General features: G+C 41.0%; 3 protein-coding genes across 3 annotated transcripts in view; 1 reads left to right on the top strand and 2 right to left on the bottom strand.

Annotated features, from left to right (window-relative positions):
• Positions 1-67,973: 67,973 nt before the first annotated feature.
• Positions 67,974-268,819, top strand: ITGA11 (integrin subunit alpha 11). Its single transcript, XM_072615088.1, has 30 exons — positions 67,974-68,213; positions 120,630-120,741; positions 166,893-166,993; positions 181,004-181,095; positions 185,438-185,552; positions 189,309-189,436; positions 191,568-191,716; positions 200,104-200,248; positions 202,053-202,218; positions 205,615-205,685; positions 218,661-218,805; positions 222,399-222,547; positions 225,258-225,398; positions 227,607-227,810; positions 232,863-232,993; positions 234,004-234,170; positions 235,828-235,970; positions 238,984-239,094; positions 242,370-242,455; positions 243,546-243,753; positions 249,569-249,667; positions 251,622-251,698; positions 255,298-255,387; positions 256,444-256,534; positions 259,339-259,452; positions 259,696-259,782; positions 260,931-261,041; positions 263,027-263,122; positions 265,179-265,292; positions 267,046-268,819. The coding sequence occupies exons 1-30, from the start codon at positions 68,162-68,164 to the stop codon at positions 267,115-267,117; spliced, it is 3,567 nt and encodes a 1,188-aa protein (XP_072471189.1). The 5' UTR covers positions 67,974-68,161; the 3' UTR covers positions 267,118-268,819.
• Positions 268,820-272,623: 3,804 nt separating this feature from the next.
• Positions 272,624-273,719, bottom strand: LOC140507133 (L-lactate dehydrogenase A chain). The gene has a single exon (XM_072615108.1). The coding sequence runs from the start codon at positions 273,626-273,628 to the stop codon at positions 272,627-272,629; it is 1,002 nt and encodes a 333-aa protein (XP_072471209.1). The 5' UTR covers positions 273,629-273,719; the 3' UTR covers positions 272,624-272,626.
• Positions 273,720-276,672: 2,953 nt separating this feature from the next.
• FEM1B (fem-1 homolog B) overlaps positions 276,673-288,358 on the bottom strand; it is a 12,014-nt gene continuing 328 nt past the window's right edge. The window contains exon 2 of the mRNA XM_072615098.1: positions 276,673-283,091. Within this exon, the coding sequence (XP_072471199.1) occupies positions 281,456-283,091 (1,636 nt within the window). The 3' untranslated portion in view covers positions 276,673-281,455. The remainder of the gene's footprint in view (positions 283,092-288,358) is intronic.

The raw sequence follows: 288,358 nt of genomic DNA, 5'->3' as shown, positions 1-288,358 counted from the left end.
TTAGCACGATGCCTACACATTATAAATGCTTAATAAATGTTTATTGCCTGACCGATTCCTTTAACTTCAGGGACATTTGGTCCAAAAGTATCCTGCTCTGGTGCGGGCGGGGGGTGATATCCATGTTGTGATTTAATCCAAGAGAGGACTGAGGGGAAAGCACTGTGCATGAAAAACAGGAGGATGGGGAGCTGGGGCTGTGACCTCAGAACCATATTGGAGATTGTACAGAAGGGAGCAGAGATGAGCCAGAAGAGAGGATGTGGTCATGGGATCAGACTGGAGATCTCGTCCAAATTCTTCAATTTACAGAAAACGAGCCCAGAGATGTGTTGTCTTGCATAGGGTCACACAGGTAGGAAGTAAGAGAGCCAAAATTCTAGTCTGGATCATCTGCCTCCAAATCTAGAGCTTTTCTGGATCCATCATTCTGGACTTGTTTTTAGGATCTGAAAGGTACCACAAGCTAACTAACACTTCCCTACTGCTATCCTCCATTGTGACAGATTCTGGCTAGTCCATGAGCCAGCCTCTACTGCTCCCTGTTGCTATCATCTGCAAACAACACACAACAAATACTCAGGGCTGCTCACATCTGCCCAGTCCCTAAGCAGATTACCAATGACCTGGACCAGAACCAGAGGCTGGAGATGGGTGTGGTACATATAGGGGGGAGAAGAATAAAGAGAGATTACTAGTTCATCTCATCCATCCCCCAGCCTCCACAAAGGCTTTGCAGACTGTGCAGGATTTGGGCTTCCTAATTCCCCAGAACTTCTCCAAAAGGTGGTTAACAGAAGAAAGAGCCAAAGTCATGCCAAGGTCCCATCTAGGTGCATCCAAGGCAGGACTCTGGAGCTGCCAAATTTAGAAATGAGAAGCATAGCCATGTCCTGAGACATTCTCACACTGAATCACTTTTAGAGAGTGTCACAATGGTTCTCTCTCCCAGCAACAGTGGACAGGTCTCTTGCCAGGGAGCAATCAAAACAGGCTGTCAAAGTTCATTGACTTTTTCAGCCAGCTGGAGGTGTCTCTGCAGAAGCTAGGCCCAGGAGTTCTGGAACCGGTATATCAGCATTAGGAGGGAGAGAAAGAGTTGGGCTCCTTTTGCTCAAGAGCCACTGTCTGCTTGGGCAACAAGACCCTTCACTTTTCACTCTCCCTTTCCATTGTGCCCTGTGTGCCCTCTGCCCCACCCCCAACACACACACACATACACACACACACACACACACACACACACAATTGCTAACAATCTCCTCTTTATCCCTGATCTCTTCCTTTCACAATTCGTATATATTCAGTTGTTGTTAAGTTATTTTAAAGTCATTTTCCAATTGTATCTAACTCTGCAACCCCATTTGAAGTTTTCTTGGCAGAGATACTGGAATGGCTTGCCATTTCCTTCTCCAGATCATTTTACACTTACTACAACTGAGGCAAACATGATTAAGAGACATATCCAAGGTCACAGTTAGGAAGTGTCCGTGACCAGATTTGAACTCATGAAGATGAGTCTCTCTGGCTCCACATCCAGTGCTCTATCCACTGTGCCACCTAGCTGCCCATATTCTAGAGGTCATCAAAACCTGGTTTTCTCCTAAAATCCCATCCCTGGCCACCTTTTCCAGTATAGGTTTCTTCCTTGAAGAAGGAAGAAGGGACAGAGAAAGAATCCCAAGAGAAGGTAATGGGTGTGCTATTTGCTTCCTCTGCCACTTCCAGACCCTTCTGTTGCCATCACTCGGCAATCTCTCTCCTCTTAAGATTAATTTCCAAAATTACATTACCTATTCAAATTTCAGTTGCTGTTATTTAGGAGTCCTCAGGTCACTTTAGTCCTAGAGTCATAAATTTAGAGCTAAAAAGGAATTTAGACATCATCTAGACCATTCCTCTTATTTTGCAGAGAAGGAAACTGAGTCCTCACAAAGCAAAGTTATTTGTCCAATTTTTCATAGGCTAAATAGGTGGCAGTGCCCAACCCTCTCTCCATTGATTATAACCTCAGGGGTTCATGGGTAGATACCCCTTCAGGCAGAGCCTCTTGGAACCTTAGATACTACCTACTCAGTTTTAATTACACTCTACTTTTGTCTACCTCTTTAGTGCAATTCTTTTGGAATGGCCACTTTCTTTGTGTAACATCTTTTACCTTAGCTCCAGAAGAGCAGAGTGAGCTATTAGTAGAGATTCTTGCCATATTTTAGTAGTATAGATGGAAGATGAGGTTTGTCTTCAGCCTACAGTTTTCTACATTCTAAAACTTAGTCCATTTTTGAAGAGGACCATGACATCAGGGAAATGATGACATGATTTGCAGTTGACTTTGATTTGAGTGAAGGAGAGCTGTGCAAGGTCACCAGCCTCACTTTTTCCTCCAGGCCAGCTGGGTCCAGTGGTCAGATATTCATCAGGATGACTGGAGATGGCCCAGGATGCAATGGGAGACCCTGGCCCTTTTAGGCTAAGGCCTTTTCAGGTTCTCATTTTGAGTGAGGTAACACCCATTCAGTGAATAGGTCTCTTTAAGAAATGAGTCAAAGGATGGCCCTTTTAATTAGAAAGAAAAAAAAGAAAAAATCAAGCTAGAAGACCCTCAGGATTGCTGTTCCAAAGAAAAACAGTAACCATTGACATTCATTCTAAGCCAGGAGGGCCTAAAATACAGACATTAAATGGAGCTTGGGGAAGGACCTATTGTGGTCAAATCTAGGAGCTTCAGAACTTCACTACCCTTCTAAAAGAATTCAGGACCTCACTCAGAATCACAAAATCAGATAATTTGAGCCTGGAAGGAACTTCAGTGGCAATCTAGTACAATTCATACAAGAAAGAATTCCCTACTATAATGTACTTGATAAATGGGTGTCTAGCCTCTGCTTAAAGACCCCCTAGGAAGGGGAATTCACCACCTCTTGAGACAGCCCATTTGTTAAAAAGTTTTTCCTGAAATCAAGTCTAAAGTGTTCTCTGTAGTTTCCCCAGTTTCTCCTAGTTCTGTACTCTGGGTACAGACAGAACAAGTCTCATACTTCCTTCGTGTGGTAACCTTTCAAATACTTGACTATCATCATCATATCCCTCCCAAGTCATCTTCCCTCCAGGTTAAACATGCCCAACTCCTTCTATCAATACTCATATTACATGAGATCAATTACATCATAGAATACCACAGAACAATAGCACAGATTAAAAACTGGAAGGGAAGTCAGTGACCATCTGACTCAACCTCCCCAGCTGATGAGAAAACTGACACAGAGGGAAACTGACTTGTCACAGAAGTTATATGGAGATAAGACTTGATCCAGGTCCTGAGATGCCACAGTTGGTGAATTTTGATTCACCCTTCTTCATCCTGGGTATGGATGCCAGAACTGAATACAACATGCCAGATGAGGCCTCATGAGGGCTGAGTACAATGGGATTGTCACCTCACTACTCCTAGAATCTTTGCCCCTCCTAATGCATCTCCAGACCAAATGAGCTGCTTTGAGCTCCCACATCATACTGCTGACTCATATCAAACTTGCTAATCTACTAAACCTTCAGATCATTTCTAGACACATGATGTCTAAAGCATAAAGTTGCAATGTACCATCTTGTTCTTATGAAGTTGATTTTTTTGAACCTGAGTAAAAGACTTTATGTGCATCCCTATTCAAGCTCATCTTTTCACATTCAGCCCAAAGGCTTTAGCTTATTAAAGTCCCTTTGGAGTCCTGATTCTAATACCCACTGTGTTAACTGTCCCTTCCAGATGTGTGTCCTCTGCAGATTTGATGATCATGCCATCTTTGCCTTCATCAAAATAACTGTTAAAGTGTTAAACAGCACATGGCCAGGCAAGGCTCCTTAGGGAAGGAAGCAAAGGGAAGGGAAGGAAAGAGAAGGAAGAGGAGAAAAGGAGAAAAAGGAAGGAGGGAGGAAAAGAGAGGAGGAAGGAAGGAGGGAAAGAAAGGAAAGGAAAGGAAAGGAAAGGAAAGGAAAGGAAAGGAAAGGAAAGGAAAGGAAAGGAAAAGGAAAGGAAAGGAAAGGAAAGGAAAGGAAAGCAAAGCAAAGGAAAGGAAAGGAAGCAAGGAAGGAAGCAAAGGAAGGAAAGGCAAAGGAGAAAGGGAAGGGAAGGGGAAGGGAAGGGAAAGGGGAAGGAAAGGGAAGGGAAAGGAAGGAAAGGAAAGGAAAGGAAAGGAAAGGAAAGGAAAGGAAAGGAAAGGAAAGGAAAGGAAAGGAAAGGAAGGAAAGGAAAGGAAGGAAAGGAAAGGAAAGGAAAGGAAAGGAAAGGAAAGGAAAGGAAAGGAAAGGAAAGGAAAGGAAAGGAAAGGAAAGGAAAGGAAAGGAAAGGAAAGGAAAGGAAAGGAAAAGAAAGGGGAAGAGGGAGGATGAAATAAAGGGAAGGAAAGAAAGGAATGAAGGAATGAGAGAAGAGGAGGAAAACAAAGAGGAAGAAAGGAAGGAAGAAGAGAAGGAAGGAAGGAAGGAGAGGAGGGCAAAAAAGAAGAGGGATGGGGAGTGAAGGAGAGAAAGAAGGAGGGAGAAAAGGAAGAAAGGTATAAAAGAAGAAAGGAAAGAAACAAGCATTTAAGTGCCTTCTATGTGCCAGGCTCTGTTTCAATTGTTTTTCAAATATGACCTCAGTTTACCTTAAAGTAGCCCTGGGAGGTAGGTACTATTATCATCCCCATTTTACAATTAGGCAAACAGAGGTTTAAGCCCAGGATCACAAAGCTAATATGTAACAGAGGCTGTATTTGCACTCAAGTCTTCCTGACTCCAGGACCAGTGCAGTTTTCCTTGATAATTTCATGAAAGATGATGTCTAGGCTCTTTTTTTGATTATGGCTTTCAGGTAGTCCCATAATTTTTAAATTGTCTCTCCTGGATCTATTTTCCAGGTCAGTTGTTTTTCCAATGAGATATTTCACATTATCTTCCATTTTTTCATTCTTTTGGTTTTGTTTTGTGATTTCTTGGTTTCTCATAAAGTCATTAGCTTCCATCTGTTCCATTCTAATTTTGAAAGAACTATTTTCTTCAGTGAGCTTTTGAACCTCCTTTTTCATTTGGCTAATTCTGCTTTTTAAAGCATTCTTCTCTCATTGGCTTTTTGAACCTCTTTTGCCAATTGAGTTAGCCTATTTTTCAAGGTGTTATTTTCTTCAGCATTTTTTGGGGTCTCCTTTAGCAAGTTGTTGACTCACTTTTCATGATTTTCTTGCATCTCTCTTATTTCTCTTCCCAATTTTTCCTTCACCTCTCTTACTTGATTTTCAAAATCTTTTTTGAGCTCTTCCATGGCCTGAGAGCATTGAATATTTATTTTGGATGTTTGGGATACAAAAGCCTTGACTTTTCTGTCTTTCCCTGATGGTAAGCATTGTTCTTCCTCATCCAAAAGAATGGGAGAAGATATCTGTTCACCAAGAAAGTAACCTTCTATAGTCTTATTGTTTTCCCTTTTTTGATCATTTTCCCAGCCAGTTATTTGACTTTTGGGTCCTTTGTCAAGAGTAAGATCTCAGTTCCTCCAAGGTGACACAATCAAGTCTGTACACTGGTCTGGGAGCAAAAAGAAATTTTTGTGCCCAGAATCTGTGAGTAGCAGAGTTTCCTCTCCACAACCACCTCACCTCCAGTTCTACCAAGCCAGTATAGGGGCCGAGATTCAGATCAGCTGCTCAATTCCCCCAGGAGCTTTATGATGAGGACTTCAACAATGGATGCAGGCTGCTGCCTGCCTTGGGAGCCCTCACCCACTGCTGCCTCTGCTGCCGTCGCTTGAGGCCAGAACTATGGGGACACCCTGCTCCCTTCTCGGCCAGCTGAAAAAACCCTCTCACTGACCTTTGACTCCTGTGGGTTGAGGGATCTGTGCTGCCACTGGGGTTTCTGTCCCTAAATTCTGCTTGGTCCTGCTCTTCCCGGTGCTATGTGGCCAAGACTGAGCTACACTCTACTCTGTGTCTGGTGTGACAGACCTTTCCCGTTGGCCTTTCAGGTCACCCTGGGGTAGAAATCTCCTCCACTCTGTTGTTCCGTGGCTTCTGCTGCTCTAGAATTTGTTGAGAGTCTTTCTTTATAGGTATTTTATGGGCAATAAGGGAACAGCTAGTGTATGTGTGTCTTTCTACTCTGCCATCTTGATTCTGCCTCTTGCTTTGCTAAAATTTCAGTGTACTTTTTCCCCCTCATCTACTAGTTTAACAATTTCACCTAAAAAATAAAAGGAAATGAGGCTCATGGGGCAGGATCTGTTCTTGACGAAGCCAAGCCAACTATTTGAAGTCACTGATCATCTTCAAAGATGTTTACTAACCATCTCTTTAAGGAGTCATTCTAGAATTTTCCCAGGAGCTGTATTCAAATTCACTGATCTAGAGTCTGCAGATTCTGTTCTCTTTCCTATTTTTGAAAAACATTGACTACATTTGTCCTTTACCAATGCCATAGCTCATATCATTCCCTCCGTCCCAACCCCTGCACTCATACTTGGGATCTTAAATATTCTTATTGATATCTATTTGAACCTCTTGGCTTCCAAATTCGTTGACCTCAGCCATCCACAGGTTTGGTGACTCTGAATCCCTCATCACCACCCCAAACGCTTCTACTCTCAAGCCTTTGGCCTCTGAAATTCCCTTCTTTAATCACAAACTCCCATCTTTCCACCATTTCCACTGCTTTATTCTTTCTAATACATCCATTGTCTTTGCCATGGCCTCTAGTCTCCCAATGCCTTTCAGCTGTCCCAGTTTCTCTATTCTGTCCTCATATTCTTCCCTCCACTGTTATCCAGTCCTTCTCATGAACTACAAGCAAATTGGTGACAGATAATCCCAGAGCAATATCTGCCTTTTCTATTCTTAAATCCCAGATCCAATCCCAGCACCTCCAGAAAGTCTTCTATTGATCACCCTAGGTAGTTTGATTTCTTTTTCCTCTGATCCTCTTAGGTACCTAATGCCTATGCTACTCATTTGGTGCATCCCTCCTCCTTACCCCCATCACACAACTGCCTTTTATTTATTCTACATTTTAATTTATACTTGTTAATACAGCAACTAGATTGTAAACGTTATGAGGACAAGGCCTGTGTCTTCTTCCATGATCACCATAGCTGTTGTTGTTTGCCATTTTAGAAAAGGACCAATGACATCATGAATGAAGTCTTGACTTGCATGTGAATTGGATTTAAGTGAGGCAGAGTAGCACAAAGTCACCAACTTCACTCTCTCTCTTCCAGAGTCATCAAAGTCCTGGCAAGACAAAAGTCAAGACGACTGGCAATGGCCCAGGCTGCCATAAAAGACCTTGGCATCTTTGATGTCTGACAAAGTTTTAAGCACTCCATAGTGCCAGCTTCAGCCACCTCCATGGTCATTGCCACAAAATGTTCTCATCTACCCATTCCTGCAGGGAAAGTCTTCACATGCTCACCAGCTCACCAGCAGGCCAACAGGTTTGATGCCTGTCAGTTACCCTAAACCTGGTTTAACCCATGTGCCAAGATGGTTTTATACCCATATGTATGCTCCACATGTTACATCTTCCTGGAGCATCAGGTGAGAGTTGAGTGTCAGGTAGACTACAAAAGTGGATGAGTAGACCTGTAAAAAGTCTCCAAAAGCCCTCACAACAGAGGTGCTAGCCCTTCCTGAACACCCTATATACCCTACCACATGTAAACAGTTAGCACATGTAAACCCATAGTAAAGACATGTTGATAAATAAATTATTTTCTTCCAGGCTAAGATCCTATCTTCCCCTCTTACTGGAAACCAACTTGAAGGCTTAAATTCCCCTCTAAAACCAATCTGGAAGAAGCGAATTAATGAAAAAATGAACTCTCTGCTCTGTTCTACTCCAAAATAAAGAGGAGGCCCCAACAAGCACTCATCTCTTTTTCCAGACCATACTCCTCCTTCAAGACCTTCTACGTGCAATCCCTGGTGATGGGTCCTAGGGCAGACAAAGCTTAAACAGAGTCTCTTCCTTCAAAGTGTTACCAATTGAGTTGGTAGGACAAGGTAAGCACATTACTAAATGAAATACAAATTAAAATAAGGGGCAAGAGAGTAGTACAAAGGAGAAAACACTTTGAGATGGCGGTTCAGATCAGACTTCCCAGAGGAGGTGGCATTTGAGCTGGACTTTGAAGGATAGGTAGGATGTAGACAAAGATGGGCAAAGGGATGGGATATAGGGCAAAGACAGATAGAGGGCCACTGGAGAGATTTTTTTTTAAGTGTCAGTAAAGGTCACCCCATTCTTCCAGTCACCCAGGTTGGCAACTTCAGTATCATTTTCATCTCCTTACTGTCCCTCACCCTACAAATCCAAGCAGTTGCTGAATCTTGCCATTTCTCCTTCTACAACCTCTTGCACCTACCATCCTGCCTCTCTACTCACACAGCTCTTATTGCCTCTTGTCTGGATTATTCTAGCAGCTTTTTAACTGGTCTCCCAGCCCTGAACCCCCTTTTGCTCCAATTCATCTTCTAAAGAGCTTCCAGAAAATCTAAACAGATTTTCCTGAAGAACAAGTCTGATTACTTCACCATCACCACACCTCTCCAAACCAATGAATTCTAGAGTTTCCTTATTACCTCTAGGATCTGTTTGACATTTAACACCTTTCACAACCTTGCCCCTTTTGGCCTTTCCAGGCTTTTTATACATTACTCACCTCCATATAATCAGCCATATTGTCCAACTTGCTTTTCTGAACCTCTGTGCTCTCCATGCTTTTCCATTGGTCATCCCCATGCCTAGAATTTTCCCTTTTATTATTGAACCCTTTTAGAATCCCTCATTTTTTTAAAGACTCAGCAAGAACCACCTTCTATATGATGCCTTTTCGGATTCCCCCAGCTGTTGGTATACTCCTTCCCAAAATGTGCATGCATCTTTTATAAATACAAATATTAAATTAAATGCCAAAAATAAAATAGAAATGTTAACTATTTTAGAAATATCAACTACAAATACATATGTGCTCATAGTTATTTATGTAAGTGTACATATACACATTTAGGTATGTGCATATACATATGTATATTTGTATACATACATGTTGTGTCCTTGTTAGAACTTAAGCCCTTTGAGGGTAGGGACTGTTTTACTTTTGTTTTTGCATTTTCATTGCTTAGCACAGTGTCTTAGTAAATATTAAGCACTTCATAACTGTTGATTGATTACCTGGAGATGGCAGAATATGGTGGCAGGTTCAGGAAGTGGGCAGAAATTCAGTGGCAAGTGAGGGAGAACAGTAATTGCTAACATCTATTTACAGTGCTTTAAGATTTATAAAACACTTTAAATATAGAACCTGGTTTGATCCTTACAACGACCCTGTGAGGTAAGTATAGAATTCATTTTATATTTAAGTAAACTGATTGTCCAAAAGTTTGAGCGACTTGTCCAATACACCATTAGTTATCAGAGATAGGCTATGAACACAGTTTCCTCCTAACTCAGTGTCCTGTACCCTATCCATGCTATCACACCACCCCTTGAGACAGAGAAAACTAAGACAGAGAAGGTAGGTTGGAAACACATATACACACACACACACACACACACGCACATACACACACACACACACACACACACACACACACATCCTTCTCCCTGGGCTCCTGAGCACAGGAGGGCTATTTTTGCTACTCAGATGTGAGCTTCAGTCAGGAGAGGGGGCTGAGTTGTCAGGCATCCTCAACGCCTAACATTCCAGGCTCCTTGGTTGGTAGCTTTATTTGGAGTCTAATAGCTGCATAATTGGGAGAAGTCATCATGACTCATGCACCAAACACTGTTTTTGTTTTTTCCCTTTTCTTAAAAATTTCAGCTATTGGCTATTTTTACCACAAGGAGAGATAGACTTTTATGGGGGGTTTTTTCTCCTTTCTTGGGTTTCTCAAATTGGTTGCCACAGGAACCACAGCTTTTTCCCCTAAGTTGTCATTAAGGTAGGCCTATTGATTTCCCCAAGGGAAAAAAACAAAATATGTTAGTAATAGTCAGAATCACATCAGATTACTCTTCACTGCTCATGGGGCACCATTCAGCTCTCATGTAAGAACACTGATCACACTTTAGCATCCTCTCCTAGAGCTGAGTGCCAGGACCCTGCCACTGTCAAGAAGGCAGGACAACTGCTCTGAAGTCAGTCGAGGATGCCAATAACCCAGATGAGGGCACCAGTCTCTCTCTGCTTCAGAGGCTATACTCATAGTCAACTTCTAAAATTTGGGGTTGGTGTTTCTTAAACTGCCCCTTGTACTACAAAGCAGATTGCAATGATAGGAGAGCCAAGTGAGACCTTTGAGTGACAGAGCAGGGAAGCTGCTGGGAGTCTGGAGCCCTGTGGAGTATTTACTGAGCTGGTGCTCCCTGTTGCATGTATCTTTAGGGAACGAATTGTGATGGACTAGACTGTATAGCAACCTGCTGGGGTTAGGCTTAGATCCCTTGCTGGAGGTCTTAGGGACAGGATTGTCCAGTACCCTATGTCACAAGGTTAGCAGCTGTGTCCTTCCCTTTTCCTCAAGTGTATCTATTTCAGAGGTCAAAGGACCCTGTCAGTCAGAAGTTAAAGTTCCCTGCTACCCAAAGGTCCCTGACATCCAGATTCTGAACTGAAACATCTACCACCACCACCACACACACACACATACACACACACACACACACAATGGGCCACGTTCACACAACAAAATGGAGATGGACCCTATCGTGATGTCATCAATAAAACTAAACAAATAGAACTGAAAGTTCTCCTCATTTTATAAGTAAAGGAAATTGACCCCAAAGGGAGAAGTAACTTTCCTAAAGTCATACAACTAATAAATATCATTATAAATCTCCTGATTCTCAGATCAGAAAACATCATGGGCAAAAGTGTGGATATCGGACAGTTCAGGGCATCTCCAGCTCATGTTCAGTCAAGGACAGCTATCTGACTAGAGAAGAGGGTTCAGCGATCCATTAAGAAATGATCGCAGATCAAAGACATTTCTCAATGACCCGAACTGAAAAACGTTGCCCGTCTCCAGAGAGACAACCGATGAATGAATTCTGATGGAGACATACTTTTTTTTTCTTTATTTTTATTGCATTATTTTGTTCTTGTTTTCTTTTGCAACATGGCTAATAATAAAATTGCTTGCCTTCTCAAGAAGTAGAGAAGGGTAGGAGGGAAGGAGAGAATTTGGAACTTAAAATTTAAACTAAAAAAGATTTTTTAAAATTTACATATAATTTGGAAATATTTAATGAAAGAAATAAAAATAATTAATTGATTAATGATTTTTAAGGACTATTGCCATAGTCCGGGTAAGAGGTGATGAAGGGCTAAATCAGGGTGGTGGCTGTGTGAGTAAAGAAGGGACAGTTAGAAGAAACGTTTCAGAGACAGAAACAGCAAGATTTGGCGTGCAGAGGGAATTGGAATGAGGTGTTAAAGACGACACTGAGGTTACAAACCTGAACTAGTGGAAGAATCATGGTAACTCACCATAAAAAGGGAAGGGAAGAAGAAGAAGAAAGAAGCAGGAGGAGGAGGAGGAGACATGGTAACACCTGCCATACGTATTTCAACCCATCATGGCTGATAATCATGGGCATCTCACTCCGTCCCACTCAAAATGAAAAGGAGATGCTGATCTCTGTCTTAGGGCTAGAGTCCATTCTCTGAGTTACCTGGGACAGTCAAAGGCAATCTGGAAAGAATGATATGAGTATCCTAGGGAAAAGAGAGACATTCAGAGGAGCACTTACATAGCTTCTGCTGTAGGTGCTGAGAGGCTGATGCCTGGTACAGGAAGAGAGAGGTTGAGAACTCTTATGGCAAAGGGATGGATGATGGAGTGGGGTGGAATACAGAGGGATATGGGTAGATGTCATTAGCTGTATTGGAGATGAGCCCCATGATTGGCTATTGGCTATCATGGGTTGAGCTGGATGGAACTCATCTTTCCACCCTCTGACTGGTTGGTTGTATACCCTTAGGGTCAGTCTACCACTCCCTAGGAAGCCCCAGACCCCACTACTCTAACAAGAAGAGCAACAATGATGATAATGATGACGATGATGATGATAGCTAACATTTACATGGCACTTACTGTGTACAAAACACTACGGGACAGCACTTTACAATTGTTATTTCATTCTTATGACAACCTTGGAAGGTAGGTGATAGTTTTACTTTCGTTTTACAGGTTAGGAAACTAAGGCAGAGAGAGATTATGTGATTGTCCAGGGTCACATAGTTCACACCAGCACCTGGAGGGAGATGCTATTATTACTTCCATTTTATAGATGAAGAAACTGAGGCAGACAGAGGTTTAGTGGCTTGCTCAGGTCTATCTGACTCCATTGGGTCAGCACTCTATCCATTGCACCACCTAGCTGCACCAAACAATTGGCAGTCACTGAAGATATCTGAGCTTGAGAGAATCATGATGAGTTTCAGTAAGAGATTCATCTTGGCAGCAGGTACAGATAGAAGTGGATGTTGAAATTATTGGAGCTGGGAAATGACACAGAACTGGGTAGGAAGTATTAATTATGGGGGAGTATCGTGTCCATATTTGGAAGGAATTAAATAGTTGTTTGAAAATAGAATGAATCTGGGTGTGTGATGTGACAGATAAGTAACACATGAGCTTACTGTGGCTTTCTGAATGAGTTAGAGAAAGAAAATGCCTATCTGAATAGGAAATCAAGAAACGTGGATTCTCGTCCGGCTTCTGTCATTAACTGACTAGGTGATCTTGGGTGAGTGGCTTTCCCTATCTGGACCTCAGTCCCCTCATTTGTAAAATGTCTAGGCTAAATGAGTCTTTCTCCTTTCTTATTCTATGTGGATGTCCAAGACCCCAGATTTTCCAGCCTAGGCTGGCCCTAATGCAAACCGTGCTGTTCATCTTCAGAATCCTCCCAACTGGCTTTTTCAGTCTTTCTTTCCCTCCTATGGTACCACCCCTTCTCTACAGAAGCAGCCAGTGACTCCTCAGCCATGCCACCATCTCCCTCTTCCATCTCCAAATATTTCTTCTATTATAAAAGCCTCCATTATCAGATAAACAAATTTACAGCAATGTATTAATAGCTGCATTGGAGACGAGGGGGAAATTTGGCCAAACCCTATGGTTTTATCCTTCTAAGAAGTTCGTGCTAATGTATCCACTCACTTTACTAATGAAGATTTGTACCTGCTCTGCATCTTATCATTTCAGAGAATTGCCTGGGTCACTGAAATGGTAAATGACTTGCCCAGGGTCACTTATAGCCAATATGTCTTGGAGCCATAATTGGAACCTAGACTTTCCTGATCGTAGGTCATCTCTATGTCCATTACACGACTCCGCCAGTAACACAATCAATTATTTTAATTTTAATTGGATATCATAACAGGAATCAATTGAAGTCCTAGGGGGCAGGGGGAGGGTTGCAGATCCAGGATCACGAGTGAAAAAAAAGTTTATTTATCTCAGAGAAAGAAATATAAAATGTTCCACTCAAGAACAAGGAACACATTACTTCCTAACATAATAAATAATAACAAATCTACTTCACCTCCATGATGTGGCTTTTTAGTGAATTTATTTGCTTTTAGTTTTCTATATTCACTTGCATAAGATTTTGAGTTTTAAATTTTCTCCCCCTCTCTCCCCTCCCAAGACAGCATGCAATCTGATATGGGTTATAGATACACATTCATATTAAACATATTTTCACATTAGTCATATTGTAAAGAGGAATTAGAAGAACCATGAGAAAGAAGAAGCAAAATAAAAGAGAACAAATAATATGATGTGATTTTTAAAGGGAGGGGGAAAAGAGATGGAGAGGAGGAGAAGAGAGATGAAATGAAGTGAGGATGGAACAGCCAGAGAAAACATACGAATACTAGATGAACACATACAGGTTGAGACAGAGAAGGAAAGACAGAGTAAGAGATGGACAAAGAACATAAAGAGAAACTTTCATTGATCATAGAACCAGAAATTTAGGGCTTGAAGGAATCTTAGAGATATCCAGTTCAGCCTTCTCATTTTCCATATGATGAATCAAGGATATAGATGTTAAGGGCATTACCCAAGGTCACACAGGCAGTGCAGAGGCCGGATCTGAACCCCAGTCCTCTGAGTCCAGAGCCAGAGCGCTCTCCACTTTTTCTAGTTGGCCTAGGACAACTCACTACCTGTATGACTCTGGGCAAATCACTTAACCTTGCATGCCTCAGTTTCCTCAACCATCAAATGGGGATAATGATGGCACCTAGCTCCCAGGGTTGTTGTAAGGCTCAAATGAGATATTTACAAAGGACTCAGCATGGTACCTGCACATAGTAGGGGCTTAATAAAAGTTTCCTTCCTTCCTTCTCACTACCGTTGTTGGAACCTTTATAGATAACCACGTTTAAGGTCATGTTGGATTTTTGCAATTATACATGGAAGCTATTACTTCTTAGCATCTAAAGGCCAAGGTAAATTAAATCAGGAATGGGGTCTCACTCATGAGCTAGGGATTCTGTATCCCAACCTTAACCCCAAGGACTTAATCTCAACAGGCAGGATTTCAAAATTAGCACCTAGAAGACTTGGCAACTAGGTGGCACAGTGGATAGAGTGCTGGGTCTGAGTCAGAAAGACTCATCTTCTGAGTTCAAATTTAGCCTCAGAAACTTACTAGCTGTATGGCCTTGGGCAAGCCACTTGACTCTGTTTGCCTCTGTTTCTTCATCTGCAAAATAAGCTGGAGAAGGAAATGGCAAACCACTGCAGTGTCTTCGCCAAAAAAATTCCAAATGGGGTCACAAAGAGTAGGACATGATTGAAATGCCTGAACAACCACAACATGGGGATATAGTTGGGGTAAGAATGTTCTTACCAAATGCTCTTTAAATCATAGCCCATCAACAGCTATCCTTTCCACCTCCTCATGGAGCCAATTCCACATACTCCTATTCACAAGACTGGCTCATATTTAACTCAATGTTATGTTGAAAGAGTTTCCCAACAGGGAGGCATCATGGTACAATATAAAGTGATGGATTAGGAAGTAGGAGACCTAACTTCTAATCCTGACACTGTGGTTTATTAGCTGTGTGACATTGGACAAGTGACTTAACCTCTCTGAGTTACAGTCATGGTGATTTGAGTTGTATTCATTTCCCTGTGGCTGATGGGAGAGTTAGATGTTATAAAGTATGTAAAAATGCTTTGAAATATAAAATGTTATATCATCATCAGCTATCAATGTTATTAGCTTTATGCACCAAGGGAAAAATAAGTAGCTAGAAGACAATGATGGAAGATTCCAATGGGAGAATTTTCTGATGACCTAGTTTGCTTCTGTTTTCTCTGCCAAGGAAAATAATGTTTGGACTGAAAAGAATAGAACAGAAATAACTAATAAGATAAATATGAAGGTATTAAGAGAGTAGCTAGCTGCTCTTGATGACCTCAAGTCACGAGGACCATATGAACTATATCCTAGGGTGCTGAAAGAACTGCTATAATAGGTGACCTTTGGCAGATTTCATATAATTTTTTAATGAAACTGAACCCTGCGTTAACTATAATGGCCAGAGTAGTAGTACATGGGGACAGCTCTCAAGTCACAGGACAGGTGGCCTTGATGAAAGTATTTAAGAACATCCCCAAGGATCTTGCTTCCATGGTTAAGTGTGTATGTGGGTGGAGTTTGGGGAAGAGATTGGGAGACACAAGGGATACTTTAAAAATAAGAGATTTATACCACGAAGCCTGTTATGGGCTCTTTAGTTCTGGCTGATTTATCTCCCAAGTCTTGATGCCTACCCAGAACGATATCAGTAAGACCAGAGATTTGAAAAGCAAATTCATTTCCCCAGGAGGAATGGTAATAGAAGAGAAAAAGCAATTGTTAAATATTTACTATGTGCTAGAACTATGCTAAATACTTAGCAAATATTATCTCATTTGTTCTTCACAACATCCTTGGGAAGGAAGGTGGTTGTTATCATAGATAGTTAAGGAAACTTTGGCATACAGAGGTTAAGTAACTTGCTCAGGGTCACACAACTAGTAAATGAGGCTGGATTTGCACTCAGATCTTCCTGACTCCAGGCTGTATTTTTCTTTTTTTAAAAATTATTTATTCTTTTATAACATTCATGTTTTTAAAAATTTTGAATTCCTTATTCTCTCCCTTCCCTTCCTTTCTCCACCCACTATGAAGGCAAGAAAAATTATATCAATTATACACAGGAAATCATGCAAACCATATTTCCATATTAGCCATGTAGCCAAAAAAAATAGGATAAATGTAGTGAAAAAAATATGCTTCAATCTGCATTCAGATTCCATCAGTTCTTTCTCTGGAGACTGGTATTTTTCAGAATAGTCTTGGATTACTGTATTGCAGAGTTGATAATTGTTACAACATTGCCATCACTGTATTCAATGTTTTCCTGATTTTGCTCACTTCACCTTGCGTTACTTCCTATAAGTCTTACTGGGTTATTCTGAAACTATCCTGTTCATCATTTCTTTCTTCAGCATTTTTTTGGGTCTCTTTTAGCAAGGTGTTGACCTGCTTTTCATGCTTTTCTTGCATCTCTCTCATTTCTCTTCCCAGTTTTTTCTCTACCTCTCTTACTTGATTTTCAAAATTCTTTTTGAGCTCTTCCATGGCCTGAGCCCACTGAATATTTATTTTGGGTGTTTGGGATACAAAAGCCTTGACTTCTATGTCTTTCCCTGATGGTAAGCATTGTTCTTCCTCATCTGAAAGGATGGGAGGAGATATCTGTTCACCAAGAAAGTAACCTTCTATGGTCTTTTTTTTTCCCCCTTTTTTGGGCATTTTCCCACCCAGTTACTTGAACTTTGGGTCCTTTGTCAAGAGTAGGGTATACTCTGGGAATCTGAGATCTCAGTTCCTCCAAGGTGGCACAATCAAGCATGTACTGATCTGGGCACAAAGAGGGATTTTTGTGCTCAGAATCTTAGCAGTTACCTCTCCACAGCCTCCTGGCCTCCAGTTCCACCAAGTCAGCACTGGGGGATGATTTTCAGATAAGCTGGATGGGCAGGGTAGCCATTCAGTGTGAGACAAAGACCAGCTCCCCCCAGGGCCTCCACACAGGGCTGAGATTTTCAGTGCCCCCAGGGGTTTTTACGCTCCAACAATGGAGGGTCCGTATGGGCTGCTGTGCAGCCTCTGTGGCCGCTGCCTGCTACTGGAGCTATGGGAAGGCCTTTCTCCCTTCCTGGCCAGCTAAAAATACCCCATCACTGACCTTTGGCCCCTGTGGGTTGAGGGATCTGGGAACTGTTGCTCCTGGGACTGGGGTTTCTGTGACTGGAGATTCCGTCCCCAAGGGCTGTTCACCAGCCCACACCACGCAGCCAAGTCTGGGCTTGGCTCCCCACTCTGCTCCACGTCTGGTGCAACAGACATTTCCCGTGGGCCTTTCAGGTCACCCTGGGCTGGAAATCTCCTCCACTCTGTTGTTCTCCACTTCTGCTGCTCCAGAATTTGTTGAGAGTCCCTCTCTACAGGTATTTTATGGACTCTGTGGGGAGACCCTGAGTATGTATGTCTTTCTACTCCGCCATCTTGGCTCTGCCTCATTGTTCATCATTTCTTATAACACAATTTCGTCACAATCACATACCACAACTTGTTCAGCTGTTTCCCAATTGATGGGCATCCCTTCAATTTCCAATTCTTTGTCACCACAAAAGGAGCTGATATAAATATTTATGTCCCTTTCTTTTTTCTTTGATCTCTTTGGGATACAGACCTAGAATGATATTGCTGGGTCCTAGGGTATACCCAATTTTATATGCTTTTATTTGCCTTTGGACATTGTTTCAAATTGCTCTTCAAAATGGTTGGATTGGTTCACAACTCCACCAATAATGCATTAGTGTCCCAGTTTTCCAACATCTCCTCCAATATTTGTCATTTCCTTTTTCTGACATATTAACCAACCTGATAGGTGGTACCTCAGAGTTCTTTTAGTTTGCATTTTCTCTAATCCATGGTGATTTAGAGCATTTTTTTCCTGTGACTATAGATAACTTAGATTTTTTTCCTTCTTTTGAAAACTACCTGTTCTTATCTTTCCATCTTTTATCAACTGAGGAATGACTTGTATTCTTATAAATTTGATTCAGTTCTCTATATATTTGAGAATTGAGATATTTATCTGAAAAACTTGCTAGAAAAATTTCCCCCAGTTTCCTACTTTCACTCTAGTCATAGTTACATTGAGTTTGCACGAAATGTTTTTAATTTAATGCAATCAAAATATTCATTTTACATCCCGTTTACCTCTCTGTATCTTGCTTTGTCACAAATTCTTCCCTTCTCTATAGATGACAGGTAGAATTTTCCATGCTCCCCTAATTTACTTATGATATCACCCTTTATGTCTGAATCATCTACACATTTTGACCATATCTTAGTATATGGTATTAATGTTGGTCTATGTTTAGTTTCTGTGAAACTGTTCCCTAGTTTTTCTAGCAGTTTTTGGTCAAATGAGTTCTTGTGCCAGCTAGGTGGTGCAGTGGATTGAGCACCAGTATAAGAGTCAGGAGGACCTGAGTTCAAATCTCACCTCAGACACTTGACACTCACTAGCTGTGTGACTTTGGGCAAGTCACTTAACCCCAATTGCCTCATCTTGGGTCATCTACAGTCATCCTGATGAATATCTGGTCACTGGATTCAGATGGCTCTGGAGGAGAAGTGAGGCTGGTGACCTGCACAGCCCTCCCTCACTCAAAACAAAGTTAAGAGCAAGTCATGTCATTATTTCTCTGATCGCTTGGTCTTCTTCAGCAAGGAAGGGCGAGCACACATTTTGTTCCAAAAACTTGCATCTTTGGGTTTATCAAACACTAGATTATTATGGTCACTTACTACTATGTATCAGGTACTCAATCTATTCCACTGATCTACCACTCTATTTTCTTAGCCAGTACCAGCTTGTTTTGATGATTATCACTTTATCTGGTACTGCTAGACCACCTTCCTTCATGTATTTTTTTCATTGATTCCCTTGATACCTATCTAGACCTTTTGTTCTTCCAAATGAATTTAACTATTTTTTCTAGCTTTATAAAATAATTTCCAGTAGTTTGATTGTATAACACTGAATAAGTAAATTAATTTAGAATTGTCATTTTTATTGTATTGGCTCAGGCTACCCATAAGCAATTAATATTTTCCAGTTGGTTAAATTTGCTTTATTTATAAGAAAAGTGTTTTGTAATTATGTTCATGTAGTTCCTGGGTTGGTCTTGGCAGGTAGACTCCCTTGTGTTTTATGTTGTCTCCAATTTTATTTTATTATTTATTTTATTATTATTATAAATAGAATTTCTCTTTCTATTTTTTGCTGCTAGACTTCATTGATAATGTATAGAAATGCTGATGATTAGTGTGGATTTATTTTATATTCTGCAACTTTGCTAAAGTTGTAAGTTGTTTCAACTAGTTTTTAGTTGATTCTCTAAAATTCTCTAAGTATATCACCATATGATCTACCAAGAGTGATAATTCTGTTTTCTCGTTGCTTCTTAAAATTCTTTCATTTTTGAGCAGAACCAGGAGAACATTATACATAGTAACAGCCACAGTGTGCAAGGACTGTTTCTGATAGACTTAGCCCTTCACAGCAATGCAAGAATCTGAAGCATTCTCAAAGGACCCTTGAGGAAAAATGCCATCCACATCCAGAGAAAGAACTATGGAATCAGAATGCAGGATGAAGCAGACTATTTTCTCTTGTATTATGTTTTGGTTTTTCTCATGGCTTCTCCCATTCATTTTAATTCTTCTATGCAACATGATTAATGTGAAAATGTGTTTAATAAGAATGTAAGAGTAGAGCCCATATAAGATTGTGTTCGGCCTAGAGGCCGAAGGGCTACCCGAGCCTTTCTTACCTGTCGTCCAGGTCTTCGGGGATCAGCCAGATAAACGTGTTGAGAGAAGAGACTTTCCAGAGTCGAACAAGGTTTAGGCTTTATTCAGGGTTAGTTACATGTGCAGGGTGAATTCTTCCTCAGGAGAGAGGAATCCTCCTCCTCCCAAGGGGGCAAGGATCATACAGCAAGAGGATGGGAGTGGGAGAGGGGAGGGACCCTCTGCCCTCTAAGGGCCCCTCAGTGCAAAGAACGCCTTCAGACTTTCTTGGCCCTACTTAAGCTCTCCCGCCGCATAGTTTGCATGTGAATACCGTGTGTGCTCTCAGCCCTTAGCTTGTCAACAACAGGTGTGCTCAGACCACAGGCCAATCTCAAGGGTGGGATGCTCTCCCCAGCAAGTTTCCCACTGAGAAGAGGCGGAAATGCACGAGATAGCCCATGTCTCTCAAGCCTCAATTCCCAGCTGTTCCCTGGGGGCCCTCATGAGAACTCTGAGGTTTAGAAGTCCTCACCTTTACCTGCCCTAGACTGTCCACGTGAAAACTGAGCTTACACCCCTAACAAGATTGTATGCCTTCTCAGAGAAGGAGGTAGGAGGGAGAGGGAGAAAATTTAAAATTTATGGAAGTGATTGTTAAGAACTAAAAACAAATAAATTAAATTTTTAAAAAATCCAATAAAATGTTTTTAAATAATTCTTTCATTTTTTTCTTCTCTTATTACTATAGCTAGAATTTCTAGAACAATATTAAATAATAGTGGTGATAATGTCATCTTTGTTTCACCTCTGATCTTATTGGAAAAGCTTTTAGCTTGCCCCCATTAGAGATAATCCTTGCTGATAGCTTTAGATGGATACTATTTATCTTAAGGAAAGATCTATTTATTATCATGCTTTCTAATATTTTTAATGGGAATGAATGTCATATATTTCTGCATATATTGAGTTAATAATATGGTTTTTGTTCATTTTATCATTGGTATAGTCAATTATGCTGATAGCTTTCCTAGTATTGAACCAGCCTTGCATTCCTGGTATAAATCCCACCTGGTCATAGTGTATGATCTTGTGATGTATTGCTGTAATCTTTTCACTTGTATTTCATTTTAAAATTTTGCATCAATATTCATTAGGAAAATTAGTCTATGGTTTTACTCCTCTGTTTTTGCTCTTCCTGGTTTAGGTATTAGTACCATATTTGTGTTGTAAAAGGACTTAGTAGAACTCCTTCTTTACTAATTTTTCCAAATAGTTTAAAAAGCATTGGAATTAATTTTCTTTAAATGTTTGATAGGATTCACTTGTGAATCCATCTGCTCCTTTGGATTTTTATTTTGGGAGTTCGTTTCAATCTTGTTTTCTAAGATAGAATTCTATTTCTTTTTCTGTTAATCTAAGCAATTTATATTTTTGTAAATATTCATCCATTTCACTTAGATTGCTAGATTTATTGGCATATGGGCAAAATAGCTTCTAAAAAATATTTTAATTTCTTTTTCACTGGTGACTAACGCACTGTTTAATTTTTGATACTGGTTTCTTTTTAAAAAAAAACTAAATTAACCAATGAGTTATCTATTTTATTGGTTGTTGTTTATTTTTTCCAAAAAACTGTCTCCTGGTTTTGTTTCTTAGTTAAATGGTTTTCTTACTTTCTACTTTATTAATTTCTCCTTTGATTTTCAGGATTTCTAATTTGGTGTTAAATTGGGGGTTTTTTCATTTGTCCTTTTCTAGTTTTTTTTTTTTAGTTGTATACCTAATTTATTGATCTGCTCTTTCTCTGTTTTATTGATGTAAGTATATACAGATATAAATTTTCCCCTAAGTACTGCTTTGGCTACATTCCATACATTTTGGTATGTTGTCTCATTATTATCATTGGCTTTAATGAAATTATTGATTGTTTCTATGACTTGTTCTTTGACCCACTCATTCTTTAGGATTAGATTATTTAATTTCCAATTGGCTTTTAATCTATGCTATTTCCTCTTGCAACTCATTTAACTTTTACTTTATGAATTTGGAGGCTATGCCTTTTGGTGCATGTATGTTTATTGTTTATATTACTTCATTTTCTGTGGTGACTTTTAGTAAAATATAATTTCTCTGCTTATTTCTTGTAATTAGGTCTATTTTTGCTTTTGCTTTACCTGAGATAATGATTGCTACCCCTGTCTTTTTTTTCCTTCATTTTTTTAAAATTTTTTATTTATTTATTTATTTCACTTTTAACATTCATTTTCACAGAATTTTTGGGCTCCAAATTTTCTCCCCCCTTGTCCCCTCCCCCCACCCCAAAACACCGAGCATTCTAATTGCCCCCATCTCCACTCCACTCTCTTCTCCATCATTCCTCTCTGCCCTTGTCTCCATCCTCTCCTCTGTCCTGTTGGGCCAAATAACTTTCTATACCCCTTTACCTGTATTTCTTATTTCCTAGCGGCAAGAACAGTACTTAACAGTTATTCCTAAAACTTTGAGTTCCAACTTCTTTTCCTCCTTCCCTCCCCACCCCCTCCCTTTAGAAGGCAAGCAATTCAATATAGGCCAAATCTGTGTAGTTTTGCAAATGACTTCCATAATAGTCGTGTTATATAAGACTAACTATATTTCCCTCCATCCTATCCTGCTTCCAATTACTTCTATTCTCTCTTTTGATCCTGTCCCTCCCTGTGAGTGTCGACCTCAAATTGTACCCTCCTCCCCATGCCCTCCCTTCCATCGTCCCCCCCACCCTGTTTGTCCCCTTGTCCCCCACCTTACTGTATTGTAAGATAGGTTTTCATACCAAAATGACTGTGCATTTTATTCCTTCCTTTAGTGGAATGTGATGAGAGTAAACTTCACGTTTTTCTCTCACCTCCCCTCTTTTTCCCCAAACTAAAAAAATCTTTTGCTTGCTCTTTTATGAGAGAATTTGCCCCATTCCATTTCTCCCTTTCTCCTCCCATATATTTCTCTCTCACTGCTTGATTTCATTTTTTTTTAAGATATGATCCCATCCTATTCAATTCACTCTGTGCACTCTGTCTCTATAAGTGTGTGCGTGTGCATGTGTGTGTGTAATCCCACCAAGAACCCAGATACTGAAATGTTTCAAGAGTTACTAATATTGTCTTTTCATGTAGGGATGTAAACAGTTCAACTTTTATAAGTCCCTTATGACTTCTCTTTGCTGTTTACTTTTTCATGCTTCTCTTCATTCTTGTGTTTGAAAGTCAAATTTTCTTTTCAGCTCTGGTCTTTTCATCAAGAATGCCTGAAAATCCTCTATTTCACTGAAAGACCAATTTTTCCCCTGAAGAATTATACTCAGTTTTGCTGGGTAAGTGATTCTTGGTTTTAGTCCTAGTTTCTTTGACTTCTGGAATATCCTATTCCATGCCCTTCTATCCCTTAATGTAGAAGCTGCTAGATCTTGTGTTATCCTGATTGTATTTCCACAGTACTTGAATTGTTTCTTTCTATCTGCTTGCAATATTTTCTCCTTGACCAGGGAATTCTGGAATTTGGCCACGATATTCCTAGGAGTTTCTCTTTTTGGATCTTTTTCAGGTGGTGATCGGTGGATTCTTTCAATATTCATTTTGCCTTCTGGTTCTAGAATATCAGGGCAGTTTTCCTTGATAATTCTTGAAAGATGATGTCTAGGCTCTTTTTTTGATCATGGCTTTCAGGTAGGCCCATAATTTTTAAATTGTCTCTCCTGGATCTATTTTCCAGGTCAGTTGTTTTTCCAATGAGATATTTCACATTATCTTCCATTTTTTCATTCTTTTGGTTTTGTTTTGTGATTTCTTGGTTTCTCATAAAGTCATTAGCCTCCATCTGTTCCATTCTAATTTTGAAAGAACTATTTTCTTCAGTGAGCTTTTGAATCTCCTTTTCCATTTGGCTAATTCTGCTTTTGAAAGCATTCTTCTCCTCCTTGGCTTCTTGAACCTCCTTTGCCAATTGAGTTAGCCTATTTTTCAGGGTGTTATTTTCTTCCGCATTTTTTGGGTCTCCTTTAGCAGGGTGCTGATTTGTTGTTCATACTTTGCTTGCAAGTCTTTTATTACTCTTCCCAGTTTTTCCTCCACCTCTCTATCATGATTTTGAAAATTGTTTGGGCACTTTAAGACCTTTTCCCAGAACCGATCCCATTGAGTGGGCTGGGATGTAGAAGCATTGACTTCCGTGTCTTCCCCTGATGATGAGCACTGCTCTTCCTCATCAGAAGGGAGGGGAGGAGAAACCTGCTCACCAAGAAAGTAACCCTCAATGGTCTTGGGTTTTTTCCCTTTTCTAGGCATTTTCCCAGCCAGTGACTTGAGCTCTGAATATTCTCCTCACACCCACCTCGCCTCTGGATCCTCCCAGCCAGCACTTGGGGTCTGAGATTCAAATGCTGCTTCCCAGCCTCAGTGCTTTGAGCGGGGGCAGGGCTGCTATTCAGTGTGAGATTAAGTTCAGGTGCTCAGGTCGGAGCAGGGCCGCCTCATGGGCTCAGTTCCCTCAGGGGGGTTATGCAGATACCTTCAACAATGGATCCGGGCTCCTGCCTGCTTGGGGAGCCCTGGTCTGCTCCCACCTCCGCTGTTGCCTCCCGAGGGGGCCTGAGAATGGGGGCACCCCACTCCCCTCTCGACCCACCAAAGAGACCTTCTCACCGACCCCCGTCACCTGTGGGTGGAGAGACCCGTGCAGCCGTTGGAGATCCCGTCCCTGAAGTCCGCTCGGATCTGTTCCTCTCGGTGCTGGGGCCGGTGTAGGGCTGGGCTGGGCTCCGCGTCCATAGCACAATGGACCTTTTGCGAGAGGTTTGCAGGTCCCTCTGGAACAGAAATCTTATCCACTCCACTGTTATGTGGCTTCTCCTACTCCTGAATTTATTGGCGGCTCTTTACTACAGATTTTTCATGGGCTGTGGGTTCGGAGCTAGCGTATTTGTGTGTTTCTACTCCGCCATCTTGGCTCCGCCCCCTGTCTTTTTTTTTACCTCAGTTAAAGCATAATAGATTCTGCTTGAGTCCCTCATTTTTATTCTCTGTGTGTGTCTCTTTGCTTCAAGTGTATTTCTTGTAAATAACATATTCTTGGGATCTAGTTTCTAATCCATTCTGCTATCCACTTCCCTTTTATGAGTTAGTTTATCCCATTCACAATTACAGTAATGACTACTTACTATATATTTCCCTCTATCCTATTTTCCTCTGTTTATCCTTCTCTGTCTCTTTTTATTCTGTCTCTCCTCAAAAATTTGTTTTGCTTCTGACCACCAACTTCCTTAATCTATCTTCCCTTCCATCAGCTCTCCCCTTCTCTTATTCCCTTCCTCTCCTACTTATGTGTAGGATGTGTGTTCATCCTTCCTTGCCAAAGAAGACTATGCCATCAAAGAAATAATGACATGATTTTCACTTGACTTTGTTTTGAGTGAGGGAGGGCTGTGCAGGTCACCAGTCTCACTTCTCCTCCACAGCCATCTGAATCCAGTGACCAGATATTCATCAGGATGACTGGAGATGACCCAGGATGAGGTAATTGGGGTTAAGTGACTTGCCCAAGGTCACACAGCTAGTGAGTGTCAAGTGTCTGATGTGAGATTTGAACTCAGGTCCTCCTGACTCCTGCACTGGTGCTCTATCCACTGTACCACCTAGCTGCCCCCTCTGTGTAGGATAAGATAGATTTCTATATCCAACTGAGTGTGTATGTTATTTCCTCTTTGAGCCAATTCCAATGAGAGTAAGGTTCAAGCATTGCCTTTGCCTTCCACCAGCACTCTCAACTTCTCCTCCACTCTAGAAGTTCTTCCTTTCATGTCCCTTTAATGTGAGATGATTTTTCCCATTCTTCCTCTCCCTTCCCCCTTCTACCAATGCATCCCTTTTTCTCAACTCATTTTTTACATCATTCCATCATAATCTACTCATATCCATGCCCTCTGACTATATAAATATCTCCTAACTGCCCTAATAATAATAAAGCTCTTAGGAGTTACAAGTATCATCTTCCCACATACTAGTTTAAACAATTTAATTGTACTGTTCCTTTTGATTTCTCTTTCACCTTTACCTTTTTTTATGATTCTCTTGAGTCTTGTATTTCAAAGTCAAATTTTCTATTCAGCTCTGGTCTTACCATCAGGAATGCTTGAAAGTCCATTTTTCATTAAATATTCATTTTTTCCCTTGAAGGATTATATTCAGTTTTGCTGGGTAGGTTATTCTTGGTTGTAATCCTAGCTCCTTTGCCTTCTGGAATAACATATTCCAAACTCTCCAGTCCTTCAATGTGGAAGTTGCTAAATTTTGTGTTATTCTGACTGTGGCTCTGCAGTATTTGACTGTTTCTTTCTGACTGCTTGCAATGTTTTTTCCTTGAACCAAGAGCTTTGGAATTTAGCTTTAATATTGCTGGGAGTTTTCTTTCTGGAATCTCTTTTAGGAGGTGACTGGTGGATTCAATTTCTGTTTTACCCTCTGGTTCTAAGATATCAGGGCAGTTTTCTTGATAGTTTCTTGAAATATGCTATCTAGACTCTTTTTTTATCATGACTTTCTGGTAGTTCAATAATTTTTAGTTATCTATTCTCAATCTATTTTCCAAATCATTTTTTTTCAGTTGAGCTATTGCACATTATCTTCTTTTTTTTCTATTCTTCTCATTTTGTTTTATTGTTTCTTGATGTCTCATGGAGTCATCAGTCACTTGCCCAGATCTAATTTTTAAGGAATTATTTTCTTTAGTGAGATTTGTACCTCTTTTTCCATTTAGCCAATTCTTCTTTTTAAGGAGTTCTTTTCTTCTGTGAATTTTTGCATCTGCCTTACCATTTGGCCAATTCTGGTTTTTTAGGAGCAATATTCAGTTGATTTTTCTGCCTCTTTTTACCATTTGATCTATTTTTCTCTTTAAAGTTATTTTCTCTGGTATTTTTTGTGCTTCTCTTACTAAGCTATTGACTCTCTTTTCAAAATCTTCTTGAATCACTCTCAATTATTTTCCCAATTTTTCCTCAACCTCTCCTTTTTTTTATTTTTAAAATTCCTTTTGAGCACTTCTAGGAATTTTTGTTGGGCTTGTATCTAATTCACAGTTTTCTTTGAGGCTTGTTGTTTTGACATCATTACCTTCTTCTGAGTTTGTATCTTGATCTTTCCTTTCACAGTCGCAGCTTTCTATGGTCAGGTTCTTTTTGTGTTGTTTGCTCATTTTCACAGCTTATTTCTTAACTTTTAACTTGATGTCAGATGGAGGGGGCATTGTTCCATGCTTCAGGTTTTTTAACCATCATTTTCAAGAGCTAGCTTCTTGAGATCAGGTCAGGGCATGGATTGTGTCTCCCCTTTTTCTTTCAGAGGGTACGACTCTGAATACAGAAGGCATCTGACCAAAGTTTGGTGAGGTGCATGAAGAAGCTATATGATTTTTTCCATTCATTATAGTCTTTTGTAGCTGACTGGTTGTGAAGTTTCTCTGTTTAACCAAATAAAATATGAGGGGGAAAATGCAAGAAAGCAAAAGGACAGAGGAAAAAACTCATTTCTCTTCTTCCCAGGGAATCTGTCCCTGTATGAAGTCACTGCACCTCCTGGCATGCTTTGTTTTCCCTTCATGTGCAGAGAAGATTGGGAGCTGCCAATTACATTTGGCTAGCCTGGCTGGAGTTCAACAAGCAAATGGCTTTCCCATTTGTGTATGTGATTTAACTGTCCACATGGCTGAGCATCAGCTCAGCTGGAACAAAACCAGCCCCTCTTGTGCAACTTCATCTGGAGAGACAGACAGACAGACAAATGAGTAAGGTAAAAAAAAAAATAATTCATTTGGAGAATGGGAGGATGGAATGTGGGTGGGTGGTGGGGAGTAAGATGATATGCCAAAACGTATTAGGGTTTTTAGGTCATGGTTGCCAAGAACATGATCAATCAATCAATTAACATTTATTAAGTACCTATTATGTGCCAGCAATACTAAGCACATCACATTTACTATAGTAGGTCAGGATAGCTGAAGCAGCAAGGCACTCTGAGAGAGAAACAGGGATGGGCTGTGCCAGGTGAGTCAGGTCATCACCACCATAGACTCTGATGAAGACATTACAAGACCTTGAGCCCCAAAGTTCAAGAAACAGAGCAACACTAACCAGAGTACCTATCCTGCTTTTAACCAGGCTTTAGTTATTGTTGAGTCATTTTTCAGTCATCTCCAACTCTTTGTGACCTTATTTGGGTTTTCTTGGTGAAGATACTGGAGAGGTTTGCTTATACCTTTTCCAGCTCATTTTACAAATGAGAAAACTGAGATAAACAGGTTCAAGTAACTTGCTGAGGATCACACAGTTTAGTAAGTGTCTGAAGCTACATTTGACCTTGGAAGATGATTCTTCCTGACTCCAGGCCCAACACTATCCACTTCACCATCTAACTGCCCAAGCTTCAACCTAGCCATTATTTATGGGAGTAATCCCTGTGAAGAAGGAGGTCCACAATTCTCATCATCACATATACCAACTGCTAACCAGTAACTACCACCAATGAGCAGGTAAACACAAGAGGCTTGGCAAGGCATAACTTCTGTGATCACCAATGCTACTTCTGTCCCAGCCCCAGCAGCTATCACCTGTGAAGCAATCCCTGTGGAGATATGAATGGCACAGCCCCTATCTAGTCAACAACCACAGCAAATGATGACTGGGGAAAGAACATTCTCACAATCAGAGACCTTGGCACTGCCAAAAAGTTTAACACTAGAAATATGTACTATTTTATCAGTGGAAATAAAATTAAACACATAACCATCTGCTTTGTCACATTTGTCTCCCTAGTACTAAGTGCAGTGCTTTACAATATTAAGTGCTTAATAACTGATTTTTCAATCATTCATTCACTCATCATTACAATAGAATCTTAGACCATCAAAGGTAGAAGGGAACTTATCTGGTTTAACTCTAACATCATACAAGTCAGAATCATAGTCACAGAGTTAGAGTTCAAAGGGATTTCAGTGACCAACTAGTTCATTTTTTTATAGATAAGGAAATTGAGGCCCAGAGAAAGAAAGTAATTTATTCAGGGTGACATAGAGAGTTGCTGGCAGACGTAGAGTAGAACCCAAGGCTCTTGACTCCCTGTCAATTGCTCGCTCTATGACATCATGCTGTCTCTTAATATTTGTATGGTCTGTTAGGTGGATTTGTGCCCATACAGGTTATGTGTATACACATAGGACCATCTGAATGTGGTTCACAAGGAGACATGAGTAGATATCTACAGTCTTCCTGGCCCACTCATCTCCAAAGGAGACTGAAATTCTTACCAGAAGGGGGAAGGAGGAGAATGGAGTCAGATTCTGGCCATTCTACTTTCCTCAAAGAGAGAGTACCAGGAAAGAATTATATCTATTTGCTTCCTAAATATTGTTAGTCTAGAGGAGGCAACTGATTACTATCTCTTAATGGTGTAGAAATATCTCAAGCTATCTATCCAAGACTTGACTTCCTTCCCACCAAAAATCAGTTTCATAATGAACATGTATAGCAAATAAGAAATAAATCCATTTACCCAAGATGATATCAAACAGAAATCAGAAAGGTATTCATAGAAGAATATACTAGCTAATACACAGAGTAAATGAGCTCTCCTATTGGAAGTGAGCTATCTTGGCTCTATCAAGAAACTCCCAGATATTACCCAGAGGGAAATTCTCTGGTCTCTATGAAGTAAGCTCAGAATAGGGACATGATCAAAGTGCCAGATTCTCTACATACCAGCTTCTTCCCAGAGTGTTTCTTCTCACTCAGGAGCTTCTCCCTGAACAGAATATGGAACTATATTTCTTCTCTCTTGAACCTGGAAGGCAAAAGACCAAGATCTCTCTTCTCAAGTTCTCACCAATTCTGATCTTCATAACATCAGGGAGTATTAAGTAATCCATCTCTACTAATAAGGAGAATTGTGCAAATGGGCTTTGAATTATGGGTTACATGTTTCAATGATCCATGTTTACATTGATCTCTTCCAGACAGCACAGATCACATTTGCTTCTATGCCTTAGTAGTTAGTTTCATGAGTTAGTAAAATGGAAAAAACGTTGTTTTTGGTCCAAAGTCAGCTAGCTAGTAAATATCAGAAGAGGATTTGAACTCAAGGCACTGACACTGTTGTCTGCCTACCTGGGACCTGTTTTCACTCTTCTCGTCTCCTGCACTCTCTGTACTAGGTGTGGTTTCCTCCCTGAAGAACGAGGGAGGCTACAATACCACTTCTAAGTCTATATCCCAAAGAGATCACACAAATGGGAAAAGGACTACCATGTACAAAAGTATTTATAGCAGCTCTTTTTGTGGTGGCAAAGAATTGAAAATTGAGGGGATGCCCATCAGTTGGGAAATGATTGAACAAGTTGTGGTATATGAATGTAATGGAATATTATTGTGCTTTAAAAAATGATGAGCAGATGGACTTCTGAAAAACCTGGAAAGACTTACATGAACTGATGCTGAGTGAAATAAGGAGAACCAAGAGAACATTGTATATAGTAACAGCCACATTATATGATGACTAACTTCGATAGACTGATGTGTGGTCCCATAAATATGTGTATCATTTCCTTGTCAGCCTAGAGTTTTCCTCTTTTGTTTTAGGCAAACAGATTGGAGACTATACCTTTGTGAGTTTCAAAAGGTCACCAGTTGTCCATTCAGGAATCTGAGCATTTGGGTGTTCCAGATGAGTAAATGCTGAATTTTGCAGCCAGCTCAAAGAGAACTTTGAGACTCAACCCGCTAGTAAATAGACTTATCAAGCAGTGATGCTACATTTAGATATAAACTTGGTGAGATCAATTCTTTGTAGCAATTATGCTGTCTGAGCCCACTGTCTCCAGAGACCTAGGTAGGATAGGGAGAATACTCCAACAATGTGCTTTTGTTTTCATCATATCTTTTGAAATAAATCTCTCCTTATAAAACCTAATTTATATTAAGTGGTATCAGAACCAAGGTGCCAGTCACCCATTGGTTTATAGTAGAGGGGATACAACCAATGGAGGCTTGAACTGATAGCATTTCAAGAAGAGATAGGCCAATCCCTTAGGGTACCCTCTAGAATTCTGAAAAGCACAGTAGCCTGGCTCTGGGATCCCAACGCATATTTGCTACAGAAAGACAGGCAAGAAATAAAGAAATGGAGAGCATTCTGCCTCAAGTGAAATAACTAAAAATTTACCAACTTACCTTAATGAAAACTTCCATCTTTTAAAAGGTAAAGGAATCATTGAGGTGAGTTTCTATTCTGTATCTTATTCTCACAAGTGGAATAACTGGTTGCTCTATTGGAAATAACAGGAATCATGGTGCAAAGTGACTTGTCTATTTGTGATAAAAAAAAAAAAAGGTAAGATTGCAGTAAAGCAAATTGCAATGGGTTCTGAATAAGTGCAGGTAGGATCCCATAAACTAAAATTCAATGAGGAAATCAGCTTATTAAAATGGGAATCTCTCAAGGATAAAATTCTGAAGCTATAAAGAGGCAACCAGGTGGCATAGTTGATAGAATATCATAGTACAGATATAACCTCGTTTTATAGAGCTTCACTTTATTGTACTCTGTGGATATCATGTTTTTTTACAAATTGAAGATTTGTAGCAGCCTTGCACTGAGGAAGTCTATGGGCACCATTTTCCCCACAGCATGTGATCACCATGTGTCTCTGTGCCACGTTTTGGTAATTCTCACAATATTTAAAGCTATTTTCATTATTTTCATTTCTGTTATAATGGCTTGTGATAAGTGATCTTTGATGTTACTATTGTAATTGTTTTGGGACACCATGAACCATGGCCATATGAGATGGCAAACTTAATTGATAAATATTGTGTATGTTCTGACTCCTCCACCAAGAAGCTGTTCCTATATCTCCTTCTCAGGTCTCCCTACTCTCTGAGACACAACAATATTGAAATTAGGTCAATTAATAACCCAATAGTGGCCTCTAAGTGTTCAAGTCAAAGGAAAAGTCAACCAATGCAGCAAACTTCATTGTTGTCTGATTTGACGAAATTGCCACAACCACCTGAGCCTTCAGCAACCACCACCCTGATCAGTCAGCAGCCATCAACATCAAGGTAAGACCATTCACCAGCAAAAAGATTACAACTAACTGATGACTTGGATAATGGTTAGCATGTTTTAGCAATAAAGTATTTTTAATTAGGGCATGTACATTGCTTTCTTAGACATAATACTATTGCACACAATAGGAGACCCAGGATGCAATAGGACATTTCTCTGATGGCATGGTCTTCTTTGACAACAAAGGATAAACACAACTATTGCACACTTAAAAGACTACAGCATATAGTATAAATATAATTTTTATATGTACAGGGAAACCAAAAAATTCATATGACTCCTTTATTGTGATATTTGCTTCAGTACAATGGACTGGAATTAAATCTAAAATATGTCCAAGATATGCCAGTCAACAAATGGCATGCTAAAACTTTAGAATGAGCTAAGATCAGTGTGGGGAAAAAAGCAACAAGAACATTCCAAATCACTAATTATATAAATGAAAATTAAAGAAACTGTGAAGTTCTACCCATCAATTGGCAAAGATAACAAAAAAGGAAAATAATAAATTTTAGAGGAGCTTTAAGAAAGCAAGCACACTAATGCATTATTGGTGGAACTGTGAATTGGTCCAGTCATTCTGGAAGACAATTTGGAATAATACTCAAAAAGTTTTTAGACTTATACCCCAAAGAGATCAAAGAAGAGAAAAAGGAGCCATATGTACAAAAATATTTATAGCACCTGTTTTCATAGTAACCAAAAACTGGAAATTGAAGAGATTCCCACCTACTGGGTAATGGCTAAACAGATTGTCATGTATGAATTTAATGGAATATTATTATGCCATAAGAAATGATGAAATGAATAGTTTCAGAGGAAACTGGGAAGAGCTACTCTATGAACTAATACAGAGTGAAATGAGCCAAACTAGAAGAATAATTTATACAATGACAATAACTCTGTAAAGTAAAAACAACTTTGAAAAACTTTAGAACTCTGATTAATGCAGTGATAAACCATGAGTCCAGAGGACTGAATATAAATCTGCCACTCACCTCCTGTCAGAGAAGTAATGACTTAAAATCCAGAATGAGATGTGTCTATTTGGGCATGGTCAACGAAGGGATTTGTTTTGTTGGACAATGTGAATTGTAATTTAAAAAAAAAAATAGAATGAATTACAGTTGGCAACAAAAGCTATGATTGAAAAAAAGTTTTGTTTTGTTTTGTTTTGTTTTTGTCAGCTATCCTGGTGAATGAGGATGATCAGAAGAGGGCTAGGTCTGCCTCTTGCAGGGGATTGAGTGATGATAATTGATCGTCTAGACCCCGATCTTTCGGACTCAAGGGAAGATGCCTTGACCTGGTGCTTCAGGTAACAAGGAAGCTCAGTGCTTCCTTGGCACATAGATAATGTTCCTGCATTCCAGAATTTCAGCCTTCTTGGGTTGACTTCCCAGAATCACTGCTCATCCATGATATAGCCAACCCAATCATCGAACCCAAGGCCAAGATCAACCAAAAGGGAGACTAAACAAACGTCAAAGACCATTATCTAAGGATTCAGTAGTAGCAGGCTTAGAATCAGGGTGTACAGTGGAAATATGGTACCAGTGAAATCTCACTACCAAGAGTAACTGAACAATGATGAGCTATATATGAGAACTATCCATGTGCATGTCCTAGAAAAATTGTACTGTGATGAACTGGTTACAATTAAATCTCCACAGGAAATGGTATCTGGTTCCCACTCACTGGGTCAGTCACTTTCTGGATGAAAAGTACATGAATGTGTGATGTTTGCACAACAAACGCCATAAAAGTTAAATTGTATAGAAAGAGGGGAATAGTACTAACTCACATGCGCATTGTACTTTGCTTCCGTATGTATTGTCTCCCCTACAAGAATATGAGCTCCCTGAGAGTAAGGACTCTTGCTTTTTTATTTATATCCCTGGCCCTTAGCATAGTGCTTTACATTTAGTAAGTGCTTAATAAATGCTTCATTTATTCATCTATTTATAAAAGTTTCCTCACATTAGTTCTAAGAGATAGTGCAAATACAATTTACATTTTACAGAAGAGGAAAGTAAGGCACAGAGAAGTTAAATGAGTTACTCAGGGTCATACAAACGAGTAAATACAAAAGCCAGGACTCAAACCAAAGTCTCTTGACTCTAAGGTCTCTATTCTTTCCATTACACTATACAAGGGGAAGAGAAAAAAACTTAGTTAAAGTGGAGTTCTTTGCTGATCTTTTGTCCATTAGACTATGTGCTCCTTGAGGATAGGGACTGTCTTTTGCTATTCTATTGTATCCCAATCACTTGGCACAGTTAGCACATATTAGGTGCTTAACAAATAATAATTGATTGACTGTTCTACTCAAACACCGCAAAGTATCTACTGATTGTTAGCTCCAACCTTGCCTTTCTTATCTCAGAGGGTATTCCCCTCCCATACTGATACTTTTCCAGACAAACTGACACCAAGGGAAGAATTTGAAAAGGTCAAGGTCACCCACCGCTCCCCAGACCATCGCCAGTCATCTTGTTCTATGTCTTGCTGCTGGATTCCAGTGATTCTGGAGGAGAGAGTGAGGTTGATAACATTTTATAATTCTGCCTCACGTCCAACTCAAGAGCAAGTCAAGTCATCACCCTTGTGATGTAATTAGTCCTCTTTGAGAACAAAGGATGAACAGCAATCTCGCCTCAGACATTGCAACAACAACATGCGCACACTCTCTCTCTCTCTCTCTCTCTCTCTCTCTCTCTCTCTCTCTCTCTCTCTCTCTCTCTTTATCTCTCTCTTTCTCTCTCTCTCTCTTTCTCTCTCTCTCTCTCTTTCTTTCTCTCTCTCTCTCTCTCTCTCTCTCTCTCTCTCTCTCTCTCTCTCTCTCTCTCTCCAAGAACTTAGAAAATAAAACGAATGGCAATATATTACTGTATTCAGAGGCTGCTTTTTAATCTGCTCTTATGCTGCAGGTCTCAAAGAAATAGAGAAGTTGGGCTACCACCCTGATCACCTTTGTAGGTCCCATCCCGGAGATAGTACAAAATGTGCAAGATAGACGGATTCCATCCAAAGAAAAGCCAAAAGCACTTCTACAACATGCTAGCAGCTCACACACAGACACACACACACACACACACACACACACACACACACACACCCCAAAACAAAAGCAAATAAAAAGAAAAACCTCCTACGAAAACTAGATTTTCCCTGGAACCATCACTGCATCAGTGAATTACCCTGTTTCTTCCATTCTCCCACCAGAGATATCAATAATTCAACTCAGACAGAGAGAACATGGCTATAACAACAGCAAGGAGGTGTTCAAAGGGAAATAGGGATTTTTCAGGATTTCATGAAGCAAGAGATAAGGAAAGAAAGGAAAAAAGAATAAAAAATGGGGGGAAATTCCTGAAGGAAAGAAGTAGAAACAGATTAAATATCATAGAAGAGAAGTGACAAATCTCACCCAAGTTACAGACTCCTTTAAAAATTAGAATAAATAGAAATCAGTGACTCTCTGAGACAGTAAGAAATGGGGGGGGGCAGAGAATCAAATAATTGGAGAAAATAGAAGAAAATTAAGACATCTGATTTAAAACACAAGTGACATGGAAAATAGATTAAGGAGAAATCATTTGAGAATCAATAGAGTCCCTGAAAGTGATGTTTTTTTAAAAGACTAGACACTATATTTCCAGAAATCTTTCATTAAAACTACCCAGATGTATTGAAAACAGAAAGCAGGCTCTTAAGCCAAGATGGCAGAGTAGAGGCAGTAACTCAGCCAAACTCTCCCAACATTCCCTTCCAAATTAACTTTAAAATAACACCTCAAATTGAATTTTGGAGTGGCAGAGCCAACAAAAGGTCAGAGTGAGATATTCTTCCAGCTCGAGGCAACTAGGGACGTCAAAAGGAGAGGTCTATGACACCAGGTGGGGGCTGGTCTGGAATCATCACAGTAACAGCACAAGGGGCAGAGCTTGAAGGTGACTGTAACATGCAGCAGCAGCTTCAGGAACTCTCAGTCCAGACATGGTAAAGGGTTTGGACAACTGGTCAGAAAGAGATTATAGAAGACCTGAGCTGACAGTGGGTGCAGGATCCTGCTGCATTGCCCACACATGGTTTCAGGTCACAATTCTAGGGCAGAGAAGAGTACTTAACAGTTTCTCACAAGGGAACAGAGGCCCTGATTGCAGTTCCAGGGTGGAGAGGAGTACTAATACACAGTTCTGGGTCAACAGGAGCATTAGCACTGGCAGCTACAGGGGAACAGGGGCTCTCCTCAGGTAAAAACCAGAGCACAGACCAAGAGAGTAGTGACCACACCTGTCCCTGAATCACATCACCTTGGAAGAACAAAAAAATTGCAGACCCCTACAACTAGCTCTGGAAACAGCAATACAAAAAAACCTGAAAATTGGGACAGTGCCTCCCCATCCCAACTTTAACATATGGTCCGAAGTCAAGAAATAGGCTGGAAAAAAATGCACATACAGCATCAAAAAAGAACCTGACCATAAAAAGCTAATATAGTGACAGGGAAGTTCAAGATACAAACTCAGAAGAAGCAACAATGTGAAAACAACTATAAACAAAGCCTCTAATTAAAAACACGAGTCCAAAAAGAATTCCTGGGAAAATTAAATAGACAAGAGGAAGAGGAGAAACTGGGAAAAGAAATAAGAATGATGCAAGAAAATTATGAAAGGAGATTGAATATCTTGGTAAGAGAGGAACAAAAAATACTGAAGAAAATAACACTTTAAAACACGTAATTGGCCTAATGGTAAAAGAGCACAAAAATTCACTGAAGTAAAGCACTCTTTACAAATCAGAATAGGCCAACTGGCAAAGGATGCACAAGAAAGATATTCCAGGAAGCAAAGGAGCCAAGATTATCATCAGGAATAAACCATCCAGCAAGTATAATGCTTCAGGGAGGACAAATGGATATTTTAAAAAATAGAAAACTTTTAAGCATTCCTCATGAAAATACCAGAGCAGAATAGAAAATTTGACAAAACTCAAGAGAAACATAAAAAGGTAAACATGAAAGAGAAATCATAAGGGACTTAAAAAAACAAAAATCCCTACATGGGAAGATGATACATAACTCCTAAGAACTTTATCATTATTAAGACAGTTAGAAGGAGTCTACATAGGCAGAGGGCATGGATGTGAGTTGATTATGTTAAAATGATCTCCAATAAAATGAAGGGTTGAGAAAGAAGAATGCACCCAGGAGAAGAGTGAATGGAGAAGAAGAATGGGCAAAATTATCTCACATAAAAGAGGCACACAAGGAAGAGCTTTTACAATAGAGATGAAAATGGTTGAACCTCACTCTCATCCAAATTGGTTCAAAGAAAAAAGAATATATATACATACTCAGTTGAGTCTAAAAATTTAACTTACCTACCAGAGAAGTAAGAGGATAAGGGGTTGGAGAGGGAAATAAATGTGAGGCAGATTAAGTGAGGCAGTGATCGGAAGCACAACAGATGTCTGAGGAGAGACAAAGTAAAAAGAGAGAGAAGGATAAACAGAAAACATTAGAATGGAGGGAAATGATAATCATAACTGAATGTGAATGGGATAAACTAATTCATAAAATGGAAGTGGATAGGAGAATGGGTTAGAAACCAGAATCTAACAATATGTTGTGTACAAGAGACACACTTCAGACAGTGAGACACAGACACACAGAATTAAAATAAGGGGCTGGAGCAGAATCTATCGTGCTTTAGCTGAAGTGAAAAAAGCAGGGGTAGCAATCATGATCTTAGGCAAAGTAAAAGTAAAAACTGACCTGATTTGAAGAGATAATTAGGGAATCTACATTTTGCTAAAAGGTACCATAGACAATGAAGTAATATAAAAAAATTTCCAAAAAGTTTCTCTGATAAAAGGCTCATTTTTCAAATATATAGGGAACTAAATCAAATTTATAAAAAATAAGAACCATTCCCTAACTGATAAATGGTCAAAAGATATGGAAAGGTAGCTTTCAGAAGAAGAAATTAAAGCTATCTACAGTCATATAAAAATGTTCTAAATCATTATTGATTAGAGAAATGCCCATCAAAACAATTTTGAAGTACTACCTGACACCTATCAGAAATGACAAATGCAGAGGTGATGTGGGGAAATGGGTACACTAATGAACGTTGGTGGAGTTGTGAAGTGGTTCAACCATTAGGGAGAACAATTTAGAACTATACTGTAAGGACTATAAAAATGTACATACCCTTCAACCCAGCAATACCACTACCAGGTCTGTATCCCAAGGAAAGCAAAGAAAAAGGGAAAGGACAAATATCTATAGCAACTCTTCTTGTGGTTGTAAAAACCTGGACAGTGAAGGGGTACCCATCAATTTGGAAATGGCTGAACAAGTTGTGGTGGATGATTGTGATGGAATACTATTGAACCACAAGAAATGATGAGAGGGATGATATCAGGAAAACATATTAACTGATGCAAAGTGAAGTTAACAGAACACAGTAATAACAACATTGTAATGATTATCAATTGTGAAAGACTCAGCTACTCTGGTCAATACAATGATCAAAGATAATTCCAAAGGACTCTTGATGAAAACGCTACCTACCTCCAGACCAAGACTGATAAACTCTAAGTGCAAAATGAAGTACAATTTTCTCACTTATACATTTTTCTTGCTTTTTTGCAACATGGCTAATATAGAAATATATTTTGCATGATTTCACATATATAATTGACTTATTGCTCACTTTCTCAGTTAGTGGATGCAGGACTGAAGAGAAGGAAAGAATTAGGAACTCAAAAAATTATTAAAAGAATTTTAATTATAAATAATATTTTTTAAAAACAAGGAGCAAAGTAAAGATAGAATCATCTCTTGAAGAAACCCCAAAAGAAAAAGTCACAGGAACAGCAGAGCCAAAATTCAGAGTTTCTATACTTAGAAAAATTAATAATACAGAAGACATTCAAAAAAGTTTAAGTACCAAGAAATGTCAGTCAAGATGACATAAGACCTGGCAGCTTATATAGTAAATGAAAGGAGATCTTGGAATAAAATATTTCCAAAGTCAAAAGATGAAAGTCAAAAACAAGAAGAACTTACCCTGCAAAACTAAGCAGAATCCTGGGGGGGAGGAGCAGGGAGGGAGGAAATGAACATTGAAAATCATAGAAAACCATCAAGCATTTCTTTTTCTTTTTTTAATTAATTATTTTTATTTATTTTCAGTGTTCTACAATCACTACCATATAACTTAGACTATTATTTTTCCCTCCCTCCCCCCACCTTCCCTGTCGATCCCCAAGACAGCATACAATTTTATATAGGTTCTACTCAACCATTCTTATTAAATACATTTTCACTATAGTCATGCTGTGTAGAAGAATTAAATTGAATGGGAGAAATCCCATAACAAACCAAAACATAATACACACACACAAAAATGATCTGCTACATTCTGAGATTGAATTCCATAGTTCTTTCTCTGGATGTGGACGGCATTTTGCTTTAAAAGACCACTGGGAACTTTTTTTTTAAGTCTTTACATTGCAGTGAAGTTCCAAGTCTAGCAGAAAAAACTCTCACACACTATGGTCGTTGCTGTGCACAAAGTTCTCCTGGTTCTGCTCCTTTGGCTCAGCATCCGATCATATAAGTCTTTCCAGTCCTCTCTGAAGTCTTCCTACCATCAAGCATTTCTGAAAAAACCAGCGTTGAAAAGGAACTTTGAAATGCTAAAACAACAATCAAGAGAGACCTAGGGGACAGCTAGGTGGTGCAGTGAATAGAACACCAGCCCTGGAATCAGGAGGACCTGAGTTCAAATCCAGCCTCAGACTCTTGACATTTATTAGCTATGTGACCTTGGGCAAGTCACTTAACCCCAATTGTCTTTATTTTCCCCTCCAAAAAAAAGAGACCCAGAAAAGGTAAATTTATATGAACTATTGGAAGGTGCTAAATAATGAGAATAGTGCTAATATTCTCACAATCGGGGTGCATGAAAAGAAATGTATCCAAACACTGAGGGAATTAGCATTGGATGAACTTCACTGTGATCTGAACTAAAATAGGGTTGAACACACAGGAACACACCCTCACTTAAATCCAGTTCACTTGCAAGTCAAGGCATCACCTTCCTCATACCATGGTCCTCTTCAAGAATCAAGGACAAGCACCACCACCACCAAAAACAACACACACAGTTTGGCATAAAAATACGTCAAATTCAACAAGGTACTAAAACAAAGTTCCTGATTCTGAAGGGAGAGGCTAAAAAGCAAGAGAGGGGAGAACTGGTCCTTCAAAGTCCTTTGATGTTGCTAAGACTCCTCCCAGTATCCTCCAGAATCTCACCCACTTGTTCTCAAGCTGGAGCAGCTTGGACATAGAATACTCCATATCATCAGATGCTACACTGCCTTTGATAGTGAATCCCAGTCTGGTGCCCCCGATCCCCCACTTCATCACGACTGCCACTCACCTTGGCCATACCAGGTGTTGCCCTCCTTCTACAGAAACAATAAGTAAATCTGATAACAGTTGGGTTGGGGAAGAGAAGCAACCCAAGGGGAAAACTAGTTGATTTAAGGGGAAGAATAGATATATATAAATGAAAAAGTAATCAATTGAAAAGCATTTGTAAGGGCACATTAGGTGCCAAGCACTAAGGATATAAAGACAAAAGTTAAGACAGCGCAAAAGAAATGAAATAAAGAATGAATTGTTCTACTTCTCTGCTCGTCTTCCCACTTTGGGTAGGCAAGGCAGCTAGCAAATTGTCAGGAGTTTGACAAGGGGGCAGGGCTCTCATCCCATTTCTTGTGGTAAAACATCCTGCAGTTATCTGCACAGATTTCCTGGCTTGAGCCCCACTTCTCACTCAGCAGTGGCCCTTTGGGGGAGGGAATGGCGTGACTCAGACAATGGGCTAAGAGCCACATAGGTTCTGAGGGCCTGGATGATCGGAAACTATCAAAACTGTGATGAGGGGAGAATATTGAGATGAGCCAGAAGGGCTTCAGGAAAATTGGCAGGTACAGTTTCCCAGAGGGATGCCACATGTGACTCAGCTGCACCCAGCAGAAGGTGAACTCCATGGCTTGAATGTCCCCAGGAACCAAAGAATAAGATGAATTGATGGGATTTCTCTGCTTTCCCAGTGGAGTTGCTCTTGGTTCAGACCCAACCTGGAAATTATGGGTCTCAGTTACTGTTTCTGGGTCAGCTCCTAGAATTGGGGGACTGTGGGTAATTGTGGTTAAAAGCTCCATAGTCTAGCTGCTCATTCCTGATCCATCCACTTTAATCAGGAAAGTAATGATCTACAATCCAGACAGTTTTCACTCAAGGCTCTGTTAGAATTGGCTAGCGAAAGACTGGATCCACGCTTCTATCCTATAGAATTGCGTAGCAGAGGCAGTTTTTTTTAGCTTAAATAGAAGTTGCCATCTCCCTCTCCTCAGCTCACTAGGTACACTGTTCGAAATGGATCTGGTGGTAACAACCTGGAGCTGGTGAAATAAAAACTCTGCATTTGTGATATTTGGGAAAACTTGGACCCTATGGTCTGACTATGTCATTAGTCTGCTCATGAAACTCCAGAGACTCTCTGTTGTCTCTTAAGATAAAACACACACTCCTCTGGCATTTAAACCATAATACATCACTCCTCCTCTTATGCTTTACATTCTAGCTAAATTAGCCTGTTTCCCACATTCAACATTTCATTTCTTGCTTCTGTGTCTTTTGGATAAAGATGTGCCTGAAACATTCTCAAAATTTGTAACTCCATTTGAGACTCAGCTTAACTGTCAACACTGCCCCATCCCCCCTCCACCCCAAACACACACACACAAGGCCTTATTACTGCTCTCCCCTACCAACAACATCAAACTTACCTTGTCCTTATTGAGACTATAAGTGGAATCTCGAAGTTCATTTGTATGGGACTCTCCTCATTAGTGGAAATCAATCACACAATGCTCTGTACCTGAGTTAGGGATGGAGCTGGTGAGAACTTAAGAAAGATCCTAGTCCTCCGACTCCTGGCTTCAAGAGAGAAAAGACGTGCTTTCAGACTCTCCTCAGGTCCCTGAAGAGAGAGAAAAACTCTGTGTTTCTGCATGTAAAGCAGATAAGACTTCATCATGTCCGTATTCCTACCTTACTCCATTAGAGACTTTGGGAAATTTTTCCTCACATGAAATTCAGAATTCTCATTCTCTCTGTCTCTGTCTCTCTTTCTGTCTCTCTCTATCTCTCCCTTTCTCTCCTCTTCTCTATCTCTCTCCTCTCTGTGTATTTTTCTCTGTTTCTCTTTGTCTCTGTCTTTCTATGTCTCTGTCTCTGTCTCTCTCTTCCCTTCTCTCACTGAGATCTCACTCTTCATAGGAGAGTTCATTTACTTTGTATTATTTTATATAGATATATTTCCTCTGATTTCTCTTTTTCTATTAACTTGCATAAATGGAATTAATGATTCGCTCTGTATTTTCATTGCGGAAATGGTATCTGGTGGAAACAGAGTCAAGCCGTGGACATATAGTTTGGGACACTTTTCCCATTAAGGGATAACAATCAAGGACACAATTTGAACCGAAAAATTATTTCCCCTACACTAACAACATTTAAGAGAGCAAATAGATATAATTACAGTATGGTATACTCTCTCTTTGAGGACAGCAGAGTGGTCAGCCTCTGGCCCCAACCTGCTGCTTCCTCTCCTGGCAGGCATCAAAGTTTCCTTTGGAGAAGGGTAGGGGAAGGAGATTCTGGAGGTTTCTATTTTTGACTCCCTGAGAGCCACATTTAGACAGACCTATGTGAACACCTATAACTTACATATCCAAACTTCTGCATGGATATAACTTATGTCTACTTCTCTGTACATTCTGTATCCCCTCCTTCACCCAGTAGAATGTAAGTTCCTTGAAGGTAGCTCTCACTTCCAGTACAGCAGGGTCCCAACATTCTTTCTTTTCTCCTGGTGGCCTCATGCTACCCCTCACTGGGTACAGCACCTCTGATGGATGGTTTGCTCAACTTAGTTCCCATAGTTCTGAGTTCACCTTGCTCTCCACAACTTGACCCTCAATTGCCAGGACTAGCTGTCATTTTAGTGGGTTTTTTCTCTGTCACTAGAAGGCATATTTCTTGAAACTTTTTTCTGCCAACAACAGTCTATATCCACATCTCTCTCTGTGCCCCCTGTTAGATGCAGTTTCTCCTACTGGGTAAATAACATTGCTGCACGTCACCATGGTTAGGAGTGGGGGTGTTTAAGAAGAGACACCTCCCCCACTCAGTTGGCCTCTGGTTGAGTCTCAGGGGTAACACTCCATGAGGCTATGTGTATTCATTGCCTCCAAGGCGAGCAAGTTGTTTGGTTTTTTTAAGTCACCAGGAAGATAGCCAATCTTTAGTCAAACAGTTGTCCAGCTGCCTTTCCAATTCCCATTCGGAAACTTCACAATTTGTAAAGGGATAACTAACGGATCTTTACACTTCATTTTAACATATTAACACATCTTCTTTTTGTTATATGCCTATTACATTCTGTGATTATATCAATTAGGAAGAGGGAAGAAGAAAAGTGGTACACTCACTGCATTTATAAACCAGTATGCTCCTATATGACCACTGCCCCACTGACCTTATAACATGGCTAAAAGGCACAATGAGATCATGGATCTGAAAGCACTTTGAAATATTAAAAGCATTACACAAATTTAAGGGATCATTCTTGGACTAAGGTCAATTTCTTTTAGAGACGCAAAAAAAGTCTGAGATTGGAATCAGAGATAATTTGCATTGCTGAGTTTTTGTTCAGATCTAAGAGTTTCTGGCTTTTTTATAGTTAGTGAAGGGGAGAAAAGAGCTGAGATACTGGAGTTCTTTTCTGGTAGTTATAGTGAATGATCTTCTTTTTCAATGGACCCATTTATTTTCTTTTCATTCAGTCTATTTTCGTCCTCACTGAAGAACTTTCTAACAAGTAGAACTGTTCAGCAGTGGAACAGAGATGCCTCAGAAGATAGTGAGCTCCTCGTCACTGGAAGTGTTCAAGCAGTAGCTGGATCACCACCTGTTAAGAATATTGTAGAAAAGGTTGCTGTATAGGTTAGGAAATTTAGAGTTCTAAATGTTTTCAAATTTTTAAACCCTAAATGAATTTAGAGTTCTAGATGAGTCTAAGTCTGAGTCTGATGAGTCTAAGTTTAGAGTGAGTATAAGACGTGAGTATAGGAGTATAAGAGTCTAAGATGAGTCATGAGTCTAACTTTCAGAGATTCCATTCCTTTTGTGTTGGTCTGTCTTACATTGTAAGTTTCTCTAGTCAGATATCAAGCTTTTATGAGCTTTTTCCAGTGATGAGGCAACATGGTACCATGGAAAGAGCTCAAATTCTCCTACTGTTGCTTATTACTTATTTGACCTTAGATAAGTCCCAAAGTCTCATTCAGTTCCCTCATATGTAAAATCAGGGTGTCACTTAACTTCTCAGTATTATTTAATTCTAGTAACTATTCCTTGACACTCTCTGTTCCCTTGCATTATGTACCACTTATCCCTACATATTCTTCTTCTACCTTTCTGATCAATCCTTTGCAGCTTTGGTGACTGGTGTATTCTTCCTCCTTGTTCCTCTTTTTTCAACTTTTTTTTCCATTAATAAACATTTCCTTTCTCTTCCCTTGCTGCTTCCCACCCACCCCCCAGTTGAAAAAAGAAGAGAAACCAAACCCTTGTAACAACTATGCATAGTCAAGCAAAATAAATATCAGGATTGTCCATAGCTAAAATATTTCTCATTCTACACCTTGATTCGGAGGTGCTTCATCATTAAGTTCTCAGGAATCATGGTTGATCATTGCATTGATTGGATTATTATATCTTTCAAAGATACTTCTTAAATGTGAGTGTTCCCCCAGGTTCTATCCTCAGTCCTTTTCCTCTCTCTCCATTCTCCCTTGGAAAACTCTTGTACTCTCCTAGTTTCTCTTTCTAGAACCCCAAAGCTATAATAAATCCAGCTTCAGCCTCTCCTGAGCAAATGCATTTCCAATTGCCCACTGGACATTATCTCCACCTGGATCTCCCAGTTTTACCTCAAACTCCATCAAATCTTTCTTCCTCCCAAACCTGCTCCTTCTGTCAACTTCCCTGACTTAGTTGATGGCACCTTCAACCTCCTAGACATGAGAGTTCATAGAATATAAGCTCCTTGAGGGTAAATACCATCTCACTTTTGTATTTGTATCCCCAAGGAACCTAGTAGGTGATTAATAAATATATTAATAAATGCTTCTCCTTTATTCCTCTCTCTTGGTGGAAGACATCATGTTCAATAGAATACTTTGTGAGTAGTAATAAATTCTCTGAAATTCAGCAGGGAGGGGATTATAATCAAAGATCTTGTAGCTGGCATAATTGACATGCACACTTTTATTTTTAAATTCTTTACCCATGCTTTTCAACAATTCCCTTCCCATTCTGAATACCTCTGCATATTTTTAGAGGCTGTTGCCAATCTGTCTTCCTGGTGATCTGTGGCCTTCATGGTACAAAATTCCAGCTATTGAAACTTTGTTTGGCTACCAAAGTGGAGTCTTAACACCTGTGAGTTGAAAGTGACCATCACCACTGTCACAGAGTGGTGTCACCGTGGTGCAGGAGGCTGAACCTCCATGTAATAGAAATACCCCTGAAGTATCATTACCAAGGATAGAACCATAGAATACCAAAGAGTTAAAAGAGACCTTGGAAGTCACCTGGTGCAATGCATTCATTTTATGGATGAAGAAATTGACGCACAAAGGAATCAATGACTTACCCAAGGACAAGAATGCTAACACCCACCATGGTGTTAACAGATTCAATGTAATTCAACAGGTATTTATTTATTTATTTGGCTCTCGCTTGCACTTAATCTCTAAACAATTCTCCTCAAAACTCTACTCAAACATAAATCTCACTCCAGACAAGCCAATAAAGTCACACCAACTTGAATAATAGTTTCAACATCCCTTTGTAAGCATATGATTCATTTCCATGCTTGAGAAAACAATAATAAGCTCCAGTCTTAGACACATAGGTAAGAAACATGTCCTAAATAAAGGATTGTAGATCACTCTTTCAGTAAACGTTTGTTAGGTATTTTGTACATAGGATAGGCAGTATGGTAGAGTGGATAGAGAACCAGTCAGAGAGACTTCAATTCAAGTCTCACCTGGGACACATACTGGCCATGTGACTTTGAGCCAATTGCTAAACTGACCAGTGCCATAAACAAAGCTCTAAGACTGTAACTTGAAAAGGAGGTGCTGACTGGTATTGGAAGAGGGATTTCCCTCACCTGGGAGTTCCCTATTCTAAAAGAAGTACCTTATTTTATCTCTATATGTAATGGCACTGTGAGAATACAAAGACAAAATGAAAACCAACCTTTCTTTGCCCTCTTTCTATTAAGGAGATACAAAATATATACAGTTAAATAAATATAAGATCATTTGTGGAGAGTTGTTATCTAATCATGTCCAACTCTTTGTGACCCCATTTGGGGTTTTCTTAGCAAAGATACTGGAGTGATTTACCATTTCCTTCTCCAGTTCATTTTTCAGATGAGGAAACTGAGGCAAACAAGGTTAAGTGACTTGCCCAGGGTCACACAGCTAGTAAGTATCTGAAGCGAGATTTGAACTCATGAAAATGTGTCTTCCTAACTTCGAGCCTGACACTTTATCCACTGTGCCACCCAGCTACCTTGTTGCTTAGTTGCAACTTTGAGAAGAAAGTCAGTACTAAAAGCTAGGGGTACCTAAGCATAAGAAATGAGCTTCCAGAGTCAGGAAGGGGACTGGGGACTGGAAGGAGAGAAAGAACCCCAGGGGCTGACATACACCAGTATACATTTAGTTGAGAAAAAACCCTACAGCTTTATCACTAACCTACTGTTGGAATGTTATTTCTAAAATAACATTCCTTGGAGTGAAAAATAGGAAATGTAAACAGAATCTAGAAAGCGTCAGAAAAATACTTCCCTAAATAGATGTAAATTCCAAAGGACCCGAGGTTTACATTTGGGCTCACCCTTCTGGCATCCCTTTTACTTCATGGAGAGCTCCCAGGAGGCCTAAGCAGTTTCCGTCTGTGGCTTCTACCTCATAGAACATACTCCAAGTCCCATGTGGTACTCACAGGATTCTTCATGCCTCTCTTAGCCCAAGAAAGCATATACCTGTGAACTAATGAAGACAAGTTTTCCCCAGCATCCATCCATCTGCCCATGGATATATTTACATACAACCCCAATCATCACACACACACACACACACACACACACACACACACAGTCACAGAATCATGTCTCCAGAACCCAGAACAGGCTCTTTTGTGTGCCCTAGTGAAATTAGAAAAGTTGAACCTTCTTTGTGTTATCATCCATGGATGCTTAATGTTAATATGAACCTTATTTCCCCACAAAATCTATCTATCCACACCCCTGCTGAAAGTTCCAGCTTCTTTCAGAGCCAGGCCAGAGAAATTTTGCTTCCCACTCTCCAAAATCCCTTGTCTGTCTTCCTTTCAGGCATAGCAACCTTTCATGGTGACTTTTTCTGAATTCATGGAGGATTATGAACATTACTGGCTTTGTATCTTTCAGCAAACAAGATTTACAAAGCAGCTACTATGTGCCAGGCAATGTGCGAGATGCTCGGGGACTGCAGAGACAAAAATGAAACAATCCTTGCCCTTGCAGAGCTTCAGTTCTACTAGGGGAAGGCATGGACATACATTAGCAAATACCAAGTATATACAAAATAATTTTGAGAAGAAAGTGCTAATAATTAGATTAGGAAAGAGGTGGCAGTTGAGAGAAGGACTCGGAAAACAACTAGGAAATCTCCAGGGTGGAGGTGAGAAAGTAACCCATGTCACTTTTACAGATGAGGAAACAGAGTCTCAAAGAGATCAAATGACTTGCCCAAGGTCACCCAGCTAGTAAAGCTCACTTTCAATCCTGAGACAGGGTTCAAACCTGGGTTTTCCCAACTCTAGTTTTCCCAACTTCTTCCCTCTCTAGTTGCACCAGCCAGCAGGAACTAGTTGGGCTTGAGGCTCAACTCTTCTGTCCTCTCATTGCTTCAGCCCTTGGCTCTGCCCTAGGGTCTACGTATCATTACCGGGTCTGATATCCCTTCCATTTGAGTCTTGGACTATAAGAAGCAGCAACCAGCATGGCTACCATGGCTCTTCAGTTCCTCCTTCCCCAACTCCCATCCCTGTCCCCTTCCAGACTCCATAGCCTCATTTCTTATGGGAAGACTTTCCTGGTTCCCCTAGTCATTAGTGCTGCCTTTCTCCTCAAAGGGGCAGGTAGGTGGCACATGTGGAAGCATGACTGTTCAAGAGCGGTTCACCTATAGTCACTCACATGTTGACACATACAGAAGTGTGACCGTTCAGGAGTGGTTCACCAATAGTCACTCACATGTTGGTCGGTAAGTGTGAATCTTAAGAGTAGTGGCAAAAAGAAGGGACACTGTTCTGCATGCCAAAGTCTAGACTTTGTAAATCCTTCTGGGCTATTACTCAGGTTCATCACTCATTGAGATTCCTTTTATGGGATAGGGGAAGGAGAAGTCCAGAGCATTAGAAATTATTTTAAGTGACTCATCATGATATCCCATGGGCTCAAAGATAAATAATAATCTCTCCAAAAAAAGATTAAAGGGCCCAGGTTACAACAGAATTATGAAATTTAAAAGTTATCTTAAAAAGTGTTCCTCATTGTGGGTCCTCTGACATGTTGTGCTGTGGGTAGTTCCCTACTTTTCCTAAGTCCAGCCATGATCCCTCTCCTCCTTTTCCCACCATTATTCTCACCATCTCCAAGTTCAAAACAATGTCTCCATCCCAAAAAAGTCAGTAAAACAGTAGTCCAAGGCATTCTAATCCCCTCATAGTGGGTTTCCTCTATAAGCACTGAAGGTAATGTGTGACTAGCCCTGCCTCCTGGCCAGAACTTGGGTTTCCATGGGCTGGAAGGAAGAAAATCCAGCTCTTAGCTCCAGCTCCTTTGAAGTTCATACACACTCAGGGTAATATTTTTCCAGCCCTTCCTGAGCTATGTTTACATTATCCATATTTCATCCAAGTTCTTTCATTCCCCTTGCCCTCTCAGGCTTCCTCAAAGGTCCCTTCTCCATTTCATTTCTCTGACCAGCTGGGCAACTGTTCAAAGGTGAAGTATATCACTAAGAAAGGAAATGCTGGCCAGAAGAAATGAAAAACTCACTTTGGTAATGTTTCCTGAACATTCCTGAGTTCTGGCCCTGTGAAAGATAGATGAAAGGGATTACCCAGAGCCCTCTACTTCATTAGAACTTGAAAAGACCTTAGTCCTTTATTAAGCAAGCCCCTTCATTCTACAAATAGGGAAGTGACTTATCCATGATCACACTTCTGGTGCAAAACTAAGACTAACTAGGATCCCATGACCCCAAAATCCAGGAGTTCTGACTCTTAGACCACTGGTCATTCTACTTGTCTACACTGTCTCCTAATATCATGCCACTGGCAGCATACATATAATAAAACAGGGACATATATGTGTATATAACTGGTCCTCCTTCCCTTCTCGCCTCTGCTAGTTCTCACCAAATGCATGTGTCTGTACACTCCAGCTTCATCTGCAACTTATAATAATATAGAGGGACCATTCTTCACCATTCCCACCCTACCTGCTTCCCCAGCCCCAAGATTTCAACGTCTGGATCCAAGAAGGGTGACTGAAAATGCTCCAAGGAAGAATGAGGGAATTCCCCATCACCACATGACACCAGTGTTACTACTACTACTACTACTGCTGCTGCTGCTGCTGCTGCTGCTGCTGCTGCTGCTGCTGCTACTGCTAGTTACTACTATTACCTACTGACCTATCTACTTACCTACCTAGCATCTATATGGTGCTTTAAAGTTTACATCTATTTTTCATTTGATCCTCATAGAAACCCTGGGAAGTAAACGCTATTATTATCACCATTTTACAGATGGGGAAACTGAGGCTCATGGAAGGTAAGTGAGCTAATAAGTTATCAGAGACAGGATCTGAACAAAGGACATCAAGACTCCCAAGTCAAATACTCTTTTCAGTACACAGCCTCCTCCACCTCCCTCTCTCTTGAGCTAGAGCTGTTCCAATTCCTACAAGAGCCATTTTGCCCAAGGGGCAATAGAGAGAATTGTTTCTGAGAACCACAGGCTGAGGGGAAAGTTCTACAGTCTTGTCCCTAAGAAGACTGAACTATAGCTGAACTCCAAGGCAGCTCTACAGCCCAGGAAGGAGATGGTGACAACTCCATCCCCTCAGCTGTTTATTGTAACATCCAGTTAGAAGATGCTCTACAGAATCAGGCCAAAGAGGATGCTCTCCTCTACATCCCTCAATATCAGCACAGCTGCAGGCCAAGGGAGGCCTAGGGAGGGTAAAGGGGGAAAGGTGGAAGGACTTGGTCTAAGTAACAATGGAAAGTACTGAACGCCACTGGATTTCCAGCTCTACTACCAGCCTTGATAGCCAGACTTGACTATTTCAGCAACAGAAAGGTTTAGGAGAACGTGAAGAGAGGGCAGTTCTCTCAGAATCACTGTTGTGTGGGATGCCAGGGCTGTGGGATGCCTGCAGATGTGAGAACCAGAGCTGTCAGGCTAGTTCAAGAAGTAAACTCCTGCAAAGGAAGGAAAACCAAAAATCAGGGGTCTTGCCAACCTCCAAAGGAAACTAAAAAGCTGAAGAATGGTCTTTTCTTTTAAATCTTATTTTCCTACTGGAAGCAATTACCTTTGAAGAAGCTCTTTTCTTGCACAGATGAAAAACGATGTGCACAGAAAACTCAGCTCCCAGCCAGACTGCAGAGAAAACATTTGTGTGCTGTGGTGAAAGGGGTCCACAGACTGATCTTCTGTTTCTGGCTTCTAGGGGGTGGGTCACTGAGTCATGGAATCTCAAGCTGGAAGAAACCTTAGATGTCATGTGATCCAACCTCCTTGTGTTACTGATGAAGAAATGGGAGGAAGTAATTAGACGGCATGTCCCAGATCTCATAGGTAGTAAATAGCAGATGCTGGGAGCTAAGCCTCAACACATTTATTTGTGGTACTAAACCGTTGGAAGTAACCTTGATGTCCAGTGACAGGAGATTAGCTGAATGAATGACAACATTTTAATACAACAGCTTATTGAGTTTTTTGATTTGGGTTTTTCTGTGATTTAAAAAGAGTGGGGAATTCTTGCCCTGGAAACTCCTTTCCCTCCATGCAAATTGGCAACTTGAATGTAACTTCCAGTCTTGAAGAAGTATGTGGGACACTAAGAAACTGAGTGACAACTCCGGGTCACACAGTCAGTATTTATCAGAAACAAGATGATCCTGGAGGTCTTCCTTACTCCGAGGATGACTTTCTCCAGTAAAACAGTGACATCAAACTCAAATAGATATGGGGCCATTAAACCATACATGGGCATCCCTGTCTAGAGGTGGGGAACCTGTGGCCTCAAGGCCACATGTGGCCTTCTGCATCTTTGGGTGTGTCCCTTTGACTGAGTCCAAATTTTACAAAACAAATTCTTTTATTAAGGCTTTTTTTTTAGCGTAGGCTATCTATTGATTTAGAAAACTACACATTAATATTGTCTATGTTCTAGTGCAGTTTTATTTACTTTGTTAAATATTTTCCAATTATATTTTAATCTGATTCCAGTCTCACTTGGGACTGTTATGGACTATGCATCCCGCAGCGTGTTTGACACCTCACTACCTTTGAAATGGAATAATAAAGTGCTATTTTAAAAAAAAAGGAATAGTGACAAGACCTGGTGATTCCATTCATATGGTGAACTGGATGAGGAAACTCTCCTGCAAATGGATGTCTTCCCTGCAACGTAGAGGTTAAATGACTTGCCCAAGGTCATACATCCAATATGTGCTGAGGTGAGACTTGAACCCAGGTCTTCCTGGCATCAAGGTTTGTTCTCGATCTACTATCACACATCCACTCTCTGATAAATATGAAGACTCTGTGGAAAAATCTATAAGAAGGGCACAAGGGACAATCAGCAGAACCAAAATCATATACGTGTTGTCTAGAATTCTGAAAAAACAAAGAACAAAACGGAAACACAAGAGAACAACCCAAAGGAGCACAATTTCAGACACAAAGATAACATGCTTTTTGCTTATTCTTTTTTGTTAATTCATTTGGGCGTACTTGTTTATAAGCCAAAGGTTTTAGATAAGACTTTACTCCTTTTGATTATATGTTTCTGATTCCCATTAACATTATGACAAAAATAATTGGATTTTCTAAAAATTAGAAAAAGACTGCATATTAGGAAGGAAACAAGCATTTATTTAAAGCCTACTATACACCAGGCATTATACTAAGTGCTTTACAAATATTATCTCTTTTGATCCTCTCAACAATCTTGTGAGGCAGATGCAACTGTTATCCACATTTGACAGTTGAAGAAATTCAGACAGAAAGCAACAGTTAAGTGACTTGTCCAGGGTCACACAGCAAGTAAGTATCTAAGGCCAGATTTGCTGAGATCTCACTGATTCCTGATCCAGAACTCTGGCATAGATGTAACTGTAGTCAAGTCAAATGATAAAGAACAAGCCAAGAAACTGCTAGAATTAATGACAAATTAGATAGAAGCAACTTGGCTGCCTCTCTTAGGAGGCAGAGAACTCCCTGCTAATGCCTCCTGGCTGACCACTGGTCAGGGATTTTGAGAGAGATCCTACTCGGGTATTGATTAACCTAGCTCAGAGTTTTCAAACTCAACGACTGAGTTCAGCCAAAGCAGATTAAAATGTGACAGGGAAATGTTTAATAAGACAAATAAAAATATAATAAAACCTAGATAAATGCTAATTTAGGCTTTTCTAAGTCAATCTGTAGCCCACAGGGGAGTTTCTATTTGAGTTGGACACCACTAGACTAGATGATCTCTTAATTACCCTCTTGAGAATCTGTTGATTCTGTGATGGATGGATGGAGAAGACAGGGCTAGAGTCTAGCCCTTTCATTAAGGGGATTTATTCTATGAAGTTTGGATTCAGTCAAAGGGTCACACTTGAGGACCTTGAGGACCACATGTGGCCTCAAGGCTGCAGGTTTGCCACCCCTGCACTAGACAATGACAGTACATGTAAAAGGGACCTGAGGGTTTTAGCAGACTATACTACAATATGGGTTATAACTATTATATAGCCTCCAAGAATTTATGTGATCTTAAACAATATTAATAGAAGCATAGTATTCCAATGAAGTCAGGTGGTACAGTGGATAGCGCACGGTGTGGCCAGGAAGACCTGAGTTCAAATCCACTCTCAGACTAATCTTCCTAAGTTCAAATCTCTACTCAGATATTTACTAACTAATGTGTGACCCTGGGCAAGTCCCTTAACCCTGTTTGCCTCACTTTCCTCATCGGTAAAATGGGCTGGAGAAGGAAGTGGCAAACCATTCCAGTACATTTTCCAAGAAATTCTCAACTGGAGTCATGAAGCATCTGTCATGACTGAACAACAAATAGGTTAAATAGATTCTTGGGTAGCTAGGTGGATAGAGCCCCAGGTCAAGAGGACCTGAGTTCCAGTCCTGACTCAGACACTTACTAGTTGTGTGCCCCCAAGCAAACCATTTCACTTTTGTTTGCCTCAGTTTCCCCAACTGTAAAATGGAGATTATTATAGCATCTGTCTCCTGGGTGGTTGTAAGGATCCAAGGAGATAATATCTATAAAGCATTTAATGTTGCCTGGTGCAGAGTCTTAATGGATGTTGAACTCTTTCTCTCCTTCCTTCAGAGCAAGGGCCCCATTGCACTCTGCCTGGTCATCCCATAACTCATGCATCACATGCAGACCTAGGCTCATTTTTGGAAGGACAATGACAAGTTAAAGCATACCCAGAGGCGGGCCACCAGCATAACGAAGGGTCTCAGAACCATATCATCTAAGGCTTGGTGGATAGCACTAGGGGTATTTGTACTGGAGAGCGGAGCCTTAGGCGGGACATGATAGCCATCTTCAAGTCTCTGACAGGTTGCTACACTGAAGAGGAATTCGGCATGCTTTACTTGGCACCGAAAGAAGAACCAGAAACAACGGGTGTGACTTTCAGAGAAGTAGATTTTGGCTCAACAGATGCAAAAACCTCCCAATAATTAAAGTTGTTCAAAGTGGGGCAGATAGTAAGTTCTCCATCCAATAGGCCCCCTCAAAGGGACACTAGAATACTGCCTGTCAGCAGAACTAGAATTTGTGGAGGATGAGGAATTTGCCCCAGGGCACTGATATTCAGAGAGATCTAATAACACCATCCTATGGTATGCTTGCCCGGTCTGGCAAGTGTATCCATCAGTAAGCATCTATTAAGTACCTCTGGGTCAGGCACTGTACTGGGCCCTGGGGATACAAAAACAAGGAATGAAACCATGTCCACATACAAAAAGCTCCTAATGGGGAAGGCTATAGAAAAAATATACAGCAAACATATGAAAATATGTACAACATAAAGAGAATACAAGAAAAGTAGTTGAACGCAAAGAAGCTTAAGAAGGTAGACTGTAGTAATTGAGGGGATAAGAAAAGACTTCATTTCCAACATGGTCCTTACACTGTGTCTTGAAGGAAGAAGAAGATTCTATGAGATGGAGATAAAGGAGGAGTGATTTCCAGGCATGGGTGACAGGCAGTGCTAAGTCAGGGAGATGAGAGATGGACTAATGTGAGTGAGGAACAGACAGAAAGTCAGTTTGACTGAATGACAAGTGAAAAATGGTTTGGGGCAAGGAAATAAAGGGTTTTAAAATCTAACAGAGGATTTTACATTTGATTAGGCAATAGGAAGTCAGTTCAATTTATTGAATAAGGGTAGTGGCATGGTAAGACCTGGGATGAAGGGAAGCTTCCCTCTATGGTCCTTCCCTTTGCCTCAAAGCACAAAAATCCCTGGTAATAGCTATGCTTACTAAGAATGTTACAGAGGCTATTAATGTTTGGGAATACATTGAACTAGATGTTCTTTAAATATCTGTCCAACTCTCAGATTCTGTGATTGTAAAACACTTGATAGCTTAAATGTTAAACTGATGTTGGCTCAATCTAAGGAAAAACTTCCTTCCCATTGGCCCAGGGACAAAAACACATTTAGAACAACTTAAAAGAACAAGGGAATAGGATCTCCCTTCTCTTCCTTGCAATGATTCTACCCAAGATGTTTGATATGGGGATTCCAAGGAAATTCTGCCTTAGATTCAATACTTTCCAGACATTTTCTAGTCACCAATACTCACCTGACAGGTCATTTGATTTTTCCTGTCTCAAAAGGGAGACAGGAGAATAAACAGATTTCTCACCAGATCAAAGATCTGTTGACGGATCTCCAGAGTTTAAGCCTTGAACAATCCTCTCTACTATCTCCTGGGTAGAGAATTGGATTTCCCTTGTTCGATACCACATACATGGATCCATGATAAAGGATTTGTCTTCCTGTCTTCCCCATCTGGGATTTAAATGGAAGTGTCTTAGTGCCCCCAACCCTTCATGGTTACCCCACAATATATCAGTGCAAGTGGTAACTGGGAGTTACCCCAGAAAAGTTTTACAAAGTACCATCCAAGTATGATGGCCAGGTGTGCCCCCATTGTACTCAGAAATATTCAATTGACTGACATGTTTTTTGTAGCTTTATTGTTTGAATTTGCATAATAATAGTCAAACTTTTCTAGTGTTTTTAAATTTACAAAATACATTCCATTACACACATTACCACAGTGAAGTAGTTCTTATTATTACCGTTGTTTTATACAGAAGGGCACCAAGTTTCAGAAAGTTTAAGTGACTTTCCCCAGGTTAGTAAGGGACTGAAGCCAGATTCAAGGATGGTATTGTTGTTCAGTCATTTCAGTCTTGTCCAACTCTTCATGACCCTGTTTGGGGTTTTTTTTTGGCAAAGATCCTGGAGGGGTTTGCCATTTCCTTCTCCAACTCATTTTACAGATGAGGAAAGTGAAGCAAACAGGGTTAAGTGACTTGCTGAGGGTCATACACCTAAGTAAGTGTCTGAGGCTGGATTGGAACTCAGGTCTTCCTGACGCCAGTCTCAGCACTCTATCCATTGTGCCACCTAGCTGCCCAAGGTTCTCCTGATTCCTTGTCCAGCATTTTATGCACTACAAAGTAATACCACTTTCAAAACCAAATGACCAAACAAACAGAAAAGGCATGCCGCACAAGACACAGAGTGGCAGAATCCCAGGTAGGCTTTATTCAGCCCCTGCCCTGGCAAATGGTGGTTGATGTGCTACAATGAAGACAAGAAAGGTCAGATGATATCTTGACTCACCCCTGCACATTCTGTTCATCATTAATATGGAACTACAAAAAAATGCTCCTGGAAACATTTGTTATCCAAATAACAAGTCAAAAGTACACACATCAAATGGCTTCTGCCCCCAGCTGTGCATTGATTCAATAATGTTTATTTTTAGATGACGTATGAGGAAGAGAAACAGCTGGAAAAGTGGGGGAAGCAGGTTCAGCAACAGCTTTCAGAAGAAAAGTGGCATCTCCAGACACACAGAACCTGACTGTCTGAGTGGGCACCTCCTCAGAGCTGCTCCAGTCTAGCTGGAAGAGGGGAGGGGAGAAGAGAGTTGGCACAAGTTCAAGATCAATGTTTCAAGCTCAAGCTTGATATCTGAGCAGAAGGTGAAGAAATGGGCCAGCTTTGTAGGCGCTGCTGCAGAACTCCACTGAGAAGATCTAGAGTCTGGGATTAAAGAGTAGAGCCTAGGGGCGGAGCCAAGATGGCGGAGTAGAAAGATGCACATACACATAGCTCCGAACCCACAACCCATAGAACAACTACAAAGAAGTAACTTACGGCGAATTCTGCACCCAGAGGCCACAGAACATTGGAGCGAGGGAGATTTCTGTTCCGGAGAGACCTGCAAACCTCTCACAAAAGGTCCTTCGTGCTACGGACTGGGCGCCAGGACTGGGAACTGAGTACAGCCCTGCTGTGGCTGTGGCACCGAGAGGAAAAGATCCGAGCAGGCTTCAGGGACGGGATCTCCAGCGGCCACATGGTTCCCTCCACCCACAGAAGGACCTGCAAACCTCTCGCAAAAGGTCTGTCACGCTGCAGACACGGAGGCCAGCCCAGACCTGCCAGGGCCACAGCACTGAGAGGAATAGATCCGAGCAGGCTTCAGGGACGGGATCTCCAGCGGCCGCACAAGTCCCTCCACCCACAGGTGACGGGGGTCGGTGAGAGAGTCTCTTTAGCAGGTCGAGGGGGGAGTGGGGTGCCCCCATGGCTTGGGCCCCCTCCGGAGACAGAAGCTGAGGGGCAGCGGCAGACCGGGGCTCCCCAAGCAGGCAGGAGCCTAGATCCATTGTTGGAGGTCTGTGCATAAACTCCCTGAGGGAACTGAGCCTGAGAGGCAGCCCTGCCCAGACCTGAGCATCTGAACTTAATCTCACACTGAATAGCAGCCCTGCCTCCGCCCAAAGCCCTGAGGCTGGAAGCAGCATTTGAATCTCAGACCCCAAGCACGGGCTAGGAGGACCAGGAGGCGAGGTGGGTGTGAGGAAAATATTCAGAGGTCGTCACTGGCTGGGAAAATGCCCAGAAAAGGGAAAAGAAATAAGACTATAGAAGGTTACTTTCTTGGTGAACAGGCATTTCCTCCCTTCCTTTCTGATGAGGAAGAACAATGCTTACCATCAGGCAAAGACACAGAAATCAAGGATTCTGTGTCCCAGCCCACCCAATGGGCTCAGGCCACAGAAGAGCTCAAAAAGAATTTTGAAAATCAAGTTAGAGAGGTGGAGGAAAATCTGGGAAGAGAAATGAGAGAAATGAAGTCAAAGCATGAACAGCAGATCAGCTCCCTGCTAAAGGAGACCCAAAAAAATGTTGAAGAAAATAACACCTTGAAAACTAGCCTAACTCAATTGGCAAAAGAGGTTCAAAAAGCCAATGAGGAGAAGAATGCTTTCAAAAGCAGAATTAGCCAAATGGAAAAGGAGATTCAAAAGCTCACTGAAGAAAATAGTTCTTTCAAAATTAGAATGGAACAGATGGAGGCTAAGGACTTTATGAGAAAGCAAGAAATCACAGAACAAAGCCAGAAGAATGGAAAAATGGAAGATAATGTGAAATATCTCATTGGAAAAACAACTGACCTGGAAAATAGATCCAGGAGAGACAATTTAAAAATTATGGGACTACCTGAAAGCCATGATCAAAAGAAGAGCCTAGATGTCATCTTTCATGAAATTATCAAGGAAAACTGCCCTGAGATTCTAGAACCAGAGGGCAAAATAAATATTCAAGGAATCCACAGAACACCACCTGAAAGAGATCCAAAAAGAGAAACTCCTAGGAACATTGTGGCCAAATTCCAGAGTTCCCAGATCAAGGAGAAAATATTGCAAGCAGCTAGAAAGAAACAATTCAAGTATTGTGGAAATACAATCAGGATAACACAAGATCTAGCAGCCTCTACATTAAGGGATCGAAGGGCATGGAATAGGATATTCCAGAAGTCAAAGGAACTAGGACTAAAACCAAGAATCACCTACACAGCAAAACTGAGTATAATACTTCAGGGGAAAAATTGGTCTTTCAATGAAATAGAGGATTTTCAAGCATTCTTGATGAAAAGACCAGAGCTGAAAAGAAAATTTGACTTTCAAACACAAGAATGAAGAGAAGCATGTAAAGGTGAACAGCAAAGAGAAGTCGTAAGAGACTTACTAAAGTTGAACTGTTTACATTCCTACATGGAAAGACAATATTTGTGACTCTTGAAACATTTCAGTATCTGGGTTCTGGGTGGGATTACACACACACACATGCACACACGCACACACACATAGAGACAGAGTGCACAGAGTGAATTGAAGAGGATGGGATTATATCTTTAAAAAAATGAAATCAAGCAGTGAGAGAGAAATATATTGGGAGGAGAAAGGGAGAAATTGAATGGGGCAAATTATCTCTCATAAAAGAGGCAAGCAGAAGACTCATTAGTGGAGGGATAAAGAGGGGAGGTGAGAGAAAAACATGAAGTCTACTCTCATCACATTCCACTAAAGGAAAGAATAAAATGCACACTCATTTTGGTATGAAAACCTATCTTACAATACAGGAAAGTGGGGGATAAGGGGATAAGCAGGGTGGGGGGGATGATGGAAGGGAGGGCATGGGGAGGAGGGAGCAATTTGAGGTCAACACACATGGGGAGGGATAGGATCAAAAGAGAATAGAAGTAATGGGGGACAGGATAGGATGGAGGGAAATATAGTTAGTCCTATACAACACAACTATTATGGAAGTCATTTGCAAAACTACACAGATTTGGCCTATATTGAATGCTTGCCTTCCAAAGGGAAGGGGTGGAGAGGGAGGGAGGTAAAGAAGTTGGAACTCAAAGTGTTAGGATCAACTGTCGAGTAATGTTCTTGTCACTAGGAAATAAGAAATACAGGTAAAGGGGTGTAGAAAGCTATCTGGCCCTACAGTACAAAAGAGAAGATGGAGACAAGGGCGGAGAGGGATGATAGAAGAGAGAGCAGATTGGTCATAGGGGCAATTAGAATGCTTGGTGTTTGGGGGGGGAGGGGAGAAAAGGGGAGAAAATTTGTAACCCAAAATTTTGTGAAAATGAATGTTAAAAGTTAAATAAATAAATTTAAAAAAAAAAAAGAGTAGAGCCTATCCCATTTCAAAATGTTCGTGGGGGTTTTATGAATTTCTCCTGCAGTTTATTCCTCCTTTTCCTTTTCTTCTATTTATAAAGATTTATGATTAAGTAAAGTTAAATGACTTGCCTGGGGTCACACAGCAAAGTATCTGATGCTGAATATGAAGTCTTCTTAACTTCTGTGCTCTTTACTCACTAAGTTACCCAGCTAACAGATAGAAAGATAGACAGACAGGCAGACAGATAGATGGATGGACCGATGGACGGATGGACGGATGGACAGATGGGTGGATGGGTGGATGGGTGAATGGATAGATGAATAGATAGAACTTGTATTCCCTGAGCAGAAAACCAACTTAATTGTGGGTTGGGAGGTGACCCAGAAGGGTATAAAAGAGAAAACTTCTCCAGGAGTCAGTATCTACACACAAATACTTGAGAGTCAACTGTATGTCAAAACCCCTTGGTGTAGGAAGAAAAGGAGAGAAGGAGGAAGAAATAAACAGAGAAAAAGAAAGATGAAAAAAAGAAAAAGAGATGGGGAAAGAAAGAGAAGTAGGGAAAATACTCTTCCTACACACCTGTCACTCAGATATTTATCTCCTGTCACTCATATACCTCCTGAAATCATCCACCCCACCACCCTAAATAAATCAATCAACTATTGATTAACAGGAGTTCAGTGCTGTGCTGTGCTAGGCACTTCTGAATCTTGTAAAGACTCTGAAGATCACTGACCAGATAAAGTGCCAGATGCAGAAGTCTTTTCTTGATCTAAGCCTAAACATTCAAACTCTATTGAAGAAAGCACATCTCCAATGGGCTGGTCATATTGTTCAAATGTCAACCATACATTTGCCTAAAAGACTATTTTACAGTGAACTCATGCAAGCAAGATGTTTACATGGTGGTCAGAAGAAGCTATACAAGGACACTCTCAGTCTCTCTGAAGAACTTTGGAATCGATTGCGTGATGTGGGAAACACTGGTAAAGGACCACTCAGCATGGCATGCCCACATCAAAGAAGTCATTGGGCTCTATGAGTGAAACAGAATTGCAGTACCTCAGAAGAAAACTGAGATGCACAAATTTAGACACATCTCCACTCCAAATGTTCACATGGACCATTTGTGCCTGACTTGTGGTAGAGTGTTCCAAATCGCTCTGATCAGCCACAGTTGAATACGCTGTACCTTGATTCCAATATAGTGATGTGATTTTGGTCCTCATCAACCAACTAAAGCACTAGTGGGGGGAGGTGGAGTGTAAAAGAAGTATATGACATGGTCTCTGACCTCAAGAGAATTTTAATTCTAGGGGAAAAAAACATGGAACAATTAAGAAATGATTAAATGTCAAGTTGATTGGCACTGGTTGAACTTCAGAGAAAGAAGAGAAATCAGTATAGTTGGAACAATCTATGGAAACTTGATAGAGTAGTTAAGTCTCAAATTGGGCCCTGAAGGATAGGTAGGCTTTGGTTTGGTAGAGAAGGACAAAGATCTTCTAGGAGCTATGGAACTAAATAGAGAAGGATAACAAGGAGAGCTGAGTTGAGTTGAGCATGGAATACTTGAAATAGAGTGAAGCAATGGGTCTGGCTGGAGTGGAGAGTGAGTGGTGCAAAATAGGTTTAGAAAAAGAAAGTGTGACCACATTATTGTACAACTAGGCAGAGCAGTTTCAACTTGAGGCAGTAAGTCATAGGAAATGTTTTAAGTTCATTCACAGAGGAAATGTTTTGAGGAAGATTGGAAGAGATCAGATCAAAGAGTAGAGCTGAAGAAACTCAATTTGAGGTTAAAGGACCTGGATCCAAACACCAGCATTGTCACTACCTGTTTAAATTCACATGTCACTTAACTGCTTTCTGGGTCTTAATTTCTTTATCAATAAATTAATGAGACTCAACTAATTGACTGTAGGTTGCTTTCCAGGTATAAACCTGAACTTCTATGATCTTCCCCCATAAAACCTTTCTAACCTGAGTCCAAGAAATGGACTATTTTTCCTCCTCATCCCAGTTTGGACATGTCAGTCCTATGACTAGTTTTCCTCTTCCCTTTCCAATTATGCACTTACTCTTGACTTTCATATATAGGATTTTTCTTCACTGTCAACGTATAGCTTGATCTAATCTTGTGGTCTCCAAGGCCCGTGGCCGCCTTACTTCATCATTGGAGGCCTGCCTGCCTCCAACCCTTCTGACACTTATTAAATAATGTTCTCTTATATGTGTAGAATGTATATAAGATTGTATCCTGTCTCAGGGAGGGAGTGGGGAGGAAGGGGAAAAAATCTAAGATATATGGAAATGATTGTAGAACATTGAAAACAAATAAAATAATTTAAAATTTAAAAAAATCACATTCTCTCCCTTAATTACTTCTATACATCTTGAGTCCTGCCTAGGTCTAAATGAAAGTACCATCCTCTTGGTTGCTATGTTGTTGCCCTCCTGACCTAATATGGAGACTGATCACCCTGGCTTCTGAGACCCAGATGTACATCTCTGCCTGGGATCCTGACTACAATCTTCAAGCTTTCCTTGGAAACTTCCCACATCTTTTGCGCTGCAGCATGATTCCCCTTCAAAGGGATGCTTTATCCACCAGGAGAGGCTGTTTGTGTTTTCATGTAGCTGTTCCCCTTTGATATCTTTACTGTAGATGCTGTACATACTTGTGGCCTGATAAATGTAGATTATGATGTAACTTCCAGGATTTAATATAGGTTATGTACACAGAGCTGTCACCAGATAAATTCTGGTCAGTGTCCCTCATAAATGGAAATGAAATAAGTGATCCAGGGATTATGGATTTGTTCTTGGAAGCAGAATGCTGTGTTTGATGTTGAAGGAGATAGTGGTTTGGGAAATCACGAATCACCCATATGGTTATTACCTAAGATTAAGCTCTATAAATTGTTTATCAGAGTGAGATCTAAGGTGATCAGTAGAAATCAAGGGAGTTCAAGTGTAGTCTCAGAGCCTGTTAATAGGCAGCAGATATATCAGCTTTCAATTATCTTTACTAAAACAAAATCTCTTATTGTTATCATTCAAATCAGCAATGTGACACAAAAATTAATTTGATAAAAGCAAAGGCTTCACTTCCCAGTTATATTTTGCTTGGGTTGATGTTAAAAAAAATAGTTTTCATTCCATGAATACAAACCATCTTGACCAGAGATGGGAAAGTGTGATAGATGCCACTGGGGGGAAATTTTCTTGGGAGTCAGTATTTGCCACAGTGATTTCATAAAATGGATAATCTGCATACAGATTGGGAGCAAACTATGTCAGATTACTTGGGTATAAAACAAAAGGAAAGATGGAGAACAGGGGAAAAAGAGTCAATGAGAAAAATAGAAAGGAGGAAAGAAAAAGGTGACAGAGAAGGGAAGAAAAAAGAGAAAGAAGGAGGGAAAAGAGAGAAGGAAGGAATGTGCCTTATGTGTCAAATGAGAAAGCTGGACTAGATGTTATATCTTTGGCCCTTCTTAGCTCTAAGTTGTGCAATCCAATGAAATGAAGGAAGGGAAAGAGAGAGAGAGAAACACAAAAACAGAGAAATATTTTTAATGATACAATGAGTCACAGTAAATAATAAAATAAAAATAGTTTAAAAAATTGGTAAAAGTTACAAATGCATTATTGGAAAACAAGGTCAATTGGCCCTATGGTGACTTAAAGGGACACCAAAGGAATAGACCAGGAGCTGTCCTGCTAGCCTAAACATGTCAGGAGAAATCAAGGATGGCCTCCAGCATGCTAGTTAGGCCCTGATTTGGCAAAGTCAAGGGAGAGCACGAATAAGTTACACAGTATAGACAGGCATGGGTGGGCTGTGTTCTGCATCACTGGAAGGAACATCCAAATGGGTGAGATCACAAGCCCATTTGGGTATGTCTGGAAAAATAAGCATTTTTGGTTCTTAACTAGGTCTCGGTAGTAAGTGTCTCATTAGGGAGGGAGACTTGCATTTCCCTCGATTTCTTTTCCAAGTTAGGCCTGAGCACTGTTCAGGGCAGCCCAGAAGCTTGAGACAATTCAGAATGTGTGGGTACCACAAAGATCTTTTGTGAAGGCACCCACTCTGGTCCACATAATCTTTAGATCCTCTATCCTACAGCTTTCAATTTGCTCCTTCTCCTTGGAATGGCCATTTCCTATCCGGAGCATTTTTCTCTTCCTCTGCTACACTCTTTCTCGTGATACTTTTATTAGCTTCCATGGGTTCATTTATCAACTCTATGAGGACAATTGCTAGATCAACATGACTCGTCCCAGCCTCTATCCTGAGGTCCAGTCCCACAACACCAATTCTCTATTAGACATCTACAGTTGGATGGATAATAGGCATCTCAAATTCAGCATATTCCCAAACAGAACTCATTGCCTTTCTCCAGAAACTCAACCCTCTTCCTAACTTCCTTGTTTCTGCCAAGGGCATCACCAACCTTCTAAAAATGCAAATTGGAAACCTTGGAATCATCCACAACTAATCATTTTTTCTCACTTTCCATAGCCTCTTAGTTGGCAAGCCTAATCAATTCTACCATCACAATAACTCTCTCATGTCTCCCATGCTCTCTACTCACCTATCACTCAAGCTCAGGTTCTTATCATCTCCCTGCTGGACCTGCTGCAATAACCCCCTAATTGTTCTACCTGCCTCTAGTCTCCCTTATTCCAATTCATCCTCCATACAGTTACCTAAAACATAGGTCTGAAGATGTCACTCCCTTACTTAATAAATTCCAGTGTCTCCCTTTTACTTCCAAGAACCAATGTAAACCCCTTTGTTTGGTAGTTAAAGCCTTTCACAATCTGGCTCCAACTTATTTTTCTATCATGCATTATTCTCCTTCTTGCACTATTTGGTCCAGCCAAAATGGCTTTCTTGATGTTGTGCATATGGTATTCCCCAATCTGTTGTCTTTACACAAATGACTGGACTTCTCTTTCTCCTCATCTTTGCCTTTTAGAATCCCAAGTATCCTTCAAAGAACTGCTCAGATGGTGCCACTCCCTCCATGGTGGTTTTCCCAACCCTCCTAAATGCTAGTGTCTCCCCTTCAAAATTACCTAATATTTATTTTCAATGTATGTTGCACATGACTAATGTGGAAATATGTTTTACATGGTTGCACATGTATAATCTATATCAGATTGCTTTCTGTCTTGTGGAGGGGGGATGGGAAAGAGGGAGGGAGGAGAAAAATTTAGAACTTGAAGTCATAAAAAAAGAATGTTGAAAATTGTCTTTACATATAATTGGAAAAAAATAAAATACTATTCGCATTTTAAAAATAAGCAGCTGTCATATGTAGTTATCTGTGCATGTGTTGTTTTCTCCTAAAAAACAGAAACTGCCTCATTTTTCTCATTGTCTCCCCAACACCAGCATAGCCTGGCACACGTTAGATGCTTAGTAAGTGTCTGTAGTTTATGAATTGATTCTTCCATCCATTAGAATGTAAACCCCTTGCAAGCAGGGACTACCTTTTCTATTTGTATCCCTGGCATTTAGCACAGTACTTTGTACCATAAGTGCTTAATAAGTGTCTCATTCATTCATTGCTTGAGAAAGAGCCTAGTACACCCTGGATCCCCAACTGTTGAGGCTGTCAAAGTGTGTAAATAACCATGGACCTGGGTTGCTGGAAGGAAAAGAAAGAGTGGACTTTGCATTGGTTCTTTATAGTCAGTAATGCAAGGCAAGACAGTCTTGCTGAGAAGATTGGGCCACTGTGCAATGTTTGAGAAGTCTAAGGTTCTTGCCACTTTACCCTCCCCCAGGAAGACACTGATAAGACAGTTTCCTTCACCTAGGACAAAATGCTTCATCATTGTCTTGGAAATAATTCCCCCACTCCCACCCACTTAGAATCAAAAACTGTTAGGTGTTTCTAGTTCTAAAATCACATTCCACCTCCTTCATTTTACTGATGAGGAAACTGAGGCTTACAAGGAAGAAATGGCTTGCCCAAGATAGACTGGTAAGTTAATTATAAAGCCAGGGGTTATAGGCTACTCCTTGGTCCAGTACTCTCTCCATAGTGCCATGTGACCTGGGAGACCATCATTATTTCAATGTTTTAAAAGGACCTTGGACTAATAACCAAAAAACATTGACAAAACTTCTGTGAACATTCAGAGCTCACCCTAGTGGAATCACCCACATATTGGGAACATCTGGCAGTCTCAGCTGAGGATGATGAATTATGGGGAAGCACTGTGTAAGTGAGGATCATTAGGACCAAGGATGCAGAGTAAACAATATGGGTAACAGCAGCAGTGGGGGTATAGGAGATGATCAACAAGGGCATCTGCAATGATCTCAGACTTCTCTCTGACCTGTCCTCAGAGACAGATGGAACAAGTAGGTTCTCTGTGGGTTCTAACTGAGAAGATTCTTCTCTCCAAATTGCACTTGTGCACTGCCTAAAATTCTTCATTCCACTTCCATCATGTTCTCTTGCATTCTACCAATAAGAGTCATTTAGGTTAACCCTCAACTACCATTCATTTACACATTAGTATGAATTAGTCTAATTAGATGATTTTCTTCCTGAGACCTGCAGATAGGGAATATCAGTTTTGATGGAAAGAGGTGGAAAAGAAAGAGGGAGAACCTTAGACACACCTAAGTGTAGGTGTGGTGTGGGATGGAGGGGAGAAAAAACAAAATGATCTTGTACAAGGTTATCTAGTGATAGCCTTTAGGAAGGCAGCAGGCAGCATGAGGTTAAAGAAAAGAGCAAAAAGAAACAGAGGGCAAAGGAGCTACTACTTCCTACCTGTGTGGTCTTGGATGAGTTGGGCCTCAGTTTCCTCACATATAAAATGAGGGAGTCTGATTTGATGATTTCTAAGGTCCCACCTAGCTTTAAATCAATATGATGATCTTGGAGGTGGGGAGATGTCAAATTATTATCTAGTTACTAGGTAGAACCCTGAATCGCTTTGAGTCAAAGGCCTTTCAAGACTCTTCAGTCATTTCATGGTCCAAAGGAAAGGTTGAAGTCATTCCAAAGCCTTTAGATTGAGACTCTCAGAGGTACTCACCACTTCATTCTTGAGACAGCTAGCCAGAATATAAACAATTAAAATACATAAAAACAAAGCAGCTCTCGAAAAGTGGCTTAACTTTTTTCAACATATGCTTTTCCAACCTTTTGTACTATTTAGTTTTGTGTGATGTTATTACTGCTATTAAGATTGGTCCCTGGGTTGAGCTAGGAGAGTTCTCTACATTCTAAACTTGAACTAGACCAAATGGGTGTCCTGTGCTTTGCCCTCTACTGGTCCTATTTTTTAAAGAAAAGGAAAGGAAGGTGTCTCGATTTCACACACCCTCAAGCAAAGGAGAATAGAGCCCCCATCTGTGTTTCCTTTGTGGGCTAGTCACTTCAAACTCTCTGGAGCTAATTTTCTTCTTCTGTAAAGATTCGAAATCAGAAGATATGAATTGAAATCCAGATTCTACCACTTTTCCCTATGTGTCCTTGGGCACATTTTTTTACCTCTCTGAATCTCAGTCTTTTCTGTCATATAAAAACCTAGTCACCAGAACTTCTCGAAATCCCCTCTCAGCCCTTTATATAATATTGTGATTCACTTACTTGGAGTAGGAGCCAGATAGACTAAAGTTCAAATCCTGCCTCAGACGCAAGCTTCTGCCAACCTTAGTATCTTCATCTTTCAAGTGGGATTAGTATTGAGGATCTACTTTACTGCTGTGAGGGTCAAATGAGCTCACAGTGCTCTCGAACCTCAAACCTCTCTAAAATGGGAATTACTATTCTACCTGTTGTAAGGTTAGATGAAACGACGAATGCAGAAGTCCTTTGGAAAGCAAAAAGTCTTCTACAAGTGTGAGGTAACGATTATTATTAATAATAAAAGCACTCTATGGTTTGCAAAGTGTTTTGTCTATTTACATATAGTATCTTATTTGGTTATTATATAATTTTTAAAAGGCTCTCCACTTTAGAAGTCCCTGTTTGGGGACCAGGGGAAGGGGTGCAGGTGGGAAAGCGAGCCCTACAGGGTGGGGATGGAGGGGGGAGCGCTGCGAGCCAGGGGCTGGGCTGTTGCCCGGGCTGGAGCTGAAAGGGCCAGAGCCAGCATTCCCGAATTGGAGGAGTGTCCTCGTTCCCTCCTCCCGGCTCTGCTCGACCCCTCCCACTTCCTCTCAATGAACTGCTCCTGTCAGGGTGCTGGGGCAAAGAGAAAACTTTCTCCTCGGCGCTGCAGGCTGACCCTGGCTCACTGCCTCCAGTCGCTGCTCTGAGCGAGAGGACCCAGCAGCCCCGGTAGCACTTGCCATGGCCTTGCCCAAAGGCTTCTTGGTAGCCTGGGTGTTCAGCCTATGGCCAGGTAAGTGTCGCCCTTGGGGTGTCAGCCCTTGGGTCCCTACCACCACCGCGGTTACCTTCACTGAGCTCAGGGAGTGTGGGATGGATTCGTAGGTTTGTCCACACTCTGGACGCCCGGAGCGGCTTGGGGGAGGTTTGCAGAGCTGCGCGCAAGGACTTTAGCCCTTCCAGGAATTCTGCTGGGCATCCATCAAAATGTCTTTAAAGGAGAGAATGTGGAGGCTGCTTGGATTTGTTTGGATTTGGTATTTCGGTCCTTTAAACTCGACGAGGCAGACGCGATGACTTTAGAGCCTGTCCTGCAGAAGCAGCCCCTGAGCCGTCCTGGGTACATCTCTTGGCCCCCGGAGGCTGGACCAAGACCCAGGCCGGCTAAGGGAGAGAGAGGAGAAGCGTAACCGGAGGGGGTGGATGGCAAAGACTGACCAGAGCCTGCGAAGGCTCTAGAGCTTCGGGGGAGAGGACTCCCAAAAGTGAGGGGAGCTGAGGCAGTAGTCGGGATTGTTCATCTAGGCAGGGGGGAACTGAGGGCTATCTTGTCTCTTTGCTGGAGTCCTGTCTGAGAGCCACCACTCCAGAGTTTAAGGGGAACAACTTTCTGTACTCCTCCGATAGGATCGGGGCGCACCGGAGACTCTGCAGGAGCCTCCCGCCTTAGAAGTGGCTAACCCCCAAATCTGTTTGGGCGGGGGGCGGGGGGCGGGCGGCGAGGAAGGGCAGCGTTGCCCGTCACTCTGGTAACGGAATCCCGGGCCTCAGTGTAGCTGCGCTAGTTGGCTTTGGCTCCTTGGGGACCACTGGAAACGTTACAGGATACCCCGAGAGAGAAGGGAGCATCTCCTCTCTTCCTTCCTTTCTGCTCTCTTTTCCTTGCCCCCTTCCGAATTATACAATTACTTAATAATCCTAGGGAAGCCGCAGCTGAGGCTCCCTCCTCTGTCTAATGCAGACCATGTGTGGAGGCACATAACACGTTGACAAATTTGGGTTTACGTTGTGCGCACAGTCCCTCAAACCAGACTCTAGGCTCTTACCGACCCAGAGGGCGCTCAGCGCTGCGCCTAGCTCCGAGGGTCCAGGCCCTCCGGGATAATTGGGACCAGTTGACTGCTCCTCGATAGCACGTAACTTTTCCCATTACCCAGACCCTGTCAGTGTGCAGTGGGCTTCCGTGAGCTTTGAAGCCAATGGCGGGTTTTCTGCGATTCAGAAACTCTAGCGGAGAGGAGGAAGAGAGTTGTCTGAGCCGTAGAAAACCGGAGCCCAAGGAGCCCCAGCTAGAGAACGGGAGTTCCTAGCTCCCAGAGGACGCAAAGGAAACAAAAATACGGGACCTTCACTCAGAGGGTGGAGGATCAAATTTTGTCTGCCGTTTTTTCGGGGCTAACCTTGGACAAGTCTGCATCTGTAAAATGAGGGAGATGATTTTTAAGGTCCCTCGCTGCTCTGATTCTCAGTTGCTGTGTATGATGTGGGTTCGAAACCTGACCACAGCTTATTTCTTGTGCGACCACTGCGTTAAATGATCTCTAAGATCCCTTTCCGAGTCGATTTCTAAGCACCTAAGGCAGTTTTGAAAGACTGAACTTGAGTGCAGCTAATTTTAAAAGCCCCGAAATAGCCACACAAATGGGGGTTTCACCCTGTACGGTCCTTGGGGAAATTTTTCATGTATAAATGAAATTTTCAAAAAGCTTTTTTTTTTTTATTTCAATGAGGTTGGGAGGGGGGTGATGTTTAGAAATTTACTTGCCTTTAAAAATATCTCTTTTTTTTTGTAAAGCAGATGGTGATGTTTTTGCAAACTAGAGTGTTATGTTACAATTCTAAGCATCACATTTTAAAAGGATACCAACAAACTATATAGTGCATGGGGGTGGGGAGGAGGTGTCTGGAAAACTGTGTTATGTGAAGAAACTGGTGGTGATTAACCTCTAGAAGAGACCTGGGGGAATGAGATCGCTGTTTCCAAGTATTTGAAATGTTGTCATGTGGAAAAGGAATTAACTCTCTTCTCTGGTGTTCCTGAGGAAAGCAACATTCATGGGCGGAAGGTTTAATTTTGTTGTTTGTTTTTTGAATTGGACCTGTGATTTCATTGGTACAGAAAATGCCCAGCGGGGAAACTCTAGGGAATCAGTAACTTGTAGTCAAAGAGTTGCCTGGAGCACTGAGAAGTCGTGACTTACCTAGCGTCTCCAAATCAATGCATTTCAGAGATGGGACCTGAAGTGTGGTCTTAACTCCGGGACTTTCCCTTTATCTCCTCTGGTGCAAACTAGAGATGGAGATTTCAGCTCAATGTAGGGAAGAAACGTCTTAGTTCTACAACTGTCTAACATTGAAAGGGACAGCCTCCAAAAAAAATAGTGCACCTCCTGTTACTGGAAGTGTTTAAGAAAGAGCAGATAAACAGCTACTATTTTTTTAGGGGAACCCTGATTGAGTTTTTGACTTTGTATATTGGACTTTCTTAATTATCAGTCAGCAGAGGATTGACTGGTGAGCTTTTTCTTTGTGGGAGATTGCCCTGAAAATACATAGATATATAAGACTTAGGGTTTTTGGGGGGAGAGTTCCCCCCTCAGGGGGCTTTATTGTCTGATTAGGTAGATAGGATGTACACATTTTAAAAGGTGACTAACACAGTGTAGTAAATACTGGAGAGTGGTGCGCTAGGGATTCTGAGAAACCTATGGGCTGAGCTGATCAGGGAAGGCTTCATGAAGGAGGTAGCACCTTAACTTGACCGAAAAGGATAGGCAGGTTTTTAACTTTCCCTTAAAGCAGCATTCACTTTTATCCTAGAGTATTACTTCATAGGAACAGGATTGCTTTGAGCACTGATCAATGGATCCTCCAAGAGAGGGATACAATCTAGTATCCATTGGCAACAGGATAGAACAAGGATTCATTCAGTGGAAAATATGCTGGATTTGGAGTCAGAGAATCTGGGTTAAAATCCTGGCTCTGTTACTTGATTTCTCTTGGCCTCAGTTTCCACCTCGTAAAATGAGAAGTTAAGGAGATGAATAGATTATTTTGGCAGCTAGATGGCAGTGGAGAAAGAGAGAGAGAGAGCACTACGCTTGGAGTCGGGAAGACTTTTCCTCTTTCTGAGCCCAAATCTGGCCCCAAAACTCATTAACTGTGTGACCTTGGGCAAGTCACTTAACCCTGTTTGCCTCAGTTTCCTCATCTGTAAAATGAGCTGGAGAAGGAAATGGCAAACTGCTACAGTATTTCTGCCAACAAAACCTCAAATGGGGCCATAAAGAGTTGGACACAACTGCAAAATGACTGAATACCAACAAAACGAGGGGGTTGAACTAGATGGTCTCTAAGGTTCTTTCCAACTCTAAATCTATGATTTTATGGTCATTCTAAAAGCGTCTTTCTACATTCTGTTCAACAACTTTTACAAATAGACACCATGAACTCTTTGGGATAATGTACGGTGGTGAGCATAAGGTTCTTATTTTTATCTGACTTCAAGCTCCCCGCTTCTCCTATACACTTGGTGACAAGACTAATCAGCACAATTGCAAAGTCCTCAGAGGTTGTCTTTATTGCCCACTCATCTCCCTTTTGCACTCCCATCTGCTCCCATCCCTCTCCTCCTCAGGTATTCTCATGCTTCTCTATGACTGCCCAAAAATCCCCCAAAACATCTAGTTCTGCTCTCCCCCACTGTATTCCTACCACCAATATTAGCTCTCCCTAAAAAATTCCATCTCTTACAGTCTAACAGCAACTAGGTATTAGGAAAAAAGCAAAGCAAGTCACACTCAAGTGTGAATGACTGATAGTGGCAGGGTGATACAATGTTGGCTTTCGTGTCTGAGAACCTTGATTCAAATACCATCTCTGCTACTTATTCTCTGTGTGACCTGGGGCAAGTCCTTTTCTGGGCCTCAGTTTCCTCATCTGTAAAAGTTTCCTTTCAACTCAATCTATTATCCTACTCGACCACTAGGTGGCGCCATAGTGCACAGACCACTAAGCCTGGAGACAGGAAGACCTAAATTCAAATCCAACCTTGGACACTTAGCAGCTGTGTGACCCCAGGCAAGTCAGTCAATCTGTTTGCCTCAGTTTCCTCAACTCTCAAAAGGAGGCAACCATAGCATTTGCTTCCTAGGGTTGCTCTGGGGACTAAATAAGATAGTATCTGTAAAGCACTTAGGACTACCTGGCGCATAGTAGGAGCTTTATAAATCCTGTTATTATTATCATTATTTATTATATTTCTTGAAAATAGAGGTCATAGAATTATATGTCACCCAGTCAACCCCCTCATTTTACAGATGGCATTTTACAGAGGCAACTGAGACCCCAGGAGGCTGAATGATTTGCCCAAAGTCAGGTAAGTAGCAAGTGGTAGAAGCAAGGATTTAAATGTCAGTACAAAATTATAGGCTGCTCCCTCTGTGACCCCTTTAACTTTCCTTTTGTCCATTCATTCTATTTCTGTGTATAAATGTTTCCTTTTATGTGACTATATGCTGTAACAACTCTTCTTTTGCCTATGCTTTCTTCCTTTACATTATGGATCTCCCCCAGATTTCTTTATATTCTTCATATTTAATGACCTTAATTCCATTATCATATCGCATTTCCTTAATAAACTCTACAATTTAGTAAGTCTGGTTTACGTATAGGACTAACAAGTGTCAGCAGTATTCCAGGCTCTAGCTCAAGCACTGTCCATGCATTTGCCACAATTTATTCAGCCATTTCCCAATTCTTAGATTTTTGGTTGTTTCTAATTTTTATGCATTGACAAAAATGCTGCTAAAAATATCTTGAACATAGAGCTTTTGATGAATGACTTCAGATGGGAGTCTGCTAGCAGAATAAGTTAGTTGACTATCTCTCTGTAGAAGATTCCATTTTTTAAAATTGAGACACCAATGCCTTTAGCATTTTAAATTTGTTTTGGTTCAATCCCATTGGAATCACAGCCTAAAATGTTCAAAATCAGAAAAGTTATCACCCAGACTTTTTTCAGGACTGTGTGTATTTTAAAATAGATGACTTGTTAACCAAGATTAAATACAAAAATTTCAGGTATTGCCCCCCAAGTAAAGGGAAAAATCTCAGCTTGCCTCAAGGGAATTTTGGTCACGAGTGGGGAGATTGAGATAACCCCTGACGTCACATTAAGTAAACAGCCATCCATTCCTCTTATGATAAGACTGATGCTGCTTAAAGGGATCATCTTGGGTCCTAAATTGAAAATCACAGATTATCAGACTTGGAAGACAACTCAAAAGCTGTCTATTTCAGCCCAAGACTGAAAAAAAAGCTAGTAAGGGATCACTCAACTTTCACAGCCCTTTTGTCGAAGGGAAACCCACTGCCCACTGCCCCTTAGAAAACTCATTTCACTTTTGGCCCATTCTGTTCTTGAGGAAGTGTTTCCTTACCTCAGGCCTAAATTCACTTTTTACCATTTCCTGCCCCATGATTCTCTGTACTTCCCTCTGGGGCCAAGCAAAACACACCCAATTCCTCTTCAAATACTCAAGGCAAGCTCTCATGTCCCCACTCTGTCTTTTCTTCTCAGGCTAAAAGTCTTCCATGCCTTTAAGCAATCCTCATGGGGCATGAACTCAAAACACTTGACAATAGACCTCTTTTCTTTGAAATTATTTTCCCGGGGTGCCTTTAGGATAGGAAAAAATGCCAAGGGAGATGGACACCTAGCACCATAGGAGGACTGAGACATGATGGACAGATGCTAGTCCTGAGGAGAAAAGGTATCCTCTAGGAAATGCAAATACAAGGGGACATTTTGGTCCCCACATTTTAACCAGCTCATCTCTGCTCCTCACTGCTCCTAAGGCTGGAGGAGACTAATAACTGGGAAAAGCAGGAGGTAGAGGGGGATGAGGGGGAACAAGCTGCAAGAATCCATTGGTTTCAACAACTACAGAGCCCCCACACACCCCACACCCCCACCTCTGCCCTCACACAAACCCTAGGGTTCTCATTTGCATAAAATCAGAATATTAACCCTTCCACCCACCACCAACCTTGAGTTTTGCTTTATGGCAGCCCAGGCACCTTCCTCCTACAATATACACATATCCTTTAGCTGCATGTGGCCCTTTAACAACATTTCCTTCCTTTCCTTTCTTCCCCTTTAAGGTTGATGCTGAGGTTCATTTTAACCTGATTTTACTTCTAAGGAAGTGTTATAAAGCGATGGCAAAAGCAAGCAGAGACGGAGAAGTGCCCCAGGCCTGAACCTCCCTGGGTTTGGCAGTACTAGGTAGTGACACAATAATTTTTTCTTTAATTTAGTTTTAATTTAACTTTTTTTTTCAATTAGCAAAACCTACTTTCTCTCCCTCTCACATCCCTCAATGGAAAAAAAAATCCCTTTTAACAAAAATTTATAGTCAAATACAACAAATTCCCTCATTGGCCACATCCAAAAAAATATGAAACTTCATTTTGATGAGACAGCAGGTGCCTGACAGTGCTAAGAATGAAAGGAGATTTAGGTCTGAAAAAATCTGAAAATGACTCATCCATGTCCAGCAGCTCTGTGAGTCTCTCCTGAGCAGATGGAGCATAGCTTTCAGGGTTGGAAAGTATCTTAAGTGTTATCTAGTCCGACACACTTTACCTATTTTATAGATGAGTAATGAGAAGGTTGGCTTATAAAATCACAAGATTTAGAGCTGAAATTGCCCAAGGTCACTTCAGAAAGAGAAAAACCAGATCCCACAGGATTTTAAAGCAGGTCTTCTGACTCCCAATTCAGTGCTCTTTCTACTACAATGAGAAATAATCTGGAAAAGAGTGATGGAGGGAGGAAAGAAGGAAGGGAGGGAGGAAGGAAGGAAGGAAGGAAGGAAGGAAGGAAGGAAGGAAGGAAGGAAGGAAGGAAGGAAGGAAGGAAGGAAGGAAGGAAAGACCTGTGGGACCTAGAATCAAGAAGCCTGTGTTTGAATGTTGCCACATTATGAACTCAGTCACAAGGAAATGAGGATCTGAGGAATACTAGAAAAACAATTTGGGGAATGAAACAGCTGGTTAGGAAGATGGCATCTGAGAACAGGATGTGGATTTCTAGACTGCAACTAAAAATAAAGGAATGATTAATTCTTGGTTAGGGATAGAATATATCTAACAAGAGTCAGATAATTTAATTATCTAATCACCAGGGCTGTAAATGGAAAACAGAAGGGTCAGAGGAAAAACTGTTCCCATACATCTACCAAGGCAGATACCACAGAAAAATACATAGGAATAATATTAGTGGAGAGAATCATTAATTTATGCATGGGAGACTATATCAGAAAAAGAGGACAGTAATAAAGCTCACAACCTCAGATGATTCTACAAAAATGCACAGATTTTAGGTAATAAAGTAAACTAGAGCTCTTTACCAAAGATGGTAAATTTGGCTTCACTGGTGTCACTAAGACTGGATGGTATATGACTTATGACTAATATGTGGTAATAGCTATGGGAGGGTATGCCATACTCAAATGGAACCAACTGATAGAAGAAACAAAAGTAGCATTTTATACCAAGAAGATAGATTCTTACAGGGAATTGGTAAGCATGACAGAAAGCATCTATTGAAGATCACTGGAAGGAGGAATAAAAGTAATATTGTGGTGAGACTATATTACAAACTAAATTACAAATAAAATAGACGGTTACTTCAGAACAAGATCACAAACATGGCGTATTGTCATTATTGGAGGCTTCAGCTATCTGGACATCTGCTGGGACTCTTGTATACAGAGATATGAAATTCTTTATTTATCTTAGTGGAAACTTCATTCCATGATAGATGAAGGAAGCAACAGGGAAAACGTTCTATATGTGATTCTGATCAATGAGGGAGATCTGATGGCTAAAGCAGAAATGACAGAAATTTGAGAAGAATATTCCCACTCTATCTTAGAGTCTGTAATAAACAGGAGAAGGAAATTCTTTTAAATATCATAGATTTGGGGGTCTCAGCTTGCAAAGACCTCTAAGAATGGAGACCAACATAATTGAAAATTCTTCAGAAGTAGTACCTGGGATGGGGTAGGGTGGGATGGGATGCTTTCAAGATCTAAATTCTAATGATAAAAACACAATTCCAGTGATAAAGAAAAGGGAAAGTGACCCAAGAGACTTTTGTGAATATAGAGGAAATTAACAGAATAACTGAAGATTTGAAAAGTCATGTACAGTAAATGGGAGAAAGGGCAAGTAAATGAAAACAAATACAAAACTGGTACATGGTCCCGTAGCAATAGTGTCCAGATACAAAAGTTCAGAATGAACAGAAGTTATCGATACATATGAAAGTCTAAAAGAGTTTTTCTTGCCTTCTTTTTTGGGGATAAGAAGATCAAAAGAAGGACAGGACCATTGTTTGAGGTGGATGAGAAGATAACCTTGAACATAGAGAACTCAGAACTACCCAGCTCTCTTTTGTCTGCCAAGTAGAAGTAGATTCCAAATAAAAAGAGTTGAGAGGGCATTGAAATTCAAGATGTGAGGGAATAAGACAGCACCTCACTGATATCAGTGAGCTCAATTCACCAGTCATAGACCAATGAGATCCCAGAACATTAAGAAAAAAAAAACTGCTAAATTCGATTAATGAATTGGTCAGCCTTGAAAATTTGTGGTGCCTGAAAGAAGTATCACAGGCATGGAAATAGGTCAAAATTTTCCTGGTTTTCAGGAAGGGGAAAGGGATAGACTCTTCAAACTACAGCTCAGGGGAGATTGATTTCAATTCCTCACAAAACTCTCAAAAGTCATTAAAGGAATGAAAGGAAGCAATGATCTTTAAGAACAGATACAGTTTCAAGAGTGAGTTATACCAGACTAATTAATTTCCTTTTTGGAGAGTTATTAGGCTGGTAGATCAGAGAATGCCTTGGATAAAAGTATATCAGGATTTCAACAAGGAGTTTTGAAGTCTCCCATGATGTATTTATAGAAAAAAAGGAAGAGATGTGGGCTAGAATATAGTACAACTGGGTGGATTCAAGTCTGAATGAGTCAACTGAGAGTTATCATTAATCAATTGATGTCAACCCAGCAGAAGTCTGCAATGGGGTACCCCCAGAAATCTGTCCCTATCTTTAAACTATTCAACATTTTTACCAGTGCCTTGAATGAAGGTATAGATGTCATCCCTATCAAATAATAATAATAATAATATATAATAATATTATCTCATTTAATCCTCACAGTCTTGGGAGATAGATGCTATTACTACTCTTATTTTATAAATGAGGATACTGAGGCAAACAGATTGCCCAGGGTCACACACCAAGTAAGAGTCTGAGGCCAGATTTGACCTCAGGTCTTCTTGACTCCAGAGCCCAGTATTTTATCCACCAAGCTATTTAGTTGCCCCCTTAAATACCAAACTAACATTGGATATTTTCCTAAAGGCAATTGGGAGCTCCTGACAGTTTCAGAGTCATGGAATGATATGGTCAGACCTGTGCCTTACATTATTTTGACAGCTATGTGAAAGATGGGTTGGAGAAGGAAGATACTGAAAACAGGATGTCTAATTAAGAGGATATTACAAAAGTCCAGGCAAGAGGTAATAAGATCCTGAACCAAAGATGTGCCATGTGAGAGACTAAAGGGAATTAACATGGAAGATCCCATGCAAGTAGGAGGTATAGGACAAAGGATTGATTCAGTGGTTCAGAGCATCGAGATGGCTCTGGGCTTATGAACCTGGATGATTGGGATGGTATAATGCCCTTAACAAAAATACAAAAATTCAGAGGAGTTGGATGGAGGAGAGAAACTGGATTCCATTTTGGACATGATGAGCTGGTGTTTAGGACTAGAGTTTGGGAGAAGGACTTAGAACTGAATATATGGATTTGGAAGCCATGTGCAAAAATAATAATTAAACCCCCGGGAGCACTTGAGATCACCAAAGGAAAGAATGTAAAGGGAGAAGGAAGAGAACCCAAGACAGACAGAGACCCACACTTCTGGGATAGGCAATGAATAGGGATTCGGCAAACAAGATTAAGTAGGAATAGTTGCAGGGCAGAGTCATATCAGAGAAGGCAATAGAGAAGAGAGTGTCAAGAAGGAGAAATAACAGAGTCAAAAATTTCAGAGAGGTCAGGAAGGATAAAGGGAGCAAATTAATTAATGCCCTATGGAGAAGTACATATGATTCCAACTATATTAAAATGCAAGTGACTGATAGCATAGTCTTCTGACAGAAGGTTTGGGCTAAGCACCATAGTCGATAGAATGTTGTATCTGCAGTGAGGAAGACCTAAGTTCAAATCCTGGCTCAGACACTTGGTAGCTTCTGGGAAAGTCACTTGACCCTCTAAGCCTCAGTAAAATACAGATAATAATTTGTTGATTAGTCACGTCCAATGTCCATGGCCCCATTTGGGGTTTTCCTGGTTAAGATACTGGAGAGGTTTGCCATTTCCTTTTCCAACTAGTTTTTACAGATGAGGAAACTGAGGCAAACAGATGTCATTCTCTTGGTAAAGCAGTACAAGTGGATACTTTAGTCCTCGCACTTTTACAAACTCATTTCTGCCCCTCAGATATTTACTAGCTACATGACATTGGGCAGGTCACTCAACCCTGTTTGCCTCAGTTTCCTCATCTGTAAAATGAGCTGGAGAAGGAAATGACAAACCTTGCCAAGAGAACCCCAAATGGGGTCACGAAGAGATGGACACAACTGAAACCAATGAACAACAAAAATACCTTGAAATTTCAGGGGCTACTCATAGACTCAATCCCACCATTGACTGGCACAGGAGTTTTGACTTGCTCTGTTCCTTTCCTGGGTCAGCTTGCCCCTCCCTAGGCAACTAGGTGGCCTCTCGCTATTGGAAACTCACCATACTGATACCAAACAGAATCAGCATCCACTGGCATAGGCCACCGCAGGTCATTGGTCTCTCCAATTCAAGACATCTCCCTGCATCAGTTTCTCTGGCAGCAGAAATCATATTTACGGGTATATGCCACTACACCTGGCAGCCACTCACAAGTTAGTGTGAATTAGTCTATCAAATCCTTTCTTCTTTCACAGATAGGGAAGTTTTGTGGAAGAAGGCAGGGAAAGAGATGGGAGGGGATTGGGATGGGGGCATTAATGAGGGAAAAGCAGAGTCACAGATCTAGAGTTGAAAGGAACCTTAGAAACAATCTAGTCCAACCCCCCTCATTATACCGATGAAGAAACTGAGTCCCCAAGGTCACAGATGTAGTAAGCAACACAGATGAGTCACACCCTGGTACTTCAACTCCAGAGCCAGTTTCTTGTGGGGACTTTTTTAAGGGGTTGGTTGTTGTTTGTTTTTTTGTTTGGGGTGGTTGTTTGATTAGCAGTGGGGGCCTTTGGATATCAAGACAGATTCCTTTCAGCATAGAAAACCTTTTTTTTACCGTTTTGCCCAAGGCCCTCTTTTCACCCTGTTTGTCTTCTCTTTATTATTATTTATTATTACTAATAATAATCATTGCTACTAATAATAGTAGCTGACTTTTATATAGCACTTTTGGCTTTGCAAAGAACTTTATACATATTATCTTATTTTATCCCAACAACCCTGTAAAATTCTCATTTTACAGATCAACAAACTGAGGTAAACAGAGGTTAAGTGATTTATGCAGGGTCACACAGTTACTACGTGCCAAAGGCTGGATTAGAACTCAGGTCTTCCTGCCTCCAGATCCTACACTCTAGTCACTGGGCTCCTATCTTTTCAGCCTATCTCTTTCTAGCCAATGATTCTGGAGCCATTAAAATTCAAGCTCTGCCCAAAGGTAACTCTAATCCTCACCTATCACAGGCAACCTGTCACAATTTCCATAGCCCTGCCCAATGGCACAGTGACTTCTGCAGGAGGTGTTCAGCCTACTGAGAAGCTGTGATCAGGGCAGGGCACGTGGAACTTCCTGACTACCTCACTCTTGAGATTCTGGATTTGTGTCAAGATGTTTACCCACAGTGCACTGGGGGATGGAGTGAGGCAGAGACAAGATGGCATGGAAGATTTGTATTAGTCATCTTGCAAACCAAAAACCAGGACCCAGCTACTCTGCCCAGAGATTATAAAACTATACTAAGACCTATATATCATAAGATGTACTCTAGCAGAGCCAGAAAACAAAACAGTGCATACAATTAAAAACTCTCTGAAGTTATTCCGGCTGCTAAGGTTTTCCCTTACATCTGCTGTGGGTTTAGAGCTAGTCTACAGGCCCATCGTTTGTTACTCTCTGCCCAAGTTGTTGCCTTTGTAAGAAACTGCTAATGGCTAACTCTTTGATAAATGGCTTAAGAGAGAATTTCTCTTCTCTTCCCTTCCCTTGCCCAGGGATGAACTTGGTAGAGACTTCCTGGGCTCAACCTCACCCTTGTAAATGCCCTTCTCCCAAAGCCCAGCCCTCAAGATGATTCTAACTGCCTTTTTAGATGGTAGCGCCTGTCTTGAACTTCTTTTTTCCCTTTCATTCCCCCATCAAAACGCTTCGGGCAAACGGTTACTCTTGGAACCGATCACAGCATCATTGAATGTTAGAAACGGAAGGAACAGAGGAGTTGTCTAATATAGTGGACAGAAGTTTTAGTGACATAGGCATTTTACAACCACCTAACATTCAGCCCAGTGGTTGGCCCATAGAAAGTACTTAATAAATGATCCTTCATTCATTCATTCTTAATGTGTTATCCATCCCAGGGCTTTTTGTCTTGGAATTGGGGAATTTGCCTTACTCTAAAAAACTGTTGAATTCCCTCCATCTCCACCCCCTACAAATATATAAGTCCTATGAGGGGAAGGGAGCCATAGTGCCTGGCACATAAGCTAATACATGAAGAATCTGTGGTTTCAGGGTGGAGAAAACTGGGAACCCATTAGAGACTCAAATAAATCTTAGGGAGTTGCTTAAGATACACACAGATTAAGTGACTTAACTAGAGTCACTGATATCAGAGGTGAAATGTGAAGCCAGGTCTTCTGGAGCAGCTAGATGACACAGTGGATAGAGTCTGGAGTTAGGAAGACGTAAATTCAAATTCAACCTCAGACACCTAAAATCTATGTGACCCCGGGCAAGTCACTTAATACCTCAGTTCCTCCTCTCTAAAATGGGGACACACTGGAGAAGGAAATGGCAAGCCATTCCAGTGTCTTTGCCAAGACAAAGTTTGTGGGGTCAGAGAGAATTGTACCCTATTGAACAACTTCCAGGCCAACAACTTCCACTCCTTCACCATACTAGGCTTTCTCAGATATGCCTTGTTTATTGTAGGCACTTAATAAATGTTGAATCAGTTTGGATTAACTAAAACCCTAATAATAGAAATTCCAGTGATCATGGTAGGCCTGTAAGAAATATAGGTTTGGATAATTTGAGGGGAGAGGGTTACCCCATTGATAGATAATTTGGGATGCTCTAGCTCAGAGATCATAGGTGGAAGTTGTAGGCCTTCTAAGGAAAACCCACAGATCAGGCATGATTTCCTGAATATGGTGTGCATCTCTGTGGGTACTGCTCTAAGTTGGGCAGAGTTTTTCCCTGGTGGCATGTGGGTCATGTTAAACCAGTGTTGCTATGGCAAATGCCAACAAACACAGCCAGGCCCATGAGGACACTGATGACCAGAAAGTATGATTCCTTTCCCTCTGACATATGTCTGGCAGGTTTCTTCCCCTGTGGCTCTCTCCAGCTGAGCCTCAGGCCACCAGAAATCATAAGCCTAAAGATTTTCAGAGCAAGGATTGGGAATTATTACGAAGTGGGTATCCTGGGCCTTCAACTCTACCTCCCCTTCCCACCCCTCTGCCCTTTCACCTTCTTTCAGCTGTCCTCTCACCACCATCTCCTTCATCATCACCCCCTAATCTTCAGTCTGCTCAGACTATTGGATTTGAGAGTAGGGACACCTGGGTAACTCCTAGATCAGCCTTTGTGGATCTTCTGTGTGGCCTTAGACAACTCACTTAGCCTCACTAGAACCTTTCCTCCTCCAAAGAAAGAGGGAGTTATAGTAAACTGGTCCTTCCATCTCTAAAGGTCTATCAAGATAGAAATGAATTAAACACTACGTGCTAGACACTATGCTAAGCAGTGGGGATACAAATCCAAGCAAAACAAGACTGTTTTGCTTGGACAACACTTAGTGGAGTTGGAGATTGACGAGAGGAGGGATCAGTCAAGGGAATGGCATGGAGATGGTGGAGAAATGACATGGTATCCTATTTCTGGACCAGATAAGTCAAAAATTCATCTATAAGAGACTGGTGTCTTAGGGATAGAGTCCAAGATGGGGAGAGGGGGCAGGAGAAGAGGAATGGAGATGAGGATGATGGTCCAAGTCCAAATAACATGGTGTGGAGATGCTTCTAAGCTACATCACTTCTCTGAACCTCAGTTTCCTCATCTGTTAAACAGAGATGATAGTTACTTGACTTACTTTGATGATCAAATTGGATAACATATGTATAGTAGATTATTGGAGATCACATAAGATAATGTATAAATGCTTTAAATGTTTGCTCTTTGATTAATTTTTGGAGAGTGTGAAGTTTAACATTAGGGAAAGAATTCCAAATGGTAAAATTTTAGGTATTTTGACAGGTAAAAGAGGATACTCAGATCATACCACATGAGTTCTCCTACGTGTGTTTGTAACTCTAGCAATAAGGTTGAGGCATCTGACATATCTATCAGTGTCCCCAAAGGTTCCATCTTGGACGTTCTCCCTGTCTTCTCTCCATGTCCTCCTCTCCCATGAAGTCAATTATCATCTATACGCAGATATTTCCTAAACTTATATATCCAGATCTTTTTTTCTATCAGCTACTTAACCAATATCTACTCCAACCACCTTATTTTACCTATGAAGGTGTTAATCGCAGATTTAATGTGTTAGCTTTCTCAAGGATGTTTGCCTTTTCAGTGTCTGAACCTAAAGGAAAGTATTACTATTTTGTCTTTCATTTTCAAAGAGGATCAATGATGTCATAGGTGATGTCTTGACTTGATGTAAGCTCCCTAAAGTCAGGGACTGTTTCCTTTGCAACTCTCATATTAGAGACCATTTTGTTTGTAGTGTTTTGTATCTAATAAATTTTGATTGAATTGGCTTTTTGTAATGCAGTGAAATGCTCCTGGATTTAAAGTAGGAGGACTCAAGCCCCTTTCTGCCACTTACCACCCCTGAGACTTTGGACAAGACATCTAATTTCTCTGGGTCTCAGTTGTACTAATCTATAAAATGATGTGGTTAGATTAGGTGAGCTCTAATGGCCCTTTCAGCTCTGAATATAGAATCCTTTGAATGTCCCCTAATGTCAGAGGTCAGGTAGGATATCTTCCTCAGGCCACTAGACAGAATATCTAAAGGCTCAGGCTATTGCTTCTCCCTCCCTACTAGGAAAGTACAATGGGGCAGGCACTTTTTCCCAAGCGATGGGCCTCCATATAAATATCCCAAACCCAGGAGGTTAGGGGAACAGAGAAGATGGATGGATCCCATTCAGTAAAAGAAGCTAGGAAGAGAGGTAATACTTTTCTATCCACATGGAGCCGTGGAATCCACTGGAGCTGGAAGGAGAGAAGGAGAGTGATTTTAAAGGAATGAAATTCATTTTAAAACTGAGTTACTTAGAAGGTGCTTTTCCAGTAATGTCCTGAGACCGCTTCCTGAGTGATTAGTGGGGAGCCACAAGAGTTTGACGCCATGTTCTCAAAACTGCCACACTATACTACTTGTCTTGCCCCTCCCTCTGTCAGCACATGCTTAGCCACAAAGGCACAAGCAACTGCAGGAAGCCAAATAGCCTGAATCTTGGGCCTTTTTCGGGCCTTCAAGGTATTTTGTGGTGGTTTGGAAACTACAATATTACTCCAAGCCTCCAGGCTTTGGAAATGGTTTAAGGTCAATATCCCAGAAAATTACAGAATATTATATCTGGAAAATACATAAGAGATCATCTAGTCCTAACCTTGTTTTCTAATAGATGAGGATGAACCAAGGCCAAGAGAGTTGAAGTGACTTGTCCAGGGTCACACATAGTCAAAGAGCCAAATCTAGAATCCCATCCAAAGCTCTGTCCATAATACCACAATGTCTACTATCTTTTTTACTCAAACTAAAGGTCAGGAAAAGAGATAAGAACTAGATTGATCCAAGATCCGGACCAGGAGGTGAGAAAATGTGTCATAATCAAATAGTGAGGTGAAATTCAGGGACCAGAATATAGGCAAGTGTTGGAACCAATAAGAAAGTAAGAACAGACAAAATGGCAGTGATGACATAGAAGCAATTTCTTACCATGGGCTGATGAGAGCAAGAGACAAGACTGAAGACAAACAGAGCACAGTTCATCGGGTGCCTCAAAAATCTCCTTGTGGAATGTGTTTCAATGAGCATTGATTTGAGAATCAGGAGACCAACGTTTTGGTCCAAGTTCTCCCACTACACAGCTGTATGACCTAGGTCAAGTGGCTTAGACTCTTTATACCTCAGTTTCCTCATCTTGAAATAAGAAGTTGGAAGAAATGGATGACAAAAGCCCTCCCAAATGTACCATTTTTTAAATACATGGAAAGGAAATATTTGACTAGAAAAGAGGTGATCCAGTTGTGTAGCCAAGGGCAACAAGTAATTAGTGGACAGTCTGAGAGATACAATGATATCTGTAGAATATTATGAACCCTACAGGAAGTCTTCTCATGCAATGGACAGTTGATCTATGGAGAATTTCTAGAAAGACATGGACAAAAATCATTCAGGTTGAGAAAATCTAAAGTACAAAAGAAAGCATGAAAGTATGCCCCTATTAATGAGATCACTTCAGAGTACTGAAGCTATATCTAGTCAAGGACTAGTCTCTTGAGCCAAGGCCAAGCGATAATTATTTTCAAATTTGTGGTATTGATGGTTTTTGTTTTTATATTATAGTACTTACATATGTACTCATCAGCACATCCAATGAGGCTTCCTTTGTAACAAATAACAGTTAGCCAAATTAACCCAACCTCGACCATATCTATAGCATATGTAACATCCTCTATCTCGCCAAGGAAAAGAAGAAGGTGTCTTTTCTTGTCATTTCTTCTGAAGGTCAGGACAGTCTTAACAACTAATTGTAGGAGTTCAGGATTACGATATAGGAACAAACCACAACTTCTATTTTAGGTGCACAGTATATAGTGGGGCTTTGAGAGTTGAAAGGGACCGTCTGGTCCAACACCCCTCATTTTTCAGAAACTCTTCAATCCAATAACCAGAGTTCAAATCCTATCTCAGATGCTTCCTGCTAATAAATCCCAAACTTAAGGCCTCAGGCAAGATCCAAAGTCCTTGGACTTCAGTTTCCTCATTTGTAAAATGAGGGGGTTGAACTAAATGGCCCCTTAGTCCCTTCCCACTCTAGGTCTATGAAGTCAGGGGAAAGACCTCAAAGCCGACCTCGTTTGGAAGACCAAACCTATTTGTTTAAATGAGATGGGATGAAGGACTCGCTGTCTGGACGGTGTTCATTCTTTAAAGCCTTTAAGATTCAAATACCACCTCACATTTACATAGTCTTCTATACCAATGGTAGCTGAAAGTAAGCTCCCTGAGGGTAAAAAATGGTTCAATTTTTTTGGTATCTCTGTCTACTCTACAAGCCTGCACACAGGAGAAACTTCAAAATCCTTCTTGAATTGAACCATTAATTGCTAGTACTGATTAGGAAACATTTACTAAGCATCAACTAACAACTCAATTCAAGAAGCATTGATGAAGTAACTCCTAAATGTCCAGCCTTGGACTGGTTACTATGGAGCATGTAAAGAACTGATAAGTCCATTGTTTTTATAGTAAGAAGGGACCCTAGAGAATATATTGGAGAACACTGCTCATCTTGCAGAGTGGGAAACTGAGGCCCAGAGAGTTTAAATAACTTGTCCATGGTCACAGAGTAAATGTCAGTGACAGAACTGAAACATGTCTCTTGATTCCCAATCTAGCACTTTCCTTTAAACAATGTTTTTAGGGGGTTTTTTTGCTGGGGATTTTTATTTGTTTGTAGTTTTGTTCTGTTTTGGCTTTTTGCACATAAGTAGAACAATGTGGGACATATTTAGGGAACAGAGAACAGTCCAGTATAATTCTGAGGTGGCATCTCTGCACTCAAGGAGAATTTCAAAGCTTAGTTGGGGAGATGACAAGCACATGGCAAGAAATTCAGCAATATAAAACCGCTTCTCCTGAGTGAGTAGCAGAGAAAATGATGAGCAGAATTTAAGACCATTGTTTACTTAGGATTTCAGAAATAAAAATCACACTGGGATTGGGTTAGTTAGTCAAAAAAGGCTCATTGGGAGAGATGAGATTTTAAAGAAGGGAGGGAAGGGAGATGATCAAATGGAAAGGGAAAGGAAAGGCATTCTAGGCATGGTGAGAAAATAGCATGGAGGTAGATGTGTGAAACATGAGTTAATAGAGTAATGTCACAAAAGGGGGAAAGCACTTATAGGGGAAAAGCAAGGATAGCATCATAGGTTTGGCACTTGAAAGGATCCAAGATGTTTTCTAATCCAACACCATCATTTTACAAATAAGAGGTCTGTGGAATAAGGACATTAAGATCACAAAGTAGTCAGTCACTGGCAGACCTGGGATTTTAACCTGTAACCTCTGACTGTAGATGGTGCCAGCCCTTAGCTGTTCAATGAACAGTTTTAGATTTGATTTTATAGTCAACAGAGAGCCATTGAAGGTTTTTGAGCAGGTCAGGCTACAGATAGAATTTTAGGAGGATGATTTTGTCAGTGGCAAGCAAGGTGGATTGAAGACGAAAGAGATTACAAACAGGGAAAGAAGCTAGGAAGCTTTCACAATAGACAAGGCAGCTAAGTGGCACAGTGGATAGAGCACTGGGCTTGGAGTCAGGAAGACTCATCTTCCTGGGTTTGAATCCAAACAAAGAATTACTAGCAGTATGACCCTGGGCAAGTCATTTAACCATTTTGCCTCAGTTTCCTCATCTATCAAATGATCTGGAGAAGGAAATGGCAACTTCTAATGGTTCTTTTGTACCCCCTTTAGAGCCTACAATAGAGTTGGACATGGCATTCTTTGATACTTTTGTGTAATTTAGAGACAAATGCAGAACCCAGCTCATCTTCTCCTCTTCCTGTGAAGTCCTTTTCCATTTTGCCAAAACATCCTACGTAACGGATGTAGCCAGCTTGCTAAAGGACCACTTCTTATTTCCTTTGGTACCCTAGGGGTGCCAATGTAGCATTCCACTTCTCCATCTGTTATGTCTTATTCTCATTACATAGCTGGCTCCCCTCATTTTCCGGTTACATCATTCCTGAAGTGCCAGTTGTCATTGGTAACACTGCAGTATGTTTACATCCACCATGTGTCTTTCCATTTACTTTTCAGTTATTTGTGCTTTTTTGTCTTCTGAGAATGTGGTATTCCATGATTCACAACCATATAGCATCACCAGAAGAATATTGTTGTTGAAGAAGGAGCCTTTCTGCAATAGTAGGTCTTTTGTGATCACTGAACATCCTTGGTTTCTCTGATGGTTCAGTGCTCTTTCAAGTCAATCTTCATAATTACTCAGGGGCAGTTAGGTGGTGCAGTGGATAGAGCACCAGTTCAGGAGTCAGGAGGACCTGAATTCAAATCTCACCTCAGACACTTGACACTCACTAACTGTGTGACCTTTGGCAAGTCACTTAACCCCAGTTGCCTCATCCTGAATTATCTCCAATCATCCTGATGAATATCTGGTCACTGGATTCAGATGGCTCTGGACGAGAAGTGAGACTGGTGACCTGCACAGCCCTCCCTCACTCAAAGTCAAGTGTAAGTCATGTCATTATTTCTCTGATGGCATGCTCTTCTTCAGCAATGAAGGATGAACACACATACTTACTCAACTATAAGTTCATCTATAACTCTTGTGCAAGATACACATATGGGTGTACTAATTTGATAGGTTAGCCGCCCAGCAATTACTTAGACAATATGTATTTTCCATCTGCTTTGTTTGTCCAGTGTAATTGTTTAGTCTGATCAATTTCACATTGCTGTGAATTTCCTTTAGGAGGCTTTGTAGTATTCTGAGTTTCAATGCAATTAGCATAGTGGCATCAGAAAATGTGAGCATTTAGAGAACACTACGCTTAACAGGGAAATCCTTTTGTTTATCTTTGCAAACGACATCTCCAGTGACAGAAGCAAATATTTTATGTAGTAGGTAGGGCAATGAACTTGAAGTCAGGAAGAGCTAAGTTCGCATCCCTACTCAAACATTTACTATGTGACCCTAGACAAGTCACTCTGTTTCCTTATCTGTAAAAAGAAAGGCTAGACTCCCAAAGCCTAGTTCTAAATTCTATGACCCTGTGTTTTTTAAATTGGTATTAGAATCTATGTCCCCTGACCCCAAACAGCAGCAACTTAGTTAATGAGAAAGCTATGATTGGTATCCACATCTCCTTGTTTGTGGAAGATTCATGGAAAGATGCGTATAAATACAGACACACAAAAGAAGGTATGGAGCAGATAGAGTCCTCACTGCTTGAGGAGCTACCAATGTGGGAAATGGCCTGGTATAACAAGAGTCAGGGTCTCATAATACCTGGGTTTCAATCCTGACTCTGCTGTCTACTACCTATAAATCTTGATCATGTTATTAACTTTCTCTGGGCTTTAGTTTTCTCATGTATCAAATGAGACTAAATGGCCTTTAAGACTTATTCCAGCTCTGCTTTGATCAATACTGATCAAAGATTAGCAAACTAATTAGGAGATGAGAACACAAAGGAAGCTTCTCGGTTACCTTATTTTTTTGTAAAGCATCATTCATTATCTCTTAGATTCTTTGGGGGTCTTTCCTTCTTTGAAGGAGGCAATCATGGAGGATCTTAAAAATTATTTCTCCAGGATTGTCTTCTTCTATATTCATAGGATGCTAGATCTCGTGAAACTGATCATTGATCATGGATTGATTAATAGTTAAGGGTTTTATTAATCACAGCAATAACCATTGTAACCAATTTTTAAAGGCTCAGATTTAGAACTATTTTGTATACACCTTGGCAGTGTGGTAAATGAGAGGAGACTACGCATGTTTTACTTTGAGGGAACTTACCTCTTGATTGAGATGAGTGAAGGATGATTCAACCTGGTCATGGGATGTTTTTCCTAGCACTGGGTTTCTGTAGTGCAGAGGAATGTGGAGTTGGGGACTTTCCAAGGATGTTGACTAACTCCATGTCCCTATTAACATGGATTCTGGAAGACCTCTCTTGAAAGTGTGTAATTATGGACCAATCACAGTCTTAGTTTAGTTGGCATCAGTTGACATTATGTAATGAACTTATCTACTCAGACTGGAGTAATCATACTGATTGTATGGATGAGTCTTTGATCACTGAGGGATCATTGACTTCTACTATTATTCACTTCTAGCCTTACCAATAAATAGTTTATGCACAGATTTTTGTGCCTCAGTTTCCCTTATTACAGATTTATTCCAACAGTCTAGAGCTGGAAGGAACCTGAGGTTATCTTGTCCAACTTCCTTATTTTACCAGTGAAGAAACCAAGAAGTTTGGTCACTTGCCAGAGGTCATATAAGTAATGAGTGACAGAGCTGGGATTTGAACTCATCCTTTGACTCAGTATTCAACATTCTGTCCACTGTACTATAATACACTCAAGGCCTCTGCCCTTTTGCTTACACAGGGCATGGAGTACAGGAGGAGTAGGGCCCAAGTGTGATAGACCCACTATTATTCTCAAAGGCTCTAAAAGCAATCCCAAGTGGAGGCTGTTGCAATAGACAGTGTACTGGTAAAGAAGCCTAGGTTCAAGACCTGCCCTTTGTGCTTTGGGTCTCAGTTTCCTCCTCTGTAAAAATAAGAGAGTTGGATTTTTCCATTCCCTCCCATCTCTGACATTTAATGAAATGCTCATTGGAAGAGAAAACCAAGAAGGAAAGACTAAGGCAATATTGTTCCCTTTGTAGGGGTAACATCCTATGCCCTGCACTTTAGGGTAACCCAAGTTCAAATTCAAGAAACCTTCAAGGACAAAAGAAAGTATCTGAAATGACCAACTCTGGCCTGACCACAAGCAAAATATCCACAATGGAATTTAGTGCCTGCTTATTGGAAGGCTACACAAGCCAATGCTGACAGCTACTCCACAGGGAATTGGTGGGTCCTTGGTGTTTTCACTGCATTTGACCCCATTGTCTTTGTGATTTCTGTCCTACCTCCCCCATCCCACCCATGCCGTACTCCCAGTTCACCTTGCCTGCCCTTTCAGTTATACCTTTGTCTTCCTTCTAGCTTAGGTTGATTTTCCCCCTGTTCTTTTGAATTCCATATTATATCCTATATTATTATTTGTCATCAAAGTCTCTGTTGTTTCACCAGTCCTTTGCTATTTGTTCTCATCTCAGAATTGAAGCAATGTCCTTTAGTGCCCAGAGCCAGCCTCATGGACAGGCAGGTCAATGGTAGTCTATTTGGTAGTATGAGGGTGGTGTCAAGAAAGCCTTTGTTGTTATTATTGAGTTGTGCCCCCATGGACCATATCATGCCAATACTGTTCATGGGGTTTCCTTGGCAAAGTTTATTGGAGTGATTTCCCATTTTCTTCTCTCGTGGAATAAAGCAAACAGAGGCTAAGTGACTTGTCCAGGGTCACACAGCTAGTTAGCGCCTGAGGTCACATCTGAACTCAGGTCTTCCTGATTTCAGGCCACTGCAGCACTTATACACTGTCATCTAGCTGCACTTCTCAGGTGGCCTTTCCTAACCCCTAAATATCTCCCCTACCACCTATTTGTCTATTCTTCAAATTTCACCATTAAGGAGTCAGTCCTTTGGCTAAGTCATTACCAATCCCACTAGAATGGGATGTATTCTAGCACATATTCACTTTTCCCCTGATCTTTTGAATTCCACTGATTCTGTATCATCATTGAAATCCCCAGTGTTTCATCAATCCTTCATAGTTTTTCTCATCTCAGAGTTGGGGCAAATGTCCTTTAGACTCCAGGATGAACCTTACAGTTAGGCAAGATAGATGGTAACCAACTTGGTATGATGAAGGGGGTGCCTGGAAGGACTTTCCAAGTCCCCAAATATCTCCTCTAGCAGCTTATTCCCAATGCTTCAAATATCATCATTAGAGAATCATTCCTTTGGTTTAAACCTTGCCTTTTCTTGACTCCTCTTTTGAAAAGCAGTCCCACTAGGAAGGGTAACACATTTAGCCTCTAACATATCAGATCCTTTAACTCCTTTACTGGAAGGACCCAGGTCAATATGAGGTTACTAGGAGTCTAGGGATAAGGGAGAGGTGGCAAAAAGGGTAGGGGGAAGAAATTGAAAGAAGATAAAACTCAAGCCAGCCCAGCCCAGTGTGAGACCATATCCTTTTGGGAAACTTTTCCAGACAAGTATATTCCATTGGCTTTTGTTGGGGAGGCTAAAGGAGAAGTGAGAACAGTAGTCCTACAGTGTAAGGAGTTCACTGCACAAAGAGACTTTGAAGAAAACAGAAGAGGGGGAGGAATATTTGAAAGGCTCCATTTCCTGTGAAAATGTATTGATTCAAATATATTCCTGGCACCAGAGGCTATGGTTGCTTCTTCTTTCTTCCCTTTATAGTTCAACACTTGAGAACACCCCAACAATGAATGAAGAGATCTAGAAGGACTAGTCCCAGGTCATAGTCTAGTCATAGTATCAATCTACTGGTCTGAGAAGCCTTGGTCTAAGATCAGGCCTGCCTCACATGGGTCCTAAAAATCAGGAAGACTGCTCTAAACCCATTGTACAGATTAAGACATAAGTACTTTTCTGTCTAAGTCAGTGATGGAGGCACATAGGAGTGAGATCATCCTCTGAGACTTTGATACTAATCATCTCTTACAAAACACCTTTACACCATTGGTTACTACAAAAGCAAATAGGATAGACACCACTATCCTTATTTTACAGATGAGGAAACTGAGGCAAGGAACATTTAAACAACTTGCCTCAAGTCTCTGAGAAAGTTATTGATAAGATCGGGGCTGTAAATAGACTGAAGGTAGTGTCATTATTGCTATATGGGGTCCACGGAAGGGAAGGAATTAAAGTATATTTGTAGAGTAGGTGGATGGTGGGGACCGAGTTAGACCACAACAATTTATGTTGTCCTTTCTGCCCACTATTTTCCTCCCAGCAAGATCAAACTCCACACCTATTGAACCAACCCACTCCATTAACTCTGAGGTGCTCAGAAATAATCACCGAAGGAGGACTGTTGTGTAACAGCAGAAATCTCAGTTTCTGAACTCTGGCCCATTGCCTGACCTCGACTTTCTTGACCTCTCTATAAAATCTGACAATGTTCTGCTCTTGAATCTCCTTCAGTTTTCAGAATACTACTCTTTCTTGGTTCTTCTGCCATCTGTCTGATTACCCCTCCTCAGTCTCCTCTGCTGGATCTTCATCTGTGTCATATCCACTACACAGTATATACTATATATAGTGTATATATAGTATAGTATAGTATACCACCCACAGTGGTATCCCCCAAGGCTCTGCACTAGTCCTTATTTCCTAATATTTCTACATTATCCCACTTAGTTGCCTCATCAGCTATAATGGGTTTAGTTACCAAATCTGCATATGATTCCCGGACCTATTTACCTCCTCCTGAGATCCAATCTCACATCACCCATTTGCCTTTTGGTTCTCTTCAACTGGATGTCCCATAGATATCTCAAACTCAACATGTACAAAACAACTCCCCTTCTTTACCACCCAAACCATTCAACTCTTCTGAAATTCCTTATTAGGTTCTAGAGAACCACCATCCTCTTGGTCACTCAGGTTCACGATATAGGTCTCCTCACTTGACCCCCACTCAATAAACTCTCTTGGCTCCCTATATCCAGGCTCAAATATAATCTTCTGCTTGACATTTAAAGTTTTTACAATCTTACTCCTACCAATAATCACCTGTGAGAGACCTGTGAGTAGCCACTGTCAATTCTAACCTGAGAGTAATAGAGAAACCAGGTCTCAAAAGACAAACAAAAAAGACTCAGCTCATATCCAGCCTTCTTTTACACACACATATGCTCATGTTGTTTTCTTTGATCAACTGTGAAGTCCTTGAGAACTAACACTGATTCATTTTTGACTTTCTACACTCAGTGTATGATGTAGGGACTTAGTAAAGGTTCATTGATTGAATACACATATGCATGATCAACAATCAGTTCTTTGCACATGTAGTGGAAAATACATAGTTATCAAGGATATGGTAAAATGCCTTTGTGAGATTTTGAATGTATTGGAAATATCACTGGATGGCGGTAGTTGGGAAACCTCAAAAGCACTGGTATCACTACCCCTGGAAAGCTTTGATTAAACAACTGCCTCCATAGCTTGGCCTAGGAGACTGATAACCAATTTGAAAGTTAGGAAGAGATGTGTTCTAGACTCAGCTCTGACACAGACAAGCTATGTGACTCAGAGCAGGTAGTTACTTAATCTATCAGTGCTTTAGGCCACTCTCTAAAAGTTGCAGAGAAGATGAAATACACATTGGGGGAGGGAATTCACTCTACCAATAAAATCACAAATCTAGTTCTTATCCCTGTGCTTTAGGTATAGCATAGGTTCCCAAAGTGGGTGATATTACCCCCTGCGAAGCACTAGAACAATAGGGGGGGTGGTAGTAGCCTTGGGTGCAATTGAGGTGTGTTGAATAAAAATAAGAGGGTGGTGGTATCATAAGGAAAGAAGAGAAGAAAATTTTGAAAACTAACCCATTTGTACATATTTAATCTGTCATGTAACACAGTTAAAGTCATAATGATTACATTATTTTCCAAATAAACACACAAAATGCAACTTATAATCTATCAGCGGGTGACAGGTCTTCACAAACAACGGTTGGTAGGCTCATTGTCTCATTGTCTCAAAGTTCAGCATGCATAGACAAGAATATGTGCACGTAATAACTTGTTTATAATACAATACTATAAGGTTACATGATACAACATTGCTTCATCAAAATCTCAATGCAGGAAAAAAAGCACAAATTTACAATAAATGATTAAATTTAAGATGCATCATTTAAAAAATATTTTACATATTTTTTAAATTTAAAAATATTTTACATATTTTTTAAATGACACAACTTTTTAAAAAATATTAAAGGGTTAAAGAAAGTCGATTTCCAGGAGGGTGCTGAGTTTGTTTTTTTTAAAAAGGGGGCAGTAGGCCAAATAAGTTTGGGAAATTCTGTTGTGTGGGAAACTGTACCAGGTAAAATCACCAGCATAACGTCTTCTGAGAGCTTACTCACCCAGGCAATATAAATAGAAAGAACAAAAAAAACCCAAAACCCTAAGTGTTATATAATTATGAAAATAAAGTTTAATCTCAGAGAAAAGAGGAAAATATTTGCCTCCTTACCTTCTTTGAAGAGGTGGGAAACTATGGATATGGATCACTGTATGTTGTTCTATATTATTGTTAGTCATTTCAGTCATGTCTGACTCTTTATGATCCCATTTGGGATTGTCTTGGCAAAGATACTGGAGTGGTTTGCCATTTTCTTCTCCATTTCATTTTACAGATGATGAAACTGAGGCAGGAAATGTTAAGTGACTTGCCCAAGGTCATATGGCTAGTAAATGTCTGAGGATGGATTTGATCCAGACTCTAGACCTGGCACTGAATAGATTGTACTGTCTACCTGTCTCCATCAACACATGTATTACATTGTGGTATGTTCATTCTTTGTTACAAGAGATGACTACCCGAATAAGGAGGGGGAAGGGATCTATTTGGAAATGGTGATATAAAACAAAAACTATTCATTAAAAATTGTTAAAGAGTTGACTATTCAAGAGGGCAATGAGGACAATGAACCAACATGGGAAAGCATGTGAATGAAGTAAGAAAATTAACACCATGTTACAATTCTATCAAGGAAGAACAGTCGTATAGTATGGTTATGATGGGACAGGGTGAGAAAGGAAGGATAGGCTGGGGAAGGATGGCCTAACACTTGGACAGACCAGGAGGTAGGATTTGAAAAGGCACTTAGAAGCCTTTCTCACCATGTCTGACTTTTCATGACTCAGTAAAAAAAAAATAATGATTTGTCATTTCCTTCTCCAGGCAAATAGAAGTTAAGTGACTTGTCCAGAGTCACATAGCTAGTGAGCATTTGAGGCTGAATTTGAACTCAGGTCTTCCTGAACCCAAGGCCAGTGCTCTATCCACTGAACCATCTAGCTGCCCACCCCCCATACCTCAACCTTTCCTGACCCCTTGACGTGGATTCCAAAAATTCTACAATTAGGGATTTATTTCTTTGAGTTGTGGAATTCTAATTAAGGAGGGCAAGCCTAGGTGAGATAATATATTAGAATGCTTCTAGGTGGCCATGAATTCTGGCATTTGTGGAAATCAGTAAGGGAACTCGAGGAGCACTGAAGAGAAACTGTTGACTTCATAGCTTTGTGTAGGGAAGGCAATTTTATCTGAGAAGTTTTGGTAGCTGAGATGGAGTGGAGCCAGGACAGCAGGATCACTTTCTTTCTCCTTCAGTCTAGGCAGGCTTCCTGGAGGAGGTAATATTTGTGGAGCTGCCTGAATGAAGGGAAAGCTGTACAGCTCAGCCTCATCTCTCTTTGCTATGGATAGAGATTTCTGACTTGAAGTATGAGCCAAAGTTAGTAAAGGAATCCCAACTTCAGCTTAGCCCATAAAGGGAAACAAGAATAATCTCCTTCTTTCATGGGAATACTAGGGAATCTCTCAAGGGTCGTTTTATCCATGATGGAGACTAAGCAGATCTGTTGTGAGAAATCTTATCCTATTCCTTCTTCCTTTTTATCCTGCTCCCCCTCAGGCCAGCCCCACACTTAGACAAGGCTTTGATCTAGGACTCATTTGGACCCTCCCCATCTCTCTTGAGTTGGGCTTCCTGGGGTAGCCACCACTGCTCTTCTGCTTTCTCTCTTTGTTCCTCTCCTCCTCAGAGAATGGTGCTGAGTAGAGAGGGGATTGCCAACCAAAACATTGCAGCCTAAACACAGAGGCACAGAAGGGGACTAGGTTAGACAAGCAGCTTGAGAATGTGTGTTCTTTGCCTCACCCGGGAGGAAGAGGAGAAAATGGTTTCCCTGACTTCCAAGAGCCTACAAGAGAATTGTGACTCCTCTGACCTTCTCCCAGTAAGAATGCCAAGGAGACGTCTGGCCTTTGTCAAGGTCATGGCAAAACACCCTGGAGGCAGAGCACTCCAGGAAATGTGGGATTTGGTTTGTGGCCATGTAGGCCAGCCCAAGATAATAAGATATAGAGCAGACTATTAACTCCACCCCACTCATTTGCAAATGCGAACACCAAAGCCCAGAAAGGTGACTTTTTTCAAGGTCACATGTGAGTGGAGCCATGTTGTTCTTGCTGCTCAGTTATGTCTGACTTTCCATGATTCTTTTTGGAATTTTCTTGGCAAAGATGATAGAGTGGTTTGCCATTTCCTTCTCCAGTTCATTTTACAGATGAGGAAACTGAGGCAAGCAGAGTTAAGTGACTTGCCCAGGGTCACACAGCTAGTTGGATTTCAACTCAGGTCTTCCTGATCCCACTCTATCCATTGCACCATCTAGGTGCCCCTGAATGGAGCCATAGAACAAAAGATTATCACATTCTTTCCATTAACAATGATAGTGTTGATGTGATTACTATTTCCAGACGAATAGCAAGAGATGGAAAAATGGTGGTAACACAGGTGACAAAGTGTCCATGCCTTGATACCTTGGGGATCGGAAGAATGATCTTGGCCCTCTAGATAATGGTGTTTTGAGATGAGTTTTCTCTCCCCCACCAACAAGGACAACTAAGCCCCATGGAAGAGTACCAGAGCTCAATGGATTAACTCCACCACTGCCACTACCAATCTGGGGTGAGGAGATAAGGTCCCCAGAGGCCCAAGAGGGAAGGTCATTATACTTGGAGAAGAGAATAGGGGGCAGTGGCAGAGCAGATGGCAAGATACCCATGCCAGGTAAGGTCCTTGTATACTGATAGGTAAATAGATGACATCAATAAGAAAAGGAATTCTACAAACCTTAAAATACTATGTAAGTGCAAATGACCCAGAGCTGAAGATTGAGACTCACCTGGATCAGGAGCAACTTCAGGGATGTCACACTCAGATCTTTGTTGGTTCTTGATACAATGGAGGCATCCCTCTGTGAATATCTGACTTTGGCTCCTATCTACAGCTTTACAAAAACAGGAGTCTTCAGTTCCCATGCAAACATACAGCCTTTAGCATCAATATAGAATAGGTCCTATTTAGCCTGACTGAAAATACAAAGGACTGGCCCCCAAGCTCACAAACAATAAAGGCCACTCTCCTTCCCTGGGCAATGGGACCCACTTCACACTAGACCTGTATTGTCCTTCTGACAATTATAGTACTTTTGTTAAGTTTAAAGTTCTCCTACAAGGGGAAAGCACTTACTAAAGAGTCACAGAATAGTAGAACCTTAGAATGGTCCTCAGGAAGCATGTAATCAACCCTGCACATGAATGAGAATCCCCTTTTAACAAATGTGTGATAGGTGGTTATCCTCACTTACCTTGAAGTCCTCTAGGGAACCGTGATCCACTTCCTCCTGAGGCATCCCATTCCAATTCTGGACAGCTCTAATTATTAGGAAGGGCAGCTAGGTGGAGCCAGAGTGGAATCAGGAAGACTCATCTTCCTGAGTTCAAATCTTGTCTGTGTGAGTACTTGTGTGACCCTGGGCAAGTCACTTAACCTTTAGTTTCCTCATCTGCAAAATGAGTTGGAGAAGGAAATGACAAACCAATCCAGCATCTTTGCAAAGAAAACCCCAAAAAGGGTCATAGAGAATTGGACATAACAAGAACAACAACAAATTGTTAAGAAAGTTTTTCTTCCATTAAACCCAAGTTTGCCTCTTTGTAACCTCTACTCATTGCTCCAACTTCTGCCTCCTGGACCAATGGATAACAGTTCTAATCTTTCTATGTGACAGTCCTTCCCACCTTTGAAAAGACCCAAAATGTTCCCCCTAAATCTTCCTTTTCCAGGCTAAACTTAACTAATCCCCAGCTCCTGTAACCAATCATCATATGACTTGAGTTCAAGGTCCTCCACCATTATGGTTACCCTCTTTTATATACTCTCCCAACTTATTCATGTTCTTCCTAATATATACCCCTCATGAAGTGAATATTCCTGTTTCCAGTATTTCCCCTGTGGACATATAGGCTCCTCAGTCAAGATCATAGAACTGGGACCAAAGAGAACTTCAGAGGCCATCAATGTTAGAGATAAGGAAATCGACTCAAGAGATGAAGTGATTTGTCTGAGGTCACATAGGAACAATAACCATAAGGGATGGCATTTGAACTTGGGTCCTTCAATTCCAGAACTGGTGGTTTTTCCATATCTGGTTGTTGTCCTTTGTATTCAACGAGGGCCAGTGGCATCATGATGTTGGTGTCAAAGTACAGTGTGTCCAACTGTGCCTGATCAGACCAATATGAGCCTGGAAGACTCTACCACAAGTTGTGCGAGAATAGTCCATATGAACATTTGGAGTGGAGATGTCTCTAAATTTTTCCTTTGTACCATTTTGACAAAAACACTTAATCCATGTCCTTGGATCCTCCTGACTGAAGTAGGAAAATCATCTCAGATATTTAGAGAGAAGAGGGAAAATTGGACCAAGATTTAACAAATAAAATGTTTTTGGATTCAATCTCAGATAATCAGAAAATTCCATTACCCAGAAGCTCCTTTCCTCAAGCATCTAAATAATTGAAGTTCTACTGTACTCTTTTGCAGTTCCTGTGCGAAAAGCAAGTCTTTGGCTCATTATGATGAATATGGGTATAGTATAAGGAGTACCTTGGCCTGGGCACACCCGGAGGGTTTGGAAGGGAAGGGCTCCCACAATTCCTTTTTTTAGTGCCCATTCAAAGAAAAGAGGGCAGGATAGCCTGGTGTCTGTCGGAGACCTCACAGTACTATTCCTCTTGCTGAGGGAAAGCCTCACCACAAATTGCATCTGTCCCATCCAGGGAACAGCCATTTTATTTTTTTTCTCTGAGGAGACACTCCCTTAGCTGGTACTGCTTCACACACACCCCCAGACGCTAACTCCCATGGACACAAACAAGACAAGCCAAAACACTAGAAAAACAAGCCCTGACTATCTTGGGCCCTTTGAGATGGTTAGTTTGTCCGGAAAGGGAGGTTCCCACTGTCAGATTTGTTTCCCACTGAAATTTACTGCTTTATAAAATCTTAGACTCCTAGAATCATAGATGAAAACTGAAAGGTGCTGCAGTTAAGATGGAAAGAGATGGGCCAACTGACTGGTCACGTAGGACCTTAGAAGCTCATCTGGTTCTTAGTGTATTCTTCGTGGGTTCTCAAATCCACAGATTAAGAAACTCAATTTTATCAGTTCATCCTAGGGACTTCAAGCTCTGGGGAATCAGTTTACCCTATCCAGACTGATTCAAAAGGGATTTATAAATGAAAGTGCTAATCTAGAACTGGAGAGTCTTTTTTTTTTTAATTTATTTTTTAATTTAATTTATTTATTTAACTTTTAACATTCATTCTCACAAAATTTTGGGTTCCATATTTTCTCCCCATTTCTCCCCTCCCCCACCCCAAAACGCCAAGCATTCTAATTGCCCCTATCGCTGATCTGCCCTCTCTTCTAACATCCCTCCCTTTCCTTGTCCCCAACTTCTCTTTTGACCTGTAGGGCCAGATAACTTTCTATACTCCATTACCTGTATTTCTTATTTCCTAGCAGTAAGAACAATACTCGACAGTTGTTCCTAAAACTTTGACTTCCAACTTCTCTTCATCCCTCCCTCCCCACCTATTCCCTTTGGGAAGCAAGCAATTCAATATAGGCCATATCTGTGTAGTTTTGCAAATGACTTCCATAATAGTCGTGTTGTGTAAGACTAACTATATTTCCCTCCATCCTATGCTGCCCTGCATTGCTTCTGTTCTCTCTTTGGATCCTGTCCCTCCCCAAGAGTGTTGACTTCAAATTGCTCCCTCCTCCCACTGCCCTCCCTTCCATCATCTCTCCTACCCTGCTTATCCCTTTCTCCCCCACTTTCCTGTATTGTAAGATAAGTTTTCATACCAAAATGAGTGTGCATTTTATTCTTTCCTTTAGTCGAATTGATGACAGTAAGCTTCATGTTTTTCTCTCACCTCCCCTCTTTTTCCCTCCACTGAAAAGTCTTTTGCTTGCCTCTTTTCTGAGAGATAATTTGCCCCATTCCACATCTCCCTTTTTCCTCCCAATATATTTCTCTCTCGCTGCTTAATTTCATTTTTTTTAAGATATGATCCCATCCTATTCAATTCACTCTGTGCTCTGTGTGTGTGTGTATGTGTGTGTGTGTGTGTAATCCCACCAACTACCCAGATGCTAAAAAGTTTCAAGAGTTAAAAATATTGTCTTTCCATGTAGGAATGTAAACAGTTCAGCTTTAGTAAGTCCCTTATGACTTCTCTTTACTGTTTACCTTTTCATGCTTCTCTTCATTCTTGTGTTTGAAAGTCAAATTTTCTTTTCAGCTCTGGTCTTTTCATCAAGAATGCTTGAAAGTCCTCTATTTCTTTGAAAGACCATTTTTCCCCTGAAGTATTATGCTCAGTTTTGCTGGGTAGGTGATTCTTGGTTTTAGTCCTAGTTCCTTTGACTTCTGGAATATCCTATTCCACACCCTTCGATCCCTTAATGTAGAAGCTGCTAGATCTTGTGTTATCCTGATTGCATTTCCACAATACTTGAATTGTTTCTTTCTAGCTGCTTGCAATATTTTCTCCTTGACCTGGGAACTCTGGAATTTGGCCACAATGTTCCTAGGAGTTTCTCTTTTTGGATCTCTTTCAGGAGGGGATCAGTGGATTCTTTCAATATTTATTTTGCCCTCTGGTTCTAGAATCTCAGGGCAGTTTTCCTTGATAATTTCATGAAAGATGATGTCTAGGCTCTTTTTTTGACCATGGCTTTCAGGTAGTCCCATAATTTTTAAATTGTCTCTCCTGGATCTATTTTCCAGGTCAGTTGTTTTTCCAATAAGATATTTCACATTATCTTCCCTTTTTTCATTCTTTTGATTTTGTTTTGTGATTTCTTGGTTTCTCATAAAGTCATTAGCCTCCATCTGTTCCATTCTAATTTTGAAAGAACTATTTTCTTCAGTGAGCTTTTGAACCTCCTTTTCCATTTGGCTAATTCTGCTTTTGAAAGCATTCTTCTCCTCATTGGCTTTTTGAACCTCTTTTGCCAGTTGAATTAGCCTATTTTTCAAGCTGTTGTTTTCTTCAGCATTTTTTTTTGGGTCTCCTTTAGTAAGGTGTTGACCTGCTTTTCATGCTTTTCTTGCATCTCTCTCATTTCTCTTCCCAGTTTTTCCTCCACCTCTCTAACTTGATTTTCAAAATCCTTTTTGAGCTCTTCCATGGCCTGAGCCTATTGAATATTTATTTTGGATGTTTGGGATACAGAAGCCTTGACTTTTATGTCTTTCCCTGATGGTAAGCATTGTTCTTCCTCATCTGAAAGGATGGGAGGAGATATCTTCACCAAGAAAGTAACCTTCTATAGTCTTAATTTTTTTCCCTTTTTGGGGCATTTTCCCAACCAGTTACTTGACTTTTGGGTCCTTTGTCAAGAGTAGGGTATACTCTGGGAATCTGTGAGATCTCAGTTCCTCCAAGGTGGCCCAATCAAGCATGTACTAGTCTGGACACAGAGAGAGATTTTTATGCCCAGAATCTTAGCAGATACCTCTCCACAGCCACTTGGCCTCCAGTTCCCAAGTCAGTACTAGGGGCTGATTTTCAGATAAGCTGGATGGGCAGAGCCGCCATTCAGTGAGAGACAAAGACCAGCTGCCTCAGGGCCTCTACTGAGGGCTGAGGTAAGACTCAGCTCTTCAATACCCCCAGGGGTTTTTACACTCTAACAATGGAGCTTCCTTACAGGCTACCATGCAAGCTCTGTGGCCTCTACCTGCTGCTGGAGCTATGGGAAAGCCCTTCTCCCTTCCTGGCCTGCTGATTAAACCCCGTCACTGACCTTTGGCTCCTGTGGGCTGAGGGATCTGAGGACCCGCTACTGCGACTGGAGATTCCGCCCGTGAGGTGTCCTCCTCCCAGAGTCTCATTGAGCGCTGGCCAAGGCTGGGCTGGCTCTGCACTCAGCTCCACGTCTGGTGCAACTGACGTTTCTGTGGGCCTTTCAGGTCAGCCTGGGCTGTAAATCTCCTCCACTCTGTTGTTCTCCACTTCTGCTGCTCCAGAATTTGTTGAGAGTCCCTCTCTACAGGTATTTTATGGCTTGTGGGGAGGACCCTGCTTATATGTGTCTTTCTAGTCTGCCATCTTGGCTCCCTGGAGATTCTGCTAGCAAGATAAAGGTTGTCTCAAAAACTGTGATCAAAGCAATGACTAACCATGACCCTAGAGGACTGATGGTGATCTATGCTACCCCCCTCCTGACAGAGCAGTAACAGATTCCACATGCAGAACAAGCCATACATTTTTGGTCATGGCCAATATGGGAATTTATTTTGTTTGACTATGCATATTTGTTACAAGGATTTGGGGAGTTCCCCACTTTCCAGTGGAGGTTGGGTGAGAGGGAGAGAAAATAAATGTTTTCTGATTGAAAAATTAAAAAGAATTTTAAAATGAATGAATGAAGGAATTCTCATCATTGGCCCAGGGCACTTCCTCCTAGTGGATAGGTCCCTTAAGGAGTTCAAATTACAGACCAGAAGGTTGTCTGGTAAGCATAGACTAGAGAAGAGGCAGCTGAATATTCTTAAGGGATATTTCCATCAAGCTATGGTAGTTTGATGACCTGTCCATTTGTACCCTAGGGATATTTTTGTCCAAATAACCAGTACCAGGGATTAGAATCAGGGCACTCACATCCCTGGGGCAGTTGGGAAACACATAAGCAAATTCTTATTGCACTATCCCTCTTTGGAGAGAGACAGACAGACAGACAAAGAGAGAGAGAGACAGAGACAGAGAGAGAGAGAGAGAGAGAGAGAAATAGCGAGACAGACAGACAGACAGAATAAAGAAACATCTTGGTCATTGCTCTAAATCTACTTACTTTTCACCTTTTGTTATTCTAAAAATAGTAAATCAAATAAAAACATCAAAATTGCTGTCAATTCCTTCTGGACATGGGATGACGATTATCTATTATCTATTATTCATTAACTCCCAACACTCCCCCAAAAAACTCACTTTGATCACCCCCGAAACTTCCTTGATCATCCCTCCCCACAGGTGTTATCTCCCTTTGTTAGAATGTAAGCTTGTCAAGGGTAGGGCTCATCTCACAGGTATTTGTTTTCCCTGTGCCTAACACAGGGCTTGGCATATAGTAGATCCTTGATCAATGTTTTTTCTTCCACTCAATTATTCATTCTTTTTTAAGGATCCCTTTGGGGAGCTTTAAGAATTATATAAGTGATCAGTAGCAGTCTTATATTTTTTTTCTCAAATGGGCCATATCTTGAGAAGATTTGCACAGATGACCAACCTCAATAATTTACGGTGATTCTGCAAGAAGCCTTTCCCAGTCCTCCCTGATTTTAGTGCCTTCCCTTTGAGACTGCCCCCAACTTATCTCAAGCATATTTTGTTTGTACATAGGCATTTCCCTGTCACATTCCCCATTACATTGTGGACCTCTTGAAAACAACTGTCTTTTGCCTTTCTTTGTATTCACCCCACTGAGCACAGTGCTGGCACACAGTAGGTACATAATAAAGGCTAGTGGACTGATTTTTTTGTTGGTTTCTATTTCATAGGATAGCATTCTCTGACCCCAGTCCCAAATTTTGTGGTCATGTTTTCTTTAACATTGTAAGTACCCTTGTTATTCAGTCATTAGGTTGTGTCCAACTCTTCTTGGACCCCACAGACCATAGTAGTGTCCATGGGATTTTCTAGGTAAAGATACTAGAGTGATTTGCCATTTCCTTCTCCAGTGGATTAAGGCAAACAGAAGTTAAGTGATTTGACCAGAATCACACAGCTAACAAAATATCTGAGGCTGGATTTGAACTCAGGTCTTCCTGGTTTCAGGGCTACCTCTCTATCCACTGAGCTATCTAACTGCCTCTAATAAATCTCCTACCTCCCACAAAAATCCCAGCCTGATGCTTTATGGTAAGATAGAAATCACTTGAATTTTCAAACTGAAAGCCAGAGGAATGCAGGTTCTGGCAGGCTCTACCAACTAGGAAGGATTCTGAATGCCAGTCTGGTGATAGACCGATTATTTGTCATCTAGAGGACCAACCTAGCTAAGTGTACAAAGGCTTCAACATCCCGTTGGGTGAAATGGTGATGAACTGTTTTGGCCTCACGACTCCTAAAAACCATCTACTAAATTATGGGCAACAGTTCTTAACCTGGTATCTGTGAGTTTAGTTTATTTTTTTTAATATTTTGAAAAACATATTTCAATATAATTGGTTTCTTTTGTAATCTTATGTGTTTTATTTTATGCATTTAAAACCCTTATTTTGTGAAGGAGTCCAGAGACCTCACCAGACTGACAAATGGGTCTATAACACTCAAAAAAAGATTAAGAACCCTTGTTTTAGTGGGACTGCCTATAAACTGTTAGTCGTAGGCACACAGTGATCAAACTCTAAGTCCTTGAAATACTGAGAAATTTCCCTATGAAAATAATACTAAAAGGGACCTTAAAAATCCCCTAGCACAACTTCTTCATTTTACAACTGAAGATGGATCCCTGAAAACTAAAGTGGTTTCCCTGAGGTCATACAGCTGTTACTGCCGAGGGTGGGACCAGAATCCTGGTTACCTATCAATGTAGGATGCCAATTGCCCTCTTATTTTTGATGCCTTTCCCTACATCCCTGTGCAGTTCCCTGGATATAAGTGGTATTTTGTTCATGGGTCCTACTTCTAGACCTCAAAAGCAAACTATTCCCAACATGGATTCTACTATCAGTAGTTATTGTGAGATTCGATTTGATACACATTAATTAAGCACCTGCTACATGTGAGGCTCTAAGTTAGGTACTGAGGATATGAAGATAAAAATTATAGTCTTTGCCCCTCTTGTTTCCTGGGGTGAAAGTGAGGGTAGGGAGGTTAAAATATGGCTTGTACACAGATAAGTATCCTACAAAAGAATCTTCATGGGGTAGTAAATCGTGTGCAGGATTTATACTTGGGAAGACCTGGATATAAATCCTAGTTTTAAAATATCAACTGTATGACCGTAGGCAAGTCACTTAATCTCTGAGTCTCAGGTTACTCATCTATAAATGGGGATAAGGATACCTGTAATATCTACCTCTCTGGACTCTTTAAGGTTCAAATGAGACACATATAAGGTGTTTTCTAAAGTTTAAATCATCCTATAAATGTCAGTTTTCATTGCAAAGGTAGGATGTCGGAGCAAAGGAGCTATCGAATGAAAAGGCAAAGGAAAATATTAGGGGGAAGAGAATATTTAGAACATTTTCAGATAGGGAGATCAGAGAAGGCTTTCAAAGAAGGCAAATGAACTAAGCTTTAAAGGAAGAGAAGGATTATTAAAATTTTGAGTCTGTCTTCTAGCACTGAGGCCTGCTCAAAAGCATGGAGGCACTGAGATGGCATGTTGGGTTTGGGTAAAAGCCAGTAGACTACATTGTGCTGCGCTTTTAAAATTTTTGTTAAACATTTTCCAATTACATTTTAATCTGGTTCTGTCACTGGAGTTTTACTGCCTGAAAGTAGCCCAGAATCATGAGTTTGAGCTTCTGGTCTAATCTAACTGGAGCATAGCATACAGCCAGAAAAGTAATGTAGGGGAAAGCCTTGAAAGGTAAGGAAAAGTCAAATTCTGGAGGGCCTTAAATGCAGGCTAAGTACTTTATATTTCATCCTTAATAGGAAATAAGGAATCACAGAACGTATGTCTGGAACTATACATTACAAAAATTATTAGAAAAAAAAAATTAGCTGTGTGGGTTGCATAGGAAAAGAGAGAGATTGCAGGAAACGATGCATAGGTTTGGAGTCTAGAGAGAAGCAAATAAGTGCAAGGGACGTGGTGAAGGTAGAATTGAGAGCAACTGGCAAATGATTGGATATTGGGGATGAAGATGAAGAAAGTGTCATCAGAGATGACAGTTGTTTTGAGCTGGAGTGATGAGGAGAATGAGAATGCCAGCAACAGATAAAAAGAAATTGGAAAAAGAAATAGGTTTAGGTAAGATGATGAGATGAAGGAAGTGACTAAAGGCCTGAGTCCTAGCTTTGTGGCATTGGAAACCTCAGCCAGATTCCAATACTCTCAGTCAAACTGCATCTTCACAGTAATGTTTTCAATAAGACAAATTCATCTGTGGTCAAATTTCTTGACTGTAGTTTTCCTTCTTGCCTTTTCATATACTTTTACCAACTCTTGAATGATCTAGGAAGTGGGTTCATGGGATTTCCATGAGACGTTGGGTCTGATGATCGAGGAAGGTGATTCTAAAGGTTCCTTGGAAGTTTCCAAAGCTGGTAACAAAGATAGCGCCAATTGGATCTAATTGTACTTTGGTGTTGATTATTTATCACTTTGTTTTTCTGTCCACATGATCATGAATCCACCCAAGTGGTCTATTGACAAGATCCTAATTTTCTCCATCTCTTTTTGTTCCATGATTTTTTTTCTATTTCTTGCACCCCCAAAAAAACTTAGACATCTCAACCGTCTTCTTAAGTGCCTTTACTTTGACCTTTATGGATTGAAGTGCCTTGATCAAGTCACCTGCCAAGGACCTTACTGAAATTCACTATGTGGACTATCATTCTCTCAGGTTGTAACAGGGCCAGTTTTAATGCATAAGTAAGGTGAGTTAGTTGACTGTGTTGTGCAATTTTATGGGGACACCCAAATAAAACAATCATCCTCACCTACTTGTTGCAGTAGTCCATAATTTGATTTATTATTCCCCCTTTTTCAGATTCATGACTAGGATAAGTGCATTAGGGTTTTGCCCCAGGACTATGAAATTTAGGAGATTTAGACTCCCTTAGCTATGCAGAAACTGAGCTTAGTACCTAGCAAGCAAGAACAATTTGGGAAAATAGGAAGCTAAGACATGGTGAGGGCTTCCTTATCCTAATCCAAGTCCTGAGTGAGAAACAGCCTCCCCCTACCAACTATGTGTTCCAATCTCCACCCACAGAGGATAGTGACACAAGGTTCCTCTTTCTCTCCCAACCACCAACCATCAAAATTGTCTTTAAAAGTTCATTTAAGGACACTTCTCATGTTGCTTGTTCCCCATCATATTTTGTAAAGCGTATCCTAAGGCAAAAAATAAAGCTACTTACAATTTTGTTTGAATTGTTAGTAATTTTTTTTTTGCTATTTTAAACAGTATTTCTAGTAACTTATTTGTGCAATTTACCTTTTTCCTTTGGAGTTATGTCCATGAGGCATATTACCAGAAATGGGATCATCATGTCAAAAGTATCAACAGTTGTATACCTTATTACACATTGCTGATGATTTCCCAGAAAAACTGAAGCACCTCTCTACTCATTTTTTTAAAAATCATTTTCATTTATTTTTGCTACAGTTGTTTCACGGGTATCTAACAGTATTTTGCAGGTTTTAACTTGGGGTTTTTTAATTGCTAGTGAAATTGTTTGATTTTCCACATGTCAATTGCTAACCTGTTCCTTTCCATGGAAACTATTTATATCTTCTTGGTTCAAACAGAACCAGGTGACAGTGACACTACATAGTTCCTTATCAGTTATGTCAATTAGATAATTTTCCCCACTAAATTTCTTTCCTTCTTTTCATAGTATTTTTACCTTATTATGAGTCTTTGTCATTTCCTTGGGGCTTATCTACGAAGTCACAGACAAGTTCCAATAATAATAATGGTGATAACTGACATTTGCAAAGTGATTGAAAGTTTACAAGGCATTTTATCTATATTATTTTATTTGAACTTCACAATAACACAAGGCAAAATTGTGTTACTATTAGTTCTGTTTTACAAATGAAAAACTGAGGCTCAGAGACGTTAAGTGACATGCCTAGGCTACCACAGCTAGTAAAGGAGTATTCGAACCTAAGGCTTCCAGACACCAAGCCCAATACTCTACCCACTGGACCAGGCTGTCTTTCTTACATGTGTTACATGTGACCAAAAGTTCCCCGCAATGACAAAATCACAAATCTATAGTGTATTTGTATGCATTTCAATATTCAAAATTTCATTTTCATATTTTCCAATGTTAATTTTATCTAACAATAATAGATGGTATTTATATAGTGTTTTATGGTTTGTAAAGTACTTTACAGATATTATTTCATTTTATACTCTTAACAGTCATAGGAAATAGTTTTTATTATTATCCTTATTTTACAGCAGGGAAAACGAGACAGGCAGTTAAGTGACTAGCCCAGGGACTCACAGCTTTTAAATATTTAGGTTAGATTTGAACTCAGTTCAGGAAACATTCTTTGTACTGCACCACCTAGTCTATAGATATGCTTTCATTCATTTAAGTCAGAAATTGATCTCTCCTTCATAGCTATTTTCTCCTAGTTCTTAGAATTATTTTTTTCTTAAATGTTAAATTCTGGTTCATTTCATAGGCTGCGAGGTATAGATCCAAGCTAATTTTTCTCAATCCTGTTAAGTAGTTGTACTAATAAACACTTTGTTTATGCTACAAAACTTGGTAGGATACAATCACTGTTGTTATGTTTTTAAATAGTAGCTGGTACAGTAGGAATAGCAATAGTCTGGGAGTTAGGAAGATCTGAGTTCAAGTCAGGATTTTCTCTATACTGACTAATGGCTCTGGGCAAGTCTCTAAACCTCTCAGTTCTGTGCCCTACCCCAACTCTACCCCCCCATAACTCTGAGACTATAAATCAAAGAGCAATTACTGATCTGCTTTGCTAGACTGAATTTTCTCTCTGGGAGTTCCCTACACTAATGAAACCATAGGTAAAGGTAGATATATTCTTCCAGATAAATTTTTCATTATTCATTTTTTCAAGTTATATATTATCCCATAGAGATTTGAATTAGCGTTGCATTAAATCATTTAACATCATAAGGAGTACACTCCTCTCTACAACACTGAGTCATTCTAGCTGAAAAAAAAAACTTTCTCACTTTATATAGTTTATTTTCCCATTAAAGTTTTATATTTTTTTGAATATGTCCCAAGTAAAATTAATACCCAAGTATTTAGTGGGGTTTTTAAAAATAACTTTATGGATCATCATTCCCTCAGGTTATGACGGAATAAGCTTTAATGCATAGGTAAGGTAGATGAGTTAATTCACTGTGTTGTGCAATTTTAAGGGGGACCTCCCCCAGACAATCATGTTAATAGACCAGAGTTCACTTTATTATTTCCCTTTTGGGTGACACATTTTCAGATTTATGGACTACTGGACTAGGGTTTTGCCCCAGGGCAATGAAATTTAGAAGATGCTAATAACACTGAGATTCCTTTAGTAACGTAATAACTGAACTTAGTACCTGGCTCATCTTTTCTTTTCTTTTTTTCTCTTTTTTCTTTTTTGCTGCACTACTTGGTTGTACTATATTTGTCATTATTAGTACCTAGGAATGTAATTGGTTTTCATGGATTTATCTTCTATCCTCCAACTTTGCTAAACTCATTTATTCCCTGTTGTAATTTTTTGGTTGATTATCCTGGATGTTCGAGGTATCCAATCACATATGAGTGATCATTTTTATTTAATTCTTTTCTAGATTTTCTTTTCCTCTCTAATGGCCTTGTCAGCATTTCTAGTACTAGAAACTTCTGGTAGTAGCACCTACCTGCCATGGTGGTTGTGAGGATCAAATGAGATAGTACTTGTAAAGCACTTAGCACAGTGCCTAGAATACAGTAGATACTTAATAAAAACTCATTTCTTCTATTATATGACATAGGAGCCATGCTGGAGGGTGGGGAGCAGAGTGGGTAATGAATGCTACATGCTTAAAATCCAGTTATCATTACATCTATTAATGAATGCAACAAACATCCATTAGACTTATGCATACAAATGTTAACCTTACTTAGAACAAATCATCAACCTGAATTTTAGAGGTTCCAATAAACATGCTTCATAGCAATGCTCAATATAAAATTTCTTTTCTTCCCCACAAGTGGCCACATGTCTCCTTCCAATATGGTATTGTAGCAAGTCTCCATCTGTCAGCACTGCTCTTTAGTGAACTAGAACCCCGAAATCTCCAACTGTAGGAGAACTCAGGAGTTTGTCCTAGTTGAGACTCAAGAACATACCAAAAGACATTTACAAATTACATCTAAATTCTGATTGGTGACCAATTACTTAAGTTAATGGTGAAAGGAAACTATCAATCAAAGCATTCATTTCCTAATATCATTAGCAGTGTTAGTCAGTTATTTACCAGATTTAAAATACAAACATATGCTATTAGCAGTTGTTAACCAAATTTAGGCAACGCACATATATCATTAGTGGTTATTTACTACATTTGGGGAATACTCATAATTAGTCATTGTAACCAGATTTGGGGAACATGCATGCATCAGTAGTTATTTACCAAGTTTGGAGAATACTCACACATCTTTAGTAGTTATTTACCAAATTTAGGGGACACATATACATCAGTTGTAGCTGTTTAACAAATTTGGGGGATTCACATACCTCCGTAGTGGTTGTATACCAGATTGGGAAGACATACATTACTAGGAGTTAGTTACCATATCTGGGGAACATGCTTATGTCAGTAGGTGTTTACTAAGCTTAGGGAACACGCACATATCATCAGCAATTGTTTACTAAATTTGAAGGACACACATCTTTGCCAAACTATACTATCCAAGTTCTTATCTTATTACATAGCAACTACTTAGGCTTAAAACAAAAATGGGGCAGCTTATCCTAAATCACCATACTTATTCCCACTGGGGTTAGGGAAGAGCATCCCTTTCTCAGACAATTTAAAAAGAAAATTATTGTAGTGCTTCTCCAGCCTATGTAACTTTATCTCTTGACTTTGCAGACACCCTCTATAAAGTTTAGTAAGCTCTGCCCAAGTGTTAATTGGATGGTCTCAGGTCATCACAAAGCTTTTCCTTCTTGAGATTCATGATTAGTTGAAAGAAATCAACCTAACAACCCACAGAAGGAAAATGAAATGAATAAGAAATACCTACATGGCAGGTAGATGGGTGTGACATGATCAGACCTGCACTTTAGAAATATCACTTTAGTGACTGAATGGAAGATGGACTGCAGAGGGAAACCAACTAGCCTGCTCCATTAATATGATGCTGTCTTAACTCAAATGAAAATTTTTAGCTAAGTCTGGTTACCCTCTTGTAAAGATGAAGCCTTGGTAGCAAGATAGGATCAGAACTTTCTGAAAAAAAAAGTAGCATGTCACCTTACTCCTTCCGTACCTAACCCCAGTTTCAGTAGTTACAAAGATGCTGACCTGTACATTGCACCAGGGTCTATATGCCATCTGCTGAATGTGTTTGTCAGGAGCCAGCAGGAATTCTAACCATTTTGAGCACCTGTGGGCAGCCTAGGTGAGCATTAGCACTATTGAGCAGGCATAGCAGTTGACCTGGGGTACAAAAAGGTAGAAGTTGTTGGTTATCTTACCCAAGGCATGAACATCTCTCCCATTCTGAAACTGCCTACAGGATAGCCTAGACATCTGAATTGGTGTTCCTACCTTGACCTTTAATGGTGACTGTAAAACTGATTGTTTGAAGGAAGGAGTTTAGAGTAAGAACCAGATACAAAACATAATCTTCTTCACAGGGCCATGTAACTCTGGAGATTCTGGTTACCCAAGTTACTTCCCTGTGTGTCTATTTGAGTTTCCTTATAATGTGTGTGTAGGGGCAGCTAATGTGGGTAGAGCACTAGGCCTGGAATCAAGAAGACCTGAGTTCAAATCTGGCTTCAGATATTTATTATCTGTGTGACTTTGGGTGTCACTTAATCTTGTTTGCCTCAGTTTCTTCATCTGTAAAATGAGCTGGAGAAGGAAATACAAACCATTCCAGTATCTTTGCCAAGATGAGGTCCTAAATAGCATCATGAAGATTTGGACATGACTGAAAACAGCTATAACATAATGTGTGTCCCCCTAGAAAAGTTCTCATATATTGGAATGTACTACAAAACACCTGAGACTAGAGACAAAAAGTATACCAAAGGACTGGACCCCGCTGCCCCTTCACAATTAGACACCTACTCTATGCACCTTAACCCTACATTAATGACCTACTCCAACATCTCACTGCAGTGCAGAGGTGACTGGGATTTTGAAGGCTATGCTGATAGAATGTATGCTTTGGTGGTAGATGCTTATAAAACAGAAAAGGTTTTGAGTAAAGGCCATAATGGTGTTATTTGTTTTTCAGCCAAGGACCAGTTTTCTCAGGAGGAAAAAAAGTATCATTATGGCTGGAATTGGTTGTGGCCAATATACGTGTTTAACTCATCATCCTGTGTCTCCAATTGACCAGGGACCTCTCCAAGAGATAGAACTATACTTCCCCCCCATCAGACTGAGAGCTTCCTACAATTTTAGGACTGTGTTTTTCCTTCATCAGACTAAGAATTTACCAGGTGTAGAGACAATCCTATCCTATTAGACCAAGAATTCCCTGTGGATGAAAGCAAGGTAATTGCTGGAATCTACTTGACAATCAGACTGTTCCCTTCACAGTTCCTGGAATGTACATTCCCTTATTCAAATCTTTCCTTCTTGTGTTCCCTGCGATCCATATGGTCTGTCTCTACTTTCTGAAACCACTCCCCTCTACACACGCACACGCACACACACACACACACAGAGCCTCACCAAAGCCTGCATATAATATAAATGTCACCTCAATCCCCATCTCTTCTATGATGTCTTACCCATCATCACATAGTGGATAGAGTACTGAACTTAGAGAGGGGAAGACCTGAGTTCAAATCCCACTTCAAATATTTAGCAGCTGTACAATTTGGGGCAAGGTACTTAATCCCTTGGAGCCTCAATTGCCTCATCTATAAAATGGTGATAATAATCATACCTACCTCGCAGGGTTATTATAAGGATAAAAAAAGATATTGTTTGTGAAGTGCTCTGCCAACTTAATAACTCTTTATTCTTTAAGTTATATAAACATATATATAGTTGGTGCCAGCACTATTCAGTTATTCACTAAATGCTTCACTGTATATGTCTTGTGCCCCTGAAGAGGGTGTAAGCTCTGTGAGGGGAAGGAATTTTGCTTTTTTTCCACCACAGTGTCTAGCAAAAAATAGACATTTGTTTAATCAAATGTGCAAATTAGTTATCAAATGAACTGAACCTACAAAGCTTACATTAAGAAGAATCTTTTCAGAATCTTTGGCTCAGGTGCTTATGATTGGTAGACATGGAGATAAGAACCAGAAGACCTGGCCAATGAGGAGGATCAGCTGGGGATAAGACATTGTACCTTAAATTTTTAAGCACCTGAGACATGGGGCTTTGGAAGCTTGTGACTCCAGCATAATTCACAAAGAAGGTAATCATATCAACACGTCCCTGCTGCTCCGAACCCTTCTTAGGAGGATAGAACTGATCTCTTTGGGAAAGAAAAAGATAAGAAATTCTGAGAAAAGGAAAACAAGTTGATGTCACATTGGCCATAGTTCAAAACTCCATCAAATGAAGGAAATATTGTCCCAGAAAACTAGTTTATCTTCTTCTGTATTGTATATTGAGGGCAGACAATCTAAGCATTGCCCAAGAATCTCAGTGCTTTTTGAAACTTTTCCTCTGGCATGTTATCTTTTATCTCCCTCAAAAACAGAATTTTGGGTTTTTCACTAAACAAACTCATCAGTCTGAGAGACAAACAAATTCTTAGAGACTGAAAGGTTAGAGCTTCCAACATACCTCCCCCAGAGGAAGGAACTCAGAGATCTCATTGGAGCTAAGGTTAGACACTTGACTTTGACATCATTTTTAGGAAATTTGCTTTCACTTGGTTCAATCTGGTCAGAGTAGAATGCCAACTCAAAGAGAAAAACCAACATGTTATAATTTAATTCCCCAGTTTGGGTTGTTTTCTGCTCTCCTCTGTGCCTGGAGTGTACTAATCCTTTCCCAGCATACCATCACAACATTTGTGTGGGGTAAAAGGACAGTAAGAATATTCTCAAATGAGTTGATATTTCTATTTTGTCAACAGCAAATATTCTTTGGGGGACCAACTCTTGTCCTGAGCCCCCATTCTCTTTTGTTTTGTTATGTCTTGACTTATATACAGGCAAATTAAATGGGTCACCAGGTACAGTTTAAGGGGGTACCTAAAAACATAACCCGCTATTTCCACCAAAAAGTCCATCACTGATGGTGATTTACTCCTTTCACATGGTGAATAAAAAGAGCCGGCCTCAGAGAGAGGATAACCTGGGTTCAAGTTATTCCCCTGAAACATACCAGTTGTGTGTCCTCTGAGCAAGCTTTTTAACCCCTTAAATCTCTCAACCACTCTCTAGTCTCAGTTGCAGAGAAGGTGCCAACCTGAATGGGTAGAAAAAGTTTTCCCAACTGGAAGCTCCCTATACCAGTGAGATCTCAGGTCCAGTCCCTTTCTGTCATACCTTTGAAGCTGACCATTGCATTATTCCTGAGGTTTTCTTTGAAAATATCAATCTTCAGGGCAGGCAGGTGGCACAATGGATAGAGCATCAGCCCTAGAGTCAAGGGAACCTGAATTAAAATCTGGCCTCAGATGCTTACTAATTGTTCAACCCTGGGCAAGTCACTTAATGGCAAGAAAGAAAGAAAGAAAAAGAAAGAAAGAAAGAAAGAAAGAAAGAAAGAAAGAAAGAAAGAAAGAAAGAAAGAAAGAAAGAAAGAAAGAAAGAAAGAAAGAAAGAAAGAAAGAGAGAAAGAGAGAAAGAAAGAGAAAGAAAGAAAGAGAAAGGAAGGAAGGAAGGAAGGAAGGAAGGAAGGAAGGAAGGAAGGAAGGAAGGAAGGAAGGAAGAAAGAAAGAAAGAAAGAAAGAAAGAAAGAAAGAAAGAAAGAGAGAAAGAAAGAGAGAAAGAAAGAGAGAGAGAGAAAGAGAGAGAGAAAGAGAGAGAGAAAGAGAGAAAGAAAGAGAGAAAGAAAGAGAAAGAAAGAAAGAGAAAGGAAGGAAGGAAGGAAGGAAGGAAGGAAGGAAGGAAGGAAGGAAGGAAGGAAGGAAGGAAGGAAGGAAAAGAAAGCCACTGATGAGAAGTGGTATGATATAGTACAACGACTTAGAGGCAGAGGCCCTAGGCTCCAATCCTAGCTCTGTTAACAGGCACGAGACCTTAGGCAAGTCATTTAACAACAATAACAAACATATATGACACTTACTGTGTGCTAAGCTCTTTACAATTACTATCTCATTTGATCCTTACAACAACCCCAGAAAATAGGGCTGTACTTATCCCCATTTTACATTTGAGGAAGCTGAGGCAAAGAGCATCCAAGTGACTTTGGTCACACAACTAGTAAGTGTCTGAGGCCACATTTGAACCCAGGTCTTCCTGACTCCAAGCCTGGCACTCCATTCACGGCACCACCCAGCTGCTTAACCTTTCTGAGCCTCAGATTAACAAACAGATAATCTCTAAGGTCTCTGTCTAGCTCCAAAATAATATGTGGATTATAATTCCAGGCAGACAGTACATAGAGCTCTAGGCCTGGACTCAGGAAGACCTGAGTTCAAATTTGGCCTCATACACTTACTAGTTGTACGACCCTGAGCAAGTCAGTTAACCACCGTTTGCCTCAGTTTCTCCAACTGTAAAATGAAGATCATGATAGCATCTACCTCAGAGAGTTGTTCTGAGGCTCAGATAAGACAATACTTTTAAAAGCAGTATATTACCTGGCAGAAAGTAGTTTCTCTATGAAGGCTTATTCCCTTCACTCCCTTATGTAAAACATATCTGTGTGTCTATAGATATAATATATATCTATACAAATGTACATATATAAGCTATCCTCATAGTCATTGCTGAATACTTCCCTGTGAATGAGTTTAGAATAACATATATTTAGAATAACATATTTAGAATAACATTTATATAGTGAAAATTTATAAACTATTTTCTCCTAAACTACCTGGAATAACAAAGAGTGTATTTTTCCTTTTTAATTTTGGGGATTCAGACTTATGATCTCATCATATGCCCAGTGAGAAAATTCCATTCAATACTGATGAGCAACTGGTCTACAACTTGCAGTCTAACAGAGTTACCAAAAGTGTTAAGACATCAAGTGACTTACCCTTGTTCACACAGACGGTATGAATATGAAGTCTGATAGTTCTGAATGTAAGGCCCAATCTCTCTCCAGATTTTGCCTTCTCCTAAGCAAGTTTTATTGGCCCCATTTTACAGATGAGGAAAATGAAACACAGAGGGATTAAATGATTTCCCCATGGTCACAGAGCCAGTAAATATCTGGAACACAAACTCAAACTACCCAGCTCCAAATGTGGTCTTCTTTCCCTTATCCTGACCTATCATTGTCTTCCCTGACAATATGAAAGGACTAGTCACTCGAAGCCAGGAGGAGACAAAAGAAGAGGAGAAATGGGTCATCGAAAGGGAGATGGGAATCTCTGGAGACAAGCTTCTCCAGCTTCACAATTTTCTTCTGAATTTCCCTGCCTGGCAGTGGCATGCTCGCCTTCTGTTTACATTCCAGCTCTCCTTCTTGAACAGATTAGGGTAGAAGAGGGAATGGGCAATTCAGAATGGTGTCCCCAGAAAACCCAGGAAGAATCCAGGGCTCTAGTTACCAATCATGCCTGTGGAATGCTATCCACCAGGAATCTTATGTAGGAAGGTAGGGGGATGTGTGTGTGTATGTGTGTATGTGTGTATGTGTGTAGAGTTGGAGGTTTGAATGGTTGATGCAGAAGTTTTAGGTAACTCGTTTTGGTAAAATCATCATGTCCTCATTAGTCAATCCAGGAAGTCTCAGAATCCAGAACCTTGCATATGTTTACACACACACACACACACACACACACACACACACACACACACACACACAAACACACACTCTCGCTCTCTTTTTCTCTACTGAGTCACTCATCTGAACTCTCCAAACCCCTATCCCTACTCTCTCTCTCTGTCTCTCTCTCTCTCTCTGTCTCTCTCTCTGTCTCTCTCTCTGTCTCTCTCTCTGTCTCTCTCTCTGTCTCTCTCTCTCTTTCTCTCTGTCTCTCTCTCACACACTCTCTCTCTCTGTCTCTCTCTCTCTCCTACGAGCCCCAACCCTACCACTCCACACAAATACACACATAATTCTACTACCAGCCTCCCATATGAACCCCCAATCCTACCATACACACATATACTCTACTACCAGCCCCCTATATGAGTCCCCAACTCAACCCTCACTCATGCACACTCTATTACTAGCTCTGTATTTGAACCCCTCATATACACATACTCTACTACCAGTCCCCCATGTAAGCCCCAACCCTACCAGACACACACACATAAAATACACTCACTCTACTACTTATGTAGCATATGTACCCCCAACCCTGCCCCCATACACACACATACTCTATTACCAGCCATCCAATGTCTTCAATTAATAAGCATTTATCATGTACCATCTCTGCTCCAAGCACTATAGCTGGCCTCAGGAATATAAGGGCAAAAATAAGAGTCCTGTGCTTACTCATAAACCTTACATTCTATCGGGAAAGAGCATGTCCATATATAATTAGATACAGCATATATACAAAATAAAAACAAAGTCATTGAGGGAGGGACACCAGCAGCTGGAGTCGGGCAGGGGGGACACACAGGAAGGACCTTATGCAGAAGGTGGTATTTGAGATGAGCTTTGAAGAAAGCTCAGGATTCTAAGAGGTAGAGGTGAGGAAGGCAGTGGATTCCAATCATGGGGGAAAAGCTCATGCATAGACCTGGAGACGGAAGAGAGGATGTCATGTGAGAGAAACAGCAAGAAAAGTAGTCTGGTCCAAAGAGTACATGAAGGGAAGCAATGTTTATTAAGGCTGTAAAGGTGGGTTGGAGCTGGGTTATGAAGGACTTTAAATACTAAACAGATGAATTTATATTTGATCCTAGAGGCAGTAAGGAACCACCGGTGTTTGTTGAACAAGAGAAGGACATAGTTAGATGTATACTTTAGGAAAATCACATTGGTAACTGACTTGAGTGGGGAAAGACTTGAGGTAGAGAAGTCAATTAGGATGTTGCAATAGTTCAGATGAGAAGTGATGAGGATCTGAGCCAGGTTGGTAGCCATTTGAGTGGAGAAAAAGTGACAGATATGAGAGATGTAGAGGAGATAGAATCAATAAGACTTGGGGACTATCTGGACATGTGGAGTGAGGGAAATAAGAAGTTGAGCATTGTGCCAAGGTTGCAAACCTAGGTAACCAGAAGGATATTGATACCCTCAGGGGAAATGGGAAAGTTTTGGATATGTAGAGTTTGAGATGCCTATAAGACATCCAGCTTGAAATGTCCCAGAAGCAGATGATACTATGGGACTGAAGCCCAAGAGAGAAACTAGGGCTGTATATAAAGACCTGAGAGTCATCCACATGGTGATGATAACTGAACCCCTGGGGACTGATGAAATCACCAAGTGAGAAGAGTATAGAGGAAAAGAGAAAAGAGTCAAGGGCAGAACTTTGAAGCACACTCAGTGAGAAGGCAGGATATTGATGGGGATTCAGGCAAAGAGATGAAGGAGGGATCAGACTGAGGGCAGTGGTGAGGAGATGGTGGTCAGAAGTGCTAAATGCTCAATGCACACACGTCAAGGAAAATGAACTCATTCATTAAAAGGGGATAAAATGGAGAAGGGAGTTAAATGACTTTTTCACTTCTTTGTCTTCCCCTCCTTGGCTGAACAGCTGTGCCTGCAGAAGCCTAAACAATGTTTTTCAAAATAGTTCATGATGAGGACATCCCAGCCAGTGCATCTCACAGCCATGGGATGATCCAAGTTTGGGACCTGAGGTGAAACTCAGTTCTCAGGCTCTTCCACGGACTGGGAATGCCATTTGGAAGGGGGTGCGGGGAGAAAAAGAAAAATAATGAAGAAAGGCAGGGGGAAAGAAAGAGAGAAAGAAGGAAGAAGGAAGGCAAAAAAAGAGAAGGAAGAAGGGGGAAATGAAGAATAAAAAAGAATATAATCCTAGATTTTGAATTGAAAGGTCCTACATAAATCATTTTAGCCAAACCCCTCATTTTACAGATGCACAAACCTGGGGACCAAAGACTTGTTCAGGTGGCATGCAGCAGGCCCTATATTTAAACCTAAGTCCTCTGACTCCTCTGGTACACGTCTTTCCCTTGCACCATACTGACAAGGGGAAACCAAAGAAGAATGGAGTAGTAAAAGCAGGATGAAGGGGAGAAGAAAGAAGGGAAAGAGGGGGATGGAAAGGATGAAGAAGAAGGGGAAGGAGAGAAAAATAAGAGGATAAAAAAGAAAGGAACAGGGCTGAATGGGAAGGATAAAGGGGAAAAAGGTTCCTTTCAGAACCAGTGTTGTGCAATTGTGTTCTTAGCAGCTGGGCTCAAAATCTTGGCCTCTCCAGAACCCAAGGGAGAGGGGGCTGGAGAGGAGTCCCATGATCATGAAGAGCTCAGTTAGTGATCGTTACCTCCCAGCATGTTCACCTTAAAGAGAATCAGAATATATAACAATGACTTTGAGTGAATGAATGAATGAATGATAAAATCTCGATAAAAAAATCCTATGTGCCCTGCACTGTACTAAGCACGGGGAATATAAATAAAAGAAAATAAGATGTCCTTCCTGCCTTCAACAAGCTTACATTCTTACATTCTGATGGGGAAAAGAAAATACACAAAGGGGAGCTAGAAGGAGAGGGGTGGAAGGTGGGTTCAAGGTGGCATGGTTTGGAAATGAACAAGAAGTGACGTAGAAACTTGGTTCTGGGCAAGATGAGGTGAAAATTCACCAGCCAGAGATTCTGAAGCCCCTATTGCTCCAAGACTTACACCTTTTTCAGGTGTTTGTGTCCTGTCAGCCTCGTAGTCTGAAATCTTCTCAAGGTCACCCATCAAACTGGGGGATCCCAAGGGACCCTCAAACATACTACCCTAAGTATAGCAGTCTTAACCTATCAATCTCTGTCCTATTCTTTCTCTCTCTTCCTTACTCTGTATAGGGTTAATGGTCTTATCTTTTCTCTCCACTTCAGGGTTCAGCAATACCTTCAACATGGACACCAAGAGGCCCCGGATCATCCCAGGCTCCAAAGAAGCCTTCTTTGGCTACACTGTGCAGCAACATGAGATCAGTGGGAAGAAATGGTAAGTGAACTATCTGCCCTCTACTCCATCTTTTGTGCCCCTACTCAGTTAATTACCCTAATGCACAAATCTGGTCATATCACTCCTCTGCTCAAATTTCTTCCATGGCTCCCAGTTGCCCATCTCCCTAGTCAAGCATTTAAAGCCCATTCTATCTTTCTCCCATATTTCATGGTATTCAGTTTCATCTATTCTACATCCATCCATGCTTCCTTCCCCCTTCTATCTCATTGCTTGCATTGTTCTCTATGCTAGAATACATTTGCATTCCTGTTTCTTTGGTATCATTTTGCATTTCAAGCACTATCACCTCCCCCATGTAGATTTTCCTGATTCCCCCTTTGCCCAGTCAGTATTATCTTTTCCTCCTTGGTTCTCACATTATTATTGTCCAGTTTTTTTCATCATGTCTGACTCTTCATGACCCCATTTAGGTTCTTCTTAGCAAAGACACTAGAGTAGTTTGGCATTTCCTTCTCCAGCTCTTTTTACAGATGAGGAACAGGCTCACACAATTAGTAAGTGTCTGAAGCCACATTTGAACTCAGGAAGATGAGTCTTCATGACTCCAAGCCTGGCGCTCTATCCACTGTGCCACCTAACTGCCCCTCTGCGTGTTGTGGAATAGCCTAAAAGGTGATGTAAGCCAGAGAAGGAAGAGCTCCATCAGTCAATAAGCATTTATTAGGTAGACACTCTGCAGCAGGCAAAAATGAGCCAATTCCACCCTCAAGGAGCTTCTGTCATACAATAAACGATGGAGGAATCTGGGAAGACTTCCTGGAAGAGATGGGACTTGAGCTGAGTCTTGAAGGATAGATAGGATTGAAATGCCAGCACCAACTCCCTGGGCGCCCTGAGCAGCTGCCAAAGCACAGCTGGAAGCATTATGAGAAAGGACTAGAGCCAGAAAGCAGGCTCCAGCCAGATGTCGCCTCTCTGCCTGAAGGGGATTATTTGCAAGCTAAGAAGAACAAACGAAAAGATGATTGTAGCGCCTAGGGTGCTTCAGGCAGACACAGTGCTTTCTGGACATCTTTGAGCCCAACCATACTCCCTTCTGTCTGCCTCAGTCGGCATGAATCTGGTTATGTTCCCCTGCTCACCTTCCCTTTTAGCCCTGGGGACCTCATTCCCCTGCTCCCCTTCTTGTCAGGTCATAGAAGCACAATGTCTCTGCCTATAGAAACCACACTAAATAGCCCTCCCCACTCTCACCCCAGACCTAAAGCCTCAGAGAAAAGGGTAAATAGAATCTTTTAACACAAAGCCTGATTCTCATTATGCCCACTGACTGATTTCCCTTAGCACTTGGGCAAATGAACCCAGACTTGATTCATGCCCAGAGAAGCCTCTGTTAAATTACTCTTTTACAGAGAATGAAACCCAAAAGGCAGCAAAGCATCAGTAATGCCCACTAAGAATACCCAGCCTGCCCTACGTCCTGCCTGGTTTCTTGGGAACAATGATAACCAGCCTGAATTCATTCTTCAATGCTTGGCATACTCTTACCCTTGTCATGCCCTTCTCATCCCAGAGATTCTGGACCCCTGGCTTTCATTGTAAAAATCTCATTCCCAATCCCCCACTGCCTTGCCTCCAGCCCCCTCAGCCCAAACCCCCACACACATATCCCACTTAAGATTTACTCATTAAGGGGTAGCTAGGTGATACAGTGGATAGAGTACCTGCCTTGGAGTCAGGAGAACCTGAGTTCAAATCTGACCTCAGAAACTTGACACTTACTAGCTGTGTGACCCTGGGCAAGTCATTTAACCCTGATTGCCTCACCCACCCTTTTCACTATGTTCTCCAGCATGCCTGCTCCATTGATAATAAATTTCCCTTCACCTTAAAATCTTTCCTTTTGCACTCCTTCCATCATCTTAAGACCTGGCTCTCTCCTGCTGACACAGCTTTCCTGGCTACCCTTTCCAGCCTTGGTTGCTACCCTTAACTCATTGGTACTGGAGTCAGAAGCAAATACTCTTTGCCCCTCACTTCTGGAATCTCCATCTAGCCCCACCACTCAGTAATCTCTCCTTCTTGGAGGTTAGATCAGTCCATATCTATCACCTAATCAAGATTCTAGTAATTATCTTCCTGACCTTCAAGACCTTCTTCCTTCCACAATAAGTTCAATGCCTGGCTCAGAATCTTCCCTACCAACACCTGCCCTTATACTAGGAGATTTCTACATACATACTCCATACTCCCTTACGTACCCTGACCTCCCCATTCTTCAACTTATTCATTTCTCGTGACTTACTCTTTCATCTCATCTCAACTATAGACAGAGATGGTCATACATTTGATCTTGCCATCGCACACAAATAAACAACTTTCATGTTTGTAAACTGAAAGTATCTTGTCTGATGACAATCTTTAGTCATTCTATCTCTCCTTCTGTCCTCCAACCCCTAATTCTGCTCTTTGTCCTTGTCATGACCTCCAATCTCTCTGCCCCCCAGTTCTTTCCCAGGTCATTCAGTACTGTCTACACTCTTTTACCTCTCCCATCTAGACCCCTTGGTGAACCAGTTCATCTCTACATTATCCTTTTCTCTCAAGTCTTCTTCCCCTTTTTACTAATTGCCAGTCGTGTCCTAGCAAGCCCCAGCATTGGATAATCCCCACCATCTGCTACCTTCTCTCTTGTTCGTGTGCTGCTGAAAAAAGCTGGAGAAAACCACAAAACTATGCTGACTTCATCCACTACAAATGTATGCTCCATAATCTCAACTGGCCCTCATTGCTGCAAGACATTCTTTTATAATTCCCTAATTGATTCACGATCACATACCACACCACGATGGCTTTTCCAAACTTTTTCATCCCTCCTCAAGCCTCCTATGGCTCCCATTTGCCCTCTCAGCTGAGAACTTAACCTCATATTTCAGTGAAAAAATTGAGGCCATTTACCCTGAGCTCTCTCTTCTCCCCTCCTCCTCATCTTCATCATTTCCTCTACCATCTCCTCCTTCACTCTTCTTTCACATAAAAAAGATAACCCTTCTTGTGAAAGCACTTGGACAAGTGATCCCATTCCATCCAGTCTTCTCCAACAGATCACACTTTCTATCATCCTCAACCACTCAGTTATCTTCAATCTCTCCCTGTCTCCTAGCTGCTTCCTGACTACCTACAAAGATGCCCAAGTCTCCCCATCTCCACTAATCCATCACTTAATCTGCTCACTTCCTCTATTAACCTATATCTTTCTCCCCTTCATGGCTAAAGTCCTTGAGAAGGCCATCATATGTGCCTTTACTTCTTTTCTCCTCTTTTCTTAACTCTTTGAAATCTGATTATGGCCTCATCATTCAACCACAACTGTTCTCTCCAAAGTTACCATAATTCTTAAATACCAAATCTAATGACCTTTTCTCAACTCTCATCCTTTCTTAACTTCCCTGTAACCTTTGACACTATTGATCACCCTCTTCTCCTCGATACTTTCCTCTCTCTAGGTTTTATTCTCTCCTAGTTTTTCTTATTTGTCTTGATTGGGTACTCTTCCACTAGTGGAGATACAATTAGGGAAGAATGAAATGGTTGCCATTCAGCAGTGAGGGCCCAATTAGTGAAGATTAGTTAGAATAAATATGTAGTGGACTTAGCACATTTTTGTGACTAGAGTATATGGTTGGACTGGCCTTTTCTCTGTCCTCATCCTTGTTGGCCCCTCAACAGTATTGAATCATCTTTTCTTTCTGGATGCTCTCTCTGGATCAGTTCTCTTTCTTGGTTCTCCTCCTACCTCTTTGACTTCTTCTCCTTCTTCCTTGTTGGATCTTCATCCATATTCTAGTTCCTAACTGTGAGTATACCCTTAGGATCTTCCCTGGGCCCTCTTGTCTTTTCCCTCTATATTTTTTCATTTGGTTTTGTTATCTCAGAAGCTCCTATGGATTCAATTATCATCTCTAGGTTGATGATCCCTATCCATATATCCAGCCCCACTTTCTCTAAAGCTCTTTTACTACATCATCAACTCTCTACTGGACATCTTGACCTATATATCCTATAGTAAACTCAAACTCTACATGTCTAAAAAAACTAATTATCTTTCTCCTAATATCCACTTGTGATCTTTCTCTTACATGTCTAAAACAAGAACTTATTATCTTTTTCCTAAATTTCCCTATTATTGCTTTTTGCATTTTTTTATTTTTTCTTTGTGAATTTTTATTTTCAGTTCTGAATTTTCTTCCTCCTACCAGTCCCTTCCCCTCCCATTGAAAAGGCAAAAAATGTGATGCCCATTATTCATATGAACTCATGAGCAGCTAGGCGACACAATGGATAGAGTGTTGGGTCTGGAGTCAAGAAGACTCATCTTTGTGAGTTTAAATCTGGCCTGACACTCACTAGCTGTGTGACCCTGGGTAAGTCACTTCACTCTGTTTTCCTCAGTTCTTCATCTGTAAAATGAGCTGGAGAAGGAAATGGGGTCACTTTATGGACATCACTGAAAACAGCTCAAAAAAAAATTTCCACATTAACCATGTTGTGAAAAAAAAGTAAGAAAAATAAAGTGAAAAAAATATGCTTCAATTTTCAGAGTTCATCAGTTCTCCCACTGGAGATGGATAGCATTTTTTCACCATGAGTCCTTTGGAACTGTTATGGATCACTGTATTATTCAGAGCAGCTAAGTCTTTCACAGTTGCTTATCATCACAATCTTACTGTGACTATGTAGGATATTTTTCTGCTCAGTTTACTCTGCCCCAGTTCATAAAGATTTTCTCAGGTTTTTCTGAAACCATCCACTTCATAATCCCATTACTACTAAAAACACTATCAAACACATTTGCCATATTTACAGATTCAGTGTCATCCTGGATCCCTCATGCTCATTCATCATAAATCCAAATATTGTTGTTTCTACCTCTACAACATCTCTCCTATATGTCCAAATGACTCCTCCTCTATACTCACAGAGTTGCTCTCCTAGTTCAGATCTCTCACCTGGACGATTGCCATGGTCTGCTGATTGATTTCCCTGTATCAAGTCTCTCCCCATCTCAATCCATCCTCCACACAGCTGCCAAAGTGATTTTCCTAAAGCATAGTCCAGAGAGAAAATTCATGAGAAAGAGACAGGTTTCTATGAGTGCCAGAAGATGGAAAGAGTATGACATAAAGGTATCTAGGTTGAAAAGGAATCCATTAACAATGGATAGGATGCAGATTTCCAAGAGACTCAATGACATGACAGATCAGAGGTCAGAAACAGACTGCATAGGGACAGGGTCAAAGTGGATTGGGATGATAGTATGGAGAGAAATAGCAGGTAGAAAAAATTTTCACCTTATCAAATGGCAACTCAAAATTATAGGAATAAGGGGAGTCAGAGGTCTGAGTTCGCTGGCCATAAGATGGGGAAAGAAACAAGGTGAAGGTCCTGTGATGATCAACCTCACTATTGGTGAGAAATTAATAGGGATACCTGTAACACTAACATGATACCCATAGCCATTGCTATGGATATGCATGTGTATTTCCAGAGTAAAATCACAAAATATGTAACTGTCTTCCTCAAAGACGAAACATTTATGCAAACACCAGAAAGTCAAATCCATCACAGTAACAAAAAAATCTACACACATTATCAATGCAGGGAGCACAGCCATCTCCAAGCCTTCTCTCTGTCAGGCCTTCCCACAAACAAGCTCCCTTAGACAAAATCACTCCCTCTCTCACTCACACTAGCACTCTGCTCTGCCTACTCTCTCTCTCAGCTTTGCTCACTCTCTCTCCCTTCTGCATCCTTCCTGCTCCACCCATTTATCAAGCTCCTCCCACCATGGGCTTCATGTGACTCAAGCTGTGGGTTGGGCCAAAGCTCAAAGCAGGTCACATGGGCTTATTAAGAGCCAGAGAAGATCTTCAGATCCCCTTACCATTACAACACCTTCAACTCCAAACACTGCTCCTTGGAACTGTGTCAATGCAGGTCAACTTATCCACCACCAACCAACCCCCATTTCTACCCAAGGCCTGGTCAGTTACCGTCTTTGACTTTTTAAAAGGAGTAAGTTACCAAGAGCTGTCAGCAAGCATTGCTCTTATTATGGTATTAATATTCATCAATTTCCTTCTAATCTTGTTTTTTTTTTACATATATATTTAAAAAGCTGTATTTTTTGTAATGTGAATTTATGATAGTAGATGAATGCACTTTTGTTCATGTGAATTATAATAATGTTTATTCTTCTCATAAGGAAAATTAACTTTTCCCCCTGGGGACCTTGGGTTGTAGGTGACAGAGGAAAACATCTGGGTCAATAAATACTTTGTGTTCAGATCTTCCAAACCTAACCAAATTTACCACTTGCCACTATGCCCATAGTTTTCTCTTAAGATAATGGGGAGTAAAGTATAACAAATCCAAGATAGATAGCTGTAATGACATAACAATACTATAGAGTATTCATCCAGCTGTATGTGATAGTCTGGGAAATAGGCATCCTTCAATCATTTGCTTTTTCCTTTATGGATTGTTGAGCCAACCTCTTTTGAGCCATCATGGATTTTGTTGATGAGGTAGCACAGTATTCTAGAGTTTTATGCAGTCAGTACAACATAATCCTCAAGTGGAAGCGTCTGGAAAATCTCATCATCCATAGAAAATCTTTCTACCATTTGAATCTTTCTACCATATGACAGAGGTTAACACCTTTGGTAAGTATTTTCCTACTTATGCCATACTTGATTCTGACGATCAAAGGATCATTGAAGAAAATGGTTTCTTTTAGCTAAAAATCTGTGTGTGCATACATATATATACATATACATATATACATGCATACATATATATGCGTATATGTATGTATGCATGTATAAATACATAAACATTAAGATCTGCAAAACAACTTATTTATATTACCTCATTGGTTGCTCCTCACAACAACTCTATGAGGTAGGTGCTATCCCTGTTTTGCAGATGAAGAAACTGATACTGAGAAGGGTTCCATGACTTGCCCCAGGCCACATAGCTAGAAGTGCCCAAGATAAGGTCCCAGTTCAAGCCTTCCTAATTCCTTCCTGGTCAGCAATGCATATCACCATGTGTTCAGGCATATATGACCCATCCTGGACAGTAGGATGCATTGAGTTTCTGAACTACAGCAGGAGCTCATTGCCTGTGAGGGGACAATACACATAAATGTGACTGACTCAGATGAAGGAACCAAAGGGGCCTTTCTTACATTACTTAACAGTGCTTGGGGCTCCAAGAAAAGAATGTGTTTTGCTTCTATTTCCTTGGGTCGACCCTTCCCCTACCTCCCTCTTAACATCCCCTCCCTTTACTCCTCTGGAATTCAGAATGGGGGAAGTTGCCCTCAGACATCTTGAACAGTTTTCTCAATGTTTGGGGTTTTAACAACAAAAACAAAAATTCCTGATGCACCAAGTGCTCTCTACCAGAGTTTCTGAGCCCCTGTGTATTTCTGGGGAAATTTAATCCACATGCCTCTAATTCATTTACATTTGAATCATTAAGCTGGCTTTCCAAAATCATCTGATGTCCCAGAAGCCCTGGTGAAGCCTTCACAGAGGGCTTCTTGGAGCCTTTGGTCCCCTAGAGCAGCAAGTCCCCTGGTGCCAAGAGAAAACAAACCTGAATCCCACAAGTTTCTAGTTTGCCTCCAAAGCCTATAAGGTCAAAGTGGGCGTCAGCCCTAGCCAGGCATTTCTACCCTCATCTCCCCACTCCTTCGAGGTCCAGACATCTGTAAGGAGAAACCAGACAGCCTCCTAAGAAGTTCTGGAAGGGATTCCCCTTTGGCCCTTAAAACAATCTAAAGTGAGAAGGCAGAGAGACACCAGGATGGAATGAATAGACTTTGACTTGGAGCCAAGAAGACCTGAGTTCAAATCTTATCCTAGGCATTTAATAGCCAGATGTCTAGGCAGGGCCTCAGATTCTTTATGTATGAAAATGAACAGGTTAGAATCAGTGACCCAAATCTAAAACCCTAACTCTATAATCCTCTGAGGAAAAAAAAATAAGATCAGTTCTTTTATTTTAATAAGAAGTTTTCTGATATATAGAGGTAAAGGGGGGGTGGGGAGCAAAGTAATCCATATATACTGGGGGACAAGAGAAGGAAATGGAGAGAAATAAAGAAAGGGAGAGAAGAAAAGAGATTGAATGGAGGACAAAGGGGAAGATTCGGGACAGTGGAGAGAAGGGAAGGAAATGAACATTTATTAAGCACTTACTACATTACTACATAGCACTTTGCTAAGCACTTTATAAATATTATTTCATATGATCAGATGAAAAGTTAAGAGAAAAGTATTGGGGAAGGAAAGGGAACAGAGTTATCTATCTATGTCTATAGAGCTTTCTATAAAGATGCACATGATAGATAGATAGATAGATAGATAGATAGATAGATAGATAGATAGATAGATAGATAGATAGATAGATAGATAGATGGATAGATAGATAGGTAGGTAGGTAGATAGATAGATGATAGATAGATAGACAGATACTGGAGGAAAGAGGAAAAGTGAGAGGGCTAGAGAAAGGGAGAGGGAAGAAGAAAAGAGACTGACTGGAGAGGGATGGAAAGGAAGATTCACAGCAGTAGAGACAATGGAGAGAAGAAAGAAAGACATAATTAAGAGAGAAGACTGGGGTTGAGCAAAGAGGGCACTAGTGGGTAGGGCTGCTCACTGAAAAGTGTAGACGGTCTCTGTGTTTGCCACTAGGCTGCAGTTTTGCAGCTGAATGGTTTGGGAGAGTTTTTGGTAATCTAGACTGAGGTGATCCCAGGGACTCTAGGCTCCTAAATTCCACAACTGAGACAAAAGGCAGAACAGACCGGGGGATCCACAAAGAACTGTAGCAGCAGACACAGACATGCTTCCTCCCCCACCCCACCGCTGCCCCACCAGAATCATCTCTTTGGCAAGAATGAGTTTAGCGACATTGTGCCAGGGTGTGAAACTGTGCCCAGGCATATGATGAGCTGACAGTTGGACTTAGACCACCTGCTACTAATACCACCATGGTTATATGTTTTTCCCAGGGCAGAGCACCAGTTGTCATTTCAGCCAAGCTAGCGAGTATATGTCTGGCCAGCACTGGCAGCTAGACCCGCTAGAGGAAACTTCCATTTCAGGAGTGGGGCTATACCAGGCTTTAGAAAAAAGGACAAAAGGCAGAGTTCAGCTGGGAAGTCAGAAGCACCATGATATGGCAGAAACAGAACTGGCTCTGTAATCAGAGGACCTGGATTCGAATTCTGCTTCTCATGCCTACTGCCTTGGTCAAGACCTCTCTGAGTTGCTCCAGTTTTTTTCATTTGTCAAACGAGAGGATTGGAATTAGGGTCCCTTCTAACTCAAGATTCGCATTCCTGATCCTGTAATCTAACTTCCCCTTTCAGGACTTCTCTCCTTAATCTCTTTTTTTCCCTCTCCCTCTTCCCAATTCCTATTCTCCCCTACCCTTATCCCTGCTCTGCCCCCATACAAGATCTCCTCCTCTTATTTATCTCAGACAACTTCAGATAACTCAAAGGCAGCTGCCTCCCACACATCTTCTTCCTTCAAGAGAAAATGACTTGGAAAATACTGTTCTTCTCTGAATAGACCATAAACATCTATTTATGACATAGTTCTGCAATTCAGGTGGAATGGTCCAATGGAAACAATTCTGAATCTCCAGTTAGAAGGCTTGGCCCTGCTGCTTCCTGATTGGGTAGCCTTGGGCAAGCAGCTTCATCTCCTTAGTCCTCAGTGTGGTTCTCATTTATAAAATGGGGAGGGGGGATCTGACAAGATGATCTTTGAGGTATTCTCCATCTTTTACTCCTATGATTATTCAACTCTAAATCCTATCAAGCAAAGAAAGAAGGAAATGAGCATTTTAAAATGCCTACTATGTGCCATAATCTCAACTGATGCTCACAACAATCCTGGGAGGTAGGTACTATTACTAGCATCATTTTATGGCTGAAGAAACTGGGGCACAGAGAGATCAAATGACTTGCCTATGGTCACCCAGATGTAAGAGTCTGAAGCTAGATGAAGAACTCAGGTCTTCCTGACTCCAGGCTTAGTGCTCTAACCATTATACAACCTAGCTTCTTCTATTATGCAATCACATATTACATATATATTTATACATATATATATGCATAATAGCATTTATATAGCATTTTAACATTTGTAAAACATCTTACCCATAATATCCCATTTGATCCTCACAACAACCCTGAAGATTGATGTTATTATTATCCATATTTTACGGATGAGGAAACTGAGGCTTAGAAAGGAGAAGTGACTTGCCCAGGGTCACCCAGCTAGTAAGAATCTAAGGCAGCATTTGAACTCAGGTCTTCCTGACTTCAAGGTCAGCTCTTTATTCCTTATGCCAGGGCTGCCTTTCCCCATTAGTTTAAGAGTCTGGAAGCAGCCTCCTTTTCCCTTATCCCTTCTTATTTCTTTTTCCACCCACTCTTTCATTCTTTTCTATTCCCTCTCCTCCCTCTTTTTTCTCCTCATCATACTTCTTGCTCTTCCTCTAAGTGCCAACAGTGGGCACTTTCAAGTAAGAGAGAAAGGATAAGAGATGGTTAGGGCTATCCCAGCAAGGGTCTTGCCCAGATCACCATGGGTCCTACCCTCCTCTCATTCCCCCCCACCCTGCACTTTAAGCTCCTGTTATGATGAAGGCAGGCAGCTCGGGACTGGGAACAAAACCAGGAAGCTGCCTGTGATATGTCTGTCTGGATCCAGTATTATTAGTCTCACTCAGTCTCAAGTCTATAAACTTTAGGGGAAAGTAAAGTGAGAAATAACTTAATCCAGAAGATTTATCACCAGCAAAAGCAACATTTTTCTCATTCCAGTCGTCACTCAGAACTACCCTAGAGAGGAGGCAGTCAGCTCCCTGGTACTCTGACTTAGCAAGGGCCCCTCAAGCCATGCAGAGGAATGGCAATTGTGCCTTAAGAGTAGCCCATCCAACTTTCCAGTGGAGAAATAGTGGCCAGTTTCTGTTCCATAAAATATCCAGCTACATTCAGTCCCTGGCAAAACCCAAGATGGCTTGTATGAACTGAGACTGAGTGAAACGAGCAGAACCAGGAAAATTATTTATATAATAACAACATTGTAAAGAAAAACAACTTGGAAAGACAGAGGGTCGTGATTCCAAAAGACCAATGATGAAGTAACCTCTTAATAGAGAGATGATGGCAAAACCACACCAGGGCCTCAACCTCCTATTATGGGGCAGACTCTCATGTGGAAAGAGCCTCAGTTCACATGTATCTTGATTTAAGGAAGCCATGTAAACGAATCCCTTAATGATAATAATAACTGGTTTTATGTAGCATTTTTAGGTTTGCAGAGTACATGACAAACATTATCCGTTTGATCCTCACAGGTATTATCCCCATCTTACAGATAATAAAATTGAGAATGAGAGATAGTCATCAATTTGCAAACTCACAAAGCTAATGTTAGGGGCAGCTAGGGTCAAACCTCGGTCTCCCAAGCTTCAAAAACTCCCACTCTACTTCTATGTCACATAACTGTAGGTGAACTGTAGGTAAAGAGAGAGTAGCTCATCTAAAACAGAGAATAAAGGCAGCTACATAGACCAATGATAGAGCACTGGAGTCAGGAAGACCTGAGTTCAAATCCTGAATCAGACACTTACTAGCTGTGTGACCCTGGGCAAGCAACTTACCTTCTCTCAGTCTCACTTTCTTCTTCTGTAATAATAGCACCTGCCTTCTAGAGGAGTTGTGAGGGCTCAATGATATCTGTAAAATGTTTTTGCAAACTTTAAAGAGCTATGCATAATGCATGCTGGATTACTGGAGATCAGTGATGGAGACATGCATAGCAACCCCTATAGTCAAGTCTTTGAGGGCAGGGTCTTATAAAATTTCCCCTTGGTCTTTATCAAGCATAGTTTCTTGCCCACAGTAAGCATTCGATAAACATCTGCATATAGTTATAACAGTTGACATGTTTCCTGTCAAGAAAAGAATCCCCTCCCACTGTAATCAACCAAGGAAAACCATCTCCAAGCAGAGTTCTAAGGAAGCAATTGCCCTTCATACTAATTAGGACTTTGAAGCCAATTTGGCTACTTTTTACATGAGACTCCCCATGAACTACAGGCCTGCAAATTCCTGCCTCCTGCTACTCTAATTCCTGTGATTAGAACTGCCTCCTATTTGGGAGAAAACCTTTTCCCTCTCCTACTTCTCCTATAGGGCAGCTGGGAGGGTTGGGGGGGCGGGCAGTGGCCAGTGGATAGAACACTGGGTTTGGAATCAAGAAGACTCATCTTTTATAAGTTCCAATGTGGTCTCAGACCCTTAATAGTTGTGTGATGCTGGACAATCACTAAACCCTGTTTGCCTCAGTTTCCTCATCTATAAAAATGAAATGGAGAAGGAAATGGCAAACCACTCCTATATCTTTGCTGAGAAAACCCTAAAATGAGGTCACAAAGAATCAGATATGACTGAAACAACCTAACAACAATAAAGTTTTCCTGTATTCTCAACCCTATGGAGCTCTTCCCTAGCCCTCCACAGTTCTCCTTCTCCTCCACCCTGCTTTTCTATTCTGTAAGTCTTAGGAACCCTCCTCAATTGTTTTAAAAAACTGCCTAGACTCTTCCTTTCATATTCCTTTTATCTTGGGGAAATCACTAAGATTCAGATTCCTCCTAAAGATACCACATCATTTAGCATCTTCCTGAAGACTGATGGCTCCTTTCTACCACCAGTCTTCACTCTGCCCCATGCCATCCTCACATGGAACTGGAAGGAAGAGTTGGTCTTGCCCCTACTACCCTTTTCAAAACCTTTTGGAGGCACCTTGCTACAGTAGGAAGAGCACTATTTCTGGAGAGTCAGAGATCTGAGCTCAAATCATGCCCCTGTTGTTTAGTGTCTGTGTGACCTCAGGCAAGTCACTTATCCTCTGGGGAGGGTGGTTCTCAATTTCCTCATCTGAGAAATGAAGGGGTTGGATTAGATGGGTAGCCTCTGAGGTCCCTTCCTAGATCTGTGATCCTGTAGGCTCTGCCACCATCACTCCATAGTGACCTTTTCTCCTTTCAGGTTGACTCCATCAAAGCCAGATCCTTGTTGCTGTCATCTATGGACTTCCAGGTCACATTTCCTCCTCCTTCAATTTCTGGTTCACAATCATCTTTTAAATCTCTTCATTCCTTACCATTTAAAAAACTCTGGCTTCCCAGTTCTTCAGCCTCCTCAACTCCCATGGCATCTCTATCTGTCTCCAGTTTACCTCAACCATGTATGAGGATGGTCATACCTTAGATACCCCTTCTCTCCTCCATTCCACATAACTGAATTATCCCACATGTCAGAATTCCTAGCAGCAGTTCTGATTTTCAACAGCCAAGACATTCTTGCCTAAGGAGGGGACACGTTACAGCTGGTTAATTATAATCACTGGCTATAGCTCAAGATTCCCAGAAGGGGGCGCCAGAGGTCACAAAGCTGTGACAATCATCTCAGATGTCCCAGGACCAAGAAAAAGTGTATTTGGAGACAATGACCTTTACCCCAAAGGACACCTGAAGCCATTCAGACTTTTTTGCCAAAGACTTTTTAGGATTCCTGACCCAACTGATACTTGTGGACCTCCATCCTCAGGAATTACCCATTGGACAGAAGAAAAGTAGCCTTCGGAAGGTCTTATGTAGATCAGACTACCTGCTCACTAAACCACCACCAATTATAAATCTCTATAATGCACAGTGTGTAAGGGTATCTTCTGGAGCTAAAGGAGATGTTGAAATTCCACCTGGATCCCATACCAGAGTTTCTTTCCATGTATGAAAGCTATCAAGACATGTTTAGCACTGTTAAAGAAAAGAAATTGACCCAACACAAAGTGCTCAATTGTGTATCAATGTGGTTCTGGGAGAACCAGAAGTCTTGGACAATCCAACCCACTTCACCAGGTCAAGAATATTGGCCTTGTAGTGGTTCTTGGAAAAGAAACCAAAAGAGGGAGTTCTTCTGTCCCTTTACCTCTCCCCACCAGAGTCCTAGTGCTATTTGGTTAAAGGAATTGTAGGAAGCTAAAGTTTTCTATGACTGATACCAGCAACAATTAATATTTGTCACCATCCAGCCATCACTATGCATCCCTACCCTTGATACTTAGTCCAATGTACCAGTTAGCATTAGTAGGGATGTTCACCAACTGAAACTTTGGAGGTGCAGGGGGAGGGAGGGGAAGAAGGGAAGGGATGCAGGGTGCATGGAGGACATAGGATACAATGTTACCTCAGCCTCAATGTAATGAATGAGTGTTGTGTATCTTGCTTTCCTCTGAAGCTAGGCAAAAGCTTACAAGTAAAAAGTAAACATAGTTGCACAGAAAGCTAGAACATCTGTTGTCCTTGAGGGAAGTTACTTGGCTTCCTAGATCCTCACTGTTATTCTCATTGTATCAAAGGTCCAGATATAAAAGGATACAGAAATGGAAGAGAATCAATATGAAGAGTGGCTTATTTGGGGAGGAGGGTTCAGTAACATCCCCATAGTTTTTCAAAAATTCATGAATTCAAGACTTGATGGACCAGGGCGGGTGGTTTATCCATTCATGCAGTACCATCCTGTATCTCAAATTGACCCAAGCCATGCTCCAGTGTTCTCAAAAATACCCAGTACTATTAGCCAAACTGGAGAAATGTCTATTTGAGGAGATGGAACTCCAAGGGCTTATGACAGGACAATAAGGAATCTATAGATCCATGAAAAGAGGAGACTTTGCTAGTACCAGTCTAATACTGCAATGAGGAAGCCTCACCTCCATGAAGGCCAATTTCCTTAGTTTCATGGAGTATTTCCACTGCATCATCACCAGGTTCTATACCTCGAAGATATTGCTCACTAATCTACCGAAGTATATTATTCCAAGGATCTCCACTGAACAACAGAGGAAGGTACATTTATTAACTAGAAGAACCAGATCACTTAAGCTACCAAATTGATTGATCTGGATCTATATAAGCAATTTTTGGTGAAGATTGAGCCACCTAATGTCATAGTTGTCTTCTCACAGGATGCATGGTCTCGTGCCTACTTTGCCCACAAGTTGGCTAAGGCAGAAGGGAATCATAAAATTTAGAACAGATTCATTCTACTCAAAGACATATTGGAATCTTGGATGGACCATCCCAAGAGAACATTGTACCAGGACAATCTAGAACACCGTCAGACATTGCAAAAGCTGAGCCAATGCCAGATCTACTGGAAATTATCAATAGTCAATAAATTCAACTTCACCATCACCTACTTTCACAGATCCTGCAATCTGTGGACTGATGCTCCTCTATGAAATGTGAACATGTGACAGATCAAACACCCCTACTGGCCATTCTCTAGACTAAAAATTTTGCAGTCAATAATCCTCAACCAGAGATATTAATGTTAATCCAGAGCAGGTCCAGAACTCCTAAGCCTAGGCCCAGTTGTCCATCCTCCAAGAGAATAGGGTGACTACACTCAAGAGAAGGTCAGTCTCCAATGGACTCTTGTACCTTAGTTTGCCTCTCATTTCTGAATCACTTTCTATTCACAGCTATTCAAATAAAAATTCAACTGTCCCTGGCACATCTTTTCCCAATCTCAGGTTCAGATAGAATGCATAAATCAAACCTTGGAACAGTCTCTATACCACTATACCCTGCACTAGAAGATAACTAGGCCATTCTTCTGCCTACCACAGAATTTGGGGGTTCTCCCATTTGCCTAAAACATGCTCTTCCATAAAAACTGATCTTTTTCTCCTGGATTCATCCCACACACTGTAGTTCTTATAATTAATGGCTGCAGGGAGAGTTGGAGGTGATTTGCCACATATCCTACAAACAGCCAAAGTAGCATACAAACTGGAGCTGCCTGCCACTGAATCCTCCTCCCCTAGGAGTTACTCCATAAATGTTTATTGAATTGAATCACCACATCAGCAAATCTTCCTAGAAACAAGTGTAAAATATGGCAGGTCCCTTCCCCATCATTCAATCTGGTGGCCTAGTAGCTACAGACATCTGCACCTTCCTCCATATCCAATATTCACTCTGTATTCCATGAATTTTTGCTATAATAGACTCACTCTAACCCTGAAATATTCTCTGTGAGTCTTCATCACTAACTATTTTGGCTGTGAAAGAGAATACATTAGTCCACAGAGGTATTAAGACCACATCTGATATCTAGTGAATTAGCAGAAGGATGAGCCTGAGGAGACATGAGAACCAATGTGCAATATGCATATTTTGGAACTGATAGAGGCTTTCTACCAAAAACATTGCTAGAGTCAAGCAAAATCTTCTTCTAATGAACTCTACCTCACCCAAGAATCTCTACAAGCCTCTGGACTTATAGCACTACGATGAGTTTGAGATCCATTCCTCTCCAATAGGTAAAAGCACTTGGAGTTACTACAGAGTTCATGCCTTTGCCCCGGATATGCACAGTCCACACGACTCACAGTACAGAAAGAGACAAAAGTCTAATTTGCTCCTCCACTGAGTATCTATCGTTATCTCAGCTCTTCTTTCTTTTCTGTGTATCTCAGAACATCTTTCTTCCATCACCTTTGGAGATTAAGTGTAGTTCTAGTATTAATTTCATAAACAATAAGGCATTAACAAGGCAATAACTATCAGTGAATATCATCTGTTTCAACTCCATCATCTTCTTCATGCTCTGGCAAGATTAACTCATCACTAGGAAATATTGTCATGGAGACTGTTTCAATTTTGCTACTAACACCTCATCAGTACCCTCAGTTGTTTTTGTCTTTCTGATTGGAGGACAGCAGGGTAGAACAAAAAAAAATACTCCTCCCCATCCTCCCCTATAGAGAACTCAAGATCCCAGCCATCTCTTCATTTGCCACCAGTTCCTCTGCTTGGTTGCAAATCCACTGCCAACTTCATGGTGAGCCCCATGCCAAGATACCCTCTGGCATCTCCTCCCATCCCCCCACTCTATTTTCAGCTTCCTTCTGTGTATTGTCTTCTGAAATTAGACTGTAAACTCCTTGAAGGCAGAAACTATATTTCTTTGTCTTACCTATATCCCCAGTGCTTAGCACAGTACCCAACATATAGTAGTTACTTAATAAATGCTTATCATACCACACCTCCAAGGTGAAATGAGCGCTCAAAGCAAGGTTGGTTCATAACTTATCAAAGTGACTTTAACACCAGATCAAAGGTCTCCTCTGTCATAATACTGTTAATATGAAGTTGACCTAGATAAAAAATTACCTTGTCAAATTAAATCTCACATCTCAGTCAAAAAGACAAAAAAAAAAAAAAAAGGATCTGAGAGGGAGCGTCTTACCGGCATCATTCTGAGTATACCCTTTGTATACACATATACCGAAAAATAATTTTATAAAATGGTAAATATAGTAATATACATAGAATAGTAAATATATGTATTTATCATGAAAAATTGGATGTCAGTGGTTGAGAGTAAAGAGCACCAAGGTCCAGAACTGCAGCAGCTGAGTCTGAGGTCAATGCTTATTTGTGTTTGTGTTTCCAAACTGGCTATGGACCCCCGGTCAAAGTTGTGTTCTGTTCAGTGTGCTGTGTTGTAACTTGTTGGAGGTATTAACAGGAGTACATCAAGGGGCTTGGGCAATGATGATTTATATGTGTGTCACAAGGTCAACAACAGCTTCATCCTTGACAATACTTTCTGACCTCTTTATTTTCTTTGGCCTCCTTTTGTCAGAAGTTATGGGATCCTTGTAATGAGTCGTCCCAGGATATTCTATTCTGCCTTTTACTATGAAAAACAAGAGGGGATGGAATAAATAAGAGCCAGTCATAATGTCATTTTAGGGAACCATGCAGCTTTTATTCAAATCAGATTGGAGGATGAAGAGAGAAGCAAAGACAGGTGAAGGTATGACCTCTACCTGTACCAGTATAGTAGTCAAATTGGCTTAGATTGCTTAAGAACACACCAACTGAGTGAGAAGGGGAAATTATCTTAAAAATCTCTGAGCAACAGTCCAAAATGGAACTTCAGGTAGCATCTTGAAATTGAATAATCTCCCAAGTACACAATGGAGATTTGACCTCAGAGACCTGTCAGAGTCAGCTGAGACTCACTAGCTCTTCGGGGTGAATGGGTTTGAAAAGGAGACAGATCTCTGTCCTCCTTGAACAAACAAACCACAATTCTGTTGCTTGCATACTCATGGAATTTGTCCTCAGCCCACCAAATTTGTTTTCTTGACTTTGCATAGCTAATTGGTCTATATTCTTGCTCTCTATCTTCCTTGGTACGTTCTCACTCAGTTCCTTTCTCTACCATTTTGGAGAGACCACCTATGCAGACCTGAGCTCAGACTCTCAATACCTCATGCCATCACACAACTGTCAATAACAAGACCAGTTTAGCCAAACTGTGTCAATACCAACCTATTCCTCTAACAAATAACTCCACGTGGATACATCTAATTCTGCTTGGAATCTTCTATTTGTCTCTCCACTGATAGTGTGGCTTTCTCCAAATTCATGGGCACTGGTACCAGAGATACACAAACAGTGCCTGACTATATGCTTGCCTGAGGAATTCACTTCCTAGAAGAATGTGGTACCATCTGGTCAAGAAAGAAGCTTTAATGTCCCATGGGATGTAGATAGTACAAACAGATTCATTTTCTCTACTGCTCCCTGATACCAAGAAGGAGAAGTAGGTTTGTGGAGGGGGATGGCCAGGCATCGTGTTTTACCAAAACACTTCATTGTGTTTGGGCACAAAACCAAAGGACACATACCCAGAATATTATGCTGGGCCAACCTTAAGCAAAATTTTGAATTTAGCAACATACTCTTCCCTACCCCTTCAGCCTCCTTTCAAATAAGTGTCTCACACGAATCTACAAAGTAATTTTCACATAATCACCCTGTTGTATAGGCAGTACATTTATTATATTCCATTTTAGAAATAAGGAAACTTGATTCCACAACTAATTGTTTTGTCCCTTACCCACCCTTACTCCCACATGTCGTGAACTGCTCTCCTTCCCATACTTCCCCCACTGAAATGCAGTTTTGCCCACCCTTCTCACACAATACCAGCTCAAGACCTTATCCCTACCACAATAAATCTTAACTTTGTATGTTCCATTCATACTTACTAGGATACAGTGAACTAATCGGGTAAGGTCATCTGTTGAGGTTACATGATGCCTGGCTTAATATGCTATACTTCCCAGGTAACACATTTATTTGCATTTTATCAGGGATCTTCAAAGTCATGATTTGAGTTATTCAGATCTTGTGCAGCTGTGAGACATTTGGGGTTATGGTTTTATGGTGGATATAGAACCAATTTCAAAACAAGGAATATTTGGATTCAAGTTCCATTTCTGATACATAGTGTTGAGGTGACCTTGGGGAAATCGTTAATCTCACAGTTCTCTAGGGAGCTCTCCAAAACTGTAAGGTAAAGGGAAGGTAAATTCCCTCACCTAGCATTTCCCTATACCAATAAAAAGGATAGATCTACTCCCTATCCCAGCCTATGTTGTCAGCTATTCATTCATAGGTCTGGTTCAAATGCCAAGGGTTCAGCCATTGGTATTCTCTCCTTTATCAGAAAAGAGTCAGAGTGGCTTGTTCCCTGCCTCTCCAGGATTCTCCTATGGGTACATCATTACTTTCTGAAGAATTCTCACCTCCTTCCTACATCTTGTGCCATTGTCTTATCTCAAAACATAGGTTGGAAGGAACAAAATTGACTAGTCATGATCATTGATTCGTTAGAATTTCAGAACTTCAAAAGACTTTGGCTGTCAACTGATCCAGCCCCTCCTATTTTACTGATGGGGAAACTGAGTCCCAGACAGGGGCAGTATATTGCCCAAGGTTTCCAAGCTAATCAGTGGCAGAGCCAGGATTAAAATCCAGCTCTCCTAATTCCCAATCAGGGACTTTTTCCATTCCACCACAATGTCTCAACATCAGTTGAGACAAGGACAGTCAAAGATCACTCTTTGGAGTCTGCAAATGATGCCCAAGGATACAATGACTTCACTGCCATGGAGGATAATCAGTGGGACAAGACAAGGGGGAGGTCCTACATTTTCAACATCTGGTTAAAACAGACCCTTTTCTGACTGTGTTTCTCCCAATTCCACAGCAAGCAGATGGCCACAAATAACCTCTGTCACTCTGCCCACACAAACATAGCAAAAGGAAACAGAGGCTTGGGCTATGGGGAATGAGTTTCTCTGTAGGAATGTGAGACCCTCCCCCTGCCAATCCCATGTCATGTCTCCATCTCTCTGGCTGTCCTACAGCTGAATTGAGCGTCCCTACTCTCAGGGCCATAGCCCTAAGGCAAACCGGCCCTACTTTGCCATGGCTGAGACTCTTCCTGGCATCAGACAGAAAGAACAGGATCCTCTGAAACAGCATTGAATGCCCTCTGCTATTTTCTTCTGGAACAAAAAATAAAATAAAACAAGCCACTATGACTCATTCTGGTTAAAGTATAAATCACTGGAGAAGCAAAACCCAAGGATAGGATGAAACTCCCCGACATACTCTATCTAGAGAAAGAAACTCCACTTGCAGGGTAGCACAGGGCTTGGGCCCCAAGCCAAGCCACTCCATCAGACTCTGGAAGCCAGCATATGACATAGAAATGAGAAGAACTTAGCCACAGAAGGAGGGTAGAGCAGAAACCTAGATAACTGTCCTTAACTAGCTTGGGAAGGTGGGGATACAGGATGGAGGCTTTCCCCTCTTTCCTCCCTAGTCCTTTGCTCACTGCTGCTTCACAAAGAGAACATCCTCAAAAAGAGAGCATGAGAGTAATTCAAGACCATGCCAGGTTCCCAGAGCATTGAATCTGGGTAGATGGCAACCTTCTAAACCTTTTATGCCTCTTGGGTGCCTGCCTTAAAGCAGTTCTAAGAGGTATTTCCATCTCTCTGGGTTTTCTCTCTCTCTTCTCTCCTTGCCTTCTCCATCCTTTCACTTCTTTCTTTGGGAGGCCAAAAGAGACAGAAGAAAACCCAAAGGTCAGATGTGTGTCACCAAATATGTAGGAAAATGTCGACTTGCTCACTGACATCGACAGAGAGCAGAAGTAGCTAAGACATGTCGTTTAGGCCGGGACAATTTCCTTAATGCTGAGTTCTTAGAGGCAAGGGGCCAAGCATTACACACTTAGGGGGAAAGAAGCATAAGCCTGGTAGTGGAAACTTTGAAAGGAGAGACTCACGATTACTAATCTCCAGGAAAGAAAATAAATTTAATTTGGTCTGCTCAAATAAAGCTGGAGGGACTTGCCATCTCAGCGTTTTTTTTTTTTCCTTCCTGACCAATGTGCCCCTCCATTTCATCCTCCCTACTTTGGAACCTCAGCAGCTCATTGGCACAGACTGTAAATCCACCCTTAAGCAGAAGAAAAGAAAAGGAAGGGGTAGCTTTAATCAAATGAAGAATAGCTGTTGAAAATTTACTTTATAGATTGGGTTTTACAACGCTTAGAGAGATAGCTGGGTCACACAATGGATAGAGAGCTGGGCCTGGAGTCAGAAAGACCTGAGTTCAAATCCAGACTCAGGCCCTTACTGGCTGTGTGAACTTAAGTTACTTAATCTCTGCCTGCCTCCATTTCCTTAGCTATAAAATGGGGATAATTATAGTTCCTGCCTCACACAGTTGTTGAAAAGATCAAATGGGATAATTTTTGTAACGTGCTGAGCACAATACCTGGCCCACAGTACGTGCATGATAATACTCAAAAGATTACATGTTTCCTTATAGGCACTGCCTGCCATTATCATATGCTACTACCAGGTAAATAGATCTGCCACGTTGGTTGTGGTTTTGTGGTCAGATCAACTAGATTTCCCATAGATGGCATTACCTAAGAGAGTAGCATCCACTTACCTCCCAAATATTCTCTTTAAAAATATTAAAATAGAATGTACTTATTTTAATAAAGAAGCATAAACTTTAACTTGTCTTACTAATCTTCATATTCATAAGAGATTGTCCTCAATTAGAACAAGATTCAAAGAAATACAGCTGCCTAGGCACAATCTGTAGTCTTCTCACTAGTCTTTAATTATTATCAATCACTATTTAATCTTCACCAAAGCCTGAGCAAAATATTTTTCTTTTATCATGCCTAGAGTTAATTACCTTAGAACAGAGATTCTTAATCTAATACCTGCGAAGCTGTGTTTAGTTTTTAAAATATATTTTGATAACTGCATATTTGTTTCCATTGTAATCCTATGTGTTTTATTTTATACATTTAAAAACATTAGTCAGAGAAAGGATCCATAGGCTTCATCATTGCCAAAGTGGACCACGACACAGAAAAGTTTAAGAACCCCTGCTCTGGAATGAAAAAGCACTCTGGATTGTACTCTGTTCTGAGGGTCTTCTGAGAAGCTTGATGTTAAAAGCCCTTGCTGATAACTTTTCTCACCTGTCACCAGCAAGGACCAAACTCATGTTGTTGAGTCTTTCCAGTCATGTTTAATTCTTTGTGACCCCATTTGGGGTTTTCTTTGCAAAGATACTGGAGTATCATTTCCTTCTCCAGATTATTTTACAGATGAGGAAGCTGAGGCAAAGAGGGTGAAGCAACTTGCCCAGCGTCACACAGCTAAGAAGTGTTTGAGGACAGATTTAAATTCATGAAGATGAGTCTTCCTGATTTTAGCCCAGTGCTTGGAATTCACTGTGCCACCTAGTTGCCCCTCATTGTGTCCAATTCTTTTTGACCCTATAGACTATAACACACAATACTATCTATGAGATTTTCTGGAGTGGTGTACCAATTCCTTCTTCGGTGAATTAAGACAAACAGAGGTGAGTGCCCAGGGTCACACATCTAGAAAGTGTCTAAGGCCACATTTGAACTTAGGTCTTCCTGACTCCAGCCTGGCCATTCTATCCACTGAGCCATCTAACTGCCTCTACCAAGCTCATAGACATAAATTTCTCATGGATTCTAAGGTTATACATCTTCTTCTAATCCTGTCAGAATCCTGACAGAGCTTTCTATTGGCATGGTGATCTTTACTATTTTCTTCTTTCTTCCTGGAAATTTACTAAGCATCATCTTCCATTTCATTTTTTTTCTGGCTTTTCACTACTTCTTACACCTATAAGAGAGACACACAAAAAAGAACACCAAAACAGTTAGAGACATAGGGACAAAGAGAGAAAAAGATAGAGATAACAGGTGATGCAGTAGGTAAATCAGAGGATCTGTGTTCAAATCCTCTCTCTGCAATTCCCTTCCCTTCATTTCCCTTCACTGGCATTTATCCATCTGTGACATGAAGGACTGTACTAGATCGTTGCCAAGAACCCTTCTAGTTCTAAATCAGTGATTCTTTGAGGGAACAGCTAGTTGTGGGGAGGGAAAGAGAGAGAGGAAGGGAAGAAATGAGAGAGGAAGAGAATTGGGAAAGAAAATGATGGACATGAGAGAATAAATGAGGCTATAGGACGTGAGCAGAGAACTATTCAGAGAACAGAGAACTGGGGAACTTAAGTCCATGCTTGAGGAGGGCTAGATTGTAAAGAATATTACTTCTGGTTCTTTGACAGAATGAGGAAAGAAGCATCTAGGGACAAGGGTCTCTATGGTGGAGAGACGTTTTTTATCCCCACTCAGCAACTTCCTTGGAGAGCCTAGATGGAGCAGAGCGGAGAAGACTCACCCCTGAGATGCTACTGCTGCTGTGTCTGCTGCTGCTGCTGTTTTTCCTTAATTGAAGGCCCAAATTTGATACTGACCCTCCCAACTGCTAAGAGAATTATTTTATAATCCTGGGAGGATGGACTTTTCAGAAATTTAATCCCAGACTTCATCATCAGATGTTTCAAGTTAGCCCACTGCCTTTTTGTTTAGTCATGCCTCATCAAAAATAATCATTATGGCAGAATAGCCATTCGTCACAATCTGGAAAGGGAAAAGAGGAAGGGAACAGGAGGGGAGAAACAGCTCAAGTCTTTGAATAAACAGATGATGCTTAAAGAAAGCTATGATAGAATGAAAGAGGTCTTCTGAGATAATGGGGGCTTGTCAGACTTCTTATGCTGTATCTTTCACATGGGGCGAATAATACCTGTCTTATCTACATCACAGTAACGAAAATCAAGTTAGGAGATGTGTTTTAAAGCTTGTATACATTATATAAATGTTTATTACTGTGATTAGTAAGGAGAAAACAATACAAAAATACCAAATACTTTTTACTTGTTAAGACTTTTTGTTTCCTAAAAACTTCCCTGCCCCATCTCCCATTCCCTGAAGGTTTTACTTTCACCTCAGGGACTAAATCCATGTAAGACATCAATGGATGATAATGATTTAATGTATTACCTTCTTCTGGATAACATCATGCATTTTAACAGGGGCCTTTAATTCCTTAACTCCAAACAAATGGTCAGAATTGATGGAAGAGAGAGTTTCGCTTATCAGGGAGCCCTCACAAAATCAGCCGCCCTTCAAATTATTCCAGAAAGGGAGGTCTCAACATGTGATGCAGCTTGGCATAGCCCTTTAGGAGAGGAAATTGGGTGCAAAGGGAAAAAGGCTAGTTTTGAAGTTAGGAGATGAGAGCATTATTCACTACCCACTGATGCCCTCTTCTACTGGACCCCATTGGCATCTCACTCTCCTGTTGTCAACCCATCTCTGGACTTTTAATAAGCCATGGCCTTAACCTTATTTTTAACTTAGTTTTAAAATCTAATTTAGCTTATTTTTAGCTTAATTAAATTAGCTGATTTTTTTTAACCACAGGGGCAATATAATATCCCTATGGGTCCATATGGCCACCTCTTCTGCTATTTTATGGAGTTTATACCAGACGAAAGGTAACAAAATCACCATAGCTCAGCGCCTCCAGTTAGGAAAATTCCTAACATTCAGGCAGAGGTTTGGCTCTCTGCCCTAACTGAAATGTGTATTTATCTCTGCTGCTGGACAAGCACAGAGAAGGGAAGTTGGGGAAAGAGTAGTAGACTTTTTTGTCTGAATTTCCCTTGGTCCCTAAGAGAATGTGCATACTACTCCTGTGGAACAACCACATGGTGCAGTGGGTAGAGCAGCAGGCCTGAAATCAGGAAGATCTAAGTCCAAATCTAATCTCACGTACTTACTAGCTGTGTGACCCTAGGCAAGTCATTTAACCCAAATTTACCTCAGTTCCTCATCTGTAAAATGGGAGAAGGAAAGGACAAACCACTCCAGTATCTTTGTCAAGAAAACCCCATGGATGGGCTCACAAAGAATAGGACACGATTTCCAGCTGAACAACAACATACAACCTCTAGCTTCAGACCGAGTTTCTTGTTCCAAGATGCACATGGAAGGGGGTAAATGGACCTTTCACTTCCTCCTTTTTCCTGTTGCCCTTACTCTGAGGACTCTTTCTAGATCAGTTTAGTAGACTTGGGTGAGTCTGGGGAAGACCCTTCTTATTGGCAATGCTCAGTTTTTGAAATCCCCATCCCTTCCTCAGTCTGTCCTGCAGACATTGAATATCCCCTTCAAGAAATGACTCCATTCTGCCTTTTGACTCAAAGATAAAGGGTCCCCAGTCACTCTCGGTGCTAAGAGGGGAATGCTCATTCCTTGGAACTGTGGATCTCAGGATGCCCATCAGTTCACCAAACCCTCTTTAAAAAGGGTAAAAAGAAACATTAAGAAAAGTAGCTCAACAAAACTGACCCACACATCACGTATGTCTGACAGGACAGTCAATGCTCCTCTGCCATAATCTTCCACCTCTGCGCAGAAGGGGAAGACGTACATTTCTCCTTTTCAGAGCCAGGCTCACTCATTATAATTAATGACACAGGAGCTGACATGATACTGAAATGTTTTAAAAACAAAACAAGGGTCATAAATATTTGCTTTGGAATAGTTCTCCTGGTAATTCAGCCAAAAAAAAATTGTTCACAACTCCCCGAATTATTCCTAGAAGCCTCTTCTTAATCCTCATACTCTACTTTGACTCTGACCTTGAAATGCTCTCCTCTCTTGGCTTCCAGAGAACTGAATTCTTCCTATTCTTCTCCTGTCAACTCTGGCCAGTCTTTGTCCATCTCAGTCAGTTTGTCTTTCTCCTCCTGCTTCTTATACACTAAAGGTTTCTCTTCTCAATCTTCTCCCATTCTCTCCCTACACTCTTTCTCTTGGCAATTTCATACCCACTGCCAGCATCAACTACCACCTCTTTGTAACTCTGAGAATCCAGGAATCATGAGTCCTAATCCTTTCTCAGATACTTACTAGTTATGTGATCCCAGGGATATCACTTAACTTTTGAGCCTCAGTTTTCTTATCTGCTAAATGGGGAGAATAAGAGTGCTGACTTCATAAAGTTGTTATGAGGATTGACTTAGATTATGTATTGTATAAGTTATTATGAGGATTGAATAGAATTATATATTGATTTATATATCAAAAGAGGATCAAATTAGATATCTGTAAAGCATTTTATGAACCTTAAAGCATTATATGCATGAACTACTAATATTAATCACCAAGTCCTATCTAAAATATCACTCATATATCTATCCTTCTTTCCATTCTCACTGCCACAATCCTAGTTAGTTCCTCATTGACTCTGATTTTTCCAATAGTCTCTGGACTGCTTACAAAACTGCAAGTTTTGCTGCCAAAACTAGATGAAAATTGGGAAATGTTTAACAAAATAAATTAAAAATACAACATAAACAATGTCAATCTGTGGTTTTCTAAGTCAATATGTGGCCTGCAGGGATTTGTTTCTATTTGAGTTTGATGCCACTGTCCTAAATAGACTACCTGCTTCTATTCCATCTCACAAATTCTTACCAGGTTAATCATCCAAAGCACAGCTCTTACCATAACCTTATTAGCCCCACTTTAAAAAAAAAAAAAAACAAAAATAAACCTTTAACGGTTCACTATTGGCTGCTGAGAAGACAGGAGACAGACAGATGGACAGAAACAAAGAGATGGAGATAGGGAGACATACACACACACAGATAGAGAGAGAAAGATCAGAATTTGAAATCAAAGGACCTAAGTTCAAATTCTGGTTGGATTACTTATTAGTCATATTTACTTAGATAAGCAACTAAATATCTTTGGTGCTTAATGAATCTATAAAAGGATTGGAACACATGATCTCCAAGACGCCTTGTGGACCTATAGCCTATGATCCTACGAATAAATTCCAAGCTTCTTTGCCTAGTATTCATAATTTGGTTCCAACCTTATTTCTCATTGATACCCTTTACACTTCCTATTCTCCAGACAAACTGGACTGTCCTCCTTATTCCCTTAATATTCCTTAAGCTTATCCACCTCTCTACCTCTGATCATTCTATTCTCTTCTTCTGTAATTCCCTTTTCCCCTCACCTCTGTCTGCCCAAATCCCACCCATCCTTCAGGTATAAGATAAATATTATCTTCTCCATGAAGCCTTCCTTGATCTCCACAGCCCCAAACAGAAGGAATCTCTTCCTCCTCTGAACTTTTCATAGTTCCCTGGATTTCTGTTACCAAACTTTCATATTCTACCTGATGAAGAGCCTCAATCTGATACTATATGAGGGTCAGTTGAAAGAAATGGGACTGTTTCACCCGGAGAAGAGAAGGTTTAGGGAAGGGCACATCGAGTACTTAAAGAACTATCATATGGAAGAGGGATTCACTTCTGATTAGTACCAGAGCACAGAACTAGGAACCATGGAACATGCAGATGGTTATATGTAGGCTTGATACAAAGAAGTGTTATCTAAGAATCAGAGCCAGGGACTTGCAACTGTTAAAAACATTTACCATCAGAATCAAGGCTACACATCAGGGTTTAATTCGTTGCCTTATTGATTGCCTAGACATAAGAAAGTGATAGAGAAAATGTGAATAATACAGATTAAAGTATATCCCCTGTATGTTTATTGTTATCCTCAGAGAGCTGGTTGTTAAGAGTTTTTTCTCAGAAAGCTGGTTGTTAAACATTTATGAGCATTCCCCTGGTTAGAGGGTGTTTTCCCCTCAGAAAACTTGTTGTTAAACATTTACTAGAACTCCCCTGATTAGAGCTATCGGGAACAATGAAAGGTCTGCCTCATGGAGATGATGGGTTCTCTCTCACTGTTTGTCCTTCAGTAGCAGCTGAAAGGCCACTTGTCATGGATGTTATAAAGCAGATTTTGTTCTTGTTTAAATCCAATAAGATGGCTTCTGAGATCCCTTCCAACTCTGAGATTCTCTGATGAGTAATTCTGTCTTTTAGTTATTTCTCTATTTGTCTTATCTTCCCTAGTGAACTATAAGCTCAGTAAGGGCAGAGACTGTTCCTTTTTCTTGTGTTTATCTCCCGCTGAGTTTGACATTGCTTTGTATACAAGGTGTCCCCCAAGTTAGCACTTTAAGTAGCTTAAAACTTTAGTAATTTAAAACTACATTAAGAATTCTGGGACATCTTATATGGTAGATTTTGTTCATTCATTCATCCATTCAATGAATCTTGGTTGAATGAATGAATCAATAAAGTGAAATGAAAGACTGTTATCATTAGCTTTAACAAGAGGAAATGCGCCCAGAATGAAGGACTGGACCTTCTTAGTCTCCATTCTTTTCTGCCAAGCAATGGATGAGAAAATATAGTACTTACATACACCATGAAATTAGACCTCCACATTCCAATGGAGCACATCTGTTCAAACCGTAGCCATGTTTATGTTTCATTTTCAGAGGAGAGCGTTTGTTATAAAACAGGAAAAAATGCTGAGTTTAACTTGGAAAAACAAACACAGTCTTATGGAGAACTTGGAAAAGGATTGGGGGTAGAGGGAGGAGGAGTCCACAGTGTTGGTTCTGACTTTAGAGAGTAGAAATGATGGGGAGGAAGTAGCAGACTCTGCTGGGAGAAAATGGTCAATAGGCAGAGCTCCAGTGGCTGGGATGCCTTGACTATGCCTATTCATTGCCTTCATGTAAGAGTCAAAGGAACCCAATTTAGCCATGGGATATATAGCCCTGAAAGACAGAGTGGAAGCTGGGCCAGCCCCATATACAGGCAGTGCCAACATAACAAGAAAGTTGCCAAGAGCCCATCTACTCAGAATGATATTCTCCAGCAGCTCTAGGGTGCCTAAAGTTCCCCCAAAGCATTTAGAGCACTTTTAAGGTTGTTCAAAGCATTTTCACATCTATGACCTCATATGATCATCAAAGCTGCCCAATAAGGTAAGCAGGTCTGGTTATTATCATTTCAACTAGACAAATGAGGAAACTGAGGCTCAGAGAGGAAAAGGAGTTTGCCTTGAGCCTAATAGCTAATCAGTGGAACACCTAACATTGGTGCCCAGGCCTCTACTTGACCTATGAATGACTAGAGCAAGGCCATATGGCCCATGAAGCAGCATGGCATAGTGCTAGACTTAAATGTTAGGAATATGGGTTCAATGCCAGAGGCATTTGCCAGAGGCAAATCACTTCAGCATCTCTGAACCTTGGTTTCTTCATCTATAAAATGGGAAAAATAATAACAATACGTGAAGTGCCTGCCCCACAGGGTTATTGGAAGGGTCAAATGAGATGATACATGCCAAGTACTTGGCAGAACTTAAGGAAAGATACAAAAGTCAATTCTTCTCATTCTCATTCTTTTCATCATATATTTGAATGAGTTCAAATAAAAGCAATCTGGGAATAGATTGTTTTCCTGTTTTATGTTTAGTGTTCAGCATCCTGTTCCATAAGCATATAAAATAATGGATTTCTGTCACTGAATACAAGTTTTGGAATGTGAGTGCATCTTCTTTAGGTTCCATCTTTAGAACAATTGATGGGAGTGATAGATCCTGTCCTCATCTGGTTTTGATTTTTTCTGCTAGGTCTTAATATTTTGAAAACTCTTCATTCCACATAGATTGGAGATTATGGGTATTCAGGATGGCAACATCTAATAGAAATGTTCTTAAACTTATAAGGATCAATGTGATACCCAGGCAATTTAGGACAACAGTTTTGGGTGTTACAATGTTGCAGTTTCAGTACAGCTGGTTTGTTGAATTCTTAAGATTATTTTGGCTTATAAAAGTGAATGTTGAAAACTATCTTTACATATAATTGGAAAAACTGCTACTAAGTAGGGGGGAAAGAATATTTTGGGACCTATATTTGTGGACTGGGCTTTTGCCATCTGTTCATTTTAAAAGGCTAGCAAGTTTCTTATGAATAAATTTGGTTACTAAGACCAGGTCATGTCTTAGTAGGTGCTACATTTCTACAGATTAAATTCCTGTAGTCTTTGCTCTGCAAAATTTCCATTAATAGATAGGTTGGGACCCTTTAAAATAATCTTTCTGTAAGTTATTATTTCAGTGACCTGATCCTGAATTTCTATCATCAGCCCCTACAGTTCTGTTAAAACAAAGCAAAACACATCTAGCCATTTGTTGATATGTTTGTTGAGTTCATGAAGACGTTACTCACAAAGGGCCTTTTAATTCCACTCAGATCAATTTCATAGGCTCCATTCACACATAAGCAAATTTTGGTTATATTTGACAAATCCAGAACCATGTAATTTTTGTCAGTCATTACTATTGCTCAGTGAAGTAATGTCTGATTGTTCCAAAATGATTATTGTTATTATTGCTGCCTTGTCAAATCCAGGCTAAAATGATACAGCTCAGAATAGGGTGAGTATCCATATTCAAAGCTAAGCTCTTTAAGTACATTTATTGCTCTCTGCTGCCATCCAGTCTCCTGGACAGCCAGGTCCCTTCTTTCTCACTATACCTAAACCATTCCCCTGCTACTCCATAACTGATGCAGTTTTCCAGGCAGCTCCCATCTCATTTGGCTTGCTGTGCTCAGCATTTTGCCCATTCCCATCTTGAATGTATTAGCTGCTGTACTCAAACACACACTGGAGGAGATTACATTTTCCATGGGGCAAAAGAAAATAGAATCTCACAAAAAGAATAGTTTCTCCTTTGTTCCCCTCAAGTGCTCAGTTTCTGAAATGAGACCTGATATGTTCCCCCTCCCTTCTGACCCCTGCCCCAATTTATTTCTGAAGAAATAAGATACTGGGTAGAAAAATAGATCTATAGGCTAGACCCCTAGGGTTAGTTTAAGTAACAGGAACCAAGTGGAGTGGCAAGCACTGAGGACTGAGAATGAAAGGAAAGTTAAGATGAGGCAAGGAGAGTATAAATAAAAATCCAAAACCCCATGCATTAAATAATGATGGTCTAAAAGTCCCAGGCAAGAGTGTAGGGGGGTGGAAGGAAAGTGGAATGAGATGAGAATGGAGCCTCTCTACATATGTACAACTTATTCTGCTCACAGGCCTCCTACACATGGTATACCAGAAAGAACACTTGCTTTAGAGTCAAAGGACCCAAGTTCAAATCCTAACTCCACTACTTACTACCAATGTGACCTTGAGCACTTCTTTTCTGGGAGCCTCAGTTTATTCATCTGTAAAATGAGAGGTGTTGGTCTAGATCAGGGGTTCTTAATCTTTTTCATGGGTCATGAACCCCTTTGACACTCTGAAGAAGCCTACACACCCCGTTTCCAAATAAGATTTTTAAATGCGCAAAATAGAATCTATAGAATTACAAAGGAAACCAATAATATTGTAATACAAGTATCCAATAAAATTTTTAACGAGTTCATGAACTATAGATTCAGAACTCCTAACCTAAATTTTCTCTAAAATCTCTTCTAGCTCTAAATCTGATTTTCTTGAAGTATCATCCGTCAACTAGAGCTTGATTAGGAAAGCAAGAGAAAAAGGGAAATGAGAGGAAATAAGGACTCAGGAAATGGAGGGAAGTATAAGAATTTAGCCTATAACACTTTGATCTGGCGTCAAGAGTATAGACCCAGGAGGTTTGGGAAAGAGTATTCCCCCTCCTATCTGTTAAATTCAATCAAATCCAGGAATATGCTTCTGCTTTCCATGTTTTAAAAATACCAGTGGGATTCCTGGTGATATGTTTTCTAGGAATTGAGTTAATAGAAACTATAAATGAGATATAATAGTTCTTATGTTTTACCTCCTGCCTGGTCTTTAATATATTTCTCTAAGGGAGAAATGAGATTAATAAAGAGAAGCCAGAGGCATAAGTATGGAGCATGAGCAGAACCAGTGGGAAGGTTTCAGGAGAAGGGCAGCAGAGGATTTACCCAAATCCCACTCATTCTTCAGCCTAAACTCCAGTCCCATTCACCTTCCTCCTCCAAATTCACCCACCCCTTCTCTGAATTTCTGTTCTGCATTTTGAACATACTTACTATGTACACTATTTATACATTTTATATGTATACACATACATATATGTATATGTACATATATATTGTGCAGATATATATGTAATTATATGTGTCAGATTATTTGTTTCCCACTAAACTCCCACTGCTTATGATGGCTGTGGAGGTCAGTCAGTCAACTACTAGGAGCATTTCTTAAGTACCTTCTACTCGCCAGATACTGTGCTAAGTACTGGGAATACAGAGAAAGGCAAAATATAGTCTATGTATTCGAGAAGTTCACAATCTAATGAAACCCAGAGGTTGGCTCTGGATTCTATTTTTTGTATGTATTTTTTTTTTTACCAATTAAATGTTAAAACACTTTTTAAACATTTTTTAAAGTTTTAAGTTCCAAATTCTATCCCTCCTCCCTCCCTCTCCTTCCTGAGATGGTAATCATTCCAATATAGTTTATACGTGTGCAATCATGTAAAACATTTTCATATTAGGCATTTTGTGCAAGACTCAAAAGAGAAAGAAAGAAAGTAAAAAATAGCATCCTTCAATCTGTATGTAGATAGTATCAGTTCTTTCTCTGGAAGTGGACAGTATGCTTCATTGTGAGTCCTTTGGGATTGTCTTAGATCACTGTATTGCTGAGAATAGCTAAGTCATTCATAGTTGGTCATTGTACTGTGTACAACCTTCTCTTGCTTCTGTTCCCTTCACTTTGTATCAATTCATGTAAGTCCAGATTTTTCGGAAATCATCCAGCTTGTCATTTCTTATAGCATAATAATATTCCATCACAATTATATATCGCAGCTTGTTTAGCCATTCCCCAGTCTATGGGCATCCATTCGATGTCCAATTCTTCTTGGCTCTGGATTCTCAAAAACTATGCATTACCAAATCCTACCAAAGAGGAAAAGTTTCCTTTATGGACCTAGTGATAGAATGCCTATCACTCTCATCTAAGGGCAAGGCTAGCCAAGGTCAGAAAGGTTCATCATCAATAAATGAGTTATCTTGGTCACAGCAACTCATGAAATCATCTAGTAAGGAATGGAAAGAGCTGTGATCGACATTGGTGGAGGAAGTAGCCATATGGATGAAGGCAAAAATCTCCTAAGTATGGACATTGATTTCTAGCTGTGTGGCCTTTCTCTCACCTATAAAATGAGGGGTTTGGGCTAGGTGACATCCAAGGTCCCTTCTACTTCTCCATCTACTGACCTCCTGACATATGTCTTATATGTCATGGATAGACGCATTATGTCCCCATTATTTGATCCTCTGTCATCCTGTACTGCTCCCCAGTTGTTTCCTATTCATTAGTCTTGTCTCTCCCTATTGGGCTTACAAACTCCTCAAAGGCAGAAATTATGTTTTCATCTTTCTCTTCATTTCTCATATTTTCTCCACAAGCTCTAACACAGAGCTGGGCACAAAACAAGTGCTTAGTATATAATCACTGACCTGAAGGCCCGAGACTGAAGATTATAATAATGGCTCCATTTATAATGCTTTGAGGTTTGTAAAGTACTTTACCAATATTATCTCTTTTTATCCTCAAAATAACTCTGGGCATGGGAGAGGTGCTGCCAAAAATCATAATGCCAGCAGACTGAGACAATCTTTCTGAAGAATGACTGGAAGAATCTCCAAGAGAGGAGAAAGGAACTTCAGATGAGGTCGCAATGAAGGCCTCCGTTCTTTGTTTATTTGTGTATCGTTTTCATTGTCTCTGACTCTTTGTGACCCGTTTTGGGGTCTTCTTGGCAAAGATACTGGAGGGGTTTGCCATTTCCTGCTCCAGCTCATTTGACAGATGAGGAAACTGAGAGAAACAGGGTGAAATGACTTGCCCAGGGTCACACAGCTACTAAGTGTCTGAGGTGGAATTTGAACTCCTGAAGATGAGATTTCCTGACTTCAGGCCCAGCACTCTTTGCATGATGACACCACCTAGCCACCCTCAGTCCCACTCCTACATAAAGCAATGGAGCCCATGTGTGTTGAAGAGTGCATGTCCTCTCATCCCCCTTGATAATAGTGAGGGGGATGTATTTTTCCAGCTGACAAACATCCAAACAAACTTGTTCAACTCTGCCTCTCAGACCATGTGCAACATTCTTCCTCTTTCCCTTATTTTCCCTTTTCCAAACACTTTTCCATCAGCCAGGGCTGTATAAATCTCAAAGCCCTGGAGAAATGGGAGTTGCTACCATATTTATTATTAGAAGTAACATCATCATAAATAACACAGAAAGGCAATGAGACATATTTCTCAGAGAGGTGGCCTTAGGGTTCAAGCCCTGCCTCTGAGACCCCTGAGCTGGGTAATCTTGAGCATGCGACTTAACTTCTCAAGACTCTAGGCAACCCTCTAAGGCTTTGTTACTTAGGTGATTCGGTTAACCTAAGCTTAGCAATTTGCCATCATGCCTGTTAAATTTCATCTCAGTTTTGCCCAAGATTGCAGACTATCAAGAGATGACTCTGCAGTTCTAGCTGCTAGCCACCCATTCCAGGTGTGTGTTACATGCAAATGTGTTGGGAATGCCACATCATCAAATGAGTATTGGAAGGTATTGAAGGGGATGGGCCAGGATAGAACCCTAGGAAATACCAATAGAGACCACCCTCCAGGTTGGCATCCACCTATTAATCAACACTATTTTAATCCCGTTGCTCAGGTAGCCCTGGAAATACCTAACTATATTCTTCCCCAGCCCACATTTGTTCCACTTGTCCACAAGGATGCATAAAACTCTAAGAGTCATTGCTACATCCTTTCATGCACAGCACATTTTCACACACATTATATTTTCTGTACCTACTCTATTATGGAGGCAGGAATGTTTTTGTCCCCATTTTACATATAAGGAAAATCAGAATGCTAAAATACTTTGATCAAGGTCCCACAGCCAATAAGTGGCAAGCCTGTGACTGGAGACCCATGTCTTCCAATTCCTCCTTTCTGGGAGAAACTACACCTTCTACACTACACCTGCTGACCAAGCAGGAGAGGACTCAGTGACATGGCAGACCACTAGCAGAACTGGGGTGACCAGAGTCATTGTAGTATAAAGGGAAAAGCTGGAATAAAGAGACCTGGGTTCTGATGTTTATTTTCCATGTGACCTTAGGTAATTCACCAAAGCCATAGATTCTTCATCTGTAAATGAAGGGGGTTGAGCCAGATCAAGACTTCTTACCAGATTTACAAGTCTACGTTTCTCTTCATTGGGTAACCTAAAACAGCTGGGCTGCTGGGCATTATTGTTCCAACTCCTAGAAATGGACATGGGAACCAAACAAAAAACAGTTCTGTTTCTATACAGAATGAGCCAAGTGATGAGATAGAGTGAAGACCTTCAAGAGACCCAATCAGACTTTATCTCATGAACACTGACTCCATCTTGTGCTGCCACATGGGAGACTAGATGGAATAAGTAAGCTATTGTTTCATAAATGGAGGTGGCAATTAGTCAGCATCTCTCAATTATGAGAATAGATAGACCCCAAAACCTAGTTGTCCTCCAAACTCACTGGCTCATTCCCCCTCACAACTTGGAAAACCCCTAATTTTTCCTCCAATTAGAAATCAGTTTCCCTAATTTTGTATCCTGCTTGATTGTTTTCTTGTAATTAATTGGTTTTATTTGGTTAATTGTTTTTAATACATTAAAATCTGTCTCGCTCTGTATTCAGGGTCTTTGGGCCAATGGACCCATTTATTATGCCTACCTTGCTAATAAGTAGTATTGATTGGATCGTTTCCTCAGTTATTATTAATTAACTGCCACCTTGTGCTGCTGGGCACTGTTGTTCCAGCTCCTGGAAATGGAGATGCAAACGAAGCAGAAATGCTCCTGTTTCTTTGTGGGATAGGCCAAGGAGGCACTCGATTGTATAGGTCAGAGGGTCTCCCCTCCCACCAAAAAAAGAGAACAGCCTAAGACTCTTAGCATTAGTCCATCAGGACAGGAATTATTAGCCTGAAGGTCCATGAACTTGCTTTTTTTTCTTTTTGATATTTTGATCATTATTTCATTACAATTTATTTCCTTTGTAATAATATTCATTTATTTTATACATTTAAAATATTATTCTGAAAAGGAGCCCACAGGCTTCACCAGACTAACAAAGGGGTCCATGACATAAAAATGAAAGTTAAAAACCATTCCCCACCGTAAGACTGAGCCCAGAGACTGCCACCAGCCTCCAGAGTGTCTGCAGACCAAACCAAATCCACCACCATCTAGTTACTGAACTCTGATTTTGAGCCCAACCTTGTACTAGAGACTGTAAGGGATATAGTCACAGTCTAAAACATAGCCCCTATCCTCCAAATTTACAGTCTTATTACAGAGGCAAGATACAATAGTAGTTCTAAACTGGGTCACAAATGTGATATTAAAAGCTATAGGAAGTTAGGTAGTGCAAAGGGAGTGTGTGTGGGGTCAGGAATGCCTAGGTTCAAACCATGTCTCAGATTCTTCCAAGCTGTGGGACCCTAGGCAAGTCATTTAACTACTTTCACCCTCAGTTTTTTCATCTGGAAAATGGGGTACTTACCTCAGAGGGTTTTTGTGAAGATAAAATGATATATGTGATATATGTAAATATATAATATATAAAAATATATTTAAAGCATTTTTCAAATTATAAAGTACTGTATAAAGGAATAAACACACACACACACACACACACACACATACATATGGAGAGAGAGAGGGAGCACCTATCATGTGCCAGACACTGGACTAAGCACTTTACACATCTTATCTCACTTGAACCTCATAGCAACCCTGGGTCTGTTATTATCTCTATTTTACATTTGAGGAAACTAAGGCAAACAGAGGTTAAGTGACTTGTCCAAAGTAATATAACTAGGAAGTGTCTGAGGTTAGATTTGAGCTCAGGTTTCCTGACTCCAGACCCAGAGCACTACCCACTACACCAACTACCTGCCTCATAAATGTATATGTGTGTACGTGTACATGTACATGTGTGTATATGTATATACATGTGTGTGTGCATGTGTATATATGTGTGGGTAGGTGTATATGTATGTGTATATGTATATGTATGTGCATGCATGTATTGTATTGTATATGTGTGTGTGAGTATGTGCATATATGTGCATGTATGTGTGTATACTGTGTGTATGTGTGTGTGCATGTGTGAGTGTGTTTATGTGTATGTGTGAGTATATATACATGTACGTATGTGCATGTGTGTGCATGCTGATATGTATGTATACATGTGTGTACATGTGTGTTTACAAGTACAGGAATGATAGCATTATTACTGTAAGCAGCACTGCTCAGCTGGGGGTGATCTGAGACAGAGAAGGAAGGGCCTGCCTGCCCTCGGGGCACTTTTCAGACCAAGGCAGTAGCATGTGTGTTATGGTGGACCTCCTTTTGTGTCTGCACTGGATTGGATCACTACTTCCCAGCCATCTCCGCGCCTTCCCTTCTCCATGCCTTCCCTTCTCCACTCAGACCACTGTCTCCACCTCCTCCCCACCAGAACCTCAGACACTGCCTCCAGAACCATCCTGGTCTCTGACTGCGGAGCTTTCACCGCATCTTGCAAGATCCAGGACTCTACTATGCTTCGCACCAGATCCCCTTTATGGGTTGTCTCCCCTATTAGGATATATATAAGCTTGAGGGTAGGGATTGTCCCAGCATTTCACACGGGACCTGGCCAGTAGTCATGGCTTATATGTTGAGGTCTCTTCCTAATCTGAAGTTCTGTGATTCCACAATGGTACAAGCTGCTTTCATCCAGAATTACTGAAGGAGCAAAACCGTGGCTACTAGAGGAGTTCATGGTGGAAAATCGATAAATCTGGAGGAGTTAGGGAACATTTTGTATAGGGCTTAAGGGACTTAAGCTTGGGCCAAAAAGATGGGAATAAGGTTTTGGGTCAGCAGCGATGCGAGAGGAACAGCAAGGTGAAGTCTGGAGAATGGATCTGATATGAGCGAGTCCAACCTGGCTGACAGAGGAGCATGGTGGGTCAGAAGATTGGAGGAGCAGAACAGAGTCAATTGATAGAGATTCTTTGGGCTGTCCTGTTGAGGATAGAAAGCAGGACTTCTTCCCTTCTATAGCAATCTGCATCCAAACTTTAAGCCCTTGTGAGGGGAAAGAAGGGGAACAAACCTTTATTAAGCACTCACTATATGCCAGACACTATGTGCTAAGAAGCACTTTACAAATATTGTCTCACTTTATTCTGACAACAACCCTGGAAGGTGAGGGCTGTTATTAACCCCATTTTATAGTTGAGGCAACTGAGGTAGACAGAAGTTAAGTGACTGGCCTAGGGTCACACAGCTAGCAAGCGACTAAGGCTGTATTCTTCCTGACTCCTGGCCCAGTGATGTCTCCACCACGTCACCTGTCTACATACAAGGAAGGCCATATTAGTCTGTCCTAGAACCAGAGTCTAAATTCGACCACTGTATTCCTTTCTTTGTCTCCTTTAGACAAGCCAGCCTCCAAAGGCAGTGAGGAAACACCAGATTTTTTCCCCTGAGGTCTCTGATGAAGAAAAATGTCTTTCTCCTCCTCTCCATCCCCAACAACAGTGACTCCTCCCCCTCTCTCCACCCTCCCCACAGCAGGAATGTCAGGAGCCCAGATTCTATGACTCACCCCAGCCAATGGAAATTTCTCGCCATATACCACGACCTTTGGTTTGCTGTCTGGTGTCCACGCCAGAAGGTATAGGATATCCTGTCTGCCATGCAAGAATGATGATGACTGACCGGGAGATGACTGTATAAGGAAGGCTGAGGTTACTAGGGAGGGCGGAACTGAGCAAGTTAGTGGCTCTTGGTGACATTTTTCCTGAGCTTTAGCAGTTGTGTATCACCACAAGGCTAACTTGCTGGGTAAATCTCAAGCCCGTTAAGGCATACCTAATCCAGAATCACTTGGGAGTGGAGAAGGCTGACTACCCAAGCCAGTTGTGGCTGTGAAAGATTGGAAGCAAGATGTAAAGGAGTTGAGCTAGTCGGCAGGAAATAAAGCTTGGTTCTAGGTCTGATCTTGCCTTTGAGGTGCTGGATGATCTTGGGCAAGTTGCTTAACTTAGAAAGGAATATAAACTCCTTGAGGGCAGGGACTGTTCCATTTTTGCATCTGAAGTCCTAGTTCTTGGTATATAGTAAGCCTTTAACAAATGGCTATTGAACTAAACTGAATAAAAGCCAGCTGGTACAATGATTTTGAAGTCAGAAGACCTCAGTACAAATCCAGCTTCTATCATTTAATACTATATGACTTGGGGTCTCAGTTTCTTCCTTTGTAAAATGAGGGGGCTATACCCTATGACTTCTAAGATCCCTTCTTGCTCTAAATCTAAAACACTATGGGCTGTTAGCTTTAATTTCATCCTTGCACAAAGGGAAATAACCACCAACCCGGTTTACACTTCCTTTGAGGATCAAATGAGATCATGTATTAAAAAGTACATGGAAAAGAATGAGTCACTGTTGTACTCAATCCATAAACAAACATCTATTGATCATCATCTATGTGCTTTGGGTGTTTGGGGTGTTCAGAGAGGACTAGAGTCTCACTGCCTCACTTAAATCCAATTCACATGCAAATCAAGACATCGCCCTTGATCTCACTGGTCCTGGTCCAAAATGAAGGGTGAGCAGCAACATCTATGTGTAAGGCTATTGTTGTTATAGGCAGTGCAATTAATGGAGTGCCAGACCCGGAGTCAGAAACAATTGAGTTCAATCCAGATTCAGATACTTACTAGCTGTGTGATTCTGGCAAAAGTCACTTAACCCTATTTGCCTCAGTTTCCCCATTTGTCAAATGAGCTGGAGAAAGAAACGGCAAACCACCCCAGTATCTTTGCCCAAAATGGGGTCATGAAGAGTCAGACATGACTAAAATCACTCAACAGCAACATTGGGATGTATGGGGTGTTCAGGGAGAACTAGCACCTCTGTCTCACATAAATCCAGTTCACAGGCAAGTCAAGACCACCTGTGATGTCATTGGTCCTCTTTGAAAACAAAGAATAAACAACAGCAATAACTGTGTGCCAGGTTGCTGTTATAGAATGCTAAGCCTGGAGTAAGGAAGATTCATTTTCCTGTATTAAAATCTGACTTCAGATGCTTACAGGCTATGTGGGTCTGGAGTCAGGAGGATCTGAGTTCAAATCTAGCCATAGACAAGTACTTAGGTTCCTCATCTATAAAATGGGCTGGAGAAGGAAATGGCAAACCATTCCTGTATCTTTCCCAAGAAAATCCCAGATGTGGTCACAAAGACTTGAACATGATAGGAAATGACTGGACAACAAATGTACTGTCACTACAGGAGGCACTTAGAATATAAAACCAAAAAAGAAAAAAACAAATTTTGTACTCAAAGGATTCATGTTCTATCATTGGAGACAACATATACTTACATGGAAAGAGAACATGTACCCACACCATCCCATCAAAAGACAAGAAAGTCTTGGGAGGGATACTGATGGTGCTGGGGAGAATCAAAAAGATGGCACTTGGGTAGAATCTTGAAAGGAACTGGAGATTCTGAGAAACAAGGAGAGAAAGGGGGAGGCATTCCGGGCAAGAGCTATTGCCAGTAGAGGCAAATGTGAGAAATGCAGTTTTGTGCTAGAGGAAAAGCAAATGTACTGGTATGGCTAAACTGTCAAGCGTGTAGAAAAAAGGTCTGAGAAAACTAGACTGGTGAGAAGGGGCAAGGTTGTGAAGAGCTTTAAACCCCAGCTAGAAAAGTTGATGTTTGATTCTGGGGGTAAGAAGGAGTCACTGCAGTTTATTGAGTAGGGGAGTGACATAGTCAGCCTTTCACCCTTCTTCCCCATCCCTCAGGCAACCTGACTCCAAGGCCAGCGTACCATCTATCCACCCCAAGCCTTTCACTTTAGGGAAATCACCTTGGCAAACAGGTAGCCCAGTGGGATGATAACTTGAGAAATCTGGGTTCTAGTCTACTCTCTAATATAAGTGAATTACCAAACTTTTGGGAAATCATTGACCTGTCTCTAAAACACTTGTAACATTCCAAACCACTAAACCAAACCAAGCTATTTTTCCTTCCATTTTATCATCACAACAACTTTGTGAGGTATGTAGGGCATGAACGGTTCTCATTTTTCCAAGGCAATTTGCCCTGGCTTACACAGCAAGTCAAGGATAGAACTAAGAAAAAAACAAAACCCCAGGTCTCCTGACTCCAGGACCAATATCATTTGTATAACACCAACCTGCTCCTCCTAGTCTCTCATGCTCTATGTCCCACTCCCCATCTGTAAATGGGAAGGTTCACAGGACCTTTGCTAATGCTAGGTTGTTATATGATGGAGTCAAACAGATGGCTAGAGTGCTAGAGTCAAAAATGATCCGAGTTCAAATCCTGCCTCAGACACTTTCTAACTATGTGACCCTGGGCAAATCAGTTAATCTCTCTTTGCCTCAATTTCACCATCTGTAAAGGGAGATAATAATAGCACCCACATCACAAAGTTGATGAAAAGATTAACTATGTAAAGCATTTTTGCAAACTTTGAAGCATTATCTATGTAAATGCTAGCTATTATCCTTATTATTGATGTTAATTAATCAATCCGTAAACATTTATTAAGCACCTACTGTGTGCCAGGCTAGGTGATGCAGTGGATAGAGTGCTGGACCTGGAAGCTGCTGACCTCAGATGCTTAATAGTTGTGTGACTCTGGGCAAGTCACTTTACCTGTTTGCCTCAGTTTCCTCATCTGTAAGATGAGTTGGAGAAGAAAATGGCAAACCACTCTATTTTTGCTAAGAAAACACTAAACGGGTTCACAAAAAGGTAGACATGACCCAAAACAACTAAATGACAACAACTGTGCCAAGCTACTGTCGTTATTATCACATTTTGCATATAAGATGACAGATCATTCTTCACCCATCCCAACCTTCATCCCTTCCACCTATGACTGTTTCTCCAAAGAGCACCTGCTAATTAGGCACCTAATAAGATAGTTTAGCCAATTGGTCGATAAACATTCATTAAGTATTTATTGTATACCAGGCATTATTCTGTATACTGAGAATAAAAATACAAAAGTGAAATTCCGTCTCAAAGGAGTTTACAACCCAATGAGGGACGACCACACACATAAAAAAGCTGAATGGGGGGTGGGAGTGGGGCAGGTACTCCTTTTAAGAGTATGATGGATAAATCCAAAGGAATACAGCCTGGTGGGAAATAAGATTCGGAAGAAGAGGTCTTGGATTTAAACCTCTATGGGTCTTAATTTACTAACTGGTAAAATAAGAAGGTTGGACTCAATGACATCTAAAGTTCCTTAGAGTTCTAAATCTATGCTCCCATAATCTTAAAAATTAGAGCAAGGCAACCCCATGCATTCCCATCTACATTTATTTTGTTTTATTTTCAGTTAGAAGAAATGAAAGAGACCTTGACAGCACAAACAGCTGTAAAAGTAGCCAAAAGTCACCATCGTCTAGACAAACAGATTTTATGGGTCCAATTAATTCTGCAGCTCAAAAATAGGCATGGTTAATAGGTGGCTATATTTAGACACCCGTCATTATCTGGCTGCCCCAGGGAGGACTTACCCCACTTATTTCATAAGCTCTTAATTCCAAACAGAGTTTTGTCCATCGCCACTTTGGATTCTAGATCAAAGTTGGGGAGTGGGGTGGGAGACTCCATCGACTTCTAGAAACCACTTTGGTCCTTAGAGACTTGGCTTTTCAGTTACTTGAGCCACGGGAAGAAAATTGGAGCATTTCTTTAAGGTGTTGTCATCATAGTAGTATAAAATCACCTATACGATATATATTTGGAAAGGGAGAGAGGCACTGGTTGTGTGTATTGCTTTAAAAAAAATCCCTCTACCACAGAGGTATAGATGCCTACAATTCTACCATTAGTGATTCATTTCTTAGCATATGAATACATTGGAATACCTCATTTCCTTCAAAATTCTGTTCAAGTGACACCTTCTTAAATGAAACCTTTCATTAGCAGCCCTGGCTGCTAATGCTCTCCCCTGCTACAAATTACACACACACACACGCACACACACACACACACACACACACACATACACACACACATGTGTGTTTATGTATATGTGTATATATGTGTATGTGCGTATATATGTATATATACATATGCATATATACATATATATTGCAAATACACATTTGTATACATCTTGCCTCTCCAAATTGAATGTATACTGCTTACGGACAAGGACTGTCTTTTATCTCTAGAGCCTAGCATAGTGCCTGACTCTTAGTAGGTGCTTAATAAATGTTTATTGATTGATTGGTTAAGGGTCCTTTAAAATTAAATTTCCACTGTGAAAGATAATACTCTAAGCTATGATCAGCCAATTATATTTTTATTGGTAGATCTTATAACTAGAAATGTTTTCACTCCTAATGAAAACACTTGCACATGCAGTTAACCCTAGTGAGATACAACCCTTACCCCCATGAGCACTGGGATAAGGTGGACCCAGAAGAGGAGTGTCATGCCAAGGCATTCCAAGGCACTTGAGGGCAGGGATATATTTTGCCTCTTTGTAATCATCATCAAGGATGATAGCTACATTGGCTAGAGGAGTATCATGAGCTAAGGCTCAGACCTGGCATTTGCCATAGAAAAGAAACCCGCTCCTTAAGAAGGAATTGTAACTCTTACTCTAAATAGTCCCTGGGGCAAAGCTCCACGAACATCATGCAAATTATGGCATCTTCTCTCTATAAACTACTTCATTTCACGAGTTCATTGGCTTCCATCGATTTAATTATCATCTCTCTGCTAATGATTCTGAGATCTACCCATCCTGCCCTACCCTCTCTCCTGACAGTCATCTCGCATCTCCAATTGCCTTTCAGACATCTCAGTTTGAATGTCCAGTAGCCATCTTAAACTCAACATGTTCAAATCTGAACTCAATGTCTTTCCCCCTGCTCCCACCTTTTCTGTTGACACCACCATCCTCCCAGTCCCTCAGACTCCCAACCCAGTCATCCTCACTTTCTCACTCTCTCTCTCACTCCCTATGTCCAAGCTGTTGCCAAGACCCACAACCTTTGTAACATTTCAATACAGCCCCCTCTCTCCTCTAGTACTGCTACCACTCTAGTGCAGGCCCATGTCATTTCACTTGGTCTACTGAAATAGTCTACTTGGAGGTTTTCCTGCCTCAAATCTCTCCTCACTCCATTCTAGCTTCCCTTCAGTCATTCAGGTGATTTTCCTAAAGCATAAGTTTGACCACATCTCTCTCATACTCAGTAAACTCCATTGGCTCCCTGTTGCCTTCAGGATCATATTTAAAATCCTCTGTTAGGCATTCAAAGCCCTTCATGACCTAACTCCCTCTGATCTTTCCAGTCTTCTTACCCCTTACTCCCCACCATATACTCTTCCAGTGATGTTGGCCTTCTTGACTGTGCCTCAAACAAGACACTCCATCTCTTGGCTCAGAGCTTTTTCTCTGGCTGTCCTCCATGCCTGGAATGCTCTCCTTCCTCATCTCCTCCTCTTCCTCCAGGCTTTCCTAGCTTCCTTTAAGTCCCTGCTAAAATCCCATCTTCTACAGGAAGCTTTTTCCAATGTTTTTTTTTTAATTCTATTCTATTCTGCTCTCTTGTTTAGTCATTTTCTTTTTATATTGTATAGAGTTTGTTTTTACATATTTATTTGCTTGTCTCCCCTATTAGATCATGAGTTTCTTGAGATCAGGGATGTCTTTTGCCTCTTTCTGTAACCTCAGCTCTTAGCATACAGCAGCTATTTAATAAATGTTTATTGACCAACTGGCTGGCTCCATTTATTGGGGCATTAGCTAACAGTCAGTTGAAAACAAGATAGACACCTGGAAGGAGTAGGGGATAACCAGCGTGGTCCTAGATTCCCCCAGAGAGGGGTGCAGAATGGAGAGAAAGGAAAATGCCCAAGACACATTTCACTCAATATTGTGAAATGTGAGAATTGCAGAGTTGGAAGAAAATTTAATTCAACTCTTCATTTTTCCTATAAAGAAACTGTCCCAAAGGTGACTTCCAAGGTCATGTAACCAGTCAGTGGCAAATCCAGAACTAGAACCCACCTCTTCACTCCATATTGCCTGCCAGTGCCTGCTGGCATTGGAATTCTCTAAATTCAGAGAGAGAGAAAGAATCCACAGCTTCTCTCCCACCTCTTTCTCCCAGTCATTGTTTCCACCAGAAGACAATGTGTTGTGTGGTATCGTGTTGGGTTGTATGTAAATCACCCAAGAACAGACAGATCTAATTTCCCTGAAAACACACACATGAGTATCTGAGTAAGCTCAAAGACAAAGGGCAAAGTATTTGGCAGCTTTTGCCTTCCATATCAGTGCCAAACCCAGATTTCTCTGAAGATGACTGATACTCTGGGTCCAGATCCCTGAACTGCCTGTCTCTTCTGCCTGAAGTGAAGACAGGGTCTTAGGGGACAGCCAAGGCCACCAAGACAGGCTCTGCACTCTAAGAGTGGGCTATCAGCATCTGGTGTCCTCACCAATTCCTCTCTATCATGGGTCTCTGTCCGACCTATTTGACTATTATGGGTATATCAGTTCAGACTAGAAAATTTAGAGTATGTGTCCCCCCTCCTGGATGGTTCCTGTCTCCCTTGCTCTCAGCATCTATCTCTCCAATCCCTGCTTCTTATGCTTAAATGCTGCCTGCACCCCCCACCAGAAGTGATATACCACACTAGGGAGAACTCACCTTCTCTCCTTTTTCTTCCTAGGTTGGTGGTGGGAGCTCCATTTGAAACCAATGGTCACCAGAAGACTGGGGACATTTACAAGTGTCCAGTGGTACAAGGAAATTGCTCCAAATTGAACCTAGGTAACACTATTCATAGTACCTGGTAGGGAGTAGACTCTTCTGTTACTTCTTTCTAAGGTAGCATGATATAATAGATATGGCTCTGGGATTGGAGACAGGGAGATCCTGGGTTCAAATCCCACTTCGGGCACTTACTACCCATGTGACTTTAGAAAAGTCATTTAAACTTTACCGTCTTAACCCCATCATAAACCAGTTCAGTTCTGCACTATTTTCTACTTTGTAGTCTGGAAACTAGATGGCCTAGAGTTATATTGTATTTTAAAATATTAAAACCATTCTTAGCTCCTTAGCCTTACAAAAACTGATGACAGGCCAAATTTGACTCTTGAGTGGTAGTTTGCTGACCCCTAACTCTAGTGTCTTGCCCCCTATCCTATCCTTGATTCAGCCTTGCCATGCCTCAGCCCTAGTTTACTCTCACCGTCCCATGCCTTTGCTCCTGTTCATTTATAGCTGAATGAAGCTGGAGGAAATAACCTGTTATCAATGTGGGAGTTATTTCTGAATCACCCTGTCTGTGCATAGTCAGAGCAAAGACCAAAATCAGCACCAAATTGGAATAAAGTTGAAAAGGAATGTAGGACAAACAAATGAGCTCCAAAATGACCCATTGAAACAAACTAGGAGATGGATCAAGAAACGGAAATTAACAAATGCTGTCACTGTGTCCTACTGGAGTTAAACAAATTATAGTGTCCCAACAAGGCAATCTAAGCTGCCTCAGATCGCAAGTCTGGGGTTTGTTGGCTGAACAGAGGTATATATAGCAAGTTTAACGTGTAAAGACTCATTTGTAAAATCTTGAGGAACAGAGCAATGGAAGATTATGAACAATATCAGCTCATAAAACAATGAGCAGTAAACAATAAAGCTGTAGAAGATTTGCCCTGAGATGCTATGACTGACCTTCATGATCCCAAGACCATTTAAGGATAAAATTGGAAAAAACCAACATGATAAATGGAAAGGGATTGTCCAGATTTTCTTTAAAATGAACTATTTTTTCCATCAATGCCAGTGAAATGATGATGGCTGGACAACAATGTCATAGTCTCCAACAAGCTGCATGTGGAAGTAGAGATAGCACTTTAAAACAAAGATAAATAGCCAGAGCAGACCAAGAAAACACAATGGATGCTCACTCAGGAACATATATAATTTTAAGAATATTAAGGGATCATTCTCCAAGCTATCAGAAAGAAAAGGAGATACTACAGGATTCGAAAAAAATAAATCACGGATGTTTCTATTGCCAAGAAGATGAGCAAGAAAAGAAAATCTGTAAATAACAGCTTGTATGCCTACTTTCTCATCTCTACAAAATCTTTAAGAGAAAAATTTACATACATATTGAGGTTTTCCTAGGGGAAAAAATATGAGAAGAGAAAAGGCAGGCTTTTGCAAATGATATTCTGTGTCAGACCACATCTTCACAGTCTGTAGTCAACTCAAAAATGTAGAGAATATAAGTTCCACCTATGCTCATTGTTTCTTTGCTATAAAAAGCATTGATTTGGTAAAAGCAGCATGGAACCTTAGAACCTTTTCTCCGACAAGATGTTTCCCATGCATATATAAAAATCATACAAGATTTTGTGATTGTGCAACAGAGAGGACTTTATTGATGGACCTCTGATTATTAATAACAAAGAGGACATATAATAGCGAGACAAATGCTACCTAAAGGTGTTTGCAGCTGTCGTGGAAGACCGTCAAGAGCAGAGCTCACATGAAAGAATTACCTATAGATCAAGGGGTTGGTGGATAGATTTCAAGGGGCCCATGAACTTGGATGGGAAAAAAATACATCTTTGCAATTTGATGCATTTTAAGCATTTTGAAGGGGCAGCTAGGTGGTACAGTGGATAGCATACAGGACCTGGAGTCAGAAAGACTCATCTTCCTGAGTTCAAACCTGGCCTCGAACCACTGTGTGACCCTGGGCAAATCACCTAACCCTTTTTGCCTCAGTTTTTCATCTATAAAATGAACTAGAGAAAGAAATGACGGACCACTCCAGTATCTCTGTCAAAAACACCTCAAATGTCACAAAGAGTCAGACACAACAGAACACACACACACACATTTTAAACATCATTCTGAGGAGTTTTACTTACTCTGAGGAGTAAGATTAAGAACTCTTAGTCTAGATGAAGTCCGCCCATTTTTTCTTTGTAAATGGCATCATGTTGATTGCATCAAAGAAAATATTGCAGAGTGTCCCCAATGAGATCCAAAATCACGCACAAAAAACGTTAGCCTCTCTATCCACACAGCATAAAAAAAAAAGACGAATGAAGAATGCATTTGTCCATACTGGGACATGCAGTTGATCACAAGACCCACAGAGTTTCCCTATCAGTACTTGCGGAAAGGTTCCACAGGTGAACAAAAAACTGAATAGAGGCTTGATTGCATTTGATTTCAAGTTTCTCCCTGAACCAAAATCCCATCTTTTTATCCCTAATTTTCTTCTGCTAATGTCATTTGGCTGCACATCATGGAATACCACAATTTCCAAAGAGTGAAAATTATGGGTCACTCAGAAGGTGAGGGAGATGCATGGTGGGCATGAATAGACTACAGCATGTCATGAATGGTGAACTGCTCACATGAAGTGATGTAAAAGATACGATTAAAAAGATTTAAAACCAAGAAAGAAAGTGGGCTGGTCATTTAGTGAGAGTGAAGGTTAAGAGACGGACAGCCCATCTCTCTAGGGCTAGGAGACATAGAGATATAGAAGAGGTCCCCACCACTGCAGGTGAGTCCCTATAGAGGATTTATGGGAGGAAATGAAGAAAAGTACCATAGAAATGGGAAGCAGCATAGTATGGTAGGAAGACCACCAACTCTGGACTCAGGTCTGGGTTCAAATTCTACCTCTGACGATGACTACTTATGAGCCCTTGGGAAGGCAAGCCTCGCTGAGCCTCAAACAATTAATCACTCCTTCATCTGTAAAATGAGGGGGTGGCCTCTGAGGCCCCTTCTAGCTTTAGACCCATGAATGAGAAGAAGGCATGGACGGGCTAAAGCGGGCACCTTTGGGGAATGAATGATGACCAACTGAAAAACTGACACGTACTCTAACTTGGGGGAGCTAGTGCAGTCACAGAAAGATGCCAGGTTAGCCAATGAGACTTCTTTTCATGATAGTACAAAAGTCCTGGGAGATTGCTCTGATTTCAAAAGAGTCCTCAAGACAGCCCCAGTCATACCTTCCAACTGTGCCCCAGCTCCCTGAGAGTGGGGACGGAAGAGAAGGACTTTGTGGGAGCCAGACTCTTTCCTGATAAGCAGGGGAGATCCTCTAAGTATCAGGAAGATAAGCAGAGAGATGAAAGACTATGATCAAAGCTAAACTCTAACAATACACAGATCTCAGCCAAGAAGCTAAACTACCAAGTGTCCCAGTCACATGATGGTGCTTTGTCCAGATGTGAACAGCAGCAGTTCCCACTCTACAGGTTAGAAATTCAAAACACAGTCAGGACTCTCTCTCTCTCTCTCTCTCTCTCTCTCTCTCTCTCTCTCTCTCTCTCTCTCTCTCTCTCTGTTGGAGGGAGGAGAAGGAAGAGAATGATCTTATCAAAGAGGGTAAAAGAGGTGGAAGAGGGTACCACATCATTAAGCTTAGATATTCTTTATTTTTGTTGCCCTAGTCTGGGTGAAATTACATTTTCCCCAAACTCTGAAATCAGACAGAGCAGGATCATCAATTCAGAGCTAAAAAGAACTTACCATCTAGTCTAGTCCTCTCATTTTATATGTGAAGAAAATGAGACCCTCAGAAGAAACATGACAAGGTCATAGGGAAATATTTAGCTTGGTACTTGATTAACACTGCCCCCAAGATCATATATCTGAGCACCATGGAGCATAAAGATGAGAAAATTGAAATAACAATAATCTATGTGCGAAGCATTGGAAATATAGACACTTCCTAGCTGTGTGACTCTGGGCAAGTCACTTAACCCTGTTTGCCTCAATTTCTCAACTCTAAAATGAGCTGGAGAAGAAGATGGCAAACCACTCCAAGATCTTTGCCAAGATAACTCCCAAAAATGAGGTCATGAAGAATTAGACACGACTAAAACAACTGAACACAGATGAAGAAATTGAAGCAGAAAATAGTTAAATGGCTTGCCCAGAGTCACACAGCTAGGAAGTGTCTAAGTAAGGGTCAGGTATTCCTGACTCCAGGTTCCACTATATTTCCTACCTCCTTAGAATCTAGATTCCCTTAAAAAACAATTGAAAGCAAAAATCTATCCAAGGCTATACAAGGAATTAGAGCAATGCAAAACAACAAAATAGATAATTCAACATGAGTCCAAAACTTTGCTACAGAGAGTTGAGAATAAAGAAATCAGAGGAGAGGGAGAAGCACAAAAGAGAATGTGGAAAATATCTGGTCATATATATGATCGCAAGAAACCAAACAATCAAATACAAGCCGAATCAAAAAAAAAAGAAACAGAAAACTTGTCAACAGGTGTGTGACAGAATGCGTGACAGAACAGTTGCATCAAGGGAGATGACTGAAACTAACTTCTCAGCAAAACTAGAAAGCAGTGAGGCCAGATAAGAGCCGTAATCACTGGCTCAAACATTCACAGTGTGCCTGAATTACTAGCAGCACTTTGCTGGGTTCCTCTCGGAAGCCAGCCTGATCCCATCTCTCTTAACTGAAGTCATCACTTATTTTCTCCTTAAAGATCAAGAATTCCTCCAAATACAGGTCAGTTACGTATTTATCTACTTTATATACGCATTCACTGTTTTACTGTCAGGAAAAAAATCTATAAACGCTTACAAGAAAACAATAGATAGATGAGGAACAAAAGGTGTGCCAAAAAGTCCTAGGGTACAGAGAGCAACTCGTTATTGATTCCATAAATACTGAATAAGCCTAACATCTAACCTAGTTTTATTGATTATCAAAAGTTTTTGACTTAGTTCTGCCCTCATAGTTTGTTCATGTATTGTAAATATATAAAATAGACCCTTGTCTAATGAAAACACTAGAGTATTTCATGCTCTCATGGAAAACTGTTGCTTAAAACATGCCAGCAAAATAACGTTAAGAACAATTGACATAAAATGGGTCATTTTTCATGGAGGCAGTTTAAGCTCATTATGGCTTCACCAGGGGTCCTTACCTTTGGCTGTTTGGGACCCTCTTGGCAGTACAGTGAAGCCCTTGGACCCTTTCTCAAAATAATACTTTTAAATGCATAAAAATATATAGAATTAATAAGGAGATCCATTATATTTTTAAAAAACAAAGTATTTTTTAAAACAACTTCATAGACTTCTAAGGTTAAGAATCCCTGGTCTGGTCTTAAATATATGACAATCTCTTCTAAAGAGAATTAAAAATGAATTTCAGATTAAAGAGTCAAGCCACAGCGTCATGTTAATCATTTTATGTACATGGTAACATCAAGCTATCAAAGTGTTCTTTCATCTTACGGAATCTTTTCCCAAGGATAGTAAAATGTCACTTGTGCTAGATAAGTGTAAAATGTTTTATTATTCCAAGGGAAGATAGAGACTGGTGGCTTTGAGCATGAATCTAAAGGTCCAATTAAAACGTTAGATGAAGACAGTACCAAAAACTACAGTTGTCTCCTCCAGGCAAAACACATCACTCACAAAGACATAACAGAGAAGACTGTGGTTGAATATGTTAAGAAACTTACTGGCATCCTGAAAACAGATCTAAATGGGAAGAACGTACTTAAAACTGTTGACACCTACCCAATACCCATCTCAGTGTAGCCTTTTGGAACTGTTAAGTGAACTACAACAGATTTGGAAAGAATCCTAACGAAAAACAATATTAATACACAGGGTCTGTCATCCTAAGGCATCTATAGAAAATATAGGAAAAATTAACACTTCATTACCAAAAAAGGAACAAGAGGGTTCAAAGCACTTTTTTTAAATAAGGTATAAAGCCTATAGAAATGCTTCTGGAACAAGCAGGCATCAATTCACCCCTAAGGAATAACAGGTACACACCACTGAATTTGTCAAATATAACTGAAAGTGGTTCAGTTCCAAAGAAAGCCAAGGTCCAAGAATAATCAAAATATAATCAAATAATCAAAAAAATAGTCAAAAGACCCTTAGCCACTGGTGACATCCATATGAACTCAGCCAACAATATGTTGACAAAAAAGTGCCAAAGAAATGGCTGAATCATGCAGATTTGTTATGGAAGTGAAGGGGCTTATTGATGGTCATTCAGGCCTTGGTCATCCCCCCCAGAAATTACAGAATCATTAGCCTAAAAAAATCTGGACTTAGTGATCAATTATGAAAAGAAATGACAGGAACGATGTAACGCATCATGCCAAAAATTTAGCTGCAACCCAGTATAGAACAATGGGGCAACTAGGTGGTACAGTGGATAGAGTTCAGGGTCTGGAATCTGGAAGACTCATCTTCCTGAGTTCAATCTGGCGTCAGACACTTATTAGCTATGTGACCCTGGGAAAGTCACTTTACCCTATTTGCCTCAGTTTCCTCATCTGTAAAATGAACTGGAGAAAGAAATGGCAACCAAATTCAATATCTTTCCCAAGAAAACCCCAAAAGGAGTCACAAAGAGTTAGATACAACTGAGACAACTAAACTACAAACGTATAACAAGGTATGGCCTGGTAGCTAGAAGTTTGTGTCAGAAGCTTCCTACCTTTCAAGGACTGGTGGACAACAAGTCTCCACAGTACAAATACAGACCTCAAAATATCCTAGAAAATTTAGCTTGTAAATTAAATTGGAATCGGAGGATTATTACATATCAAACTCTTGTTCATAGTAATACTGACCCCATAAAAACTTAGGAATAATGCTTTTGATAGAAGATGCCATACCAAATACTCCTAATTTCCAAACTATATGGAAAGTTTTTACAATATAGAAACCTGACAGAGGAGATCAAAATTATGTGAGAACACTCTAAGATATATATTGACATTATTCCTGTTATCCAATCTGCTACTAAGGTTGTACAGAGGATATCCACAGTGAACCTACAGAATGTTTACATTTTAAAAATTTTATTCAAATAGCAAAAAAGCAGTTATTTTATTCACCTATGAAATAGTCTGTAGGACATTAAATATAAAAGACTAAAAGCAGAAGGGCAACTTGTCCCAGGACTGTTTCTATCTGAACTGCATTAAAAACAGAAAGAAACAATATTAAATTAAATTAATATTTAATTTTAAAAATTAAATATTTATATAACACTTCAAGATTTACACAGTGTACTATACACATTCTCTCCTTTGATTCTCAGAGCAGCCCTGTGAGTTTAGTGATGTGATTATCCCGGTGCAGAGAAGTTAATTCGTCCAGAATTACACACTCAGACTGAACCTAAGTCTTCTTGACTCCCAGTTCAGCATTCTCTCCAGGATATTTGAGGTTATTGTCCTTTTCCTAAATGGAGAGAGGCCCTGGGGGAACAAGAGGAGTAAGCCAGGAGATGAGGAAATTGACAATCAAAAAGTTCACAATTTTGGAGTTTCCTCCTTCCCATGGAGGAAAAATGAACAGCTGCCAGGGGCAACTGGAATCCATATAAGTTTCAATCCATAGTGGAAAAATAAAGGGAGCAAAGCCCAAGTTCTGGATTTCCTAAGATCTTTCCAGGCAGCAATCTTCACTCCATGTGCGCCTACTACTTGGAATTCTGTTACTTCTCCCGTGGCTTTTGACTGGGACCAGAGATCTATAGCTAAGGCCAGCCTTATGTTCAGACAATATTAACAGGCCCTGATTACATTTAGTAAGTAGACAGGGAAAGATCATAAACAACCTCTCTCCCACTGATGATTAATTTTTCACATCAGTTTGTTCTCATTTCCCAGTTAGAGAGCCTTTAGGGTTGGTCTAGCAGCATTCTCATCTAAAATGTAAAATGTAAAAAACCCCTGGCAAGGCTAAGTTTGGCCATTTATACTTTAGTGCAAATTAAAAGATTGATTGCCTTCTAAAATTTAGATGAGATGCATACTTAGGGGATTTGGTGAAGGGGGAGAGGTGTGAAGGAGAGAGAATTTTGAAACGTTAACTGTTCTTATTCCTTGAATTTTAAAAACTTATGTCATCCATAAATGCAAGAGGAAATGATCAATCAACAAGCATTTATTAAATCTTCTCCATTGACTTACCACTGTATATACAACCCAAAAGTGAGACAGTGCCTGACTGCCCTCAAGGAACTTACATTGTATTGAGGTGGGAGGATTCTCAGAAGGTCTGAATCAAAGTCACAGTTTTTTTCTGCTCCTGCAATATGAACTCATTTAAAGTCGATCCCAATGGTACAACATGTACCCAGACTCTCAGGTAATTCAGAAGCACAACCATGCAAAACTTCCCAAGAAAACACTCAAAGGACAAGAAAAGAGCATTACTAGACCCAACAGAAACAAAACAAAACAAAAAATGAGAGCATCCAATTCTCAAAGCTGTGCTGTTCTACTATATGAAGTGCTATTTGGCTCCTTCTCTCTCCCCATATACTGCATGGGTCTGCAAGAACAGGGTATGAGGACTCATTTTCAGCCTTCCACAATGTTCTCCCTTCTCATATGTGCTGAGTCTAGGCAGAGAGTCAGCATAAGAGAAAAATCCCAATAACCCCCAGCTACTCTTTGGGGTTAGCCTCAGTTTTTGCCTTCCCTACCCAAAGACCTTTCTCACTGTGCTGATAATGGAGCACCACAGGAGGAGGATGGATATTAATGAAAGCTTTGGGATATAAGAAGGTCCCTGATAGATAGTGGTGAAGAGGTACAAGGCTCCATATCCACAAATATCTCTCCCATTGGCCTGGTTCTCTATCTATCTATCATCTCCTCAGTCTCCTTTGTTGGATCTTCATCTATGTCATGCCAAATAAATAAGGGCATGCTACCCCAGAGGTGGGGAACCTGTGGCCTTGAGGTCACATGGGGCCCTCTAGGTCTTCAAATAAGGCCTTTTGACTGACTCCTAACTTCACAGAACAAATCCCCTTTTAAAAGTTCTGTGAAGTTTGGATTCAGTCAAAGGGTCACACCTGAGGACCTAGAGGGCCCCATGTGGCCTCGGGGCTGCAGGCTCCCCACCCCTGCCCAAGACAGTCTTGGGCCATGTACTTTTTTCCCTTCATACTATCTCATTTAGTGATTTCATCACCTCCCATGAATTCAATTATAATCTCTACACTAGTGATTCCTAGATTTATATATCCAGCCCTAGTCTCTCTCCTGAGCTCCAGTCTTATATCACCAAGGCTATTAATATCTTGAAATGGATATCTCAGAAGCATTTCAAATTCACATGTCCAAAACAGAAGTCACTATCTTTCCCCCAACTCCTCTCCTCTTCCAACATTATAGCCATGAAAGACATCACCATTTTCTTAGTCTCCCAGGTCTGCGAGCTCAGCGTCATCCTCAGCTCCTCATTCACACTCACCGAAGATGTCCAATCTGCTGCCAGACCTTGCCATTTCTACCATCATTCCATTTCTACAGTCACCTCATCACCTCACTCCTGGACTGCTGCGGCAGTCTACTCATTCTTCTCCCTGCGTCAATCCATCACTCCAATCGATGGATTGAGGATGCTCCACTCAGCTGCTAAAATCATTTTCCTAAAGCAAAGATCTGACTGTGTGATCCACTTATTCAATAAACTTCTATGACTCACAATTATGAAATATAAAATCCTGTTTGGTATTTTAAGCTCTTTGTAACTTGGCCCCTTCCTACCTTTCTGGTCTTCTTACACTTTACTCTCCTCCACATATGGTACATGCTTCACATTCAGGTACACCGGTCTAACTGCTGTTCCTTGAATACAGCATCCCATCTCCCAGCCTCATACCTTTGCACTGGCTATTCTCCATGCCTGGAATGCTATCCCTCCTAATCCCCATCTCTCAGCTTTCCCTACTTCCTTCAAGACTCAACTCAAATGCCTGCTTCTGCTGGAGACCTTTCCTAGTGCACTCTTCCTTACCTCTGAGATTGGCATCTGGGTTCCTCGAGGGCAAGAACAGTGTATTGTCCTTTCTTTTTATACTCAGCACTTAGCATAGTGCCTGGCACATAGTAGACACTTAAATTATTGCTGACTCACCTGCTCCTTCCCTCTCCATCATATTGCCTGATATGCTGCCATTAGAATTTCATTACTTTCTGTTGAAGCTTGGATTGTTGATAAAAATGAAAATAACCCTAGAACATGGATTCTTTTTTTGGTCTATTTTTTATTTTATTTATTTTTTAACATTCTTTTTTTTTTTTTTTTTTGACTTCCAAATTCTCTCCTTCCTTCCTGGTCCTACCCCATCCATTAAGAAAATAAGCAATGTAATATCTGTTATACATGTGAAGTCATGTGAAACATATTTCCATATTATATTAGCCATGTTGCAAAAAGAGCAAGAAAAATAAGGAAAGTAAAGAAGAATATATGCTTCAATCTTCTCTCATAGTCCACCAGTTCTCTCCCTGGAGGTGGACAAAGTTTTTTATCGTGAATCATTTAACTTGTGATGGATCACGGTATTAGTCAGAGTGTCTAAGTCTTTCACAGTTAATTATTGCTACAATGTTGCTCTTACTGTGTACAATGTTGTCCTGGTTCTTCTCACTTTACTTTGCATCAGTTTATTTAAGTTTTCAAAGGTTATTCTGAAGCCATCCCCTTCATCATTCCTTAGAACACAATAGTATTCTATCACATTCACATGCCATAACTTGTTCAGCCACTCCCTAATGGATGGATATTTTCTCAATTTTCAGTTTTGTCACCACAAAAAGAACAACTATAAATACTTTCGGTACATATATGTCCTTTTCCTTTTTCTTTGATCTCTTTGGGATATAGATCTAGTAGTGGTAATGCTACATCCAAAAGTATGCAGTTTAATGGCAGAACATGGGTTTATGACCTTTTTTGTGTCTGGGACACTTGGCAACCTAGTGAAGCCTATTTACCCCTTCCCAGAATAATAATGTTTTTAAGTGCATAAAATAAAATGCATAGGATTACAAAGGAAATAAGTTATAGTGAAAATAAAATGTAATTTTTACCCATCCAAGTTAATGTACCCCTTGAAATTTATCCATGGACCCATTCTATAAACCCCCTAGTTAGGAGCCTCTGCAATGCAGGGATAGATAACTATGATTCATTAAACACTTGCTTTGTACCACAAACTGTGTCAAGTGCTGGGGATACAAATACGAGTGAGTTTCTGCCTTCAAAGTGCTTCTTCCAACGAGGAAAGATAAGACATAAAGGGAAGGGAGGGCAGCACAATTCTGGAGATGGCAGAGAAGAAGCTTAGAAGCCTGGTTCTGGTCAAGATAAGATAAATACACCTCCCAGACCCCAGTATCCTGGGTAGAGCCCAAAGTTCCAGCTAAGGGTTTGGGGAGGAAAGGGGAAGACAGAAATGATGGTCAGAGTGGAGGCATCATAGGATGGAGATGACTGGATGCACCTTATGCTACTATAAGCACACACCATATTAGCATGAATGAATTTGTCAGCTCATCTCCAGAAGATAAGAGTAGCCTGCAGAATGAAACAGCAGATAGGTAGGTTTGATAAAGAGACAGAGAACACTGCCTTTGGTGAGGCCATGAACAGCATAGCATTTGGGGACTTGGGAAATTTTAGGAAGCATCATGAGACCCCAGGCTGAATGGGAAGGGTGGGGAGCATCTCTGAAATGAACCAAGGATGGACCCTGAAGGGGAGCTCCACTGACTTTAAATCTGTACTGAGCACTGACCCTGATTCCAGACAAGCCATGCCTTAAGTTTCCCTTAGAGTTAAGACCCTTCCCCCAATTCAATAGCCCTCCCAGAGGCCAAAAAGCTATTAAACAAAATACTTGCCCTCTTCCAGGCTGCTGTGGGGCCAAGCCCTCCCACTACACCTTGTCTATTTATTGAACCAAGCCCATAAAATTAACACTCCCTAGCCAGGGAGCTCAGTAGCAGAAACTTTGAAAGTCTGGGCGCAGAACCAACCCTGGGCAAAATTGTAAAGTTGGCAAAGTTTGTCTACAAGGCCACCACTCTCTGTGGCCTTTTCCCCACTCATAGTGCATTTTCTAACCCCCAAAAGCTTTCCACCGCCACACACACACACACACACACACACACACACACATTCTCTCTCTCTCTCTCTCTCTCTCTCTCTCTCTCTCTCTCTCTTTCTATCTCTCTCTCTCTCTCTTTCTCTCTTTTTCTCTCTCTTTCTCTCTCTCTTTCTCTGTCTCTCTCTCTGTGTCTCTCTCGCTCTCTGCCCTCTCCTCTCCTTCATATTCTCCCTCCCTGGTATTAGTCATGAGCACTTGATAGGGGTGATTGTTTGACACTGTACTTCCTCTCCTCGGGCTATTGTCTTGGGAACTTGATTTCTGATTAAAGAATGACAGTTTATATCATATTTTATGAGACTCAGTGGAAGGATTTGGCAGAAGGGGGAGAGGGGAATTGGTCGTCAAATGTAATGTGATATAATGTAATGTATTATGAAATATGAGCTATTATTATAATGGACTAGCCCTTGAGTAGGGCTCAGAAGGGTAGAACACAAGTTTTGATATAGATTAAGAGAAAGTAGTTGCTCTCCTCCTCCTAAATCACTCCTCCTCCCAAGCTGAAATGGAAGAACCAAACAATTTGCATCTTCTTCTGAAAGCTCAGAAAACTCCAAAAAGTTGGGGCGAGAAGTCAGGCAAGTGGAAGAGAGGGAAGAAAACAGCCATCAGGATCAAAGGGAAGGGAACTGAATTTGTTCTTTGGGGAAGAAAAGCATCAGAGCAGCTAGGTGATACAGTGGACAGAGCACTGGCCTTGAAGTCAGGAAGATCTGAGTTCAAATTCAGCCTCAGATACCATTAGCTGTGTGACCCTGAGCAAGTCACTTAACTCCAATTGCTTCAAAATAAAGTATCATTTCTCCTATGATCCCAAGCCTGTATTCAGTATTTTTCTATAAGTGACATTGTGCCAAATACTATGCAAAGCAAGTAACCCACATTCAGGCCCTTTCCCCCAACTACTTCTAATCTAAGACATTATTCCTAAACATTCTTAGCACTTTGAGAAAGGAGAGTTAGTTTTTGTTTTTGTTTTTGTTTTGTTTTATTTGGAGGTAGGGCAGGGAGCGGGGTAGAATGACAGAGGGGTGGATCTATTATTTTATTGTCATAGGGAATTCCCAGTGAGAAAAATATCTCTGTTCATACAGATCAGCACCTACCAAGCAATTTATTATTTTAGAGAGTCTCCTGGGGACACTGAGAAGAGGAATAGCATTTATCAGTGATGGAACTTGAACTCAGATCTTTCTGACTCTAAGGCTTCTGATTCAGAATCCTGTGCAGAGTTAACAGGAAGCTAGATATCATTCAAGGATAGGTTCAGGTCCCCTGCATAGCCAAACTAGGCAACCATATATGTAGAATAGTTTGAGGACATCAGAATATATCTGCACAAATATATCTCCCTATCTGCACTATTACAAGGCCTGAACTCTACGGGTGTGTATGTGTGATGATGATGATGGTGATGATGGCGATGGTAATGGTGATGGTAGTGGTGAAGATGATGGTGAGGAGAATGGTGAGGAGGAGGATGATTTGAATGCAATATTGATGGGGTCATTGGGAGCACAAGGGAAGGGGGATAAGAGAGATTTATTGGAAAGCTGGGGTGGGGTGGGGGAGTAGGTCACAGTGTGGCTCCCTGAGCAATCAGGGAGATTGGAAAACAAAAAAAGAGCAAAAAGATGCCACCTGAGGTGGAAAAGAACTGATGGGTATACCAGAGACAAACCTGGCCAACTCCCAATATTTTCTAGGATTTTCTCTCTCCAAGAAAGTCATGATAATCTCACTGATACTAATGCAGAATCCTAGGATATCTCCTATTCTGATATTCCTCTTTTCCTCTTGATCTCTTTCATTAGGAAGAGTTACCCTATCCAACGTGTCTGAGAGGAAGGAGAACATGCGCCTGGGTTTGAGCCTCACCACCAACCCGAAGGATAACAGTTTTGTGGTAAGAAATAACTCTGTCCTTTCTTGTCCCCATCCCCAAGTTCCTTCTACAACCATCATGTTCAGCATCTCTCCTCTACCCTAAACCCATGGATTCCATACCGATTTAGAGAGAAGTTATGGGTAAGAGAGTAACTTATCTGAAGGTGAGCTCCAGAGAATTTCTCCAAGATCCAGGTGAGAGGAGCAGTAGATTCTCCTTTCTCTTCTCCCCAAGTATGAGAAAAAGTTCTGGGTGCCTCCATCTTTCCTGAAAAGTAGGTGGGGAGAGATGTCTTAGTCTCCAAACTCAAGGAGCTCTACTAAAGAGATATATATCCCACTCCTAGTGAGCTCCTGCTATGAGGAAGGAGACAGCCCTTGCCTTGGGAAATTCCTAGTTAAACAGGGAGCAAAAGACATACACAAGATCTGAAGACATTTTCAAAGAACCATAGAAAGGAATTAAAATTAATATACTGGGAATCATATTCATAAGAGCTCAAGGGGAATGGGTGATCTAGGTCAGGCCCCCACCTAGCATGGGGTGGGGAACTGACTGCATCCTGGTGACTAACCAGATTGCCTTGCTGGATGGGTTCAAGTCAAAGGGGTTGACTGATATCAATAATCCAGAGAACTAGACAGGGGTTGTGAAATTTCCTCCCCTCTTAGTCAAAGCCATGAGGAATCTAGTCAACACTGAGCCACTCAAGGAACACTAAAGAGGGATGAACACAGGACATCTGTGAATGACGGTTTGTCACACCTGAGTCTGAGCTAAGCAATGCTGGTTAGCCACACTGCCTTCTCACTTAGCTGCCCTAGGCGCTACTGTGAACCCAGGGAATCTAAGCCAAGTACGATTTGTTGGGGAAAGGTACTTAGGGAAGTTGAATATCCAAAATTTTGAAGATGAGGAGAAATGGACATTGACACTTAGCATGGTACCTGGCACATAGTAGGCACTTAACAAGTATTAATTAAGAAAGAAGAAAAATTGACTGAGATCCTGGGACAAAGTAAGGACAGAGATCGTAAGGGAAATAGTTAAATCCTTGTTTATCCCCCCATGATTTCCAGTTCTGCACATGGCAATAGCTAACATTCATTTAGTGTTTTAAAGTCTGTAAAGCACTTTGCTAATATTATCTCATTTGAATCTCACGACAACCTGTAAGATATATATTGTTATTATTTCCATTTTACAGTTGAGGAAACTGAGGCTGAAAGAGGTTTAGAACTTGCCCAGACTCACAGAGCTAGTGAATGACTGAGGCACGGGTCTTCCTGACTCCAAGTCCAGTGCTCAGGAATTATATGTTCATTGACTGAATGGTAAATTAAAATAATAATGCTGCTGCTTGTCCCCTGATGCTGGTCTGGAAGGGAACTCTATAGAATTATGGATTATTATGTTGGGCATAAGATGGGCTTCTAGGCTGCCCTCTGGGAGTCGTTTCCAGGGAGCCAGCTGATGGGGAGAAGGCTTTGGAGTAGCTTTGTCTCACAGGCTTCCCAGTGAAAGGCTTCTAAACAACATCTGGTCTTAGGCAGCTGATCTCTTAGTTCCCCTAGCCCTTCCTACACAACAGTGGAACATAACAGACTGAGTTATCTGGGGGTTCCAGACACATAGAACTATATACTGCACAGTAACTCAGGGCAACAGCCAAAGGAGAAAATTTGAGATGGAGAGAAGCAGCTCTCCCAGCTGGTACTAAAAAACACCGATGGCTCATAGATTAACAAGTAACCCACACTTCTCCAGGACAAAGTGAACGGGACTCCCCTAGCCTTCCTTCTTCACACATGCCCCTTGGGCTACATGGTACCCTTTGATACATCTTTTAAAAAGTGTCTAGCCCATAGCAGGTGCTTAATAAAATGTTGTTCCCTTTTCCCCCTTTCTTTTAATTCTTTTCAAGACTGCATTTGACCTGAATTCAGTTGTATTCAAATGTTGAGGGAAGGGATAAGAATTTGGTATTTGATTTGTCCTGCCCTAAATATCCTAGATGATCCCCAGATCTAAAGCCTGTAGGGCTAGCCCTAATAAAATGGCTGGTCTCCCACTGTTGGGCTGGTCATGACCCTGTGTTGCCTGTTTGAGTTTCCTGTTAGTCTATGTGTGATTTGAATGGGGCCTGAATGAGTTTATGAAAAGTATCACTGAGGATTACACATCCAAGACTGGCCTTCTTTCCCAAAGGAGCTTCTCTGTATCCCTGAAAGGGAGAAGGTTCCACACAGCTATTGAGAGGACCCCCACAGAACCACAGTGACTGAAGGAGACCGCTGAAATATCCAGTCCATGGAGATAGAAGCTGCCAGAGAGGCACTTAGATAAAACCAGGGAGCTCTCCCCACCTTTTTCAATATTTTGATGACTGTATTTCATTGCAGTTGGTTTCCTTTGTAATCCTATAGATTTTATTTTATGCATTTAAAAGCATTATTCCAAGAAGAGGCCCATAGGTTTCCAGAAAGTTGCATGCACAGTTAGGATGGGAAATAGGATCTTTGAGGAAAAACTAAAGACATGTATATCCTAGAGGGAAAAAAAGGCTGAATAAGGACATAATTACTGCTTTCAGGGTTCTCTGATCTATCCTGTTCATTTCAACTCCACAGACATGTATTCAGTTATTAAGCACCTTACCATGAGCAAGGTGGGACAGAGAGGGAATAACTAAGCATAGAGGATAAAGGGCTGACCTTGAAGTCAGGAAGGCCTGAGTTCAAATCCTTCCCCTGTCCCATACTAGCTATGTGACCATGTCACTTAAGTCATTTAAGAGAACGTGAACTTGTTGAGAGCAAGGACTCTCACTTTTTTGTTTGTATCCCTAGAACTTGGCCCAGTGCTTAGGAGAGTAAGCATTAATAAATGTTTTCCTTATTCATTCGTTTAACCTCTCAGCACCCCAGGTCCAAGACTGTAAGTTACAGATAGTTGTCTATATGCATTAGCGAAGGGCATTTCCACACCCAGATGGAATCACAGACTCAGCCAAAACAAAGCACTGTGCTAGGCACTGGAGAAATAAAAAAAAAATCAAAATGATTGGTCCCTGCCTTCAAGGAGTTTACCATCTACTAAATGAGAATGTGATCTATCATGTATACATGATAAGCATGATACAACATAGAGCACTGTGGGTACAAAGGAAAGATTCAAACAGCATTAGAGGAAAATTTGGAGAGGAAGAGCTCATTTCTAGCAAGGGGAATCATGGAAGGCTTCACGAAGGAGGCAGAGCACTGCAGTGAACCTTTAAGGAAGAGCAGGATTTTGACAAGAACAAATAAAAAGGAAGGGAGGCCATTCCAGAAATGGGGGAAATGCACAGCAGTCAAAGACTTAGACTAGCTATTCTACATCCTCTCTCAACCTCCACCTTCACAGGAGAAATGAGTTTAATCTATGACGAGAGAGTTCAAATTAGCCACAAAGACTTTCTTAACCTCTGGAGACACTAGAACTAGGAGAGATGAGCATTTGTCTTGGGCAGTGGAAGCAGGGAGCTGGACCCTCTGCAGGATGGTCTTTTAGCTCTAGAATTTAAGAATTTTTCCTTAACTTCAGAAGTCAAACTAGTGTGGGGAGATTGGAGCTTTTCCCCAGCGTGCCAGCATGGAATGGGATATGCTTTCCTCCCCACAGCAGTCTTCAGACCACCTGGTCTGTTTCACATAGCATGACCCTACTCCCTCGTCCAGTTCAGGGCCACTCCCCCTACTACCCTTCCTTTCCACCCACACCACCCCCTACCAAAAAAAAAGTTAAGGGGATCAGAAATTCCCAGAACTTCAATCCCCTTTCTCCCTAGCTCCTGTGACTAGGTGGTGCAGTGGATAGAGCACCAGTGCAGGAGTCAGGAGGACCTGAGTTCAAATCTCACCTCAGACACTTGACACTCACTAGCTGTGTGACCTTGGGCAAGTCACTTAACCCCAACTGCTTCATCCTGGGTCATCTCCAGTCATCCTGATGAATATCTGGTCACTGGATTCAGATGGCTGTGGAGGAGAAGTGAGGCTGGTGACCTGCACAGCCCTCCCTCACTCAAAGCAAAGTCAAGTGCAAGTCATGTCATTATTTCCCTGATGGCATGGTCTTCTTCGGCAACAAAGGACAAGCACACCTGTGGGTATAGAGTCTGGACCAAATGGAGGATGGGATCACTGCTCCTCTGATTAACCTACCCTGCATTCTGTCCCCTCTTTCTGTCCCTTCTTTAGATTGTCTTCTATGATCTCATTTATTCCCCTGCTCCCAAAACTGCTTCTGTCCCCAAGTAAAAGAATTCCTCACTTAAGTTCCATCTATCTTACAGCTGTCCCTCTGTTATCTTTTGTAGGCATGCAGCCCTCTCTGGTCTCACGAGTGTGGGAGTTCATACTATACCACAGGGATGTGCTCTCGGGTCAACTCCAACTTCAGATTCTCCAAGACAGTGGCCCCTGCTCTCCAAAGTAGGTCACTATATAGCTTCTGTCTTGGGCTGGACCTTAGAACTTTCATGGGAAGTTTGCAGCTTTGATTAATTCAGCCATGACTGTGATTAGGAGGTAGAAAGAGTTCCCACCCGAATGGTTCCTCATCCTGTTGCTAACTTGTGGGGAGACCCTTGATGTCTCTGTGACTCCTCAGTGACAGTATTTGTTCACAAGATGTTTAGTAAAGACCAAGTAAGGTGACAGGAAAGAAAGGACTGTTAAAAAGTCCTGGACAGATGTGCAGGATTAGTAGGTAAATGAGAGACCTAGTGGTCTAATTGAAGAGGAAATCATTCTAACAAAAGTGACACAAAGACAAACACTTCTTGGCATCTGGCAGTCATCTCCCTGCCTGCCTACTGCTCCCAGGAGCACCAAGCCTCACCCTTCACTCGGGTTTTTTTGTTTTTCTTAAAGGAGGTCATGGAATATTGGAGCAGGGAGACTTCCCACCACCCCCTCTTGCCCTGGTATGGGCATGTAGCTCAGATCAATTCAGGAAGAAAAAATAAGGAAAGAATTTGGGCCTTGTCTCCTGCAAGCACAGACTGCTTGGCTCAGTGCCTTCCCATTTCCTTTCTGTTCAATATCATTGCAGAAGCCTTGCCTGCTGCAATTTTTATGGAGGGTGAAAGGATTAACACCTTGCCCTACCCACACATACACACGCCCTTACTCTCTCTTAATCATAGGACTCAACCAGTAGATGGAATTATTCTATTAGGGAGGCATGGCAGAGCGGAGAGGCCTCAGACAGAGGATCTGGGGCAATGAGTCCGGAGGAGTAATTATTACCCTGTAAGGAGCTCGGTTGGTGAAATAACAACACTTGGCAGAAAGAGACAATGGGTCTGCTCACACACGGTGATGGATAACTCTCCCTCTCTTCCTCCCCCTCCCCAAACCCCCAAAGAGGGAAAGGTGGTAGCAAGGGATGAAGAGACAGCCCTCCCCCTCAAAAAAAGTGAGAGTGACTGTCTCACTAGATTCAAAAAGACAAATGTTTCAATAGAAGAGGATTTTAGAAAGATTCTCTGTGATCAGACCATCAAGACTGGGACAGAGAAAAAAGCATTCACTATGTTGTTCCAATCTGCTACAAGTTATCTGTATGACTTTGGACAAGTCACTTGATCTCCCTATGGCTTGTTTTCCTAGTTTGTAAAATAAGAGAGTTGGACTATATGGCCAGGGGCTCATAACCTAGAGGTCCAGAAACTTGTTTTGGTTTTTTTTTACATTTTGATAATGGTATTCCAATATAATTTGTTTCCTTTGTAATCCTATATATTTTATATTATGCTTTAAAATCATTATTCTGAGAAGGGACTCATAGGCTTTACCAGACTTCCAAAGTGGGTCTGTGTCACAAAAAAAAAAAAAATTAACAACCCCTGCCCTAGGCAGAAAGAGACAAGTTTCTCAGGCTTCCTAAATACTAGGGGCCCCCTGATACAAAGTCCTAAATCCATTGTGGGGGGTGGGAGTAGGGGGAGGAGGCAAATCCATCAAGTTTGGTCAACCACAGACATGTTAAGATGATCAAACCCTGCTTGCAGCCCAGTCAATGTGATATGAATAGCCAAGTCACTTCTCCCCACATAGAAACAACCTTGATGAGTTGTCTTACTCTACTGATTCCAAACTACCCTGGTGAACTGGAGGGGTTTTTCCCCCTAAAATGAAGGGGATCAAAAACACAGAACTAACCAATAAGACCCTAAATTGTCCCACAGATCTTACTATAATGAGAGCCGAAGTGGGCATATTTCAAAGTTTCAACAACACAGACATTATTGACATATTTGCAAGCCAAAAAACCTCATAAGGCGCTGCTTTACGATAAATTGCATAATGGTATCCATTTTTCCCTGTTCCTAACAATATGGAAAAAAATAAACAGTGGACAAGCCACAAATGTTTGCCCAGGGCCCCATAAGTGGGTTAAAGAGTCCCTGCCAAACCTTGCTGTCCAATCCCCTCAGTGGAATAGTCTACCCTTGATATGATCACGATTGGGGGAGGAGAAAAAGCGGGGGTGGAGGAGGATGGTGGGGAAGGCTCAGATCACCGAATATTAAAGCTGGATATGTCCATCTCATTATACAAATAAGGGAACTGAGACTTTGAAAAAGTTAAGGGGGTCACTCAAGATCGCATAGATGACTGGTAGTAGAGACAAGTAGAGTCAAGTCAACAAAGGTCTTCTATGTACCAGGCACTGGTACTGATCTGGAAGGGACTTCATAAGGAAAGATCTCCAAGGTCCCTTTCAACTTGGACAGCCTATGATTCTAGGACCCTGTTAACCCTACAGTTCTTTGTCCTTCACCCTTAATATAGTCAAAACTGATTTGAAATCTGCATCTGTTTCTCAGTTTTGTAACCAAAATGCTTAAAGAAATGCTTATTGCAGCCAAGTGGCAAAGTAGATAGAGTACCTAGCGTGGTGTCTGGAAGATTCATCTTCCTGAGTTGAAATCTAGCTTCAGACACTTACTAGCTGTATGACTCTGGGCAAGTCACTTAACCCTGTTTGCTTCAGTTTCCTCATCTATAAAAAGAGCTAGAGAAGAAAATGGCAAACTACTCCAGGATCTCTGCCAGGAAAACCATATATGAGGTGACAGAGACTCAGACACAAATGAAAACGATTCAATGATTCAAAGAAAGGCAAAGAAACAGTCCTTGCTCTCAAGCTCATAGACCAATAGGAGAGACAAGATAGAAATAACTATGTACAAACAAGAAATAGACAGGATAAATAATATGAAAGATAAATTGGAGATAAGCTCAGCCAAGTCTAGAACTCAGGACTCCTAATTCCCAATCAACTGCTTTTCCCAGTACACCCATTATTAAGCTAAGGGACAGATGCAGCCCACAGATTAGAACCTTCCCCAACCCTAGAATTCAGCCTCCTAAATTCTAATTCCAGCTCTGCCCATAATCAGTTGTGGGACCTCTTTATTTCTCTGTAAAATGAGGGAGGATGACCTAGCTAGAGGAAGCAGCTCAATTTCAAAGCTCACCTATCTCTGTGACTTTGACCAAATCACTGTGTCCCCTCTCTAGAGTCTCAGTTCCTTCATCTGTCAGATGAAGGCTTTTATAATCAAAAGATCATATACAGGATCATTGATCTGGAAGGGACTTCCAAAGGAATGATCTCCAAGGTCCCTTCCAACATGGACAGCCTATGATTCTAGGACCCTGTGAGCCCTGCAGTCCATTGTCCTTCACCCTCAATAGAGTCAAAATTGATTTGAAATCTACGTCCGTTTCTCAGTTCCATAACCAAAGACACATGCGGCAGACAAAGATGAGAGGGATGAAAATTCAAAAGAGTTTAATAGAACTGGAATTATTTGGCCAGAAGGACAGAAGACAGGGGAGTGGTATTGAAATGATCTTTAACTTTCTGAAAAGCTATTAGAAAGTATCCTCTGAGAACAGATCAACAGAGAGAGAGTGATTGAGACTACACAAAGAGGGACTTAGGTCAGATGTAAAGAAAAATTGTGTGACGGTGAGCGTGGCTAGGAGCTAGAACAGATGGCCAAGAAAGACTAAGGATTCTCCTTCCCTGGGGGCATTTAAAGAGGGATTTAATATCCTGAGATGACTATGATAGCTTCCAGTCTGGAGGAAGCGTCCCCTCCAGCCCAAAAGTCTGTAACTTGTTATAAATGTAAATAGAGGTAAGTTATGATTGTGCATCTGTTTCCTTAGGGTGTCAAACATACATGGATATTGTCATTGTCCTGGATGGTTCCAACAGCATCTACCCCTGGGTAGAAGTCCAGCACTTTCTCATAAACATCTTGAAGAAGTTTTACATTGGTCCTGGTCAGATCCAGGTAAGTGTCTAAGCGTTATTTCATGTTTCTGAGAGAACGGCGCTTGACTCATAGGCACAGAACTTGGGTTCAAGTCCTAGCAGCATATCCTTGAGCAGTTCATGATCTGTGAAACCTTGGTTTTCCTCATTTGTGAAATGGGAATAATAATACCTTCTACTCTGCTTTATTCACAGGATTATGGTGAGGTGAATGCTTTATAGACTAACAAACCTTATAGAAAAATCCATAGTATTAGTTCCAGTTCAGAAATGTCCCCTTTTCTCTGGGCAAGGCTCAGAATTGTAATAACTCACTTTTCCCAAATCCTCCATCTGATCCAGTTCTGTACTGGTAGGATAGTCCCATAGTCATAGAAAGAGATCACTAAAAAAGAAATGGATCAAGGAAGAAGTTAGGAAGTCCTAATCACAGGATATTTGAAAAGTCAGAGTCATCACCCTCCCTTAGCTCCACAGCCCCCCCAAAGCCTCTGATGAGAACACCAGAAAACAGAGATTAGGGCCATGCCTCCAAACAGTCCTAGTTACCTTTAGCTACTCTACATGGCTCTATTAGACTACTAGGTGGAGCCATAGTGCACAGAGCACCAGGCCTAGGGTCAGGGAAACTCATCTTCCTGAGTTCAAATCCAGCCTCAGACACTTACTAGCTGTGTGACCCTAGACAAGTCACTCAACTCAGTTTCCTCATCTGTAAAACGAGCCGGAGAAGGAAACAGCCAACCAATCTAGTATTTTTGCCAAGAAAACCCCAAATGGAGTCATGAAGAGTCAGACATAGCTGAATAACAACATGGTTCTATGACCCAGGAATCTATCTAAACTTGTTTTTTTTTTTTCAATTAACAAGCATTTTCTCTCTCTCCTAACTCCCACTTGAAAAAAAGAAAACCCATATAACAAACATAAATAGTTAAGTGAAACAAATTCCCACATTGTTGCATGTACTCTTTAATCTATTGCCTCTCTGTCTGGAGGTGAATAGCACCCTTCATCATCAGTCAGAATTGGAATTCTTAAATCTTTTGAAGTCTAAGCCTTTTTTTAAAGCAGGTTGGTTTACATCTGACCTAAGCCCCTCTTGGTATAGTCTAAACTCTCTCCCCCTCCCTCCCTCCCTCCCTCTCCTCTCCTCTTCTCTCTCCTCTCTCTGTCTCTGTCTCTCTGTCTCTGTCTCTCTGTCTCTGTCTCTGTCTCTGTCTCTGTCTCTCTCTCTCTCTCTCTCTCTGTCTCTCTCTCTCTCTCTCTCTCTTTCTCTCTCTCTTCAGAGGATACTTTCTGATAACCTTTCAATAACCCAACAAGAAGACTTTCTAGATTCTCCTGATTTATAAGTGCTTCCCCCACCCTTTTCTGTCGTTATTCTTATTTTTTACAACAAAAAAAATTGTTTTTATTCACTGATCTGTGTATGATACTACTTTCACCCCAGGAAAAGACAAAGTCTTTCAAGCCAGCAACCATTTGGTTTATGTTGCCACACCCTCACCTACCTCAACCCTGAGCCTAGCACACTGCAGGGCATACAATAAGTGTCTGATAAATGTCTGTTGAAATGGACTAAAGCAGTTGATGTTTCCAGCCTGTACGAACTCTTGAGGTTACAGGATCATAGATCTAAAACTTGAAGAGAGCTCTGAGCTCTAAGACCATCTAATCCAACCCTCCCATTTCACAGATAAAGAAATTGTAGGGTCACTCAACCAGTAAGAGTTAAAGGTAGGATTTGAACTCAGGCCCTTTGACTATAAGTAAGGCTCTTTCCTCATCCTGTAATTAGTCTCACTACATAAAATAAGATTTCATTTTTATTTGTCCTAAACTTTTTCGAGTTTAAAGGGACTCCTTGAATTCTAGCATTCTGAAATTTGGTAAACAAGTTCATGCTTATCCAATCCATCCCCATCCTCAGGCTGTAGACTTTACTGTTCAGTTCCCATCCTTGTCCCCTTGGTCACTAGAGGGCTCTGCTTCAGTGCTACTGGATTCTCAGGGGGCTGGGGGAGGGGGCAGGCGGCCACAACTATTCATTACACCCAAGGGGGCACAGAGTCCAGGAACACTTCAGCCCCACCAGTCAGTCCAAGTGACAGTGGGTCACTCGCTTCTCTCCCCTCTCTGACTTCCAGGTGGGCGTGGTTCAGTACGGAGAAGATGTGGTGCATGAGTTTCACCTGAATGACTACAGGTCTGTAAAAGATGTGGTGGAAGCTGCCAGCCACATCGAGCAGAGAGGAGGTACAGAAACCCGGACGGCGTTTGGGATAGAATTTGCTCGGTAAAAGTTCTGATGTGGAATTCGAGAATGTCCTGTTTTCCTGAGGCCAGAGCCTACACACACACACACACACACACACACACACACACATGCATGCACACATGCACAGATGTACTCCAACACATGTGATGTGTGCAAATATGCACCCTCACACACATGCATGTACTCTAATCCATGCACTGTATATATGCATTCTTACATACATGCACGTGTGCACTCGCATGCATATGTGCATGCATGTTCATATATGTGCTCTCACATGCACGCATGTACATGCACTCACACATGCACACGCATATGCACACATACCTAGTGCAGAAAATAAAAGGGATGTAGTTCATCTAACTTGTGTTTCAGAGTCCTACTACAGACTGCATCCAAGCAGAAGGTTGGGTGGGGGGAGGGGGCAGGGATGCAGGTTCTGAGACTGATTGAGCTCCTAGAGACCAACTAGGCCCTAGGGAATTGCTCCCACTTCACCAGGAGATATTTCCAGGACTGGGTTATTCTGCCAGGATCCCAGGAAGCACTGCACCTCTGTACCGTGATAATCCTTTAGGTAGACACATCTCTGTATTAACGCTTGCTCTAGACCTTTTTTTTTACGTTATCCTTTAAACTTCAGAATAATCCAGTTCAAAGAATCTGGGGCAAAGGCCATTCAATCCAGTGTGTTCCTTTTAAAGATGAGGACCTTGGACAGAGAAGAAAGTAGCTTACCAAGGACACACAGCAAGCACATACCACAGGCAGGATTTAAACTCTAGTCTTCTTGCTCCAAATCCAGTGCTCTTTCTATTACACCATGTGACCCCTCCCCATTTCATAGCTAGATACTGGTAAAATTTAATTGTACAGTTGGTATTGGAAATCTTAGATCTTTAGACTTCAGGTCTTTCATCATACCATGCCCATCTCAGCTGAGCCCTCCTCATCCCAGCTAAAAATCTAAATTTTCAGGAGATACCTATGTACTAGGGACAGGTAGAGGACACAGTGGAGAGAATGCAAGGAGTCAAGAAGTCCTGAGTTCAAATCCAATCTCAGACACTTCCTAGCTATGTGACCCTATTGGCCTCAGTTTCCTCATCTGTAAAATGAACTGGAAGAGGAAATGGCAAACCACTCCAGTATCTCTGCCAAGAAAACCCCAAACAAAGAAAACAAAGAGTTGGACATGACAAATGACTAAACAATCTATTTACTGATAAACTCAGTAACTCTCTGACTGTTAATTGGGGCTTGCTCTGCAGGAGGAAAGCATTGAATTCAATTCAATGAACATTTATTAAGTGAAGAACACCATACCTGCCTCTGAGGAAGGCAGGAAATAGAAGATATAGCCCTTGGCCACATGGGGTATATAGTCTTCTAGGGGGATATGACATATGCACAAACAATTGTAAATATGAATTACATCATAAGTACATAGCAAAGTAAAATGAAAGAACCAGCCTCAGGTGTCAGAAAGACCTGGTTTCAAGTCCTACCTCTGATACCTGTTGGCTCTATGACTCTTAATCTCTCAGTAACCCCAAGCAACTCTAAGACCAGGAGCTGGTGGCACAGCTGATGATCAGCATAGCAGAGGAAGCTTCCTTAAAATCCTCTATGAGAGAAACCCCTGAATTGGCAGCTAGGCTGACTCCTCCAGTCAAAAGATAATGACAAGTAACCAACTAATCAAGATTCAGAGTTGGAGAAAGAAGCCGAGATAGTTGCCGCCATCCATACCGCACTCTCATCAGGGAGGGCTCTGGTATTGGCCAATAATTTGATTTCTTGGGCAGTGTCCATCTAGGAAGAAGGAATGGATTAAGTGAGAATATAGCCTATACCTCCCTCTTAAATGGATGCTACCCAAGCAAGAAGCCTAGTCATTGATCATTGCTAAAGTCATCTCTAGGAGCCAAATGGAGCCCTATCACATACACCCCATGCTGCTCCCTGCTCCACCACCATTTTAATAAATTCATTCAGTCAAGCAACAAGTATTTATTAAACACTTACTGTGTACGAGCCACTGTAAATACAAAGAAAAAATAAAAATAGTCCCTGGCCTCAAGGAACTCACATTCTAATGGGAGAGTCAACTGTGACCCTATAGGTTAACCAGCTAAAGTGCTTTGCCAACCTTGAATCACTATATTAAATACTAGTGATTATTAATAATTATCCATCATTACCAATGATTGATTATGATTATTATTCATTCCAAGCTTCCCCTGTGGGCAAGAATCTTCAATGCCAGGATTTCATCACAAGGATATACCCACATGGTGGAATAGAAGGAGAACTTGTTCTAAAGTCAGAGGATATAGATTCAACTTTCACCTGTTCCACTTTGTACCTCTTTGATCTTGTAAAAATCACTTTACTTTTCTGGGACTCAGTTTCCTCAGCTGTAAAATGAAGTGGTCGTATTAGATGCCCTCTGAGATTCCTTCTATAATAATACATATCTTATCTCATTTTGTCCTCACAATACCCTTCAAGAAAGGTGCTACCATTATCCCTAATTAATATATTATAGATGTTACTATATTATAATGTTATATACTATGTATAATTATTATATGTTATACTATAATACTATACAATACATAACAGGTTCCATAATAATACTATATTATATTATATATAGTGTTTAATACACTATATTATAGATACAGATGCTACCATAATATAGTAGCCACTATTATATTATAGATGAGAAAATGGAGGCAAATAGAGGTTATGTGATTTGCCCAGGGTCACATAGCTAAAAAGCATTTGAGGTAGGATTTGAACTCAGGTCTTCCTGACTTTGGGTTCAATTCTCTGCTCTCTGAACCACCTAGGTAGTTGGCTTGTGTCTTCAGCCTATGAACTCTATGATTCCTAACTTTTGTCCCTGATGCATATGGCCTTAGCAAAGAACCTGTCTCTCATTCAGGTTACAAAATCCCACTTCTCTGTACTTAGACCCCCACCCCCATGCTAAAATAATAATAATAATAATATAATATATAATATTACATATATGTAACATATGATACTCTATTTATATACATAATCTCATCTGAGCCATATGACAATCCTGGGAGATAAGTGGTAGGTGTAGGATATTATTATCCCCATTTTACAGGTAAGGAAACTGAGGGTCACAAAGGCTAATGACTTGCTACTACATGTCAGGGATAGAATATGAATTCAAGACATCCTTACAAGTCTGGCACTCTGATCAATGAATGTGATGAAATATCTGCTTAAGAGTAGTTCCCTGACCTGGAAGTCCCAAGTAAGACCATTTGATAAAGTATCTCCCAGAGGACTTCTAACCTGGGAACTCAGGAGGGCTCCCTTTAGCCTTCCTTCCTCTTGTTCATCAGCTTTGTTCAGGCCCTGGACTACCAAGGCCATTGACTTACTATACTGATGAGCATGTTTAGCTATAAGTGGTTAGACTGAGTTTCTCCTCAGCAAACATCTTACTTGTGTGAAGACCAGACTACTGACTCACCATGAGGAGACTTTGTTCTGGGAGTTGTTTTGCTAACAGCAGGGATGTCTAGCGTTGAGTCATCCCAGTCCTTTCGCCTGGTTGCCTACCATCCTCTGCCCTGGTGATCTGAAGCATTCATGTATGAGCCAGTCACAGGGTTAGTGAGGGGGGCTGGGGTCCTGGGACTGATTTGTTCTCTGTTCAAAGCTAATTAGCTCATACCTAAATCAAACCTACTACCTTGGCCTCATTACCACCAGACTCCAGTCCCAACAAAGCCTAGACAGATGTTTAACACATGACTCACCAGATGTTTTGGACCATTAAAGTGGCTCACAGGGATTGCCATAGTGTATAATCTGTACTTCATTCGAAGTTTGACTATAACCTACACATTTTCAGCCCCAAATTATATTACATGCCATACTTATAAAGCTAGAAAAACCCTCTCCTCCTCCCCACAAGGGTCCAGGAACTAGTCCCAGCATATATTTTGGCAAATAAGATTGCACTAGAATAAGGTAATTTTTTATTATACTATGCTGGTCCAAATAAAGAATGTGCTTTTTTTTTTCTTTCAAAATCTGGGTTATGTAAAACTTGAGTATGGCCTATAATGAGTATTATTTTTCAGGGGATACCCATTTTTTTATTCCCTGCAAAAAGGTCTCTGGTTCAGAGTCAGCCTAAATTCTGACTAAGACAATAGTATTTTCAACTCTGCTTTCTTCATATGTCTAGCTAGGTCCCAGACTGCTAATAGTCCATGCAATGAAAATAATTCAGTTTGATTCAAGAAACTTTGGCTAATTAATGTCTCCTGTGTGCAAAGAACTGTGATATGTACTATAGGACCAAAGCGATGAAAAATGCAAGGTGTTGAATGTCAGAGTCCAGGGACTTTGATTCTTGCGTTTGTATTTCCAGGGTCAATCAGTGTCCTTGGCACATAGTAGGTACTTATTAAAAACTAGCCAATTGAGCAAGATATAGTGTGTTTATACTATACTTTTCAAAGTACTTTGCTACTCATCATTTCCTTTGGTCCTACCAACAATCCTATGAGAAAAGGTAGGTGTTATTATGCCCCTTTGACAGATGACCAAACTGTTCCAGAGATATCCAGCTAGGAGTTAGGAACTGTGACCGTTGGCCTCCACTTTGTTACTCTCTCTGTGACACTGGCCAGTTACCATAAGCACTGGGTGAGAGTTAATTGACTTCATCTATTTCACTTTCCCTCTCAGTTTTCCCTCAGAGTTTTCTATTCTTTCTCCCTACCTTGTCCAAGCATGAGCTTTATTTGAGAAGTACAAATGTGAAAGTGCTTTGCAAAGAGAGAATTTTTATATAACATGGTTTTATTCAACATGTCAATGATCTGAGAAGCAATGTGCTTCAGTAGAGAGGATCAGTGACTTAGATTCTAGGCCCAGTCTGTCACATTACTCATATGACCTATAGCATATCACTGGACCTCTCTGACCTTCAGTTTCCTCATCTATAAAGTGAAAGAATTAGAATAGATGATCTCTAAGGTTCCCTCCCTCCCCCAGCGCTAACCCTCTGTGATTCTATGACTTGCCTAATCTAACTTAGTCAATCAGAGGCAGTGCTTGAACTAGAACCCGAGTCTTCTAATGCCTAACCTTCCAATGCTCTTCCACTAGTCAGCTAAGAATGCAGATAGAAGGTTTGACTTGGAGTCAGGAAGACTTGAGTTCAAATCTGACCTCAGACACTAGCAATGTGGCCCTGGTAAGTCACTTAACCTGTCTGCCTCAATTTCCTAATCCATAAGATGGGAGTATTAATACTACCTACTTCCTGGTGTTTGGGGGTGGGTAATATGGGAATATTTGTAAAGCAGCTTGCAAACCTTAACACACTATATAAATGCCACTGCTACACTCATTTTAGATAAGTGAGGGTGGGAGGGGGAAGGTATTTACACTTCCAAACATAAGTCATTTGGGACTTTTCTACCATTCTGAATTTTCTGGATCCCCATTCCCCATCATTAGTGCAGATAATCAAGAAATGGCTGTGGCCAGTTAACAAATGGTATGTTTCTAAGACTATCCCCAAATGTAAAGTACATCTGCTAATATGGAATAATCATATTCGTCTCACTGAATCCAAAACCAGTGCTCTAGCCATGATAGCCCACTGCTTTCTCGTTGCTGGATACTCTCATTGCTGAGTCCAGAATTGTGGGACTAAGGGTTTCTGGCCCATAAAGTTGGCAACATTTTTGTCCATGTTTCCAAAAGAGAATATTTCTAGCATGTGCTTAGATGCACATTATTTATGACTTCCTTTCATGTCTTGCATTATGTTTTAAAATGTGATGATCATTTAAGAGACAATCTCGTTTGAGAATATAATTTGAAAGTAAAAAAATAAGATTCAAATAGAAGGGATTAGTAATATTCTCATTTCTTTATAGCTCATCTCCTTATACTCAGGGACTCATCTAGCACTACACGAAGTGCACCTTGAAGGCACTTGATGCTGATATAATAATGATAATAATACCTAGAATTTATGGTTTTTACTTTAAGGTTTAGAAAGTGCTTTACAAATATGATCTTACCTGATACTCACAATAACCCTGGAAGGTAAGCACTACTATTATTCTGATTTTACAGAGGGGTACACTGAGGGAGATACTAATGAAGTGTCTTGCCTGGGGTCAAGTAGCTTGTAAATGTTTCAGGCAGGATTTGAACTTGAGTTTTTCTGACTCCAAATCCAGCACCCTATCCACTGAGACACTTCGTCGAGCATCACACAGAATAGGGTGAAGAGACTCTATCTATGCCCTTGAGAAGCTCAGAGTTTCAGGCAGGGCTTGGCAGCCTGTGAAATGTATGCCAAAGATAACATGAACAGTGGTTTCCAGTGGCATGCGGGCCAGTTGCCACAATCATGTCATATCACCTGCTGTTTACATCAATATTCTGAGCACCCTGATTTGTGAGAACTAGGTGTCAGTGTGTGGGTCAGCCCCTTCCTCCTCACTCCATGGTACAATTGAAGGAAACAAGTCAGAACCTTAACATGTCACTTTTTAAGGTTATCTATCCCTGTTCTAAGACAACTGGATAATATGATCAAGTGGAGGCCCTAGTAAAATAACATAGGGGGTCCTCAGAATGGCACCACTGATTTCAAATCCATGTGATACATGCAACTGCCCACTGTGATAAATGTGTAATATTTCTAACTTCAAATGCTTCCCAACACCTGCGCTTGCCTCAACATTGCAGGCCACAAGCTGGTCTTCCAGACGTTTCAAAAATTATTATGGACATAAAAAGTAAGGAGCGGGGTGGAGCACTGCCTGGTGGCCAGAAATGTAGTGATAAACTTCTCAGAATGCAACCAGTCTGGCCCCTAGATGACAATCATATGCTCACCACCCACCCCATGTTCCCCATTCCATTCCAGTTCATCTTCCACACAGCTGCCAAAGTGATTTTCCTCAAGTATATATCTGGGGGTAGCTAGGTGGCACAGTGGAGAGAGTGTGAGGCCTGGAGTCAGGAAGACCTGGGCTCAAATCCAGCCCCAGACACTAGCTGTGTTGCCCTGGACAAGTCACTTCACATCTGTTTGCCTCAGTTTCCTCAGTGGTTAAAATGTAAACAGTAATAACGCCTACCTCACAAAGTCATTGTGAAGATCAAATGAGACATTTGTCAGGCAAGTCCACAGTACCTGGCACATTATGATGGTTCAGTCATGTCCTGCCCTTCATAGCCCTGGGGATAATACTGTCCATGGTGTTTTCTTAGCAAAGGTATTAGAGTAGCTTACCATTTCCTTCTCCAGGTGAACTAGACTTGGCAAATCATAAATGTTTAATCAATGCTTCCCCCTTCTTCCTCCCCTTCACAACTTGACCCTAACTTCATCTTTCAGCCTCACTGTCCTCCCCTTCCTGCATTCTGTGATCAGACGAACTGGCCTCCTCTCTGTTCTTCATACATGGCAGGCCAGCTCTGGTCCCTGTGCCTCAGCCCTGGCTATCCTGCCTGAACTATGTTCCCTCTTCACCTCTGCCTCAGAGAATTCCTATCTTCCTTCAAGACTCAGCTCAAACACTACCTTCTACATGAAGCCTTTCCCCCGGTTGCTCATTTCTGTCACTCTCTAACAGTATGGTGTCTAACTAGTTAGCATTTCTTTTGTATTTAATTTTTATAAATGTATGCACAGTGTTCCTTGTTAATACACAAACTCCTTGAGAATAGAGATTGTTTCATTCTTTGTATTTGTATGGAAGGTTGAATGGATAGAGCTCTGGGCCTGGAGTCATGAAGATCTGAGTTCAAATCCAGTCTTAAACATTTAACAGTGGTGCGATCTTGGGCAAGTCACTTAATCTCTGTCTACTTCAGTTCCACGTCTGGTTAAAAAAAGGGGGGGATAATGATAACCTCTATGTCCCTGGATTGTTATGAGGATCAAATGAGATATTTGTAACACTTCACAAAGCCTTACTGATTGATTTGTCGATCCAGGAAGAACTTACAATACAATATAATGTTATATATAACCTTCTAAACCATGGGTTCTTAACCTCCATAAGCTTTTTAAAAAAATATTTTGATAACTGAATTTCAAAGTAATTGGTTTCCTTGGTAACCCTATGTATTTTATTTTATACATGGGGATGCATAGGCTTCACTAGACTGCCACAGGGGCCAGTGAGGTTAACAACCCTCCTCTAAGCCTAGGGTTGTCTCCTCACCACAGTGAAGCAGCATAGTTGGATTTTATAGGAGGATATAGAATTATTGTGATTATTTACATGGGATCACATTCTCATTCCCCTCCCTGTGTCTCTATACCCCATCACCACTGCCCTCCTCTGACTAGACCTTTCTGTTTCTAGCTCGGAGGCTTTCCAGAAAGGAGGAAGGAAGGGGGCTAAGAAGGTGATGATTGTTATCACAGATGGAGAGTCCCATGACAGCCCAGACCTGGAGAAGGTCATTGAGGACAGTGAGAAGGATAACGTAACTCGATACGCTGTGGCTGTAAGTTTTTCTTCTACCCATTCCCTCTTCACTCCCACTGAAACTCCATTCCCCTTCTTTGGCCAAGGGGGTTTCACTATATGTGCTAATAGGAAAGTGCTATAGGGGCTACCTCCTGATTAACACTTGTATTTTGTTTTCAGTTTTTTTGTTTTGTTTTTGGGAGGGGGAAGGCAAGGCAATTGGGGTTAATTGACTTGCCCAAGGTCACACAGCTATAAGTGTCAAGTGTCTGAGATTAGATTTGAACTCATGTCCCTTGACTCCAGGGCTGGTGCTCTATTCACTGTACCACCTAGCTGCCCCTAACACTTATATTTTAACAAGAGTCTTCTGAAGGCAATGGCCCTAGCTTTGAAGTCCAGTTGACTCCTTTCTTGAGCTACTCACTCTACTTGTGACTTCCCAGGCCATAACTTCCTTCACTGCCACCACTCCCCTATATGTATTGCCTCTGCAATTTGAATGGAAGCACCTTGAGGGCAAGGATTGTTTCAATTTTGCATTTATATCCTTAGCACTGGACATACCACAGACCCTTAATATAGTCTTTCCATTCATTCATTCTAAACCACCAGGGAATATGGTAGGAATTTCATGCAGATTAGAAGCGGCTACTGTGGCAGGCTGGTACTGATGTCCTTTGGGGAAATATATTTTTCATGATTGCGCATATATAATAACCTACGTGAGATTGCTTATCATTTTAGGAAGAGGGGTGGGGAGGGAGGGAGAAAAATTTGGAACTCAAAATCTTTCCAAAAATGAATTTTGAAAACTGTCTTTACATGTAATTGGAAAAAAAAGTACTATTACATAATTTTTAAAAATAAAGATGAAACTGGAAAGATGAATAAAAATAAAGCCCTTTGAGGACACAGCTCCAATCGCATGGAATAAAACACCTTCTAGTGTATCCTAAGTTGAGGACTGTCCTATCCATTCTACTTCTTATCTATTCCTCTAGGGAGTGAGTTGAAAATCTGTCTTTTGTCCTGTATAAGCGCAGGGAATGTTTTGTTTTCATTTCTCCATAGCCCTGGAGTCTTTCCTGTTAATTATCCAAGTAAGATCATTGGACAGGAGTTCAAATAAGTCAAAATATGGTCTACAAGACTTCACTAAGAGCAGAAACCTTAGAGTGGCTGATCTGGAACTCAGAGGAACTGGATTGGAAGTAGACTTTCTATCCCTAGCTCTATGATCTTATGCAAGGCACTTAGCCTGTGTATTAATAATAATGAGGAACACTCACATAGTGCTTACTGTGTAACTTTACAATTATTATCTCATTTGATCCTCACCAAAAACGCTGGGAGATGTGTGCTATTATTATCCCCATTTTACAGATAAGGAAACTGAGGCAATCAGAGGTTAAGTGGCTTGCTCAGGGTCACACAATAACTGTTGGAGGCCAGATTTGAACACACCTCTTCTTGATTCCAGGCCCAATCCTCTGTCTACTGTACCACCTAGCTGTTCTCTGAGCATACTTCATAATTTCTAAATTATAGGGATTGAACTAGATAATTTTTTTCAGTTCTAGATCTATGAAGTCTATTTCGGTTCTAGATCCTTTGATCCTGTCATGTTTCTAAATCCCTAATCCCATGATTCTTTGATTCTGTGGGCCCTTAGTTTCCTGGCTTATCGGTTCCACTTCATTCTAATATAAATAGTAGCTCTAATGGAACCCATAAGATAGGGGGGAAAAAATCAAACCCTCCCAACTTGCCCTAACAGCATGTGAGGATTGGGGCATTGGGAGATCAAACTGTTATGGTTCTTACCTATCCCCTTGTAGGTCCTTGGCTACTATAACCGAAGGGGCATCAACCCAGAAGCCTTTCTGAATGAAATCAAATACATAGCCAGTGACCCTGATGACAAGCATTTTTTCAACGTCACAGACGAGGCAGCCCTGAAGGATATTGTGGATGCCCTGGGGGACAGGATTTTCAGTTTGGAAGGTAAGTGATACCAGGTCCCAGGAAGAGTAAAGAACCATGTACCAGTGGACCTCCATTTAATACACCTAAATAGGGAAACCTGAATTAAAAAGCAGATTGATTTAGAAGGGCTGGAATTTTGTAATACTTATTACAAGGAATTAGCATCCTCACTTTTCTCAAGAGGTGCTCTGCAGGATTTCTTTATATAACCAAAGCTCCTAGCACATTAAAAATAGGATATAATGTCCACAGATCCAATTTAGATGAGAGCTGTTGGGTACACAGGGACTAGACACAGGGCAGAGGAGAGATACAAAGGAATAGTTCTCAAGACAAAGTCCTTGACCTAGAGAAACTTATAAGCTAAGTGATAGATAAGGCAAACATATAGGGATAGGACTCAAGCAATGCTTTACAAAGAAATGTATAAATTGCCAATGAATATAGTCATGAACCTGCTTGCTTAACAAAGACACTGAAAGTTACACATCCAGATGAGTATTGTCACTTCCAGAGGCTATATGTCTATTTTTATAGTAGTAGTTGTTGCTCAGTCACATGACCCCATTTGGAGTTTTCTTGGCAAAGATACTGGAGTGGTTTGCCATTTCCTTCTCCAGCCCACTTTACAAATGAGTAACTGAGGTAAATAGGGTCAAGTGACTTGCCCAGGATCACACAGCTAGTAAGTGTCTGAGACCAGATTTGAACTCAAAGAAATGAGTCTTCCTAACTTCAGACTCAGCACTCTATCCACTGCACCACTTAGGGGGAGAAAGATATGGAAACCATTTATTCTAGCATCTTTGCCAAGAAAACCCTAAATGGAGTCACAAAGAGTAAGGAATAAATGAACAAAAACTATAAACCTTCTTAAAGTTATCTCTGAAGTTTTCAAAATAGTGATAAGCAAAAATGATATTTTAAGATATCTATAACAGCTTCAATGTGATATGAAAACATCTGTGATTTCTATTAATGACAAAGTCACAGGTACTGCAGATACTGCGATGTATTACTCTCATTATGTAATTGAAGGAAATGCCAAATGAAAGGTACAGGTGAGTGAAAATAAAGATCCTTGAGTTTTTTCCCCCATGCAAGTTCACAAACCCTCTGAAATCTGTCAACAGAACTGAAGGGGTTTCTGTACCCAAGATTAAGAACCTCTGGACTAAATGGTCCCGTTCTATCTCTGACATTCTGTGATTCTATTTGTTCAAGGTAATACAGCTTGTGGGTAGCAAGGATGGGCCTAGACCCTACATGTCCTTCAGGCAAAAGGATTAATGAATAATTAAGAATAATGATGTAGACTTGAACAGCACCCTCAGGTACACAGGTGCTTGGGTTCTTTGTCCAGCCAAGTGAAACCAAGCCTATGTGGCCTAGTAATAGGGCTATATCAGAAAGGAAGCAGATGTGGCCCTAGCCTGGAGGGTGTGACCTAACTAAATAATTGTCATATGTGGAAACTGATTTTATATAGTTAGGGATATGGAAAAAGAATGATAATCCCTGGATTTTTATTACATTTTATTCATTGAGAAGAATTTTTTACAGTCCTTATCTCAGCAGATTTTCCCAACTACCAGTTCCCTCAGGCAAATAAGACATATACTACTATCTCCATTTTATAAAAAACCAAATTGAGGAAGAAGAGACATGGCCACTTGTTAAAGGTTGCCAATGAGATAATTAGAGGAAACGCCCCTCAGGAGACACCGATGAAATACCTGAGAGTCACTACGAAAGGAAGACGGGATAACTACCTGTCGCAGACGTTGTAAAGCCTTGGGAAAAGCTGGGCAGGGCAGGGAGCAGGCTGATGAATTGAAGGAGAGGTGAGAACAATCAGAGAAGACTTCTTGGAAGAGGCTGCCTTGAGCTGCCGGGACAAACTAAGTGGAAAAAAATAAAATCTGTTCTTTATAATTCAATTCCATCCCTATTATGGAGCATCTCCTCTGTGACTAGCACTGTCAGGTGCTTTGGGGGAGACAAGACATTGGTCAGTCAGTCAATAAGCATTAATTGAACGCCTACTACATGTCAGGCACTGTACCAAATACTGGGAATATAAAAAAAAGCAAAAGACAGCCCCTGTCCTCAAGAAACTCACAATCTAAAGGCACTTAGGACAGCAGTGGGAGATAAAGTTGAAGAAGTAGAACGAGAACAGGCATAAGATTCAATCTAGATTTCATTCATGTCCAAACTGTTACCAAATTTTATCATTTTTAATTTTAACAACACCTCTCATGTATGACCCTCTTTCTCCACTCACACAGTCTCCACCCTTGTATGTCATCACCTCTCACCTCGACTGTTATTGCCTCTCTTTGTAGCCTAGTGCCTGGCATGCAGTAGGTGCTTAATAAATGGTTATTGACTGACTTCTAATTTGTACTCCCGATTCAGTTCTCTTCCTGCTGCAATCCATGTTTCATTCAGATGCTAAAGAGATTTTCCTAACCTGCAGGCTCCATTATGTCACCCCTAATTCAGTTAATACCATTGGCTCCCTATTACTTTCAGGATCAAATATAAAATCCTACATATGGCATTTAAAAGTCTAACAACCTGATCCCTTCCAGCCTTTCACATCTTACATTGAATTCCCTTCCACATACTCTACTATGCAGCTAAACTGGCCTACAATGGTGTTCCTCATCACCCAACTCCATGCATTTGAGTTGGCTATCTCCCATGTTTGGAATGCTGTCCTCCCCCCACCTCCTAGTCTTAGCTTTCCCATCTTCCTTCAAGATTGAACTCAGACCTTGACTTCTGCAAGAGGCCTTTCCCTTTTCCTGGTTCTGTCCCCTGGAGTCTCTTCCCTCTGAGAGTACCTTCCATTTATGCTGTACATCTCGTGTATGTACATAGTTATCTCCATGTTGTCTACCCGTTAGAATGCGAGTTCCTTGAAAATGGAGACCATGTTTTTTACCTTTCTTTGTATCCAAAGTACTTAGCATAGTGCCTGACACATAGTGAACTCTTTATATTTGACTGCTGATTGACAGACTGACTCAGTCCTGCAGGCCATGGAAGGCTCCTGGACTGGGAAATGGTCTAATAGATGTAAACAATGGAAAAAGTCTGAGGTCTCAGTGTGCCTGTAAAAGGGATAGTACAAAGAGGCTAAGGCTCTGTGAAGTAAGCTTTCTCATGTTTCTCCTCCTAGGGATTTTCATTCATTAAGGTTTCCAGCTGACATACCTGTACTCTCAACCCATCCCCTGCTCTTATCTGGATTTTCTCCTTGTGTTGGTGCTCTTGGGACTGGGATCTGGTCACCTTTAGGCAAAGCCCCAAGCCTTAGAAACATCTCCTGTGGAAGTTGTAAAGCAGTAGATTGGATCTACTCACTCTCATCCCAGGCCTAACCTTCTGCTCCTTCTGCTTTAGGCACCAACAAGAACGAAACATCCTTTGGACTAGAAATGTCACAGACGGGATTTTCCTCACATGTAGTGGAGGTAAGGGCTTGAAATATCCCTCTAAGTGTCTGTTTTTCTCTGTTTTTAGTCCTCTGGGTCTCTCCTCCCCCACCCCCAACAGGGAACTAGTGATGCTCAGGGAGTCACTGGGACAAGTTACAAGTGATACCTGATGCAAAGGGAGAAAACAACCCCACTGGATGCAGAGTCAATACACCTGGGTTCACATTCCAGGTATGCTCAAATTCCCAACCCATGTGATCTTGACTAAAAATCCCTTCCCTGATCCTTGGTTTCCTCATTTTAAAATCAATGGACTTATACCAAACAACTTGGGATTTCCTTTCCACCTCTAAATCTAAGTTTCTACACAGGTACCCACTCTGTGTATATGTCTGTATGCCCTATGTGTGGGTCCTCTGGGTCCACAGTTGTTCTACATACACCTATGGAGGCACCCTGTGTGTGAATTCTTATGTGGGGTCTGTGTGCTAATTCCTATGTGGGGTCTGTGTGCGAATTCCTACGTGGGTCTGTGTGCACATGCTTTGGGCATAGGCATGGTACAAGATGTTTGTGCACACACTCCCCTTGGTTACACTTTTAATGTGCCATTGTTATGGTATGTTTTCATAGTCTGTCTTTGTTCTTGAGGGCATAGTCCATCACTTTTCAGAGGAATTTTAATAGCTTACGTTAAAATGGCGCTCTCTTCATTTAAAGAATATTTTCACATTCATTCTCTCATGCAATAACTTTGTGGGGTATTTTGGTGGTGGTGGTGGTATAGATTTATTATTTTAATAGGGTAGAAAATGTCCTCTACCAATGCATATCAGCAACTTTTCTGCAACTTTTAGTCTTAAGGAGTTGTCTGACCAGCATTGAGGAGTTAAGCGACTTGCCCTGGATTACACAACACAGCCAGTGTAGGTCAGAGACAAGACTTGAAACCCAAAACTTCCTGACTCTGAGGTCAGTTTTCTATCTAGTATGCTATACTACCTTTCATCATGATGATCTAATCCAACAAATATTTATTGTGTCTGTTTAATAGCCAGGCACTGTACTAAGTGCTAGGGATAAAATTAAGAAAAAGATAGTTCTTGCCCTCAAGGTGCTTATAATCTGATGGAGGTGAGGGAAGACAATATGCAAAAGGAGGCAGGAAAGTGGGAAGGGAAATGGGACATCAAGGGGTACCCAGCAGTGAAGCTTCTTGTTCCATGAAGTTGAAGCCAGGCAGAGCAGCAAATGCAAAGTGGAATGAGCTGAGGGTCCAGCTTCTGCCTCCTATAAAGGAAGGCTTTGGGAGGAGTTTTGTACTCCACCCTCCAGCCACTCAACAGAGGGGACAGGAGGCTAAAGGAAGTGGTATCAGTCAAGGTTTGAGTTCATGGTGAGATTAGAAGTGATGATCTTAACCTGGGAGGGGAATCTCTGCCTGTGAAGTTGAGAGCAAACACAGCAGAGGGAGAAAGAGGAGGCTGACTAGCATTTATACAATGCCTGCTATGTGCTAGGCATTGTGCTAAGAACATTTTATAACGATCATCTCATTGGATCTTCACAAAGTATCTCGGTCATGAGTGGTTCCCCCAAACTTAGGTTTGAGAAATTGAAGTGACTTCCCAAAGATCCCATGATACATTAGAGACAGAACCAAGCATAGAACCTGTCTTTTGACTCACCAGTGCCTGAAATTGTGGAAGTTGGACTTTGGCTATTATTTCAAGTGAGTCAGAGGAGGAATTCTTAAACGGATAAGAGGGGAAGTCTGCAAGGCACAGAACTCAGTGGGCAGATGACCAGAGATAAAGCGCATTCCCAGCTTGTCTCCCATACCCAAAATGCTTCAGTGATTTTGTCCACTGAATTAAGAAAAATGTAAATTAAGCTGACCTCTAAAAACAAAGATATATTAGATATACATTGAACTTTTTTCCCCACTTAATAGTATTTTATTTTTACCAATTACATGCAAAGATAGTTTTCAACATTCACTTTTACAAGATTTTGAGCTCCAAATTCTTTCTCCTTCTTCCCTCCCTCCCCTCCCCAAGACAGCATGCAGTCTGATATAGGCTATACATTGCATGGAACTTTTTTCGAAATACTTTCATATCTCATTTAATGTAACGTGAAAATATTTATTAAGCACTTACTATGTGCCAAGCACTATGCTAAGAGCTGGGAATAAAAATAGAAAAGTGAAATAATCCGTGCCCTCAAGAAGTCTTCCAACTCACACAGCCTTTTGGAATAGGACCGAGTATATCCCCATTTTGCAGATAAGACTAAGAGAAGTCAGGTGACTTGCTCAGCATCCTAAAGGTCCTGGCAGAGCCAGGATTGGGATTTGGGTGTCTTGGCTCTGAGGCCAGTGCTCTTGAGGAGACTCAACAAGTATAGTGTATAAGTACAGCTCCTTCTACCCAGCCCCTTTTTTTTCTTAAATCCTCCCAAGCCAAGGTCAAGTTTAATGGCCATCGCTATGGAGGGTTCGATGTAAAGCTTTGCTCCTGTGTAGCCCTGACTCTCTTCCTCCTCATAGCCTAACCCCCAAACCACCATATCAAAGGTCCTTCTGGATAAAGTGTGTTCTTGGTGTTCTCCTTTCACCTTCTCTTTCAATCATCTGCTTACCTGGTTTTTGGTTCTTATATCAGGCTTGCTATTGAAACCACTGCTGTCTTCCCTCAGAGGTTGTGGGCAATTTCCACAATTCAAAGTTATTATAAGGACCTGAAGGAACAGATGTGCATTTTCATTAGGGGCCTTTCAATTATTTTAAGCGGGGAGAGGCTTCCAAAGCCCCTAGAATGATGCTCTAAAGATGTCCAATTTCTTGCATTGTGATAGGTCTTCAAGAAGATATTTTTAGCACCCCTCAAGTTGGACCACATAGGCAGCCAGCTATTTTTTCTGCTCTTTCAATGTCTTCCCTAACACTAGAATGTTCAGCTTCTCAAATATCCACTTGGCCTAGTAACCAAAGGAAAAAAACTAGACAGACCAGTGGGAAATCTAGGCTTTTGGCTCTGGCCAGAGGGAAAATATGAGCCTGAACATATCTATCCTTTGGCTAGCCAACAGCTCCCATCTTCGTTGGAAATGATTGAGAGATGCACTCTTGAAATGAATTCCTGGAAATGAATTAAAGAATTCAGAAACTGCTTCTATTTGGAAGCTGACTAGAGCCTCAAACAGCTCTTAAATAGTGCTAAGGATGACCAAAAAAAGACTTATTTCCCTATGGAAAATAGGGCACAAAGGACGACAAAGAGATGGTTACAATTATAATACAAACAGGACATACTTTATATTTGTTACAAAGCACTTTCATAAAAATTGTTTCTTTTAATCAATCAATAAACATTTATCAAACACCACTATACAACAATATGCTTAAAACACAGAGGATAGAAAAGGAAGCAAAATACAGCTCCTGTCCTCAAGAAGCTTACAATCTTTAGAGAGAAGGTAGAACTACTCATCTATTTTTATTCCATCTTGTCCAACCAGAATAGTCTTCAAACTGTAAATAAAATAGGGAATGACACAAAGAAGAAATTGTAACCCAAGACAGAAGAGAATAGTAAGTTGTCCTCAAGAGCTTTGAATGACTTTTAGTTTCCATTTCCTGGGGAATTAATCTCAGATTTCTGAAGGAATTTACACGTCAGAGAATTTACAATCTCCAAGGCCTTGCTGGTAATCTTTTTATGAGCTCCAGTCTACTGTTGTGCATCTTTGAGAAGCTACTCAGAACAGGAGGGGGGAAAGTCCCAATTTTCAAAAAGAAGAAAAGATTGATCCTTTAAATGACACTCAATGTTCACATCAATCTATAATATAATTCTGGAACAGAATATTAAACAAATAGTTTGTAAGCATTTGGAAAAATAACATGGTGATCACCAGAAGCCAGCACATACACCAAATTATTTGGGTTCCCTTGTACTGTAGTAAGCTGCTTCCCACTAGAACTATTCAAGTAAAATCAAGATGTTCATCCATCAAGGATACTGTATATCAACTGACATAATCAATCAATCAACCAGTATATATTAAGAGCTAGAGATTGTGCTAGGGGCTAGAAATTCAAAAACAATAAGAAACTGTTATTAACCTCAAGATGCTTATAATCAGGTCAAGAGGAATAACATGTACATACAGAAAAATATTCAAAATAGATGTACGATAGTCTTGGAAAGGCACTTGCAGGTGGGGAGAGAGGGGAGTGGAATAAAGAAAAATACTCCGAATGGGCACTTGAGCAAAGATAAAGGGAGAATGCAATCCTGTCATGAAAGGCATGAAGATAGGAGATGGAGTGTCACGACAGCCAACACGTACAGCTTGGAAAGCACTTTATATATACTATCTCATTTGATCCTCACAACAACCCTGGGAGGTAAGCGCTACTACTATCCCCACTTAACAGATAAGGAAACTGAGGCAGACAGAAGTTAAGTGACTTGCCCTGCTGGTAAGTGTCTGCGGCTGGATTTGAACTCAGGCCTGCTAGACTTCAGGTCCAGTGTTGTAACTACTTCACCACCTAGCTAGGGGTAGGATGAGAATGAAGCGGGTAGAGTTAAGGTAGGAAAAGAAATAGGAAAGAGGGAAATAGAGTAAAGTCTCCTCTACAGGCAAGTTGTCGCTCCTCTGGTGAGAGGGTTTGCCCAGTCCTTTTTGGGGCTGCTCATCCACCTTTGGAGTGCACCTTTTCACCCAACGCTCATCTGTGCCCCAAGAAGCTGTAGCAGATGGAACAGTCACACCCTGGTAAACTTTCGGCAGATAGGCTAACCCAGATTGAAGGTAACAGACAGGCCTCAAACTTACTGATGAGTTAAGAGGATTTCCTAAGTATGTGAAAACTTCCCCCAGCAAGATGGGCAGCTGAGAACAATTTGTTCCAAGGGCCATGATGGCTGATGCGGGTACTGTGGAGTGCTTAGAGTTTGGTCAGACATCAAAGATGCCAAGGACATACACTGTATCCCAGGCCATCACCAGTCACCTTCACTTTTATCTTGGCACTGGACATACCTGACTCTGGAAGAAAGAGTGAAGCTGATGACTGCACAACTCTGCCTCACTTAAATCTAATTCAGGCCAAGTCAAGACATTGCCCCATGATATCATTGGCTTTTAGTCTATTTTATTTTTTCTACTAACAAAGGTTTATTTTTTGTTCTCCCTTCCGGTTTGAGGTGGATCCCCTCAAACTGAGAAAACAAAAACAAAATCTTTGTAACAGATATACAGTCACACAAAACAAATTTCCTTACTGACCATGCCCATAAACGCATGTCACACAAAAATATAATATTTGAAAAGTACTAGGGCCTGTCAGGGACCCTGCCCCAGATATTAGTCCCTGCTGCTTCCCATTCCACTGTGATGGAACAGAAGTTTTTTTGGTCTCCAGGAATTCTTTAGAAAAATTCAAGTATTCCTAGGGGAGAGGGGAGAGTTGTATGATTGAAAGGCCTCAACCCATTAGTTCTCAGCAGGTATGAAGGTATGAAAGATATAAAAGGTATGAAATCAGAATGGAGACCGCAAGGAGAGGAGGGGTGCTGTGTTAATATGGGAATTGGAGGGCTCCAAAGTTTCATCTATTTCCCATTTACGTGGAAGACAATAATGTATCCTGTATGGGCTAAAACTGACCTAATCATCAGCTTGTTTAGAAAAATGGTCCTTTTCCCAACCAATTAATCATTAGCATCTGGGACAAAATCTATCCTCATAAAACAAACTTCCTTCTCCTGATGAGTTTGTGTGATAATAGAGATTTATGGACACTACATCATGGGTGGATAAACATAGCTGAGTCTAAGTTAAGTTCATGATTAAAAGGAAATTATTTAACAGCTTCATGGCTAATGGCCAAATTGCAACACATACACCACCACCACCACCCCTTAACCTTTCCCATTGGAATTGGTAACCAATAGAGTATTACAAATGAAAAGAACCTGAAAAACGATCTCATTCAAACTAACCCCTCTGGTTTGTCATTTAAAAGTCTTCACATCATGGACCCAAACTACATTTCTAGTCTTACTAGTGCAATTATACACTATGATCCAGCCAATCAGTCATTTTTCAGTTGAATTTCACTGCTCATGACCCCCGTTTGGGTTTTCTCGGCAAGAACACTAGGCGTGGTTTGCCATTTCTTTCTCCAGTGTGTCCCCACTTTACAGATGAGGAACTGAGGCAAATAGAGGATAAGTGACTTGTCATATAGCTAGTAAGTGTCTGAAGCTGGATTTCAACTGAGGAAAATAAGTCTTCCAGATTCTCAGGCCAGAGCTCAATCCAGTGCACCACCTTCTTAATGCTTCTTACATATGCAGCTTTGTGACACAATACTACACCTGGAGCCAGGAAGATGTCAATTCAAATGTAACCTCAGACAACTGCTAATATGTCACTTGACATGCCTGCCTCAGTTTCCTCACCCATAAAACTAAGCTAATAATTTACTGGATTTGAACCCAGGCCTACTAGACTGGGAGCTACCTCCCAGTAGCTACAAGGTCAAAGAAGATAGTATTTATAAAGTGCTTAGTATGGCACCTGGCACATAGTAGGCATTTAAAAATGCTTGTTTGCTTTCTCCCTTATAAGCGTTCCTTGGCAGGAATCCCTAAATAGGAGATCACAATCAACAAATGGATGGTGAAGCCTGATAGGATTGATTATAGACTCAACAGAATTGGAAGGGAGAAATCCTCAGGGTCAAAAGTGTCAAACTCTCTGCCTTGGGATCTGCAAAAGAGTAGGCCCAGACCAAATTAAAATGTAGTGGAGAAATAATTTTTAAAAAATAAAGCATAATGTAGATAATGTCCATTTTTGGTTTTTGAAGTGAAGCCCACAGCAATCCATTCCTATGTGAGTTTGACACCACTGATCTAGTCTGACTCTCATTGTACAGCTTTAGAAACTGAGACCCAGAGAAGTTAAACTACTTTACCCTAAGTTACACAGATGATAAGGATCAGAGCTGGGATTTGAACCCAGGTCTTCTGATTCCAAACCCAATGTTGTTGCATTTTATTTTTCCATCCTGAGTCAGAAGTCTCTGTAACATACACCTCACCCTTCATTCATTCCCTACTTGTACAACTCAATGACATCTCAACAAAGTGCAGAAAGGGAAGTGTGTGAACCCTGCCTCCGATACATGATCAGAATCACCAGATCTCAGAGTTGGAAGGGACCTCACAAGGCCATCTGACACACCTGAACAAGAATCCCCTCTATTACCCACCATCACCTCCAGTTGATTCCACACTTGCTTAGGGGTTCCAGGAAGGTTTTTCTTAAATCAAGCCTGAATTTGCTTACTCACTGCTATTCATTCTCTGCTTTGGAGCCAAAGAGAACCAGTCTGACCCTTCTTTTGCATAACAGCCTTTGAAGAACAGATTTCACATCCTCCCTAAGTCTTCCTTTCTCCAAGCTAAACACTAAGTCTTCCTGAGGAATATTGGATCACTGGATTCAGATGGCTCTGGTGACCTGCACAGCCCTCCCTCACTCAAAACAAAGTCAGGTGCAAGTCATGTCATCATTTCTATGATGGCATGGTCTTCTTTGGCAAAGAAGGACAAACCCAACAACCCTAGTTCTCAGGTGGTTGAACTCAGGTCCCATCACCATTCTAGTTGCCCTCCTATAGACTCTCTTTAGCTTATCAATGTCCTTTCTAAAATGTGGCATGCAGAATGAAACACAATACCCCTGGTTTGGTCTTACTAGGCAAGAGAAGATCAATATTCACAGCTCCCAAGTCCTGAACATTTTAATGCAGTCTAAAATTGCATTCACTCACTTAGGTGCCTGGTCACCATGTCAGCTAAATGAAACTAAATCTAGCTCTCAGATATTTTTTTCAGAGGAACTACTACCTAGTTATGCCTTCTCCATCTTGTGGGAGGCTATTTGGTGTAGTGATGGAGTGTTACAATTGTAGATCTGAGTTCAAGTCCTGCCTATAATATTTACTAGCTATGTCACCTTGAGCAAATCACTTAACCTCTCTGTGTCTCAGATTCCTGGGCAGCTAGGTGGTACAGCAGATAGAGGGCCAGGCCTGGAGTAGGGAAGACTCAGTTTTCTAAGTTCAAATCTAGTCTCAGATACTTATCAGATATGTGACCCTGGGCAAGTCACTTAACCCCATTTACCTCTGTTTCCTCATCTGTAAAATGAGCTTGAAAAGGAAATGGCAAATCACTCCAATATCTTTGCCAAGAAAACCCCAAATGCGATTGGACATGACTGAAGATTGACTGAAAAACATCAAGTCTCAGTTTTCTCCTCCTAAAATGAGGATAATGATACCTGTAATACCAGGCTTGAAGGATTGTGGTGAGGCTCAGATGAGAAAATGTATTCATATGTGCTGAGTAAATGTCAATTTTTATTATCCTGGCACATGTGAAGTTTATTTTTTATTCCAGGCATAGGACCTTCCACTTATCCCTAATAGACTTCATTTTATTGGACTTAACTCTATATTCTTGCCTGTCAAGATCATTTTGAATTGCGGCTTAGTCATCCAGTGTGTTAGATATTCCTCCCAGCTTCATGCCATCTGCAAATCTGATACATATGCCATTACCTTAATTGCTATAACTTCCCAGAACTTCAAACAGTCTAGCATTATACTTATGTACAATTTCTCCTTGTTCCCAAAAATCTATCCACCATCCACCACCCCCTAACTCCAGCCCTCTAGGAGAGAGGCCTTGGGTAAACTAAGGCAGCAGCTCCCCATCCTTATACAAGTCCATAAAAATTCATTTATCCTATGTTCCATTCCTTCATGGTTCTGCTCTCTGCTCAAGAGCTATCAGTTTTCTGATAAATTAATCTTGACAAATGGTTAATACTTTATTCCTTCCTGGAAAGCACATTTTTTTGTTTTGGAAAATGTCTTTCAGAGACACAATGGCCTTGCTCTAAAGAAGTGCTATTGGTGGGATTTCAAGCACTGGGGAAGGCTGATGGAAGGGGACATCAAATCATTCTATCGGTAGCTGATACAGCTGGAAGGAAAAGAAATGTATTTGGATCAAAGGAACTGAGTCTGAATTTCTATTCTGGTATTTCTCATCTGTGTGGCCTTGGATAAGTCATCTACTCTCTCTAGACCTTGGTTTCCAATAAAATAAGGGGAGAGGATGAACTGGGTGATCTCTAGGTTCTAATCTAACCCTCAGCCTCATGATCCCATATGCACAGAACTCAGCCTTCCAGAATTCTGAACCACAGGACAGAAGGCATCTGACTGCCTTGCCGTAGAACATGGCCCTCACTCTCTTTGGCTCCCTTTGATCCCAACTTGAGGACAAAGTGGACACAGACCTCATTCCCAACTTGAAAGCAGAAGACTTCTCTTTGATCACTCCCAGCACATCGTATCACTCCCAACACACCTATGAGAGTATCCAAGCACTTGGTTGGTTGGTTGGTTGGTTGGTTGGTTGGTTGGTTGTTGTCCTTCATTCTCGAAGAGGACCAAAATGATATCACCATGATAAAGTGAAGTTTCAGTGTGTACAACTGTGGCTGATCAGACCAATACAAGCTCAGAATGCTCTACCACAGATTGGGCACAGATAATCCATGTGGGCATTTGGGGTGGTTACTCCAAATTTGCGCATCCTATGTTTCCTTTGTGCTGGTTCAATTCTGCTTTGTTCTTAGAACACAGCACCTTTTCTGATGCGGGCATGCCATGCTGAGTAGTCTGTGCCAGTGTCTCCCATGTCACACAATCAAATCCAAAGTTCTTGAGAGAGACCTTGAGAGTGTCCTTGTATCACTTCTTCTGACCACCATGTGATCACCTGCCCCATGCAAGCACTTAATGAGTGCTCAGCAAAGGTATTTCATTGATTGGGCACAACCAGAGCATGCTTTTTAATGCCAAGATTAGAGATTTAGACCCACTCCCACAGAAAATCCCCATCTCTGCCTCTCCACTTCCATCTCATGGTTATTGACAAGACAGTTAATCCAAATATTAGCAAAATTGCCAGAGCCAGAGGTTTTGTTAGGAGTACATGTCCTCTCCACTCCTCTCTGAGACAGATAAGGGAACAGATTCCCAATACTTTGATCTGTCAACAAGTCAACCAAATAACATTCCAGATTGACTTTTCTCGTGTTTGGCCATAAGAACTCTCCTGGGACAGGCTACCCAACCAGAATTTCCTGGCCTTACTGGGAGAGTGGCAGAAAAGAGAGAATGGCCTCAATCAGGAAGCAGCTGAAAATCTTGGATTTTAAATGCTCCTTCCCAGATGGCCATGGATGGATATTTTGGATGTGTTGACACTCCTGACTTCATTTATCAAGACTTCAGCACCCAGTCACCAGCCACTCCCCATCTTATTTTCTAAATATAAAATATATGTGTCTCCCTTGGCTAGGGCAAAATTGTGAAGTCAAGGAATTTGTTTTTATTGGCCTTCTATCTCTCTTCGACACCCATGTATTGGTATACGCTAATCCTCTAGCTCAGGGTCCTGATCTCCCATTCAAAGCTTCCTCTTGTGCAGGGATTCTAAACTAGGGTCTTTGAAGTTTTTATGTAAATAACTGTATTTTCATGTAATTGATTTCCTTTATAATCCTACATAATTTATTTTATGCATTTGAAAACAGTATTCTGAGAAAGGATCCATAGATTTCATCACATTGACAAAGGAGTTAACGACACACAGAAATTAAGGACCCTTACTCTAAAATAAGAATGAAATGGACTCAGTTGCTCAAACACATCAATAACTGATAACAGCTTAAAGCGCTCACCCCTCAAGAAGGATTTGCATTTTAGTGGGGATCAAAGTCTTAAGGGAAAGTAATCGTGTATTAAGGTTGGAATGTCAGCCAGAGGTAGGGGAGGTATTTTTGGCCACAGGAGGGCCTTTGCTATCCTCTACAATCATACAGAGTTAGCAGCAAGGCTGGCTCTGTTCCTGTTGCCAAAGACACATGGAGCCAGTGCTGCCAGACTCCTTCAAGCTGCCAACATTTTCAGATGGAATTCCCAAACCTCCCAGGGCCTGGGGAGAGTGGAGGTCCCAGCTGGGTTGCAAGCTCCTGGTTTGAATCAGCCTTTCTTCAGGATGTGCTGCAAGGCTCACAGAGGTATGCACCGAGCCAAGAATGTATCTTCAAAGGCATCTCTTTAAAGCAAAGCAGATTGGTCCACAGTTGCATCCTCTCGCTCAGTGGGCAGAGAGGGGTGAAACTGACTTTGATGGATACCTCCCAAAGAGTTTCAGATGCAAAATGGAGAATAGGATCCATCTGGTGTTAGAGGACACTAGGAACTTTCTCTTCCTATCCAGTTTTACCCTGTGTGTCTTGGAGAATGTAATGGCTCTACATTAATCTGTAACCTGTAATCAGGTATAACCTGGCTGAGTATCCTTACAGGATCTCAAGAGAACATTGAATATTCCTGGACATGGAAAACAAGAGTAACATAGCATCAAGTCACCTAGTTGCCAGGCCTAATTCTGACACTGTATGACTGTGCACTAGTTTCTAAACTTCCCTGAATCTCAGTTTCCTTATTATTCCTTGAATGGTGATATTATCCCTGATTTAAATACCTCATGGGATTGTTGTAAGGACAAGACTAGATAATGGATGGGGAAACTACCACCACCATCACACCTCCAAGGGCAAGCGATCTTTGTTGTTATGAAGAGGCTGTTGCTATAGAAGAAAAAATCTGGGATTTGGAATCTGGGTTCAAATTCTCTTTTTTTTACCTTGACAAAGTCATTTTACATTAAATTATATCATTCAAATTTAATAAATTTGACCCCAGAAAATGCATCTGCCATGAGAGAAATTGTGTCAAAGTGGTCAGAGAGCTGATCTCAGAGTGATAAAGACCTGGATTCGAGTCTGAACTCTAACATATACTGTGTCACATACACTGTGACCCTGGACAGGTCACTTAACCTCAATGCCCCAAGCAGCTCATTAAAACCATAAGTAGCAAAGTAGGTACCAATCTGTCCTAACTGAGTTTCCTAATTATATCAATATCAGTGTCTTCCCTGGTACCTTATTATGACATCATTTTCCCCTTAGAAGTTGCCCTTTCTGTTTTCTGATTTCATCTGGATCCAAAAAAGTAGGGGAAAGGAAAAAGGAAAGGAAGGGGACCTTGTGATTTACCCTAGGTTTATATGTTCACCCCCACCCCCACAACCCTCCATGGAAACTCTTCTATGAGAAACTAGAATCTAATCCCACTGCCTAAGTTATTGAAATGGACACTGAACCAAAATACTGATATGCAGAAAAACAAGTAGACACTTCAGGGGCCTTCCAAACTTTGGAGCAATCCCTGCTCCCAGGGAGGTGGCCATCTTCCTGGGAGAAAAACCAGACAAAAACCTTAGGGATACTAACAAAATGGAAGATGAAGACATACAGGCAGGATGGATAACTGCTAAAGGGGGTGTCATTCCATGTATATTTTATTTAACAGCAATTATGAGATCGTAAGATCAGAGTTCTAGGGGAAGGTACCTCAGAGGCCATTCAATCCAACCTCATTTTTCAACTAGGGAAACTGAAGCCCAAAGAGTTTAAGTTATTTACCCAAGGTCATAAAGGTAGGTAACAACAGAATGGGGAAAACCTGCTGGAGGAAGTGAGTTTTGAACTTGGTTCTTGAAATTTTGCAGTTAGATAGGGACAAGAATTTGTATGTGGTTTTGGAGGTTGTTATTTACTAATTCTCCTTCCTAAAATTCAGTTATTAGGACCACCTTCACTTAACTTTACAGGGCAGGGTGAGAAGATCACCTCCTTTCAATTAATGACCAGAAATAAGGGTTAAAGGTCAAAAAATGAGATGGAGACACTAGCAGTGCCCTTCCTTTTTATTTAGAGACTTTCTCTTTAGGAATGACTTGGATTATTTGGGTCCCCCTTCTTCCTGCCTAGGATGGGATTTTGCTGGGAGCAGTTGGTGCGTATGACTGGAACGGAGCTGTGCTGAAAGAGACTAGTGGTGGAAAGGTCATTCCTCACAGGGAGTCATATCTAAAGGAATTCCCTGAAGAGCTGAAGAACCATGGGGCATATCTGGGTAAGGGCATGAAACAGAAATGAGCATTTGGGGAAAGGTGGGAGACAGAGGTACTTATGAGTGACGGAGGGAAACCAGAACACTTTCATTACCTTTGAACCAACTGCAATACACTGGCATAAAGAGCCTTTTCCTAAGCTACAGTACACATAAGGAAAGAACAATTAGCAATAAATTGTGTTTCTCTTCACATTTTTATTTTGAAGGGCAATTGTTTAAAGTATTTTGCCCTCATTAGAAATTTTTGCACATAAAGTAAAATTTTTTGCACAAATCCTTGGTGTAAATCCAAGAATTGTGTAGTTTCCTTGACTAGTCACCACAGTCAAGGCAGAAATGACTTCTAATGAAATGCTTTGTGAAAATAAAGACAAGCAGAAACACAATTGGCAAACTTCCTCATTGTTCTTTCTTGTGCCTGGCAATAGCCCCCATTAAATCTTTTGGCTGTGACATCTCACCTCAGGCACTCGACACTCACTAGCTGTGTGACCTTGGGCAAGTCACTTAACCCCAATTGCCTCATCCTGGGTCATCTCCAGTCATCCTGATGAATATCTGGTCACTGGATTCAGATGGCTCTGGAAGAGAAGTGAGGCTGGTGACCTGCACAGCCCTCCCTCGCTCAAAACAAAGTCAAGTGCAAGTCATGTCATCATTTCTCTGATGGCATGGTCTCCTTCGGCAACGAAGGACAAACACACATGGTATTTCGTTGACTCAATTATTCAAGAACAGATTATCCATAGTTTTCTAAGATCTCATTCTTATCGACAGATCTGAATCAAGAACTGGTTAGGAGTCAGTATGCTGGTTTTGGGGTATCTGTAATCTGAAACCAAGTAGATGTGATTTGATGTCATCAATTGTTTTATATTATCTGTGCTCTCCCCCCCTCCCCCAATCTCACATCCATTACTCTGCATGATCAAGATATATCCATTTTTAGCTTGTCTTTCCTTGTTTTTCCATCTCCTCCCTTAGGCCTTAGCTTCTGGGGGGGCGTGATCTACCCTTTTTCCTTGTACCTTGTTCCAGGGACCCTGAAATAGTATCAAGGCCTCAGGTACTGAACAACCATTTGAAGAATGTATACTCAGAAGGAAAGGCACAAAAGTCATGTTGAATTGGCAGACTTAGAAACTAAAAGTCATATTAGAAGATGGAGGGACATGGCACCTTAAGATAAAATAGCCAAAATAATACTATTTATAGAGTGTTTTATTATTTCCAAAGTGTTTTGCATAAGTTATTTCATTTGATCCTCATAATACCAGGGGTTGCAACGAGGCCAAATATTACTATCCCCTTCTACAGGTAAGGAAACTGAGGCTCAGAGCAGATAAGAGACTCGCCCACAGTTACATGGCTACTGAGTGGCAGAGCCATCATTCAAACTCTAAATCCTGCTCTCTTTCTACTAAATTACAGTGACCTCCAAATTAATAGCAAAATTCATAATTATTTACTGAGCATCTACTACATGAGTATCATGAATTCTTAGAACTTGGAGGAACCTTAGAAAGAATCCAATCCAAATCTCTTATTTTGTAGATGAGGAAATTAAGGCCAAGAGATTGTGACAGGTAGGACTAGAACCCAGGTCTCTGGACTCTCAGCTCAGAGATCTTCTACTATAGGTGCTGGGGTGGTGGGAGAGGAATTGGATCATTTTTTTTTTTGCTATTTAGTCACTTCCACTTCTCTGAACCTTCCCTCTGTGGGTGGGAAATGCTGAAGAACTGACCCTCTCCTAGGGAAAGGGGATGGACCTAGCCCACCCAGCTTTAAGGATCCCCTGAGAGGACATTGTTTTGGTTTCTGTGCGGAGAAACAGGCTGTAATGAGCCTGGACACAGCCAAAATATTCCTCCACACTCCAAGAAGGGAAGGCTTAGGAGGAAAAAGCTCTGGGCATAGCCTAAGGAACTGCTTCCAACTTCCACTTAGGCAGATATAAGTTGGGTTCTCCATCCTCTCTGCCCACCCTGCCCCACCCACACCACTGTAGGCCCCCTTCTGTCACTCCCAGGAAACAGGATCCAATTTTTAAAGTCAGAAGTAATTATCAAGTCTGATCTGCAGCTGGGGAGGGACTTAACTTGGAAACTCAGGAATTGCAATAGGACTTTATGTCCTGCAGTTGTCTCCCCAACTTACATACTTTTAAGGAACAGATGCCATAGCTCTCTAGACCTTGCCCTCAAATAGGGCAATTTTCCCTAGATGTATAATAAGTAAGATGGGCATTCTGTTTTGCTCACCTGGTACTGACCATTACTTTCCCCTTACTTGGAATGTGGTGAGTAAAACTGGGTGCTGTTTCACCCTTATAACAAAGATGGATTTTCTCTGCTCCACCCCTCCACCTTGAGTGGTCTGAGAAGCAGATGCAAAGGAAGAACAAAGCATACTGGGTGGTGGGTAAGAAATGGATCATGCCATGCATGCCCTCAACCCCTTACCCTAATGATGGACTTCCACAAAAACTTTTTTAAAATACCTGGATTGAAATAGGGGATTTGTCAATCTTCTTTACTTAACATTTTATCCCAAACCCCAAATTCCTAGATTCCTGTAGTATCCTGAGCGCCAGAGAAGGCTTGGACTCTATCAATCCCACCATGGGTTCACTCTCCCTAAGATCTCTGAGCTAAGAAGCACCCCCATTCTCACATCAGGAGTGGGTCATGGGCAGGATCTCAGCAGGATTGGCCTCCTCTCTTCCTCCATTACAACAAAGCCACAAGAATGTTCAGAGACCAGTTTTGGCATATTAATCCTAGCTGGTGCCAGCATGGAGTCACTTTTGAATCACAAAGACCTGAGTTCAAGTCCAAACTCTCTCTCTCTCTCTCTCTCTCTCTCTCTCTCTCTCTCTCTCTCTCTCTCTCTCTCTCTCTCTCTCTCTCTCTCTCTCACACACACACACACACACACACACACACACACACACACACACACTCACACTCACACACACTCACACACACAGGCTTTATGAGCCTGTGTAAATGACTTAACCTCTCTCAGAGCCCCAGGCAACCCTCCAAGACTATAGATCATAGAACAGTTTCCAGTCTGCACTGGTAGAGGGAGTTTCTTCCCAAGAAAGTTGATATCACAGCAGTATACAACCCCCCAAAATCTGACAGTCACATACCAAGTGACTGTAGAGGGTATAAGGAGCTGTCCTATTGACCCTTTCTTTCCTAATAAGGGAAGGACTTGAAGAACCTGAGCCAATCAATAGTTGGCCTTTTGTGATCAGAGAAGGCTCCAAGGCTCTAGAAAGGCATGGAACCCATAAGGTCATCCCAGTATCTCAGCCTTTATTTGGGTTAATCCTTTCTGAACGTTGCAGCCCTCAGGGTTAACAGTAAAAATAATGTTCCTTCAGTACCAGAACAAACCTTATGCATAAACCCCTCCTCTACCTGCTCCCTACTATCTGAGATTTCTTGGATCATTTTATAATGTGTTGCTTCCTTCACATTCTTCCAAGGGCCAGCCCTGATGTGCTGACAAGGCTATTTCAGGAGGCGGAAGTCCTTCCACCTGTGTTCAGATCCTTTCCTCCCCCTCTCCCCCAATAGGTTACACAGTTACTTCTGTCTTGTCCCGCGATCAGGGCAGGGTTTATGTGGCTGGAGCACCCCGATTCAACCACACGGGCAAAGTCATCCTTTTCATGATGCACAGCAACCGCAGCCTGACTATTCACCAATCTCTGAAAGGAGAACAGGTAAGGAAGGAGAAGTTATCTGATGAGGAGGAGGGTGACAGGGAGGGAATGGATGGGATGGGAGGTGGAGAGCAAAGGAAGAGGGAGAAAGAGAAGAGTGGAAAGAGATGGAATGAATTCACTTCAGGTAGTTGGAGTTCTTGGAGTGCTCATCCATTCCCTGCCTTCTAGGTAGTACTACCTGCCCCCCAGAGCCCTCAAGACGTCTGAGACAAAGACATTCCTCAGCCCCATTCCTCAGGCTTGCATTCTAACAGCTATTGACTGAGGATTTCAGACCCTGTTCTAACCTCACACTGGAAAACAAATTGGTGTTTCCTGCTGTTTTTATTTCTTGCCAGGATCCTTCTTTTAATGGTATAGGGAAATTTCTGGAGATGAAAAATCCTTCTACCAATCCAGAGAAGCCAACCTGTGCCAAGAAGGGGATTTGTACCCAGTGCTAGGGAAATGTGTGAATATTAGCCACTTTGGCTCTCTCTCCTAGCCACACCACAGTTAGCATGCAGTCAAGCAACTTCAGAGTAGCAGCCAAAGGATGCTTGATATTTAGAATGGGCATCCTTCCTGGGCATCCTTTCATGAGTCACAAAGCGCCTTGTCATTTACAGTGACTTACAAAGAAGTCACCACAACAAGCACTGACAACCTTTCTGAAGTGGCATGCCAAGTTTTCACCCCCTTGACTGCTGAAAAGCATTCTCCTGCCAATCTTTTGTGTGTCATAGCTTATCCTGCCCTAGAACATAAAGGACAACATCCTCAAGAGTTAAATGAGTGACTCATCCTTTAAAGTCTAGGAGTTGCCCAGGACACTGAGAATTTAAGTGACTTACCAAATGTCACACAATCTGGGGTCTTCCTGACTCTGAGGCCAGCTCTCTAACCACTGGACCATACAACCTCTCCTGTATAGCAGGAAGAATATAAGAAGTTTCCTGTCCAGGGCAATCTTAAGCTCATTTCCATAGTCCTTTTGTCTCTGTTCATTTGATCTCTGTTTTTGTCTTGACCTCTGGTGTCTCTATAATCCCCATATTTAAATTAATTTCAGTTTGCTCTCCCTATTCCATGCCTACCTCCCAACTTGGTTTTCCCAGCTGACTTATGACCATATTGCGTGATCTACCAGCGCCCGCAGCCTAGTATGACAAAAGGGCAGTTCCCCCTCGTGTCTAACCTAACTCCCTCACACGTATCAGCAAGCTCCATCCTGCTTGCTTGGTCGTCCAGCTGAGCTGGCAGACAGCTGCTCACCACTGACATTCTCGGCCTTACTCCCACACACCCACGCCCAGACTCTGGCTGGTTTTTTCGGGAATTGGCTTCTAGACCCTGTAAGTTAGAAGAGAAGCTATTTGATGAATTTATGACATTTTTTTCCTGCTGGGCTCTGAATCCAACAGCCGAATGATAAACTATAGCCCTGAGGGCTTCTAAATTAAGAAGATTACAAATCAACAGGACCTACATAGCTGAGGGCTTCAGGATACACATGTTTAGAAAAGGGAGAGTAAAGTAGAGCCTCCGTATTTCTCTATTTGTTTTTCTTCTTCTGTCTCCTACTGTTTATATGTCTCTCAACCTCTCTCTGTAGCAACATATACATAATGATACAAGGAAATATATATGGAAATATACATGTATATCATATCTGTAACATATATGTATATGTATAGAGAAGTAGACAAATATTTCATTCCTTGTCTATCTCCAGTGCCTGGCACACAGTAAGCATTTAAAATGTTTACTGATTGATGGACAAATGTTTTCTTCCTCATCTTTGCATGCCTGGCACCTAGAACATAAATAAATGTTTGTTGACAGGTAGGTAGGTAGATAGACAGACAGCTCCCCGGGTGTGCCAAGCTCTGGAAGGTCCCAAGCCCAAACATTGCACAACCACTGCCCTGGGCCAAGGGGCACCAGCTAGGGCAAAGAACTAAGAATGTACCCTGCAATCTACTTGTTCATTCATGATGTGAAATAACACAAGAAACTGATACAAATTTAACAGAGTAGGAGGAAGAATGAGCCACCATAATGACTTCAGGAATAGAAGGCCAGGGTAAGGACCTGTCCAACCCACTGGGTTTTGGGGACCCTTACTGTTTATACTCCACCAGAAGGATTCTCTCCATCAGTATGTGGGAGAGAGGAAGGCAGCATTCTTGCTCGAAGTAAGTATCACTTAAAGAGGAAAAGGGAAGGGGAAAACTCTTAGGGAGAGAGCAGGGAGGGACAGACTAATTTGTGGATTTCTTTGTGGGACTAAGAGAGAGAGGCAAAGAATAAATAGCCTAGGGTGTATTACGTTAAATTTTAACATAAATATATGTTCAGTTTTATACCCTCTAAGTTCCCTACCCTGGACAAAGCCCCCATAGCCTCAGGTTAGTTACACTCCTGAGGACAGGCCAATAGCCAACACTTCTGTCATTAAAGAGGGAGATGTAAGACACAAAAACATTCCAAGAGTGGAATGGAACCTGTGCAAAGACACAGAGGTAGGGGATTCAGCGGTATATATGGTGAATAGTAAATAGACCAGTTTGGCGAAAGCATGAAGGAGAGTGATATGTCTGGAAAGAGGCCAGTGTCATACTGTAGAGAGTTAAATGCCAAACAGAAGAGTTTGTATTCTGTCCTAGAGGCAAAAGGAGGCCAACGAAGCTCATCCCTCAAAATACTCTATCCCTGTATGCTGCAGATTGGCTCATACTATGGAAGTGAGATCAGTTCCTTGGATGTGGACAGCGACGGGGTGACAGACATTCTCCTGGTTGGCGCACCAATGTACTTCAGCGAGGGCCGAGAGCGGGGCAAAGTGTATGTCTATGTTCTGAGACAGGTAATGCCAGAGGGTGCTGCCCTGGGTGCACTGTGATGAGCAAAGCTCTGGGAGAACACTCAAGATCTCATTCTGCTTAAGAAATCTAGGTCCCTGGTACATGTTGAAACAGACCAACCTCCATCCAATGGGGGCAACTTAATTCTTTCCCCTCATCAGACACCGGTTTCCCCCACTGCTCTATGAAAGTAGATTGAGCTATAGAAATAGCAGTTCCTTCTCTTAATGCCCACCTTAATGAGTCAGGACCTGAGAGGCAGGAGCCAGAGCTGTCTCCCCTAAAATCAGAAGACCTGTTCAGGAACACCTCCAGGCAAGAAAAAGAAGTTGATGACTAGATCAGACAAATGTCTAATTGACAAGAGGCATCAATGTCCCTCTCCCCACAAATGCCCAACGCTCTCACTTACCTCAGGTCCTTCACTGAGGTATCTCACTCAGGCATCCCCCCGCAGAGAGGATGTTCTAGACCATGTGGGGAACCTGCAGCCTTGAGATCACATGTTGTCTTATAGGTCTTCTAGTGTGGCTCTTTCATTGAATCCAAACTTCACAAACAAATCCCCTTAATAAAAGGATTTCTTCTATAAAACTTGGAATCAATCCAAAGGCAGCACCCAAGGACCTAGAAGGCCATTTATGGTCTCAAGGCCGCAGGTTCTCCACCCCTGTATCTGGACCTTTCTTTCTCTATCTCCTACCACCAAATAAAATGTATCTTTTCTTCATCCCAACCTCTCAGGGCTCAGCCCTCTTTTAGATAGTCTGGTAGACAAATTTATTCTGGTATGAAATAAATGGATGCGGGTACATAAGGAGTTAATCTGCAACTCCTCCACAGATAACCTACGTGTAATTTACTGGGGCCATCTGAAGACAAAATGCCTTCACCCACAGGAGAAGACCTTCATAAGACTCTAGGATCGTAGATTTAGGACTGAAAGGAACTTTAGAGGCCTTCTAATCGAACCCCATCATTGTTCAGATGATGGAACAGAGGTTTAGGGAGGCTGACTTCCTCATGGTTATACAGTCACTAAGTGTCAGAGACAGGATTTGAATTCAGGCCTTGCTGACTCAAAATCCAGCATTCCATTCTTTATACTCTTTTGCCTCTTGTACAAATTTCATTAGTAATAGGAATTTCAGGTACTGTGGCAGAGCAGTGTGGGAGATGACTCTGCCCATATGTGGCAATGGCTCCAGGGAAGCCAGAGCTTTCCTCAGAACTCAAGTCCAGGAAGTGATGAGATGCCATATAAGTTTGTTTGAGGTCATAGATGCAAGCCTGGAAGGGACCTCAGAGGCCATGTAGTCCAAACTCTTCATTTTACATATCAGAAAACCAAGGTGCAGAGAGATTAAGAGTTTTGCCATCCAGGGCCACACAGCTGACAAGTATAAGAAATAAGATTTGAACCTCTTGGGGGCAGAGCTGATGCTTTTTCCATTATACCACACAGGGTTGCCAGAGACTAAAGACTGGGCACAAATTTGTAAGATAAATTGTTTTGAGAGACAGGTAGACAAAAAGAGAGAGAAACTAGATAGAAATAGAAAAATAGATGGATGAATGGATAGAGAAGTATGAGAAAAAGACAGAAAGAGAGAGAACAGAAAAGAGCATTAGGGAGATCGATGGATTAGGCACATAAGGATCAAGGGAGATAAAGATAAGTAATAGACGAGAGTTCATCAGCAAACAAGCTATAATATTGAGATCACTTTGGAACAGTACTCTGCAAACATGTTTTTAAATCTTCAGTAGGGTGATAGTGTTTCTCAGTAGTCCACATGCCTCCTCAGTTCTGGATTCCATGGCCTCTAGCTCAGCCAGTCTCTAAGAGACTATGGCATCCCACCTTGCAGGAAGATTGTGCACTCAGAAAGTGTCAAGGTCTCTTCAAGACCTCCCTAGGCACCAGTCTTCTTCAGTGGAGCTATTTTTATTATACAAAGAGAAAGGAACTAGAAAAGAATTTTCTCCCTATCTAGATACTCCTATGGAGACAAGAGAGGTGGGTGTGGTGGTAGGGATGTCCAGAGAGGCTCCATCTAAGCAGTTGTTCAGTTTTCCCCCCTCCCCCTACATACCCCTAGTTACATCCCTGAGAGCAGGTCTGGATCACTAATAGTAGGAAATAATGATGGTGGGACTCCTTGGCCGAGTTCACCATGGGTCTCCTCCTATCCTTTTTCTGTCTGCAGAGCCGGTTTATTTATGATGGGACACTAGAAGATTCCCACGGTTACCAAAATGCCCGATTTGGCTCCTCCATCTCCTCAGTCCGAGATCTCAACCAGGATTCCTACAATGACATCGTAGTGGGAGCTCCCCTGGAGAATGACCACCAGGGAGTCATCTACATCTTTCATGGCTTCCAGAACAACATACTGAAGAGGTATAAGCAGGTAAAGCTTCCCCAAACTGAGCAGCATCTCTCCTGAGCCCCATACAGCCTCAGTCTAACCTAGGCTTGCAAGGAGCACCAGCACTCACCAGCCTGCTTGCCTCAGATATAATCTTCTGCTAGCCAGAGGGCAAATTGCATTCTGTTCCTGAGTGATCTTTGTCCACCTAACACAGAGCTCAACTCGAAATGAACAGAAGCCATATTCTTTTTCTCTTTGTTTATTACATGCAAGTAGGAGGGTAACTCTTCTATCAGACTGGACTTAGTTATGAAGTATCTCCTAACAAATATAATTTACTGGAGGTGAATTTTCAAGCAAAGATGCTCAGGGACAGCCTGAATTTCACTCAGGATATATCTGAAAATGATTACCAACTGGAAACGTTCACGAATTAGATAAGAGGTGTTTAACCAAGGGTTTGTGAACTCTTTTTAAAAATGCTTGGGCAACAATAGTTCAAGATAATTGGTTTCCTTTGTAATCCTATACGTTTTATTTTATGCACTTAAAAGTATTATTCTGTGAAAGGTCCATAGGTTTCACCGGACTATCAAAGGGGATCCATGACACACACAAAGGTTAACAACTCCTAAGGAGATGATGAGAACAATAGTATCACTTCTATAGCTCTTTGTGATTTGCAATGTGCTTTACATACAAACTCATTTGACCCTCACAACAACCGTGTAATTAAGTATAAAGTGTAAAAAGTAAGGGCTACTATTATCCCCCATTTACAGATGAAGAAAAGACATTTTCTAACTGTGTGACCCTGGGCAAGTCATCCTGTTTGCCTCAGTTCCCTCATCTGTAAAATGAGCTGGAGAAGGAAATGGCAAACACTTCAGTACCTTTACCAAGGGAACCCCAAAAATGGGGTCACAAAGAGTCTAATATGACTGAACAACAACAAAATTGAGAAAATTGAGGCTGAGAGAGGTCTTACCCAGGGTCCCACAGCTAATAAGTGTCTGCAGTAGGATGTGAATTCAAGTCTTCCTGACTCCAAGCCCAGTGCTTTATCTATTGTGCTACCTAGCTGTCTATGTCCTCAGATGAACCTAAGATTTTTAACCAATAGGACTTCACCCAATTTCTGTCTCTTTTAGTGAAAATAAAAAAGAAAGAGATGAGAGATATGCTTTTGTCTTGGCTTAGGGAAATCTTGGTCCAGGGTTCAGCTGGAGCCTGGGTTCTAGTCCTCATTTTGTCACAAACTCATATATGTAACCAAAAGCAAATCACTTCTACCTCTCTGGGTCTCAGTTTCCCTATCAGTAAAATGGATATTGTAGTACAGAGGAGTCCAGATGAAAAGCACCATTGCATACAGAGACAGCTTAAGCAAATGTTATTGGTATTCACAAAGGAGGGTAGAAAACTGCTGCTCATGAGAGCAGTCTCAATGTGCAGCCTCCAGGTGCCCAATGGATAGCACACAGTGGGGTACCCATGCTCAGCTGAAAGGCCCAGAGACCCTTAGAGCTTCCCTTATACATTATTTGGGACAAAGCACCATCATGTAACCAAAGAGAAACTTCCTCTGTTCTCTATAGCATCTGTAAAATAAGGGTATTTTCTAAATTCTCTATTAAGGAAAGAAGAATTCAGGGCAGGGAAGTCAAAATAGGGTATGGAGAAGAGAGAAGCTTCACCCGACTGGTACTATTCCAGTAAAAGTCTGAAAAGGGAGGTTAGGGCTGGACAAGAGATACAATAATTCCTGTCCTTCGATCTCAACACTTCCTCAAGGCCTAGAAGTGATTCTAGGTTCTTAAAGGCTGTACACAGCAGCATGGGCAGATCCTACCAAGCTTGAAAGGCGTCTGTCATCCAACAATCAGCCTGGTTAAGTTCAGAAAATCTCACCACCAAAAGACCGGCCCCCAGCTGTTGTTGGATTGTTTGGGGGTTTTTTCCAGTCCCACCAACTCTTGAAGAATTTAACTAGGCACTGAGAGATTGTGATCTGCATTAGTGAAGGGACTGACCACACTAATGAAGTCCCAGATTCCTGAGATGGTGCAGTAATTCCTGCATATGTTACAAGAGATGACAGTTTTGGTAGCACTTTGGAAAAGTTAAAAGGGCTTGAGAAATTAAAAGATAGGAAGTAAACCTGTGATTACATCAGTATACAGGCATGGGGAACCTGTGTCTTCTAGGTCCTTGGGTGTGGTCTTTTGACTGAGTCCAAGTTTTACAGAACAAATCCTTTTATTAAGGGGATTTGTTCTGTGAAGTCTGGATTCAAAGAGCCACACAAAAGGACCTACAGGGCCACATAGGCCACAGATTCCCCGCACCTGGATAGGGAATTCCTTGAGCAATGCAGGTCAGCACTCTCTCTGCAACTTATAGAATTAAAGAGGATCACCTAGAGCAGAAGTGTCAAACATGCATCCTCCCCAGTGGCGCCCACAAGACTCCCAAGTGCTGCTGGAACCAGATTGAAATATTTTCCAAATAAATAAAAACAATAAAACATAGATAATATTCACTTTCAAACCGAGCCAATATGCAGCTCCATTTCAGAATAATGAATATGAATAATTAATGTGTCCTCTCTTTGAGTTTTGACATTACTGACCCAGAGCACTGAGAATTTAAACGATTTGCTATATGACCTTGGGGCCATACAGCTAAGCTGGACTTGAACATACGTCTTCCTGACTTTGAGACCTATATTCTTTCCATAACCTCGTGCTGCCTCTTGGAAAAATGAAAAGAATTATTGATACTTTCTTTTAAACTCTACCAAGTCCTCTTGAATGTATGGCTAGAATGGAAAACCTTCCCAAAGGATATTTGAGTCCATCTTTGGGAAGGCAAGCCAAACAGATATCGATAAAATTAAATTTATTTAAATTTAAATTTACATATAAATTTCTCTCTATATAAAATAAATATATATAAAAGTATATAAATTTAAATTTATGTCATTTTTAATGCAAGCTATATACAATATTCACAATATCATGTGCAATTCACTTTTCTGTACTTCTGTGTATCTGAAAATGCTCATATTTGATAATATTTGTCATGTACAGAATAATTAAAAATAGTGTCTCACCAAGAAATTGGCAAAAGTGATGTCATATGGGAATGATCAACATTAGAGGGATTATGAGGGGGGAAATGGAACACTAATATGCTGTTGGTGAAGTTGTGATTTATTCCAACTCTTCTGGAAAGCAATTTGGAATTTTACTCAAAATGTCCATCCCTTTGTCACTTTGATCCCACTATAAGGCATGTACCCTAAAGAGGTAAAAGACAGAAAGAGTGCTTCCACTTATACCAAAATATTTATAGCAGCACTTTTTAGCAAAGAACTGGGATCAATAGATGACCATTGTCTACGGTTGTATGTGAATGGCATAGAATGCTACTGTGTCATAAGAAACAATAAATATGAACAATTCAGAGAAACATGGGAAGACAGATGAACTGATGCAAAGTGAAGTAAGCAGAACCAAAGGGAAAAATAGACGCAATGTGTCTATTGGTGGTTTGTCCTTCATTCTTGAAGAGGACCATGACATCAGGGAGATGATGACATGACTTGCAATTAAATTTGACTGGAGTGAGGGAGGACTGTGCAAAGTCACCAACCTCACTTTCTCCTCCAGAGCCATCTGGATCCAGTGGCCAGATATTTATCAGGATGATTGCAGATGGGCCAGGATGCAGTGGGAGACCTTGACCTTTTTAAGTTAAAATATGTCTTTTTAAAACACAATGATCACAATGCAAATGGAAAAAAGAAACGATAAAAAGAACTAAATGTTGTTTGATGACAATAATCAGGTTTACACAGAAGAACAGAGAAGATGCATTTCCCTCCTTTGCTTACAGAGGTGGGACATTATGAGTATGGCTCTCATAGACTCCACTGAGGTGTTTGGATAATTTTACTGTGCTGTTTTTTGGTAGGTCTTTTCTCTTCTATTTTTTGTTACAATGACTAACTCTCTATGGAAAGGGGTAGTAAGGATACATTTGGAAAATAAAGAAAAAACCAGTTATCAATAAAAAAATCTATTTTTTTAAAAAGTATCCTGAGTCCTAGGATAAGAAGAAACTGTTATCACTGCTGAAAATGATGTACCCAAGGGACTCCATAATAAATACCCCAAATGTCACAGGCTTGCCACACATTACCTGAGTGGATTAGAACTCAGATTCTCAGTCCATGGATTTCCTTTATAGACAGTGAATCACACACACACACACATTGAGTGACTCAATTTTCTCATAGCCACAAGTGACCAGTCACAATTCTAAAGTGGACAAATTTTGCATTCTTTTGTCCCTTTAGCATCCTTCTTTCTCCCTAATTCTATAGGACCTTACCAGATGCTGCTTCCTATGCCTACTGTGGCCTCCTGGGGAGTACCTTTCCCTATCTTTTTCTCTACATCAAAACTAGCCTGTGTTCCATCTCTCTAGAATTACGTTCTTTGGTGATAACAAGCTAATCTGAGGAGCTAATTCAAGTTAATGAGGACATGGATGTGTTTTCTTCCCTAGGCAATAAATTCTCATTTTAACAAAAGACACCTCCTAAAAATACTGCCTCAACTCAGGAGTTGATAACTTTTTTTGAGTTGTGGTCCCCTTAGGCAGTCTGGTAAAACTATAGACCCTCCTCAGAATAATGTTTTTAAATGAATAAAATAAAATACATAAGCTTATAAAGGAAACTGATTGTCTTGAAATATATGTAATTTTTTTCCCATCCAAATTTACAGACCCCTTCCCCCAAAATCAATGCATGGACTTGTTAGGAATCAGTGGATCTTAAGGTTAAGAGGCCCTGCTTTAATGCAAAAGGATATTTTAATGGTAGAAATTTCCATCACCTTACAAAGCCTCAGATAAAGATATCCTTGAGCTTGGGAGGTGAGGGGATCTTCCTGGTAGCCTCAAATCCCATCACACAGGCAGTTATTCCACCTATACCTAGGGACTTCCCCAGCTCCAGCCCTCCCCATTTCCCTCCACCTGGAGATTGATGAGCCCAGCTTTCTCTTTCTCACCTTACAGAGAATTGCCTCCTCAGAGCTGGCCCCTGGCCTCCAATATTTTGGCTGTAGCATCCATGGGCAGCTGGACCTCAATGAAGATGGACTCATTGACTTGGCTGTGGGATCCCTTGGTGGTGCTGTGATCTTATGGTGGGTCATCCCCACTTTCCAAGGCTTCTGGCTTCATCTGAAGACTCTGCAGGGCTTGGATATGGCAGAGGAGGGGGCAGAATAGAAAGGAAGGGGCTTCACCTAGATTCCTAGAGAGCAGGGTGCTAGCCACTGACATTCATTCATTCAAAAAATATGTATTAAGTGCTATAGCATCTTGCATATTAATATTATTATTGATTGATATTGTTAATTTTATTGGTAATATTAATATCAATTCGTTAATATTATTAATATACAAGATACTATGCCAAATTGTAAGGAAGACACCAAGATTTAAAAAGGCATAGTCCCTATTCTCGGGGAATGTATAATCTAGTAGGAAAAAAGATGTACAGAAAAAAAATCTGAATATAAGAAACCAATTATCTTGTACCCTTGAGGTACCCTCAAATGTAATAGGTACCAGTCTTCTTCATGCATAGTAAGCAGTTTGTCTTGTGTTCAGTACCCTCTCTCTCTCTCTCTCTCTCTCTCTCTCTCTCTCTCTCTCTCTCTCTCTCTCTCTCTCTCTCTCTCTCACACACACACACACACACACACACACACACACACACACACACACACACATCTATAGGCAGTATGGTGAATTGGAAAGAGTGTGGGTCTTGAAATTAGATACCCTAAATTTGAATCCTCTCTGTTGGTCACCTGAATGACCTTGAAAAAGTTGCTTAACCTCTCTGGGCCTCAGTTTCCTCATCACTAAAATGATGGAGTTGGACTATATGACCTCTGAAGATTCTCCTAACTCTATAATCATATGACCTCATAATCTACAGGTAGATCATGAAAAACAAGTTGTCATAAACATGAAGTTTCTGAGTTAGTTCCCTGATGCATTCCCAGGCCAGCTCCTTCAAGACAGGGGAGACACCCAAACCTCAGTATAATTTCTGCTCCCTCCTAACTCCATCTCCTTGGCCACAGCAGCCCCACAGACATGACCAATGGGCTAGAGCACTCTCTTCTCCACCCCTTCTCTCCAGGTCCCGAAGTGTGGTCCAGATCAATGCCAGCATCCACTTTGAGCCGTCCAAGATCAACATTTTCCACAAGGACTGTAAGCGTAATGGCAAGGATTCAACCTGCATGGTGGCATTCCTCTGCTTCCTGCCCATCTTCCTGTCCCCTCATTTCCAAACTGCAACTGTAGGTGAGCCCCTCTTTTACTTTTTTCCCTTCCTCCTCTTTTCCCCTTCTATTTCTACTGAAATGTTGTGTTCTGTTTAAATATGTTATAGAAGCTACACTCTCCCATAGACTGGTGCTTTTTCCCCCCTAATTCCAGTCCTTTCAGAAACCAATGGTTTTGCACATGCTAGGGAGAAAGATCAGGAATTACCAAACAGTGACTGGGCAGGTGATGGACTGAGAACAATCCCACAGGGCAAAGAAATCAGGTCAGGTCAGGATAGGTAGATGAGGAATCCAGGAAGACCAGGCTAAAGTTAAGAAGTTGGTAGCTCTCAGAGCTTTAGGAAACAGGGGATCTGTAAAAAAAAAGAAAACAGCTGTCAGGTCTTGGTGATCGAGGTGATCAGGACTCCTGAATCCAGGAGGTCAAACAAATGGAGAAAGTGGTAATAATATTTCTATAGTAACTACTATTGCTAGGCATTTTGCTAAATACTTTACAATTATTATCTCATTTGATCCTCATAATATCCCTGGGAGGCAGGTCTTAACCCCATTTTATAGAAGAGGAGATTGAGGCAAATAGAGATCAAGTGACTTGCCCAGGATCACACGGCTAATACATATCTGAGGGTGGGTATGCCCTGGGACCTTCCTGATTCCAGGCTATCCACTCTGCACTACCTAGCTGTCAGAAAATATAAATTCATGTGAGTTTCCAGTAATCCAATAACTTGGCTTTGATCTACTTGAATCAAGGAGATTCCAGTGCTACTTGAATCTAATGACAGAGATGGGTAGATGAGATGAGAAGAGAAACAGCCTTTGATATAAAGGGAAGCTGATTTTTTTGCAAATGCTTTTGGCTCAAACCTACCTAGGGATCCCAGTATCTCAGATAAGAACTCGACAAGTCAATAAAAATTCAGGGTGAATTAGGAAGGTTTGTGACCACTGAAGCTTGGAGTAACAACCAGTGTTGGACCAAGTAGTGATTAAAAACAGTTAAAGTTAGTGAATAAGGCACCCATTTGTACCTAGGGGTTGACATTTTTTTTTTTTGCTCCAAATTCTGAGTAGCCTTTTAAATATAGTAACTGGTGAATAGTAATTGTTGATGCACGGCTATTCTAATGAAGTCCCATTTTTTAATAGGAAAAATATAATTGAGAAAGACATGTCTTTGGTTCAGTTAAATTTTAAGACCATATGGCCATCTCTGGAACCTTCTGGTGGCAGCTTTTCCAAAATGGAGATATAATGCATTTTTTAAAAATAGTTTGTAAAAGGATACCATGACAGTATCTTCCTTACAAGTTTCTTCCCGTTCATTCCTTCCTATCTCTCTCCTTTTCTCACTTTCCCCTTCTTCCTTTCCTGTTCTCCTCTTCTCCTCCCCCATTCCTCTCCACCTTTTCCTTCTTCTTTCCATGCTCCTTCCGCTGGTCTCCCATCCTCTTTTCCTTTATTTTATCCTTAATCCCTTCCCATCTTTATAGGCACTCCTATTCAGTCTAGAGTGAGAGGGAAGTGTCCGTTCTTCTCCAGTGAGTCTGAAAAGGTTTCACTGAGGAAGTTGCATTTTTAAAAGCTGTTTAAATGATGGGAAGCAATCCACTTGGCATTCCCATGTGGTTCTGCCTTCTTCCTACTTTGTGCACCCCCACTTTCTCCAGGCATCAAGTACAATGCCACTATTGATGAGCGGCGATACACGCCACGAGCCCACCTGGACGAGAATGCAGACAAATACACACACAGGACAGCTCTACTCTCTGCTGGCCAAGAGTACTGTGACCGCATCAGCTTCCACGTTCTGGTAAGCCTGACCCTAGGGCTTGGGTCAGTTTGTTCCAAAGTACTTACCGTGACTGATGAGGGGTAGGTGACCTGTCCCAGGAGCCATGGCAGGGCATCTCTTTCTTGAGGTGGAGCAGTTCAGCCAGTACAATAATGTAGATGGCTCTAGCTTGGGTCTATTCCAGGACATATCTTCATAGGCCTTAGAGTCACAAGGGTCCTCTGAGAACGTCTGGTCCAAGGCTTCTTAACCATTTTTGTGTTCTTGTCCCCTGGGACCCTTTCTCAGAATAATGTTTTTAAATGAATAGGAATGTAAAGGAAACCAAATATATTGAACTGGTTATACTATATGTGTATATGTGTATATGTATACATATTTGCTTGTGTATGCATATGTATATATATTTAAAATTCATGGACCCCTTCTCACTAGTTCTAGCCTAGCCCATTATTTTCGTTTCAATTCCATTCAATTCAATATACATTTAATTAAGTTCCTGCTAGATGCCAGTCACAGTGCTAGGTGCTGGGGACATAAACACAAAAGCAAAAACAAAAAAAAAGTCCCTGCCCTTAAGGAGATGACCTTCTCTTGAAGTATTCTCAGTGTCTCAGAATTATAAAAGACGAACTGAACATCTCCTCCATCTCATAGTCAACCAAAAATCCCTTTTACAATATTGCCAAAGAATGGCCATACAATCTTAGTTTGAAAACCTCCTGAGGCACCTCACTGCACTTTGGACAACCCAGATTTTTAGTTTAAATCCATCTTCCTTTTCTTTCCCCTCCTCCCCAACCAATTTCCACCCACTGCTCTTAGTTCTCCCCTCTGGAGTCAAGCAGAATGTCCTAGCCCTCCTACATATACACACATACACACACACACACACACACACACACACACATCTTTGTATATTCTCTAAACTCTGGTTACTGACCTCTGAAAATATTCCTTCCACCTTCCTGAAATGCCTGTGATCCTAAAACAGAACTAGACACAATGCTCCAGGTACAATCTGACCAAAGCAAGGGAGGATGGTTCAAAGACTTCACTCATTTTCTTTATCACTGGTGTCAAATTCAAATAAAAACAGCCAACTGTAAGGATCCGTGCAGATGCACATTGACTTGGAAAACCACATATTAACATTATCTACACTCTACTGCATTTCTATCTTGTTAAATATTTCTCAATTACATGTTAACCTGCCTCCAGTGTTTTCAGGAGTGCTGGGAGAGATGCTGTGGGCGGGTTACATGTCCTAACATCTCTGTGCCATGCATTCTGCATCCTAAAAGTAGTCATTAGCTTTTGGGGGCTGCTGTGTCACGATTTATTCGTTGTTATTGTGGTCATTGCTGTTCATCTTTCATTTTAAAACAGGACTGATGACATCAGGAGGAAGATGTCTGTCATTTTGAGCTCAGAGACTGCTTCATTCTTCAATCTTTTTTCCACACCTTTCCTTTCTACCCACTCTGTCCACTTTCCATCATATCACAGGTCTATCACCAGGTCTCTCTCCTGCTCAAATACATTCTATTTCCTCCCTATTGCCTCAAAGTCCTTTACAGTCTGGCTCCAACCTAGTTTTCCAATCTTATATTTCCCCTCACATCCAAACTTAACTGTATCAGGTGCTCCCTGCATTTGACCTTCCATCTTCCATCTCCACACCTTGTCACAGGATTTTCATGCCCAGGATGCATTCCCTCCTCTCATTTTCTCTATAGAGCCTTCCTTGGTGCCTCCTCCTTGTTGGTGTTCTCTCGCTCCCCAAATTACCTTGTATTTACTTGTTTGTGTATAAGTTACACAGGGTGTCCCAGAAATCTTAATGCAATTTTAGCTTAAAACTGCATTGATTTTTAGATCACCTGGTGTTCTATGTTGTTGTGGCTGTTAAGTCATTGCAGTCATGTCCAACTCTTTGAGACTCCATTTGGGGGCGTTTCTTGGCAAAGATACTGGAATGGTTCACCATTTCCTTCTCCAGTTCATTTTACAGATAAGGAAACTGAGGTAAACAGGGTTAAGGGACTTGCCCAGGGTCACAGAGCTACTAAGTGTCTGAGGCCAGATTTGAACTCTGGTCTTCCTGACTCCAGGCCAGACAGAATGCAAATTCTTTTAGGGTTGGGATAGTCTAAGTCACAAGTGTCAAACTCAAAAAGTGCCAGCTCAAAAATGGAGCAGGAACCAGATTAAAAGTTAATGGGAAATGTTTGACAAAATAAATAAAAACACATTACAACACAAAAAAGTGAAAATGTAGGGTTTTTTCTGAATTAGTCTGTGACCTGCAAGGATCAGTTTCTATTGAAGTTTGACACTTACTCATCTAAATGATTTCTAAGATCCCCAATGGAATTGATGTTCATGATAAATCCCTGTCATCCAAACTCACTGGCAGTCATATCATTTATATTACTCATACTCACCAGATATCTGCGGCTCGCTCCTCAATACCCAGCCCCTCCTCCTGTTCCCTGGGGTGCTCTTCTCTCCTGGGGGCCCCCTAGAGAGGTCAGAATTTGGCCATTCAAATATACAGTATCTGATCAGCCTCTCACAAATATCATGCCCCTAAACCGCATGGGAGTGTGCTAGAACCCAGAACCCAGCAAAGCCTCTCTAGCTTGATGCAAAGGCTCAGCCTTATGCTGGCCATGCTCCTTCACATCAAAATCCAATTCCTTTCTCTCTGTGTATACAAAAGCTTTTAGTCTTCTAACCTCCCAGACATGCCTTTATTTAGCAAACTGACTCAGTAATACTATTCATTCTCTGTCTCTGTTTCTGTCTGTATGTGTCTCTCTGTCTCTGTCTATCTTTCTCTCTCTCCCCTCCCCTCCTCTCTTTTCTTCTCTGTCTCTCCCCCCTCTCTATTTCTTCCTCTCAGTGCTATAGACCTTTTCCTCCCAGGCCTCTTTCAAAGTAATCTAGGCTTCAGTTGTCAATGACCCCAGATGCTTACAGTGGCTTACAGTGACCATTTACCTACTCACCCCTGTTTCCTCCACAGGATACAGCAGACTACGTGAAACCAGTGACATTCTCAGTCGAGTTTGCCTTGGAAAATCCTGACAACGGACCCATCCTGGATGATGGTTGGCCTACCACACTCAGAGTCTCAGTAAGTCACAGCCAGCAGCACGAGGACTAGGACAACTGTTCCTTCTGTCTGCTCATTCAACAAAGAACCAGGACCAGAGCATTTGCAGTACAAAGAATTAATATACTGAGCACTATCATCTTCTTCCTCTCCAAATAACGTATTCCTACAATACCACCTTCTTCCTTCCTCTGACCTATCCTGACCCTCTTGCAACCTACCTACAACCTAGTCTGGCAGGCAGACTTTTGGAAGTTCCTTGGAACAAAGGACCTGGTCTTCTTCAGCATCATCCACAGCATGGATGATGCTGGACACACAATAGGGTCTCAAATCAACATGTGGGTTATAGACTCTTCCCCATGGAAGTAACCTTGGAAGTCATCTACTTCAACACTTCATTCTGCAAATTAAGGAACTAAGGTTCAGAGAACTTAAGAAATTTGCCCAAGTTTATGGAAGAAATTAGTAGCCAGGGTAGGACTGAAACCCAGGCCTTCTGATTACTGACTGCTGAAATCCCTGAGACTTTAGCCTACACATTTTCCCAAGCTTCCCGATGTGCAAAGGTCACCCTCTTTATTAGTATTCTCTATAATCGTTTTCTTTCATTCTCTGACTCTCAGGATACTTCTCTCCCTATAGTCAGCTAGCTCAAAAACCCTGAAGATACTGAGGCCCCCAAAAACTCCTCCCAGAGAGAACAGACATGAGGCAATGTAGCTAGCACACAGTAGTCAAGTCCATCTTGAGCAGTTTCTAAGCACCTACTGTACGTTGATCCTATTACAGGCAAACAGTAAATAAATAATAATGAAGTGTTTATTTTGTTCTAGACACTATACTAAGTACTAGGGTATAAATAAAAAAAAAAGACAGCTCTTGCCCTCTAGGACCTTACATTCAAATGGGAGAAGGCAAAATACAAAAGGGGATGAGAAAAGGATGAGTAAAGGAACGGTGGCAAAGTCCGGGAAAGTCAGAAGCGTAGCCTAGAGGGAGATGAAGCCTGGCTATCCCCAACATAGAAGACCTGAGGAAAAAAGTGTCAATCCAAAGTGAGATGGCCCCAGATTCAGTGGGAGGAGGGGCCATCAGGGTAGAGGGAAGTTCCAGGCTTCATAATGTTGAATTCCAGGAGAGTCAATGAAGTATGGCTAACGTGGGCCTATCCCCAAACTGGAAGCGTAGAAATAGGAATGGGGTGGTAAATGTTTAACAACTAGAAGGAAAAATAAGTGTAGCCTACGAAACACTTTTTAAAATATGCATTATTCTAGAAAATCGACAAAATAATAAACCAACCTTGATTTGCAACCATCATCAATTTCCAATATATGAACATAGTGAAATTTTAACAATTTACTCTAGCACGTTCAAGCTGACTCCCACACACTCCTACCCAGGATGGAGGTGCCAGGGTAAGATGGCCCCAGGTATTGAGAGATGCTCTAGAGAGAAGACAGGTAACCGAGGCGTGGTGGTCCAGAAGCATAGCAAGGAGGGAAATGAAGGCCAGTGAGCTTGACTGCAATCTCTGGCAAAATTCTCGAGCCTAGTTTGGAGATGGTGATTAAGAAGAGAGATGGAGGCCTGGAACCAGGCAAGACAAAGGTGAACACTCACCTGTCAGAGGCCAGCCAGGGTAGATCAGTAAAATTGGTACTGTTGGCCAAAAGAACAAAGCCTAGCTAAAGGATGGAATTTCCACATAGGAAAAGAAGCAAAGATACATATGCCAAACAACATATTAGCTTTTGATAATCAATGCAACACCTAATTAATTGGATTATAAGCTATTATATATCAGTTTTCCAGATAATTGAAAATGTACCTCTTGATGCATCAAAATCTGGATGGAAATCTTTCCAAAATATATCACACACATATACATACACGCACATGTCTTACATATGTATATACACATTTTATATTTTTTATTATTTTCTATTTTTAAAATTTCATTTATTTTGTTTTTAAATCACCTTTATTTGCAAGTACATCCCTTCATTCTACTCCTCAGAGAGTTACCTCTTGTAATAAAGAATTTTCTTAAAGGGCAGTTCATCAAAACTAGCCAACATATTAACCAAGTATGACGGTATAAGCGATCTTTCACATGCCTCACAACCCCACAAAGAAAGGAGGGAGGTACATGGTCCCCTCTCTTCTTCAAAGCTACTTAGTTATAATCACAGAGTTCTCATTTCCATTTCTTCTGGTTGCTGTTATTTCGACTTACATCCCTTTAATCACTGGGTATATATGTTTGCTCGGTTCTGCTTACTTCACTTTGTATCAACTCACTTAGGTGTCAGTAGTCTGTCCAAATCCATCATTTCTTATGGTATAACGTCTGTCCTCCAAAACGAAATATTGTGAAAACAATTTAATCCTATCACCCATGGTGATAACCCAGGGTCATCATTATGGGCATCTCCATCTCCATGGGTCATTCAGGTGTGTTGGACTGTTTGCCCTTCTGCTAAGACGTTCCAGACAGCTATACTTTGTGCCTTTTGTCTCTTTCCCATGCTATCAGATATCAATTAGCATTGCTGTTACTATGGCTACCCTCTAGCAGTTTCCCTCTCCCTTCTGAGATGCTGCCTCTATTCTATTGTAGACTAGGCAATCAGACTTCTAGGTTCAGTTATAATTTTGTGTAAATCAAGAGTAAAAAGACTCTGAATGAAGGTCTGAAGGGCTACTTCAGGAGTGGTCTATACAGATATTAATGGGAGTGACCCCATGACCCCCTCCAAAGCCCAACCCACATCTCTGTGGCCTCTTAGGTCCTTTATTTTCAGCTATATCCCAAAGAGTGATAGTTGTACAGTAAGGGAATCCTAGGTATGAATGATTTAAAGCAAATTACTTTATTATGAATAACTAGAGTAAATGATTTCATTATTATTGTTGTTGTCAAAGAGTACAGAGTAGAATGGACTGAGCCATATGATCTCAAAATTTAGGATTCTTAAAGAAGTTACAATTGGAGCCTGCTTTTGAAGGAGATAGGAAAGCTCCTTCAAGAAAAGTCTGGGCAAAAGCATAAAGGTAGGACAAAGAAAATGGTACCTGGGAAACTAGCAGCAAATTAATAGAAAACATGTCAAGCAGTACTAAGAGAGGAAAGTACTGAAAAGAATATGTGTGTATCAAGGGCAAGGTCTGGAATTGGTGAGAGGACCTGAAGACCAGGTCAGGAAATTAAATGAATGAAGTATGAGTTATGGACAAGGGGAGCTGCTCCACTGTTCCTTTACCTATGTCACACTTTTCTCCTGACCCAGGTACCCTTCTGGAATGGGTGCAATGAGGATGAAAACTGTGTCCCTGACTTGGTCCTAGATGCCCAGAGCGACATTCCCACTGCCATGTGAGTACATCACCAGAACAGGACTTTATGGAGGTTTCACAATTTCTGCCAGCCACTTAGGGGACCTGTCCCTCCTTCCTGGTAGGTGGAACTCTGTGTCCCCTGGATTTGCCCCTCGTCATCATCTTCCGCTTCCACCTATTCATTCTTTCATTCATTCATATATTTGTTTGTTCTTCAACAAGTCTAATGACTTGTTGAATGTCTAAGGCATGCCCAGTCACAGGACCGTAGCTTTCTAGCTGAAAGGGATCTTAGAGATCAAGTCCAGCTCACTTATTTTAGGGATAAGGAAACTGAAGCTCAGAAGGAGAAAGTAACTTGACCTGTCACATAGCTGGTAAGTACCTGAGAGTGGTTGCGTAGCTAAAGCAGAATCTCCCTGAAGAGATGAAATAGTCATGATGCTGTATTGACAATGTGGGTTGCCGGGAAGTATAGTTTTCCTAGTTGGAAGGAGAGAAAGAAAAGGCTCATCAGTTATGGGAGCTTCATAGGAGCGTGCCATGTCTCTTGTGGCTCGCATCTCTCACAATCCTTCAGTTTCTCCTTCCACGTGGGAAAACTATACTTCCCAGAAACCCCTTGTGCCAATATGGAGTTATAGGTAAATAACAATAAAGGTGGTATTTGTGTCCAGTGCATGGAATGAACACTAAATGCTATAGGACTCAGAGAAGGGAAAAGTCACTGAAGTGACTAGAGAAGGCTTCATAAATGGGGTGGCCATGAGCTGGACCTTGAAGGATGGACTCTACCTCTTCTTTCTCCTCTTCTTCTCTCTCTCTCTTTTCCCTTAACAATCAAGGAATTACTCTCACCCAGTGGCTCCTGGCCAGGCAGGAAAAATGGAATACATCCAACAGAGTTGTGGTGTTCCTCCCACAATGGTGACTAAGAGGGAGGAACCACATATGTGCCTTTCCACTAGGCAGATTTACTAATGCCAAGTTACCGAGGGAGACTTCCTCACAACCCACCACCACTAATCCCTTCAGACTCTCTCCTCTGTCATTTCCTGAGCTAGAAGCCCCCACCCACCCACACTTCATCCTCTACCCAGCACTCTGATTTTTTGGTTTTCTTGCAGGGAATATTGCAACAGAGTCCTGAGAAAGACCCAACCAGAGTGCTCTTCCTACACCCTGTCCTTCGATACATCCATTTTCATCATAGAGAGTACCCGGCGGCGTGTGGCAGTGGAGGCTACCCTGGAGAACAGGGGAGAGAATGCTTATAACACAATTCTAAACATTTCATACTCAAGAAACCTGCAGTTTGCAAGCTTGATTCAAAAGGTAAGCCCTTGGCCTCGTCCTCAAACCTGGGGAACCACAGAAGGCAAGAGAGTCAAATGTCTGCCCTGGGGCAAGATTCAGGGACCCACCCTCATCCATAGGTATATAAGAATGTAAATACCAATAAGCAATAACAATAACATAATATAATTGTATACTATCCTAATAAATAATGTATATTTATGTAATGCTTAAGTATTGCAAAGCACTTTATGTATCATCTCATTTTGTAATATACATTATCATATATATCTCAATAAGAGATAGCATGGACAAAGAGCCAAGAGTCTGAATCCTTCCTTGAAAGAGAGCTGGCAGTGTTAAACAGTGCAGAAGGACCCATAATGGTTTAACCCCAAGGCCTACGCCTACCACTCTTGTGAAAGAATCGGAGGTCCCCCCCAAAAAAACACCTGTAACCAATGAAGCAACCCTTATTCCATAATCTCTCACCAACACGTGACAGAGAGAGACCATAGAGTATGGACCAGGCATTGCGGCCTTCCTTCTTTCTGACCCCTCATTAGACCCCCTGTTTTTAGCCCCAGACTTTCAGGTACTCCTTGAATGGGGACTGGCCTCAGTGGCCACAGCCAGACTACTGTGTCCTTTCCTCTTAGGCTCCTGGCATTCTAGTGCATCAGGATTAAGTAAATCTCTTCCTAGACAAGGCACCAACCCTAAAATACAAGCATGCCAACCTAACAGACAGTTGTGGTGGGGTAGAGGCACTTAATGACCTCTCAGGTTCCCTGCCCACCTGAGGATTCTGGGATTGTTGGAGGTTCAAGCATGCCCTCCCCACCTCAGACTTTCCTGGCTCCTGTTCAAAACAAAACTGTTTTTCCTGGAGTAAGAGACCCCCATAGAGTTCTGTTTCTACAGCACAAAAGACCCTTTAGAACTATGCAAGGGTAAAGAGAAGTGAGAAACATGTTATACAGATCAGTCAATGTCTCCAGGCACAGAGCAGGCTGTTTGTAGAGGCCAGAAGTTTCCTCAGCAGAACATTTAAGAGATCAAATCTCTCAAGGGTGGGGAAATCGAGGGGACTGAGTTTCAGTTAAAGTAGGATTTTCACAGCTAAGTTGTTATTCACCCACAAATATAGGGACTTCTAATGAAAAATGACCCCCCTCAGATACAATTTTAATATTAGTCTACATAACACATGTTCATGCACATGAATATGTATGTACATGTAAACACAAAATGCCCATGTATATATATGTACCTTGCATATGGTTGTAGATGCCGGTATACACACAATGTGTAAAATGCTTTGTGTGTCATAAAGCATTGTATAAATGTAGTCTATTATTATTATTGCATATACACACACACTCACATAGCCCTCACTAGAATGCACCAGATTATCAGAGTGGGCTACATATCTATGCAATATTCTGTTTCTGAAACAGTCTGTGAGTCAGAGGCCATTACACCATCCACATCAGTCCTAGGTACCTGGGTAAGGCAGGGAGCACCACCCAAATAGGTTGGAAACTCCTACAAGGCGATTCCCCAGAAGGCTGCTTCCTCCCAGCAACCAGTGGGTCAGACAGTCAGTCCCTAGAGCAGATGCCAGAGGGGTCATGGTGCCCAGTAAAGAAAACTGGATTAGGAGTCAGCCTGGGTTTGAATTTCAGCTTTTCCACTTGCTCCCTGAGTGAATTTAGGCAAGACCCTTAGCCTTTCTGGGTCTCAGTTTTCTTATCTATAAAATGAAAGAGTTGGAGCAGATAACTTCTAAAATCCCTTCCAGTTCAGAATCTGTGGAACTTTCAGGAAAAAGGCACATTATTGCTGAGTTAGAAAGCAAGAGCTGAGGATCTGAGCGATAAAAGGCATGCATCGTGTTGGGCAAAACCTTCATTTTTTTTTTTGACACAACTTTAACACTAGTCTGTATCATACATGTTTGCACATATGTATAGATTTCTACATATGCCACTGAACCCACAGGTTTTGTTCCTTAGGTCTTCTCTTGACACCCTGCTAACAATGATTTTAATCCAGCTTTTGCACTTCTGACATCCCTGTTCCAGTTGTCTCTCTGACATGGCTCTGTCTTTTACAACTCCCAGGATGTTAGGTTTTTTTAAATAATAGTTTGTTATTTTATTTTTCAAGTAACAAGTTTTGTTTATTAATCTGTTCCTCCTGGTACCCCAACATACACTGAACAAAAAAAACCAACTGAAAAATTAATCCCTCAATACCTCCCTCATAGTGAACAAAACAAATTTTTAACCTGAAAACATATCTACATAATCTGGCAAAATAAGTTCCCACATTAGCCACATCCAAGACCATATGTCTCTTTCTGCATTTTAAGTTTCTCACTTCTCTGTTAGGAGATGAGAGGCATGTTTCACCATCACTCTTTTCACCTCATGGTTTATCACTGTGTGTTGATCACAGCTCTGAGGTCTTTGAAAGCTGATTTCTCCATAATGTTCATTGTACAAACTGCTGTAACCCTGCTCAGTCTACTCTGCATCAAGTGATACAGGTCTTTCCTGCTTCCTCTAAAATTGTCCATTTTATCATTTCTTATGGAACAATAATATTCCATTACACTCATATGCCATAATCTGCTTACCTATTCCCTAAAAGGAATTCCCTAAAAATTCCCTGAAGAACCCCTTTAGTTTCCTTTTTTTTTTTTGGCTAGTAGAAAAAGAGCTGTTATAAACATTTTTGTTCATATATAATAGATTCTTTCCCTCTTTATTTGATGTCTTTGAGATATAGGCCTAGTAGTGGTACAGCTGAGTCAAAGAGAAGGCACAGTTTGGTAAGTCTGTGCATAATTCCAAACTGATTTCCAGAATAGATGAACCGATTCACAGCCCCACCAAGAGTGTACTAATGTGCCTGTTTTCCCACAGCCCCTCCATCATTTGCCATTTCTCTCAGTCTGGTAGGTTTGAGGTGGAACCTCCAAAGTATAACTCCTGTTTTTTACTTCACCTCAGTGCTCTGGCCTCTGTTTTGTCTTTGCTGCTAGTACTGGTATTCAGCTTCCTTTCCCGTATTGCAAACAGCTGTTAACTGTCACCTGGCTGAATTTGGACATTACTAAAATACCAAGAACAAAACACAGATCTGGCTGCTCCTGGCCTTTGGTGCTTGACTTCCTGCCCAGTGGTGGTGGTGGGGGATGAAGTTTCTGACCTCAGGAACTTCCAATCTGCTAGATGTCATGCAGTGGGAGGTCAGAAAGAAATTAGACAGCTGTGGTAATCCCAGCCCCCAGATGTTGTGTGTGGGATGAGGAGAGATGTAAATGTAAATTGTATATAAATTGTGTTGGCAACTGGGGATCTAAAGTCATGAAGGAGGGGAGCCTGACACAGAGAGAATGACAAGAAGAAACAGGTGAGAATTCAGCAGTCAAGAAGTCAAGAAACTGGAAGTCTTCCAGGAGTCCACAGGGTTCAGAGAAGGGCTGTGCTGGCAATATTTAATAACCAGCTCTCAAAAAGAAAAATGTACACATGACACACTTTTAAAGTACAACCTGGATTGTTAACATTTTCTTCACCACTTGCTTAAGTCCAATCAACAAAGAATAAAACCCTCATTTGTAGCATTTAGCTATTTCTGAAGAATAAACGCTCACGCTGAAACTATTAACTGTCAGCTGCATCCAGCTGACCCTTGATTCAGGGTTCTAACAAGGAAAGAGATGCTTGACTCACTGTGGCTTCCTTTTGATAGCAGATTGTGGGGGGCACTAGTTACACACCTCATCCTCTCTCTACCTGCCTCCTCCTCACCTGTCCACAGCTTGAGGTCTGGGCCCAGCAGACCCTGGGGGACTCTAAACCCCAGTCTCTGGGAGCTTCTGGTCTGATGAGAATTCAAAGTCCCCAGCCTCAGAGCATTCAGTCTGCTAGGGAGACTAAGCCCCCACCCTCAGGGACCTCTAGTCTAATGGGGTAAGGCAGAACACACATCATGCGAAAGTGATCTAAAAATCAGTTTTTGCACCAAGAAGTACAATTAAATCCCCAAGTGTTACAGACTGAAAGCCCCCTTGGGACCAGTATAACATGACTCCTTTGTATGAAGCTATTTTTGGTAAAATTCTTACATTTTCAGCTTTAAAGAGCTGAGAGGGAAAAGCCTGAAAATTAGCTGAGGTCCTCAACCACATGGCTAGTGACTTCATGAGCAGTACAGTGATAAGGCAACAATAGCTAACCGTTATATGACATTTGAAGGTTTGCAAAGCGCTTTCCAGATATCTTCTCATTTTATCTTCGTAACAACCCTGGGACACAGAGTTATTATTATCCCCATTTTACAAATGAGGAAACTGAGTCAGGCAGCAGCAAAGTGCCTCTTGATTCGAACTCAGGTCTTCCTGATTCCCAGACTGGCACTCTACCCACTTCACCCTAGAATGCTTTCTCTTCTTTCCCTTAACCCCAACTTTTAGCCCAGACCCAGTACAAGTGGGTTTCAGGCCCCAGCCATATGGAAAGTAAAGAGGCAGCAGAAAGGAGGAGGAAGAAGTAGTTTGGGGTAACTGGCAAATCAGAACCTCAACAGATATTTTAGTTGACCTTCTTGGGGCTTATCCTGTGCCATCTTGAGTACCATGTATTGCCAGGGTTTATCATCTCATTCAACCTCCTCACTTTATAGAGGAGGAAACTAAGGCAAAGGAAGTCATTTAATATGACTTGTCCAAGACAGCTTACCCAGACCTCTTGAATTCCTGGCCAGTCCTCTTTCTACTGAGGCAGCTGAATGAAGCCATGGATAGAGTGCTGGGCTTAGAATTCAGAAGACGTGAGTTCAAACCCCACCTCAGACACTTAATAGCTGTGTGACTCTGGGCAAAAAAACAATTTCTGTCTGCCTCGATTTCCTCAGCTGTAAAATGGGGAGAGCACCTGCTTCACAGAGTTACTGTGAGGGTAAATGAGACACTTGTAAAGTGCCTGGCACACAGTAGGTGCTTAATAAATGCTTGTTCCCTTCCTTCTTGCTGTACCACACCTACTAGATTCTTAACAAGCCTTCCTCATGACGATAAGCGTTACACAGAGTCACTACTTCTTTGGGATAACCCAGGAAGTTTGTCATCAAAAGACATCAGCCTTCAGACCGCCTGTCAGGAATCTGATTGGCTCTTGGCTTTATCAACTTCCCCTTGACAGGTCCCACCCTTCTTTGCCCCACAGGCAAATGAACTGTACTTTTCCAGAAGGTACCTGGTTACCTGAAAACTCCTAAACTTCATCTTGGTTCAAAATGTTATCATCCAGTAAGCGCAGAAATTCTTACAAAGAGCAAGCAAGGAAATGGGTTAAGGTTTTCCCTCTACTCCTTCTGGATTAAAGATGAGAAAGTGCTCTAAATGTTAGAAAAACCACAATAAGGAAGAATAAGGAGGCTTATCCCTTGGCCACAAGTGCCAGTCCTAGCTCCATTATTTCTGGTTCTTGATTCTTGTCAATCTGCCTTCTCAGTCTCAAACTGCCTCCTACACGGACCACATTTTATGTCTCTCTCGATGTCTCCCTTGGCAATCTCCCACATCCTCAAGGACCAAGCCCCCACCCAGGTCAAAATAGAATCAAGTAACTTGGCTTGCCAGTTCCTCAGGGGTTACAGGCTCTTAGGTTTCTCCACTCTCTACCCTGTCTCATCCCCTAAAGCCCACCAGCCATGCTGAGCAGAACGGCTCTCATCCCAGGGTTCCATCCACTTCAGGGATTCAGCCCCAGGTTTGGGAAAAGGATAAAAGACTAAGATCAGGGTTTGATTCTTTACTCCCTGCTCCCCTACCCCACAGGATGACTCGGATGGCAGCATTGAGTGCATAAATGAGGACAGGAGGATCAATAGGAAAGTCTGCAACGTCAGCTACCCATTTTTTAAAGCAAAAGCCAAGGTAAGAAGCTTGGGGAGGGCAAGGCAGGAGGAAGGAGTGAAGAAGGTGGGGGAAGAGTGGACAGCCAAAGATATGGGGGAGGAAGGGCTGCTTTGAAGGCACTGAAATGTCTTTCTTATCCTTAGATCATGTAAGCACATTTAAAATGACCAAAGTATGGGGCTGAGTTTACACTCCTCAGAGCTAGTTGGACGGTCAGTCCAAAATCACCTACTATGTTCCAGGCATTGTACCAAGCACTGGAAATACAACACACACACACACACACACACACACACACAAGCAGACAACAGTCCCTAACTTTAAGGAGTTCATATTCTAATGGGGGGAGACGTGGGAGACAACATGAAAATAGCTACATACAAACAAGATATATATTCTGGATGAATATATCATCTGCAGAGAGAAGGCTAGTCCCTTGGGTCAGAGGATCCTGTGCTTAGACCACTGCTACTCTGTCCCTCTCCACAACAGGACAATGTCCCCTCACACACAAGCCTCCCCATCCTCAGAGGGGAAATCCCTTTTCATCCCCAACTCCAATTACTCCAATAGGTCCCACTCTTCTTTTCCTGGAGGAAATAAACTCACTTTTCCAATCTCTGATCTTGTTGATATGGTTTTGTGAAGGCAGCAAGACTTGGGAATGAATCAACCAAATCCCAAAAGACCAATTAATAGACTACATAGCACAAAATCTATTATTCTTAAAGCATCCCCTACATCTCCCAATCCCCTCCCCAAACTGCATGCTTGCCCATGGAAGACCCTTGGGGAGGCTTACTAACACTTTCAGACCCCCATGGGCACCTCCTGAGAAGACAGCATGATGGGCCCAGGGGTAGAAGAGAATATTTCATTAACCCAAATGAATGAGTTATGCATGGAATAAGAAAGAGAAGGAAGAAGGAGGAAGGAAACAACTTGGACACAAAATACTACCTTATAAAACAGAGCCAGGAGGGAAATAAATTAACAGCTGTCTGAACTGTGTGCGTTGGAGGGTGGAGAAGAGGGATAAAGGAACTTCAGAGGGAGAGAAGCCAGCGAGGAGAAGGCATTTGTCATCTAGGCATAGGATCAGGGGTAGGAAGCCTAGGGAATTTTCTATGGAACTATTGGAGAAAAGGGAGCTGGGAGCCAGGGTCATAATATATAACTCAGCAGCCCATATCTTCACCAAATCCTAAAACAGCTATTTAGGGTCAGGGTGGAGGAGGGGAAGGAGGTTAGAAAGAAGATGGAGTGGAATTATCAGTAGGTATTCTGAAGTCTGGGGCAGCTAGGTGGTATAAGTAGTGAGAGTCAGAAAGACCTAAGTTCAAATCCAGTCGCAGACACTTACTAGCTGTGTGACCCTGGGCAAGTCAGGCCCTAAGTTTCCTCCTTTTCAAAGTGAAAAGAGTTGGACTAAATGATCTCTAAGGCCCCTTCCAGGTCTACATTCTACGATCTGTAAGGGACTTCATCTTGAAGGGCTTCTGTTTCTTCCTCTATAAAATGAGGAGTGGAAGAGATAATTTCTCAGGTTTTTCTAGCTCTAAACCCTATGACTCTATGATCATTACCCTATCCCAACCCTTATGAAACCCACACAGACACATTCCAAAGCTGATTTTTCTCTTTGTTTCTCTCTGCTCTTCAAAGAAGAAAAAAAGGAGGGAGAACAGTCAAGAAAGCCCCCTCTCAGTAGCTGTTTTCCTTGGCTCCTAAGAACCATACTGGCAGCCTCCCAAAAGCCCATTATCTCTCCTCATCCAGCACATTCCCAGCCGGCTAGGATGCACTGCTGGGACACCAGGACAAGGGTTAGACCCCGCCCCTATCTGAGGGAAAGCTCCATCCTCTATCAGGATGGAGCATGATGGTCACATCTCTACTGCACCCAAGGGCCTCAGGGATCCCTGGGTTCCTAATAGGTTTGCTCTGATTGGTACTTTTCCCCTTTTTCCAGGGAGCTTTCCGCCTGGATTTCGAGTTCAGCAAGTCGGTTTTTCTTCAGAATATGGAGATCCTGCTGACAGTTGGCAGGTCAGGGGGCTATGCTCTGCTTGTCCTAAGCTCTTCCTACTAACTCCAAGTCTCCAACACTCTTCACATATTTGCCTGCTCTCACTCGATATTCCACATAGTAGGCATGAGGTACACTCACAACACAACAATGCATTGCTTCCAGAGTGCTTGCCTCAAAGAAGCTCTTTAGAGAGATAGTATGAGTACTACTGTCTTCATGTTCCAAATGAGAACACTCAGGTTCAGAGAAGTTCAGGCTATGCTATTAGTAAATGGAAGAGCTGAAACCTGAACCCAGATCTGTCTCTTTCTACTGCACCACACTGCCCAGAAAAGACATCTTTCTGTCAACCCAGAGACTTGACCATCCTCTAGGGGAGGCAAGACAGACAGTGATGTAAACCCCCCCAAAAATGTACCATGACAATTACAAAACGAGTGTAATATTCTGGAAAACGTTTAACAACCAGCTCTCTGTGGACACACTCTAATCTATAGACAAGGTTTATTAATCAAGCCCTGCTCTTATGCTCACAATGAAAATTTAATAGTCCACCTCTTGGGAGCGAATTCAAGCTGCCTCCAGGACACCCCTGAAAAAAGAGTGCTGAGTAATAGATATTATGGGACTGCACTAAACTAAGCCAAAAAAAGACTTGCCTAGAAGAACATGAGCCTCATGTTCTCCACCAATGAAATCCAAAAAATCCACTAACCAATATATAACTAAGGGAACAAGATTTTCTGCTGTATGTTCTATTAGTGTTTTCTTATTATTACAGTAAGAGCCTGATATAAAGCTGATTGATGTCAGTGGGTAAGACAGGTGTGTGTGTGTGTGTGTGTGTGTGTGTGTGTGTGTGTGTGTGTGTGTGTGTTTTGGGCTAACAATGCTATATCCAGCTTTTCCTGGGCGGAGTGTTTTTGGAGGCTGTAATCTGACCTGAAGTATGTCCACAATGCTAACAGGCTATAATACAACAATTTGGGGGAGGTGGTAAGGGGTGTGCCTATGTGTAGACACACCCACACCCACACACAGGGCTGGCCCAAGACAAAATTATGAAGCAAAATTCAGTTGACCCTTTCTGCCCTCCCCAATGTTTCAACGCCCCACTCTCCACTTTCCCCATTCCACTCCTCTCTACAATGGCAGAGTCATCTTCCTCTCTCTTCCCAGGAACAACACTTGCATTAGAATGGGATCATTTATTTCTAGGTGTCAATGAATTTCAATAGCCGTGTCCCTTTCTCCAAGGGCACTTTCCCTTGATTCCAGATGTCTCATCCTTCATCAGTTCCCTAACGTCATTTAATAAGGGGAGGAGATATTTCTGAGCAGGGGTACCACTGAAATTATACCATATGAGGGATTACCTACTCCACCTACAGGGAAGATTATAGAGGGAGAGGGGATATGTGGAGGTTGCCTAATGGCCCTTCCATTCCCCAGCAATTTGAGTGGGCTTATGAACTCTGTGTGTGTGTGCGTGTGTGCTCTTGCTTTCCAGTCTGACTTTTCTCAAGTAACTAACTAGTTGCAGAGACCATGAATCTCTCTTAAGTAATAAATTGGCTTTTCTTATAAAAATATTAGCTAATATTTATATAGTTTTCTAAGGTTTACCAAGTGCTTTATATGTATTATCTCAAATAGTATAGTTCCCTACCCCTCTTAAAGGAAGGGAGAAGTCCTTCTGTGCTAGAGAGAATTAAGAAGTTATTGTGATATTCCTAGAGACTTTCCCACCAATCTGTAATTTAATTTGCAAAATCAAAACAAAACACTCCATACAGATTTGGTGTCAAAGGTGGAAGAGCCACATAACAGCATGTTGAGTTCATGTCTGTAGTTAAGACAAATTAATTATTACATGGAATTTCTACTTGACGCTGAGGCCAAGTTATAAATGATTTATGTATGACTTAAAGCATTCCTGATCACTGGTGGAGAGAAAGGGAGCACAACAGTTAAGTTCCCTTATGAGAAATGCAATCCTAAAGTGAATTCGGCCTCTGGGGGGTATATCCAAGTTATGGACCAAAGACAGATAAAAGCCCACAGGAAAGAAAAATTAGCTAATTCATTAATGAAATTAAATGATTATCTCTGCACTTAGGTTGTCCTGGCTAATCTTTTTGGTTTGAGGTTTGTTTTGCGTGGTTGGTTGCATGGTTGGTGTTGGGGTTTTTTTTTGAAGGGGTAATGTTTTGGGGAAAGAGAAAGTTTACCTTTATCAATTCCCAAGAGAAATTAAACTACGTATTTGAATTCTCACAATATTTTTGAATTTCACAGAAGTTTAGCTAAGTTCTCAGGTACTGACCCCTGAAAAGAAGCTAATGAATGAGTTACTCTCAAAATAGAGATGCAATTATAAATGCTGATTCAAGGATTTCCTAGGTTTTTTCCCCTGCTGTTGCCAGAACCTACTGTTTGTCCTTAAGCCATGGAGATGACCCATCACTGTAATTTTTTTTTGGATGCTTCTTCTTGGCATAGAAGTAAACTTGGTCTCTCAAAGGATCTACCAGTAGAGAGCCAGCACTGGTAAAGCCTACTTAGCTGGAGTGGCTTTGAGCATGGACTTATCATCTGAGGACCACTTCAGCAAAGTTCAGAGATTCGTCACTGGAAAGCTAGCCCACCAAGCCATAAGGTTTGGGATTTTTAGCCACAGCAATTCAGGAAATCATCTCCTCAGATGTTGTTGTTATTAATGTGTTTGTCCTTCATTGCCAAAGAAGACCATGACATCAGAGAAATGAAGACATGACTTGCACTTTACTTTGTTTTGAGTGAGGGAGATCTAACAGGAGTTTTGAAGGAAGCTCCCATAAATATCCATTATGGGTCTTTTGAAACACTTAAGTACACACACTTAAGTACACACATACACATATACATACATACACACATATACGTGTGTGTATGTATGTATATATGATGATGATAACAACTTATTTATAATAGCAATTGATGCATTTTTTAAAAGTCCATTCATATACATATATTATCTTATTTGATTCCCCAGCATTTAATAAGTACAGTGTTTGGCACATAGTGAGTGTTCAGCAAATGCTTTCATTCATTCATGCATTCATCTAGCAATCCTTTGAGATAGGCAAAGCAGCAAGTACCGTACTGATGAGATCAGAGAAGTAAAAGAGGAATCTGTCTAAAATCATACAGCAAGTTAGGGAGAGAACCAGGTCTAGAACCCAGATGTCATCATTCCTCATTCAGTGATTTTTTTTTCATTACATTATGCTATCTCCATTTGTGTGGTTGTACGTGTAGGATATGATTGTGAAAGGGACGTGGGCTTAGAGAGGTGACTAATAAAAGAATTAGAGGAAAAGCAAGGTGACATCTCCAAATGTCACAGCCTGAAAAGTTTGAGAAATACCACTCTAGCTATTTTCCTTCTTCCCAAAAGAACCAAACCAGCCCACTGAGGATGAGATTACTCAAACTCATGGATACCAAGAAGTTCTTATTTTTGTTTGACCTCAATGCCTCCCACCACCCTAGAGGAGCTCAAGGCTCAGACTGGCTCTCCCTGTGTGGAGAGGACATGCATTCTTGACTGTTGTTTTCTGTCTTCTGATTTCAGTGACAGTGAAGAGCAAGAAAGCACCAGAAAAGACAACACAGCTCTCCTGAATTTCCACCTTAAATATGAAGCGGACATCCTTTTCACCAGGTATGGAACCATCCTCCCTGAGACTCCCTCAGCTCCAAAAGCGGAGCGTCAGGCCAGCAGCTCACAGTTATGTCCCAGCCTAAAAGAGACCCCTCATGGGATAACATAGCACAAGAGAATAAAGTTGAAGGGCTTAGGGCATTCTAACAGGAAAATAAGGAGTTAGAAACCCCAAGTCCATGTGGCTAGGTGAGGTAGTGGAACATGGTATTTATACCATGGGGATTTATAAAGAAAGGAAGAGATATGGTCCCTATCTTTGTGGATGAGCTAATTTGATGGTAGCAATAGAATCCCTTCCCCTAGGAGCTCAGAGTCTGATAGAGAAGATAATGTTCCCATCCTCAGAGAACAAAGTCTGATTGGGGAAATAGGTCATGTACAATAGAAAAAAATATTTAACAATACGACAGCGCTAAAATATTTAACAAAGTAAGATTCAAATAAATACAAATTAACAGAGGATGAGCCCAGTCTCTGAAGCATCCAAGGACTCAGGTTTCTTTTCTCCCACTCCCAGATCCTTGTCCTCAGTTCCCAATACCTTTTGGAGAAGTCCTAGCTAGATATCAGCCTGAGGTCCCGGACCTCTGTAATAGGATAGAAATAGATATAATATACTTAATGAACCCTAAGGAGGTCTGTCCACATCTCTCTCTCTCTGTCTCTCTCTCTGTCTCTCTGTCTCTCTGTCTCTCTCTGTCTCTGTCTCTCTCTCTCTCTCTCTGTCTGTCTCTCTCTCTCTCTCCCTCCCTCTCTGTCTCTCTCTCTGTCTCTCATTCTCTTTATCTCTCTCATTTTCTCTGTCTCAGTCTCTCTGTTTCTTTGTCTCTCTGTCTCTGTGTGTCTCTTTTCTGTGTGTATGTATGTCTCTCTGTCTCTCTCTCTGTCTCTCTCTGTCTCTGTGTGTGTGTGTCTCTGTCTCTGTGTCTCGCTGTCTCTCTCCCTCTGTGTCTCTCTTTCTGTCTCTCTCTCTCCCTCCCTCCTTCCCTCCCTATCATGGGATGACCTGCCCTGACCCATTCTGATTAACAATTCTGTCCAACTTCCCTATAGAAGTTCCAGCCTGAGCCGCTATGAGGTCAAGTCCAACAGCTCCTTAGAGAGTTACAACAGCATTGGCCCTCCTTTCCAATGCACATTTACGGTAAGACTAGACAGGAACAAGGGAGAAGGGGAAGAATGTGAAGCTGGGGCTGTATCTCTGGAAGGGATGCCTGAAGTCTGAGCTAACGCTGTCCTGGTACAGTGGTAAGACCACTGGCCTGGGATTCAGTAAATTGAGGTTCTGATCTTATCTCTGCAAATGTGTGACTTTGAGCAGGTTTACTTTACCACTGTGGATCTCAATTCCCCCAGAATAGAAAGATGTATTACTGTCCTACCAGCTGCAAAGACCTGGTGTGAGGAAAAAATATTTGTGAAAGTACTTTGGAAAAAAACACAAAGTGCTGTACCAAAATAATGCCTAATGATGTATCTGGACGATTCAGATGGAGTAATCACTTGGCTAAGGTTGTGATAATAGACCTGGGAGATCTAGTCTCCATTCATTCCAAGTGGAGAACTCAAGAGTTCAAGGCCACATGTGGCCGTCTAGGTCCTCAAGTGCAGCCCTTTGACCAAATCATTTGAAATTTGAATTTTAAAATTGAAATCCCCAAATTTATTCTGTGAAGTTTGGATTCAGTCAAAGGGTCACACTTGAGGACCTAGACGGCCACATGTGGCCTCAAGGCCACAGGTTCCCCACCCCTATTCTATGCTCTAAGACCACAACAGCACAGTAACCTATTGATAACAATGCTAAGTACTGACATTTGTATAATCCTTTCAAGAGCGGGGAGAAGTACGTGAGAGGGAGAGAATTGGGAATGAGAATTTTTTTTAATGAATGTTAATTTTTTTACATTTGGAAATATGTAATGCAATAAATAAAACTACACTAAAAATGAAAAAAAAAGTCAGCCAAGCACATTATAGGCATTATTTCATTTGAGCTCTTGAGATTATAAGTATTACTATTTTCATTTTTCAAGTGAGGAAAATAAGACTCAGAAAGGTTCAGAGGTCACTCCCACAGGACACATGGCTCCCAAATATTAACAGTCAGGATTTAAGTTTCAGGGTTCCAAGTCCAGCAGCTCATCATCTACTAAGCTACACTGCCTCGAAAAATAAGATCAGAATCTCAGGGTGATATGATATGTCTACAAGTATGCTCCCCAAGAAACCCACACACACTTCTGAAATGTCACCAAAAGGCAAGATTGTTGTCTCTCTCTACTCCCAGCTGCAAACACTGTTGTATCTGAAAAATCTTCCAATAGCTAAGAAAGTAACTAGTGTTCCTCAGTTTCTCCATGTGCTCGGTGTTTAGAGACAACTCCTTGTTTCTCTCTTTTGCTGAGTTTCTGTAAGCTCTTTTGGAAAGAACAGCTGCTTTAATGGTTTAAGCAATCAGTCGAATCAATCCAATCTCTTGATTGACTTTACTACTCTGTTAGGATTTTATACATCAGGTAATTTCAAAGCCTTGATTGCACACCTACTATGTGCCCAATCCTGTACCGAGGCCTTTCAAAAGATGAAATACAAGAGAAAAAGAACGATAATAGCTGATGCTCATGTAGCCCATCAAACAGCAATAGTGGAAACAAAGCTGGCCTGGAAGCCAAGAAGACATGAGTTCAAATGCTGCCTTGGATAGAATATTGGCTGTGTGACACCAGACAAGTCAACTTAAATCTCTCAGTGCTCTAGGCAACGCACTAAACTAAACTCTAAGTTTTGGAGAAAGTGCTAACTTCCCTTAGGAGAGTTTCCCCACCTGAGTGTTACCTATTCCAATGAAGTCACAAGGACAGTCCCTATCTAGCCCTTTAGTTTACAAAATGTTTTCTCATGCATTATCTCATTTGAGCCTTACAAGAGCCCTGTAAGATGAGTAGCGAATTATTCTTCTCATTTTACAGATGAAGAAACTGAGGCTTGGAGAAGAAACAACATGACTTTCCAAAATGGCACCACCAATAAATGACAGTCACACCCCCACTGATGCCTTCTGACTCCAAGCCTCAAGTCTTCAAGTTACTTAGTCTAATTGGGAGGGGAGAGAGGAGGAAGTTCAAATACACAAAACAATTAGAGGCATTAATGGTTAAATTTCTATGATGCTGACTCTAAATGCAATTGGGGTTCATAAGACTTGGGGCTGGGACAAGACCTTAAAAGTTAGCTGATTTGCAGATAAGGAAACTCACAGAGGAAATAACTTATCCAAGGTCACATGGGGGCAGGGACAGAACTCAAGTCTGGACCTATAAACTGGGGGCTCTTTTCACTGTACAATTTCTCCCAGAGTTCTAAGGTGGGGAAACCCATCTAGCTGGGGGCAGGGGAAATAAGGGGAGATGAGGAAAGGGTCCCAACTGTAAAGGCCTCAAAAGATCTAATCACTATGACTGTAATGATGATTGTTACTGGGTTTAAGAGGCAGTTTAGCACAGTAGATAGACTATTCAGAATCAGGAAAACCTGGGTTCAAGTCTTATCTCCAGTACATACTATGTGACCCCAGGCAAGTCACTTAATTTCTCAGTGCCCCTGAGGAGCTCTTTCAGACTCTAAAGAAGTAGATCTGCATTAGCAAAGAAAGTTTCTCACCAGAACTGCTCTAAACCAACAAAATTATAGAAAATGCATGGGTGGGCTCTAGTACAGTTATCCCATGTTGTCCAATAATGTCATTGTTAGTAGCTGCACAACTTTTTTACTTGAGGGAAGGGGAAACAACACAGTAGAAATTAAGGACAACGCCTCAGTCTCTAGACATTTTGGTCCTGTAATGCTTCCTCACTAGACTGACCTCCCCACTGTTCCTTCAGGGATCCCCACAACCCCCTGCCCCAGGGCTTAGTATGCTAATACCTTTTCCCTTTTTCTTCATAGATCCTAAACTTGGGATTTTTCCCAATAGATGGGGTCACAATTAAAATCACAGTCCCCATTGCCACAAGAGGAGGGAACCGCCTCCTGATGCTGAGTGACTTCTTTGTGAATCAGGTAATGATCTGCCAGAAGCCCTCTCTGATAGTCTAACGTGGACATAATACCTTTCCCTGAGCCACCAAGAACCTTGCCCAGGGAATGAGGTCCCTGCAGCTCCCTTTCCCACCGTCTGGAGTGCTGATGTGTGGGGGTCTCTTCCTGGGTTATTTCATAGGGTATCCCTCATCAAGGGAAGAACACTGTCTGATGAGCCTGATTGTAAGACTGTACTGTATCTGTTTTTATGTGCCTGTGTAGGAAAACAGAACATGCAGCATCATGGGGGACAATACTGACTACCGACAAGCTCCCACTGAGGAGGACCTGAGTCACTCACCACAGCTGGTAGGGACTCTCCCATGGAAAGAGGGGCAGAATGTAGCAGACACAGCAGCTCTGGTTCCTGAGCATAAAAGCTGTTTTTCTCATAGTCAATAAGTACCAATTAAATGCCTAATAAGTCTCCGTCCTTAAACTATATCCTATGAAGGGTACAAATAATAAATAGGGAGAGAGCACTGTGGGTCAGGGAAGTGAGGGAAAGATTTGTGGTAGTGGCTGGATTTGGGTTGGGCTTAGTCTAGGTAAGAGGCAAAAGGAATGAAGGGCAGGAAAGGTAAAAAGAGTAAAAAAGGGTAAAAAAAAAGAGAGATACAAAGTATCTATATATAATATACATATATATATCTCACATGTGCAAAGGGACTTCTGACTTCTGACCTTTGTAATAAAAGGTAGATAGGAAATATATTATTAGTATATTTCCTAGGTAAGGAAACTGAGGCACAGAAAGAGAATTTAAGTATCTACTATGCTTACAGGTACTAGGTCTACCACTGAAATTATAAAGTAGATCTCCCACATCAAGTACTTGTTCCTTTCTTAAGGCAGCAAGGATACAGTGAATAATGACCTGGCTTAAATAATGAACCTAGAGCTGTTCTGAGTTGCTTAGCATCTCTGTATCTCAGTTTCTTTCTCTGTAAATTTTGAATAATACTAGGAATTACCTCAAAGCATTTCTGTGGAATGAAATAATACATGTAAGACTTTTCAAACTTTGAAAGTGCTATATAAATGTTGGCTATCATTTCACTATGCCAGTTACTACTAGTCTTGTCCATCTAGAATCCAGGAGTAGACTCCTCCTCCAACACAGTCTTATGGGGCCCATCAAACTTTACCACAAAATCATCCACCTAGATTTAGGGCCAGCTTAATTTATGGCAAAGAGATCATAAGCTCCAGAATCTCTACTGTCTGATGTCCTGATTCAGTTTTCATGCCCCGAAATGGACTCCATCCCTGACTCTGGGGTTCTCAGATGTAAGAAGAGTCCTTAATTTTAATAACTGAGCTAGTCATTTCTCTTCCTGCTCTCAGGACCAGTATGGGAAAAAGCGACCTTACCTAGGCCTTGAACAGAGTAAGCTCCTAGTAAACATTTGTGGAATTCAATTAAACTTGTCTCCCTTGGGTTCATCTTTTCTCAGAATCATAGCAATTCAGATGTGGTTTCAATCCAGTGCAACGTGAAGCTGGCCACCAACCAAGACATGAGTTTCCACCTGTGGGGGAATCTATGGCTGAAATCCCTCAAAGCAGTAAGTGGTCAAGTCCCTCCCTGACTTTCATCCTTGGGCTCTCCTAATTCAGCTAAAGAATGGAGAAGTCACAAGAAGGTTCAGATGCCTCTCAGTTTCCCAAGAATAGAGGCCCTCTTTAAGTTCTCTATGGACTGGTTATCTAATTTGTGAGTTATTCTTAGCTAGTATTCCATCACAAACCAGCCTCTTCCAACCAACCCCCTTCACCAACTCTTCCTCCTTCCTCCCACACAATGACACTTAATTGAACATGTAGTCAACACTGTATTGTAGAATATGCAAACACCCCAATATCCGTGCTAAGCAACTTATCTTCTAACAAAGCCAATAAGATATAAATATAATAAAATGAAATATCAGTACAAAAGCCAGCACAAAGCAATGTTAAGTGCCAAGCAGGTGGTCCAAAAAGGAAATGCTGTAGGAGGTCAGAGGAAGGAGGGCTCATTGTAAAGCGGAATGGCAAAACAAAGCTTCATCAAACAAGTAAAACTGGCAGGATGTAATTAAGTAGCTAGATAGATATGCTGCCTAGATAATTACAGAATGCCTTCAAAATAAATGGAAATCTTTTCTAGCTTATCCATTACTCTGGATTATGTATTAAAGTGATGTATGTCATTGAAGTCTGGCTGGCCTTAGATATGTTCTCCCTATTCTTGAATCCCAATAATCTACTTTTTAATCCCTCACCATCCTCATTCAGTGGATAAGCTTCTACCCATTATAGTCTATCTAATACCACCAAGTTCTCCTAGCTAAAAAATAAATGCCCTTATATGTAGAATTCAGGGCAGGAGCTAGAGACCTCAAGATTAAATGGAAGTGGGCAGGGGTAAGGGAGCTGGGGAAGAGTCCCAGTGAATGATAAATGACCAAAGAGAGATTTGGGAAAGTGTGGAGTGAATACAAGGGCTGTAGAGTTCCTTGTCACATTTCACCCCAAGAAGAGGTACCAAGTTTAATTATTGACCTGGGGCATAATAACCCTGATACATAAGTCATAGAATATTAAAAGCAGGGAAGGTTTTTAGACAACATTTACTGGTAGGAAAACTGAGGCCCAGAAAAGACTCACTCAAAGTCACACCAGATCAATTAGTGCCCTGGAAAGAACTGAACTAGGAGTCAAAGGACCTGGATTCTCCCTGAGTGAACTTGTACGAGTAGTGACTTAATTTCTAACAGGACCTTCACTTTTTCATCTGTATGTAATCATCATTACACAGCAGCGAAATGTGAAATAGAAAGATTCACCTAGCTGACCTTGAAGGTCCCTTTCCCATTTCACTCTATGATCCCAGATCTGTCATTCTTTCCCTTAGTGTTATTAAAGAAATCAAGCTCCCATTGATGCTTTACATCCATTATTTGGATCAAAATGGCAAATATCAAGTACCCACTCCATGCCAAGCATTGTCCTGGCCACTGTAGTAAACCAACTTGAAAGCCCTTCATCTTGGGTGACTGAGAAAAGTGTTGACTCTGCGCCTTTCCGTGGGTCACAACTGGGAAAGGCAGGCATGGCTGCGAACCACTGGTGACGGTTCAGGTGAAAAAAAAGGAAGGGGAGAATGAAGGAAGCAGAAAACAAAGAACAACAAACACAGTTCCCCCAATATAACTCTATATTGGGGAAATATAACACTAGTAGGCACCAAAACTCAAGGTAAACTAGAGGGCACCAAAGGATCCATGACAAAAAACACATCCCTTCTCTTATCATCAGTCAGCTACGAAAGCAAATACCATGGATTACTAGTCCCCGTCACTCTACTATGTGGCACTATTTTCTAATAATATCTCATGTGAGGGTTTTGGTGTCTTGTATCAAAATGTGTATTTGTTTTTGAAAGAGAGGAATAGGGAAGTAGCCAGAATATTGGGGGGATCTGTATCTGGCTTCCTGGGACACAGAGGTGAGTTAGGGGTAGAAGCCTCTCTGTCCAATGCCAGACAACAACATCTCTCTCTCTGGGCAGCTCAAGTTCAAGTCCTTGAAAATCAAAGTCAATGCAGCATTGCAGCGTCCGTTCCAGAGTCCCTTCATCTTCCAGGAAGAAGATCCCAGCAGGCAGGTGAGCTTTCAAGGGAAGAGGGAGTAGGGAAGGACTCACTGGGAGGGAGAAGTGGCAGGATAAGAACTGGGAGCTCGCTGAGAAGTGGTCCTGATCCATGCCCTGCCCCACTCCAGATACAGGCTGGCCCACTCCATCTCAGAAGGTAAGGCCACAAGGGACAAGAGCCCACAAGGTCAGAACTAGCCTCCTCTTCTGCATCCCCACTCCCTGGGAAAGGCCAGAAAGGCAGGGTCATCTCCTAAAAGAAAATATTTTTTTGCTTTGCATTGCAGGTTTTACAAACCTTAAAGCACTCTATAAACTATTTTATTATTTCTTTTCTCTATTTCTCTGGTTCTGTCTAGATGATCAGTTTTCTATTAATTGGTGAAATAAGAAAATTCATTCAGAATGTCCAGCAAAAAGTCAGTGATGGTGGCCTCTTAACTCACCCTGCCCCTCACCCTATAAAATGAAATGAAAACTTAAATTCCTAAATTATTGGCAGGTTGATCATTTGTTGTGGAATGTTTAGAGGGAGTGATGCTCTGAATCATTGTTTGGGAGGGTAAATCCTCATGCATTCATCAAGGAACAAAAGTCTGCCTGAGCGGGGGGGGGGGGGGGGGGGGGGGAGGAGGAGAAGGAGGAGGAGGAGAAGGAGGAGGAGGAGGAGGAGGATACAAAGAGCTTGAACAGAAATCTGTCCCGTCTGCTAAGTCCCACCCTCAAGCTTCTGGTATATTGGCACTTAAAAAAAGGAGACAAATCAAGGAAGGGGCTGCCTCCAGAACCTGGTCACTTGAGCACGGTGGAGTTCTGCTGCCCCCTCCTGGCTTTGTTTAGGAAGTGAGGTTCTAAAACCCCAGCTCATCAGCCACTCCCAGTGTGGAAAACATTTTTTTACAGTGAAGCAAGACTTTTTAATCATGTGTTTAGTGATCACCTCCTTTTCTCTCAAGGAGGTGTGGGTGTCAGGGGGTGGGGTAGAGGATAAGACTTTCTGGACACTTTGTCTTTCAGAAACTCAATCAAAATGATCAATCGTGTACTACACACAATAGAGGATATATCTTACAAGCACTCTACCTCAATTCCAGTCTAGTTAGGATGGCAAAATATGAGTAGAAAAAGAGTTCATGAAAACTTTAAGTTCATTAGTTGTACATATAGCAATACACATTTAGAACTCAAAGGATCTTAGAAGTCATGTGATCTAACTCCCTCAATTTACAGATGAGGAAACTGGGGGCCAAAGAGGTTAAATGACTTACCCAAAGTAACCCCAGCTCTGCTGGGAAACAGCAGACTCCAACTCCAGGGTTCCATCTACTATACCAGTCTATCACAAGTGCCAAGAGTTCAGAGGTAGTAAACATCACCACCTCTGAAGATGATGAGGATGATGGCAGATAACTTAATGAAGAAAATAAGACTTAAATGAGCTTTGAGGGGTAGGTAGTATTCAGACAGGTGAAGAGACACAGATAAACAAGTCATACTGAATATAGGAGAGTGAGGATGGACACCGCAATAAAAATGAGAAACCAAAATTACTAGTGTTAATTGGAATTGCGATCTTTAGAGCCAGTTCTCAAATAAAACTGTGCTGTTTTCTGTTTCTCCACGCCCCTTTCCAGACCCCATCCTACCTGGTGGCCTTGGGCCTCAAAGCTCTAAAAATCAAAGGATAAGAAAGTTATTTTAGGGGTAAGGCAGTTTTCTCAATGACACCCCCTCCCAATTCACACATACCTCCCGTTTGACAAGGACAGCCTAGAAAAGAGTCCTGGGTAATAGATAGCCATAGATAGATATTGCCAACCTACAGAGAACCTCCTTCTGGATGGTACTGATCCATGGAGACTTGAGGGACTGGGTTCCCTATTGGTTGGGCCAAATGCAGGAAGAGTTGGGCTCTGGCCATGCTAGTCTTTCCAGCATTTTCCATTAGGATAAGGACCAAATCTCATACCCCATCAGACTGGAGCTCCACAAGGGCAGAAGCCATGCCTAAACAGGACTTTTTGGCAACCTTCAGTTAATGGTGTTTCTTGGCTGTTGTCTCTTTCAGATCATATTTGAAATCTCTAAGCCAGAGGATTCCCAGATCCCAATCTGGATCATCATTGGAAGCACATTGGGAGGCCTCTTGCTCCTTGCTCTGCTGGTACTAGCACTCTGGAAGGTGAGAGCCTCAGCTACAGACAGATACTGAGGTGGCATAGACTAATGATCAAAGAAGATGGGGAGCTAGGAAGCCTGGGCACTTCACCCTCATCAACTCCCCAAGATCTAAACAAGCTCCCGACCTCCTGAGTACTTCCTCCCAGGAAATTGAGGTTAGACCTTCCACCCCTCCTCCATAAAACCCCTACCTGCTGCTTCTAGCCCATTACCTAGGCTCTTGAGTTGAAGATCCTATGTGCTTCTAACTATGGCAGAATTGTAGAGCATCAAGAAATCTTAAGGAGATCAACCTCAACCCCCTCATTCTACAGAGGAGAAAACAGAGAAGTAAAAGGACAACCCCAAAACCACAAAGCTGGAGTAAGAACAGGGACTATAGCCCACATTTCTTACATCTTAATTGCATATGCATCTTTTAAATTCAATTCGCCAAACATTAAGGGCATTAATGTCAATCTAAGAGATTTGCTCCTCCTTTAATGGACTCTTTAATGAAAATTTTAAGTAGATCAGGTTTTTCTTTAGTGCCCTTTCATTTTCTGTTTCATACACACACACACACACACACACACACACACACACACTCTCTCACTCAGTGTTCTTGAACTGTTCCCCAGCTACCCAAGTATCCACTGTCATAGCCCACTCACCGCCCCCTCCTTCCTATGGTGGTTCTTCCCACCTTTTCCCACATCAAAATTCAGCAAACCTGTGTCCCAGTGCCTAAGAAATGGGAGAAAAGTCATCTGGTAAACTAATTCATACCAAATTGTTATTCCTCCCCAAGGGATATCTGAATTTTAACTATGCCTTCAATGCTTTAAACAAGTATAGTGAGGGAGAAGTGAAATGGTAAACATCTTAGGTATTGTAGCAAGGCCAATGAATGAAGCAGTGGTTTGGGAGAGAGGTCCCTTTTTAGGCTCCTGAAATTATACATAGACATCTGCTTCATACTATCAATGTTTAGGGTTGGCCCTGCCTCCAACCACTGATCCCTTCTATTTGTCACCACTACCATCCCCCCCCCCAAAACACACACACACACACACACACACACACACACACACACACACACACACTCTGCCACACCACCTCCCCTACCACTCCCACCACTCCAAGGTATTCCTATTCTCCAAAGTTAATTTGTTGCCTAAATGAAGTTCCTTCGTCAATGACAATCCCTTACAATTTTATTACTGCACTTCTACATATGTTATTACATTAGATCCTCACAACACCACTATCAGACTAGATAGGGTATTATAATCTTTATTTTACAGATAAAGAAACTGTCTTAAAGAGATTAAGGGACTTGATCAAAGTCACATAACTAGCCAGTAATAGGTCCATGGCTAGAAGCCTAGTCTTCCAGCTCCAAGCCCAGTGCTCCAAAGGATTCAGAGGTGATAGGAGGGGAAGGGAGAGGGGAGAAGAGAGGAGAGGTAGAAACACATCAATATTAATTCCTATCAAACCGCTTACAATATAATTTGAGACATACCAAATACAAACCAAGATATAATTAAGTACCAATTTGTACATTCAACTAAAGGAGAATCTGAAAGGGACTAACACTGTGGGCAAGATGCTTCCTGGAAGATATGAGGTGAATGGGGCTTTGAAGGATAGCAAAGATGTGAAGGGGTTAAAGTGATGGAGTCTGGGCCAACATCTGGAGGGAAAGGAGACTATATCATGCCTATGGTTAATGAAGGGGGGGTGGTGTTGTTCCCTTTTAATACCCACAGCTTGGATTCTTTAAAAGTTCCAGTCGAGAGAGGAAAACAGAACAGGAACCCAATGCCAAAGTGCTGGAATGAGGCTCCATGAGAGTGTGATTCGATGGGGACGGGATCGGGGTGCACTTGTGTCTGCAGCCTGCCCATCTGACCATCTCTGGACCAAGTAGACAAGAGAAGAGGCATCCCTTTTCAAATGATGTCATCTCAAAGCATAAATTCCCAGGGTGGCTGCAGTCCTGCTTTCCCCAGAAAGATATTTCAAACTGGTTTTGAAACAACGCTGCTCTACCTGAGCCCTGGCAGCTGAGCGCGCGCACACACACACACACACACACAGAGCTACACACACACACACACACACACACACACACACACACACACACACACACACACACACACACACACACACACACACACACACTGCTCCTGCCTGGCTTATCCAAAGACCCAGCTCTGTCTTCTCAGTGTCTCAATTTTGAGATGCTTTCAGGGGGCATACTTTCCCAAGGTTCAAGGATGCAAGCAATTCTTCATCATCATCATCATCATCATCATCATCGCCGCCACCACCATCATCGAACCTGGGGAAGAAGATTCTAATGGCCACTGTTCATGCTCTATCCCCAACACTAGGCTCTTTGGAAATCTGAGCAGTATTGTAGACGGCATTAAAATCTGGTGTGTTCATCATCTCCTACCCACCTGAAATTCTGCTTAATGCCCATCAATCATCCCACCTATCCTGCCAGCTCCTGATTTTTCCACACATCTTCTCCAAGCTGAACTGGACAATGGCAGGTGGAAGACCTCATGACATTCCTCCCTACCTCTGCCAGATTAGCCCAGAGCCAAGAGAAGTCCTACACCCCAGGGAGCAATTTATCCCAGGGAATAAGGTTTTGTTTTCTACCCCTATCACTTAACGGGATATGGAGACTTGGACAGGGAGGGATTCATGTCAGCAGCCTCAGCAATCAGAGAGGCAGGCTAAATATAAACACACACTCACACATACACAAACACACTTCCCTCGTTACTCCCAGCTACTGTTAAAGTTGCTTTAGTTTCTCAGTACCTCAGAGGGAAGAGTTTGGAGGATGCAAAACATGGTGCTATGAAATCTACATTTCTGGTTTTCCTACTGACAGCCTACAGGAAGAAGGTATTGGAGTTGGTTGCCAGGGAGGAGTCAAATCCCAAACTCTGCTCTACGTACATAACAGTATTCATTCATCTGGCAACACATCCATTCACTACAGCCAAGCTTCTCTACCTTCTCTACCAAAGCTCTAGGAGGATTCCATTCATGCATGGCCTTACCAATCCCAAAGAGAAACCCAGTGGTCTGAGAGAGAAGAGTTTTAGCAGAGGTATTTTGATTCATCATCTTCTGAATGCACTGAATAAAATTCTTATCACATTAAGCACCTTAATGTAGAGAGTTCAGTGTCCAACTTTATATTCAGGAAATATCTACATTTGAGACATTATGAAAAAACCAGTTTGAAGCATCTTCTACAAACTGTGTGACTTCATAAGTGTGTGTGCAAGGGAAACTGACAGATGTGTACTGGCTGAGTCCACCACAAGGCCACTTAGCCAGAAGCTACCAAGGCCAGCAGGTGTTCTTTGTGCAAAATGGAATTATTTATGCCTTTTGAACTTATTTTTGATGGGAACAGGGGGATGTTGGGGAACCAAGAGCATCTGTCCACCTGTTGCATAGTACAATCTTTACTGTCTTAAATATTTTTGAGAATTAAAAATATAATGTTTAAGATACCAATAGTTTTGATCTAATATCCTGTGGTCAAGGGGCTTTCTGTCAGGATGACCTTGACTCTATCTGTTATTTTTCCCCTAGAGGAGAGAAGGCCAAAAAAGGGCTGTCAATTTCCTTACCTTTAACAAAGCCACAGAATCTCAGAACTGGATGGCTGCTCAACAGTCATCATTCTAGTTCTCATTCCACAGATTATATCACAAAATTTAGAGCTGCTTTGCCCAGTGTCAGCTCTGTACTCCAGCGATAACCAAGATGGCAAGGGGGCTTTAAAGCCAAGCCACATAAGAATCAACTTAGGAAACACGAGAGACTTAGCATGGAAAAAGATTTAGGGGATTGGATCAGATGGTTTCTGAGATCCCTTCCGACTTCCAATGTCTGTGTAGGGTAACATTTTAGTTACTTCCTAATGTTGAAAAGATAATGCAGAATAAAGATTGAACAGTTTTGCTTGTTCTCAGAGGGTAGCACCCATCTTCAAAAGAAAGTGTTTCTTTTGCACCTACTTGCATTATAAGAGGTCATCAAATCAGAGCACTAGAAAGAACCATGAGATCATATGGTCCAACCTCGGCCTTCAAGGAATAGTGAACATTTACACTCTCCAGTATGGAGACCTATGACACCAAACTACTTCATTTTAGCTATGATATTTCAACACAATTTCATACTAGGACTTTGGTTAAAAAATATGAAAATGATTAGCTTTGTCTCACCATCCATGTCCCAGCCATACTCCTTCCCAAACACCCAAAAATTGGCATTTCATATCATACACAGCACAGCCTGAAATCCCTCCTATGGCTGTGCAAATGTAAGTATCTGTAGCTCTAAAGGCTTTCTCAGTGACCAACATGAATAGCCAGGATGTAAGGAGACCACTTCCAAAGAAAATTCCCTACATGATATCAAAATAACTTCCAACATAAACAAGTAATATAGTTGTTCCCATGGGAGAAAAAAAAAGCAATCTGACTGAATTTTGTAGATAATTTAAACTAGTTACTCTGGCAGGTCTGTAGAGAATGAAGAGTTCAAGTGTTTCAAACATAAAAGCCCATAACAATTTCAAGAGTCAATGTGAAGTTTTGCTGTTGTTGTAGTAGTTGGACAAGAATCCTGTGAACACAAATATACCTCAGAACAAGCAGGCTAAAGGCTCAGGCTGGGAATACTGTTACATAGGTTTTTTTGTCTGGGATAGATAAATAAGGACTCTACCTGGCACTCTTAACTCACCTTTAGGACATCAAAACTGTTTCCCCAAAAGAGCTGGCACAGCACATTAGGGGTGACTTATGATTGGCCCAGAACTCTGGAACTAAGTGGGATATTTTGATTTCAGCTAAACCCCATCGATATTGATTCTGTTTGCAGCTATGTGTAACAAGTTTAGCACGCATGGTATGGATATGTTTGGGACAGGCTTTCTTGTGAAAGCCAAAATGCAATCAAACATCATTTTGTGATATAAACCAATTATAGTCATGACAACCAAGCTATATTACCATTACTGAATTCATCCTCTGTTAAAGTTTAGCCTTTGTTCTCCCCACCAACATAGTGCTAACACGGTGATTCAATTCTCCATTTAGTTTCTACCAACTTTAACTTCAATGATTTTGTTCACATTACTATTTGTCCTTTGTGGGCCTCATTTTACACAACAGTGTCATCCTGAAAAATTGTATATAAATTTAATTCCATTTCACACACAGTAACAGATATTTAATGAGTTCCTTATAGTAATTTTTTTATAAAGTGAATAATCTGCACGCACACACACATCCTCCAGTTTCTAAGCAATATGTTTATTTTAAGTACAATTCTCATGACACAGGGAAGGCTGTCTTTGTGATATCCTGCTCAAGATGTATTCTAAGACCTCCCAGGGGCAACTAGAGCTCACCCCCACACATGAGAACGCTTGATTTGATTCATTATGCTATCTAACCTACTGTGTTGATTTGTTTAATCGTTAAGATGGGGAGGGGGTGTGATTGCTCCAATAGCAATCATCTCTAGTCGCACTATACTTGAGAAGGGAATTTTTCAGACAGGTAGCATCCACTCTACTCCACCAGCTTTAGAACTGCTCAGGTCTTCAGGAACAGTCCTTTTTAAGATAGGAGTCTTTCATAATTGGATAAACGCTACTGAAGGAGAATGAATAATGTCTATAAGTTACTTTCAGTAGACAGGATTTAATTAAACAGAGTTCACCATTGCTCTAACAAAGCCTTCCAAAGTTCAGGATCATCAATGCAAAAGACTGAAAGCCTGACTTTCTTCAATATCTTGAGGCAGGAAAAGTACATACAAAGTGAGGTACAGAGAAAGAATCACAGTCATACAGATGATACACATATTTACCTCTCACTATTATCATGGGATAAATCAGCAAACCATTCTTCCATTCTTAAATGGTAACCATGTTAGAAAGTTAGAGGAGAAATCAAGAGCCAAATCAAAGATTAAATATCTGGTAATAGGACTATTACCCCATAGCTGATGTCATTGACATGTAGCCTTATCTTCTAACATGCTCTAGTTCAGACTAGATAGTTTGGACTCTAACATTTTCTCCAATTCCAGAATATTTTTCAGGGGAAAAAAGGGGCAGTGCAACAAATATTGCCTACATAGTATTATCTTCTAATGGATAGTAAGTTGTTCCCCAAATGTAACCCTTCTTTGACTAGTATCCCCCATGGAGATAAACTGTGACCAATCTGGGACTTGAAAAATGTCTTCATGTCACCATCTCTACCTTAGATAAAGCAGTGTAACAGTCTTATCTAGTTTAGATTGCTGGGGTGAAATGGAGAAGCACAGAAGCTATGAACATAGATAAATTTTCAGAAAGTCATTAATATGCTATACAAATGTAAAGTACTGGTGTTATATATAACTACCTTTCTCATTGGGTTTAATTTGATATCTTATGATGGTATGAGCAACCCAGGATGCTTCAAAGTAGAGCAAGGAAGTCATATTTGAAGACAGAGGGCTTGCATTCAATTCCTAGTTCTGTTACTTGTTACCTGACTTCAGACAAGTTATTTCACTTCTGTAGCCTCACTTCCTCATCCTTAAAATGAAGAGGTTGAATTAGATGGCCTCCCATGAACTTCCAGATCTAAATCTTTGATCCTACAAAGGTTCTGCCTTTAAAGGCAGAACATAAGCTTTGGCAAATCTTTTTTTTTTTTTATCAGTTATTTGTTGTTTATTCAGTATTTAGGGTTAGTATGACACTTGAGGAATTGGTTGTGTTGTTGTACACATACAGATCTTTTTATATAATATGGAAATTTACAGCTATTGATATATATATATATATATATATATATAGGCAGACAAAATCAGGTCCTCTAGAAAGGTGATACATGGGGGCCATGCTGTAGTGCCCTAATGGAGGGGAGGCACAAAGGTAATCAATGCATCAATAAAGAATTACTACTGTATGGTGTTTTGTATCCAGGAGTGTTGTCTTCTGGACCTAAGGGAACTTGTAGCACCTACATACAAAGCAGGTAGTTTATATACCTGTGGGCCACTGGCTCTGCTTGACACCAACCACTGAGACTATACAGGTCATATTCAGCATCATATGCAAACTACAACAGGGTTCTATTCCCCATTTCTAACTTTAGGAAGAAACTAGAGTGTGTTCACAGGTTTTACACTTCTGGTGTTTAGTCGCTAATCAGAGGAAGGATTTGGTCTATCTGAGAAGCAGATCATACATAACCCCTCAACCCCTGTCCTGTTCTCTTTATGGCAGCACATTCAAAGGCTTTAAAATTGCAGCTCCTTCTGGATTCCCCAAAGAGTATCTGCACTCTTCTTTAAACGGCTCTCCTCCTCCGGATTCAGGTTGACCTTCACCACATCTGAAATGCCATTCTGCCCCAAGACACATGGGACACTAAGGAAGACATCCTCTTTAATGCCATATAGGCCCTTAATCATGGTGGAAATTGGATGCACTCTCCTAAGATTCTTCATAATGCTTTCTGCCAGATCTGCCACAGACAAACCAATGGCCCAGGAAGTGTAGCCCTTCAGTTTGATTACCTCATAAGCACTTTCAACCACCTGTTTATGAACATCTTTCCAATTTTCTGCATCAGAATCAGTTCCCAAAGAAGGATGAAGGTTCTTTAGAGACACACCAGCAAGATTCACACCACTCCACACAGGAACACTGGAGTCTCCATGCTCCCCAAGGACCCATCCATGACAACTTAAAGAATGGACACCAAGTCTCTCCCCCATTAGGTAACGGAAACGGGCAGAATCCAGATTGCAACCACTTCCAATAACACGGTTTTTAGGAAAGCCACTTAGCTTCCAGGCCACATATGTCAAAATATCCACTGGATTGGAAACAATAAGCAGCTTGCAATTAGGGCTGTATTTAACAATATTAGGAATGATGAATTTAAAGATATTCACATTACGCTGGACCAAATTAAGACGACTTTCTCCCTCTTGTTGACGTGCCCCAGCCGTAACAATGACCAGCTTTGAGTTTGCAGTCACACTGTAGTCTTTTCCAGAAACAATCTTTGGCGTTTTGAGGAAAAGGCTGCCATGCTGGAGATCCATCATCTCTCCCTTTAGTTTGTCTTCTATTACATCAACTAGGGCAAGTTCATCAGCCAATTCCTTTGTTAAGACACTAATGGCACATGCCATGCCAACTGCACCAACCCCAACAACAGTGATCTTGTTCTGGGGAACCTGGTCCTCCTTTAGGACATTCAAGATAAGCTGATCCTTGACAGTTGATGCCATTTTGGAGGGTAGCTGGGGGGATAGCTGGTCAGGCTGCGAAAGTTCTGAGATAGATGAGAGGTTGCTGCTCCCAAGCTCGCACCAGCTTTGGCAAATCTTACAGAACTATAAAATCAAGTATGGATCCTCAAGTATGTAGGATATAAGCATTGTCTGAGGAACAACGTAGTTGCTTCAGAAAAGCTCATCAACAAAAGGTTGGTCACTAGGCAATAAAGTTTTTGATGGAGGAAAAAAATTACATTTTTTTTAAAGTACTAAATTGAAGAACAACTTCTCCATTGGGGAATGTGAACTGTTATTCTCCTATTCCTGAACTCAGTCATCAACTCATAAAGACTTAAGGCATTGTGATCTACGCTGGTGAAGTAGACAAACTGATGAAATCAGATATTTTTAGAATACGTAAACATCTTCTATGTAGGGGACAGAAGATCTTTTAAGAACAGATCTATAGATAACAGATGATGACTATTAAGGGGAGAGCTTCAAGGAATTGGCAATGTTTAGTTTGAAGAAAAGCTGATTGACAAGGGCAACATCATTACTTTCCTCAAGAATCTGAAGTGCTGTCATGTGGAAGAGAAATTAAACTTGCCCTATTTGGCCCCAAAAGGCAAAACCAAGACAAATGAGCGGAAACTGCAAAGAGTCAAATTTACGCGTAATGTCATGAAAAACTTCCTAACAATCACAGCTGCCCCAAAGAGGAATGAGTGCCTCAGGAGGTAGTGAGGGGGTTTCCCCAACTTCACGGAATTTTCAAGGAAAGGTTAAATGACCATGGTTATGTTAGGGGGGATTCTTTTCAGATATGGATTTGACTAAATAACTTCTGAGATTCCTTACAACTGTGAGATTCTGGGATATTTTCTAGAAACAAGGGAAATCAAGCCCAAAAACTCAGCTGCAAAAAGTCACTTGCTCAACTCCCCAAACTCATTTCCAACATATGTGTTTGTCCTTCATTGCCGAAGACCATGTCATCAGAGAAATGATGACATGACTTGCACTTGACTTTGTTTTGAGTGAGGGAGGGCCGTGCAGGTCACCAGCCTCACTTCTCCTCCAGAGCCATCTGAATCCAGTGACCAGTTATTCATCAGGATGACTGGAGATGACCCAGGATGAGGCAATTGGGGTTGTGACTTGCCCAAGGTCACACAGCTAGTGAGTGTCAAGTGTCTGAGGTGAGATTTGAATTCAAGTCCTCCTGCCTCCTGCACTGGTGCTCTATCCAACTGCACCACCCAGCTACCCCCCCAACATATATATGTATAACCTGTTCCTCCCATATCAGAAGGGTCAGCTGTAGTACACATAAGACATTAACCTATACAGATGTAAAAGCAGGGTGCTGCCCCAATCTATGTCCAAAAGCACTGGGGTACAATCCTCCCCTATCTCTGATCAGATGTTGCATGCCATGAAAATGCCATGAAATGCCATGAAAACTGTACTCAGAGGAGATTGGCTTATTTATATTCTCTTTCTAGTATAATGATTTAATACAAACCATCATCTCTACTGTACTAGGCACTACATGGCCAAGCTTCTTTCTCCCTAAGTACACTCAACCCTGACCCAAGGTAGGCCTTTGTGCTAAGTGAATACAATCACTAATATTGAATGATCCCTTATTTCTAACCAAAAGACTGGCTAGCACGTATTTTTCACCTCTGCCTATAATGCTGGCAGTTCTCTCTTGTAGATTGATACTCAGGATCTAAAATTCCCCAGAAATCATTCTCAGATTACCATTTATGTCAACTATGTACTGCACTTAGACATGAGAGGCAGTTTAACTGACCACGATATTGCAATGGTGCCATATATTCCATTACCTTTACAGATGGAAACTGAGGCACAGAAAAACTGAGAAAACTTTCCCACTGGTCAAGGATGTTTAGAGGCCTTGCATTTAAAGGTTTCTCACTTATATAAACTAGCTTGCACCTAGCCAAGTCACTATACTCAATAAAAAGGAGGGCTGACATTATGTTAAGATACCATTTCCCACTTGCTAGGAAATTGATGTTAGAAAACCTATATACAATAATAATTTTTTAAAACAAGTCACAAATGCAAACCATCCTGTCTCACCAGAGTTGTTGCATTTTTACAATCCGTCAGGAACTCCTAAATACTAAATTGACCAAGACAGTGATTCCAAGGCTGAAATGTTACTTGGATATTTTCCAGTTCAGCCTAAGAGCAACTTTGTGAACTTTTGTATAAGAAAAGGCTTATCAAATGAAAAATTTCTTGTTGTTCCTAAATTGGCTTTGAAAAAGGAATACTGGGGTGGGGGGAGGGTGGGGAAAATGCTAAAAGAGGAAAAAGGTTTTGAAAATCAAACAACATATTATTTGCTAGTGATATCTTCCCACTGATTCAGCTACATTAGTAAAGCCTCAGTCCTGTTCTCTAACTTAACCAAGGTCATTTGACAGGTGGAAAATGTGCAGACTATATTTTTTAATTGTTTTTCCCTTAAAGTCTGACTATAGGCTCAAATTATATCTCATTCCTAATCCAACTCACATACAAAAAACCTAGGAGTTAGGAATATGGAGGGAACTTAAGCCAAAATTTTTCTCTATTAGTCTGGTAATATGCTACAGTAACGCAATGATCATCACTTAATAAATCAGATAATACTTTGAAATATTTTTCAAAATGTTTCCTGTGGCTATTGTAACCAAAAACTGACAGCCTAACTGGAGGATAAACAGTGAATTTTGGTTATGAGATGTCCTTCATTGTTCTAAGATTGAGATAAAGGCTGTAAAGGCCACCTTATTTGAATATCATGTTGTAACCTAAGATGATCCCAATTACAGCATTTTGAACAAAGATAACCACCTTCAAAGTTTTTATCTTTAATGAATTAGGTACGTTTTTCACCTTTATTTTTCTAATTAGTTGAGCTCTTCAAGCCATGTTTCCATAAAAGTGGTTAAAAATGGAAATGTTCCTGTGTGTCATAACTTAGATAAAAAATGTTATCCAGTATACAAATTATCAACAGGGCTCTAGCGCAATTGACAGGTTTACTCTCTTTATTAAAATCGGGTAAACAATTTGACAAAAGTGCACAACAGAATGACATCATTGGTAAGTTATAAATCACAGTGAAATTACTGGAGTACAGCAATGCAGATCATCTTAACAGGGTATCAAGGGTGAGGCAATTTTGAAGCCAGAGGACAAAAGACTCTTTCCAAAAGAGGTTAGATTCAGCCTGTACAGTTTCCCTGTCTCTCCCACTCCCAAGTTTTGCAGCAAAGAAAAGGTACACAACATAGGAAAGAAGAGTTTTAATTTCCCCTGCTCTAACACTTCAACTCTTAAGAGGCCTTTAAGAGCCTAAACAATGTTACATAAGTACAAACTTAAAGTAAAACTTTTTTCACCTTACAGCTTGAAAGCTTAATCTGATGCCTTTTTAACATTTAGATGATTTAGATCCTGACCTCTACGACATATTGGACCCTGTATTCCCAGCATGAGACCAAAACTGAAAAGGTGCTAATCATTTAGCATTATCATAACGTGGCACACAGATGTCAGGATACACTCCACAACTTATAAAGTCACTGTACCTTCCTTAAACAGTAAATACAAAACTGAAATACAACTATCCTAACATGAATACAGTAAAATATTTATTTTACAATTTACAAACTAATGTATCTTCTTCCCACCAGTCTCGGTGTAACACCTACTGTAGATCCTAGAACAGGGAAAGTTTACAAGGCTGGAAGAGTAGTTTACTCTTCATGTAACAAAGGGAGCAAACTCATACTCTACCCAAATGGGAGGCGTTCTATTAAAAAGCCTGCAACACAGATGGCCTTGAAACCTGGCACATTTTCTTAGGAGTAATCATTAAATTGTTAGCAATTTTCTGCATTTAGAAAATCTTTCTCTGAGTTCTATAGCTTTTCAGAGTAGGGCTGAAGACAAAGCTTAAGATGCTGCAGAATAACTTTTCCACGGAGCAAGTGGCAAAATCACCTGTTTAGTGTTACAGTACCTAGAGCGAAAAGGAAAAGTTATCTGCTGTTTACTGACATGCTGACTGTTTTCAAATGTAATTTTTAAGCATAAAAACAAGCTGTCATAAAAATAAGCCCTTTATATTTATTTTACCTGTATTGATGTACTTGCTAATTCATCCACAACCTGCTTTCCTGCCAGCAAAATGGAGATGTAAAGCAATTACGTGGATAATTTTGGCCTTTTCCCAAAAAACTGTTTCTGCTTGAAAAGTACAGTTAAAAGGAAATACCTTGACCTATCCAATTGTCTCAATTCCAGTGAAGAACTGGTCACTAGGTAGGTACGTTGTTTGCTTTAGGTTTCTCTTTGAAAGACATTTATCAACAATTGTATAGGTACTGTCTCCAAATCGCATCCCTCTTTAAAAACCTTCAACATCCAACAAAACTCTGCTACTCAAAGTTAATGTGTAATGAGAATGTCCTTAAAATTTACCAGTTGTCATTAAACTTCCAGTATAAAGAAAATAAACCTCTTACAGAGGGAGAAAGAAAATCAAAGTTTAATGATAGTAATGTTTTAAAAGTTTCCATTCAACACAGCAGCCAGAACCAGGGGGCATGCTCAAAGCTATTTGCTGGGAAGACAACACCAGTTCTTTGTGTGAAATCCAAATTGTGCACTGGAGAACCCATGTTTTCAGCTTTAAAGATAGACCTTTTCTTCACACCCTCCCATACTTCCTGTCAGTTGACATGGATTTGCTGTCCATTCCTCAGGTTAAGTAGTCATTCGAATATCAAATTCTGTTACCAGATGTGTTTAAAATAAGGCAAAATCCCAACAAGTTTCTTGTGGTTTCTGAAAGTACTTCTAGGCCGTTAGTATGTGCAAACATATATGGCAATTGCTGAGCAGCACAAAGCAATTCTGAGATCTGTAATAGTATTAAAGTATATAGACAAGACATCCCTACAACAAAGGATGAACACAAACCAGTGCAAATGACTGAAAAATGGACAACATACAGTATGCAGAAAGCTAAGGTACCAATAAATACCAGCTTTATTTTCTGTTTGCTGTTTCTTTTTCTTCTGTAAGTTGAGAGAGTTTGGGAAGAGTTAAGCCAAACATACGTCATTATCAGCTGTACGAAGCAAAAAAACAAGAAAAGCAAAAGCAGACTTATAGATCACTTGTTCCAAGAATGGTTTTATACAGATATTTTACAATACATATCTTAATTTATTTTACAAGTTGGAATTACATCCTGAGCAATATAGTGCAATGAAGTTCTACTGTAAATAACAGTACAGAAGTTACCAATTAACATTGGAGCAATTCATATTTTATTCAAATGCTATCCAATACCTTTCTCCCACTTTGCCAGCATTGTAATCAATACAGCCTTACTCGTTCTCAGCATTTAGTCCTCCCTTTTTAAAATAATTGGGAGTTACTAAACTCATAGAAGTCTGTGAATCCATAACTAATCATTTGTATCATTTTTATAGGGACATCATAAATTTGCAAGTATAACAACAGTTGTGGTCCAGGACAAGAAAAGGAGCAGAATAAGTTCCTAAAACAAATATAGTGAAAGAAGTGCAATATAATTGCTATTTTTAATTTTGGTGTCTTAAGAGCATATCAACGTTAATAATATCACCAAATAAATGCCAAGAAGATTTGCTCCTTAGAACTGTCAAATAAGAAGGTCCTTAAGTCTTATAAAATGCTTGATCCTAACAATGAGGAAGGTGTAGACTAATCCTCTTTAGGAACTGTAACCTCTTTCACAGCACCAAAAAACATGGAACAGTACTACCTGTTCATTGGCAGGATCAAGGCCTGTGATTTTTAAATTAAGATTCATTAAAATATGTCCTTCAAACCACATCAGACTGAAAACTTTTCTCTTAAAAATATTAGTTCAGCAAAAATAATTACTGTTGCCCAATTCATAATCCATACAATTCTAACTGAAGCAGAAAGACACGCAAAATACAAAATTGCCATAACCATAAAATTACCTTGTACATTTTTCCCAAAAGAATTCTTGAAAGGAAAAAAAGAATATCCCTCCCTTGCCTCCCCCCACCAAAAAAACAAGCATTTCATTTTGTGGTGTTGCACTATTTAAGGCCCCAGGTGGTTAAGTTTGGCTTGGTCATTCTCTTCTACACTGCTTAAATTGGAACCTTTATTATTACCCCACACAAGGCAACGTATACATATATAACACAAATTAAACACTAGTTGTTTTCTTTTCTTTTGAGGATTTGGAATTGTGACAAACCAAAACATTTTTCATTAAACAAGAGTTACACGTCCAACTCATAATAGCTGAGCAACAGTTCATTTGGCACCAGACAGGAAATGGAGTTATTACAACCTAAACTCACATTTCAGATGTGAATCCTCCCTCTGAATTTCTGGTCTATTTTTTTTAATCACAAAATATTCTTTTAACCTGACAGTTTTAAAAATTGCAGTTAAAAACAATCAATAAACATTCCAAATTGGCTGTCAGAACAAATAAAACATTCGGTTGTTGAAAAATCTGTAGCTCTCAGACAGAAGTACCTTTTCAAAGTAACATTATATAATCACTTTTCATTATAAAAAAAATTTCATTTCACACCACATTTGTGATTTTTTCTACCTTTGTCAGCGATTAATAAAACAAAAAAACGTAGTTTTTTTAAAAAGTATCCAGGTTCCCTTTCACCTGTCATAAGCATCTTCTTAGGGAGGCACTAGCTATTCCCCCTGGAAAAGTGGTTTTCATTTTCAAAAGGAAGACACCACAGGAGGGTAAAGTGAGTAGTGAAGGTAGGTGGCATGAAACAGGACTTACAATCGTGTTGTGACAATCTGTTTCATTATAAACGCTAACATTCATAATTCATATAGTTCTGGAAATTCTAGGTCAAATGCTGCCTATTCCAAGTTGCACAAATTATATGAAAATATCAGCAAAGAATCTGAGAACTCAACCTATTGGAAAAAGAGTTCAAGAACAAAAGTCTGCTTCTTTTCTAGAAAGCCTCTTCAATGTTCTCCGAAAAGAATTGGTTTAATTCAAAATTGGTTTGTTACCATTCCTTCTCATATTCAACACAGCAAAATGCAACAATTTCAATGGATTGAATTATAATAATTTGCGACCATTATTAGATTAGCATATTTATCCACAATAATTTAATCCTCTCTTTTCCAAATCCTCCTTATGTTTCAATGTGTTGTTTATATTTCATTCAAAAAAGAAAAATCACTGGAAGAATGGGGGAAAAAAACCTGCCAATTTTTTTAGTGTGAACTGACAACCACAATGGGCAACTGCATTGAATCACTGGGTTACTTTTATCATGTTATTTTCTATTTCTTCTTTTTCTCCAAAAGAAAACTTTAAATCCTCAAAACTGCTGCATAGATCACATGTTGAGATAGGCTTTTAAACAGAAACATTTTGTACAATAGCTGTTTAAAACATTATCAACTGCAAATCATAAATGTACCTTAGTACAATTAAACAAAATAGTTTATATTTGTTCCTTTAAAAAAGAGACAGGAAGAGGTAACCTGACCAATATCCAAAGATACTATATTATGGTTATACCAAGGTTTTCCTTGGGATGTTATTTGTAATTGACTCTTGTCTGAGCAAAAGAGACCAAATATAGAACTGAGGATAAGACCAAGGGGAAGGAAGGGTAGTGGATAGAGAAGTAGAATTTATAAACACGTAATTCTATTGTCTGTGATTAAAGTCCTTTACTTTTTTAGCACCACATTTAAAGATTTTACATATCCAGTCACCTAATGAAATTCAACAAACTCTTCAAGAGTTCTGGGGATCTGGTTTTGGTAGTTAATGTTATAAATCCGAACTGCTCGGGCAGCCAGGCACTTAAGGCTCAGCTTCATTTGAGTTTTAAGTAATATTTCAGACACCCCCGTTGTACTTTTATCTAGCGGAGTCTTCTTCTGCTTATTAGTCATGTCAGTGTGAGCGCCAGCTTCCACTAGGCTAATGATGATAGAATGCAAAGTCAAAAAGTCACTGATGGGCCTGTTGTACTGAACGATAATATGAAGGGGACTATTTCCCTCACTGTCAACAGCATTCACCGCAGCACCACAGTCCAAAAGAAGTTTGGTGACAAGTGCATTGGGAAAACTGCAGACATCATTTGTGTGGAAGTCATCTACGGGGGTGTTGGAGTTGACAGCAAGATGCAATAAGCTCGACCCCTCTCGAGTTCTGGGATCAAGGTGAATCAAATTGTAAATCTGCTTATTAATTCTTGACTGATCTTCCTCACTGCACTGTGTTTTGGTGGAGATGCACACCAAATATAAAAAGGTAAAAATATTGCATTCATAGTTGTCCAGGGCGGTATGGATATCGGTGTCTTGAGTACTTTTCACCCTAGACATCCCTTGTTCTATTTCTAAAACACTACACCTCAAAACACTTTCTATGTCCTTGGCCTTTACCGGTTCATTCAGATGTATCATCTGTGAGAAGACTTGAGCGAACCTTAAAAGATCTTTGTGAGTGTTTCTGTTCCCTTTTTGCCTTAAATGCAAAGCATGAAGCCACAACTTGATACACTGCTCAAATTCCATGTTATCAGCATAAACAGCCCCACGGTAAATGATAGGGTGCGAAACATCAATATTGTCTGAGCCTAGAATCCGCTCACGGACGATCAGGCCTTCCATGTGGAGAGCATCTCTGTCTTGCCTAATGGATTCTAGTTCCTGAGGATTTCTGCATTCAGTTCTATTTCCATAAGCATCAATCGGTGGTAGAACCTCTTTTTCAATAACATTTTCACGATCTTGATACCTCTCCAACATCGCTAAATATAAATAGTGGTATGTCTTCATTATGTCATAGTTCTCTCGGTCATTCGCAAATGAGGCACCCAAAAGTTCCAAAGCTTCAATTCTACTTTTTCGGTCACAATCAGCATGAGAAAGTAATAATTCGACAACATCTGCCTTACAGCTCTCAGCAGCTACTTTTAATGGAGTCATTCCGTGGCCATTCACCACCATTGCAGCTTTCCACCTTACCAATTCTCGAACAATCTCCAAGTGCCCAGCTTCTGCTGCAAAGTGCAATGCGGTAGCCCCACAATGTGCTTTAGCATTGGGATCTGCATGCTGTTCTAAAAGATACTTGACCACATCCGTGTGTCCTTTATAAGCTGCAATCATAAGGCAAGTGTTGTCATATTTGTTGGCAATGCTGATGTTGGCATTATTTTCTACCAGATATTTAACGATGTCCAATCTGCCATCAAAGCATGCAGCCCTCAAGGGTGTTGAGTTGGTTACTGTAGTATGGTTCACGTTGGCTCCATGACTGACTAGAAGTTTGACAACTTCAAAATGTCCAGCTCCTGCTGCACACCAGAGGGCAGTGGCTCCATCGATGACATAACTATAAACACAAAAGGCAAACAATTAGAAACTCAATACCTCAGAGTACAATACAAATTCCTAATTTAAATGGTAAACTTTTTGTAAGATCCTACAAAAAGTCTACATAAAACCAAAACATACAGCAGAGATAGACAGAATCCTAAAGCTATCTATTCTAACCCCCTTATTTTACAGCTGAGAAGATAGAGGTTTAGGAAGATTCTGTGATTTTTCGTGGTCATTTTTGTCGGTAGTTGAACTGCAACTTGAATAAATGTCTTCTTACTCCAAATTCAATTGCTCTTTCCTCCATGACAAAAAGACAAATGCATGAGGCCAGTATCCAATTTATCTATGAATATACTGAAGCCCCGAAAAAATGACTTGAAAGAGTCACAAATTTCCCCATGGCGAAATCAAAATTAATTCTGGAAAGCCTATAGTACATCTTCAATTATTTCTAAAGATCAGCAGCTACCTAACACAATTTTCCCTGAGGCTGACATAGGAAAAGCAAGATAGGCATGAGTGCCAATCTTCCTCTTTTTTCAGTCCTTCCTATTATCCCCTTTCCAAAGATCAATATTAATGCCACCCAATTTCTTAACACAATCTGCAACACCAGTAACACTTGTGCAGAAAGACACAGATCAATACAACCTCTCTTTTCCTTAAAAAGTGTTTGGAATATGCAAACCCTTCCTTATTCTAGCTCCCCCAAAAGGTCAAACTATTTTTGGAAAAACATTAATGGCTGGAAAATAAACAGCACCCTGGATGAACAAAGGAGTCTTTCCCCACATACCTCAGTTCATAACATGTCCTCCTGACCTAGATAAGGAGTTTATAATAAGCCTAAATATAAGTGAGCTCAAACTATCTTCTATCTAGCCACTGGACCCCTTGCTTGCTAGATCATTTTTTTCTACTTATGCAGTTAATTTCCCAGATTTATGAGTTAATGACTTTTAGACCTAACAGGAAATCAAGATTCTATGTGAAAATTCCAAACCCTGTCAAGAACACTACTGTAATTAGACCAATTAGAATTAATTTTTTAATGAAGAAAAAACATTAAAGGGTAAAATTTACTGTCATAGCATGGTATATATATATACATATATATATTTTAAAAGTACATATTTAATAAGCCTGATTATAAAGTATCTCACTATATTATAAATTTAGTAATACCACCAGTACAATTGTGTTCCTAAGCACAGTTAAAAAAAAAAAAAAAGTGTGACTCCACGACCATGGATATTACTATTGATCCAAAATAGCAGCAAAACAAAATCTACTATAATTTTACTATAAATAGAATATCAATTTTATAATAAATACTATTTTCTTCAGCTAACACAGGATAAAACTGTTCAAAAGCAAAAGACTTCTGAATTTTCTTTTAAAGATTTAAGGAAATAAGATGCTTTAAAGAAAAAAATGTTTCTAATTATTTGAAGTGAACACAAGCAGCCCGTAACTGAATGTTCCATCATTAAAAAATACATTCGCATAACATTTTCCAAAATTAATCATTACATTTCACAATACATTTCCTTAGAAAAATCTTACTTTAAAATATCAACAAATTTATCCAGAAATACTGTTACCTTAAATTTATTATATACCAACTAATTAACTTTAAACTATTAAAAATATGAGCCTGGAAATACATTTTTAAAATTGTCTTTTGCATTATGTAAAATGTAAAAGTTAAAATGATGAAAACAAATTAAATTTTTCTTGTCATTCATTGTCATTTCAATTGCATGCTCCTTGAGCTGCATCAGCTCAGGATGATTTATTTGCAAATCACAAAAGATATGATATTTAAATTATACATCTTTGGTTAAGCTACAAAAGGAAATATCTAAAGAAAATGAGGGAAGGTAAAGGAATATAAAATTCACTACATATTATGTCATAAAAGGTTATCCTTTTATAAATCTTAAAGGCGTGGAGAACTTAGAAATAATCTACATTTGAAGTATAATAGAGAAAGAGGTAGATTATAGGGAGCTGTATCTGTGGTTTGTACAAAGGATGCTTCTCTTTCTATGCTAATTAGTTTTAAATGCAAAAGTGCACACTGCTTCAAATAAGAGTTCTACAAGTATTTTTAACAACAGAAAATTCATATATATGCAATGTGGTCCTTATTGAAAAACAATCAGCTTTCTAAAATTAAACCAAAATTACAGCGCAAATTCTGGGTTATGCATTTTATTTTAGATTCAAGATTTTATAAGCTAGTATTCAAATTTTCAAATAAAAAGGATTTACTGGGGATACTGTCAAAAACTTCAAGACAAAGGATAATATTCTGCCTACAAATTTAATCTATTTCTCAATTCTTTCATGATATCACAAGAATTTCAGGTGAAAACTTTATTATTTAGTAGGTGATCAGTATTTAATATTAATCAAAACTTTAACAATTATTTATTAATTTATTAGATCACAAGTTTTTTGAAGTATACCCTGCTCATTGACTCCTTCAACTCTAACTTTAGAGAGAGCTCAAATGATGGAGCTCTCCCCACTTCCCACTATAAAAGCTCATTTCAATTATTAGAGCTAATGATGCCAAAGCACCTAAAAGAAAGCCATCAGAACTTCATCTGATTCCCCCCGCTCCTCACAAAGCTCCCCAGCACTTGCTTTTGCACAAGCACAACTCAACAACAGCCCCTCAAAACTCATGGCCATCACAATATTCCAGGGGTCACATGACATATCACCCTCCCTTTGTTCTGCTCACTTTCTATGATATTCTTACTTAAGAACTTGCCTTTCCGAGGAATTTTTCTTGTCACTTTTCACTAATGAAATCTTTCCTGATACCCATTTCGGTCCTACTCCTCTATCTACTGGCATATAAGGGGGAGAAAATTGCAAAGGTTACTGCTCCAAGCATGAACTACGACATTCATCCTTTACACTAAACCAACGCATGGATGTTAACCAAAAAACTCAGCCTGGCCATCTATCTTAAGAGAGCCACCCAGATAAAAGAATGAAGTTTTTGCTGAGTACCTTTCAAAAGTCATCCACAGAGGAGGTAGGTAAGTGAGCTTCATGTTCTTTGCATGTCACTCATATTAACATTTTTGTAAATAGTCTAGAAGATAGTAAAATGGAACTATGAAATTCAAAGATGGGAGTTAACCTCTTCTAAATAGGAGAATATCAAGATGACTATAAAACTGCAGAAAGAGTTAAGGGTTATGTGAGTAGGTAATAAATGTCTACAAGCTCCAATGAACAGAACTACACTTAGAAGTTTACTAGACTAAGCTCCATAAAGACAGGGACCATGTCTATCTAAATTTTGTATCATACCGAACACATAACACAGTGGTCTACACAGGATTCAATTCAACTCAACAAATGTTTATTTACCCCCTACTAGTTGTCAGGTAGTCATTAGGAAAATATTTCAAAACTTCAATGAATTTGTGATCACAATGACATCTTTACTCCTTTCTACAAATCAAACCAAAGTCCAGACAAACACTCTCATCTTGTTCAAGTCTTATACTTATCTTCCCATAAATTGTCCAAAGCTGGTCCTCCCCTTGCAATTGGGGACACACAAACAAATATGGATCTTACATACTTGCCCTCAAGGAGCTGACATTGTAATGGGGAGAAAGCACACAACATGAACTGAGTGTAAAAGAGGCACACTGAGAGAGAACGTAAACAGCTGGGACACAGCGAGCCTCCCTGGAAAAGGAAGATGATTAATAACTATTTGTTAAATAAAATCATGTTCTCTAAGATCTGAGTTATATCTCAGGAAGAGGTCTCTCCACCTAAACCATATTTTTCTTGAGGGCAAGAATCTTGTTTTCTCTGATATCTTCATCTAACATATCTCCTGACTAAAAGAGAGCACACAATAAAAGCTTTTTTACTGAATGACTGATAAGAAAGTACAAAATAGCTTCAGAGAATGTCTAGTAAATTAGAAAAATTACTTTACAGGATGAGATATAGACACATACACTCTAAAAGGCTTTAGATAAATTCACAAATAAGGGATCCATAATGAGTTATTAAGTATACAACCTTAACCTTCTGAGATTTAGGATAACTGATTTAGAACTGACAGGAACATCACAAGCTATCTGGTCTAAAATCTTCACATTTTACAAATGAAGAAACTGAAGAAGTAACAGTCTCAAAAAATGTCCACTGATACCAATAAATTATGGGAAATAGGTGGCTATGGGTCCGACTCAATCTGGTATTCATTACCTATTTTTTAAAACCATCTCACAGTGGTTTTTGAAGAATTTCTCTTAGAACTTAAAATGGTTAAGTAATCAAGTAACCCTCTCCATAGATTGTTTTTGCTTATTCATTATTTGAACTCATCAGAACAGATTCAGATTATATCCTTAACGGTTAGTCACTGGAGAGAGGAATGTCTGAACAGATGACAGTAGCTGAGAAGGTGCCATATAAAGTAGATCCAGGAATGATACCCCCTTTTTTAATCACTCTGCTTTCCTAGAAGGTGGCAGAAGGGATGTTGAAAATTCTTAACCAGTCCAACATTCTCAGACAAACTACTGAGGCCAGAAGAGGTTACATGACTTGTCAGGATCATACAGCTTACAAGATTTGAACCCACGTGAAGTCCAGTGTTCTTTCCACATCACCAAGCTTGATTTGCCAATGGACAGAAAGCAAAGACACTGAAAATGGTGTGACAGGAGCCATCATCATAAACACTTGGCAAAAGAAATAAAGACTAAGTATAGGAAATATCGTAGCTACATTGTTTCTGTACTAAGCGTAAACACGAGACGTTAAAGTAAACACCTGGGAAATGTTTCAAAGCTCGTGTTTCACTCCACTGAACAGCAACTTTCGCAATTATTTTCCTCTCCTCTAAAACATGTAAGGAAAGTTTCCTTCCTAAATCTAAGGAAAAAACTACCAAAATCTCAAAGGATTTTTTGGGGGGGACATGCAAATTTTGGCAGAATTTTAAACGCTGCTATTAAGTAACAAGTCCAAGGTACTTGGGATAAGTGAGTCAAAATAAACCTCTTGCGTAAGTAAGTACAAACTCACAACCAACTCTCTCCCAGAGGCTGCAGCCATGCAGGGCGCACAGCACCCTCGCTGCCTCACCAGCTCCTTCCCACACCTTGAACACTTCTCCGCTCCACTGGTGAGCAGCTCTCGGCCTGGCCCGGGCCGGGCACGGAGGGCATCGCCGCCTCCCGGCTCGGGGCAAACAGCCCCCCCCGCCGGGGGCGGAGGCGG

The sequence above is a fragment of the Notamacropus eugenii genome, chromosome 1 (assembly GCF_028372415.1).
Source record: "Notamacropus eugenii isolate mMacEug1 chromosome 1, mMacEug1.pri_v2, whole genome shotgun sequence".
NCBI lineage: Eukaryota > Metazoa > Chordata > Mammalia > Diprotodontia > Macropodidae > Notamacropus > Notamacropus eugenii.
Note: the sequence above shows the minus strand (reverse complement) of the source record. Positions and strands in the feature narration are given on the sequence as shown.

Coding starts and splice junctions, on each gene's coding strand:
- ITGA11 (XM_072615088.1), top strand. CDS start 68,162: ATGGCCTTGCCCAAAGGCTTCTTGGTAGCCTGGGTGTTCAGCCTATGG. Junction 242,456..243,545: donor AGCGACATTCCCACTGCCAT/GTGAGTACATCA, acceptor GTTTTCTTGCAG/GGAATATTGCAACAGAGTCC. Junction 265,293..267,045: donor TGGTACTAGCACTCTGGAAG/GTGAGAGCCTCA, acceptor TAATACCCACAG/CTTGGATTCTTTAAAAGTTC.
- LOC140507133 (XM_072615108.1), bottom strand. CDS start 273,628: ATGGCATCAACTGTCAAGGATCAGCTTATCTTGAATGTCCTAAAGGAG.